The sequence below is a fragment of the Cryptomeria japonica genome, chromosome 11 (assembly GCF_030272615.1).
Source record: "Cryptomeria japonica chromosome 11, Sugi_1.0, whole genome shotgun sequence".
Lineage (NCBI taxonomy): Eukaryota > Viridiplantae > Streptophyta > Pinopsida > Cupressales > Cupressaceae > Cryptomeria > Cryptomeria japonica.
In genome coordinates, this window is record NC_081415.1 from 688905027 (window position 1) to 689193384 (window position 288358).

Genomic DNA, 288358 nt, shown 5'->3' on the forward strand with positions numbered 1-288358 from the left:
GTTGTTCCTCCCAAGCTTTGGGGAAAAAGTCGCATTAGGTATGTGTCCTCGTATGCCACTTCAAGGCAAGCTGAATGGAATTATCTGACATGATCACGAGGATCTCCTTTTCCTCTATACTTTTCGAATTTGGGTGTTTCGAATCCTCGTGGAAAAGGTGGCATATAAATATTCCTATCAAAGGGATAGGGACAAATGTCATTGAGTGAAAATTGATTAGTTTTCACACCACTATGAAGCTGTTGGGTGAGATTTTCAACTTGTTGCCGCAACATCTCTATTTCATTTAGAGGAGGAGGTGGTGGGTTACCTCGAGGAATGTTATATCTGATGGGATCTCTACCTCTTTCTTCTTCATGGTGACTTTGTCATTCTGATGCTTGTCTTAGTTGTGCAAGATCAAAGTCAGAGGGGAGTTTGGCTCCTTCTTGAGCAAGCTTTAAAAAGTGAGCATCCGCATTACTCCTGAGTATTTCGTCAAAAAGTCTGTTAAAGAGAGGGTTGTGTTAAGCCCTTTCTATTGTTGCAGGAGTAGGAGTACTTGGGTTTTTGTCATTCGCATTTCCTCCAAGTGCTTCTTGAAATTCATTGATATTTTCCTCCTCTTCTTCTTCAATTTCTATTTCTCGTTGCCTTGACTGTAATCAGGTTTGAGCCATTTTGTTTATGAGTTTTTGTTGAAGTTGGGTGAAAATGATGACGAGTTGTTGATGAAATGAAGGATTGATGTTTGGTAAATTGTGTTGCATGTGGATCTCTAGCATTCAAAGGTAGATGTGACCAAAATTCTTTCTTTGAATTGCTTGTTGTTTTTGATAAGATTTGATGTGATAAGGTGTTAGAGAAATCTGAGATGTGTTACAGACTTAACTACCTAGTAAATGAGAGGATTCACTCATAAACTAGTTTTAACCTGCGTAGATATGTCTCTTAGGATGAGCTTATCCTAGATGTAGAAACAATCTAAAAGTGATGTTTTTGTGTTTGATTCAAGCAATATCCAAAAGAGAACTTAGTACAAGAACCTTTTTAATGTTTTGAGAGTTGAAAATGAATGAGATGAAGTGATGATGTGTGAATGAGATAATGGATGAAATGTTTTAACTTCAATAAAAGCTTTGTGTCACAAATGAAACAAATTCTACCTCTTCCCTTTCGGGCGTTGGTGGCATTTCTCGAGCTATGTTGTATGTGATACAAATGTTTGGGAAGAAGTTGGGATTGATCTTTCCTCCTTGGTTTTTGTGATAACTCAAAGCTCTATATTGCATAAAAGCTCTGTGGTTCAATGATTCTGGATCAAATTCGTTTGATTTGCCTTGAAGGTAGAGATGCATGTGATGCAGAAAAGCTCTATGAGAGACAAAGATTTGTCTATTTAGATAGAAGAATTTATGCCTTTTGATCAAAGCCTTTGAGCTCAATGGTCTTCTTTTCAAGTTGATGTTTTGATGAAGATTCTTCTTTCTCAAGATGTGAAGAATGGTCATAAAGTTTGATACTTTTCTTTGTTTTTGATCTTTTTGGTTGTTTTTTAAAAATGTTTGGTTGGATGAATACTTGTTTTGATTTTTGGATTTTATAATGTTTCTTTGACAAGAAAACAAAGCAAGCACACAAACACAGAAATGTTGCCTTAGAGGCACAAATGAGTATGCGTCTAGATCAACCCAATCTTTGGACTTTTTATGACCCTTTCCTTTAAGTGTATTTTAGGTGTTTTTCTTTCCAAAGCCTTAAGTCGGCTCAATTCGTTCTTGGTCTTGACTTAAAAATGAAAATACTTTAAACACTTTTTATCCCTAAGGTAAAATGGCTAGTTGTGATAAATTCAGCCCACATCTTGATATTTCTTCGATTTTGGTACTACATACCTTATGAATCCCGCTGTGGCAGGTAATGATTTGATATACTAAGTCTTGCCCGAGCATAGCAAATAGATGATCCCTATGATGGGGGATTCACCACTTTCATCAAGCCACAAGTGACTTTTCAAAAAGCTATGTTTCTACTCAAAGAAATATGTATGGTGATTATCTTGGGAGCAAAACCATCTATGCTCTTGCACTGAATTGTATCTCAAATATTCTCAATCAATAGAACGAGTGGGCTACTACTTAAAGGTGTTTAGTAATTTTCAATGTCTTTGGACATAAGTTCATTTTGTAGTGACTCACTTAAGAGCCTTGTAACTTGTGGTGGGGCCCATTTGTCCTTTCGGCAAGTTACACTATAGGAACAACTACACCCAAGGCTACAAATTTCGCTCTCATCTGATTTCTATAGTGGCTCAAAAAATTTACTGTGCGAGGTCGTTCCCAAGAGTGATGTGTCTCTTGGCAGGCCTCTCTTAAAAAGATAAAACTTGAGTGTTACTAACACTTATCTCTTGCACCTAGGACCATGAAAGCCAAGGGAGAGGATAGTGTGTGTTAGAAGTAAGACCACTCGACAAACTCTTTTGCACAAGTGTGCCAAACACGAAATGCACTTGTTCTTTTTAACTTGTCATCGCAATGTGTTTTAACTATTTGGAGATGTTGCTCCAACAATCATGGTGTTCTTTTTAACTTCAAATGCAAAGGTTTGAGTAAACTAGAACTTTGAAAATCCTGGTCAACTTAATTTGAAGCATGTATGCATGAAAGAAAATCGCTTTGCAAAAATTGAAACAAGTTGATTGTGAATTTTATTTGCACCAAAATGGAAGTGTGGATTGTGAATTCTTAGTTTGATGTAAGAAATAAATTTGTCTTGTCTTGTTTTAAGCACCAAATAAAGTGAACCTAACTTGCAAGAAAACAAATTTGTTTTGCTCAATTTTAAAACAATAAAAATAAATGATCCTAACTTGCAAGGAAATGGAAGATTGTTTTTGTCCAATTTTAAAACATCAAAAACAAATTTATCCTAACTTGCAAGAAAAGGGAAAATTGTTTTTTTTGTTCAATTTTAAAGCACCAAAAACAATTTTTTTTTTTTTAAGGAAGTTAGCTTTAGACTTGCACAAAAAGCGAACAATTAGTAAAAACCAAACCTATGGTGGGCTTCTAGAAGCCTAAGAAATTTTACTTTTTCGATTACAGGGTCTTTTTTACAACGTTCTGTTACAATAGCGCTACTCTGTGTTTAAACAGAAGCACTATTTAACACAAACGCGCTAATATAAAGACAACAACGCTAAAAGAAAAATTTGACAACAAATGCAAAAGCGCCAGAACAATTTCAGAAGCGCTAAAACAAGTTCAAAAGCGCTAAAACAATGTCAATAGCGCCAAACTTGGTACAATAGTGCTAGAATAACAAGTTGCAATAGCGCTACAATGCGATCAAAAGCGCTAAAGCGTGACCTGTGTGTCAATTTCAACATTCAAACATGTTGGTTTTATTAAAAAAAAAATTTGGGTGCTTGAATTCACGTCGGGTTCACCAAATGATGCTCTGCAAAAAAGACAAGGTTAGGATAAACAAACATCTGAACAAGAAACAACAAGAGTCGATTGTTAGATGTTAGAAAATCATAAATTAAAAACTATCCTAAGCAAGCATATCAAGAAAGACACTACTAAACACAAAGAAAGCTTAAGGAATCTACAAAAAATAACTAAGCTCCTCCAAATGCTTTCTACCATGCTGGTAGTTTCTCCTTCCTTGTTCCTCTCCTCTCCAAGTTCCAAAATAGTGTAACTCTCAGCAGCTTTTTGCACTATGGATGCTTATGGAGATTCAAGATTGTAGATGATCTCAAGCTTATGCTATGCAAGTGTAAAACAAACTAATAAAACATATTATGAAAAAGAACTAAGATTTATTTTAGTCCAAGATGACAATATATGAGTTATTTATGCTAAATGCTCTCTAAAATTCACTATAGGTTAAATACATACAAGTTTTCAGGATCTGGATTATGAAGAAATGGGCTCTATTTATAGGAAAAATGGAGCAACGGATGGTTGAGATTGAGTAATCTCAACAAAGGTCAGGATTGAATGATTTGAGATCCATGTGAGGGCTTTCAACCCAATCCCAGGATGACAAGTGTCAATGTGAGATAGGTTGAGAGGAGAAGGAATAAACATTAAATGCTTGACATGACCTGGGAGTTAACTTGGGGGTTAGGGTCAAGGTTAGTTGAATGAATAAATTCTTTATTCAAAGAATAAAGCTTTTATCTAATGGATAAACTCTTGTGCAAAGGCAAAAGGGATAACCATGGTCAAAGCAATAAATGCTTGAGGAGACACATGAGTGCAAGTTGAAATAACCATAAATGGTTATGTAAGGGCCATAAATGGTCATGTAAGAGCCATTAGTGGTTTGGAAGACTTTGGAGGTTAAATTGTTGAACACACAAAACATTAAATGCTTTTCAAAGACTTTGAGGTCTTTGAGAAGTGACTCCAAGTTGCTTAGGAATGTGACAATAATTAGGAGATGGATTAGGTTAATTAGGAAGGGTTTAGAAGAATCTAGAAGGGGGTTAGGGTTGCAAGTGGGTTTGGTGGGTGAGGGAAAATAGGATTTAAATTAAAATAAAATAAATTTATTTCAACTTGTGGTTGCAACTTGCATTTGTAGGAAAATGCAAGTGGGGGGGATTTATGATTTAAATAAATATTGTATTTAATTTATTTAAAAGAGGAAAGAAGATTAAATTGAATAAATAAGATTTATTCATTTAATTGGGTGTGAATTTGGTTTAATGAATTAATTAAAATAAATTGAATAATTTATTTAATTAATAGGAGAATGTTTTAAAGATGAATTAATTAAATATTAATTTAATTAACTGATGGCTAGTGGATTTTTAATCAAATAAATAAAAAATATTCATTTAATTAAATGAACAGATTTATGTGACTACAAATAGTTAGATGTTTTTCCTTTCCAAGAAGTGTGGTTGCACATGCTACATTCTCCTTAAGAGAATGCATGTTTTAGTTTCCAGCTTTCCTCGAAGTGCCATAGTGCACATATTTTGTGGATATTCTTAACGACTTTGTGCAATGGATAACTAAGGCTACTAGTTTTCTAATATTGGCATTTTTGTGCCCTTAAGATTCATCGTTGAAAATTGATCTGAGATATTTGAAATGAACCAACAAGGTAGAAATTTCTTTTTGAGATAGATAAGGCTTTTGATCTTCTATCCATAAATTTTGGGTCCAATCTCCATAGGGAAGATCCCTTATGAGTCGCTGGAGCTATAAATAAAATTTACATTATTTACAGGTTTATGTTGAAGGCATTGATAGAGACATGTCAAATCAGTTTGAAGGAGATATGCAATCGTGTAGAGGTGACAAAGTGATTAGAGATGAGAAAAATAATTAATCCACTGTTCAATATTTTTTCTATGTTTTAGCAATTTGCATTTTCAGAGGCATTTGGAGAGAAATTTGGGTTCGATACTGCCATTAGTCCCTTATCTCAATAGTCAGATGCATCGTTTAAGGGACTAAAGTTAGATATTTTAAAGACCTTTCCAACGGTGTAAGCAGTTTCAAATTTTGACCACCAAGCAGGGAATTTTGACCACCAAGTTGGGATTACCACATGTCAAAGTGGTGTGGTTTCTAGTTAAACCACAACTCCTTATTCTCACAAAGACGTGCGAGTGCACCACATGTCAACATCATTAATTTTTTAAAAGAAAAAGGGAAAGAAGGCTCCAAAAGTTTTGCTAACATGCCATGTGTTGACAAAGTGGAAGACCACACATATTTTGAGCTCAGAGATAGAGTAAAAGCATGTCATTGGCTATTATCAAAGTGAAAAGGCGCCAGGAAAAATTGCGTGACAAAAAACATGGCACTAATGCATAACAAATAAAAACCCATGCCAAGGCAGTTGCATTGAGAAGGAGTTAAATAAATGGCTAGCAACACCGCCACATGCAAAGGAACATAAATGATTAAGCTCATGACAATTGCAACAACCTCCATGATGATGGTGGACACATGACAGGTATGCAGAAACTTGTTCGGTTGCAATCACCATTTTAGAATCAAAGAGATTTTCTCTAAATAAGCCCTTGGGCATATTGTAATAGGGATTCACAATTTTTGCAAAGAGGACATTTACAATATCAGTGGTATTTGATCTTATTCCAAGACCTTAGCATTGTATGACCAAATAATTAATGGAAATCAGATGCAGTGGATTGTGCCAAGTTTGCCTCTTTATGTATCTTACCTATGCTTAATTTTTAGCGTTTAATGTTATGTGTCATTTGCAGGATAAGCACAAAAACTGATGATTATGAGTCCTAGATTTTCTAATTTTCAATGCGATTTTTTAGCGATTTAGACCATGTTAAACACTCTTCTACTTCACACAATAATTGACAGCTAGGATTAGATTATGCCATTTGATAGGCAAAATTTGTGGATGTTAACTGTTAAAGTGAAATAATTGAAACATTCAAGCTTCAATAGACCTTAATGGGTGCTCCTCATGAGAAGATTTGAATGTCACGTGCTCTATGCTTTTGAGTCTTATGCATTTCATTCTCTCCCCAACAGTAAAGAGTTTGTGGCATTTTGTTTCTATTCTAGTGAAGTTATATGTCTTTAGGGTTGATCTCAGGGAGGGTTTTAAAGTGTTGTAAAAGATTTGCATTGGTGTATCACCCTAGTTTAGCTGTTTTAATGTTTATTCCCCTTTTCCATTTTTCATCCCCTTAGGAACCCAAAGAGCTAGCTTCTAAAATCCTAGAGGTTGTTTAGTGAAGCATAGTTAATACCTCATTCACTCAACTTCCCATAAGACTATTTCTCTTAGTTGTAAACTTTAGAGATCAACAGTTTCTTTTTTGGCATGTCCGATGGGACCAAATTTTCATCGCTAGAGATTTGGTACATTTTTTTAGCATATTCAGCCTTAAAGAGGCATCATGCAACCACCTAGTGACTCTGCAAATTCAAAATATTTGAGCAACTATGTTGGTATGTACCCAATTCTCAATTTTGAGCAAACCTCTTACTCTTGTTTAAGACATCATTTGCAGATCTTTTTCCTTCCTTATGCTTCAATGTGGAAATATATTATGGACAACACATGTTTCCCTCTCTTTTCCATGTAAATACAATCATTTGACCTCCCTATCAACAATATCATGCTGCAAATGGCTCTATCTTTGCTCCATATTCCCTTGTTACAACAAGTTATGGGAGATTTCATAGCACTTACCTCTCCCCACCCCTATGTAGCTTTCTTGGTAGCTTGCACATGCTTACCAACAACCGAAGGAGGCTTATTATATCTCCCATCAACATGCCCATCCTCCCCCCTAGCATCAAAATACAAGAAACTTAGAGAATATTAGCACCAAAGAAATAATGATGAATTCCAAGAATAATTGAAGTGTATTGTGGAGGAGAGACAATATTGCCTACAACAAGGCCGACTTGCTTACCAAGCTTGACTTCAGCAACAACAAGAAGAGACTCAGAGAAAATAACAAGAGTAGTTTCTTGCAATGCAATTTTCTACTAGGGAAGAAGAGATCAGATGGTTAGCTACTATGGAGAAGAAGCTCATGGGAGAGGAGAAATCAGTCACTGGAGCTCCTGAATTTGAAATCCCAAGTATCAAATAAGGGATGTCTTCTAATGAATCCCCTCAATCTCTTTTGCAGAAAATTTTTCCTCCTCATAAAGAAAGAAGAAAGAAGAGGAGTATCTTAAGGGTTGTAAGCTTTCATATGCTTGCAAAGATGAAGATCTACCCTTATCACAAGAGATAAATGAAGATTAATAGTTGCAACAACAAGACACTAAACAAGTAAGGGATAAAAATAAAGAAGAGGATTTATTCTTCTCATTTGATGAACTTCCTTGCTTTGTTGACCGCGAGAAAGAGGATTTTTTCATTTCTATAGTGGAAGAAGTCTTAAAGAAGCAAGCAAATGTTGAGGAGCATGGTGGATCATGCGAATATGAGAAAGTTCATGGAGCGAGAGGAGAAGCTTGGTGCTTTTATAAATCATCATGAGGATTGTTGTGAAGTAAGAGTGATCCATGTCAAGGAAGGACGAAAAGAGGAGACTTATGAAGACTTATTTTGAGATGAGTTAGAAGTTTTCTGCTCATCTATCAACATCAAGCCATCATCACTTGAGCTAGAAGAGAATGTGAAGCAAGTACATCAATGGGAGAAGGTTCTCATACCATTAGATGACTCATTAGGGATGGCCCTTGTTGGTTAGCAATATAGTAGGGAAGAAGAGCATAACAGTAAATCCAATGTTGATTGCTTGAACTTGGCACTTTCAAGAGGATGCCGCATCCAACATCTAGCTCAATTGGAAAGCTGCAAGTCACCCCTAGTCATGCTCGCCCCTAAACATGAAAATGAGCATAAATAAGAGAGAGATTGTCTTAACCATTCACTAAAAAAAGATAATAATTTGAGAAGGGTAAGCTTCATCATTCTTAGTCTTTGGAAGGCATTCCAAAATCTTGTCGAATGCTTATTATTTTTCTTTTCATGGTTAGTCATCCATCAACATGTAGAGCATCAAAAGATGGTTAGAAAGGGAAGTTACTTTGATAAGCCAGTTAATGGCTTTGTTTAATTTCCTTAAAGAGTTTGGAGATCATGTAAATAATAGTTATATGTTTTTCCTTTCCAAGAAGTGCGGTTGCACATATGCATGTTTTAATTTCTAGCTTTCCTCCAAGTGTCATAGTGCACATGTTTTGTGGATCCTCTTGATGACTCTGTGCCCATTAGATATGAGGCTACTGGTTTTCTAATGTTGCCATTTTTCATTCCCTTTAGATTCATCTTTGAAAACCAATCCAAGATAATTGAAATGAATCAACAAGATACAAGTTTCTTCTTGGCATAGATAAGGCTTTCGATCTTCAATCCAGAAATTTTAGGTTCAACCTCCATAGGCAAAGGTCCCCTGTAAGTCACCAGACCTGTAGATAAAAATCTACATCTTTTGTAGGTTTATGCTCAAGGCATTGATAGAAACATGTCAAATCAGTTCGAAGGAGATTTGGAACTATGTAGAGGTGACAGAGCGACGAGAGATGAGAAAAATAAAAAATCCACTTTTTTATATTTGTTTTTTATGTTTTAGTAATTTGCATTTTCAAAGGCTTTTGGAGCGAAATTTGGGTTCAAGACTATTGTCTGTCCCTTAATTTGATAGTCGAAAGTATAATTGAGACATGTAAGCTTCAACAAACTTTAATAGGTGCTTTCTCATAGGAAGATTTGAATGTCATGCTCTGTGCCTTTGAGCCTTATGCATTTCGTTCTCTCTCCAACAATGAAGAGTTTGTGGCATTCTGTGTCTATTTTAGTGAAGTTAGATATCTTTAGGGTTAATCTCATGGAGGGTTTTAAAGTGCTATAAAAGCTTTGCATCGATGTATCCCCCTAGTTTAGATGTATTTGTGTTTATTCCCCTCTAACCTTTTCATCCCCTCTAGAATCTGAAGGGCTAACTTCTAAAATCCTAGAGGTTGTTTAGGGAAGCACAATTAGTCCCCCATTCACTAAACTTCCCATTAAGCTATTTCTCTAAGGTGTAATTTTTAGAGATCAATAGTAGATTAATAGACAAATTTGAGTAGATACTAATTATATTAGGATTGATATATTGATAAGTGTAATATGAAAGATTTAAGTGAATCTATCAGAGTGAGTGATGGTAAGGAGAAGATGGAGACCATGTGAAGATATGCACATATAGAGATAAACATACATATATATATTCTCCCAAAATTTCTATAAAAACTAATCTGAAACGATGTGCATGATTTCATTATTATAATCTTACTCTTTAATTTGAATTAAATTTTGAAAATGATGCCCAAAAAAAATAAACATCTGATTTGAATTTTGAAAAATGATGCCTAAAGGAGAACTCTCGTGCAACTGAATTGAATTTTGAAAATGATGCCTAAAGGATAGCTATAATGCAACTGATTATGGCTGTCATCTTTACATTGAATTTAGTGTGTAAAGCTGCAAGCACTGTGTTTCCCCATGGAAATCATTTCTATTTAAAACCACGATGTTTTGAATTTACCCCCAGAATTGTCATGGCTATTTTCAAGGGGGCTGGGAATTTAAGTATCACCACGTTTTAGTACCTGCAAGAATGACACTTTTTCTCACAGTCGTTTAAAAAACCCTTAATCCTCTAAAACCCTACTTTACATATAAACCCTTAATACGGTGCCGTGCAGAAGAACAACGAGACAAGTTTTCATCGCGTAAAACCCTAGTTCCGCGAAAGACTCCTAGAAGGATTTCATCATGTAAGACACGCTGATAAAATATCTCATACCCTTTTCCCTGTGTGATACAAGTAGGGAGTACCCATTTCATCTCCATTACACTTAGTTAAGGCAAAACTAACCATGGATGTCTTTTTCATTCTCCCCAATCCGGGAAGTCATGCACCTGTGTCGGTGAACTACTGTATGGGTACTTGACTCTCTCTCTCGGTCAACTATTGTTCCATTTTATAATGACTTTAATTCAGTGCAGTTTATTTCGGAGCAATTGCAGTCTTAATAAGACAGTAGAACATATTTCTTCATGCTCAATTTTCAATCTCAGGGTTGAACACCATGTTGAATCCCGCTAAAACTGAGGCAATAGTATGCATGATTACAAGTCAATACTGTATCTCTTCTTGGGTATATATAAATCTGCCCATTGCACTCTAGTCCATGCATTTGCTCTTCTGCAATGGATCTCACAAAGGTCTCTGTATTTCTTGTGCTCTTGTTCTGCCTCCTCTGGCACAGCAATGGCCGTAATGTTTCATTGGTGATGGAGAATGAAGTCAAGGCTGCAACAAAATGTAATTTGTTCAGGGGATCATGGGTGCACGATGAGTCCTATCCTCTTTATGAGGCTGCCAGCTGCCCTTATATTGATGACAAGTTGAACTGTAGAAAAAATGGGAGGCCAGATTCTGACTATGAAAAATGGAGATGGCAGCCATATGGTTGTTCCATGCCCAGGTAAACAAAAATAACACACAGCCTTTTTTGTTTTCGAATCTTTTGGGTTTGAAGGGAGGTTTGTTATATGGATATTTGTATGAAGTATGTTTATCTTTCTCTCATGGAGCCTTCTATAATGACTGATTCAGGTTGATTGGGAAACAGATAGATCTTATTCCCTCGACATATATAGCACACTCTTTTGGGCCACTTTATAATGACAATATTTATCTAGGGGTTTAGCTCAGCAGTGCCCAAAAGGAATTTGAATATTGAATCATGACATAATCCATTAGTATTTGTTGTTTCAGATTCAATGCCATGGATTTGCTGGAAAGACTGAGAGGAAAGAGATTAATGTTTGTTGGGGACTCAACTAGCCGAAACGAATGGGAATCCATGGCCTGCCTCCTAAGTACAGTGATTCCAAACAGCAAGATATCTTTCAATAATGATGGATTTCCACTTAAAACATTCAAAGCCCTGGTAAACTTTTGCTTTGTGTTCTTTTATTTGTCTGTTTCTTGTGCTTGTAAGTTTGTTGGGCATTGCAGGTCTAAGATTCCATTGGTCTGCTCACGTTGCAGGATTATCAGGCTTCCATAGAATATTTCTGGGCTCCATTTCTGGTTGATTTTTATTCAAATGAACAGGGGAAAAAAATTGTGCATTTGGATTCCGTCCAACGCAATGGAGTATACTGGAAAGGAGTGGATATTCTGGTCTTTGAGTCCTCACATTGGTGGACTCATAGTGGCACAACAAAGGAGTAAGGAACCAATAGTTATCAAATTAGGGATTTAAGGTTTACATTGTAGATATTTGTTGGTTTTGAAATTCCCGTGGATAAACTGTTAAATGAAAAACAAACCCAGTTCATTTCTAGGAATCTTAACAGGTCATAAGATTTACATCACCATTACTCTGCGATATGAAATTTATTATTGTGAATTTTACAATAATCAAAAATAAAAAGGAAAATATCTGTGCTATTATTGAACAGATGGGACATGATGCAGATAGGCCATCGGATGTATGCTTATATGGATCCAATGAAGGCTTATAAGAAAGCTTTGAACACTTGGGTAAATTGGGTATCTGAAAACATTAATCCAAAAGAATCCACTGTCTTCACTCGGACCATGTCGTCCGAGCATTACAGGTATGGTTATACACGCATTGTTGTTTAATGATTATCAACAGATCTATTATACTGATATCTATTGCTAACTGATGGGTTATAGCAGGTCTGTCAGTTGATGCATTAGATGCATTGTCACTGTTGCTTTTCAATGCAAAATCGTATATAGCATTAGCATGAACTTTTTGTACTTAAAAGTGTTACACTGGGGTAACATGCAAGATTTGGTAATCTAGCAAATCAATTAGTGGGTTAATGTTTTCGTAGTAAACTGTCAGTAATATATGGGTTTATTGGTTTAAACCATCCCATTAATAAATAAGTCTGCATTTTGATGCACATGGATTGCGGGGGATTAAGTGCATCCCAGGGGGATTAGTCTTTGCACCAGCTGGCCCCTTCCCGATTAAAAGTAAGATTAAAGGAAGACAGGTTGGACGTTAGACTGGGTCACAGGAATACTCCTGACCAACAAAAAAATAAATAAAAATAAATTAGTCTGCATTAACTCCCATAATTAGAAGATCATTTGTGCTATTAGATTAGAGTCTCAGTATTATTTTTTCTTTTAAGAGGAATCACAAGGTTGTTTATTGTATGCCATGAATTATGCAGTGAAGAGAAATCCAAGAATTGTTACAATCAGATGGAGCCCTTCAAGCTAAGTGGGGATCTGCCACCAGTGCCTCCACAAGTGCCCATGTTGGAATATGTTCTCAAGAAGAGCAAACTTCCTATCAATCTACAGTATATCATAAGGCTCTCAGATTACAGGGTAGATGCACATCCTTCAGTGTACACTACAGAAGTAACTAAACAGCAGCTGAAAAACCCAGAGGCTAATTCAGACTGTAGTCATTGGTGTTTACCTGGTGTTCCTGATACTTGGAATGAACTCTTGTATGCATCCCTTGTACAGTCTGCATAATCTGCCAAAACTTTTGCCTTTTGACTTTTATCTGAGCTATTCTGTGTTTCTCAGAGGAATCAATGGATTGTTACCCACTTGGTATCATATTCTTCGTTGAAAGGCTGCCATGCTAATGGGGCAATGCATTTTGTATTTTGTATTTTTCTTCTGCCATTACAGATTTTGTCAAAGCTGAAGACAAAATGTAAGGACTTTACCACATGGCTTCCCAATAGCTACATTCTCTATTAAGAGCAATTATTATATAGTGGCAATTACTATCTTAATTAGATTCAAGTATTGAGTTTTGTATTGTGTGATGTGATTGGGTGAGTTCGAAATATCTTCCTTAATCCCAGAGATCTTTTAGAAAATGATTTTTTTTTTTTTTTCAATAAATAAGTTTTTGATTAAATTATTTTAAAGAAAATATATATGTACTAATTTATAAAAAAAAATGCATGGAATGGGGTCACATCCTAAAATGTTTGGGCAAGGTGATATTTTAAATATAATAAAAAATATAATAATGGTTAAATTGTTTTCTATTATGTAAATAGGGAAGAGGACCCTCAACTTTTACAAAAACATAAGAAAAGTCTAACAAAAAGAGTTTTAACAACAAAAAAAATTGTTAAGAACTATAAAGCTGTAAAAAATAACAAAAGAAAAAAAAATATGACAAAAAGAGTACTCTAGTTCCTAGTTAAGGTATCAAGAGTCTTTCCAATCTATAGTTCCTCTAGCAAGGTTCTTTTTTTTCTCTCTATCTTGATAGTCCCCTACAACTCATTTTCATTCCTCTGTTTCTAATTCCTCTTCAACTTCAATTGGACAATAACCACCCCCAACAACTTTCTTTATTAGCCCAATACATGTTATCCGACTTTTTTAATAGCTTGAATAGTCAGTAGAATCTTTCTAATTTTTTTCTCGATTCTCCACTCTAACCTACAAATCCTTAAATCATTGCATAATAAGTCCTACATGGGGTCATCTGTGGAAACAACATTATTATCTTTTTCACTTATCTCCTTATCCTCGTGAGAAAAATTGTTAGTATCATTAATAATCTCACGTTCCTCCTCACCACCATTAAAGCTATCCTCCAAAACAACACCAAGAGACATCATTATTGAAGCGGAAAGTGATAGTGAGTCATTCACATCATTATGTAAAGAACAACAAATATGGTTACCAAAAATAACATCGCAAGGAATTGGTGTCATCATCTTCTTTTATAAAAATCTTTTGTTGGTGAGATTTTTACCACCAATAGAAGTATTAGCAAGTTTTACCAACCTTATTTCCCCTAACAAGCAACATTCTGCTTGGTTGTCTCACCATAAGAGATATCGATAGTAGTTTCAATAGACTTGTCGAACCCTTGACATAACCTTTCTTTTCCTTTGGGGGAAAGAAACCTTAGCTTTACCCTTATTTTTGAGGGATTATGTAATATTTTCAAGTTTAGACTCATGTTCAACTTGTTATGATTGGTATTGGTGTAGTTTTTATCCTTTTCATTATCTTATTTCATAGTTTCTTATTCTTAGTTTGCTTTAGATAAATTTATTTAGGCTCAGTGATGGTGAGTGGGAGTGAGTGGCATCTAGTTTGCTTTGTATCTTGTCTTCTTTTTTTTCAATTAACATGAAATAACATTGTTTAACCTATTATTTGGTCTTGAGTAGTGTTGTGACTATCACTATGACATTAGGTTTTGGTTGTGCATATTGTAAAATCTTAACATGGTAGTGGAGGTCATGATGTTGTAGTTTAATTTATCTTTCCTATTTTTAGAGTTTTTTAGAGTTCATAGTTTTTGGGATTTTGGGTGCAAATTAATTTTTAGTAAGTGATGTAGTGAAATAAACTTGATCATAATACCCTTATATGAGCACATTTGATGTTTGAATGATATGATCCCTATGTGATTTGGTGTGTGTTTGTACATTGATGTTGTCACATAACTAACACTTAATTGCCATGTACTCGATCAAAAATCTCATGGTAGATATGAGCATGCAAATTCTTTATTTTAGGTTTACGAACTATAGAACTTTTTATTCTCCAAAAAGATACATTGATAATGACATTAAAAATGTGGTTTTAGATTTAGATTTCAAGATGATCTTGACCTTGAAAAAATTACGACAAAATTGAACGAGAGAAAAAACAATTGAAAAGGAAATTTGAACAAATATCCATGGATAAAAAAGTTTTCATTTACTTATTTTTACTTTTGACTAAATTAAATATCGTGGAGATGATATGAGATATTATCCATTCATCTCATAAAGATATTTTTATAAATGCGTGGGGATTCCATTTAATTTTTTTGAGGTGTTACTTCCAGAACTTTGGTAGAGTCGTACGCATGCTCTCTTCAATTTTTCAACCGGTCTATTGAGTGCCCCTTTAGATATACTTGAACTTATTGTGGAGTGAGATATAATATTTTTTATTTTTATTTTATTTTTATTTGTATAAGTGATTATAAAAATATCTTTGGATTGTAAAGTATGTAGTTAATTTTTAAAAATTTAAACAGATGGAGTAATTAAGTGGTTTTTAGTTTATTCACGAAGTTGAATAATTTATGTTTATTTTTATTTTTTTTAATCAAAAAGTTTTAATTTTTTTTAATAAAAAGTCAATTTTTTTAGGTACAAAGATTGTGATAGTTTTGAAAAGATAAGTTTAATTTTTAATTGAACTTTTATTGTTCAAGTTTTCATCATTTAAAAGGATTTGGATTACAAAAATATTTTTGGATTGTAAAGTATATGGTTATTTTTTCAAAAAATTAAAAAGATAGAACAATTGAATAGTTTTTTTTTTAAAAAGTATTAAGATTGTGATACTTTTAAAAAGATAATATTAATTTTAATTGAACTTTTATTGTTCAAGTTCTCATCCTTTAAAAGGATTTGGATTAAAAAAATATTTTTGGATTGTAAAGTATATGGTTATTTTTTTCAAAAAGTTAGAAAGATAGAACAATTAAATAGTTTTTAGTTTATTGATGAAGTTGAATGATTTATAAAATTATTATTTTTTAATCAAAAGTCAAGCTTTTTTTTTTTAATAAGTAAATAGTTGTAGAGGGGCAACACCCTTGTATTAAAAAAGGAGGAGAATACAAGGCCTGATTCAATAAGAGCGGTAGGGGGAAAGAATTAGAAAGAAAACCTCAAGACAACAATATACCAACCTCTTAAAGACACAGTGGTCATAAGACAAAAACAAACAATCTCAAAAGGCAAAGAGATCGGAGGGCTTAGAGTCAACCGAAGTCATAGAGAGCCATCAGAAGCATCATTTTCAAGCACATTGGCCGCATCTAAGACAAAGGGACATTCAGGGCCACAATTCAAATGAGCTGCCGATTCTGCCTTCTCCTTAGGGAGACGATAGTCGTTTGGATACCATTCTTCCCCCAACCCAAACCCCCAGTCGTTTCCATCCACCAGATCACCATTCTCAAGGATCCCGAGATCATCAGTCACCGCTAAATCTTCACCACAGACAAAAATTGCCCTCTAATTCGACGTGAAACCACTTTGTATACCAACCGCTTTCAGAAGGAACTCAATGTTCCTGGAGATGACGGGCCAAGTTGCTTCGAAGGATTCAAAATCAAGAGAATTAACAATCACAAGCTTCTTCACCTCCGCTCCGTTGCTAAGTGACATATAGTAGTTTTGGGGAAGCAGAATTCTGAGATTGGCATCTATATTGTCCAATACAACATCTATTTCCCCCAACAGGCGGTGCTTGAACATCACTGGGTTAGCAGTTTTGTTTGCTGCTTACTAATCCCCATGTAGATTAATATTGCAAGAAAAAAGGCTGGAATATTAGCATTGGCTCTGTACCTGTGGTAAGCCATAAGAAATTCCTTTCCCAGGATCCTCTTTAAGCCGTGGAATCAAAAGTCAAGCTCTTTTTAAATCAAATTGATAATGAAATTCTAAAAAGATGTGATAAATTTTTAATTTAACTTTTATCGTTCAAATTCTCATCATTTTAAAAGTATTTGGATTATAAAAATATTTTTGAATAGTAAAATATATGGTTAATTTTTAAAAAACCTAAAAGGATAGAGTACTTAAGGGGTTCTTAGTTTATTGATGAGGTTGAACGATTTATAATTATTTTTTAAATCAAAAGTCATTGTTTTTTAAATTGTAAAGATTGTGACCCTTTTAAAAATATTAGGCCAATCTCTAATTTAACTTTTATTGTTCAAATTCTCATCCATATGATTTTTTTTTTTGTGTATTAATTATTATTAAATAATTATAAAATATTAAAATTATGTAGAAATTTTTAACATCAACATTTTTGGATTACATATTGTGTTCTATTATTTGATTTTCCTCATTCTAATGATAGATCACTAAGTATGATCCAAAACATTAATGTCTCCTAATTTTAATCTAAAACTTTCAAATTCATTATTTTAAACTATAAAAATATTAAATTTCTAATTTATAAGTCTTTGTTTTATTTTAAGTAGATTTTTTAAAAAATATTTAAACTATAGAAATGCTAATTTTTTAATTTTTAATTTTTAATTTTTTATATCATTGAACGCTTCTGACTGGAGCTATGAACTAGTGGGGCCACAATGGAGGACCCGGTCCCCAAAAATAGGTCGAGATATTAACACCTCCCCTAACCGAGTTTGGGTTGTTGGAAGTAAGTGTTGTTGTGGTTGTCATTGATGTAAAACTTGTTGGTCTAGAATGTCTTTGTTGCAAAGATATATTATTGTGTTGATGTTGCAGTTATTCTATTGGTTGTTCCATAAGTGTTTGGGTCTGGAAAGTGTTGCTGATATTGTTTGATGTTGTTATCTTCTTTAGTTATATTTCATAGCAGGTTGTGATAGTTTATGTGGTTCGGAAAAATCTTTGTGTTCTTCGAAAGTTGTGGTATATTTCATAGCAGGTTGTGATAGTTTATGTTAGACCTATCTTTGGGTTCACATATGATTTGTTGAAAGTAATTTGATATGTTATGGGTCTCACCATAGTGTGTGGAGATCTAGATTAGAGTTATTTGTATTGGAGGACATGTTTTGAACATCAATTTCTTATATGGATGTATACTATGTTGGTATGTTGTTAGTTATGTTCCAATGATTATGGATTGGTGAATTGATCTTTGGAAGATGTGCTTTGGTCCCCTCTTTATCCTAGAGTGGATCAATGTGTGTTTTTGGTTCAAGCTTTGATGATCTATCTTGTATATAAAGAATGTTGTGTGGTTGAGTGGAGTGTATGAAAAGAGAGAGTGGGAAGAACAATATAGAGGATGTGAGAGGAAGTGTGCGAAATTTAGTGAAGAGCAAAGAAGAAGAGTTGTGATTGAATGATATACGAGCTATTTTGAGACCGTGGTAGAGGTGTTTGACAATGTTGACACTTGAGGTCTGAGTTGTGTATGTTGATGTTGGTCGCTTGATGTATCTAGTTCAAGGACAACTTCATGATCAGGAGATCCTTCTTTTCAATTCATTTTTGTATCTTTCCCTATTGCAGTTAGCTTCAGGTTTGCAAGTCCTCTTTTTGTATCTTTCTCCAAGAGCAGTTAGCCTTGGTATGCAAGTCTTGAGCAGTGAGCTCATTCTTTGTAATCTAATATACATAGTGGATATATTTTGTGGGCAAGTGCTCGCTATAGTTTTTCCTTGTTTGGGTTTTCCACATAGAAAATCTTGGTGTTGATGTGTTGTGTTTGTGTTGATGATTAATTATTTATGTGCTGCATTAATTTTTGTTCAAGGCTATTTCACCCCCTCTCTCAGTCCTTCCTTGGATTCAACATGGGTCTCTTCCTCCTCTACTTCTTCGCCCCCCTCTCTATCTTCCTCTCCATCCTACTCTCCATCTTCCTTGTCTTCCTCTCTATCTTCCTCTACATCCTCCTCTCCTCATCCTCTTCCTCTCTATAAACTTCTCCATCCTGCACTCCATATTATCACCTCGTCCACTCATCCTCTGTACAACTGGCCACATCAACCTTAAAGTTTCAGGACTTAATGCCTCTTCTTGTTCTTTTCGTGCTCCTTCTTATGTGGCTTCCCTCTTCTGTCAACCACCGTCTAGCCTCCAACCTTCGTCCTTGATCTCCCTATATTGTCAGCAACATACACCACCTTTCCTATCGCCATAGAGCTATCTCCATCCACCATTAATAGCCATCTATGCTCCAACCTCTATCTTTCGTCAAACATCTTCTGTCTTCACCCTTTTCTCTAACAAGCATTGGTTCAAATGGGATTTGAACCAAGGAAGTAGTATCAACATTTCTCTTTCAAGCCATCGCACTGTGGGGTTAACCCCATAAATGCTAATTTTTTTATTCATATATCTTTGTTTTCTTTTAACTATTTTTTTGAAGAATTTTGTGTCATTATTTTGACTCAAAATATATTGAATTAAGACAATACACTTTTATTTTATTGTATGAATGTTATTTAAAAAAGGAATTTGTTTCATTTTAACAAGATTTAAGAAAAATATATACCATAGTTTTCACTAGCAATTTCTTGAAGGGAGACAATTCACTTTTTTTATTGTACTGATGTTTAAAAAAAATATTATATAGAGCTAGCAAAGAGACAAGAGGTAATTATCGTGTCTCGATCTTGACTATTGTTTTAGGTACCCAAGGTTATGGGTTCAAGTCTTGATTTATTTGTGGTGTGGATGAGGTTCTGTTGGACATCACTCAAGAGGTTATAGGGGGGCTTTCCCTATAAGAAGTTAAGCTTTGAGTTGTTGAGCTAAAACTCTTGATTTCTCTTGATAAGAAAAAATATTATGTCTTATAGAAGGAACAAAAATACATTAAACTCATCCATGAAAAGGGAAACAACTATTAAACATACTTTATGAATCCACACATGGTTACATCTCTGTATGTTATTCTTCTTTATTAGACTTGTTTTTAAATCAATGAATTGGCTTAGTAGTGTGTGTGGAGGTAATTGCTACAAATAAAAAGGAGGAATATTTTTTGATTATTTCTTGGTGAAATGTGAACTTGTAGATGAATCAGGGCTAGATGCTAAGAACCAAAGGTAGAGATAGGAAAATTTTATAATCAAATCAATGTTCTTAGAAAGTTACTTTAGGGGTCACTTGACCTCCTATATGGATGGGTTTATAGCAATGACCGTTGATTATAGGCTAGATAGTTAGATTTTTTTTTCTATTTAGTATACATTGCTTCTTTCAGGATACAATTTAGGTTGTCTTGGATTCATTTTGTAGTTTCTTATTCTATACATTAAAAAAATATTCTTTATGTTAGCATATAATTTAGTATTTCATATTTCATGTTAATTAGATTATGTTAGTATTTAGTTAGCTAGATCACATTGGTATTTAACTCAACATGTGTACATTACATAATCACTTGTTGTAATCAACTAAACACTTATAGTAAGTTGTTTAATTAGATCACATTTCACACATGTATCAATTTAATCATTCTAGAATTCATTAAGCAATCTCATTAGCTCATTTAATCATTCACAATTGTATTATAAAAGATATACATTTTCATCATTATGTTTTACCTCGATATTTGTTACGTTTAATCAAAGTAATATAACACATCATTTTGCATTAAATCATCTATGTAAAATATCTCATAAAATCAAATAACATCACACACACACACACACACACACACACACACACACACACACACACACACACACACACACACACACACACACACACACACACACACACACACACATGTAATACAAGATATACAAAAAAATCACCATTGGAACAAAATGTGGTGTACAATAAATAACATGTCTCATCACCCTATGAATGATGGCTAGTTGAATCCTTTGGCCCTGGTGGTGGTGACCATGAGATGGGTGCATGTCTATGCAATGTGGCAGAGAATGAGTAACTCCTAGAGTGGCTGTATCTCTAATCTTTAGATAAGACCTTTGAGCTCTATTTCCTCTACCATGATCCTAATGTTCTCATAGTTTAATTGATCTCTCTTAGATCACACTTGCTCCACCTTGTCTTGTAAGGAATCCATGTGAGAGAAGTATTCCATAATCTTTTCATCTTCTTCTCACATCTGTGCCTTGGGCTCAAAGATGTTCTCATATCTCCCTACACTGTGCTATGGCCCATGAGTGTCCTACACTGATCATCAGGTTCCTATGAAAGAGACCATCCATATTATGACATGACTCACAAATTCATGCCATCCTTGTGTGCCAACTACATGACAGTAGACAAGTATGAAATTAGACATCTCATCATGTATATAAAAATGGAAACAAATATATAACATATAAATCAATGAATATATATAACATCTTACTTAGATCTCCATCTCACTAATCAAGATTGACAAAAGTGGTAGGAGTCTTTGACACTCTAGACTTTATTATAGTAGGGGGCATAGTAGAATTATCTCTACTCAACTCTCCATTCTCATGATGACTTGGTGCATTAGCTAAAGAGGGTAGTAATTGTGATACACATGCTTAGGAGGTAGGCCTCTCTAGTGGTGCATCATCATCATCATCTCTCTCCTTTCCTCTCCTCCCCTATCCTCTATGATTGGTGCACCTTGATCTCAATCCTAATCTTGATCTCAACCCCGATCTTGATATCTATCCTAATCCTCATCATCTCCATCCTCCTCATCTTCCTTTGAGTCATGTCTTTGATAGGCCCATGGCCTAGGATCAACGATGGGATAATCCTTAAGAAACACAAGGTCGGGAAAAGTAGTGCTCCACCATCTAGTGTATCCTTGTTATACACCTACATTATCCTCATCTATGACTAGAAAAGTGTCTTTCTCCTCATCCTCTACATCACTTAGGGCAACACCTATCTAGTTGGTTGAGGCTCATCTCTGAGTCTCATAGTGCTATGAGTTAATGACATATACATTCGTATTGGGTGAGGAGCCCACTATATCTAACCAAATTATCATGTCACTTGGTCATAGTAGAATTATATTAAAATGTACTCATTATGGTCAATGAGAAATCAATATTGATGCATCCTCATTATCTATTGTGTGATGCTTGATCATCATATCATAGTCCTATATGGCCTCCATAGGATGTTTATGGGCTCTAATCTATCAAATACATAAAATCTCCTTACTTCCATGGTCTCCTCTATGAATAAGTGTGTTATCATGGTCTCACCCAAGTGACATAAATTAGGTAGCTCATTGGCCTCATACATGCAATATGCTCAAATGACCACACCTAGGGTAGTGTGCATGTCATTAGGCTATATCCCTCATATTGTATGTATTGTTTGAGATCATAATTGAGGTACTCTAACATACTATCCCCATGCATAGACAATCTTGGTCTCCTCCATCCATCAGATAGTGTGTACAAGGCCTCCATGTAGATGTGTGCCTCTCCCATTGGGTTTTATACAAAGAGCAACTGTAGCAATCAATATATATTATAGGATAGGAATATCCATGGTACAATAACAACTAGTGCATAAAGATATGACCTCTTGTGTTTGTTAGCATGATCCACCTTATTTAATACTTCTGGTTCTCATGGATGAAGTTGGGTGTACATGTCCCTACTAGTCTCATGGCCTCACCTCACACTAGAAGATGTATAATTCAATACACATCCTCTAGTGTGACCATCATATCTCCTATTATAAGATGGAAAGTGGAGACCTGTTAGCACCCCATCACTCCATCAATACCATCATCATCACATAATGAAATCCCATACTTGACATGGTGTATACCCACTATAGCCCTATATCTTGCAGATGTAACTGCAGCTCTCTTAATAATGAGCCAACTTGGTCATATAATAGGTTGTATAGGTAACCACCTAAGTGTTCCCACATCGCCATAGGATCCCATGAAAACATTGAATATATTTAATTAGTACTTTTCATCACATAAAAATCCTCCTATAAATCTTGCCATGTTTCATGCAAAATCCCTTGGACACTTTTTTGGACTATGGTGCCCAAATAGGACATAGGTGCCTAGATTGGAGTATGGTTCCTAATATGGACTATGGAGCCCAAATTGGATAATGTTGCCCAATCTGGACTATGGTACCTATATTGGACTATGATGTTCATTTTGGATTATGGTTATGGCACCCAAAACGGTGGCCTCACAACCCTAACCATGTTCATTTTACAAGTTTGAACTCAAAAGTAAAAAAATCAACTGCATGGCAAAGTCAATGTGGCCTACCTTATTGGTTTGGACATCCTCCATAATGTCTCACCTCATCATCTCAAGTCTGGGAAACTGATATTCTTCATCACATGGAATCATCACTCTCACATTAAAGTGTGGACCCCTCTACAATAGTGACTGTTTAGGGGTTGAAAAGGATAAGAGAGAGATGAAGCCTATAGCTACACTTGCAAGACAAAAAGAGCGTAGGATTGTGGCTATATAGGGTTTTGCCTTAGTTAAACCCATATTTTACTGATTTCCACCTCCACAAATAACCGATATTAAAATTGGAATAATGTGTGTGTCAGACTTGCATGAATATTGCCATTGTTGTCATTGACGTCAAACCTGGTTATCCGGTTAGGACCAGATGGAGTATGCTATTGGAAGTAGTTTTTGGTATTGTAGTTTTTGTATTACTAGAAGATAGGTATGTATGAGAGGTGAACTAGTAAGGTATAGATCTATTGAAGTTATTTCTGGAAGATCCTCATCTTTGGAATCTTGGGTTATGCTTATTTTGGTTTGTATTCTGTCTCGGTATCAGTTGCGTGTTGCGACATCTGTCATGTTAGTTATATTAGTTGTATCTATCATGTTTTATGTTTTGAAATCTATGGTATACATGGTATATATATTTTGGAGTTAGGAGTTACTTTGCTTGGAGTTTTGTGCTTATGGGTCCATATCTATGGGTCAATAGACCCCTATTCTGTTCCGGTAATTAAGGTATATGTATTGGTTTATAAAATGTGTTAAGGAAGCGTATAGGATATCTTGCGGAGGCCAACTTTATTTTTTCTTTTGGTTAAGGCTTTATTGGAGAACATGTTGTTTCGAGCAACATATTACTTGTGCTTGGTTGATATATTATTCTAGTGTATAAGCTTTCTGGTATATATATATAAATCTGTATGTGTAATCAGAAGTAGTGGAGAAGAGTGTGTGTGTGTGAGTGTGAAAGAGAGATAGAAGAAGAGAAAAGTGTGAATCAACAGAGCACGTGTTGTGTGGCAGAGTAAGGAGCGTGCAAAGTTGTGGTTAATGTTTCAATAATCCTTTACCAGATCCGCTGGAGGTATTTGTGGATAGTGGTACAATAATCCTTTACTAGATCTACTATAAGTTTTATGAGTTGTGATCTGAGATTAATCTAGAACCGATCTTATGCATTTGGAGATGCAAATTTCCTCAGTTTATTTGTATCTATTGCAGTGATAATTCCTATAATGAGCTGCTTTTGTAATCTGGCAGTGAGCCATCCCTTTTTGTAAACACCATATAACTAGTTATATTATCTTGAGAGCTATCACTCTCCATAGTTTTTCCCATTTGGGTTTTCCACGTATAAAATCCAGTGTTCTATTTGTGGCTGTGTTTTTTGTTTATTCTATATTTGTTGTTTCATGTTGATGAGCTTAATTGATGAAATTGAAATATCAGCAAAAGGTTTAGAATTTGTGAGAATGTTTTAGAATCTGTGGGAATACTGATTCACCCCCCCTCTCAGTATTCCGATCCTTTCAACCAATCCAACAATTGGTATTAGAGATTTGGTCCCTTGCTTGTAAGCTTAATTGCTTGAGGGAGATCCTTGTTGGTTGAATCATGACACCAATGAGTATTATTGGAGAATTTTAGTTAGACGAAGAATTGCAGACAACCCTTGAAGATCTGAAAAGTGTTGAATATGAGAATGGGGATTTGAAAAAGAATGTGAAGGTAGCAAATGAATGTGTGCAGAAGCTGAGAGAGAAAATCTTAAAGTTCAAATTGAGGCATAAGGAAGTTAACAATCAATTGAAATAGGCAAATGAGACTGTTAAAGATTTGATGCAGGAAATTTAGAGAAAAAACAAGATAGAGGAAACCTTAAAAGAATCAATGAAGTTGAAAACTAAAGAATATGAGAAGATAGAACAAGAAGTGAAGAAGTTGAAGGCATAGAGTAAGGTTCTTGATACCAGTAAGCTCTTGGAAGAATTGATCAACATGCAGAAAGCTTATTTAGACAAGACTACACTTGGATTTCATCTCAGAGAGTGTTCAAATCAGAATGACAAAGACAAAAGCAAAGTTGTTAAGACAGAATCAGAGAATAAATCAAAAGATGTGAGCAAGACCCAAAATCAGAGTACTAATGCAAGAAGACTACCGGTTCATCAACCTAATGCATAAAGGTACCTACCATTTAATGGCCATTATTCTCAATGCAATAAATTTGGTCATCAAACTGTAGAAGCACTCAGTGTTCTAATTGCAAGAGGTTTGTTCATAAAGCTAATTACTGTTAGAATCATAATCCGGTTGGAGAAAATAAAGTGAATAATAATTTTCATGGATATTGCCATACATGCAATGGTTATGGTCGCAAAGCTAATCAGTACAGATCTAGAACACATTCAACAAATTCAATGTAGAAAAATATTAATTGTTACAAGTGCAAGCAATCCGAACACTATGTTAATCAGTACAAAAATAAAAATATGGAGAAGTCTACAGGGAAGAATATAATGAAGGATAGTGGATCAAAGAAAAAAGAAATTTTGGTTTGGAGAAAGAAGGAAGTGAACAATGGAAGCGAGCCTGAAACTGATGTAGGTACCTCTTCCTCCGATAATTGAGCATATTTCTTTGGCTCAGGGGAAGTTCTTGAAGGAAAATATTTGTTTCCCCCCTTCTGAGTGGATCATGTCGCTAGTCCCGCATGACTATGTTGGAGAGGCTATTTGATAATTAGAGGTTTGTGCTGACATCATCGACAAGACACTTTTTGGTGGCAAAATGCTAAAGGAGAATTTTGGCAAGATAAGTATCGATGTTTGAAATCATTTTCCTTTATCATGTTAATAGTGCTTGAGGAGGTTGTGAGTAGCTGGAGAGAAGAAGAGTAGAAGAGTAGAGTGAATAATCACGAAAGCCAAAATGATCATCGAAGAATCAAGTAGTGAAAGCTTTCAGATTGTGGAGAAGGTAATTCTAGATGAATTTAACCCTGAAAAGATTAGAAAAGTGGAAAAGAGCTTGAGTGATGCAGATTTGTAGAAGATCAAGGAGTTAGAGAATAAAGGACTGAATCTATGGACTGAATTTCCCTGGTCTGATGATGAGTAGGTGATTAGAGTAATTCTTAGTCATGTGCAGGATAATTGCATCATGTTGGATAAACCCCATCTAGTCACAAAGGAGGTTATTTTGGTTACTATTGGTTTGTACGACAGTGGATCCATTCTGGTTAAGACATCTATAAAGAATAAAAAAGTTGAAACCCTAACCAGTGTAACTGGTGATTAGAGAGTTAATTATTGATAAAATTATCAATCTTGTTGTGAGGTATGTTGCATATGACATTTCTTACAAGGTTTATTTCAGAAATAGAGAAGACCACTTCGGCTATTGTTGTATACATGACACATATGCTTTTTATGGAAGATAGAGTGTTCGACTTGTGTGAATTGCTAAGGGATTTATTGTTAGAAAATATCAAGATGTCAAAAGAGAAAGGTTACCCCTTCCAGTTTGGATCACTGTTTGTATGCTTAGCTATGTATTGTTTGAGATCCCTTCCGGCTAAGGATAATGTGATATGAGAATCTGGAGTCTTGGTTGTGAGGAAAATCTTTAGATATTTGAATGGATTGGACAAGAGAGAGAGGATGCATACAATGTTTATTTCAAATCTTTTCTGGATATGTGGAGCATCGGTCTGGTATCCCTTGCTATCAGTTCTTCTAGAGAAGGTTCTTCCTTCAAAATAGGAATCAGAGAGAGTTTATGCCTTCCAGTGCCCCAGAATCTAAGAAGAGAAAGAAAGATTAAAAGGAGAAAGATAATATTGTAATTGAAGTTTTGAAATCTCTCGTGGCTAACCTAAAAAGATGGTTATTGCATAGAATAGAGAAAATGCATCTGACTCTGATGATGAATCTAACTTGCTAGAAATCATTGGTAGTGTAGATGGAATAAGGAAGATTGGAAATATGTGGCTAACTTTAGTTGAGGCAAATAGAATTGATTGTGTCTTGATATATCATTTAGCACGAAACAATATCAAGATTGAAGATGTTAGTGATATTGTTGATGGGCCTTTCGACACATCTAACATGCAAGCTTCATGAGACAAAGCTTCTCCAGAAAGAGGACAAGAAACTTAGAAATTCCTAACCTCCTAAGGTCTATATGGTTGGGTCACAATGGTGCATAGAAAATCAATGTTCACGTAATTCTATTTGCAATCAAGGGGTCTGCTGGTAACGTAAAATACAAAATATTTCTCTACTATTTTAAAAAAATTCACTTAGGAATAAACATCAAAAGATAGATCAGGGTAACAAGAGATAACAGAGTCAGTATGCACAACTAAACAAATTATGAAACTGATTCACCACAGTAAAGTATTATCAATAACATCCAAAACAACAATTAAGTATCTTTCCCAATAAGAATGCACAACCAATCAACTCACATACAAACACAACAAGATATTAAAGATCATAAAATTGCATCACCACCTCATCCTTAGACACCATTTACACACACAATATGATTCATGAAATGAGAAAGCTGAAATACTAAATTGCTGATTAAAATGAGAGAAGATACCAAACTATGAGAAACGTCAATCATGAAGACACATTTGTAGATCATGCAATCCACAAGTTGCTTGTATTGATTTGAAGAATAAACAAGTGTTTCAACAATAACAAAATAGCTGTAAAAGTAAAGTTGCGTAAGAAGCTAAAAATTCCTAATTACTAGCCTTGAATCATCAATTCTTAGACCCTTCAAATGGACCAACCCCTTATAATTTATAGTATTCTAATCCCTATAACCCAGGAGTAAAATGTGCCTAAAACCTAGTTACAAAATGGTGAGAGTTGCAGTCGACATGCAATTCGTTGCCTTTGGAACTCCACTTAACTACTACTACACATGTACCAGTAGTCAGTTATCTTCTAGGTCTTGTGGCTCTGTAGTCTCCAAGTATATTGCTAGTTCTCAAATCAATAGATCCTTAAACCCTAAAGACTTAGCCATGTTCCTATCCACAAGTCCAAGGCTGGATTTGACCAACGAACGAGATTCAACCACTAGGTTGCAATCTCGTACACTTTTGGCTTTGCAAGACCAAGGCGGGTAGACCTTAATAATGCCTTAAGATACCGAATCTACACACGGGCTGGCATTGTTACATTAAGAAAATGTCTCAATGAAAATATACCAAGGAAAGATGGATAAACTCTTGGTTTTGGCTACAACCTCGGTTTATATCTTCTGTGCATGCATTAAGACTAGTTTTCTAAACTAACAATTACTCCTATTGCAAAAATATAAAAGGTGAAATAAGAATATAAAAGGTGAAATAAGAATGATTCTAAAAATATAAAAGTGATTAGTGCCTATCTACGGTAAACAGAGTCAATCCTGCAGAATATTTGCTATGATATATATTCATTAAACCCTTTTGAACATATTATTACTTGCACAATCTGTTATAAAAACCATAACAAAATGACTAATGCTTTAATCAAACACACATTGCAGTAATCTTGAAGATAGAATTTAACCATTTCATTAAAAGAGACCCACATTCAATTACACATTCCTACTTGAGGAAGACAAATTCATATGTCATTAACATAAAAATTCATATAACATGTGGACATAAAGCATGTGACAACCTGAAAATAACTTTCTTTCATTAATTTTCAGAAATATAAGTATACATCATAATAGTGGACATCTGTAGAAAGGAAATGTTCACTCCTATATTTCTCTTTGGCCTCTATTACATACTACTTAGAAAATTTTCCAAAATCCATTCACAATGCCCCTAAATTCCCTTTTATAACAACAAGGGAGAAAAGAAAGCTTCAAGCCATGAGTGACACATGTCAAAATATAATTAGTTACATTTTACAAAATACTACCAAGTAGCTCAAGGAAAAACTTGCATGCAAATCATAATGGCTCATTAATTGCAAAAATTTGCAAGGATTACATTTGGGAGCTGGAGTTGCATTTTTGTTGGGTCTCATTGGGTAGTCCCTTTTGTACTCGTACTAACTGCGATGGCAATTTGGGTCTTGAAGCTGGAGCAGGTGTGCTTGGATAGATATGAGGCAGTGGAGTACTCAAATTAGCTTGCCAAAATCGGAAAGCTTCATAAGAAAAACAAAAAGGAATACAAAAATGGATACAACCTTAATTAATTCTCCTCCTCCTCAGGATGATCCTCTTCCAAAGAGAAGTACTTTTTATGACAAGTAGCAACTTCGTTGATTGGACAGACAAAAGATCTCAGGCCCTGCAGTTTGTTTAGTGTATCCTTTGTTTTTGGGGCTGACATGGTTGCAGTTTCCAATGTAAATTTATGATACATAGAATCTACATCAAGGATTTTATTAATAATAAAATGAAATGTATTCTCCTGATTGGGCTCATTTGTTAATGCATCTAGGACTGCATTAATTGCCGCTCTGAAATCATCTCTCCATTTGACAAGATCTTTTACTTGCCCCTCATTTTTCAAAATTGTGGGGATGTCCCACTTTTGCAGGCCCTTGAATGACCCAATCTTTTTAATCAAGATTTTTTTCCCTCCTCCACGTGGGGGAGCTCTTTGAGTAATAAATTATAATTTTTCTATGTAGCCTTGACAATTTGGGGTGCCTTGGGGCACCTTGGGGTCATTCTTGATTGCCAAAATAATTTCTTTTAGTTGTTGTGCCTTTGAGACCAAGCAGTCCTAGTAGGCTAAAAAAATGAAATAATTTCATCCAATTGATCACATAATTGTGACACTAAATAATAAGAGGCATGAACCTCACCCAATCTGTCTAAGACCTTGTTTGAAATCTGCAATATTGTTGACTTTCTTATTTCCAAGTAATTTTTCTCTGCCTCTTCTTTCATTTTTTGCAGCTCCTCTTTCAATTTTTCCAATTCTTCTGGCTTGGGACCCACTGAAGACATTGAGTCTCTTTTTGCCATCAACGTTTAATTTTGCATTTTTAATGAAAATCTGACTATGGTTAGCATTGAGGGCCACATGTAAGACCTTGATTCTTTCATGTTGTTTCTCATTCTCCTCTACAAGCAACTTAGGAAAATGGGCTATATGCATTGCTATGGCGACAACCTCTAATGCAGTTGTATCTGCCAAAGTCCTGATAACTGCATCACCCTCCTTATTTTCTACCACTCACAACACCATGGGTTTATCTGTATTAGGATCCTTGGACCATAAAGCAAATTCTTTTATTCCTAGATTAACCCCCGACCCATGTTCTCCAAATTCTTGTGCACACATGGGGTTTTCTTGTCTCATGACTTGGTCTAAAACAAAAATTTTCTCTAGGTCTCATCCTGGCATCAATAGTATGCCACTCGTTCTGACTACCTCCCTAGCTTCTTGAGCATTACACTTATTGTTATTATTAACAAAATTTTGTATTTCCTCCTTAGACAAATCTTTTAATTTCTCCCATATCTAGAAAGATTTAAATTCATTTGTGTTGATGAAATTATCATTTGACATGAATTGTTTGTAGGAAATTACGCTTTCATCCGTGACTTCATCCTTAGGAATGACATTAGGGATAATTTACCTATCTAAGACCATCAACACCTTTGGAGCCTCATCTTCTCTGAAATCATCATGAGGGGAAGGTGATAACACACTAGAATCCATTTATTCTTCAATAATGGCAACAAAATCAGAAATTCTAGCCTTTCCCTTCTCAACTTTCCTTGCAACTCTGGCACTTGGTTACTTTGTTCCCTGGAGGTCCTGTTGGGAAGCACCATGTGAAGGTTCCTCTTTTATGACTTCCTTCCCTTTATATCTTAAAGAGGGATTAAATGTAGGCCTCTCGTCAAGCACTTTGTCAAGCTACTTAGCCTGCCTCTAGGCTAACTCACTTGTGATCAATTCATCAAAAGTTTTGTCTTTTCATAATATTCTAGAAAGGTCATTTTGAATGTTTGCCAAAAATCCCTAGAATTTAGGGTCTTCTTCTCTCTACTCCCTTTCCAATTTATTCAAATACTCCCACTTTCTTCTTCTTTGTAGGGCTTTATATGGGTAAGCATTTCTAATTAAATATTCTCTTTCATCAAAGTGATGAGAGAAACCCCTCACCCTCAATTTATTTACCCTCACATGATTTATATAACCCATTGGATCAAAATGCCTTGCTTGGATGATGTTGAGTCTATAATTATTTACAAGAAAATTTTGAACCTTATCAAGGGTGTCGCACCCCACAGTGAATTCACTGAACTTTGTTACCCGAGGAATGTGCTGCCCCTTCTTTTCTATTCTTATTTGATCTCTCTCCATCCACAATAGATGCCATATAAATTTTATGAATGCAAGCCTTGGAGAGACTGTGATGGGTATCATGTGAGGATCTTGATTACACCCATACACTCTGATCAATGTACAGTTGGAGTAGAAGAAGAATTCCCCAAAATTGTGGGAGAATGCTCCCTTAGGGTGCACAACATTATCTGCTTTAGGACTCCTGACCCTCAAGATTTTTATTATGTCTTTTGGAATCCTAGGCAATGTAACCCCCATCATCATTAAGACCCTCATGACAAAAGACTCAAAGAATGCTTTATAATTTGAATATTTGGACCCCTTGTCCCATACTTGGGTCCATCTCTGCACCAACCATACCGGTCATCCTGCATGAGTCCTTGGATAAAAAAAAATTTATGTTCAAAGATTATTCCCATCTGGTTCTATTTTGGTAAAGAATTAAACGACACAGCGAAGAATAGCTTTTGAAATTTAATCCCTCATTAGGGTTTCTTGCTTTCATTAGCCCCTCATGCAATTTGTCTTGAATGATTTTGGTGAAGTCATATAACTCAGTAGTGTTTGAATGCTGGATTTTTGTGGCCATCATCATGAATTCTATAGGCATCATTGTCAATCTAAAATCTTCACCCAAAATTTGACACAGAGCATAATATGTTTTTGCAAAATAATCCTCAAAGAGGGTGAAATTGAAAGTTACATTCTTTGATTGTAAAAGGTAACTCTTCCCTCCTTGATACAACTTCTTCAAGAAAAGAGGTAATATATTCTTCCTATAAAAGTCCTTCTTGGCATAGTATTCTCTTATCAACATGTTTTTATCAATGCCTCTGAGGTAACTCCTGTCCATGTCAAAACACTCAATTATGGCCTCTTTAGTTATATTTACTAAGACATGACCACTTGCTATTTTGACAATCATGCTCTGAGGGTGATACTTTTTACCGAGCTCTCTGATCAACAATGGCTCAATAAATATGTTTGGGACCACCAATTTTACCAAATTAAGCCTCCATAGGTTTGACACCGGGACCAGTTTATCTCTGTTTTCATAGAAATAGTAGAATATGTCCCATCCTTAGTCATTTGTATACCCATCTCTGCATCCAGATTCATGGTCATTGAATGCAATCTTGAGGTTCTCCTGCATGGTTGAACCTTGGACTAGTTCAAGGAGATCACAATGGAGACCCCTCACTTCCCTATTTTTCCTCTACTGCATTTCTTCTAACTGCCCCTCCACTTCCTTGACAACTTCCTTTGCTATTTTGATGGGGAAAGTAAGGTTGAGGCTTGTGCGGGTTGCTTAGATTGAGTAGGAGATTTCTGCTCCTCTGTAGAAGTCTGCTTGGTTCTCTTGGCAACCTTAGGTGTGGCCCTTTTGGCATGAGTCTTTATTTTCTTGGGCTCCGAGACCTCCTCTTGTGGGTGTAAAGTAAAAAATTTAGGGCTTAAGAAATTCACCACACGGAAGGGAGAAATCACTAAGCCGATTTTTAATTGGAGGACTTTACATTCAAAAGAGTGGATTAATCTACTAGATCCAATCTTAATGATACAAGAACTAAATATGAAGTAGATTGATTTGTGTTTGGAATGTGATTGACCCTCATTTGTAAGTTGATTAGTTGATTTAAGACTAAGTTCTGGAAATGAAGAGAAAATAGGCGGAAACAATGAGCTATAGATTCAGGATTCAGTCGTGCATCTGGATTTGAGAAGTTTGAGATGATTCGGAGCTGCTCTACAAAATTTGCCAAAAGTTGTAGAGATCGTGTGTCCGGACTAGGTCGCCTTCCTATCGGTCCTTCGAACTTTCCATGCATCAAATAAGGTTTTTTTTGTCTTTGCAAATAAAGCTTAACTTTAGAAGAACAACTGTGCACCTGCTTTAGCACATAGATGGAAAGGGAAATGTGTTGGGAATAGGGGTTTGCCTTTAAGTCAAACCCCAGTTTTGGAATTAATCAAGTGGTTGAAATGATGTAATTGAAATGACTGAAAGTAGAAATCCTCCCCTTTGAGGGGATGTTGAATTGATTGAAAACAAAATTCTTATACCTCCTTGTGAAGTTTTGCTTGCCTCCACATGGAATTATGATTTCATGGATTAGAATGATAATCTCCTCTTCAATGCTTGAAATCTTGACTCTATTGCTGCTCCAAATCTTGAAGGAAGACTGAAAATGCTCAATTGCTCTTGAATGCTTGAATTATTGATCTCTTGAATGCTCAGATGCTTGATTGAACTTCCATGGTCTGTCAAATGAGAGGGGAAATCCCTCTTATATACTTGGTCCTACAGGATTAATTTTCTGACATGATCCGACATAGATGGGTTTTCTCGCTTCAAATTTGAGATAGGTCAAGGGGAGGGGCCCAAGATAGATCCCCATTAAAGGGGACTAGGACGCCATGCCCTAGTCTTGCCCTATTTGGGGGGGATCAAGGTGGCAGCTGGGTGCATGTCTAAGTTGAATGGTGTTTTTGACATGTGTGAGCATAATCAGGTCTCCAATTAGGCCGAAGGGCGCAAACATTAAGGCAAAGACCCAAATGCAATAAAAAATTACAAGGGGTGCAATTTTAGGAAGTTACATTTAGCCCCCACTTTAGTGGGAGTATGAGATTATGCAAATACTCATGGTAAAGTACAAGGAATTCAGATTGAAATACTTTCACCATATTAAAGAGGTAAGATACATCGAGCCCCTAGTAGAATTTAGGATCTTACATCTTCAATGATAAGGTAAAAGGAAAGATCATGAGAGAGAAAGTGAGAACCATGACTAAAAATACTAAGGTTCTCTTACTATGAGTCATGAAAAGAAAAAAGCACCAAAAATTACAAAGAAAAGACAAAGATTGCTAAGTAACTTTAAGTATCAAGAGAGAGAATCATGAGCAGAGTGTATTCCCCCATGTTAAAGAGATTGCACATGCCTTGCGTGGAGAAATTTCTTTAAGGTAGGATATATTGTAAAGTCAAACATTTTATCACAATAATTTAGCCCCCAAGAGAGGATAAATCAAAGCATAATGAAAACAAAGCACAAAACATGAGGTGGTTTCACCTAACTTTGGAGTCAGTATGCTTTTTATGATAACTCATTTATATCATTTATATGTGTGTGTGTGTGTGTGTGTGTGTGTGTGTGTGTTTGTGTGTGTCCATAGAATTGTCCTCATCCCCCAAAGAAAGGAAACCATCATGGAACAAGGGAACACATGTGTCTTTTGAGTCAACATGGAAGAGACCAAAAGAGATCTCAATGCTTTGCATCGTCCTCTAGTAGATAACACTAGGGACAACAAATAGAAGAATAGGGAAACAAATATAAGAATGTCACAAATAAGCAAGAGAGGAGAAAGAGAGAATCTATGGTGCTAATGAAGCTAATCAAGAACGTCATCCTCCCCTCGATCTTGCTAATCATTATTTTGGGAAGATGGACAACATGCAAGAGGAGACTCATTGAGCACATTAGATGGAGCTGTCATAAGTTCTAAACAAGGAGCATGCTCTAATGATGAGTCACTTTGTTCGTTACTAGGAGATATGATTAATGCTTTTGAAATTTTTTCAAATAAATTATTGTCAACATCAACATATTCATATTCATCATCAAAAATATTAGGATCAACATTTTCACCTTTTTCTTCATCAAGATTAATAAGAATAGGAGCTCTAATAGGAATAGAACTTGAATCATCATTTGTTTTAAGCATTTTGCATTTTGGAGAATTAGGTTGAACATCATGTTTAGAAGAAAATGGAGCCATATCAACAATTGGTGTTTTAGGAGAAGAAATGGTTTGGGAAACAACTTCACAAGCTCTAGCATGATGTCTCTGTCAGTGTTCTCTCACACAATGATTTTGTGTAGTTTTGGCTAAAGTTTGAGGAGGTTTAGGTTCATCAGGTATATGATTCATCTCTTCTTTTAGGGAAGGATGAATGGGTTGAGGTATTTTAGGTTGGTCAATAGGAGAGGCTAGTTGTTTCTCTCTATAAGATGAAGGAGGAGGAACCACACCATATAAATGAGGAATGGGAGGAGTAGGAAGGAGAGCGGGTCCATCATGAGGAGGAGGGATAGGTCTGCCTTAAGAGGAATAGATTTATATTTAGGAGGAAGAGTTTTTCTACCTTTGGGAGGAAGAGTAGACTCATCCATAGGACAAGGAATAGATTCTTCTTAGGAAGAAGAATATCTATTTTCTTAGGAGAAAGAATACTCTTCTCTTTGAGAGAAGGAATATTTTTCTTATCGAGAATAAGATTATTTCTTTCCTTAGGAGGAAGAATAATCTTATCCTCAAGAAGGGGTATATGATCATCAAGAGGAATGCTAAGTGTCAAATTTCTAGGTTTACTCAAGGATAAAATCATCTTTTTTTTCCTGTTTTGATTTGATCTTAAGAGAGAATCACTTCTAGGTTGAAGAGGTTGGAATCATTTGGACTGAAAATAATCATAAAACCTTAACTATTACATGAATATAATCATATATCACTTGATGCAATTGCAAAGAGTAAATAAATTCTTTAGTTATCACATTAATCATGCAAGCATGATCAATAAGCACTCTTGTAGTAGGTATACCTTTGATTTTTACACTTATGTATAATGGGCCATTAGTTACTTTAATGGTCTCACTAGGAACAAATGTGATGCACAAATCCTTAGGAGGTTCTTGTTGATCTACAAGGTTCACCACATTATTAGATTCAAGGCCAACATCATTGGGAGAGAAAGAAAGATGATCAACCTCATTCACATTAGTGGAATGGGATGGTAAAGGATCAGTGAAAATCTGAAGGTTTTCATTAGGAGGAGATATGGATTTGTTTCCTTTATCATTCACACCTACCACGGATATAGTATTGTTATCAATCAATTCTTGAATCTTCTCAATGAAAAACATTTTTCAGTGTCATGATCAGGCTAATGATGGTATCGACAAAAGGATTTAGCATCAAAGTAGGGTGAAGCTGTCTTAGATGGTTCAATTGGCTTGATTTGGGGAAGTTTTAACACATTCCTTTGTATTAACTAAAACATAATTCTATGCAAAGATTCATTCAAAGGAGTAAATTCTTTTTCTCTTTTGAAGTATTTAGATAAAGGAGACACACCTGTAGTGGCCACCAGTTGATTGTTGTTGTTGTTGTCATTGAATTTGATGAATCATTTGTTTGGTTTAAACTTCACAAACCGTTGTTGAGCACTATTACCCTTATCAATTGGAGCCATGGAAGGAGATGATTGTTCCAATTGATTCACAATCAATTGATAATTGTGAAGTACTGTGCACAACTGCAGAAATGAAGTAAAATCAGTTAAGAGAAGTTTATCCCTAATATCTTTTTTGTAAATTAGCAATAAAAAATCTTTTAAATATCTTTATTAGGCATAGGAAAATAAATATGAGAATACAAATGCTTATGTCTACCAATAAAATCAGTCACTTTTTCTTTAACGCCTTGTTTACAATGCATCAAATCAGTCAAAGTAACCTTAGGACCAATGTTATTGTGAAATTGTTGAATAAAAGCATTATCCATTTGTTGAAAAGAAGTAATAGAATAAGGAGGAAAAGAACAATACCATTGCAAAGCTCTATCCCTTAATGTTGTAGTAAACAATTTGCCTAACAATCTTTGATCATGAGAAAATTCACTACACAAAGTTTGGAATGTTTTAAAATGAATTAAATGATCACCTTTTCCATTATAAAGTTCCAATTGAGGGACTTCTACATGTTCAGGAGAGATTACTCTAAGAATATCATTAAATAATGGGCTTGCTACATCAAATGTGGGCACATTATGCTTGGATTGGTTCATAGAAGCTATTTGTTGTTGTAAGGGAGACATTGTTTGGGCTAGACTTGGGATTGTAGCTTTGGTAGAAGGGTTGAAATTAGACATGTTGGATTGAGAGGGAGGAGTAACATTGTTGAATAAAGGAAGAGATTGAGAATAAGGAGGTGGGACACTATGATAAGTAGGTAATGGAGAAGGTTGGGTAACGCATGGAAGCCTTATAGGAGGAATGAAGGAATTGTGATTAAAGGAGTTTCCCCCTTGATTGACATTTATAGGTGGTGAGTGTGATTGGGTAACAAGGGGAGAACTCATGGTAGGAGAAATGAAAGAAGAGGTATTGCCCTCATGACTAACATTTGTAGGTATGACATTTTGTGTAGAGGTAGCCATGATGTTTGATGTGAAGGTAGGGACACTAGTCATGGAAGTTGTTAAAGGAATGGAATGATTAACTTGACTAGGAGGTTGCGTATAATCTAGGCTTTCAACACAAATCTTCATAGGAATGATATTAGAATCAACAATATGAGGAATACCACGCAAGATATCAACACCATGTTTATCACTTTGAATCATTCTTTTTAATCCTTCAATCAATGGGAGAGCTTCACTTTCCGAGTTCTATTGACTCATCCATTGTTGAAGATTGTCAAATTGATTGTCTATCTTCGCGAATTGGTCAACGGATACCCTAGTTAGTGATTCCTCCACATCATGAGAATTATCAAGAGGATAAAGGGGAATATCTATAGGATTGGAAGAACCACCAATATCCTCATTGAAAAAGCTAGCCAAATTAGGCTTCATTTCCTCAGTATTTAAACCTTGGGCGGCCTCAATTCTACTTCTCCTTATGGGGATACTATAGGTAGGACTAATAGTAGTAAAAATCATGCACTAAGGGAGGGAAATTGGAAATTTGAAATTTAGAATGAAAAATTCTTGGAAAATGATTGAAAGTATAATGCAATCTCCTAGGAATTTGAAATTTAAAATTAGGGCTTTGTTAAAATAACATCTTAATTTAAATTTGAAATTATCTCTTAGAAGATATAAATTTAAATTTAAAATTAGGGTTGAAAATGACCTCTTAATTTCAAAGATTTGAAAATTGAAAGGAGGGAAGATCCAAAAATAAAATTAGGGTTGTCCAAATCGAACCTCTTAATTTTAAAATTTTGAAATTTTGGAATGTTGAAATATTGAGGAAACTAATTTAATTGTAAAAATTAGGGTATATGTAATTAACCACTTAATTTTAAAATTTAAATTAAAAATGGAAATGTTGAAATTTATATTTGTTTTTGACCTTAGGGTGACCTAAAATCAATAAAATTTCACAAATCTTTGGAATTGAGTAGTAAAATACAGTCAAAACAGGCTCCCAAAATTTGAGGAGAAAAAGTGAGGACCAGGTAGGTAACTACTTGGTCCGACCAAATTTTTACCAAATTTTCAGAGAAGCAAGATATTAAATTCCAGAAGGATATGGGAATTGGAGATGTCTAGATATGCAAAAATAAGCCTTGAAGGTTGAAATAGGACACACTTAGGATGTTCGAGAAGATGATTAATTGAAAGAATAAAACAAAAAAAAAGGGCACACTTAAGGGCTGACTTTTATGATGTTTAGAAGTACAACAAGAGGCTTTAGATTTAATTGAGTCAATTAAATGCTTAGAGGAAAATTTGAAATTGCACAACATTAATTTAATTTTAAAATTTAGGGTTTGTTGCATAAACCACTTAATTTTAAAAAATTAAATTTGAAAATTTGAATGTTGTAAGATAGGAAAGTGAATTTTGAAATTGAAGCAAGGACTCAAATTTGAAAATTAATTCAAGATCTACACGACCCACAAGTTCAATTTAAAATAAAAAATTAGGGTTTTTTGATTTAACCACTTAATTTTTTTTATTTTTTTTGAAAATTGAACATGTAAATGAAAACTTGAATTGTAAAATTGAAGAGTTCTCATATCTGAAACAATCAATCGAATTTAGACAAATCACAAGCTCAATTTTGAATCTTAAAATTAGGGTTTTTGTGAATTTAACCTCTAAATTTTTGAAAATTGCAAGGAAATTAAACTTGTAATTGACAATTTGAATTTTAAATTGTATACACTCAAATCTGAAAACAAAAATAAAAATTAAGGGTGTAAGGAGTTAGGTTCACCAAAATGTAAAGTGGAAAATTCAGGGCTTAGGAAATTCACCGCATGGAAGGAAGAAATCACTAAGCCAATTTTCACTTGGGGGTCTTTACATTCAAAAGAGGGGATGAATATACTAGATCCAATCTTAATGATCCAAGGACTGAATACTAAATATATTGATTTGTGTTTGGAATGTGATTGACCCTCTTTTGTAAGTTTATTAGTTGAATTAAGAATAAGTGCTGGAAATGAAGACAAAATAGGTGGAAATAGTGAGCTACAGATTCGGGATTCAGTCGTGCACTTGGATCTAAGAAGTTTGAGATGATTCGGAGTTGCTCTGCAAAATTTTTAAAAATTTGCAGGGACCGTGTGTTCAGACCAGGTCACCCTCCTATTGGTCCTCTAAACTTTCCACGCATTGAAAAGGGTTTTTCTATCTTTGCAAATAAAGCTTAATTCCAGATAACAACTGTGCACCTGCTTCTTGCACACAAAAGGAAAGGAAAATGTGTTGGGAATAGGGGTTTTCCTTTAGGTCGAACCCCAGTTTTGGAATTAACCAAGTGGTTGAAATAATATAAATGAAATGACTAAAAGTAGAAATCCTCCTCTTTGAGGGAAGGTTGAATTGATTGAAAATAAAATGCTTATACCTCCTTGTGAAGTTTTGCTTGCCTCTAGATGGAATTATGATTTCATGGATTAGATTGATAATCTCCTCTTCAATGCTTGAAATCTTGACTCTATTCCTACTCCAAAGCTTGAAGGAAGACTAAAAATGCTCAATTGCTCTTGAAAGCTTGAATGCTTGATCTCTTGAATTTTCAGATGCTTGATTGAATTTCCATAATCTGTCAAATGAGAAGGGAAATCCCTCTTATATAATTACTCATAGGATTAATTGATTAATTTTTTGACATGAGCTGACATAGAGGGGTTTTCCCACTTCAAATTTGAGATAGGTGAGGGGGAGGGGCCCAAGATAGCTCCCCATTAAGGGGGACTAGGACACCATGCCTTGGACCTACCCTAATATGGGGTAGGATCAAGGTTGCAACTGGGTGTATCTATGAGTTGAATTGTGTTTTTGACATGTGTGAGCATAATTAGGTCTCCAATCAGGCCGAGGGGTGCAAACACCAAGGCAAAGACCCAAATGCAGTCGAAAATTGCAAGGGGTGAAATTTTAGGACGTTATAGTGGCTTTGATCCCTTAAGCTATGGATTCTCTACGGGGAGGCCTCCGCAGATAATTTTTTACCAAAGGTTTTAGCAACAACCCCCTTTCTCTTCTAAGTTGGCTTCCTAGTCTTTGGGGGAGGGATAGGGTTATCAGACGATTCTTCATTTGTTGAAACTATTGGCATTTGGCGTAACTGATGTAGATCAGTAGATGTAGTTGTAGTTGAAGTTGGATGATTGCACCAGTAAAGGGTAGAAGTCTATTTGTGATGAAGAGATTGAGATTCTATGAACAATGATGACATGATCAATTATTTGTGTTGTCATTGATGGGAACCTATGCCAATTAATGTTTGTTGATGGGTTTAGATGAACTTTGACGTATGGTAAGTAATTTGGTCTACCAGATTTAGAATTTGTAAGTATGACAGGGTTTACTGATAGGAATGGGAATTAGGACTTTAACCGGTAAAGAAAAATTATTTTGATGGAATCAGTTAATTGATGATGATTTGTGATTTGTGGTTTTGATGGTAAACTTGTATCATGGATTTGTGTATGTGACCGGAACCACATTCTATGATGATTACCAGAAGGCATGTTTTGATTTCTGATGGAGTTGTGCTAGGGTTTTAGTAGGGTTTAAGGACCGACGATGAATTCACTCAACCAAGAATGATTTTTGATATGATGGTGATTGGAGGCGAGTCTACATGAAGTTGGTAACATGACACAAAAAATGTGAAAGATTTAATTATTGTTTTGGCGCGATTCAAGGGAGATTTTCTTGGGAATCAATGAAACACTTAGTAGAGTGTTTTGAGGATACAGATTGGATTTTCATGATGAGTTATGATCAACCAATGGTTGACATTGCATTATAATTTGTTGTAATGATCTGTATATCGATATATGATGATCTCTTATGATTTGAATTGTAAATTCATGATGTAATTAGGTTTTGTGGCTGACCTAGTTGAGATGGCTATTTAGGTTGACATATTTGATATTTATTGTGTCGGTGGCATTAGGAGAATGAGTTAAGACATCCAAGAGAAGATAGAGATTTGTCTGAGTGTTGTAGATTATGAAGCATAACTGGATCTGATTTAGCAAGCTGAAAGTGCAAAGTTAAAGATCATTTTTCACTGTTATTCCCTAATAGTTACAACATAAATCCCTTAACCGGGTAGGTCCTAACATGAATTTTCCATCTAAGTCCCCTAATAGGGCAGCTCATAAAAGAGTGTTTAAATCCTCTAACTAGGTTGATCCTAACAGATCATTAAGCTCCTAGCTCGAGTCATAGGCAAATCCCTTAACTGGGTGACTCCTAATAGGGTCTTCTCCTAATCGGGTGTATTGTAAGCTCCTAACAGGGTGTACTTCAAAAGAGTACAAATTATTGTGGGTACCAATCCCCACTAGGTTTTTCCCATTTGGGTTTCTACGTCAAAAAATCTTGATCTTCATGTGTGGAATATCTTTTCATAGTGTTTGTTGGTATTTTGCATAGAGATTGAATTAATGATATGGTGTCATTGATGTCAATTAAAATGGTAATGGCATTCATGTTATTGCTGATATTGTTGTTTTTGATATTGGCTAGTAACCAGTAAAGAGAGTTTGTGGAACATGTTGTAAACCTGTATGTTAAGTTTGTGAGATAAATAGGTGAACCAATGTAAAGGGTTTGTCGTGTATCTGTGAAGTGTATACCTATAGCTGCAACACAAAACACTCAATAGATCATTACAAGCATGATTAGCAAACATAAACAAAGACATATGAAATCATGGCTAATCGATCTATCACCTCCTAATAAATGCGAGTATGAATTTTCTCTCAGATCTGGTTAGCAATTCCAGTGACTTGACTACACCTAGATGGAGGATTTAAGATGATAATGATGATGCATTTAAACTAGAAATGATGAGATTAAGCTAGATGATAAGCAAATTAAGCTAGAAATAAGCTAGATTTAAGCTAAAATTGATCATGATAACAATGCTAAAATGTTATATGCCTATAGTAACAATACTTGAATACAAATGAGATGGATTCAGGATCCTTTGAACTCCAAAATGGGGTCTATTTATAGGATTTTCCAAGGCTAGGGGTGAGGTGGTAGGAATCAACAGTCAAGATTAAGTCTGAAGATATCAATGGTGAAATTGGAGGAGGTTGGCAAAGAGGTTGGATTAAAGGGAACAATTGGAGGTTGGTAGGAGAAGGGGTTGGATAAAAGGGGACAATGTCATCTCTATGGTGACAAGTGTCAAGAGGCTTCTAGAAGAGGTTGGATGAAAGGAAACATTTGTCATCTCTATAGTGACAAGTGTCAAGAGGCTTCTAGAAGATGTTGGATGAAAGGGAACATTTAGTGACAAGTGTCACAAAGCTTTTCTCATGAGAGGGCAAAGTGTTCAAGTAAAGGGGACATGTGGTTAGATGGAATGGGTTAGGTTCAGGAATGGTTAGGTTAGGTGGTTACAAGTTAGGAAGCACATGGGTAATTTGAATTTAGAAATTCAAATAATAGGAAAAAGGCTAATTAATTTCAATAACTCATAAATTGATTTGTTTTAATTAATTAGAGGATTAGAAGAAATGAATTTGATGGGGAAGAATTAATTAATTTGAATTAATTAATCAAAGGGGATTATTGAAATAAACCCACTAAATAAATCCTTAGATTTATTAATAAGTAGATGAAAAGGGGGGATTTAATCAAATTGCTTATGAATTCAATTAAATTGGGAAAGAGGATTAATTAAATAATTGCTTATTCAATTAATTATCTTCAGACCATTTTTAGTTGTATACAAGATTAAACCTTTCTATGCATTGTAACCAGTAAAACCCTATCAGCTGTTAAACCCTAACCAACCAAGTTTGTTGTTTTATTATCTGATGAGCGGTAATGATGGAGACGTATGTGATCATTTAATGAGGATATGTTCAAATTGTTTTGGCATGTTTGTTCTTGTCTAGGGAAGGAGAAAAGTGGATTGCATTTAATACACAACGTGTGATGAGTTGCAAAGTCCTATGAAGCGGTGATCATGGAGTGGTTGGAATTTTCTTGAAGAATGTGAAGAGATTGTCATGATTTCTAATGGTCAAGATTGTACTGACTTGTTTGTAATCTTGATGATGAGAATTAGGTTTTTGCTGTGTTACCGACCTAATTGTTTTCTATTTAAGGTCAATGAAGTTATTGTAAAGGTTGTTGGCAAGATTGGTAGAAAACCTATTGAGTGTGTAGCTGCCTAACCGATGAATGGATCTGCACTTTGAGTGAAGGCAGATTAAAGCATAGAAGGATCTGATCAAGCAAATGTAGTGCTACTCAGACAGATCAAGAAATCCCGTTGTTTTCCAACAATTACAACAGAAGTAAAATCTCTTAACCGGGTAAGCTCTAACAAGCTTGGTTACTCATTAAATCCTCTAACAAGGTGGTCCATTAGCTTGGATTCTTAAATCCTCCATCGAGGTTACTCCTAATAGGGTATTGTGCTTTTAATCAAGGCATATTTGTAAATCCCTTAACTAGGTGATTCCTAACTGAAATTAGTTCTTAACAAGACTTATTATAAAGCTTTAATAGGATTGGTTCCTAACAGGGAAAAATTCAAAAGAGTTTAGATAGCTTTCCTTGTGAGTCTCATCTCACCGTGGTTTTTTCCTATTTGGGTTTTCCATGTATAAACATTTGTGTCAAGTCGTGAATGCTTTTGTGGATGTGTTCTTATTTGTTGATTTGGTTAATTTCTGATAAGGCATGTTAAGTAGAAGCATTGAGAGATCAATATGTTGAGTTATGATTAAGCATTGTTGACATTCACAAGATTGAAGTTGTTTATTGTTAAAGTTGTCATAACAGTTAAACCTGTTGATGTCAAGTATTCTTATGAATATTGATCTTCATTGAGATATGTTTACTTTGTTTGACTGAGTTTGAGTTTGGGAACTTTGTATCAGTTTTTCAATATACTGATTCACCCCCCCTCTTAGTATTCTACTGGATACTTATTCTTTCATCATACCATCAATTGGTATTAGAGAAACTCAGGTCCTCTTAATCCAAAAGCGTAACAACTTGAGGAAAAGATCATGTAGATCATGATGAAGAGGGAAGGTCCGAAGTTCAACAAAGATAACTATAGAATATGGAGTGACAGAATGAATATTTACATTAAGAGTCTTGGTAGTCAGTATTGGGATCATATAGAAAATAAGTATACTACACCTGCTGGACCCCTGACTGATGATCAGAAGAAAGAACAACAAAAAAATCACCAGGCATTAGAAGCTATTATCAGTTCCCTGTTTGATGATGAATATGTAGATGTTCATGGTCTTGAAATTGCATATGAAGTATGAGAGAAATTAGAAGAGATTTATAGCGATGATGAACATGTTAAGATTTCCAAAGAGGAGAGTTTAAGAGGAAAGTTTGATGACATGAGAATGTCTGAAGGTGAGAATATCCAGTAGTACAGTCAAAGGATTAAAGAGATAGTTGGTGAGATAAAGAGTGTGGGAGGGAAAGTGGAAGATGCCACAGTAATCAATAAGGTACTAAGAACCCTGCTACCGGTCTATGCTATCTGAGTTGCAGCTATTCGGGAGCTGAAATCCATTGACAAGAGAAAGGTAACTCTTGACTCTATTATTGGCAAACTTACTACTTTTGAACTAAATGGATATGATGGTAGTGTACATAAATTAGAATCTGCATTTAGAGCTTCTCTCTCCAACCCATATGTGAGAAGAACTAGAGATACCGACCATAACTATGAATCTAGATCCAACAGAGATGATGAAGATGAAGACAACTTAGTGGAACTTGAAGCATTGTTGGCAAAACGACTGCCTAGAGGCATTGGTAAATATAAAGGTAAGCTACCTTTAAAATGTTTTGCATGCAACAAGATTGGTCATATAGCAACAAATTACCCTAATGGTGAAAATGAATACAAGAGAGACAAATTTAAGAAATATAAGGGTAAAGGCAAGAGAGATTGTCTTGTAGCTATTGACAGTAGTATTAATGATGAAGAATCTGATGATGATGCTAGTGAAGATATTGTGTTTGTAGCTATTAAGGAAGAAATATCAGATTAGAAGGCACTAGTATCCAAAATGGATAACTCTGATGATTGGATTATTGATAGTGATTGTTCACATCACATGACCGGTGATTAGAGAAAATTTCTTTCCTTGAAAAAAATTGATGGTGGTGTTGTCAGACTTTGCAATGACTCACCCTATATGGTTAAAGTTAAGGGAGTTATCTCTCTTAATGGGAAGAGCAATGCTGACGATGTCTATTGGGTTGAAGGCCTAAAGCACAATCTGTTAAGTGTGGTACAACTTAATGACAAAGGATACCCACTGGAGTTCAGAAATGGAGTGTGCAAAATCTTTGATAACAAAGGTGAATTGATTGCAACCGGGAAATAGACCAGAGGTAATCTATTTCATCTCAATCCTAAAGTTAGCAACTGTTTGATTGCAAAAATAGATGATAGCTGGCTTTGGCGTAGGAGATTTTGTGATATAAATTTTGACAATATTGTTAAAGTAAGCAAGTCTAAGATAGTAAGAGGTCTACCTCAGCTAGACAAAATGGTTAATGCTCTTTGTAAAGAATGTCAACTAGGAAAGATGACTTCAACTTTTAAGAGAAATTCCTTCTTAGCATATCACTTGTTAGATTTGGTTCATATAGATCTATGTGGACCAATAAGAACAAGATGCATTCAAGGTGACATATACTTCATGATCTTCACTGATGATTGCTCAATGATGACGTGGGTCACATTCTTGAAGGATAATAATGAAGCTTTTGGTAAATTCAAGGCATTCAGAGCCTTAGCCCAGAAAGAGAGTGGAAAAAAGATAAAATGTCTAAGAATAGATCAAGGTGGTGAATTCACTTCTGTAGAGTTCACTAAATATTGTGATGATAATGGTATCAAGCGGCAACTTTCTGCACCAAGGACACCACAACAGAATGGTATAGTAGAGAGAAATATCTGTTCAGTGGTTAAAGCAACTAGAACTATGTTGATACAAGGAGGTATATCAAAATTTTTTTGGAAAGAAGTTGTAAGTATAGCTGTGTACACAATGAACCAAGTTCTGGTAAAAAGAGGTAAGGACAAGACCCCATATGAATATTGGTATGGGAGATCACCCGATGTTAGCTATTTTAAGATATTTGGAAGAAAATGTTTTATTAAAAGAGGTGACTACATAAGCTTGTTTGAAGCTAAGAGTGGTGAAGGCATATTTATAGGCTATTCCACCAAGAGTAAGGCCTATAAATGCTTCAACAACCAGACATAGAAAATTGTTGAGAGTGCTAATGTTCATGTAGATGAATGTGCCTAAAATTTTAGAAGGAACCGTAACTGAGAAAAAGGATGAAGATCCTTACATTTTTCTTTTGGAACCTAAAACTGTTAAATTAGAAACCGGTAAAGGAAATCCTAATGAAGTTGTTCAACTAGAATAAATAAATTAAGAGGAAGATGATAATGAAGAAGTTGATCCTGAAGAGAATGATCATGTTATTCCTAGGTATGTGAGACTGAATCATAGTCCTGAACAAATTATTGGGGATAAGAATGTTGGAGTACTAACTAGAAGGAGAATAAGAGAAAACTCTTGCATGATATCCACCTTTGAACCTAGAAGTGCCAAGGAGGAATTTGGTGATGATCATTGGGTGAAAGCTGTAGACACCCAAAATTGTCCAGTCTAATTAAATAAATATTTTATTTATTTAATTATCTAAGCTTAATTCTTCTATTAATTAAATAAATCTTTATTTATTTAATTAATTCATTTATCCTCTTCTAGCCTTATTTCTCATTTAAATAAATACATTTATTTATTTAAGTTATCCTTTTCCTAAATTAAATAAATATCTTATTTATTTAATTAATCCTACTTCTTCTATTAATTAAATAAATCTTTAGTTATTTAATTAATTCATTAGCCTTTTCTACCCATGACACATGTCATTCATCTCTTAATTCATACACTATCTACCCCTTTCATTATTTTATTATTTCTTTTACCTACCCTCTAATCATAGCCGACCTCCTTTTACACCTCTCAATCTTATCCCTCCATTTCATATTGTGTCTTCTATATAAGGAGATGCTTCCTTCATTATCAAACCCTAATGACTTGATCAATTGACTACACTATGATCCTACTAGCAACCACATTCCGTTCTTTGTTGAGCTCTTGTGCATATAAAATCTGAGAGCAAATATATCAAGCAAGATCAATGGAGATAGGAAGAATGGAGATCAAAACCCTATTGGACATGTGATGGTATAATCTTTGCGATTTCATGTGATTTGCATTGTCTTAGGTAATCTTCATATGTTATGGTGGATCTTTGTTGATTGTTAGGCTAGGGTTTTGTGGTTGAATCCATTTAGTCTTTCAATATTGTTATTATTGTTATCCATTTTCACTCTATACATTTTGGCACGCCCGGTGGGACTCTTGTCCCTTTTGCATTTAACCTTTTGTTGTAGATTTTGTGTTTGAAGTTGCAGATCTGGCATTTCCGACAACATTTTCGACATTTTCGCATCTGCATACTTTCGGATCATGTTTTTGATTTTCTGGCGCATCTGCGACATCTAGAATCGCGTCTGTGTTTCCGACAAAATTTTATTTTGCAGGTTTCCGAAAGGCACGTCTGTGTTACAGAAACGCGTCTGTGTCATTTTAAGCTGCGTCTGTGTCTGGGAAACGCGTCTGTGGTTTTTATCCGCATCCATGTCTCACAGAACCGCGTTTGTGTCGTAGAGTCACGTTTGCATTGAGGGTAATCGCGTTTGTGTATCACTTGTTTCAAAATTTTGAATTTTTATTGATTCAGTTTTCAGATTTTGCATTTAGGGTTTCAGATCTGGGTTATTTTTGGACTAACATTTTCAGATCTAGATAACAAAATTGGTGCAGCTTGTCTTGAAAGCAAAATCGTTTGGTTGAAGGCCCCTATTCTTCACAAAGTCTTTTGGGTTTTAAAATTTACCTAACTTGTGTGCTTGCAGGAAGGGGTGATCATTTTAAACAACCCAAACTACTAACAACTCTTTGTTGCAGGTCCTTGGCAAGGGTTTTTTTTTGATTTTTATTGTGTGCCTTGTTTTCATAGACTAGCTAACACTTCAATTGGTGCACTAAAATTGAATCATTGTCTTTCGTGTCTTGAGCAATAGGCTCTTTTTTGTTTAATCTTTAGAGGGCCTGTCTTCCCGTGTGGTCATTAGGACTACTAGTGAGAAGAGAACGACCCAAGTGGTAGCAAAAGAAAAGCCATCTTCTTCCGAACCACTATAAATAAATGTATTCATGGTGAAAACTATGAATAACGTGTGCTGATTAGTTCATACCGACACTATGTCTCCCCATAAACCCATTTGATCAAATTTATTTGATCATTTGTAGGGCGTAACCCCTACCGGCTGGGAGCCTTCTATATTTACAGAGCTGAAAGTGCCGCATGTATGGCCACATGAGCGGATGCCCTTACTAGCACCATTTTGTTTTAGAGGCCCAAATCCTTCTAGTTGTTGGGGTAGGAGGTCGGACCTCTGGTAGCGGCCCACACACATACGGTTCTTAGTAGAGATACAAAGTTCACCATGGGGAGTTTTCATGGGGACTGCTGCTTGGCTGACCCAAGAAGTGAGTGCCGAGGGTGGAGCCAGTGAGGTCAAGCATCTAAGTATCCGCTCTAAATAGCATAGCCTCGGGGGTAAAACCCTATGTGGGATCAACAACTTTTGTCCTGGCCAGCCATAAGAATTGTTCTTGACTTATGTTAAACATTTAAAACATTCAAGACCAAACAACAAAACATTGTGTCTTTTGTGTCTTCAAGTGTATGCAAAACATTTTTACATCAAACAACACACTTTTCTTGGAGTCATTTTGAGTCTAGACACTTGCAAACATTGGGTCTTCATCAACACTGTGTCCTCTTGTCATGAAAAATAGTCAAATAGTCAGATTTGGTCACAACAAAACAACTTCACAGATTGGAAAAATTGCACAAAATTTGCAGAAACGCGTCTGTGTCTGGCATAATAGCGTATGTGTCAAGAAACCGCGTCTGTGAAGGGCAGAATCGCGTCTGTGTTCCAACAGTCAACATTACACTTTGCAAGAATCTCAGAAGCACGTCTGTGTTAAATAGAGCCACGTCTGTGTCGGGAAACCACGTCTATGAAGTATACAGGTGCGTCTGTGTCCAGAATTGAAAAAAAAAAAACTGTTACAGTCCAGCAAACAAACACAGTCAGTTTCGGAATTCTTGAGCTTCCTAGGTCATTTCTCCAGGGTTTCATCTAGCATTCAACCTGTCCTTGGGTCTCACAAAGTCCATCATTATTTTACATCTCACTTTACATTTACATTTGTCTAAACTTGAGTCAAAAGGTCACTTGCTTGTCCTCATCATACTTTATCAACACACTACATACAACAACACTTTGCTAAGTGGTCCCTCATCAAGGTTTCTTACCTTTGGGTCTCATTTGGTCTTACTTAGAGTCAAGGTCAACTTACCTCATCAAGAGAAACTATCCTCTCTTTGGAAGTCACACCTACTCTACTACATACATACTTGGTCTTACACTTTGGACATTGCAAGTACACTTCAGATTCATTTACATTCCATCCAACTCTTGGTCTTCCATACTCTTTCCATTTTTCATCTAGTCTCCCACATCTTGGTCAATACCTAGTTCATGGTTGAAACCCGTCTTCAAAAATCTAGGAGAGAAACTAAAGAGGCTCAAGAGTCCACAAACATGAGTTCTTATGAGTATGACAATGAGATCTTTTTCAATTCTTATCATACTACATTACCTGACATGGATGCCTATAGAAACATTCCAAATGTTGAGAACATGGACACTATAAACAACAATGCTACACAAAATGACAATGTGGACAACTTTTCAGTACATTCAGCAGATAAGGAAGAATCCATTATGAATCCCCATTTCAATCGATTGGTTGAGGAAATAATGAGGAGGGACGGACAATACTTTTTACAAATGATGGCACAAAGTGGAGCCAAGATACCTCATGATTTTGACATGTCTCAAATAATGGAACATAGACCTTTGCAACAACCTCACTCCAATATGGATCAAAGGAGACCTAATAGTGGAGGAAATAGAGGACCACATATGGTACCTGAATCACCATCAGCTTTGCTTCAAAAACTAGAGGTCCCACATACACATGGTCAAACATATGATACTCACCTTCGCAGACCATTATGGAAGTCTTATGGAGAAAAATATGCTCAATCACATATTAATGCCAAGGATCAACCACCAAAACAATTGGATGTTCAAAGGCATGCTCAAAATTTGGACACAAGGAAACCTCATGTCAAATTTGGGGGAAACACAATGGAACATGACATGCCTGTAGAATATGGTATACATGCGCAAAATAGATATGGGGTTCCTCAACATGAATCTATACCAAGTGGTCCATATACACAGCATCATTACAGACCTCCTCCATATGAACATGTGTATGATCAATATCATCCATATATGCAACATGCTCCTCCTCCAATTGGTGCCTCAAGCATGGGGTATGGTCCAAGAAGTCGATCTCCACCTAAGAGCAATTTGGAGCAACAAATCAGGGACTTACAAAAGAAAATGGAGGACATAAATACACCGAAGCCAACATACACAATGAGAGACATATGTCCTTATCCATTTGACAAGAGCATTCCAATGCCTCCTTTCCCTACACACTTTGTGATGCCTAAATTTGATAAGTATAGAGGAAAAGGGGATCCTAAGGCACACATAAGACAATTTTTCACAGCTTGCATTGAGGTAGTAGCAGAAGAGACATATTTGATGAGATTATTCCCACAAAGCTTAGGTGATCAAGCTATGGAATGGTTCTCCCAACTTCCACCTGGAATTAAGTCATGGGGTGATTTAGCAGAGGCATTTATTCAACATTTCTCCTACAACATAGAGATAGACATATCAGTCACTACTTTGTGCAACACTAAGCAAAAAGAGGGAGAATCTTTTGCATCATTTTTACAAAGATGGAGAAATCTAGCCAGCAGATGCTCCTGTGAAATTCCACAAAAACAAATGGTAGAAATGTTCACCCAAAATGTTAACAAAGAGATTGTTTATGACTTAAGGAAAGCTTGTTTGTCCACCTTCAAGGACGTCATTGAAAAAGGCTTAGTGACAGAAAAGGTCCTAATTGAACAAGGAGTCATTAAAATATTCAAGGAAAACAAAGATGACTTTAAAGGAAAAGACAAGCCAAGATTTTGGAATAAAAACAAGAACACAGTCAATGATGGTGTTGTTGATGCCAACACAGTGCGACCCAAATTCATTTTTTCTGGATCAAGTTCTACAAACAATCAAGTGAATACTCAAACAACTTCTAGATCACGAAGGAAGTATACCCCGTTGGGAGAACCACTTGAGTCAGTTTTCAAGAAGTTAGTGGCAAACAAGGTAATCACTATTCCAGATTTTCCTCCATATGAGCCAAAGGTTAAACCAAATTGGTGGAATGATGATGAATATTGTGAATTTCATAAGAGCAAGGGTCACAAGACAGGAAATTGCCATTGACTGAAGAACATCATACAAGATCTCATTGATAGAGGTGACATTGAGATTGAAGGGCACTCATCTAATCAAGAACATGAGATGTTTAAGGAACCATTCCCCAAACATGACAAGGGAAAAGCTAAAGCCATAGATGACCAAACCAACTATACTAGAGCATCCTATAACTATGATTCAACTATTAATAACATTTCAATGGACAATTGTGTCTCTACCATTATCATCAAGGACAAAGCGTCTGAGAATTCTACTCAGAGACCCAGGATTGTCCTAAAAGGTGTTGGATCTTCTTCTGAACCTACCTCTGAATGTCATGTTACAACCCATCGAGGTAAAATCACTTTGCAAGGTGCTCTAGCCAAGAACACTGCTTCCTCATCAACCAAACCTGAGTACGACCTTGTAGAACAGTTAGGGAAGACACCCACGCTCATTTCAATCCTTGAGCTATTACGCATATCTCCCGCACATAAAGCCATTCTTGATAAAATCTTGAGAGATACTGCTGTTCCTACTGATCTAAACATGGACCAGTTTCAAGCCATGGTGGGATACCTTTCCATTCCACATTCACTTACTTTTATGGAAGTTGATGATGCCTTTGTAAGTCAGCCGCATAATGCACCATTACACATTGAAGCCTTTATACACAAACATCGAATAAAAAGAGTCCTGATAGATGGAGGAGCAGGTCTAAACATTTGCACATTAAGCACTATCACACAATTGGGATATTCTGATAAGGCTGTGAATTCTACAAACAAGATCACCATTAAGGCATATGATGATGAAGAGCGTTCATCCAAGGGTACAGTCATCTTACCTCTCAGAGTTGGGCCGATTACAAAGGATGTGGTCTGTCAAGTCCTAGATTTAAATCTCGCTTATAACATATTGGTAGGACGCCCTTGGATCCATGAAATGAGGGCAGTCCCATCCACATATCACCAATGCATTAAGTTTCCTCATAATGGAGTGGAAGTAACAGTTAACGGTGATCCTAATCCATTCATATATTGCAATAACCTGAAATCAAAGATGGAGACCATCATTCTTAGTAATCGAGAGGCTGTTCCTTCGTCGGCATACATCGATCCTGATTCATTAAAACCTTTGACATCAAAACAAGGTGAGCTTAAAGGCAAGTTTCAGGACAAAGGCATGGGGGAATATACTTTTAATCAGACCATGTACTTAAGACAAGTCATGAGTTCGCCAAAAGAATATGGAAGACCACATCCTAACAAGCAAATCTCCATTATGATGCTCAAATGGGACCCTACTACCTTTCAAAGATGGGGTGAACTAGAAGAGGAAGATTTATAGCAAATGCTTTTCAGGGACAATGAAGAGGAAACACAAGACCACATTGATCTACCATGTGAGAAATATGGCAAAGGCTTCAAAATTCTATAAAAATTTGGGTATGATGGAAAAAGCCCTCTGGGATTACGAAAGGAAGGCATCATTGAACCTTTGCAACCTGAATTGACTTTCAAGAAGGAACGCTCGAAAGGACTTGGTTTCTTAACTTCCAAGGTCCACACCCAAAGGACAGAAGAAGCCTTACAAATCAAAGCTGCCAAAATTCAACAAGAGAATCGCTATTCCACAAATTCCAACAAATGGGAATGAGGTTTCGAGAAGTCTTCCAGTGACTATGAGCTCACCGAGACATTCAGAGAGCCAGGTGAACCCACAGAAGAGGAGGAGTTTTATAACAAATTCAGAGTTGGTCAAGAAACAACCCATGAGGAGTCTACATAGTCCTTGTCTCAAGGTTCTAAGTTGAAATCACATAGGATGAGAACACCTGTTTCAGAATGTGCTACTAGTGATGATAATTTGGATTCGCTCGTGATCGAGACTGATGAGGAGAGTGCCATCGATGACCTCGATAATTACCTTGACGTACCTGAATATAACCACATCTTCACTCTTAGCCCCGTTAATTTCGAAGACACTAATGGCCTTCCCTTTGTTCACCACCAACTCATTGATTGGGATCATGAAGGACTTGCACAGTTGGATACATTCCAAAACGATGAAGCTTTTATTGACTATCTAGGCATACAAGATGATCTTCCCCCTAGAGATCATAAAGCAGGATACACCATAGAACTCAATAGCGTGGCATATTTTGGTGAGGGTGTCGGACCTTCCAGTCACAAAAATGTGAAAATAAGAACAAATCAAGGGTCTTATGGCGAAAACCACACTGTGGCGTTGTCTGACCCCAAAAAAGTAAAAAGAAAGGACGTATTTGAGGGTGAAAACCTCTCTGAGGCGCCCGAAGATGGAAGGCTCGACATTCTCCCAGCATCATATGAAGAAAAATCATCCATGTTGGTAGAGGAGACTATCAAAACAAACATCGGTACAGAAGAGGTTCCACACAACATATTCCTAGCTCAATCATTGACAGAGTCCGAAAGGTCAAAATTCATAAGTTTCTTCAAAGAACGACAAATCAACTTTGCCTGGTCATATGCTGATATGCCTGGATTAGATCCGGATTTGGTAATGCATCATTTGACAGTCAAACCGGGGGCAAAACCAGTAAAACAGAAATTAAGAAAAATGCATCCACAAGTGGCATTACTAGTCAAAGCAGAACTTGACAAATTACTTGATGTCGGATTCATATGCCCAATTGATTATCCATAATGGATCTCCAACTTGGTACCTGTCAGTAAACCAGATCGCAGCATCAGAATTTGCACAGATTTCAGAGACATCAACAAAGCTTGTCCAAAGGATGACTTCCCATTACCAAACATTGACTTGATTGTTGATCTCACAGCAGGTCATGAAATGCTATCATTAATGGATGGATTCTCTGGTTATAATCAGATAAGGATCGCACCCAAGGATCAACACAAAACAATATTTACTTGTCCGTGGGGAACTTTCTGCTGGAATGTCATGCCTTTCGGGCTAAAGAATGCAGGTGCTACATATCAAAGAGCCATGACTATTATCTTTCACGATCTCATGCATGTAACCATGGAAGATTATGTGGACGACCTCTTGGGAAAATCAATAGATAGAAATACACATTTGGACATACTTTCAGTCGTCTTTGATCGGTTGGAAAAATACAAAGTAAGATTAAACCCCAAGAAATGTGTCTTTGGAGTAACCTCCAGGAAGCTCCTAGGATTCATTATATCCAAAAGAGGAATTGAAGCGGATCCAACAAAAGTCAAAGCTATCTTGGAAATGCAACCATCAAGAAATATCAGTCAACTTCGATCCTTACAAGGCAGACTCTAGTCCATCCAAAGATTCATAGCACAACTGGCAGATAAGTGTAATCCTTTTCAGCACCTGCTACATAAAAACATCAAATTCAAATGGGATGATAACTGTCAACAGGCTTTCCAAACGCTCAAAGATTATCTTCTAAATCCACCAGTTTTGATGCCACCAGTTCCAGATCAACCACTGTTATTATACATTTCAGCTACTCCAACAACATTGGGGGCACTCTTAGCGCAACAAATTGCTGAAGGCAAGGAAAAAGCAGTATATTATATCAGTCGCACATTGGTTGGATATGAGCTAAACTACACACCAATTGAGCGCGCATGTCTCGCTGTGGTTTTTGCTTCGCAGAAATTACGACATTACATGCTTACTCATAAGACTAAGTTAGTTGCAAGGATAGATCCATTGAAATACCTTCTCAATAAGGCAACACTTACTGGGCGACTGGCCAAATGGGTAATGATACTGAGTGAATTCGACATCGAGTATGTGGACAGAAAAGCAATAAAAGGACAAGCCATTGTAGATCAATTAGCAGATGCTCCCATGATAGATGATGTTCCTCTAAATTCAGAATTTCCAGATGAATCCATTTTGACAATGTCACATGCAAAGTCATGGCAACTATACTTTGATGGCTCATATACACAGCATGGGGTAGGAGCTAGCATCCTCTTTATAACTCCTCAAGGGGATTCTATACCAAAATCATACCGCTTATCATTTCCTTGCACTAACAATATAGCGGAATATGAGGCATTAACAACAGGATTACGAATTGCAGTTCAATGGAAGATCTAGGAACTTCGTGTTTTTGGGGACTCCCAACTTGTCTTCCATCAAGCAACTGGTGATTACCAAACAAAAGATGAGAAATTAATGCCTTATAAACAAATGGTGGATGACCTAAAACAACACTTTACAAAGATAGACTTTGAGCAGATACCAAGAGAGCAGAATCGTGCTGTAGATGCCATGGCTACAATTGCTTCACTGTTTGATTTACCTCCAAATGAGACCCGCTATCAGTTCTTGGTGGATAACCTTTTGGTCCCTTCATATGAGATCATGCCTATTGAGATGATATGCATTGTCGGTCCCGAATCCCAGTTATATGGTTCCATTTTCACATACCTACGAGACAATACTTTACCTCCTGATTTATCAAATAACCAATGTCGTACTTTCGTTCGCCAATCCTCTTGATATGTCATTTTAGCTGATATCCTATACTGGCGAGGTCTAGATGGCACTCTTCTTAGATGTTTAGAAAGCGACGAAGCTCAGATTGCGTTATAGGAAGTGCATGAAGGGATATGTGGTCCACATGCTAGTGGTCCTACCTTGGCCAAGAAACTCATCAGGACTGGATATTACTAGCCCAATATGGAGAAAGAATCATATCAATTTGTCAAGAAATGTAAGCAATGTCAAATTCATGGAGATCTCATACATGCGCCAGCACAAGAACTTCAACCAATTGCGTCTCCTTGGCCCTTTTGTCAGTGGGGACTTGATCTCATAGGCAAGATTCACCCTCCTTCTTCCAATGGTCATAAATTCATTATCACTACCACAGAGTATTTTACAAAATGGATTGAAGCCGTGCCTCTCACACAAGTTACTGGAAAACAGATTGCTACATTCATCCTCAACTATATCATTTGCCGATACGGTATTCCGGTTTCCATTATCACTGATAACGGGCGTCCCTTCAAAAATCAGGATGTTCGCGAACTCTGTGACCGCTTCCATATCTCCCATCGTTTCTCCACACCATATTACCCCCAAGGTAATGGCCAAGCTGAGGCGTCTAATAAAACAATCCTTAAAATCCTAAAGAAGACAGTCGACGATGCTGGTCGTAATTGGCATATTCAACTTAATCCTGCACTTTGGGCCTACCGTACAAGTGTCTGTACACCTACAGGAGCTACACCCTATTCACTCGTCTATGGTTCTGAAGCCATCTTTCCTATTGAGGTCGAGCTGCCCTCTTTACGGGTCTCTTTGCAAAACATCATCAGTGATGAAGACTACAGGGTCTCTCGCTTACAAGAGCTGGAACTATTGGATGAACGAAGACAAACTGCTTATAGTCATCTCAAAGCTTACCAACAACGAATGAGTTGCAACTACAATCACAAGGTCAAGCCTCGCACATTTGAGGTAGGTGACTTAGTTCTTAGAGAAAATCCTAAAAATCAACAAGACAGAGAGAAGAAGGGCAAGTTCGAACCAAATTGGTTGGGTCCCTACATTATTACAGCAACATATGGATCTAGTGCATATCAGCTTTCAACTACAGAAGGTGAACCTTTGGAGGATCCTATCAACAACATGCACCTTCACAGGTTTTACACATAGCTATTCAGAGTATCCTAAATTCAAAAATACAAAAAAAAATAAAAAATTTCAAAAATACAAAAAAAATTTTAAAACAAAAAAAAATCGGTACTTGGTGAAAACCTGGCAAACAGGCGCCTTGTGACACAAAAAACATTGAAAAATTGAAAAAAGTAAAGAGAAATAATTTCGTCCAATGGTGAAAACCACTTTGGTGGCACCCTGGGCAAGTACCATGGTGAAAACTGGGTCACCAATGCCATGTGTAGAGACATTGCTCCTCCCTCCTTCAGGATTCACTTTCATCCCTTCACTTTGCACACACTCACGACCAATTCATTCATAATAAACTTACCCATTCCCATCATGGCTTGTTATTGATCTACCCAAGATTGGTTAGCCATTCATAATAAACACTTCTTTTCACCTCCATTTCCATCCATAATAAATTAGATCCTATCTGTGGCTAAGGCAAATCCTACGTCTAGTGATGGGTGTGGAACTGAGAACATCACATGTTTCGAGGAGTACAGTTTCTTCCAACTTTCTTTAGTCTATCCGTGCATAGATCCGCAATAAAGTTTCATCTTCTCCGCAATAAAGTATCAATTTCATGGATTCAGTCAATTTTAGATGAGACACATCAGCAACAATGGGCTTCAACAAATCAAATCTTTCAACAGACTCAGACAACATTATGGTTCAGTGCTATCTATCCTTTCTGTGAAAGTAAACATTGTGACCACAATCAAATAAGACTTATACAAGTGACAAGAGACACTAAACTTGAGGACTATAGTGGATGTTGGTGTCGAGTCTTGGCTTTCTTTTGATTTCATTTTTTGGTGACATGTCTTTTAGCTTTTCCAGGATGTCTCTGACTAGAGATTCTATCTCCAGGATGTCTTTGACTAGAAAGGCGAGGATGGGGTATCGTCACCTATTTGTATTTCCTGTCTGTGGATTGTCTCTTAGTAATGCTATGACTTGTCCAAGGATATGAGGACACTGTGAGTCTAGTATGAACTGGGGCATTCCTTGTTTGTGACTATCTTATCTCCATGCAAACAGGTACAATGACTTTCTGGGTCGAACATATGCCTCGATTGTCATAACCTACTTGCCATAATAAAGCTCAATGATGATAACACACAAGAAGCTCTTTCAATTTCATATCTTCTGTCTTACATCCCCCTTTCTTGATTGACTTCCATTGTCCTTCTCGAGTCCGCGTAGCCTACTATCACATGACTGAGTATAATGACACACCAAAAACATTTGCATTTCATATAGCTACACCTGCATTACCACATATAAGCATTTCATACATACATATAGATATCACAACTGCATCACATCCTGCACACAACAACTATTAGCACAAATTATGATTTACATTTGCATTATCATATTCATCTGCATTACATACATTTGCATCATGCATACACATATAAACATAAAAGAACAAAAACATCACATTACATCATATAAATATTTGCATCCATATTATAAGCATCACATAAGAACATCTCATCACATAGGTACACATGCATATAGCTACCGCAAAGATGCATCATCTCATATATATATATAAAGTGTTATGATACAATGATGTCAAAATAATATGGCTACAATCACCCATAGGTGTCTACAACATAATACAAAAATGGTACAAAACCGATACAAAGGGAGCCCCTCTACGGCTATGAAGAACTCCCTCCCTCAGAGCCGCCTGGCATCGATGGAATCTGAGCCCCTGAAGGACTCGCCCTAGGATCATCCCTCCTGTCTCCTCTATTTGGTGGTGGTGGAGGACCCATAACCCCACCACTCGATGCCTGTCTCCTCTGGCTCCCTCCTGTAGCTGTCGCTGTACGCGACGGTCTATGGAAGCTCTTCGCCCGCTGATCTGCTGGCACTGCACCGTAGTAGAGGTCTCTCTAGTAGGCTATCTCCTCTCCTGCCTGCAGGACATAAGCGTATCCTGCCCCTGTATCCTCAGCTGCCTGTCTCCCTGCCCTTAGTGCTGTCTCAGCCTCTGTGTAGCGCTGGATAGCTTGATCCCGCTCTTGCTCAGTGTCCCTAAGCCTCATCCTGAGCCGATCCCTTTCCATCTCCAGCTCCTGGATCTCATCTGCCTGGCCCTGGTAGATCTCCCTCAGATCTAGCAGCTCGGTCTCCACCGGGTCATCCCCCTCTCCCTCTGCCTGTGGCTCCCCCTGTACGGGTGCTTGCCCCTGTGCCTGTACTTGTACCTGTACTGGTGCCTGTACTGGTACCTGTCTCTGTCCCTGTCTCTATGCCTGTACCTGTCTAGGACCCTGTGCTGCTGGCACCTGTAGCGGCAATCCACCACAACCCCTCACCACCTGAGCCTGCCTCTCCTCACCACCCTCCCTCCGAGTTGCCACCCTCCTCTCTCCAACTGCTCCCCTCCTCCTCCATCGGCCTCGGCCCCCATCGCCTCCACCATCATCATCATCTCCCCCCATCTCCCTCCAGTGCCTCTCCTGGATCTGTCAACCATGGGAACGGATGCTCTGCCCAATAAGCTGTATACTCGGCATCCATGCCGGCATCCTCGATCTCTGGCCACATGTCCCAGGGTAGAGGTATCATCTCCACCAATTGTGTCACTGCCTGATCATACGACAGCAACAGCCCAAACTGTGCCTGATCTCTAACTGTGCGGGCATACATGCCTGAGCCCTGGGGCATCCTCTGAATCCGGCCAAACTGTCAGCCAATCCTGTCTACCAGCTGCCTCTCTAGCACATAGGGCATCTGCGCAATCAAATACCTGCTCCGGAAGGTGTAGGGAAGCTCAACTGCGTCATCCTCCCACTGCTCGCAGCCCATATATGGTCGCCATATGACCATGTCAATATCATCAATCACTCGCTGCCAATACTTTAGCCTGCCAATCCGTGGCTGCGATGTGATCATATCATAAAAATGCACAAAGCTGCGTCCATAACCTTTGCTCCTGAAGTGTATCAGTCGGGTAACCGATAGATGCTCATAAGCCCATACCTGCAGCAAGGTGACCCCGCAACCCAATCCTACTGATCCATGGTAGACAAACTGATGAAGCTCATAATACAAGTGGGCCAACGCACATGGTCCCCATGCATATCTGGTATGCTGTGTCACCCGCGTCTCCAGTGCTCCTCCCCAACCCACAGCCAATCCCCATGTCACCCTATTCGGATATAGGAAACCACTGATAGCTCCCCCGATCACTACCGGAAATGCTAACCCGGTGGCTGTCATGGTGTCCCATGCCACATGTCCTGCCCTCATCTCCAGTCCAGGGTCCTGGAATACTCATCTTAGGGCCTCTCTGTCACCATCTTGATCATATGGGATTAGCTCCCTATCGATGGGTATCCTCATAATCCTGTACACATCCTCCAGGGTGACTGTCATCTCACCCATCGGCAAATGAAACGTGCACGTCTCAGAGTGCCATCTCTCAGCTAATGCAGTTAGCAGTCCCATGTTCGCCCGAAACTTAGGCACATACAACATATGTCTCAAACCCATCTCCTCGATAGCGGCTCTGTCCTCGGCTGTCAACTCAGGTCGCAACCTCTGAGTCGACGGGAATCTCTCCCGTGACTCTAGCATCGGCAAGTACTCCTACAGTCAAACAAATCAATCATGTCAGTCATCGTGACATTCCCTGTTCATCACAAAATGCTACCTTTTTATCTAAATGCATATTGCTATCTATCCTAGTGACACTCACTGTTCATCACAAAGTGTTGCTATTTATCCTAGTGGTACTCACTGTTCATCACAAAGTACTACGTGTGTGACACTCCCTGTTCATCACAAAGTGTTACTCACATTTGCACTCCCTATTTATCACAAAGTGCTGCTCATATTTCAGTACTCCCTGTTCATCACAAAGTACTCTATCTTGGTACTCACTGTTCATCACAAAGTACCTTGATCTATCCTAGTCTTCCTAGAGGACCTGCTTGAGTGTATCCCCTCAGCAGCTTATCCAATCGACAGTATATGTTCATCACAGAACTGCCGATTTGACCTAGAAGATGCACATTCATACTTTTCAAACGCAAATGCGCTTACATGACATAAACGCACTCAAAGACTGCATAGACGTGCCTGAACAACACAAACGCGCCTGCTTGACACAGACGTGCCTATGCTCTGCATAGATGCACCTAGTTGACATAGACGTGCCTTATTGGCACAAACACGCCTGTCCATCACAGACGAGGCCGCAATTGATGCAGACGTGGGTCTAGACATAGATGCACCTGGCACAAACACAGACGCACCTAGCGAACACAGACGCGCCTGGCACCAACGCAGACGCGCCTGGACATTTTTTGACACTTTTTGGACCCTAGTCTAAGTGCATTTATTACCCTATTCGACATGCATTAATGACAAAATTAAATGCGTCAAAGTACGAGGAGGTTTGGTGGTACTTACCGGCTCTCCTGCCTCTGCTGGCCTCTGAAATCGGCGAACATGGTCGAATCTGTGAGTGAAAGCCATCGCTGTTGACTGCTCCTGCTCTATTTTTGCTTTGCACTATGCTCTTGTGAATGTGTAGATGACAATGAGGATGTATTTTCCCCCGTGGTCTATCTTATAGCCTACCCTAGCCCTCGCCTTCATTTTTTGAGTCAGTCTTCATTATCCCGTGACTTTGTCACTTTATCCGGTCAATCCATTCTACCTTGTCTTTCTTATCGAGAGATTGTCTGCAATCTTTTCAGACATTTTCATCCAATCTCTCGAGGGGGCATATCATTCCCATCTTGGGGCAACTCTGTATCAGTTCATCTTATCTTCTTTGAAACAACGTGACAATTCGCATTGTCTCAAAGAGGGGCAAAATGTAGACACCCAAAATTGTCCAGTCTAATTAAATAAATATTTTATTTATTTAATTATCTAAGCTTAATTCTTCTATTGATTAAATAAATCTTTATTTATTTAATTAATTCATTTATCCTCTTCTAGCCTTATTTCTCATTTAAATAAATACATTTATTTATTTAAATTATCCTTTTCCTAAATTAAATAAATATCTTATTTATTTAATTGATCCTACTTCTTCTATTAATTAAATAAATCTTTAGTTATTTAATTAATTCATTAGCCTTTTCTACCCATGACACATGTCATTCATCTCTTAATTCATACACTACCTACCCCTTTCATTATTTTATTATTTCTTTTACCTACCCTCTAATCATAGCCGACCTCCTTTTACACCTCTCAATCTTATCCCTCCATTTCATATTGTGTCTTCTATATAAGGAGATGCTTCCTTCATTATCAAACCCTAATGACTTGATCAATTGACTACACTACGATCCTACTAGCAACCACATTCCGTTCTTTGTTGAGCTCTTGTGCATATAAAATCTGAGAGCAAATATATCAAGCAAGATCAATGGAGATAGGAAGAATGGAGATCAAAACCCTATTGGACATGTGATGGTATAATCTTTGCGATTTCATGTGATTTGTGTCTTAGGTAATCTTCATATGTTATGGTGGATCTTTGTTGATTGTTAGGCTAGGGTTTTGTGGTTGAATCCATTTAGTCTTTCAATATTGTTATTATTGTTATCCATTTTCACCATATACAAAAGCTATGGAGGAGGAGTTAGATCAAATTGAGAAGAACAACACTTGGACCCTAGTACCTTGACTGGTAAACAAGAATGTTATAGGTACTAAATGGTTGTTCAGAAACAAAATAAATGAAGATGGTGTTGTAACTCGCAATAAGGCAAGATTAGTATGCAAAGGATATGCACAAGAAGAAGGAAAGGATTATGCAGAAACTTTTACACCAGTAGCTGTAAGGAAGTTAAGTAGCGGAAACAACTTCCTACACTAACCTTGAGAGGAGGGTAATGCAAAACTTTTTCAGATCATTACAACAGTTACAGAAAATAGAAATAGATATAATAGCATTCATACCACAACACAGTGATTTACGTGGGGAAAACCCTTTCGGGAGAAAAACCCCACCCTCCAAAAGCAGCTCAATATTTTATTCAGCAATCAAAAACAGATTACAAAATACTTGCAGAGCAAGCTCTTCGCAGGAGTACCACTAATCAGAGATTCAGAGGCAACTCAATAGCCATAAGACTCTTACACACAACCTCTATCTCACACACCTCATAAATAGGAGATACAATACAAGAAACCGTCAAACGGTATTACAAAACCATGGGCTAAAACCACCCAATAAGGTGTAGCCGACCTTATCTCCCTTCTAGATGCCCTATGACATGTTAAAGCACACATCAACACGTGTCGCTCCCTTTTACAGCTCATTTATGTATTCGATACAAATTATTTTTCCTATTTCAGGAGTACAAACTTCCGGAGGCCATAACTTGAGAACCGGGTGTCCGATTGACGAACCGTTTGAAGCACCGGAAAGCTCGCGAAGTGCTCTATCACCTCGTAACCCGCTTCGCCGGTTACGGAAACTTTTCAGGGCATTTCAGAGCCTCTAAAGTCCCCAAAATTAAGTTTAAACATTTTATTGCACCCCTCCAAGATGAAAATTTTAATATCTTCAAAACTAGCTGTGACCTTGCGACGCAACTTTACCGGAATGCTTATCTAGCCAACCAAAAGCTTCAGGGAGAGTTTCGCACCATTTTGTGCTCAAATAAAAACTTACTATAAATAGTAACCTCGCATAAATGCAAGGTTGAGACACCATTTTTCCCAACAGTAGCAAGACTGGAAGGTGTCAAAACACTACTTGCATTTGCAGCTCATAAGAAGTTGAAGGTATACCAGATGGATGTCAAGTTTGCATTCTTGAATGGGATACTAGAAGAAGAGGTTTATATAGAGCAGCCTAATGGTTATGCATTGACAGATAAGGAAGACATGGTATGCAAATAGGATAAAGCCTTGTATGGATTAAAGCAGACACCTAGAGTATGGTATGAATGACTTCATACTCATTTGATGAAGATAGGATTTACTAGAACTATTGATGACAACAACATTTATCTCTAGTTTGAAGGAGATGATATACTAGTCAGTGAAGTATTTGTAGATGACATTATATTTGGATTTAATGATGACATGAGTAATTGCTTTGCAGATGAAATGAAGAATGAATTTGAGATGTCATTAGTAGGGGAAATAAATTTTTTCATAGACTTACAAATACAACAGATGAAGAATGGTATTTTCATTACTCAATCCAAGTATGTGAAAGAGGTTTTGAAGACTTTCGGTATGAGTGATTGTAACCCAGTTGGAACCCCAATGGTTACAGGTTGTAAATTGTCCAAAAAGAATACAGGTCAATGATTGGAAAATTACACTATGTTTTTCACACTCGACCAGATATTGCCCATGCAGTTGGTATTGTTGCTAGATTTCAAAAGAATCCAAAGGAGGCACATCTGATGGCAACCAAGAGAATTTTTAGATATCTGAAAGGTACTGTTGAATATGGGTTATGGTATCCATATGGTATAAATTTTGATTTGAATGTATACACAGATGCTGATTGGGCTAGAAATATTGATGACTGGAAGAGTACTACCGGTGGAGCATTCTTTCTAAGAGGAAGGCTAGTCTCATGGAGTAGTAAAAAGTAGAGTTGCACTTCACAATCTGCTACTGAAGCTGAGTATGTAGCAGCTTATATGAATTATACACAAGCTATGTGGATGAGGAACATTTTAGAAGGTTTGAAGAAGGAAATCTCAGAACCAATAAAGATTTTGTGTGATAATACAAGTGCAATAACATTTCAAAAAATCCTTTTGAGGGAAAGTTCAAAGTAAAGATGTTATCTTGGAGCATGTTTCTACCAAGGAGTAGCTTGCAGATATCTTTACCAAACCTCTTTCTAAGACCACTTTTGAGTATCTTATAAGTCAATTGGGGGTTGTCCCTCTTCATGAAGTTAGTTAGGCATGATGCTGATTGCTTCAATCCATGAACCTCTTGCATAATTTTACATGAATTGATGAAGAAGTGGATGTATTCCACAGGGGGAGCATCAACATCACAGTGAGAGCATAATTACATGTTTTACTCTCACTTTGGCATTGCTGTCAAAGGGGGAGAAGAATTATGTGATTGAGAAGAAGAATTGTGTCTGATTAGGTGAATCAGCGACATGCTGAAGACAGACAGAGCAAGGTGAATACTTGGTAATGTAAACTAGGATTCATATTCACCAATCTCAACAACAATCAAAGGTGTTGATATTTGTATTGCCATCAATGCCAAGGGGGAGATTGTTGGTATTTTGCATAGAGATTACATTAATGATATGTTGTCATTGATGTTAATTGAACTGGTAATGGTATTCATGTTATTGCTGATATTGTTGTTTTTGATATTGGCTTGTAACTGGTAAAGAGAGCTTTGTGGAAGATGTTCTAAACCTGTATGTTAAGTTTGTGAGATAAACATGTGAACCGGTGTAAAGGGTTAAACCTTTATATGCATTGTAACTGGTAAAACCCTATCAGCTGTTAAACCCTAACTGACCAAGTTTGTTGGTTTATTATCTGATGAGTGATAATGATGGAGACACGTGTGATCATTGAATGAGGATATGTTCAAATTGTTTTGGCACATTTGTTCTTCTCTAAGGAAGGAGCAAAGTGGATTGCATTTAATACACAGTGTGTGATTAATTACAAAGTCCTATGAAGCAGTGATCATGGAGTGGTTGGAATTTTCTTGAAGAATGTGAAGAGATTGTCATGATTTCTAACGGTCAAGATTGTACTGACTTGTTTGTAATTTTGATGATGAGAATTAGGTTTCTGCTATGTTATCGACCTAATTGATTTCTATTTAAGGTCGATGAAGTTGTTGTAAAGGTTGTTGGCAAGATTGGTAGAAAACCTGTTGAGTGTGTAGTTGCCTAACCTGTGAATGGATCTGCACTTTGAGTGAAGGAAGATTGAAGCATAGAAGGATATGATCAAGAAAATGTAGTGCTACTTAGAAAGATCAAGAAAACCTGTTGTTTTCTAACAATTACAACAAAAGTAAAATCCCTTAACCGGGTAAGATCTAACAAGCTTGGTTACTCATTAAATCCTCTAACAAGGTGGTCCATTAGCTTGAATTGATAAATCCTCTAGCGAGGTTACTCGTAACAGGGTTTGTGCTTTTAATCAAGGAATATTTGTAAATCCCTTAATCAGAATTAGTTCTTAACAAGACTTATTGTAAAGATTTAACAGGCTTGGCTCGTAATAGGGCGAACTTCAAAAGAGTTTAGATAGCTATCCTTGTGAGTCTCATCTCATCGTGGTTTTTACCTATTTGGGTTTTCCACGTATAAAGATTTGTGTCAAGTGGTGAATGCTTTTTTGGATGTGATCTTATTTGTTGATTTGGTTAATTTCTGATAAGGCATGTTAAGTAGAAGCATTGAGAGATGAATATGTTGAGTTATGATTAAGCATTGTTGATATTCACAAGATTGAAGTTGTTTATTGTTAAAGTTGTCATAACAGTTAAACCTATTGATGTCAAGTATTCTTATGAATATTGATCTTGACTGAGATATTTTTACTTTGTTTGACTGAGTTTGAGTTTGGGAACTTTGTATCAGTTTTTCAATATACTGATTCACCCTCCCTCTTAGTATTCTACCATATACTTATTCTTTCATCATACCATCAATGCCTATCTTTTCATACATTATTTGTGATTACCGGCTATGGTAAGTTTATTGTTGTTTATCAGAAATCTGTAAGTGGTTACCGGTAATGTTAATGAATTGATGGATGAAGTATTCTGATTTGATATTAAGTTAGTATGAGTATGCGTTGATTAGATATCTTATTGGTGAATTTTATGATTAATAAGATTGCTTAAGTGGGTGACAAGTATATGTGATATGCTAAAGGGATAGATTCATGTTTTAATGATTTTAGATATGTTGTATATGGTATTTTGATTTGAAGTTAGAAATTGTGTTACTACTGATTCATCCCCCCTCTCATTAGTAACCGGATCCTCATAGGATTAAATGAAACAACAATTGCTTTCTTTGATGCACTCTTTCTTTTGGTTTGAGAGGGAGTGTTTTTTGGTGGAGCACTTGGCTTAGCCTCTAGGGATTCATGAGGAGTGGCTACAGGGGTGGACATAGTAGTAGGCACATTTGCAATCTCAAGCATGGGATGGATTGATGTTAGAGGGATGGCATGGGTGATTTCAAACATGGAAGAGCCTGTTCCCGCTTCATGAACATTTGTAGTGGATGAGGATGGGGAGACCATTGTAAAAATTTTGAACTGTGAAATAAAATGAAAACCAGACAAACAAACCCTTTCTTTAGAACCAGGGAAAGAAATGTAGCTTTTGCTTGCTAGACCCTCCCAAACGATTAAAATTCCTTGCAAAACTAAAAATAAATGGCTCAGGAGTGACTTATTGGTTTTTTGAAGCTCAATTCAATCGCTCTGGATGCACTTGTTTTCCTTGAATCTCTCTTCTATCACTTTGGTAGCTTCTTGAATGTAGGGTAGGCAACAATGGATTTGAATTCTACTTTTATGGCGCATAGACAAATTTCCATTAATTCATCCGTGCAGAATGCAGCGGGTTGGTGGCTTCAAAATTTAAACCTAGCCGTTGATTTCTAGATGAAAGACTGAGATTACCCTTTGACATTTATTTGACTACTGACTTGGAAAATTATAATTCACCCTTGATTACGTTTGATTCTACAAGCTTTGTCATCCCTCAGATTTCACTCCTGTGGGATAGCGAGGAGACCTATATCCTCCATCTCTCGCTGCCCCACTTCACCTTTTGAGATTCATTCATTTCCATGCGGGATAAATATCTCTTTGCATCTCAACACATCCCACTGTCCTGCAAAGTATTCTCTTTCCCACTGGAGAGAGCGATCTTTCTTCTATTTTGTTTCGGCTTCCATCATCGTGGGACAATGGGGACTATCATTTCCCTTCCTCCACTTATCTTGCATTGTCCCTTGTGTGCTTATATTAACCCTGTGAGGTAAGCATCTGTTTATCATTATGGGCTCCCACTATCTACTTCTTTACTACTCTGGGATTATAGGGAGAATTAATTCATCAGCTTTCTCTTTCTCAACATTGCTCATTGTTTTCTCTTTCAAGATTTGTGGGATAAGAATCCCTTAATATATCATCTTCCCCACTACCCCGCATGATGTTTCGCATCCATTTCTTCACTATAGCAGAGAAATCTTTACCCAATCATGCAGGATAGCGAGGACCTCCTATCTCCTCCCTACCATTTAACTTGCAACATACATTGCCTCTTCCTTTGACCCTTGCGGGGTAAGAATTTCCTTATCTTTTGTAACACTTTGTTATCTCGCAATGCTTTGTTTAGTACATTGCCTTCATCTTCTCTTCTGATCATGTGGGGTGGCAGGGACACTCTTTCTTCACTATATATTCTTATCCCACAACACCACTTGATGCAACTCATGACCCCTGCAGGGTAAATCCTCCATTGTGATTCATTTCTTCTTGTTGTCCCATAGGGTGTTTTATCTCTTTTGTCCCCTTCACAGCTGTAGGCTAAATTATACCATGCAGGGTAAGCCCCTGTGATTCTGCCAAGTAATTCCTTAGCCCGCACGGGTAACTTTTCTAATGTAAAGGTGATGCAGGGTGAAATTTTCCTTTAGTAAGAATACTTCTTGCTATCACACATGATCTCAAACAAGGACAAATGACTAATGCAAGATAAACTTCTTCAAGGCTCAAGACTTTATCCCATTGTCCCGCTAACTTTGAGATATTTGAACCAACACTTTAAGTGAGTCAATTGAGCACATGGTTACTTATGAAGGGTAGAAGGAGCCGTGGATAGGATATGTGTTAGAACTTAGAGACCTAGGGATCTTTGCGATTGCTAGGCAAAAATAAAACATTGAATTTTTTGAATTAAAGTGATCGACCCGACCAGCTAGACTCGACACAAGGGGCCAACAATCACACGACACGTGACCCTTACTATGATAACTTAAATCCAATGAACCTACCATTACCGGTCAACCAATAAATATAATAGACCCAGGGATTTTGTAGAAAACAATGCCAGTATTCTTAAACCCTACAAAAACCCTACTTACCAAACTCTTCCAAAGGGCGCAAAGGCATGTACAAAAGATAAATTTTAACACTCCCAATAAGTACAATGTCCCTTGATGGTAGTGCTAATGCATAACAGGTGTAACGAAGTGCTGTTGGTGAATAACAATGATCTCCTCCAAGTCGTGCTTCCTTGAGTGTGTATCGGCAAGTCAACTGCCAGTTTGATTCTTGCTCTTCTTGTAACTATGGTAGTTGCTTATGTAACAATCTATGGAAGAAAATGGTGGGTCTGATGTATTCAATGCGAGATTTGGCAATCCTGAGTGCTTCCTTCACTTCATCTATCTTGTCAACCAAGCTGTCAATTAGCTGAGTTTCTTGGTGAGATTGGAGGATTAAGTACATGTACCTATCCATGACTGCAACATCAAACTCAATGTATGAGGAGAAGTATTTTGTGGAATATGCATCCCATTGTTTAAGGATTGATTTATAATTGAGCGATTTGGATTGCATCAAATCTGTACCATATTTGCCCAATAGCTCCACTACATACTATTCATAGCACTCTAAAAGATCTAGGAAAAGCAGATGCTCTTTGAGTACTTCTACCCAACACTGGTCTATCACATCTACCTTAAACTCCAAGATATCAACATATTTTTGCAAGTTTCTGAAATCTTCACCTCCTAATAGGTCTTCAACTTTTATCACATCCTCACCTAAGCCTTTGATCTTTTTTAGAAATTTGGTTGCCTTCAAGAATCCATTAGATTGGTTCTTTTACTATTTAGCATGAAGGATGAGACCATTCTCAAGCAGATGGGCATATTCATATATTTTCTTAGTATCTTGTAGGAACATACTTACCTTGCTGAGTTGATCTCCTACCCAAGTCTTAAGAGTCAACACAGTTCTCTTCATTTCAAATTTTGCTTTCACTTCCCCCTGTGGTAGTGATGAAGTGGAAGATAGAGCATCCCTGGACCTTGAGTCCAATGGATTTTACATCTCGATGAGAAGTTACCTATATTGTTGCAATTGCACCTTAACTTCTCTCTTCGACTTATGCTCCTTTTCTATTCTTGTTTTGATGGAAGCAGTGGTTGCATCTAGAGAAGCTATCTCTCCCCATTTGGTCTGCTTGCCAAGGTTAACCTGAGATATCTGATATTTTGGGAGGCTTGACCACCTTCTTGTTCTTCTTTTATTGGATCCGCAACACTTGCTATAACATCACCATAATTACTTCTTGAAAGATGATGGAGATTTTTGGCCCTTTTGACATGCCTTGGTGATTTGGTTATGGCATCTTGTAGGGTGATGCTTGGGAGGATAATTTTCTTCTTCTTCTAAAAATTGAAGGTCAACTACTACAACATGCTATCATCTTCATCTCCACCTTGGGTTGTTACTTTGACAGTAACCATATGCGATTCCATCTATTGCTCTTGCCTTTCATCTTCCTGTTGTTCTTCATTCATTGGTTGCTCATGTGGTTGCTACTGTGAAGGGTCTTCATGATGTGGAGGGGGTTGAGAGATTTGTTGAGCGAGGTTTGATGAGAGCACCTGTTCATGACTCAACTTTTGGTTTTTGGCAAATTCTTCTAAATTTTCACCAACCACTTGCTCAAAAGATTCCTTTTCAGTTCCCTCATGTTCTTTTTGCTTATCTCCTTCTAACTGCATAAGGAGCATCTCTTGGTCTTTAGGAGTTAACACCATCCATTCATCATGCTCATCAATGTCCATGACTTCATCATGCCCTTCTTGTACTTATGTTTGATAATTGTTTTCATCTTGGCTCTTGGGATGATCAACCTGTTGCAATATTGCTTCTCCTTGAACCTGTTTAAAAGTTGACTCCCTTGGCATGGTTTCACTCTTCTTCTTATGAACGACCACTGAAATGAGCTCGTCATCTTCATTAGAGTCAGATTCAATATCATGAATAGTGACCTATTCATGAAGTAGTGCAGAGGCCAATGTTGATGTTTGAGTAGTGGGAGGGGCTTGTTACTCAACATCATTTTCTTGTGATGTTCCCTCTCTCGGGATAATCCCAATAGTCAAAACAATGGGATGAATTGAAGCTTGTGGCACTTCTTGCAAACCGATTGTGATCCCGTGTTCTGCTACCATCTTGAGGAGTTGGGAATCATTCATTTTTGCATCAAGTTGCTTCATCAATTATTCCTTATCAATGGTTTGAGGAGTAGCCTCTGGATTTGTAGGATTATTCTTTCTCCATTTTGACTTTTTTTTCCTGATGTACTCCTTAGTAGTCTTAGAATGAGGATTGCCTAATGCTTTTCCTTTCTTCTTCTCTTTGGAGGCACTTGGGCGAATAGTAAGGCTCAACCATTGCATTATTCTCTCAACTACTTTTTCGGTGACAGTATCAATATCAACTTTCTCCCGCTCAGACCATTTGATGGGAGAAAGAGGCTTCTTGTCGATCCTAATTTCCTTATAGAATGGATCTAGTAGCTCACCATTATCTTGGAGGTCACTAGGAATGTTTGTTTCAATTTTAAATTTCCTAATTTGAGGAACTTTTAACCTGTAATATCTGTATGCAGGAAAAGCGATTCAATGAAACTTAAAATGTGAAAATGTTCAAAGGACTTGTCCACACACCCATGGGACTCTTGATGCAAGTTATGGAGTCATGAGAAATGACTCAACTTGCCAAGGTGGGTTCCATGGTTCTATATCTCACAAGGTCCCTCAAGCCAATGCTTTTGCTCTCAGATCACTAAGAAAAGTGACTTAGGGATGATGAATGCAAGAATGAGGGATGCTTTAGATTAATTTTAACATTTATGCATGATTCTACCAATGAGTTAAACTAGATTATAGGATGACAAGGTTAGTAGCAATACTATCCTAACATGATATACTAGTTATATGATTTAAGCTAATGATAATAGAAATGCTCTAAAATGCTTATAAGATTAATTCCTATTACAAAGAGATGCTAGATGTATGCTAAAATTGAGTATAAGTGTGATACTAAAAGCTTGGATATCTGAAAATGGAGGAATGAGAGCTCTATTTATAGGAAAAATAGGGCAATGGATGGTCAAGATTGGAGGAGGTAATCAAGGGCGAGGATTGAAAGTTATCAATCCATGTTTACAATTTTCACCAATGAAATGGTGTCAATTGTCAACATAAGATTGCTTGAGAGGAGAGGTAAGAAGCATATAATGCTTGAGAAGACCTCATGGTTACCTTAGAAGGTAAGGGTTAAGGTTAGGTTAGGGTTATCCAATGGATAAAACTTTTACCCAAGGGGTAAACTCTTGTGCAAAGGTTAAAGGAATAACCATGGTCAAAGCAGTGAATGCTTGATGAGACCCCTTGGTTAGATGAAGGTTAAGTTAGGCAAAAAGTCTCTAACCATGCCACTAAGGGTTAGTTAACCATTAATGGTTTGAAGACTTTGGGGACAAATTTGTAAGAGTCCTTCCAAATTTGGGGATATTCAACAAGTTAGGCATAAAAACTTTAATGCCTTTGGAAGACTTTACTCCAAATTTGAGAAGTGACCTCCTCAAATTTAGGGAAAGGGGATTATTGATGGGTTTAGGCTACTTGATTAGGATTAGATGGGTTCTAGAAGAATTTAGGAAGAGGGTTAGGATGCAAGTGGGAGATGTAGGAAAATGCAAGTGGATGAGGGATAATAGGATTTAATTAAAATAAATTGCTTTATTTTAATTTGGTTGCAAATTGGGGATTTAAATAAATTAGATTTATTTAGTTGGGGTAAACTATTTAATTAAATGTAAATTTAATTAAAAAGTAGAGAGAAGGGATTTAATTAAATAAAATGATTTATTCAATTAAATGATATAAAGGACTTAAGTGAATTTAAATAAATAAATAGAATAATTTATTTAATTAAATAGAAGAATGTGGATGATTTAATTAAATTAGATTTAACTAGAATAGAGGAATGAGAATAAAATGAACATTAAATATTCATTTAGGAATATGGTCATTTTTATACGTCTACACTATCCTCTTTCTAGGGCTTCAAAAATATCTTGCATATCTACCCAAAAATCTTCTAAGGCCGGTAGATAATGCAAAAATGACACATGAATCATTTGTTTTAATTTACCAAGTGGATCATATCTGTCTCTAGCATAATCAAATTCTTTCAGGCTAAGATCTTGCAGTCCATGCACAACTGACTTGGTAGCTTGTATGTTTGGGCATGCGTAATGTTCCAGGGAGATTGAAAATGTGACCCCAGTCTTATGCTTGAGGGATAGAAGTGATTGTAACCCTACAATTTGCCTTGTATATTCAATAATGATTAAACAATTGTTGCAGTATCGTGGGAGGAGAAAGGGCCTTCTTGAAAATATGCTCACTCGGATGTAAGTAGAGTGTTAGTTCTGGAGGAACCATGTACCCGTTCTTTTACCATTTTCATTACCTCTGGAGAGATGCAATATCCAACATCACCCGTTAACCTACAAATGATGACATATATGACGACATAATTTATTCTTTTAAAATTAAATTGAGCCTGTTGGATTGGCAATTGAGTGTAGTATTCCCATATTCTTTTCTATTCAAGTGCTTCTCCTAATTTGCCCTCTGTATTGAGCCAAGGGTACCTGCCACTTCTTGCCACCACCCATATAACCTAAGAAGTCATGAAGAACTTCTTCATTTGTAGTACGTTGCACAATTTCTCATGGATGTTATCTAAAATGATCCGAGCCCAAATAAAATACTCCTTGCCTATTAATATTGTATGGATGTAATAGAACATCCATAAATGATAGTGCCTACAATCTATCTTTCCAAAGGTACGCCTGAGCAATATGATTAAATCCACAGGTGTGTCTTTGAAGTTAGCCCTAAGAATATTGTCTATAGCTTTGAGGCTTGATTTTATTGGCTCCTCAAGCCAAGATTCATTTATGTGATGCTTGTAGTTTGAGGCATTTCAATTGAAAATAGTAGTTGCCTCCTCTTCAGTGGTCTGGAGGACCTTGTCAAACTGAGGAATTTCGAATGTCATGTCGAGCATTTTCAGAGAGAGATCTACTATTACATTCCCTTTTGTGTCCAAGAATTTTCTAGTATCTTTGTCATAATGTTGGGCTATAGAAAAGATTAATTTAGGTGATTATATTTCCTAAGGGAAGATAGTGGCCTCAACTAACCTTGACCTCTTAAACCTTCTATATGGTGCTTCAAGGTTTGGTTGAGCCAGTTTTGTTCTGATTTCCTCAAGCTCTATACAACCAATCTAAGTATATGTCACCCAATGTACCTCATTCTTGAGCTTAGAAACCAAGGTTCATATGACCCTGGTACTTGTACTTCATTGTTGGTGGGTTCTTTAATAGCCTGATCTAGCTTCTAGTCTTCTTTCGAGTTGATGTTGATGTTTACATAGGATTGCCTTAATCTACAGCAAATAATACAGATGATCAATATCTTAAGATTGATGAAACATAAGAGATTTCAGAATCTCTGAGTTTTGAGGTTTTGAGGTAAAAAAGGAGCCCATTATACACGATTTCAGGATCTCGGGGTTCCGAGGTCCTGAAGCTTGAAATATAGCAAAAGGAGCCTAGTTCAAGATTTCAAAACTCCGAAGTGAATGAGGCAAGGAAAAACCAATTTTTTAGGATTTCGGGGTTCTAGAATTTTAAAACAAATAAGCCATCTAGAAGGATCACTTTGGAATTCCAGGGCTCTAGAGTTCCAAAGTGACAAAAGGTCGTTTGGGAAACAGGCTTCGGGACTTTGGGAACCTGAAGTTTTGAGGTATACAGGGGAGTTCCAAAGATATCCTTTGGGATTCTGGGGACCCAGAGTCCTGAAGGATGGCAAGGAGGACTTTGGGATTCCAAGGATCCAAGATCCCGAAGTCGCAAAAGGGAATAAAAGGGGAACTCCGAAATCCCAAAAACCCGAAGTTCTAGAGTAGGCCAAAAAAGGGGGGTTTTGGGTGTTATGCCTTGCATACCTAATCTCCATTAGTTTCCTTGTGTTGAAAATATGGGTCCCTCTTTTACTTTATGTTGCTTTATTTTATGTTTTGTTTCTTTTACCTTGGAACTCTGGAACCCAGGAGTCCCGAGGTCTCTTTCTCTTTGTTTTTTTCTTTGTCCACCTTGGAACCTTGGAACCCCGGAGTCCCGAGATTGGTCTCTTTTGCTTGTTGGTGCACAACCCCAAAACCCTGGATCCCCGAAGTTCTGAGGTTGTGCCTTGTCTTTTTTTTTTGTTGAAGCCTCGAGACTTCAGAGTCCCAAAATCCTGAGTTCTTCGCGTGTCGTTTTGTTTACTTTGGAACCTCGGGGTCTCGGAGTCCCGAGGTATGTTTTGTTTTGTGTACCCCGGAATGCTGGAGTCCCGAGGTGAGTTTTTCGTTCTTTGTTTTGATTTGACACCGAAACTGTAGAATCTCGGAGTCCCGAGGTCCTGTTTTAGATGTTCGTATGGACGAGATTTGGGGGGGGTATAAATAGGAAGAATGAACTTTTCAAAGCTCATTTGTGCATTCAACTTTCTAGAGATCTTGCCTTTGACCTCCCGACTTCGCGCCTTCGACCTTCCGAGTTCCTTTCGTGTTCTTGGGTGATTTTCTTCACTAGGTTGGTGATTTTTCTTTCCTTTCTTGTTGTTTTCTACTTTAGATCTTCTTGTTTTGTGAATTTTCTTGTTTTTCTTTGTCATTTTTGTGTCTTGTTTTTAGTTTCCCACGTGTCCTAGTTTTTTTTTTTCACCCTGGACCCTCGGAGTTCCGGGTTAGGTTGTTCTTCTCATAGACCCCGGAGTCTCGAGGTCGGTCTCATTCCTTGTGCATGTTGACCCTGGAACCTCAGAGTTCCGAGGTCCATCCCTTTTGAGCCCACTATGTTTAAATACCCGAACCCCGGATCCTCGGAGTCTTAGAATGTCTTTTTGGTATCCTATGGATCTATCCCGGGAACCCGGAACCCCAGAGTTTCGAAGTTAGCCTCATATCTCAAACTCCGAACCCCAGAGTTCTAGACCCTTTTGCAATATATCAAGCCCAGAACCCCGTAATTCCGGACTTCATCTAGTGTACCCATCTCGGAACCCCAAAACTCCTGAGTTCCAAACTTCTAGGATTTTTGTTTTAAAGCCTACCTACCCCAGAACCTCGGAATCCCAGAGTTCTAAGGTCATTTGTCTAAAAGGGAGTTATCTACCCCAGAACCTGAGAGTCCCGAGGTGGATGATGTTTTAATATTTTATACAAGGGATTAATGCTTGTTTCCTTCTTGCAGATTGAAGCAATTAGATGGACTCAACTTCCAACAAGAGAGGCAAAGACATAGACAAACTTCCTATAACAATGAATTATCAATACCAGGGGCAAGTTTATGTCTTGAAACTAGATGATCAGATCAAATAGGTTACAGACACTGAGGTAGGGCACATTGAAATTGATGATATCAAGACGTAATTAGAGAGGCCAAGGCTAGAGGCCCCATTGAGAAGAGTCAAAAGATCAGGCCTAGCGGAGGCTACTATACTCCCATAGTCGGTACTGGCTCCTGAATTTATCACAACAATCGCTCAGTTTTATGATCCTGATACCAGGAAATGCATAGATGCACAGGGCATGACAGTGATTGATTTGTCTCCAGACATGCTAGGATTTATGTTTGGGATCCCCACAAGGGATGAAATATTCCTTTCTACTGAAGAAGAAGCCCTGGGAGTATGGAACAATAATGTGACCTCAAACAAGAGGCACACTAATGAAAATTAGCTAGAAGAAGAGAGGAAAACATGCTTAAAGGATAAAGATGTACCACAGTGACTCGAATTCACTTTCGAGAAGAAGAAGAGACAAGTAGTGTTGCCTAGGGTTACACTACAACAAGAAATCATGGAGGAACCAAGAAAGGTCAAGAAACCTAAGGTTGTACATCATTTGTTGAGAACAGGTTTTGGTGAAGTAGTTATGGATGTGGTAGTTCCACTTCACATAGAGGGTCAAGCCTCCCCGAAATACCAAGTATCCCGAGTAAAATTGGGCAAGCAAACAAAGTGGGGAGAGTTGGATACATTGGAACTAGCCACCAGTGTCGTCAGGGGACAAATAGAGAAAGAACATACCTCTCATGCTGAGGTAAAGGCACAAATGGAGCAGTACAAACAACCACTGATAGAGATGGGAAAGCCATTAGATACATGTAGGAATGATAATCTACCATCAACCTCATCACTCCCAGAGGGAGAGGTAAAAGCATTAATGGAGGTAAGATAGGTAGCTGCTACAACAAAGTCGTGGGCCCAAATAAATGCCTCAAAAATTAGATTATTTTTGCAAAATATTATGGAGCATAAGGAGGTAGTACAGGTGGGAGGAGCATTAGCCTCTTCTTCTCAGCAATGGGAGTGAAATCTTAAAATGTTTAGTAAACAGTTTTGGATATTAAGTAAAGTTTTGCACCTAGGAGAGGAGGTAATAATAGAGGAAGACCTCTTGGGTGGTGATAGTTGTAAGAAATTGCCATCCTACGCATACATTTTGGAACTCAAGATTGAGATGCTTCAGCAGTATGTGAAGGATGTGGCAGACATCTGAGTTCCTATCCTTAAGGTAGTTTTGAAATATGAGGATTTTGTAAAGCATCTACTTAGAGTTTTTGGATTAGGGATAACTGATACAGGGGTTATGGAGGAAGAGAAAGTATTGAGTCAATGAGATGCATATGAGGCCCAACATTTGGGACCCCCAACTCAATTCGATATCACACTGATAGAAATATATACTTACTTAATTACACAATGTCAAGAGGCAGCAAAAACAATAGGGTAATTGGAGAAGAAAAGAGATAAGGCAGAGGAAATTTTGAAAAAGTATAAATCTAGAATCAAGCATGTTGTTGATCCTCCTGCTGAAGAAGTTGCATGTATCATTAATAATTATAAATCTTATAAAAAGGAGTAGAAGATGAACATACAGTTACTAAAGATAGAAGGATTTATGAGAAGAGATTTTGCATGACTTCTCCACTAGCACTCTGACGAGAGCTCCAACTCATGTTCCAGTTTTGAACAAAATTTTGCATGATTACGAAAGCCTAGCTCATACAACATGCTCTTCGTAGTGCTCACTGAACATCTTTTTCGTAGTAGTTAATTGGAGTCTAGAGGCAAAAACTTGTAAGTTAATTGCGACTCCTAGTTTTGAGTTCTTGATTTAGATTAGATTTATTTTCTTGAAAGTAGGGTAGACAACTCTATAAATTGAGAAGTTTGATTCATTTGTAAGGGTCCACAAAATGATGATTTGAGGCCCACTTCAAAATTTTAGATTATTTTGCAGATTGTTATAAACTTGAGTTATTTTTGTTATACATTGTTTGAAATTAATACAAGAAGCAACTTATAGATTGCCTGCTCTATGAATATATTCTACGAAATTGTTCTTTGTGATCTAGTAATGTCTATTATTTGGAATTAGCAACGTGTTCTGATCATCCGTTTATTGCTTTATGAATCATATTGCGCATGTAAGTGGTGTATGAGAATTATTGAGGTAGACAATATTTTGGTGATATTCTTTCCATGAGTATGTGAAGTTGCTGACTTTGCAGGTTTACTGGAGGTCTATTATTGAATGCTAATTTGGATAATATCTGATAATTTTGGATTGCAGGGAACTAACTGAGTAGTTTGTTAAGTTGTTATTGAATTGGTTTCATTGTTGTTTTCTTGTTTCCTTATCTTTCATAGTTTTAGTTTCCTGAAGAATCTTAAAACCATAAAAAAAACAAAAAAAGAGGAAGTTAAGTTATTAATGACCAATGGGATTTAGTTTTAACTAGCAGGCCCCTTAACAGGTACAACCACATCAACCATTGGGCTGCTGTTCACCGTTGAGACCCAACTATAGATACCTTGGAGTGATTAGTTCCCCATAACTTATTACTTTTCAGGAGAGGTGGTGAGTGTTCACATTGGCTACCTGATTGTTGGCGAGTGTGTCAAAACAATCGTCAACATTGAGATTTTGGGAACCCGAAATCTCCGTACAAAGAAAACAAGAGCCAGAACCCTAACTGTCAATTCAACATCAACTTATTTGTAGAAAATCAAAACCCTAATCTATGAAAGAAAAGAAGCAAGCATGCAAAATGAAGGAAAGAGAAAAACAAGAGGGAAATAACCCACTTGGAAGAAAAGGGAGCAATGACAGGAAGCACACCACAAGAAAGCCGAATCGTTGGAGGAGGAGGAGAAATTTGAAAGATTTAGCATGCAAATGAGCCAAAATGACCATCTTTGTGCTATATATACCCTCCCAACATTCATACAACTCAAAGCACAGAGATCGAAACACACTCTAGGGTTCTGGGATCCTAGAATCTCAAGGTCACTAGATAAGTGACTTTAGAATTCCAGAGTTCCAAAACTCCAGAGAATAACAAGACAAGGAGAAACTCAGGATTTCTGAAATAGGGAAGAAAGACAAGACTTCGGGACTCCCGAGATCTGTAATTTTGAGGCATTGGAACAAAACAAAGAGAACCCAAGATTCTAGAGACACGGGATCCCAAGGCTCAAACAAAACAAGCAAGGCAAGACCCTGGGATCTGAAAAACACGAGATCTCAAAGGGCGCAAGGAAAATGATGAAGGCTTTAGGGTTTCAGGATCCCGAAACTTCGAAGCCAAACAAAAAAAAGGAATAACTTCAAGGTTTTGAGAACATGAAGTCTCAAAGTGAAAAAAAAATGAATAAACACAAAGAGACAACTCAGGGTTTCAGAAACCAAAATCCCAAAGAAGCAAAAGAAAGAAAACAAAAAGAACTTTGGGGTTTCGGGAACTTGAAATCCTAGAGAGGCAGAACAAAAAATGAATTAAAAGAAAACAAGGGAAAACATGAAAGAAACAAGGGGGACTCACATTTTCAAACAACAAAAAAAATGATGGGGAAGGATATGCAGGGCATAACATATATGCTTTTGAAATCACTGTTTGAGATTGTAAAATAAAAATTGATCGAGCAACCTATTGATCCTAAAGATTCAGAAGAAAAAGGTGATGATATGTAGAGTATGTTGAAGAAGTGCTTTTGTAAAGCTGAATTATTGCTTTTGTAAAGGTAAAGAGAAGATTTTGCGATTTTTTTTTGGAAAGTGAAGGAGATTCTTAAAGAGAAATTGGAACATTTCTCAGCATTGCTTGATAATGCAGTTCAGTATGAGCATAACTCTTCTGCTCCTGAAAATTTTTCTCATGCTATTGATTTGTTGGTAGAATGAAGAAGTTTATTAGTTAGCATTAAATTAGTTGTGCAGTCTTGGGAGGTTCTTCTTCTAGAACTGAAGGAAAAGTACAATATAATATTTCAGAAGAAGAGTACCTGAAAATTATTTTAGGTTAGTATGCAATTTTTATATTATTTTTGCAGTTGAATCTATTCATTTCCTTCTTTTTCCTTTTCATCAAAGACATCCTTTGTCCTTGATGTCAAAGGGGGAGAAAGGTAAATGGAATAGTAGAAAGGTAATGGAGTAGGAGAAATAAGGAGATACATGAGTTAGGGGAAGTTGTATGCAAATATGTTTCTTTTTGAGATGTTTTTCCATCAATGACAAAGGGGGAGATTGTCAGATGTGTGGATATTGTCATTGTTGTCATTGATGTCAAACTTGGTTATCCAGTTAGGGCCGGATGGTGTATGCTGTTGGAAGCAGTTATTGGTATTGCAGTTTTGTTATTATTGGAAGATAGGTATGACTAAGAGATGAAGCAGTAAGGTATAGATCTACAAGAGTTATTTTTAGAAGATCCTCATTTCTAGAATCCTAAATTATGATTATTTTGGTTTTCATTTTGTCCCAGTATCAGTTGTGTCTTCTAACATCTGGCATATTAGTTATATCAACTGTATTGATCATGTTTTATGTTCCAACATCTGTGGTACATGTGGTATCTATATTTTGGAGTTAACAGTTATTGTTCTTGGGTGTTTTTCTTATGGGTTCATATCTATGGATCCAGTAGACCCTTGATTTGTTTTGGTAATTAAGGTATATGCATGGGTAAATAAAATGTGCAAAGGAAGCATATATGGGATCTTGTAGAGGATGACTTAATTTTTTTGGTTAAGGATTTATTGGATAATTTTTTATTCCGAGCCATATATTACTTGCGCTTGGACATCATATTATTTTGGTGTATAAACTTTCCGATGTGTGTGTGTGTGTGTGTGTGTGTGTGTGTGTGTGTGTGAAAGAAATATAGAAGAAGATAAGGTGTGAATCAATGAAGTATGTGTTGTGTGGCAGAGTAAGGAGCATGCAAAGTTGTGATCAGTGTTGTTGTAATCCTTTACCAGATCTACTATAGGTATTTGTGGATAGTGGTACAATAATACTTTATCAGATCTACTGTAAGTTATGTGAGATGTGATTTGAGCTTAATATAGAACTAATCTCATGCATTTGGAGATGTAACTTTCCTTAGTTCATTTGTATCTATTGTAGTGAGCATTTTGACTGTGATATGCTTTTGTAATCTAGCAATGAGTAATCTGGCAGTGAGCCACCCCTTTTTGTAAACACCATCTAACTAGTTATATTATCTTGAGAGCTATCACTCTCTGTGGTCTTTCCAATTTGGGTTTTCCACATATAAAATCCAATGTTCCATTTGTGGTTGTGTTTTTTTTTTTATTCTATATTTGTTGTTTCATGTTGTGAGATTAATTGATGAAATTGAAATATCAGCAGAAGGTTTAGAATTTGTGAGAATGTTTTAGAATCTATGGAAATACTGATTCACCCCCCTCTTAGTATTCTGGTCATTTCAACCAATCCAACAATGTGTTCTCTTGAATCTTAATTGTGTCTAAGATTTCTACGAGTTAAGGTTCATAAATGTAAACTAGGATCCCACTCAAATGTGTTAGAGGAAAACCTTAAATGATATGATTGAATGCAAATTGTAACTAAACCAATAATGCATGAATTGTAAGGAAGCAAAGGTGTGCGGAAATGCTTCCTATGCTAATCTTGAGAGGACGGTTATGCAACTTTCAACTTAAATATTACTAAGATATCAAGAAATGCACAACAAAATAGCAATGAACACATAACACAGTGATTACCGTGGGGAAACCCTTCTGAGAGAAAAACCCCACCCTCCAAAACTCGCACAATGTATTATCAAATCAAGCTGATTACAATACACTTGCAATGCAAGTTCTTAAAGGAGCGCATCACCACAACTCAAACTCAGAGAGACTCCTTCTAGCATCTAGTCTTGCAAAAAACTCAATTATCAAACTCCTCCCCAAGCCCTCCTTTTATAGTGATTTTACAACCTGGAAACCACTTGTGGTTTTACAAAACCATGGGCTTAACCACCATGCCACATGGTGCTCATTTTTGACATTTACATTTCCAAAATGGAAAAACAACCAGGTTAAAATAGTAATCCCGTCCATAATTTTGTCCCCTAACTAGACCCTCTTAAAAGTCACAAAATGAGTCATTAAGGCTCTAAAAATGGCCCACCTATATTCTACTATGGACAAGACTCATTTTTTAACAACTCACTAACCATTTTCCAATGCATAAACATGTGGAAAACTACCTCAAACAAATTTTGGAATTTTCCAGAAAAAGACTGCAAGGTTGAGACACATGTTTCTCAACATGAATCACATAACTTGAAATGATAAATTTCAGATCTAAAGCTTAAACATAGAAATATGAGAACAAAATGAAATCATACCCAATCCCTTTAGGAGAGGTACAAGCCAATCATCAATTGATGATTTCCTATCATCCTCCAACATCTTCTAAAGCTTCCATCATGATTGAATTAATTTTATGTAAACTTGATGCTTGTTGATTAGATCTTGAATTTGTTAGTTCTGATCTTCACATAAGGCTAAGTCTTGTCTTCATTAAGATATCATAACAATACACCTTCAATTCATGCTTGAGAGCTCTAGATTTATTAATATCATAAATTAAGAAAGGAACTCACTTATATATGAGATCTTAACTTTAATTTAATAAATGACCGACCTAGAAATGTTATTTTTTCATATTGGGACAATTTCAAAAATGGGAAGAGTGCCCTTATAACCTCCAAAAAATGTAGCCAACAAGCATTAGACAATGGAGCTTGGGCCAAATCTGTCCCAACAAAATAGTTGCAAATTTTTAGGGTCGTTAGAACATGATCTAATTCTTGAAAATGTAAGTTTAATAAATAGTTATGATATTTAAGTGGGAAAAGTGTTATTATTTTTGAATTTGGAATAAGGTAGGACTTGATAATTAATTAAAATAATGAAAGATAAAGAGAAAAACTAAAATTAAGGGCCCAAATAAGAGTATGATGAGAATTAAATTAAGCTAGGACTCATATCCATGAATATATTTTTAATTAAATGCATATGAAGTCCTATAATGCATAATAAAATGAGACACACTAAAGTGATTGCTAGAAAAGCATGGAATTGAACACCCTAATTAAAGGTATATAATTTATGATGCTACATTTATCCCCCACTTTAGTGGTCATATGATACTATGTGCAAATGCAAGATAAGTACAAAAAAGTAAACATTCATGAAGACGGATATTTCCAAAGGTGTCGAATGAAGCTCCCAATGGAGCAATACCTACAATACAATGTTAGGAACCACAATCTACAAAACCACTTTTTTCTAGTTAAAATTTAAATCACCTATAATGCTTACTAAGAATTATGATATTTGAGGGTAACTATATGCCTCCTTTGCTTCTTCTTTCCTAGCTAGAAATAGGGTATTGTGTTTACTAGTTTGAATTGTGAAGGATAAGTGGTAAAAAATGCTTTCAATAAAATAAGAAATACTCAATGAGCATTTAAGAAGGGGGAGGATTAAATCATGATTCAAATGCAACAAATAGTATGTGAATAAGAGTTCTCTAGCCTAAGATATGAAAGGATTTGTGAATTATGCAAGATTAGGGTTTTAGAAAAATATACCTTAAAATAGTGAAAAGAATAAGCAACAAGGAGGGCAGGTATATGACCCCCCTTAAGATGTCAACATATCTCTATGTTGATATCTTAAGGTTGTAAGAAAAGGAACAAGGATAAACACCTTTAGCACCAATGAGACATCCTTTAATCAACAATATACATACACTCCAAGCTAGAAAGAGAATACCACTATTTTAAGCATGAAAGTGATAGTTGTAAAAGAGATATCTTGCAATAAGTGTAAATGGATTATGTTGAGGGATGCATGATTAACAAAGAAAGAGGAATAGATCTTTACACAAAGATAACTACCTCGAAAGGGAGATATTTTAATAAAGATGACATCTTCACTCAAAAGAAGGAGAAGGAGACCAAGGTTATACCTTTCCTATTCGTAGGAAAGGGGATACACTTTCAACACCAAAGAGATAATTTATAATGACGCCTACTTGTAAAGAAAGGAAAAGATCCTCATTAGGGATAATTTTTCCAATAAGAGGGATGATATCCTCAATAGGGAATATAGAAGAAAATCCTTATTAAAGATACAACTCAATAAAGGGAAATTAGATCCTTAAGAAGGAGGAAGGTTTGAGAAGCATCCTTGATGAAGGATTACATACTTTCTGATGCATGCTAAAAAGGGACACAAAAGACACACAAGTTTAGATGTTAATATGTTAGTGATAATCAAAACGAAACACAAATGAACCTATGATCCTTAACATGCATACAAAGAGAGATAAAAAGAAAACAAAAAGAAGCATACACAAATGCAGGAAGGAAAGAAAACCCCCTAAGATGCTCCCCAACATGCTCATAGTTGCTCCTCCCTTGTTCCTCTCCTCTCCAAGTCCCACATGAGTGTAGCTCTCAGATTTTTGCACTATTCATGGATGTCTTATGAAGATTTAAGATGATTATGAAAAATGAGAACAAAATGCATATACAATTGTAAATAAGTTACTATGAGGAAGCACCTAATTAGTCTATGTAAATTTTAGTAAAATAACAATGCTAATGCTTCTAAAATACTCTCTTAAAAATGACTATAAGTTTGATCCATAAAGACTTCTCCTTTTTTAAAATGAAGAATAAGAGCTCTATTTATAGGGAAGATAGGGAAATGGATGGTCAAGATTGAATAATCTTAGCAAGGGCCAGGATTGATGGGTTTATGATCCACGTGATGGCTTTCAACCCAATCCCATGATGACAAATGTCAACATGAGATGGATTCACAGGAGAGGGAAGAAGCATTAAATGCTTGAGATGACATGAATGTTACCTTGGGAGGGTTTAATTAGGCTTGAGTTAATGAATAAAGTTTTTATCCAATGAATAATGCCTTCATCCAATGGACAAACTCTTGTGCAAGAGTTAGTTTGGATAACCATGGTCAAAGAAATAAATGCTTGAAGAGACCCATGAGTTAAATGAGGGTTGAGTTAGAGGGAAAGCCTCTATCAATGTGGGTGAGTTGAGTTTAACCATTAATGGTTATGTAAGAACCATAAATGGTTATGTAAGAACCATAAATGGTTTAGAAGACTTTGGGGGTTAACTTGTTGGAGAATAAAAGCCTTTAATTCATTTCAAACACTTTGGAGGTTTTGAGAACTCACTTCTCTTTGCTTCGGAATGTGACAATAATTAGGGAGGGGTATTAGGTTAATTTGGAATGAATTAGAAGAATCTAGAAGGGGTTTAGGAGGTAAGTGGGTTTGGTGGGTGAGAGAAAATAGGATTTTAACAAAAATAAAATTAATTTATTTCAACTAAAATTAAGCAACTTGCATATGTAGGAGAATGCAAGTGGGGGGAGTTTAGAGATTTAAATAAACATTTATTTATTTATTTAAATGAGGAAAGGGGGTTAAATTAAACAAATATACTTTATTCATTTAATTAATTGTTGGAATATTGTTTAATGAATTAATTTAAATAATTTAACTAATTTATTTAGTTAATAGAAGAAGAGGTTGACGATGAATTAATTAAATATTTATTTAATTAATTGTTGACTGATGGTTAAATAATCAAATAAATACTAAATATTCATTTAATTAAGTGGACAGATTTATGTGTCTACATTTGCCCCTCTTGAGATGGTGCGGTTTATCGCGTCGTTTCAAAGAAAGAAAGATAGGTATGAGAAATGTGCCCCATAAGTGTTAATTTAGTGGGTGGTATGCCCCCTCGAGAGATGGGCTGGAAAATTTTGAAAAATCGGGCTATCTCTCGAAAAAGAGCAAGAAGTTAGGGGGAGGTAGAATAGAAGAAATTAAAAATAATAGAGAAATAATGAGAGAAAATGGAGTTAATATGGAGAAAGGGAAAGACAATGAGTACCCTTAGGTCATGCAAGAGATACGGTCCAAATGTAGTGTTTGTGCTTTTGATTGATATTGTACAAGTGATCAAAATTGGTTGGACAATCTAATGCAATCGGTTTAATTGCCCCAATTGAGTCAAAACGTGATAGTTGATGTCAGTTGTTTTCTTGGACAGGATAAAGTCTGAGTAAGTGAGTCAAAGTGACCTGTTGTGACTTAGAAAATTGATGAAATTGCCCGATGAAACCAAGGTATCTGAAGCAAAATACTCGTTGAGACTTAGACAATTGATGTAATTGTCCATTTTGATTGTGTTTGATTGGTTGATCAATTGATAATGTTTGCATTTTAGGTTGTGTGCTGGACTTAGCGTACCTATTGAGACTAGGCAATTGATGTAAATGCCTATTGTAGTCTTGGATTGCCACAATTAATTACTTGTTGAGACTCGAAGATACTTGATCAAAGAGTATCCATTGATAGTCTAGGTATGCATGAGTCTATGTACCTGTATAGACAAAGTAACTTTCTTTATTGGGTTGATGGGACACAATGTAGGGTATGTGATGTTGATGATCGAGATGACCTATATATGGAGGGTGAGGGGGGGTGATTCAATGTTAGATAAAAGAAATGGAGGACGTAGGACTCATTCCTATGGAAGAGGATCAAATAATAGAGTATCCATTGTCATGACAATGTATGAATGATATGCATCGATATGGTTTTATGAATGTATGGAATGCAACAGAATGCAATATATACTATAGACGTATAAAAATGACCATATTCCTAAATGAATATTTTATGTTCATTTCTCTATTTAATTAAATCCAATTTAATTAAATTATCCACATTCCTCTATTTAATTAAGTAAATTACTTGATTAAATTCACTATATCCATTTAATGAATAAATCATTTTATTCAATTAAATCCCCCCTATCCAATTTTAATTAAATTCAAATTTAATTAAATAGTTATCCTAAAATTGAATAAATCTAATTTATTTAATTTCCCCAAAATTGCAACCAAATTTAATTAAATTAACTTTATTTCAATTAAATCCTATCATCCCTCCATCCACTTGCAAAATCCTACATCTCCCACTTGCCTTCCTAAACCCCTTTCTAAATCCCTTCTAGACTCTTCTAATCGCTTCTAATAAGCGTAACCCATCTTCTAAACTTTGTCACATCCCTAAGTAAGGGGAGGTCACTTCTCAAATCCTCAAAGTTTTTGATAACCATTAAAGGCTTCAAGCCTTCAACCACTTAATTCCTCAAAGTCTTTGATAACCATTAAAGGCTCTAAGCCTTCAACCACTTAATTCCCCAAAGTCTTCATAACCATTAATGGTTAACTCAAACCCTCTTACACGGTTAAAGAATTTCTTTTAACTCAACCTTCATCCAACCCAAGGGTCTCATCAAGCATTTAATGCTTTGACCATGATTATCTCTTAATCATTTGCACAAAGGTTTATCCTTGGATTAACTCTTAATCCAGTGGGTAAGCCTAACTTAAGCTTAACCCTTATCTCTAGATAACCATAAGGTCTTCTCAGACATTTAATGCCTCCAACCCCTTCTCTCAACCCAACTCTATGTTGACATTTGTGACCATTTCATTGGTGCAAATTGCAAACATGGATCCCCAACTTTCAAACTCAACCCTTGATCAACTCTTTCAATCCTGACCATCCATTGCCCTGTTTTTGCTATAAATAGAGCTCTCATTCCTCCATTTTGAATATCCTTCAAATTTGTAGTATCATACTTATGCTCAAATACATTCAAGCTTTCATATCATTTTTATGCTCCTCATTTTAGCCTCTTTTAATTAAAAATTAGTCTAAATATGCATGTTTAGAATACTTTCTTTATCATTTAGCTCAATCATAGACTAAATATAGTATGATAGGATAGTTTGTTTACTAACCTTGTCATCTTATTGTTAGTTTATTGCATTCCTAGAATCATGCATAGTTTAGGATGCATTTCATTCTAAAATCTATCAAAGCATCCCTCGTTCTTGCATTTGCCATCCCTAAACCGTTTTGCTCAATGATATGAGAGCAACAACATTGGTTTGAGGGACATTGTGAAATAGAGAACCATGGGACCAACCTTGGGAAGCTGAGTGATACTTCATCCCTCCATAGCTTACACTAAAAATTCCTGTGTGTGTGTGTGTGTGTGGACAAGTCTTTTAGAATATTTTCACATATTAAGTTCTATCGACCCCATATATCAAATCGGTTTTTAAAATTAACCAGTTTTGCAAGTCCACGGGAAACAGGAATCAGCGCGTGGGAAACATTCCCTAGCGCATGCAGTTAACAGTCTAGCACATCCCGCTTACTGTTTAGCACGTGGGGTCTCTACTTTGGCACATGAAGTCTTTTCTTTAGCGCATGACTTCCACTAATCTTTTCCTATAGGTATCAACGTGGAAGAAAAACAGAGTGGCGCATCTGAAAAATAGTTTGGCACTTCGGGTCTGTTAGATAGCGCATCCAGTTCACTATCTAGCACGTGGAGTCCATCATCCAGCACGTGAAGTCCATCTTTTAGTGCATCAAATCATTAATTTTCCTGTAGGTCTCAGCGGGGGAGAAAAATAGAGCAGCGCTTCCGAAGCACAAAGTAGCACTTCCGACAAATAGTGTAGCGCATTTAGACATAATTTTAGCGCATCTAGGTTATATTGTAGTGCGTACAGTCCTTTCTGTAGCGCATCACAGACAGAAGGAAAAAATTAAAATTGTAACCGAAATTAAATTTAGACTTGTAGAAGTCCACCAAAATCCAGATTTTTCTAACCATTTGATTGGAATTTTGCAGGACTCTGACAATTTCTTGCAGGTAGAGCTGGATTTTATTTGTAGAATTACAAATAGTTTTAGATTTTTGCTAACTTAATTAAGTTAGTTAAAATTTAGAGTCATTTTAATTCTTGTTGGATAAAATTGAAGTCACCTTACTTTGGGCTGTAAAATGAACCACAACAACAATCTTTTCTTACTTTTTCTAGGAAAAACTTTCTCAATTTGGGTTCTAAAAGGAACAAAACAATCTTTATTTTTGCAAGAAAGGGGTAAAAATAATATCACCATCCTTTGCTGCTTAAGAGGATCAATTTTACATTTTGCAAGAAAAAGGAACCTCACTTTAATTTTTTTGGTTTAAAATCAAAGAGGGAAGTCCTTCCCTTTTTATCGATTTCTTTTGTTGACCAAATTATTTTCCTAGATTAGAAAATCATCGCTTTGAAGGAAATAAAAAGAACACCATGTTTTCATGGAGCAACGATCTCCATATAGATCTTAGAAAATCATTGACCTAAAAGATAAAAAGAATCTTGTTTGCCTTGTCTCGAAAGTGGAAGGAATATACTCTCCCCTTAACTAGGTAATCAAAAATCCAGACCACTCTTAAAAGCTTTCTTTACTTCAAGCAATAAAACCTTTAGCAGGCCTGCCTTCCCGAGGAGTTGAAATCAACTCTTAAAGCTATTTATGGCCGGTGTGAAGGGAATGACCTAAGTGGGGAACGACTTTGGTGCCAAGAATTCCAACCGACTATAATCAAACATGGAAAGTGACGAAAGTCCTTTTCAACGGTTGCGCGCAGCGATTAGCCTTCCCCCAGTATCCTTGAGATACGTAAAGCCTTTGTTCTAAAGGTTGGGAAGCCTCCTGAGGGAGTTTATCACTGACGGCCGAATGGGAAGCCTGATTATGAACCATAGAAATAGAAGCTTTGAACTGAGTTAGTAACCAGACATTTATAACATCATAGTGCAAGGGTGGGGAAGAATCCGCCCCCAAGATTACTCACCATATATCTCGCAAGATAACTACTCAACTGTGAAGCGATTAACTTTGGGTTAATTTCTGGCAAAAGGCAAAAAAACGGGTGCCCTCTAGGGGGTGACACGACTGTTTGAGTTGACAGAGTATCGAGACTAGTGGGCTATGATGTTATTTATGACCCTTGACTAAAGAGTCTTTCTGAAGTGTATTATTTGTATCAAAACCTATTAAAACATTGGGGATTTGAACACATCCTCACAGAACATACACTTTTTGTTAGATTAGGCAAAATGGTTGTACTTTTTGTGCCGTGCTTGCATTTACTACTTCAGAAAATCATCCATCAAACTTAAAAAATTCACGACAAAAATTCAAAATTTGAAAAAAATCAACAAAAAGAAAAATCATGACAGTTTAGCGCATAAAAGCAACTTCTTAGTGCATACAGACTTTTTGTTAGCGCATCCAAACATCAAATTAGCGCGTCGGTTCCAAACAGTAGCGTTTCATCTCAAAATAAAACAGTGTGAAATCATTTAGCGTATCAAAGAAACAGTCTAGCGCGTGGAAGCATCAGCTTAGCACATGGAGGATAAACATTAGCGCATCAGGTTCACAGGTTAGCGCGTTGCAGGCCCAGGGTAGCGCATAGATTTTTCACAACAAATGGAAAATAAATTTGAACATTCAAAACTTTAGCACGTATCTGGGGGCAGCCTAGCGTGTGTGGTCATTATTTTAGCGCGTAGAGTAAATTTTGTAGCGCATATAGTCTTTGTTTTAGCGCGTGATCCAAAACACAAAAATAGAGGGCAAAACAGTGAGGAATTTTAAAAATTTCAAAAACATTTTCAGAAGCCTTCTCCATCAAACATCATTTTTCATCAAACAGAGCAGCGAAAACAAACCGTTAAGACTATTTCTTAAGCTAATTTGTGTCAAAACAAACGTTGTAAAATCCTAAATGAATTGCACGATAAAACATATCTATCTTATCATAATCTGGAAACCTCATCATTTGTATCAACAGAATCCTTTACCATCTTACGAATTTTATCTCACAAAAACACTTGTTTAAAATTTTCAAGTTGTCAAATCCAGTCTCCATATCGGGAGGCTTTTATCCATATCATTTGATGCACTTTGTCATGAAGGGGCATCTAAACCTTCACTTTGATAGAGTAAGATTTGAAATTTTTCAAACAAGATCAACTGAATCCAAACCAATCAAAGGAAACCATTGATCACTCATGCATGACTAATCCTCATATTCTGAGAAGAAAAAACCTTTATCGTAACATCATGTTGAAGAAACAACAATCTAGTTTTTCCAAATTCATCAAGAGAAACAAGTTCTTATACATCAATCGTCAACTCTTCAAATATCATCGGGAATTCCTTCATCACGTCAAACGTTATATCCAAAACAAATCCAACGAATTTGACAAAGAACCCTTGAAGACAAGAGCCTACTGTCAAAAGTCTGCTTTTAATCAAATCATAAACCACGGTGGAAAAATCAATCCAGCATTCTTGCCCGACGAGTGTATCACTTATAACACATCTCGACCAGAACCACCCACCCCCGAGCAACATATCAACGAGGCTTTTGTCCCTTTCATCACTGAAAGTTTCTACTAAAATGCATGTTACTCGCTCTCAAAGAAACCAACAAAATGAGACACATGCTGAGTCTAGTATGAATCGAAGACTGTCAAATCCTTTTGAAGTTCCACCCTTAGAAGAACCTGAAATTACTGAAGCACTTATTCAAGAATGTTAGGAAAACCCTTCATTCCAAAAGCTTGTAGAAAGGCTCATGGAAAATGACAAAGAAAAATATTTGCTCATGCTTACAAGTAAAGGCGCTAAACTTCCCAAAGATTTAGACTCAAACATCTTTAAAACTGGATCTCAACAATATGCATATCAAGAGTAACAAAGAGAAGAAGAAACTCGTAACTTTGAACAACACATACCTGAGCAACACATTCCAGAACAACGCATACCAGAAATGCGTATACCCAAACTAGAAACACCAGAGCAAAATATACCATTTACCACACCTTTTCAGCTGAGAACAAATACAAGGGAAGAACTTTTTCCTCGACAAGACAATATACCTTTGGCTGCCCTTACTCAACAAATGCAAATGTTGCAAAGGCAAATACAAAATATGCAACAAGGGACAACAGTGCGGTACTCTTTAAACGAAATATGTCATCCATTTGACAGAAGATTGAACATGGTGCCTTTTCCTCTCAACTCAGATGTTCCCAAATTTGATAAATATGATGGGAAAAGTGATCCCCGAGATCATGTTCGAGAATTTTGCACCATGAGCCTTGAATTTGCTCATGATGACACCTATTTGATGAGGTTATTCCCAAGAAGCTTGGGAGGGCAAACCATGGAATGGTTATCCAAAATTACACCACCTGTCAGATCATTTGATGAATTGGTTAACAAATTCATAACCCAATATTCCTATAACATCCAACATGCCATAACCATGCTAGATGTTTGCAACACCAAACAAAAGAACAATGAAACATTCATGATATTCCTTCAAAGCTGGCGACGTATGGTATCCAGATATCCTCGAGATATTCCTGAGAAGGAGAAAATGGAAATCTTCATCGATAACTTGAATAGTGAAATGAGTTATAGACTAAAACTTCAATGCATACCATCTTTCGCTAAATTAATTGAGAATGGCATTCAAGTAGAGGAAGCATGTGTCAAAAAGGGAACACTCAAATTCTACAAGGAAGGAACCAACTCATCAAACTACAATAACCAGAACAACACCAACCTTGACAAATCTCGATTTTGGACTCGAAACAAAAACGAAGGCACCAATGAAACACATGATCCCAAATCTAAGCAACCAGTGCTCACATTATCTGGAAATCCTCAAAACACGAAAAATCCTTAAAATGCTAATTCAAATGCTCACACATATGCACCAAACACTGATCAAGGACAACTCAACACAAACAACACCAATGATACTCAAAGTAAAAACATGAATCCAGGACCTAGCAACAATTCACGCAACAACACGAACAATTTCCAAAAACGTATCTTCACACCACTAGGGCAATCACTAGAATCAGCATTCAGAGAACTTTTGGCACACAAGATTCTTTCTTTGCCTCCAATAAGCAACTACGAACCCCAAATCAAACCACCTTGGTGGAATGATTCTCACTATTGTGATTACCATCGTAACAAGGGTCATCAGATGAACGATTGCATGAGGTTAAAACACATGGTGCAAGATATGATTGATCAAGGTGACTTAACAATAGATGGTCTCAAAACAAATGGTGATCATGGAGCCTTTAAAAATCCTCTTCCAAATTACAAAGATGGAGCTTCAACCTCGAACGATACACGTGGAGCTCGTATCAACCATATCTACAACAACACCATAAATCACATATCAGCTGAAGAGCATCAAGTAAATGTCATCACCATCCGAGATAAGCGTGATCATGAATCTGTCAATGTAACAACCCGAACTCAGAAATATGTCTTGAAAGGACATACTGCACCTACAACTATCACACCAAAAATTCAATATGACTTGGTTAACCAACTCCGTAAAACTCCAGCACAGATATCTATACTAGAATTGCTAAAACTATCACCAAAGCACAAAGACATATTAGAACAAGCGCTATTGGAAACCAATGTACCTCAAAATTTGGATATAGACAGATTTCAAGCCATGGTCGCCCATATGATTGGACCTCATAACCTCACCTTCTCAGAGCATGACGATGCTTCCTTAAGCCATCCGCATAATACTCCTCTCCATATCAAAGTCATTGTTTGCAAACACCGAGTAAAAAGAGTCTTAATAGATGGAGGAGCCAAACTTAATATATGTACTTTAAAGCTTATGTGTGCATTAGGCTTCTCAGAAGAATCTATTGATCCCTGCAAGAAGATTACCATAAAGGCATATGATGATGAGGAAAGGTCCTCTAAAGGAACTGTGATATTACCTATTCAAGTGGGACCAATACAAAAGGATACTATATGTCAGGTCTTGGATATAGACCTTACCTACAATATTTTATTAGGGCAACCCTGGATACATGAAATGCAAGCAGTACCTTCCACATATCACCAGTGTGTCAAATTTCCTTATGACGGACAAGAAGTTTCCATATCTACTGATCACAATCCATTTCAACATTGCAACGCAATGGGGGCAGCCCAAGACAGTTTGGTTCCTCATAATAGAGAAAAGCAACAGTCTTCAACATCAGATCAACAAATAGAAAAATCTAACTCCTTATTGGGAGACTTCAAACAGAAAATGCAAATCAAAGACCAAGGCATAGGAGAATACTCTTTGGAGCCTTTATGTTTGGCCAAATTGCCAACATCACCTAGATCTCATGGATTGCCTACTACATCAACACATCTGGTCATTTGATGGTACCTTCATCTAATTGGGCACTCTGGCACATGAATCAGAAGATAAGGATATTCTTAGCTGGTTATACAAAGATGAGAAAGAAGATAATAGAGCAGCTACTTTCGATATTGTTCTACCTACACACCTATATGGAAAAGGATACTTAATCATGCAACAAATGGGATATGACGGTAAAGGACCTATTGGGAAACGCAAGGAAGGAGTCACTGAACCTATAAATCTTCCTTCACAACCCAATAGAAACAAAGCAGGATTGGGTTGTGAGCTCACTTTCCTATTAAAAATGCCACCCCACCTAACTACAAAACCTCAATGGAAAGTAAAGACAAAGTACAAAGAAGAATCTTGGTAGGAAGCACTCTTTGAATCAGTAGAAACAATCCGCAAGGCACGGGAACGTCAAGATCAAAAGTTACATCAGGAAAAGCTTCTAAAACACAAAAGGGCCATATCTGTAGCAGTAGCTCATATTCAAACACCAATATCTCAAGAACAAATAAAATCATCTCCAGATACCTTTGTTTCTCCCCGAAGAAGCACAGTCTATGAACAAATACAGAAAATAGAAGATGGATCTGACACAGAATCAACAAAAACTATCAAAATGGTATCTATCATCAAAAATTTGTTTTCACCATACAACATACCAGTTTACAGTACTGATAGAATCTGGGATGATGCCTCAGAGACTGACTCCAATGAATATGAATGGGGTACCTGCTCCAATGCTACTACAGATATCCCTAATGATACTAATTCTCTATCTCTTTCTCAAGAAGAACATAACGCAAGAGATAGACCTCTTGAATTTGGACCGCAGAATATCTATGATGCCAAGGAAAATGAGCAGAAACATTATGAGCAAGTCTATGTGGAAGATAATACCATCGAAGACCTCGATAAAATCCTGGACTTCTTTAAAACCAAGAACAGTCACGATGAAAACTCTGTCCTAACACTCACAGTAGCCAAACTTGATCCTCCTAACGATTCCTTACCGCTTGTCTTTCCTAACCTCATTGACTGGGATGAACCTGAAATCCATGATATACCAATTTTCCCAGATGATGAATCTATTATCCATTACCTATGTACCGTAAATCCAGAAACAGGCTCTACCAGCGAACAAAGTAACAATGTCTACAAACCAGGGAGTGCCAAGTCTCCCGGTCGCAAAAATGAACCAAATAAAGGATCTGATGCTAAAAACCAGTCAATTGCAGCTCTAGATCACAAAAAAGTAAAAATAAAGGATGCATCTGAGGTTGAAAACCTTTTTAAGGCACCTAACGATGAGAGACTTGACACTCTTCTTGTGCACCTTCATGAGCGATCACCCATATTGATTGAGCCCACTCAATCAATCAACATTGGTACCACGGAAGCAGTCAAAAACCTACACCTTGCAGAATCTCTAATAGAGGAAGAAAGATCAGCATTCATCATTTTCTTTAAAGAACAGCAAATTAACTTTGCTTGGTCATATGCTGATATGCCTGGAGTGGATCCACACTTAATCATGCATCACTTATCCATCTCTTCAGGAGTTAAACCGGTCAAGCAAAAGCTATGAAAGATGAATCCATAGGTGGCACTCATGGTCAAAACTGAACTAAAGAAACTATTAGATGTCAGATTCATCCGACCCATTGACTATGCAGAATGGATTTCCAACATCGTTCCGGTATCAAAACCAGATGGTAGTATCTGAATATGCACTGACTTCAAAGACGTCAACAAAGCTTGTCCAAAAGACGACTTTCCTCTACCCAGTATCGACATAATTGTAGATCTCACAGCAGGCCATGCAATGCTCTCACTAATGGACGGTTTCTCAGGCTATAATCAAATCAAAATAGCCCTAGAAGATCAAGATAAAACCGCGTTCACCTGTCCTTGGGGAACGTACTGTTGGAATGTTATGCCTTTTGGCTTAAAGAATGCAGGGGCCACCTATCAAAGAGCAATGACAACAATATTCCATGACATGATGCACACATTTATGGAAGACTATGTGGATGATCTACTAGCTAAATCCTTCACCAAAGCAGAACATCTTGGCATCCTAACAAGCCATGGCATAAATGATGGATGAATGGATGCAATGGATGTGATCGCAACAAGTCTGAAAGAAAATGGAGCCATAGCCTTTACTAATGGTGCCTATTTACCAGGTTTTCACCACCATAATTACCCAAGGCACCACCAAAGTGGTTTTCACCCTTGGATGAATGATTTTTCTTTACTATTTTCTTGATTTTTTTGTATTTTGTTCAGGACTATTTTTTGAATGTTTTTGGCATTTTTTAAGATTTCAAGAGCCTAATGCTCTACATAGCTTATGTATAAAACCTTTTTAGATGCACACTATTGATTAGATTTTCTATTGGTTCTCCTTCTGAAGTGGCTAACTAATATGCCCCAGACCCAAAGATGACAATGATGACATATGGACCCAGCCAATTGGATTCAAACTTGCCCTAATGTTCTTTGTTTGGTTTATAGCGAGGATTCTCCTTGAGAACCAGATCTCCTACTTCAAATGTGTGAGGTTTGACCCAATGATTGTAGCTTTTTCTCATGCACTGCTGATAGGGTTTTAGGTGGTTGTAGGCAGCTTGTCGCTTTTCATCAAGCAGTTCCAAGTCCTGAAGACATGAGACTCGGTATGCTTCATTATCTATTAGATTGTGCAAGGAGACCAGTAAAGATGGTAATTCAACCTCAATAGGCAAGATGGATTCTTGTCCATAAACCAATGAGTAGTGGGTTGCGCTTGTAGGAGTTGGAATGCTAGTTAGATACACCCATAGTGTCGGATTCAATCTAATGTGTGAATCATGACCAACATCATTGACTATCTTTTTGAGGATCCTCAATATGTTCTTGTTGCATGCTTCATCTTGACCATTTCCTTGTGGGTAATATGGAGTGGAAAAATAGTGTTGGCTATGAAACTTCTCACAAAGTTCATGAACATCTTAATTTTTGAAAGGGAGTCCGTTATCTGTGATGATGGACATGGGTACACCATATCGGCAGATGATGTAATTGAGGATGAATGCGGCAATTTGCTTGCCGGTGACTTGGGTGAGTGGAATGGCTTCAATCCACTTGGTGAAGTACTCTGTGGTGGTAATGATAAATTTATGAGCATTGGATGAAGATGGATGGATTTATCCACTAGGTCAAGTCCCCATTGACAAAAGGGAAATGGTGTTGTGATAGGTTGTAATTCCTATGCTGGGGTATGTATCAAATCTCTGTGAACTTGACACTTTGGCACTTTCTGACAAATTAGTAGGAGTCTTTTTCCATGGAGGGCCAATAGTATCTGGCTCGCATGATAAGGACCACTTGAGTGAGCCCCACAAATTCCTTCATGTACGTCTTCCAAGGCTTTTGTTATTTCATCTTGTTCCAAACATTGGAGGAGAGTACCTTCAAGACTTCGCCTATATAGGGTTTTAGGGTTTCAGGAATGATGGTGTATCTAGCAGTTTGGTGGATAAAGGTTTTTCATTGTGATGAATAATGATGAACAACAAATACCCTAACTGGTACTGAGGGGGGGGTGGTGAATCAGTACAATCAAAGACTTTCTGACAATCTTTTCAAGCTAAAACAACACTAACCGGTTGTCTTCATCACTAAACTTAACCATGGTAATACTGATTAAACACAGTAAGACATCATACATCATAGACCAGTAAGTCTTAACATTTCAAATACATTTAATATTTGATAGCTACTTTACCCATAAACATATGCATGTGGTGTGTCACCAATACCATATCCATTAGCTCTACATGCATAATCGCTTAAACAAAGAACACTTAATCATCACATGAAAAATGCACAACCCATGACTTATAGATTTTTCACGTGGAAACCCAAATGGGAAAAACCATGGTGGGGATGAATACCCACAAGATTTTTTTTGAACTCCGTTGAAGCTCGCTCTATTAGGATCCTAGTCTGGTTAAAGAATTTGCAATAAGGTTTTGGTAGGAACCAATCTTGTTAAAGATCACCTAGTTAAGGGATGGCTATATGCCCTGTTAAAGGTTACCTTGCTAGAGGATTTGAAGAACTCAATGAACTTGAGTCACCTGGTTAGAGGATTTATAGTAAGCCTGTTAAAGCTACCCAACAAAGGGATTTTCCTTTTGTTGAAATGGTTAGAAGACAACAGATAAAGCTTTGATTTGATAACAACACTATATTCTAAGGAAGATCCTTTTCAGTTCCTCTACTTCTGCAATCACACTCTGCAGTTTTCTCTTATTGGTTTGGCAAGTATCTCATCACTCAGATACACACACAACATTTTCCAATAACTTGCAATAACAAACATAATTGACCTTATAGACAAAAATTAGGTCGGTAGCATAAACCCTAAACCCTAAGCATTTTAGGTTTACAATACAAGCGGTCCAATCCCGATTGTCCAAACACTTTGCATAGAGTAATACAATTTTAAACAAATCACAAGATAATTTGCATTGTCCATTCTTTACCGCACATAGAAATCAGTAACTCATCATGCTTTTTTCTCATACTGTTAAGAAGAATGTTCATTCCTGAGGTAGACATTTAATGTAGTCGATCTCCTCATGCAATATCCTCAAGGGAATCCTTCACGTGCACAAAGCTAACATGGCATCACGATCTCATCTTCATCTCTTATCTAACTTAACACAAAATGTCATCAGTTGCATCATACAAGTAAGATTGCCAAACCGGAAACCCTAGAGCTGAGACTACCAACCTGTAGTCACACTTAGTGAAACCCCGACACCGGTTCACTGCATTTCTTCATACCAGTTCAGCAACTTCTTCCAATCTGTATACCGGTTTACTTACACTTATTGACATCAATGACAACATACATTATCATCATATCATCATGTCAGTTCATCATATGCCAACAATCTCCCCCTTTGGAATTGATGGAAATACTTAGTGTAGCATTGCAAATGTAGACATCATAGACCAGTGTATTCTACATCATCAGATATCTTCTCCCTATACATCAGATATCTTCTCCCCCTTTGACAACAATGCCAAAGTGGAGGCACAAGCTTCCATTCTCCAATATGATGCTTCCCCTATAGAGTAGCATCCTTCAACACATCAATCCTGAAAGATTTGAAACTGTAGTACCTAACTAATATGGAGCACACAACTTTAGTTGACTTCATGAAGGGGTAGAACCCCTAATTCACCTCTCAAATAGGTAAATGTAGTCTTCGGTAAGGGCTTAGTGAATATATCTGCTAGCTGCTCCTTATTAGAAACATGTTCTAGTACAACCTCCTTATTCTGGACCTTTTCTCTCAAGAAGTGATACATAAGCTCAATGTGCTTAGTTCTAGCATGCAATACCGCATTCTTGGAAATATTTATTGCACTTGTGTTGTCACAAAATATATTCACTGGTTCAGATACAGGTATTTTGAAACCTTCCAATACATGTTTCATCCAGATTGCTTGAGTGCAGTTCATAAGTGCTACCACATATTCTGCTTCAGTTGTAGACTGATAAATACAACTCTGCTTCTTACTCATCCATGAGACTAGTCTTCCACCAAGAAAGAACGCTGCACCGGTTGTGCTCTTCCGGTCATCCACATTACCTGCTCAATCGGCATCGGTATATACTTTGAGGTTAAAGTCACCGTTATATGGATACCACAATCCGTAGTCAACTGTTCCTTTCAGATATCTACGAATCTGCTTGACAGCTACCAAGTGAAATTCTCTTGGACTTTTTTGAAAACGAGCTACAATGCCCACTATATGAGTAATATCTGGTCTATTGTGCACCACATAGTGCAGCTTATCGATCAGTGACTTGTACTCCTTGTCATTCACCAACACTGAATCATCTTCTTTAGTCAATTTACAACCGGTCACCATCGGTGTACCAACCGGTTTTCTCTCCTCCATGCCAAAGGTCTTCAATACCTCTTTGACATACTTAGACTGGGTAATAAAGATACCCTCTTTCATTTGGTGAATCTATAAATCAATGAAGAACTTTATCTCTCCAATTAGAGACATCTCAAACTCTTTCTTCATTTCATCTGCAAAAGCATGACTCATTTTATCATCTCCTCCAAAGATTATGTCATCTACAAATACTTCACAGATCAGAATCTGATCACCATCAGATTTTAGATAGATGTTGCTATCCTCACTTGTTCTCTAAAATCTAATCTTCACAAAATGAGAGTGTAACCATTCATACCATGCCCTAGGTTCTTGTTTTAATCCATATAGGGCTTTGTGTAATCTACACACCATGCTACTATCTTTTGATAAGGCAAACCCTTCTAGTTTCTCAATATACACTTCCTCTTCTAGGATTCCATTAAAAAATGCAGACTTCACATCCATTTGATAAACCTTAAATCCCTTAAATGCTGCAAATGCAAGTAGCATTCAGACACCTTCTAGTCTAGTCACAGGAGCAAAGGTTTCTCCATAGTCTTTTCCCTCTTCCTAAGCATATCCTTTGCATACAAGTCTTGCCTTGTTCCTCACAACTGTGCCTTCTTCATTTAGCTTATTCTTGAAGACCCATTTGGTACCTATGACATTCTTGTGTTTTGGTCTGGGTACCAAGGACCATGTTGCATTCTTTTGATTTTGATCTAGCTCCTCTTTCATTGCTTTAATCCAGTCTTCATCTATAAGTGCTTCTTTGGAAGTCTTGGGCTCTAATTCAGAAATCATGCAAGAGTTTTCTTTCACGTTTCTTCTTGTGAGGATCCCTGCATCTTTATCTCCTATGATTTGCTTCGGATCATGATGTAGTTTCACATACCTAGGAATGACTCTAGCTTGATCTGCTAGTTTTTCCTCTTCTTCTTCACTTACCTCTTCTTCTTCTTCTCCTATTGTAGCTTCTACCAATACAGGAACACTGAGATCTTTACTTGTTTCTTTCTTAACCGATTCCCAGAAGGCTATACGCGGTTCATCTTCCACTTCTTCACTGCAGGTTTCCTCAGGTTCCTTAGGGGATTCATCAACCCTGACATTGATACTCTCAATAATTTTCTCTGTTCTATTGTTGTAGCACTTAAGAGATTTTCTCTTGGTGGAATATCCCAAAAATATTCCTTCATCACTTTTAGCATCAAACTTGCTCAGATGCTCACCTCTCTTGATATAACACTTACTACCAAATACTTTAAAATAATTGACAGTGGGAGTTTTCCCAATCCAATACTCATAAGGGGTTTTAACTCTACCTTGCTTGATGAGTACCCAATTAATAGTATAGACTGCAGTGCTCACTGCTTCTCTCCAAAAGGTGTGAGCAACCTTTCCTTGGATCAACATTGTTCTAGGCGCTTCAACTATAGTCCTGTTATTCCTTTCTGTTATTCCATTATGTTGTGGTGTCCTTGGGGAAAACAACTACCTCTTGATACCACTATCTTCATAGTACTTGTTGAATTCATCAGAAGTGAATTCACCTCCTTGATTAGTTCTTAAGCATTTGATCTTCTGACCACTTTCCTTCTCTACTAATGCTCGGAAAGCTTTGAACTTTCCAAACGCCTCAGACTTGTCTTTCAAGAATGTGACCCACATCATTCTTGAGCAGTCATCAGTAAGAATCATGAAATACCTATCTCCCTGAATACTTCTAGTTTTCATAGGACCACACAAATCAGTATGCACAAGATCAAGTAAGTTTTCTGCTGAAAAAGACTTACCTTTGAAAGTTGAGGAAGACATCTTCCCAAGTTGACATTCTTTGCACAAAGAATTCTCTGGTTTGTTCAGCAAAGACAATCCTCTTACTGCCTTGATCTTACTAGCCTTTACAATATTATCAAAATTCATATGACAAAGTCTCCTATGCCATATCCAACTGTCATCAAACTTCACCATCAGACACCGACTTATCTTGGCATTCAACTGAAAAAGGTTACCTCTAGTCTGCTTACCTGTGGCAATAAGTTCACTACTTGTACCATTTATACTACAAACTCCACCTTTGAATTCCAAAATGAGTCCTTTATCATTTAGCTGAGCAGCACTCAACAAGTTATGCTTAAGACCTTCTGCCCAGTAAACATCATCTACACTGCTCTTTCCATTTAGTAAGATGGATCCTTTACCTTTCACCAAACATGGTGCATCATTGCCAAATCTGACAACACCTCCATCATATTCTTTTAGAGACAAAAACTTTCTCCTATCACCATTCATTTGGTGAGAACAACCACTATCAATTATCCACTCATTAGAGTTGTCAATGCGAGAGACAAGTGCTTTCTTGTCAGACACTTCTTCCTTTACAGCTACAAATACCATGTCTTCATTTTCTTCATCCTCAGATTCTTCATCAGTAACACCTTCATCCACTACAACAAGACAATTTCTTCTATTTCCTCCTTTATACTTTTTAAACCTTTCCGGTTTATCCTTATTCTCATTATTAGGACAGTTAACAATGATATGTCCTATCTTATTGCAGGAAAAACATTTTAAAGGAATCTTACCTCTGTATTTTCCAGTACCTTTTGGAAGTCTCTTGGCAAGGAGAGCTTCAAACTCCATCAGAATTTCCTTATCATCCATACCTCTACTTTGCATGGATTCATAACTGGTACTTGCTTCTTTTCCTTTTCTGGCTGGTGCAACAGATACTCTAAAAGTTGACTCAGTCTTTTGAACACTGCCATCATAGCTATTCAACTCATATGAAGTTAACTTTACAATGATAGAGTATAAGGATACCTTGGTTTTGTCAATAGACCTTAGTTCCTGAATAGCAACAACTTTGATTGCATAGACTGGTAACAATGATCTCAAGACTTTATTGACAATGGTGGCATCATCAATTATTCCACCAGTGATCTTGATATCTCCAACAACAGTCTTGATTCTTATGCCATATTGCTGAATGGTCTCACCTTCAACCATCCTCATGTTTTCAAATTTTCCTCTAAGGTTCTCTTCCTTAGCTTTCTTTAGATGCTCATCACCACCATAAATAGTTTCCAATGTGTCCCATACATCTTTAGGAGTGTCCTTATCTTGTACATCAATGAACTCAATATCAGACAAACTGCTAATAAGGGCTTCCATGACTTGCCCATTTTCTTGAATCTCTTTTTTTGATCATTAGTTAAAGTGCTAGTGGGAATTACATAGACATTTTCAACATAGCTCCAGTGTTGAGCATCCAAAATCTTGATAAAGATCTTCATTCTATCCTTCCATAGTTTGAAGTTATCTCTATTGAACTTAGGACGTTCCCTCTTCATCATTAAGGAAGGATCTTTTACCTCAAGCGGTTAAGCTTATATCACCAAGGACTTGGAGTTGCTTTGATACCAATTGATAAATAATGATGAACAATAGATACCCTAACTGGTACTTAGAGGGGGGGGGGGTGAATCAGCACAGTCAAAGACTTTCTGACAACCTTTTCAAGCTAAAACAACACTAATCGATTGTCTTCATCACTGAACTTAACCATGGCAATATCGGTTAAACACAGTAAGACATCAGACAACATAGACCAGTAAGTCTGAACACTTCAAATACATTTAATACTTGATAGATACTTTACCCATAAAAATATGCATGTGGTGTGTCACCAATACCATAACCATTAGCTCTGCATGAATAATCACTTAAACAAAGAACACTTAATCATCACATGAAAAATGCACAACCCATGACACACAAATTTTTCACGTGGAAAACCAAATGGGAAAAACCAGTACGGTGGGGATGAATACCCACAAGATTTTTTTTGAACTCTTTTGAAGCTCCCTCTATTAGGAGCCTAGTCTAGTTAAAGACTTTACAATAAGGTTCTGCTAGGAACCAATCTTGTTAAAGATCATCCGATTAAGGGATGACTATATACCCTATTAAAGGTTGAAACCCTATTAAAGGTTACCTTGCTAGAGGATTTGAAGAACTCAATGAACTTGAGTCACCTGGTTAGAGGATTTATAGTAAGCCTATTAAAGCTACCTGGCAAAGGGATTTTCCTTCTATTGAAATGGTTAGAAGACAACAGATAAAGCTTTGATCTGATAACAACACTATATGCTAAGGTAGATCCTTTTCAGTTCCTCTACTTCTGCAATCACACTCTGTAGTTTTCTCTTACTGGTTTGACAAGTATCTCATCACTCGGATACACACACAACATTTGCCAACAACTTGCAATAACAAACATCGTCGACCTTATAGATAACAATTAGGTCAGTAGCATAGACCCTAAACCCTAAGCATTTTAGGTTTACAATACAAACAATCCAATCCTGACCATCCAAACACTTTGCATAGAGTAATATAATTTCAAACAGATCACAAGACAATCTGCATCATCCATTCTTCATCGCACATATAAATCAGTAACTCAGCATGCTTTCTTCTCATACTGCTAAGAAGAATTTTCATTTCCAAGGTAGACATTTAATGTAGTCGATCTCCTCATGCAAGATCCTGAAGGGAATCCTTGATGTGCACAAAGCTAACGTGGCATCATGATCTCATCTTCATCTCTTAGCTAACTTAACACAGAATGTCATTGGTTGCATCATACAAGCGAGATTCCCAAACCAGAAACCCTAGAGATGAGACTACCAACCTGTAGTCACACTCAGTGAAACCCTGACACCGGTTCACTACGTTTCTTCATACCGGCTCACCAACTTCTTCCAATCTGCATACCAGTTTACTTACACTTATTGACATCAATGACAACATACATTATCATCATATTAACTTGCCGGTTCATCATATGCCAACACGCTGGTTGTTTGATTGGTTAGGGGGAAGTGTGTGGTCACGTAAGTAAGTGAAAAACTCACTGTACCATGGGGAGTCGGAATCGGAAAGGCGACATATCATTTCAGATTCAGGGATATCATAAGCGAGGATCCAAAGTTGTTCAACCAAGAACTCATAGCGTGTCAAATTTTGTGAAAGATCTAAGAGAGATGTAATTATAGCCATTGCATCGGCATCTCGATTCTGATTTGTTGGTACTTGCTCAAATGTGATAGTTGTAAATGATTCTTTGAAACTATCCACCATCCTTTTGTATGACATGAGTATATCATCCTTTGTTTGGAATTCATCGGTGACTTGTCGGATGACCAGTTGGGAAGCTCCATATATCTGTAGCTCTTTTAGATTCCATTGTATGGATAATCTAAGTTATGTGATCAAGCCCTCATATTCTGCAATACTATTTGCGCATGAGAAAGTGAGTCTGTAGGACTTCAAGATGCTGTCACCTTGAGGTGTGATAAAAATAATACCTACTCCTGAGCCATGTCTGGTGTATGAGCCATCAAAATAGAGCTTCCAGGGTTATGTAGCTATGATCATGAAGATTTATTCATCCAGGAAGTTGGAAATAAGAGGATGGTCGCCTTTGAGTGGTGCATCAGCCAACTGACAACTTGTCCCTTGATAGATTTGTGGTCCACATACTCAATATCAAATTCAATTAAGATCATAACCCATTTGGCTAAGCGGCCTATCAATGCCACATTGTTGAGTAGGTACTCGAGTGGATATATCTTGGCAATAAGTTGTACTTTGTGCGTTAACATGTAGTGCCTCAATTTGGTGGATTCCAAGATAATTGCTAGGCAAGCTCGCTCAATAGGTGTGTAAATGAGTTCATAGCCTACCAGTGTTTGAGAAAGGTAGTAGACAACACATTCTTTTCCTTTCGTATTATGTTATGCCAGCAGCACTCCTAATGTCATGGTTGTAGATGAGATGTATAACAATAGAGGTTTGCTTGGATCTGGTGGGATCAATAATGGTGTATTCATTAGGTTGTCTTTAAGAATTTGGAATGCTTGCTAGCATTTTGCATCCCATTGAAAGCAGATATTTCTATGTAACATATGGGTAAAGGGATGACACTTATCAACCAATTGTGGAATTAACTACCGAATGGATTGTAGCCGCCCTTGTAATGTCCTCAACTAACTGATATTCTTTGGAGGTGGCATGTCCATGATTGCCTTGACTTTTGCAGGATCTACCTCAATGCCTTTACTTGAGACAATGTATCCTAAGAGCTTCCCAGAAGTTACTCCAAAGACACATTTTTTTGGATTGAGACGAATGTGGTATTGTTCCAATCTGTTGAAGATTTTATCCAGTACTGCTAGATGACCTTCTCTTGTTAATGATTTAGCTAGTAAATTATCCACATAATCTTCCATTATGGTGTGCATGATATCATGAAAGATGGTAGTCATGGTTCTTTGATATGCTGCCCTTGCATTCTTTCGACCAAATGGCATCACATTCCAACAGCATGTTCCCCATGGACATGTGAAAGCAGTTTTGTGTTGATCCTCTAGAGCAATTTTAATCTGGTTGTATCCTAAAAAGCCATCCATAAGATAAAGCATTGCATGGCCTGTTGTTGGATCTACAATCATTTCAATATTTGGTAAGGGAAGTAATCTTTAGGACATGCCTTGTTCAAATCTCTGAAGTCCGTACAGATATAGATTCCCCCATTAGGTTTTCCAACAGGTACAATATTGGAGATCCACTCTGCATAATCAATTGGTCTGATGAAATGAACATCCAAGAGCTTTTTAGGTTCATCCTTGATAAGAACGACAATCTATGTGTGCATCTTTCTGATCTTTTGTTTGACAGGTTTATCTCCTTCTGCTAAAGTTAGGTGATGCATGACCAAATCTAGATCTAAGCTAGGCATGTTTGCATAAGACCATGCAAAGTTGATTGGCACTTCTGGAAGAATTCCAAAAATTTTGGCTCTTCTTTAGGAGTTAATAGAGATGCCAGATGTATTTTGTGAGGAATCTCAGGGGTCCCTACGTTGAATTCTTTTGTTTCTTCTATTAGGATGGTTGATCTCTCCTAATTCGTACTAAAGGGGAGGATGTCAAACCTTTCATCCTCAAGTGCATTGGAGAGGTTTTCACCTTTGGATATGCTCTTTGTTTTTAATTTTTTGGTATATTGTGTGGTTCTCACAATAAGATCCATGTTTTATTGTAATATTTTTGTAGCTGTAAGGTCTGGCATCTGCCCCAAAGTATGCTACGTTGTTGAGTTCAATGGAAAACGTAGCTTTATGATCCCCACTTGGTATGTTATCCTGTAATTCTAGAAAGTCTATGAGTGCCTCATCATTTTGGAAATGGTCAAGGCATGGGGGATTTGGTTGGTTCCATTCAATGAGTTCAGGATGAATGATAGGCATTAATTCATCGATTAAGTTGAGTTCATGGGAGGCATTAGTAAGGGTTAATACATAATTGTGAAGTTCATTGATGCTACTCTCCTTGTCAGATTCCAACGTAGGATTTGACGTAGGGCCTATGGAAGTTGCTTCTAGACCAGGAACCCAAAATTTTTTAATCCATACTTCTCCATAAACAAGTATATCCTTACGAGGTGGAGGGGGTGATGTTTCTTCCTTGTATGAAGTATTCAAGTTCACTGAATCCCATTCCCCCTCATGCGAGTCTGTCTCAGAATCACTCTCTAGCATCCAATTACTGTACCAAGTTGGGATGTCTTTTAAATTGAATAGTGCATTAGTTACTGGCTTATTACTTTCAGAGGTAGGATTGTTGGTGTTGTTGGTGGGGTTATTGATGCTGTTGGTGTTGCTGGTGCTACTAATGGGGTTAGTGGTGTTGCTGGTGCTGCTGGTGGGGTTAGTGGTGTTGTTGGTGTTGCTAGTGCTACTGGTGGGGTTAGTGGTGCTATTGGTGCTGCTGATGGGGTTGTTGGTGTTGCAGATATAGTCAAGGATTGCATCCTTGGAGAGTAATCGTCTGATACACGGGTTTGCTGGGTTTTCCTTTGAATCAAAGCTAGGGAAGAGATTATCTTTGAAAACCCACTCCAGTTTTATCTCTTGGTTTCAACTCTAGTTGTAAGGGCTCTTGTCATCCTTGTTTGCAAGGTCCCAAAGCACTATGGCCATCATAGCCCATTCTTTGCATTATAGTGAAGCCTTTACCATATTTGTCAGTGGGAAGCTAAGCCTTCTAGCTTTCTTTGTCGATAGGGTTTGTGTAGGTCCATCTGTCAGGTCTTCATCCATAGTTTCCTCCTCTTGAATTTTACCAGAGGTGAATAGTGCCTAAGTGCAATTTTCTTTTGGCCAGTGGTGTTTGAAGTAAACCTTGGGGCTTTCCATGAGTTCTAAGGGATGTGAGTAACTTCCCAACACAAAAGAGTTGGCTAAGATTATATTCTGAGGATTTTAATTTCTACCCCATTATGTGGAAACTTGATATATTGGCGATAGGTATATGGTACAGCTTGCATGGCATGTATCCAAGGTCTTCCTAACAAGAGATTGTATGGCAAAGGAATGTCTAGCACTTGGAAAACTATATGCTTCATCACTGGCCCAACCTTGATGGGTAATATAACAACGCCTCTGGAAGAATGTTCTGCATCATCATATGCTTTAATGGTTATCTTTTTGCTGACATCCACTGATTCTATTGCATAACCCAATGCTGTGACTAACTGCAAGGTGCATATGTTTAAGTCGACCCCATTGTCAATCAAGACTTGCTTGATTATATGTTGGTTTACAAATCCTTCAATATGGAGGGAGGCATTATGGGGTTGTTGGGAGGATGTGTTGTCACTTTTAGTAAAAGTGAGACATGGTGATGACTTTAGACTACCAACCATGGCTTGAAACTGATCTATGTTGAGGTTGGCGGGGATAGACGCTTCTTGGAGAGCTTGATCCAAGATTGTTTTATGTGAGGGGGATAAGCATAAAAGCTCTAATATGGAGATGAGGGCTTGCATCTTATCCAATTGCTCTACAAGATTATATTGTTTGGGGAGGGGTGTCATTCCTTGTGGTGCTGCTTGAATAGTAATCTTGCTACGACGTGTAACAACATTGCATGTAGGAATTGGATCTTTTATGGTAAGAGTTGCAACTTGTTCATTCACATCATAAAGGTGATTCATAGTATAATTGTATGTCACTTGTGTAAAATTGGTTGTGGTATCTATGTTTCTCCCTGAGGTTGAAGGATCCCTTTGATCATGTGATGGAAGTGGACTCTTGAACATTAAGTGATCATCATTGGATGTTTTTGGGTCATGTCCCTCAATTTCAATTTCTCCTCTATCAATAAGATCTTGAACAAGATGTTTTAGCCGATGGCAATTGCTTTCTTTATGCCCTCTTCCTTGGTGAAATTCACAATGTTCGTGATCTTGCCACCATAGAGGCTTGACTTGAGGCTCATAATTGGATGTTTTTGGTAAGGTCAGAAGATTGGAGGATATCAATTGGCATAAGATCATTTCAATAGGTTTCCCTAAGGGTGTATATGTGTGTTTTGGCTTGTAGTTTTATTCCTTTTGTTTTGGTTCCTCTTGATGTGTATTGCGGTCTTGATTTTGTGGATTATTAATGGTGTTGTTTTTAGGATGGGGATTTTTTCCTGCAAACCTCACCATAAATTGTGCAATTTTTACTGTTCTTGTGTCCACTATCCCTTCATTGACAATATTCTTGTTTTGTTCCAAAATTTTGGTTTGTCACTATTATAATGTGGACAAGAGCCATCTTTGGGTTCATTAAATTTTTTGATAAGTCCCTTTTTGATGAGGGCTCTTTCACATTTGAACCCTTGAGTGCTCATTTCTTCAAAGGATTCTATTCCCTTCATGTCCAAATGAAATTCCATTTCATCATTTAAGTTGGAAATGAAAATTTCCACTAATTCTTGCTCAGGTAGATGAAGGGAGCATCTACTAGACAATTGTCTCCACCGCTGTAGGAAATTTGAGAACAACTCCCCTAAATTTTGTTTTGTGTTGCACAAATCTACCATGGTGACGTCACGTTCTATGTTGTGTGCATAATGAGCGATGAATTTTTGGACTAGTTCTTCAAATGTTCTAATGCCATCTGGCATTCATGAAAACCATTGTGTGCTTGTGCCTCCCAAACTTTGAGGAAAGAGGCACATTAAATATGTGTCCTCATAGGCCACCTCTAAACAAGCTGAGTGAAATTATCATACATGGTCCCTAGGATCTCCTTTGCCTCTATACTTTTGAAATTTGGGTGTTTTGAACCCTCATGGAAAAGGTGGCATAAGCATGTTCCTATCAAAAGGATAGGGACAAATGTCGTTAAGTGAGAACCGATTGGTCTTCGCACCACTGTTCAGTTGTTGAGCCAGATTTTCTATGTGTTGTCTTAACATGTCTGTTTCTAAAGGAGGAGGAGGAGGTGGAGGATTCCCTTGATGATTAGGGTCATAGTGGAAGTAATCTCTACCACCTCCACCATCATGATGGCTATGTTGCTCGTATGTTTGTTGTAATTGTGTTGTATCAAAATTGGAGGGAAGTTTGACACCTCCTTGAGCAAGTCTTAAGAAATGAGCATTGGCATTGTTTCTAAGAATTTCATCAAAGAGTCTGTTGAATTTTGGATTATGTTATGCTCTTTCTATAACTTCTGGAGTTGGAGTGCTGGGATCTTCCTCATTAGTGCCTCCTTCAAAGGCCTCATGAAAATCATTGAGGTTTTCTTCCTCCTCTTCAATTTTTGGTTGTCGATTTGTCATTGATCTTGTTTGAGCCATGTTTAAAAAGTTGATGTTTGTGAAAATGACTATGAGGTGGTGATGAAATGTTTGATGGAAGATAAGTGTTGTGAAATTTTTGGTGGGAGATAGATCTCTAATACTGAAGGTTGGATGTCAACAGAGTTCTTTGTGAATTTCTCTTTGTGTTTTTCAACAAGTTGATGCGATGAGGTATAGCAATGTTGGAGATGCATTACAATCCAAGCTACCTAGCAATGAGAGGATGCACTCATAAACTAGTTTAAACCTATCTAGATGTGTATAAATGCCTCTTAGGATGATTGATCCTAGATGTAGAGACACCCTAAAATGATTTGTTGGTTTGTTTAAGAAATACCTGAAAGAACTAAGGACAAGACCTCTTTGTGTTGAGAGTTGAGTGATTTTGTGATGTTTGAATGTGAAAGTGGGTAGGATATATGTCTCAATAAAATTCTTCCATTATGAAGGGGTTTTATATTTCTTCCTCTCTTACAGGGGATGGTGGTTTCCCTTGAGCTTCGTTGTATGTGATACAGATTTGAGGAAAGAAAGCAAGATTGATCTTTCCCCCTTTGTTCTTGTGATAATCAAAATCTCTATACTGAGTGAAAGCTCGATTGCTCAAAGGCTCTATATCAAATTCATTGGATTTGCCTTGAAGGTACAAGTGCATATGACACAAGAATACTCTATGTAAGAAAAAGAGTTGTCTATTGATATAGAAAAAATTCCTTTTCTTGATAAAAGCCTTTGAACCAATTTGTCTCTTCTTCAATTTGGTCTTTTGGTGAAGATTTATTTTTCTCAAGATATGAGTGATGGTCATACAAATTGATACTTTGTTTCACTTGTTGATGTAGATTTGTTGGATGGATACTTTGTTTCAATTGTTTTAAATCCTTTGACAAGAAAACACAACAAGCACACAAGCACAATAACCATGCCCCTTTTCAATAAAGGCACAACAGGTGTGGGTCTAAATCAACCCACTCATGAACTTTTTGACCTTTTATAAATGTATTTTATGTTCCCAATGCCTGAAGTCAGCCCAGTTTTTACTGGTCTGAAACAAGACGAAGACAATTAAAATACTTTTTATCCCTAAGGTCATGGCCAATTGCGATATTTTTCAGCCCACATCTTGATATTTCGACTTTGGTACTACATACCTTATGTATCCCACTGTGGCAGGTAAGGATGTGATATAGTAAGTCTTGCATGATCATAAAAGATAGATGATCCCTATAATGGGGGAGTCATCACTTTCATCAAGCTACATGTAGCCTTTCAAAAAGCCTTTTTTTCTACTCAAGGAAATATGTATGGTGAGTATCTTGGGAGCAAAATCATCTATTCTCTTGCACTGAACTTTTCACAAATATCCTCAATCAATAGAATGGGTGCGCTTCTAAAATAATAGGTGTCTAGTAATGTTCGATGTCTTTGGACATAAGTTCATTCTGCAGTGACTCACTTAAGAGCCTTGTAACTTGTGGTGGGGCCCATATGTCCTTTCGGCGAGTTACATTGTAGGAACAACTACACCCAAGGCTACAACTTTCACTCTCATTTGATTTCTATAGTGGCTCAAAAGATTTACCGTGCAAGGTCGTTCCCAAGAGTGATGTGTCTCCTGGAAGGCCTCTCTTAAAAATAGAAAATTTAGAGCGTTACTGACAATTTTCTCTTGCACCTAGGACCACGAGAGCCAAGGGAGAGGATAGTGTGTGTTAGAAATGGGACCACTCTACAGATTTGCACAAGCATGCCAAACACAAAAAAACACTTGTTCTTTTTAACGTTTTATTGCAATATGATCTATTTTCTATTTGGAGATGTTTTTGATTAAGGAAAATCAAGTTTTAAGGGACCCGAAACCCTGCTATTTGGAGATGTTTCTCCAACATACATGATGTTCTTTTTATCTCACAAAGCAATTTGTTTTCTAACTAGGAAAGTGAAATCCTGGTCAACAAAATGGAAACACGTTTGCTTGAAAGTAAATCATTTTTTGCAAATAAATGGACAAGTTTGTTTGTTCTTTTTAGCTTGCAAATAAAAGGTTGATTGTGAATTTTACCATTTGCAAGGAAATGAAAGATTTGTTTGTTCTTTTTAAGCCCAAATTGAATTTTTTTTCCTTACTTGCAAGAAAGCAAAGTGTTTGATTCGTTGTTCTTTTTTCCCTTACAATGAGATTCTTTTTAAGACCCAATGAAGATGTTGTTGTTTTTTACTCCAAAATGAAAGATGAGATTCATTTTAAACAAAAGGAAAATGAATTCTTTTTACCCAACTTAAAAAGCTAGAAAGAAATTAAATTCCTAATTCTAACTCAAATCTTGCAAGAAATTGTTAGTGATCTACCAGAAGAAAAAATAGTGAAATATAAAAATATTTTGGTGGGCTTCCACAAGCCTAAGTTTAATTTTTCGGTTACAATTTTTTTTTAGCTCTGTGTTATAAAATCATTACTTTGTGAGAACACATAAGCGCTACTTTGGACAATAGTGCCAAAGTACTTGCAAAAGCGCAAAAAAAAATCACAACAATGCTAAACTATGAACAAAAGCGCTAATTTAACAGGTTTGAAAGAATTAAAAGGCTGACAAACAAAGAGCATAAAAACGCTAGATTATTACAACAACGATATTAAATGAATAAAAACACTAAAACTATAATTGAAGCGCTAAAATTGTGGCGAAAGCACTGAAACTCGCACAAAAGCGCTAAATATCTTTAGACAATAGTGCTAAAGCGTAACTTGTGTGTGAAAATTATAAGAAAATCACAAAAAAGGTCAGAAATCAAATCAAAAGGTTGCGTGTTCTATTCACGTCGGGTTCACCAAATGATGCACACTAAAAATGGTCACAAAAGACACACATTTCAGATGTTAATATGTTAGTGATAATCAAAATGAAACACAAATGAACCTATGATGCTTAACATGCATATCAAGAGAGATAAGGAGAAAACAACAAGAAGCATACACAAATGAGGGAAGGAAAGAAAACCCCCCAAGATGGTCCCCAACATGCTCATAGTTGCTCCTCCCTTGTTCCTCTCCTCTTCAAGTCCTACATGAGTGTAGCTCTCAGCTTTTTGCACTATTCATGGATGTCTTATGATGATTTAAGATGATTATGAAAAATGAAAACAAAATGCATATACAAGTGTAAATAAGTTACTATGAGGAAGCACCTAATTAGTCTATGCAAATTTTAGTAAAATAACAATGCTAATGCTTGTAAAATGCTCTCTTAAAAATGACTATATGTTTGATGCACAAAGACTTCTCCTTTTTGAAAATGAAGAATAAGATCTCTATTTATAGGGAAAATAGGGCAATGGATGGTCGAGATTGAATAATCTTAGGAAGGGCCAGGATTGATGGGTTTATGATTTGTGTGATGACTTTCAACCCAATCCCATGATGACAAATGTCAACATGAGATGGCTTGAGAGGAGAGGGAAGAAGCATTAAATGCTTGAGATGACATGAAGGTTACCTTGGGAGGGTTTGGTTAGGCTTGAGTTAATGAATAAAGCTTTTATCTAATGAATAATGTCTTTATCCAATGGATAAAGTCTTGTGCAAGAGTTAGTGGGGATAACCATGGTCAAAGCAATAAATTCTTGAAGAGACCCATGAGTTAAATGAGGGTTGAGTTAGAGGGAAAGCCTCTATCCATGTGAGTGAGTTGAGTTTAACCATTAATGGTTATGTAAGAGCCATAAATGGATATGTAAGAACCATAAATGGTTTAGAAGACTTTGAGGGTTAACTTGTTGGAGAATAAAATCCTTTAATGCATTTCAAAGACTTTGGAGGTTTTGAGAAGTGACTTCTCTTTGCTTAGGAATGTGACAATAATTAGGGAGGGGGATTAGGCTAATTTGGAATGGATTAGAAGAATATAGAAGGGGTTTAGGAGGCAAGTGGGTTTGGTGGGTGAGAGAAAATAGGTTTTTAATTAAAATAAAATTCATTTATTTTAACTAAAATTGTGCAACTTGCATTTGTAGGAGAATGCAAGTGAGGGGGGGGGGGGGGACAGTTTAAAGATTTAAATAAATATTTATTGATTTATTTAAATGAGGAAAGGAAGTTATATTAAACAAATATGATTTATTCATTTAATTAATTGTTGGAATATGGTTTAATGAATTAATTTAAATAATTTAAATAATTTATTTAGTTAATAGAAGAAGAGGTTGAAGATGAATTAATTAAATATTGATTTAATTAATTGTTGACTCGTGGTGAAAGAATCAAATAAATACTAAATATTCATTTAATTAAGTGGACAAATTTATGTGTCTACACTTTCAATACTAAGGAAGAGGTCCAAATCAATGATAGACACTTCTAAAATGAGGAAAAGATTCTCATTAGGGATACCTTTTTCCAATAAGAGGAAGGAGATCCTCAACATGGATATGCACCTCTACAATCAAGAAGAGATCCTTATAAATGACACAACTTCAACAAAGATAAAATTGGTCCTTAAGAAAGAAGAAATGAATGATTGAAAAAACTATTCTTTCCCCCTAGCATGAAGACAAGAATAAATAGGCTACTATGTTGCTACCTAACTATGATTTCACATAAAATTGTACCACCATGAATGACAATAAGTGCCCAATAGGTAAGCTACTAATGTTACATAGTGAGAAGCAACATAATAGCCACTAATGTTATTCAATTACATTAGAAATTGGATGAAGAAGTTGTAGAATGAGACCATTTACTAACTTATCTCTTAAATTCTTTACCATAAATGACATGATAAGCACAAAAGAATTAATTTGCGTGGTCAAATTTTTGAGTTCCACAATTTGTAAAGGTGAAAGTGAGAAAATGGTCTCTTAGGAATCTCAACAAGATTTGGTCTTCTCTAGAGAGAGGAGGGCGAATAGGCACTATTCTCATATCATGTGATGAAATCTATGTAAAAAAAGGAGAATAAGATATAAGATCTATAAGGACCTTCATTCCCTTTTCCATGTATCCAATATCATGTCCATGTTAGATCCCGGAGACAACTGAGAGGGGGGGGGGGGGGGGGCGTCAATCAGTTGTCCAATAAATTCAAATCAAAATTAACTTAGCCAAAACTTAATTCTTAATACCGGTAAACCAAAATTTATGCCGATAGACAATTTATCAGTTAAATGCAGTACCAATAAAGATTAATGCATGAAACAAAAAGACAATAACATCCACAACACATAACACCAATATTTGTACATGGAAACCCTGTAAGGGGAAAAACCACGGTGGGAAACCTTACCCACAATCAGATGATACTACTGTAGATAGTATGTGTGTACAATAAGGGGTCTGTACATGCAGAAAGGCCAAGTGCCTAGAGTTCACTGCTCAATCACAAAATGAGAGTCACACTGACTACAATTGGATGGTTAAATCCAATGATAATGTATTGCTTAAAATAGCATCTTCATATGCTAGATTCAGTACCAGTTTAGCTCTGATATGCCTTCTTCAAACCTTCCTTCAATCTTTAATGATGTCTGCGTGTATAGATCTGCTTATATTCACATATACCTTATTAGAATCCTTTTTCTTATCTTATCCTTGCATATCTTAATCTCACAAATGAGATCTTACATTTATATTATAACCTAAGACCAATTGAGTAGGTCGGCTCACTAAAAGATATTTCAATAATAAACTACAAATGATACAATATCCGATGCATGATGTCGGCTCAATGCATTTACAATAATAACAAATCATCTCTATGATGTGTCATGCTGATCTGGAATAGATATGCTTGCTGGTGCATAACCTGGACCTATTTGCCGGTAACAACAAATATGCAAACCCGAATATACCAATGAACAAATCACCAAAACAAAGTGTCCAAACAATGTCTTTGATGTAACCAAGTAGTCTCTAAGTCATTGCAAGTGCCGGTGAACAATATAACCTACTAGTGAACCAAATACCAGTGACTGTGCATAAGTGACTTGCTTGCCGGTGAACATAACCAAATCTCCAAGTGCTGATAAGTGTTGACAAGTGTTGACATCAATGACAAAACAATATCAACATATCCAAAATACCAACAATCCAGTATTTCCTTGTTTATAAATCATATCAATATTGAAATGCATATGAAAATCTAATGGAAAATGACTTTAATCATTAACCTCATTAAAATTAGTAGTGTAAGCATATTGTGAAGCATCAAGAAGATGAATATATGAATATGGATTGATCCTTGTTAGAGGATACATATATTTATTAGCATCATTCATATCCATTTGGAAGGTAAATGAGTCATTTTTCATTATGTTGTTTTTATGACTTTTACCATTGTGTTCATGTTCATCTTTTCTCAAGATATTGTTGGGAGACATGATTTCAAGAAAATGAGTATGATGTTGCATTCAAATGTCTTGATAAGAAAAATAATCTCTAGGAGAGGAATATGCCTCTATATCCATCAAAGTATCAATATTTGGGCTATCAATATCTAAGTCATGTTCCTCCTACACCGAAGGTATTCTCAAGGGGGAAGTTATTTTTGGGAGAAGAGTCAACTTTCTTCAATGATTCATCTCCAAGATAGAGAACAATCAAGGAAGTCATCTAAAGGTATTTCCTTCTTTCACCATATCTTCCTCATAAATATGAGATACTTTACGAGGGGGATGGACATGGATCATTAGGGACTCATCTCTAAAAGGGAGGGTATTGGTATGAATATAAGATAAAGATTCATAAAGGGTATTGCTGACCATATCAACCTCTTGTAGCATGAATATGATTGAATAGAAGGGAAAACCTCATAGAGGGGTTTGTCAATTACTTCTTCATGAATAGGCTTGATTTTGGATTAAATAGAAGAAGAATATTTAGAAAGTGGATGATCATGCATCACAATGTCCCTATGATTGATATGAGTTTTAGGAGATTTAGAGGATGACTTAGTAGAGATGAATTCATTAGGAGCTTCATCCAACATATGAAAGTCATCGCTACTAAATAGAACATGTATCATGTTGATCATTTTTTTACAAAAGGATGGTTTATAAGTTGTAGAGGAAGACTTAATAGAGATGAATTCATCAAGGGATTCACCCAACATATTAAAGTCATCCCTACTAAATATCTCATCAAAGGTATGAAAGTCTTGTAAAAATAGATCTGACATAGTTGAATCACATTCTCCAAGATGAGAATTGGTTTTTAATTTCTAATCTAAAAAAAGAAATGCTTAAGAGAACTATTGTAATGAAAGTAAACAATCTAATCAAAGCATGTAAAATGTAATATAAACATATACAATGCATAGAAAATAATTTTTTTTTCTAAATTTGTGATAACTCAATGATGAGCAAATAGTACCAAACTGATACTAAGAGGGGGGGGGGGGTGAATCAATACATACAAAACAATTTCTCTTAAACTGGTTTGACAACAAACACTTTAGAAGACTAGTAGACAATGACACCGGTTTGAAACAGAGTGCAACTGATAAAGCTAAGAATGTCTGAGGCAAGCATTAACTGGTTACTCACTTAGCCTTTCACTCAACTTGAGACTACATTACCAGTTCACTCTTATGCATAAACAGGTAATCTATCATCAGATCATAATAGCAGCTAGTTCAATATGTTTTATTGACAGGCATAAAACACAAAACCATCATATGCTTGACAAACAATAGCAAAGCATCACAAGATAAAAACATCACACATGACACACATATTTTTCATGTGGAAACCCAACTGGGAAAAACCACGGTGGAGATGAATACCCACAAGCTATTTTTGAACTCTTTGGAAGTCCACTCTGTTAGGAGCCTTGTCTAGTTAAAGACATTACAATAGCTTTTGCTAGGAACCGATCCTATTAGAGATCACCTGGTTAAGGGATGGCTACAATACCCGATTAAGGGTTAAACCTTGTTAAAGGTTACCTTGTTAGAGGATTTCAAGAACTCAATAGCTAAAGGACTTCAAACTTAGTAGCTTAGAGTTACCCTGTTAAAGGATTTACAGCAAGCCGGTTAAGGCTACCCTGTTAAGGGATTTTTCAACCGTTGAGGTGATTAGAGATTAACAGGTATTACTATGATCTAGTAACAACACTCAATGCCAATGTAGATCCACTTAAGCTCCTCTTCTCCTTCTACACTTACACTCTACAGGTATCACTTCTCTCCTTTTGGTCTGGCAAGAAACACGTATCCTTTCTCTTGGATACTCACACACAACTTTTGCCAACAACCCTAGAAAGAGTCACAACATCGACCTTATAGAAAATAGTTAGGTCGGAAGCATAAACCCTAAACCCTAAACCTAATAGGTTAAGGAATTCAAATGGTTCAATCTTGATGGTTGAGCATACTGCATTAATCTCCATCATTCATTTTCTGCCGTTTCCATGGCGACTGATAACCCGTCACACGTTATCGTCGTTTTATAGTCTTCTCATATTCTCGAGGTAGATAGGAAAGATCGTCTTCATGCACAATCCTTCATGTAAACAAGACTTATGTGGCAACACAATCTTGTTCATTGTTATCATGCTAACTCATCACACAAAGTCACCGGCTGGGCCACACAGGCTTGAAGCACTTCAACCGGAAACCCTAAAGTTGAGACTATGAACCCATGTGCCAGTTCCCATAACCATATGCCGGTTCACCTTTGAACAACCCATGTGCCAGTTCCCATAACCATATGCCAATTCACCTTTGAACAAGTACACGACTTCACTTTGGCACAAATGTGGTTCACACCTTTGCAACATATGGACATCAATGACAACATACAATGTCATTATGTCCTCATACCGGTTCACATAATGCCAACAATCTCCCCCTTTGGCTTTGATGGCAATATACAAAGGTATCTCTCCACTTCACTTCTTCTCCCCAAATTTCTGTAGATACCTTCTTTGCTTCACATATTCTCCCCCTTTGACAACAATGCCAAAGTGGAGGCACAAGCTTCCCTATTCCATTATGTTGCTCCCCCTGTGGAGTAGCATCCTTCAACACATCAATCCAAAATAAATTTGACTATGCAATACCAGACTGATGTGGAGTATATGCTTTTAGTTCATCTCCTAAAGGGGCAGTACCCCTAATTCACCTCTTAAGTGTGTAAATGTAGTCTTTGGGAGAGGCTTGGTGAATATGTCTACTAACTGCTCCTTACTAGACACATGCTCCAGTGCAATCTCTTTGTTTTGAACCTTTTCCCTCAAGAAATGATACTTAAGCTCAAAGTGCTTGGTTCTAGAATGTAAAATCAGATTCTTGGAGATATTAATTGCACTAGTATTGTCACAAAATATACTTACCGGTTTCGATACAGGAACTTTGAAGCCTTTCAATACATGCTTCATCCAAATTGTTTGAGTGCAGTTCATGAAGGCTGCAACATACTCCGCTTCCGCTGTAGACTGAGAGATACAACTCTGCTTTTTACTCATCCATGAGACCAGTCTACCACCAAGGAAGAATGCACCACCGGTTGTGCTCTTCCAATCATCTACATTACCAGCCCAATCAACATCTGTGAACACTTTCAAGTTGAAGTCCTTGCTATATGGATACAACAATCCATAGTCAACAGTTCCCTTCAGATACCTAAGAATTCACTTGACTGCAACCAAGTGGGATTCTCTTGGACTTTTCTGGAACCTTGCAGTAATGCCAACTGCATGTGCAATATCCGGTCTGCTATGCACTACATAATGCAATTTACCAATCACTGATCGGTATTCCTTCTCATCAACCAATGTTGAGTCATCCTCTTTGGATAGTTTACAACCGATCACCATCGGTGTACCAACCAGTTTTCTATCTTCCATGCCAAATGTCTTCAACACCTCTTTGACATACTTGGATTGAGTGATAAATATTCCATCCTTCATCTGCTAGATCTGCAATCCAATGAAGAACTTAATCTCCCCTATGAGTGACATCTCAAACTCTTTCTTCATCTCATCTGCAAACTCATGACTCATCTTGTCATCTCCACCAAAGATAATGTCATCAACAAATACCTCACAGATCAGGATCTAATCTCCTTCAAACTTCAAGTAGATATTGCTATCTTCACTTGTTCTCTCAAATCCAATCTTCACAAGATGGGAATGTAGGCACTCATACCATGCCCTAGGTGCTTGCTTTAGACCATATAAGGCTTTATGTAGCCTACATACCATGCCATTATCTTCAGATAGGGCAAACCCATCTGGTTGCTCAATATACACCTCCTCTTCAAGTACACCATTTAGGAATACAGATTTTACATCGATTTGATATACTTTGAAGCCTTTAAAAGCTACATATGCAAGAAGCATACGAACTCCTTCCAATCTGGCTACAAGAGAAAAGGTTTCTCCATAGTCTTCTCCTTCTTCTTGGGCATATCCTTTGCACACCAGTCTGGCTTTGCTTCTAATCAATGTGCCATCCTCATTCAACTTATTTCTGAAGACCCATTTGGTACCAATGACATTTTTGTGCTCCAATCTAGGTACCAAGGACCATGTACCATTTTTCTCTATCTGGTCAAGTTCCTCTTCCATTGCCTTGATCCAGTCTTCATCCTTATGTGCCTCTTTGAATGTTTTAGGCTCGAATTTAGAGATCATACATGAGTTTTCTCTAACTTTTCTTCTTGTAAGGATTCCTGCATCCTTATCTCCTATGATCTACCTAGGATCATGATTCAACTTGACATACCGAGGAATGGTCTTGATAGATTCCTCTTGCTTTTCTTCTTCATCCTCATCTCCATCAGTATCAACATCTACATCTGTCAGTGTAGGAACACTATTACTGGGACTCGTTTGACTGACAATTGGTTCCCAAAAGGTTGCAACCGGTTCACTTACCACTTGCACACTGCCGGTTTCCTTAGTTTTCTCAGAGGTTTCATCAACTCTTACATTGATGCTTTCCACAATATTCTGAGTCCTGTTGTTGAAACACTTGAGAGCTTTGCTCTTGGTGGAATATCCTAGGAATATTCCCTCATCACATTTCGCATGAAATTTTCTCTAGTGTTCACTTCTCTTGATGTAACATTTGCTACCAAACATTCTAAAGTAGCTAACCATAGGTGTCTTACTGGTCCAATACTCATAAGGAGTTTTATCCTTACCTTTCTTAATGAGTACTCGGTTCATTGTGTAGACTGCAGTGCTTACCGCTTCTCTCCAAAAGGTGTGAGCTACCTTTCCTTGAATCAACATGGTTCTATCTACTTCAACCACAGTCTAGTTATTCCTCTCTTCTAGGCCATTCTGCTATGGAGTCCGGGGGGTAGATAATTGCCTCTTGATGCCATGTTCTTCACAGTACTTGTTGAATTCACAGGAAGTGAATTCCCCTTCTTGATCAGTTCTCAGGCACTTGATCCTTTTATCGCTTTCCTTCTCCACTAATGCTTTGAAAGATTTAAACTTTACAAAGGCTTCAAACTTGTCTTTCAAGAATGTGACCCACATCATTCTTGAGTAGTCATCAGTGAGAATCATGAAGTACCTATCACCCTGCACACTCCTAGTTTTCATAGGACCACACAAATTAGTATGCACAAGATCAAGCAAGTTGTCTGCAGTGAAAGATTTACCTTTAAAGGTTGAGGAAGGCATTTTCCCCAATTGACCTTCTCTGCACAAGGTATTATCCGGTTTGGTTAGCACCGGCAACCCTCTAACTGCTTTGATCTTACTAGCCTTTACAATGTTATCAAAGTTTACATGGAAGAGTCTCCTATGCCATATCTAGCTATCATCAAATTTAGCCATAAGACATGTACTTATATTTGCATTCAGATGAAATAGGTTACCTTTGGTCTACATGTCGGTGGCCACCAATTCACCATCTTTTCCTTTGATTCTGCAAACTCCATTCTTAATTCTAGAGTGAGGCCACTGTCATTCAGTTGGGCAACACTCAGAAGGTTGTGTCTGAGACCATCAACCCAATACACATTGTCAACACTACTCTTTCCATTCAGAGAGATGGACCCTCTGCCTTTTACCATGCATGGTGCATCATTGCCAAAACGAACCACACCACCATCATACTCCTCCAAGGATAGAAACTTGCTCCGATCACTAGTCATATGGTGAGAATAGCCACTATCAATGATCCACTCATTGAAATTATCAAACCAGGAGACAAGAGCCTTCTTGTCTGACACATCTTCTTTGACAGCAACAAACACAATATCTTCATTTTCTTCATCCTCTGATTCATAATAGCAGCTAGTTCAACATGTTTTATTGACAGGCATAAAACACATAACCATCATATGCTTGACAAACAATAGCAAAGCATCACAAGATAAAAGCATCACACATGACACACATATTTTTCATGTGGAAACCCAACTGGGAAAAACCACGGTGGAGATGAATACCCACAAGCTATTTTTGAACTCTTTGGAAGTCCACTCTGTTAGGAGCCTTGTCCGGTTAAAGACATTACAATAGGTTTTGCTAGGAACCGATCCTATTAGAGATAACCCAGTTAAGGGATGGCTACAATACCTGATTAAGGGTTAAACCCTATTAAAGGTTACCTTGTTAGAGGATTTCAAGAACTCAATAACTAAAGGACTTCAAACTCAGTAGCTTAGAGTTACCCTGTTGAAGGATTTATAGCAAGCCGGTTAAGGCTACCCTGTTAAGGGATTTTCCAATTGTTGAGGTGGTTAGAGATCAATAGGTATTACTATGATCTGGTAATAGCACTCAATGCCAATGCAGATCCGCTTAAGCTCCTCTTCTCCTTCTGCACTTACGCTCTATAGGTATCACTTCTCTCCTTTTGGTCTGGCAAGAAACATGTATCCTTTCTCTTGGATACTCACACACAACTTTTGCCAACAACCCTAGAAAGAGGCACAACATCGACCTTATAGAAAATAGTTAGGTCGGAAGCATAAACCCTAAACCCTAAACCTAATAGGTTAAGGAATTCAAATGGTTCAATCCTGACCATTGAGCATATTGCATTAATCTCCATCGTTCATTTTCTGCCGTTTCCATGGCGGCTGATAACCCATCACATGTTATCGCCGTTTTATAGTCTTCTCATATTCCCGAGGTAGATAGGCAAGATCTTCTTCATGCACAATCCTTCATGTACACAAGACTTATGTGGCAACACAATCTTGTTCATTGTTATCGTGCTAACTCATCGCACAAAGTCACTGGTTGGGCCACACAGGTTTGAAGCACTTCAACCGAAAACCCTAAAGTTGAGACTACGAACCCATGTGCCGGTTCCCATAACCATATGCCAGTTCACCTTTGAACAACCCATGTGCCGGTTCCCATAACCATATGCCGGTTCACCTTTGAACAAGCACACGGCTTCACTTTGGCACAAATGCTGGTTCACACCTCTACAACATATTGACATCAATGACAACATACAATGTCATTATGTCCTCATATTGGTTCACATAATGCCAACAATTTGTTCTTTTAAAATGAAATCAACATGCAAATCATGAAATGCAATGCAAGAATGTTGGGTTCACCAAAATGTGAGGTGGCAAAAAAGGATAAGAGATATATACAAAAATTAAGAGGAAATATTGAGGTGCACTTGTGCCTACAATTTGACTTGAAGTGTACCAAACAAATTCGCCTAGAACACCATTGCCTTCTAATGACTTGTTGCACAAAAACTTGGATTTGGAACCCTAAGACCTGTAATTGAGACCCTATTGAATCTGAGGATAATTTGAGAGGACAATAGTGCGCAAATAACCCTTGTCCCAGACAAAAGCGTCCCACACACCCTTGTTTAGGGTTTTCTAGCTCAAATATGTAGTGATGATCTATGTCCGTGTCTTGATTGTCTTTCAAACTTTTCATCTCTATTTAAAACCTATAGGTCACTTGCAAGATAAAAAGTGGGTAGGGTTGTGGCTACATATGGTTTTGTGGTAGTAAAACCCTTGTTTTGGTGATTTCCACCTCCACAAATAGTCGATATTGAAATTGGAACAATGTGTGTGCTCTTGAATTTGAATTGTGCTTAAGATTCCTATGAACTAAGGTGCATAAATGTAAACTAGGATCCTACTCAAATGTGCTAGAGTAAAACCATAAATGATATGTTTGAATGTAAATTATAACTAAATCAAGAATGTATGACTCAGATAATGTGAAATGATAAATATCAAATCTAAAGTTTAAACATAAAAAATATGAGAACAACATTAAATCGTACCCAGCCCCTTAGGTGTTAGCAGCAATCAAGAAGAAATATTGAGAGGGGGGCTGAATCAATCTTCACCAAATACACAAGCTTGACCACCAAAAATAGATCTAGTAAATTGCAGCAATAAGACAGATAAACAAATTAACAACACAAGACACAACACACAACACAAAGATTTTGATGTGGAAAACCCGGTTAAGGGAAAAACCACGGTGTGAACCTACCCACAGTAAGATGATACTCTACAATAGTATTGAAAATGTTACAATGGGGAATGCACATGCATTTAGGCACGCAACCTAGAGATCACTTCTCAAATATAATGGCTCTGAAGGCTACAACCCTCAAGGTAGTCTCACTGACTTACAATAAGATTCAAACTACAATCCAAAAGAAGCGAACTGAAATAATAGCATCTCCAAATTCCTGATTATAGTTCTGGTTAAGCACGGATGTCTACCCTGCAACACCAGTCTCACCTCAAACTCAACACTGAAGGATAAATAACTTGTTCATACAAAAAAAATCTCTCTAATAATGTAGACACAACATCGACACCTAAATTACATGACTATATCATCTATATATACATTTCATCAACCTTGAGAACAAGGTCAGCTAAAACTTCAACCCTCAATTAAAAATTTACATCACACGATACAAGGATCGACCAATGGACCAATATAATGGTTTACATAGCATAACATGGTCCTAAATCAAATTCCCAAATGCATAACTCCACCGAAAATTGTGCCAAGATCAACCGCAACATGCTACACCACCAGGAAAACTGCATAAATGCCAGATGATAGAAACCACCAAAAAATATCACAACGATCAATGCAGATCGCCAAAAAAAATAGGACATGACTAAGAAACATCAAAAAGCACGTTAGAATCATCCGAAACAATTGCACCAACACCACTTTTCAAATCTTCATCGGTCAATGTTTAAAAGCTCAAGAACACAACTAGTCAACAACTGTCATGAATAAAGATAACTTGTAGAGTACCAAATCATGAACCATCTGAAATGAAGATACACAAGATCATCCCAAAAAATATCCCAAAATCTCAGCACAAGATATGATCACACCAGAATATACCAGACTCTGCAAAACAATGATCAACAAACCAACACTGCAAACCGGATCATAAGATCTTCCCAAGCAGAAGTCACTGGAGCAAAACATAGGAATATATTGACATAAATGACAACAAAATATCCCAGTAGCAACAATGACCAACAATATCCAACAGTATCCCCCTTTGGCATTGATGGCAACATATGAATGTGAAAAACAATCAATGCAAAGAAAGAAGATATCTCCAGCAAACTCCCCCTAAGACAAAGACAGATAAAGAAATTTTTCACATGATCTCTCTCCCCCTTTGACAACAATGCCAAAGCTCACAAAAAAACAAAAACAAATTCTCTCTCCACAAAGACAAAAACATGAATCTCTCTCCTAGAAATACATAACCAGATCAACATACTACTCCACCAGAGGAGTAGCACCAACTCACCAATCCGGAAGAAAAAGGAGAGATAAGGCTCTGAAATATATCGGATTGATGCAACTCAATGCATCTAGTTCTCATTCGGAGGGGTAGATACTCGTAACTTGTCTCTCAAGTAGACAAATGTATCTATAGGCAAATGCTTAGTGAAAATATCAGCTATTTGTTCCTTTGTAGATACATACTCCAACTTCACCTTCTCTTCACTGACTTGCTCTCTCAAGTAATGATATTTGATTGACACATGCTTAGTATTTGAATGTTGCACCAGATTCTTTGACATGTTAATAGCACTGAAATTATCACAGTGTATAACATTAGGCTCATCATAAATAATTCTGATATCCTTCAGCATTTGCTTCATCCAAACTACCTGAGTGCAATTACTAGTAGAATCAATGTACTCAACTTCAGCAGTAGATAAGGACACTGAATCTTGTTTCTTGCTAGCCCATGAAACCAACTTCTGACCTAAAAAGAATGCTCCATCGATAGTGCTCTTTCGGTCATCGACATCACCAACCCAATCAACATTAGTGTAGGCACATAGCATGAAATCATCATTCCTTGGATTCCATAATCCATAGTCCATAGTTCCTTTCATGTATCTAAATATCCTCTTCACAATAGTGACATGACTCTCTTTCAGATCAACTTGATATCTAGCAGCCATTCACACAACATGCATAATGTTCATCCTAGTCTAACTAAGATACAATAGTCCACTAGCTATAGATATGTACAAACTCTGGTTAGCCTTAGGAGATTCGTCATTCTAAGACAATTTACAATCAGTCACCATAGGAGTTCCAACTGGTTTGGAGTCATCTAATCCAAACTTCTTTAATAATTCCTTCACATACTTAGTTTGAGATACAAATATACCTTTTCTAGTCTATGCAATTTGCAAACCTAAGAAAAATTTCATCTCACCAATCATAGACATCTCAAATTCTTTCTACATATCCCCGACAAACTTCATGCTCAAGTTATCATCACCACCAAAGATTATATCATTAACAAAGACTTCAACAGTCAGGATGTTATCATTTTCTATCTTAAAGTACATATTATTGTTAAGGTTAGGGTTATAGATTATTGTTAAAGTTGTGGTTTAGCATTATGGTTAGATAAGGGCTAGGATTAGTATTAGCAATAAGATTATGATTAGGGTTAGGGTTTGCAATTATAGCTAGGATTATGGTTATGGTTTACATCATAGTTGGGGTTGGGGTTAGGGTTAGGGTTCTAGAATTAAGATTATGGTTAGGTTTAGGATTTAAAGGATTATGGTTAAGATTATGTCTAAGGTTAGGTTTTATATCATAGGGTTAGGATTAGTTTAAAGGGTTAGGGTTAGTATTATAATTAGGGTTTATATCATGGAGGGTCAGGTAAAATGGTTAGGGTTTAAAACTAGATCATGGTTAGGGTTAGGGTTTGGGCTTAAGATTATGCTTGAGGTTAGTGTTTACATCATTGTTAGTGTTAGGGTCTACATCTTGGTTAGGAATAAGGATTTGATTTGGATTATGAATAAGGTTAAGGTGTAAGGTTAGGGTTAGCATTAAGTTTCAAGATTAGGGCTTAGGATTATTGTTAGGGTTAGGGTTTGGGGTTAAGGTTAGGGTTAATGTTAGGATATAGTTAAGTTTAGGGTTAGGTTAAAGTAAGATTATGTTTAGGTTTAAGGTTGCACTACAATTAGGGTTAGTATTATAGATAATGCTTGGGCAAGGGTGGGGTTAAATTAGAATTATAGTTAATGTTACTATTGTAGGATAATTTTTATGGTTATAGTCAAGGTTCAAATATCATTCAATGTATAGTTTGATTAACATTATGTTTCAAGCTAAATCAGGGTTAAATTAAAATTAGGGTTAATGCTATATTACAATTAGGGTTACTATTGTAGGATACATTTTTTGGTTATGGTTGGGGTTCAATTAAGGTTTGAGTTATAGTATGGTTCAAGGGCAATTAGGGTTATGGTTAACATTAGGTTATGGTTTTAAGGTTAGGCTACAATTAGGGCTAGTATTCTAGGATAATGTTTCAGTTCATTTATATTTAGATTAGAGTTAACTTTGGGGTTAGGTTATGACTAGGATTAGGATTAATGTTAGGTTCGGTTAAATTAAGATTTAGATTAATGTTAAGTTATGAATAAGGTTACTATTGTAGGATAAATATTGAGATTATGGTTAGGGTTAAAATATAGTTTAATTGGCATTATGGTTCAAGCACAATTAAATTTAGAGTAAAATAAGGATTACGATATAATTAAGATTGCAATTGTAGGATAACGCTTGGGTTCAATTATATTTAGATTCTAGGTTTAGGGTTATGGTTACCTAAAATTAGGGTTAGGGTTAATGTTTTGTTATGATTAAGATTACTATTGTAGGATGAAATTTGTGGTTATAGTTAGAGTTGAAATTTTATATATATATATATATAATATTAATATATATAAGCTATATTGATATCTTAGGTTTAGGGTTATAATTATGGTTACAATTACAATTTAGGGTATGAGTTAGGATTAAGGTTAGGGTTAGAGTTTAGTGTTATGGTTAGGGTTAGGGTTAAGATTTACATCATGGTTAGGATTAATGTTTAATTAGAGTTAGGGTCAGTGTTCAATTAAGTTGTATTGCAATTCAATTAGCATTCAGTTAGGGTTATAGATAGTGTTAGGATTTGAATAGGGCTAGGGTTTAAGGATAAAGCATGTTGTTAAGGTTAGGGTTTTTCAATAAAGATTGAGTTTAAGGTTAGTTTTAAAATTTAATTAGGATTAAGTTATGGGTTTGTAATGGTGAAAAATGTGAATGATGGAGAGATCAATAGGAAAGCTTTTCTTTCCTTCGAGGAGAGATGGAAGTTTCACTATGGATTTTCGTTCAAACACTTTATCCTCATTACATTTAAAAGAGGGGGGAAATTCAATAGACCCAATCTCTTGGAAAAGAGATTGAATACTAAATGAACTGATAGTGAGATAGAAATGACAAGCTAACCCCTCTTTTAGAATGGAAAATGATTGAATTATATGTTGTAAGACTAAGTGTAAAAGTAGCAAAGAATTGATTATAACTCCAGATAGATGCATGAGATGAAGCTATGCACCTGGATCTGGCTATAATATGTCGGGATGAAGATGCCCTGCGAATTTGAGGAAAAGTTATCGGGACCGTGCTGAAAGTATCCATGGTCCTCCAAAAAATCCATGAAACAAAAAGGGTTTTTTAACCTTTGCAAATGGAGTCCGAATCTGCAAACACAACTACACACTTACAACCTAAACATAGAAAAGAGAGGAAAAGGGGTTTGGATTGGGGGTTTTCCTTCAGGTTAAACCCCAATTTTGCAATTTACCAAATGATGAAAGAAAGTACTTGCAAGTAAATGTAAATGAAAGACTGAAATGTAATTCACCTCAAGGGAGGTTGTAGATAGAATGTAGGTATATTTTCTTGTATTGAATTGAATGTTGAAAGGGATCTCCTCTTCAATGGTTGAATCCTTGTCTTGAATACAACACCTAGCCTTGAAGGGAGACTTGAGAATTCTCAATGCTAGAAAGAAATGCTTGAATGCTCTTGAATGCTTGAATGTGTGATCTCATGTATTCCCCCTTATCCAACTTATGCAAATGGGAGGGCGAATGCGACTTATATATTCATCAATTAGGGTTAATTTTTGTGATTTTTTGTCACAGGCTAACATAGGAAAAGTTTTCCTGCTTTATGCAAAGTCCAATGCAAGGATAGGACAAAGGAGGCCTGAAAATAGGGCAAGGAAAAGGGTGCCACACCCCTTTCCTGCCCTTGTCTTAGGAAAGGAAGTAGGTTTAGGTAGTGCGGAGGGCAGGAAAAGTGTAGTTTTCAGGGATGAGAAAATCTTGGGTCTCCGATCAGGATTGGGGATTCAAATCACAAACGTGAAGACCCTAATGTGGTCGCAAATTGCAAGGGTCAAAATTTGGTGTGAGAGTTGAGAAATACAACACCACAGGAGTCCAAAAGATCTCTACAATCTGAAATAAACCTGTTATAAGGAGAAGCAAGGAAACAACAATAGAAAAAACAAATACATAGAAAATATGCTCAAAAAGATGAGAGCTCAATATTCACAAAATGTGTAATGTGATAATCCATCAATCCAATGATACAAAGAAAAGAGTTAACCTCTAATAGGTCAAGGAACCCTAAAAAGGAAAACTTGCACATAATAATTAATAAAAGAATTAATTATTATGCATCTGAAGTTAGCTTAAGTGTAAAAGAGATAAAGGGAACTTAAATAATTAAACAAATGTTGTTTAATTAATCAAGTAAAGACCCGATTACTCTAACACCCCCCCTTAAGCTAGACTTAGGGAGAAGCTAAAACCTAGAACAACTACTGAAAGCAGAAAAGATGGGTTGCGACAACAATGCCTGATCATGCACCCAAATACAACCAAATCTCTATGAACTAGAGAAATAGAGGAAACCACGTGGGAAAAAAACTCTACTCCAAATAGAGATGGAAAAGGCAAGTGAAGGACTGAAAAAGATTCCAAACAAGAATGTTCCAAAAAGATAGGAACAAGAGAAGATTAGAAGAATCACTGAAGCATGAAGAACCTGCAAACATCATCGAAGAATAACTGCTAATTTGAACAACCTCCACTGAAATAGAACATGACCAGATAGAGAAGAGTGTAATATGTATGAGTGCCCTTAAATGACACTGCCCCCATGGCACTTTATAAGTAGTGCATGTACAATAAGGCACACGATGTGCAAGATCCCAAGTAAACAATGCATTATGGCACTTTAGCTCAATGTGCTTTCATAAAATAAGGTACAATGATAAGAAGACAGGAAATAGAAAGAATAGCCAAAACCGAGACATCCTACTTAGAGAAGAGATCTGAGGACCTGAAACAACCAAGATATTTACCAGAGTGCTGAAAAGAAAAAAACTGAATAAAATATTCCTAGAGCAGAATATGAAAATAAAACCCCTATGGCTGGAAATTACATAGAACAAGCTTTCCAACGATATAAATTTTTCGAAAAACAGAGTTTGGGTGCCCATTCTACGGCCCTGGAAGTGCAAAAACGAGACCCCACTTTGATTGGAAAAGAGTACAGTCAAATAGCAAAATTGGAAAAAAAAAAAATTCCAACACCATGAGGTTTGGCTCGAAAGCTTTTCGACACCTATTCATTTTCAAAAAAATGACTCCGTTTGCCCAAGATATGACAAAAAAACCAACCCCCCCTAAAAGAGGCAAAAAGGGTGGTTGTCTGGTGGCAGGCGGGTGGAGGTTTCCCGTAGGCGGCGCTTTGGTGGTGGGTTGGTGGCACAGTAGTGGTCAGGCGGTGGTTTGTGGTGGGCACAGGCGGTGGGCGGAAAGAACAGGGGTTGGCGAAGTCACTGACGGCGGGGAGAGCACTAGTGGTGACGGAGACGAAGCGTAAGAAGGTCGTGGGCGTGACATGGAGTCCGGCGGGGTGGGGAGAGCATTGACGGCGGGGAGGGTGCCAGTAGGGGCCGATGGGAGCCGGAGGTTGGCGATGGCAGGGGCTGGAGGGGGCCTGCTTTGATAGGCTTGAGATAGCCAGGGGGGCCCACGGTACCCTGCGTACCATGGGGAACCCCCCCCCCCCCAAAAAAAAAAAAAAAAAATGATTTTTGATTTTTCCAAAAAAAATGCGCCTTTTGATTTTTGAATATTTTTTTCAAACAAAAAATCATTCAGCCTGCATGTCGTAAAAAGGCATTTTTTATTTTTTTTGAATTTTTTTCTCGAACTATGTGCTAGGGTCGTACGACCTGATATTGGAGAAAAAATACTCCCAGAGGCTCAAGAGCCAAAAATGGTCAAGTTTTATATGACCATAGGGGTTTCTGGGCCTTTTGAGCACGATGGTGAGATCCATTTAGGCCCAAAGTGCTCAGAAAAAGGCCTATTCCTAGGTGCATAAAAAAACTTCTGAAAAACCCCATATCTGCTTCCAATGCAAAAAATCTCAAAACAAGAACAAATAGCCACTAATTTGAAGCTCTGATAGCATTTGAGAGTTGAGAAAGACAACACCATAGGAGCCCAAAAGATCTCTACAAGCTAAAATAAACCTGTTACAAGGAGAAGCAAGGAAGCAACAACAGAAAAACAAATACACAGAAAATATGCTCAAAAAGATGAGAGCTCAATATTCACAAAATGTGTAATGTGATAATCCATCAATCCAATGATACAAAGAAAAGAGTTAACCTCTAATAGGTCAAGAAACCCTAAAAAGGAAAACTTAGGCTTGCACATAATAATTAATAAAAGAATTAACTATTGTGCACCTAAAGTTAGCTTAAGTGTAAAAGACATAAAGGGAACTTAAATAATTAAACAAATGTTGTTTAATTAATCAAGTAAAGACCCAATTACTCTAAGATTTGGTGACACTACGTTTAACCCCCACTTTAGCGGGAGTATAAGCATACACAAATAATGTCGGTAAAGTATAAGGAAACAAGATTGAAAGACTTATACCACATCAAGGAGGCAAGATGCACCGAGCCCCCAGTGGACTAAGGATCTTATGACATTGATTAACAAAGTAAAAGGGAAGATCAAGAAAGGAAAACCATGACTACAAGTAGCAAGGTTCCCCTCACTATGATTCATGAAAAGTAAAGATACCAAAATTATGAAGCAAAGCCAAGTTCACTAAATAACTTTAAGTATCAAGAATGAAAAATATGACTGGAGTGTCTGTCCCCATGTTAAAGCGATCGCGCATGCCTTATTGGGAGAGATTGATTTAAGGTAGGATACACTTAGGAGAGATAGAAGAGAGAGAGAACATTATCACAAGGATTTAGCCCCCAAACAAGGAATAAACCCAAGGATAATGAACACAAAACACGAGGTAGTTTCACTTTCCTCAGGGTCAGTATGTTGTATGATAATTCATGTATATCATATATGTATGTGCATATAATAATCGTCATTCCCCAAGGAAAGGACACTACCTTGGAAGAAAGGTAATAGAGGATGTCTTTTGAGTCAACATGAAAGAAACCAATAGAGATATCAATACTTTGTATCATTCTCAAGGAGACATTAAGGGAAAAAATAGAAGAACAAGGATACACATAGAAGAATAATCACAAAGAGCAAGAGAGGAGAGAGGGAGAAGATCTACAGTGCTAATATTGCTAATCTAGCATGACATTTGCCTCTCGATCTTGCTGATCACTATTTCGGGAAGGTGAGCAACATGCTAGAGGAGTGAAATCGAGCACAACAGATGGAGCTATCATAATATCCAAACAAGGACTATGCTCATGTACTAAGTCACTTTTTTCGATTCTAGGAGCTAGGATGTGGGTTTTTGAAAATTCAGTTGATAAATGTTTGTCCACATCAACATATTCATAGTCACTATCAGAAGCATTAGGAGTTGTATTGCCATCATTAATAACATTTTTCACTTAGGGTAAACACACAAAGTTGGGTCCCAATCCTGTGGAAGTCCGCGTGTTGGGAAATGAACCCGCTAGAAACGGGTGCCCGAGCCATAAAGAAACGGGTGCCTGTTTAGCAATGGGTTCCCGAAGCTAAACGAGCGCCTGTTTATTTCAAATTGGGTGCCCAATTTGAAAAAAATGGGTGCCCATTTTTAAAATGTATTTAATTTTTTTTTTTAACCATTTTCTATCATTTTTACTGTTTGAAAAATGGGTAGGCATTTTTGAGGAGCATGGGTACCCATTTTTTTCAACCCAGCTAACCCCCTAGACCATTTTTACCTCCTTCCAGGTATTTAGTTTTATTTATTATATTCTATTTTATTTATTTTTATTGTTTTTCATAAAAAAATGTTAATGTATTGTTATTTTTTTATTTTTATGTTTTAAAGTTCGAAAATCATCTTTTATTTTATTTTATTTTATTTCATGTTTAAAATAGTTTTTAGTTTTCAAATATTGCAAAAACCATGAATAGTAAAAACCGTAGGAAAAAAACAAAAAACAAAAACGTAAACGAACAATAAACATTAGACACAAAAAACAGACAATAAACCCTGAACAGAAAAACAAACACTAAACCCTAAATAGAAAAAAACAAACAAGTCCCAGGAGAAATTTGACTATCTTGGTTGATTAACCCTAAACCCTAAACCCTAAATTATAATCTTTAATTAAAACCCTAAACATTTATGTTATCAACCACCTTAAGCATTCGTAATGGTGGCTATATTTAGTGTCAAAATTTTTAACATTTTCATGTCCTAAGCAATTGAGTTGGACACCATGGATTAATGTTCCTTTTATAATTGCTTCACATCAAAAAACCCATCCTTATCCTTTTGCCCCACACCTAGATTGGTCACCCAATCAACCTCTATTGTTGGCCCACCATGCCACCTAAAATTCAACCAAGCATCCACCCAAGCCATCTCTTCCTCTTTACTTCCTAATCATCTTAATATGAACACTACCAAGTTCGACCAAAGAGACCTCTCCACTACATCCCATATTGTACTAACTACTCTTTCCTTATCCTTGAAAACTCGCATGTTCCTTTCTAGCTAGATAGGTCAAATGATGATGATAGGAGTTTAATTCCAAATGAACCACAAGATAGGACTAGACATATTAAATTTCAAATAGTCCAAAATATTAGGGATATTGTGTGGCATCGTCCATTCAATCCCCCATCTTTGCAAAAATGAATTCCATATTATTTTTGCAAATTCACATTGCACAAAAGGATGATCATAATCTCACTAATTTCCTTACATAAAACACACTTGAAAGAACCCCAATGCCCCATAAGTTGTAGTAAGTATTATTGGCCATTACATTTAATTTTCAAACTAAAAATTGTGAGATATGCATTATAAGTGTTGTACACAAGGTTGACATGTAAATATCCATAACTAAAATGGTTTTATTATTTTCATTAATAACAAAAGGAAAAATATGCCGAGCTAGATGCATACCAAACTATTCAATTGAATTGGATTTTCAAATTTTGAAGTGATTAATTTGTCCTATCAACCCCGTTAGATTTGATATGTTTGAGTAAATTCAAATTGCAATACCTAATTATAGGCTTGTCAATTACCCCCGTCACTCAATAGTTTTCTTTTATATCTAATTAGATTCTTGGAAAAAAATTAGTTTTAATCATTTAAGTATGCATTCATTAGTTTTAATTATTATTAATTTATTATATATAAAACAACATTAATAATATGCATAATAATAATATATTTCTAATAATAATATTAATTAAATATTTACAAATTATATTATATACTATTTTTTATTAATGATCTAATATTTAGATTAATAATTGCGACCAAATAATCAATAGAGAAACCATTTTACAAAAGAATCATAGTTATCCCAAATAATCTAATTTAGATGAGTTATGTATTCTAATATATGACAAATTTTCTTAGCTAGGTTTCATTATATAAACCCCACTAAATTACTTAAAAATTTACACGTCTATATAAATTTATTTTGCCAAGTATATATTAAATTAAAAAATTGATTATATATTTATATGTGTATGTATCATTTTACATTTAGAATGAATTGATTCTAAATTTTTTATGATAATTGCTTGTATTTCATTACCAAATGTTTATTCTAATTGATATAATTAATGTACATAATTAAAATATATTTTGAAAATTATTTAATATGTAAATAAAATTTGATCTTAAGTAAATAAATTATTTAATATGATATAATAAATTTCCTCTTAAGTATCACCATCGAAGGGTATGTGATCTTCATCTAGTACAAATGGAATGAAACAATCTACAATAGGATCCTCTAGGAATTGAGAGATATGAGGGTCTCCATGGATCTCCTAAAGTCTATTCCAAAGTGTGTGGGGGAAATCAATATTCAATGCAATACACATAGAATCATGATCTTGATAAGTTAGATCAAATCACTCCTACATGGTTTATGATGTTACACCAAGATTATATAATTTCTAGTGTTTCTAGTTTAGGTATGACTCCATGCATAAAAGGAAAATGATTACACCACCTTAAAACTTATCAAGATACCATTTTACAAAAGAATCATAGTTATCCCTTCCTAATTTTACCACAAAAGGATGAATAGAGAAACCTATGATACCTCCTCAAATAAAACCTTAAAAGATCAATAAAATCAATACATATAAAACATATCAAACAAATTCATCTCATGTAAGATGGTCATTTTCAAGTGCCAAGATGCCCAAGCAAATGACTAGAATGTAAAATCACAAAAAATGGTCATTTATTCAAGCTTCAACTTAGTATAGTACTACTAGTTGCGATCACTAAATCCTCCAATGATTCTAGAAAAGAACACAACAAAGTAGTACATGTATTGACAAGTTCATAGATATAACTTATGACTTTAACTTATGATTGTTTTTATGATTTTGATGGAACTTATAAGTTAATTCATCTTTAGATGTTAAAAAGTATTGTTTGAGTTGCATGGGCATTATGATGTTTTATTTTGTAGAATTCTTCTTATACTTTGATTTAAGTGGATAATATTTCTTAAATGATGCTTAGTATTACCCATCTATTAATAATATTATGGACCTATATGTGAGTTTCCTTTTTTTATATTTAAGTTGCTAAATTGTATTTAATTATAAGTTTTTTTGGAAGGTGAAATGTAAATTAAATAGTTTGTCATTGTAAATTTTCATGTTTGTAATTGTAATTGTAAATTTTCATGTTTGTAAATATATGCAGATTATTTTCACATGATGGATGAGTTTGAGATAGATGAGCTATTAGGTCTAGTACCACCTCCACCTCCACCCGATCAATTGAGACAAACAATTAGGACAAATATTGATGCTTTGGTTAGAGATATTCATACTATTAGGCGCGAGCCTCATCCACCTCCTCAGTTGTTACGCCTTGAAGATAGTATGCAAGGCATTGTACAGTCTATGCAGGCATTAGATAGCGAGCTAGATAGCTATCATAGTTGGCGTGAGGGATTGCGTGCATTTTACGCTGATGGCCTCACATACAAACAAGTTAATGACTTAAAAATAACAAAAATAGATTTGAAAAAATATTTTGTGAACCCTAAGATGGGTGAAGAGATAGATCCGAAGAAGCCATGGATCTCTATTCGAAGGTGTAGGCACCCGGGCATTGCTAGCCACTTTTGGGAGCAGTGGTTGACCATCCACCACACTCCAATCATGAGGTCCCGATGTATTTTTTGAAGAAATTATGGGCGGAATTTGAATTGGGCAAAAAGCCCAATTACTTTGATATTAGATCATTTTAGGGGGTTGGGAGAGGCATGCCCCGGGATAGGCCAGGAGCAAAATTGAGTGACAGGGTTAGAAACCGTGTGCGCGATGATCCATTGGTTCCTCTTGCATCACCAGTTGTTCCAGCACCTGCCCATCATTAAGCGGTGGATTCTGCTCTATGTTCATTGAGTACCCTGTCGAGCAATTTGGTACAACAGTTGCGGGAGGTGAGGGCTGCCCCCTGCTTAGCACATGTTTGCACGAGCTGTGGGGATGTATGTAGGGGGTCCACAGAGTGAGGCTGCCCTTGGAGGAGATGGTGATTTTGATGATGCTGATGTTGCCCATGGTGGTTATGATGATGTTGAGGAGGTTGCACATGCTGATGTCGTCTCTTCATATGTTGATCTCCTGTGGGTAGACGATGATCAGCCTACAGAGGTACAAATTTATTTGTATAATTTACAGTGCAATATTAAATTTCTTATATATACACATATGAACCATAACATGAGTTAATTTGTTTTGAACAAAGGATGGATCATACCACATCATTGAGGAATCGACAACATGTTACCTCAATACCTAGAGATGTTGGTGCCCCATTTATGGTATGCACTTTCATCTAGATACATTGTATTGATATGTACATTTACAATAAACAATAATTTTTTTAATGCAATGATTTACATATGATATGTTTTTTCAATTTTGTAGGGTGCTTCATGTAGCACTGAGGTGGGTAGTTCTTCACGTGACCCATGGACCACTGAGGCTCAGCCTCATATACCACTAGTATGTTTTTCATCCATTAATTTGAAGTGTTTACATGCATACTAATTTAAGTACAACTTTGATTCATGTTCATTATTTTTTGCAATTGTAGGCTTCTGGATTGTTTGATGGCGCATCACATGTATGCCTTCGACCATCAGTTACTTTTCCTGCATCACATGTATGCTTTTTTGTGATAATCTTGTAGTCTATATATATATATATTTTATAATTTATGTATATATACAAGTTTGATTCATTCTTTATATATGTTGTTCAGGTCCACACCACTACCAATATTGGTACAGCTATGGGGTTGAGCCAGATGCAACCATCGACATTATCATTTGAGGCATGATGATTACAAAAATAATTTCTAATTTGTTTATACTGTGTACCTGGCTTTTATAGGGATTATCAAAATTGATGTACAATGTTTTTTTTGTAGGACTTGGCTACAACCACTTTTCTTGTTCATGATAGTGGACCTCCACGTACCAGTGAGGGCATTGTAGAGAATGGTCGTATGGTAATTTATTTTAAATTTTTTAGTATTTAATTACTTTATAAGTGAATTATGCAAGTAACTTCTTCTCATGTTAAATCTTCTTCTCATGTAAAATCTTTTAATAATGTACAGGAGGGTGCAGACACTGATACTGCACAGGAGGGCGGAGTCACTGATACTGCACAGGAGGGTGGAGACACTGATATTGCACAGACACGGGATGGTGCATCTCAGGACCACGTGCAGTAGGATGATTCATCTCAGCCACCTTCACGTGGAGTGAAGAGGACTACAGATGAGATGCACGTGAGTTCTTAGATTGTATATTTTAGATCATGTCATGTTATTGTATTGTGGACTTTTTATGATGACACTTGTTATGTTATCCCGAGACTTGTTATTATGTGATTATATATAGGAGTTGTTGTTATGTGTTATGTGATTATATATAGGACTTCTTATTATGTCATTTCCTTGCTATTATGATATCAGGTCGTGTTATGTGATTTAACGCACTCTAGTGATTATATATGTGATACATTGTTTTGTTATTATGTTATTTGGACTTGTTTTAATGTCATTTCCTTATTAAATTATTATTTTTAAGACTTGTTATTATGTCATTAGGAATTGTTATGTGATTGTATATAGGACTTTTTATTTATGACTTGTTATGTGATCTATTTATGACTTTATATATTAACATTGTGATTGATCATCTTATAGTGCAACAGTTTATAATTCAATGTGCACAAAATAACATTAAGAATAAGATAACTAATACAATATTGTTTATGAAACCAAAATTGTATCAAATGTAGACAAATACAATGTTAAAGGGACAAAGAAAAACAATTATCATGATTAAATATTTAAAAGAGTTCACACGAGTATCGACTTATTAATTATAAATGAATCTCATAGAGGAATCCAATAGGTTGATGGAACTAAGGCTAACCAAATTATTAGGAAGCTACAAACATAGTATCGACTTTCCTCTTAAGTTGACCACACTACTTTACTAGTGTATTGATGGTTTATTAGTGCAGATAGTAGTGTTATGAAAAGCATGGACTTCATGGTACTAAAATAAAAAAGTACAATATAAATATAGATTTGTCATATAATGATAAATATAGAGTTAGGTCATATTTAAGACATAATTCTATCTTTGAACTTACAATTAATCTATGAAGAGATTACAATAAAATAAATATATCATAAAAAATTAGAATTCAATTGTAACACAATTACAATGTGCACAAAATAACATTAAGAAGAAGATAACTAATACAATGTTGTTTATGAAACCAAAATTGTATCAAATGTAGACAAATACAATGTTAAAGGGACAAAGAAAAACAATTATCATGATTAAATATAAAAGAGTTCACACAAGTAACACAAACTTACATGCATATAAATTTGATTCAACCTAATGTACCATTTGCATCCTCTCTCTTCTGCAATGCGTCTATGATTGCCTCATGCTCTTCTACTAAAAGTGTCCACAATACCTTATTAGTAGGTCTACCTTTGTATCTTTCTAATTTGATGTTTGTTGCCACCACCAAATGAGAAAAGTGTATAATCTTCTTTTCTGATTGGTAGTCTTCATAAGCTGGTAAGCCATTCCTTCTTGTTAAGTATTTGTGTAGCCATGTACCAACCACCACAGCAGACCCAACTGGATACTGAAAAACCACCATCATCTACTTGACCACATATCAACTTTTTCTTAGGTTCTACACATCTAGCTAGCCAATACTCAACCTGCTCATCATTTTCCTCAGGTGCAACAACAACATACACATGTCCTATAAAACAAATTTAAGTACAATGTGTAGAAATGAAACTTGTTAGAATTTATAATTCAAATATGTAATCATAAATTATATGACAATACATAAAAATATATAATTTAAAGTTATAAACAATAAATTGAATTAAATTACCAGGTTGTATGAGGTCTGAAACACGATCATAATCTTCTGATGCAAATGCATGATCGGGGTCTTTGTTTCTTCTAACATCTTCATATTGTGTCTCAGTAGGTGTTAAGGATTTGTGTTGCCATTCTTCGACCTATTCCATATTCTCACATTCTTCCCATTCACCTGCGACACAAAATTGACAAAAACATGCAAGCTCTCTAGTCCATATAGTCCAAAAGTTAGAATTAGAACTCTTAAATGAATGCCATCTAGCTGACCCATTTATTGTATCACAATCATATCTTGGAAGGATATTCTCCTCTTTAACTAGCTAGAAGAAACATCTAATTGTAGAGTTCTGACTTGATCCTGTGGATAAATTTGCACTACACCAATCCATAATTGCACTTGCATTTTTAAATTTAGCCTTTTCCTCGAATTTGAGTTGCTCTCTGCAAAGGGATCTCTTAACACATGCACCGGCACCGTCATGTTCTCCTTTCCTGTGTCTAGCCTTAAAAAACTCCAAATGTGTTCGATATTAGTTTTCCTAGGAATCCTACTCAACCAATAAAACATTCTAGCATTCTTGAATTGCCCTGTGCAATTATTAGACCATATTAGATGTTGTGTCATCTGAATTTCTCTCTCCCTCAAATTCTGAAAAAAGGTCTTGAAGCAAAACTGGACAAACTTAGATGAGTGTAATTTATTATCACTCATATAGAAATGGTACTCTCTCAAAATTTTGCGATCCTCTTGTGTACTATCTAGTGCATGCCTATAGACAATATGGACAAAAATTGATACTTGCATTGAATTGTAGTATTGTGATTGTACCTCATCTTGTGGTACAACCATGTAGTTCTCTACAAAGTCAACAACCGAAAGTATACTACCAACAGGAAATGTATCCTTACATATTCGAAACTGACCATCGAGCCATCTAGCATTTTGAGTGTGTTTAACATATTTAGGTATGATGTTACTCTTAGAGTCATTCATAAATGCATGAACACTAACTTTTTCAGTGATTAGATCGCATCGTTTTCCAAACTTTCCATCCTTCAGTGGATACTCAATAGTTTTAATTTTTTTAACATCAATTAATTGTTGTCCAAAATCATTTGAAAGATTTTCATGCAAACATTCATCCAACAATGCAAGATTGCCACATATATCACATACACCAGAAACACATGCATTGAAAAGAAAATTTTGTTCATTTAGTGGGTTGCAAAACAAACTTGAAATAAACTCCTTTATATTTTTAGGTGGTATATTTATACCACATTCTTGGAACATTCCATTACTATGCATGGTAACACGTATATATCGAAATACATCATAATGGTAGCAAAATTGAACATGAGTTTTGCAACAACATGTGACTCTTTCCTTGTTAATTCGAACATACCAAGGTTTACACTTTTCAAAAGACCTTTGACAAATGCTAATAGTCAACACCTTATCATCCAAAATTTTTTTATACAATTCAGTTTGAGTCATGTCCAATAGGTGTTTTGGATGTGGATCACGAATTTTTGACCCAACTCTTAATTTAAGAACATCTCTAACATTAGGTGATACTCTCATATTATCGTGCCAAAATTTTTCGATCAAATTTTTGACTTCACCAGTAAGTTTCATATTAGACCTTGGTAGTCTACAGCTAAAAGTCCACAATTTGTTTGCTAGATCACTTTCAAAATTAACTCTTCTTTTTACAGCTCTTGACAAAGTTTTGCGATGAATATTAAGATATCCACTTATGTTACTCATCATTCTTTTATTCGAAGTTGTTTGGCTTACTAAAGCTGTTGTTATTGCCCGTTGTGCCACATTTTTATCTTTAGAACGACTTTTCTTTCCAATTGTATCAAAGGCGCTAGCAACAGTCGATACAACTTGTTTTAAAGACTCCTCGTTCTTCTTGATCACTTTTCGCATTTTAGTCATTTTAATTAGTTGTACCATTAATTGACATTGAAACCTAAATTTCTTATTATAAAAAAAAATTCTAAACAATCTATTTGCATGTGTCCTAATCTGTCTCCACGAGACCAAGCCAGGAAGGTTGTCTAGTACATCACTTTTAATTTCAAAATTTTCATTCATTTGATTATCATTCAAACATGTTTCATTTTCAATTGGTGTTTCCATGTCTACATACACATTATTGGTTTTAGTTGTAGGTGGATTTTCAATTTCATTTGGAGTTTTAAATTTGGTTTCAATTTCAGTTTCAAGTTGAGATCTAGTTTCATTTGGGGTTTCAATTTGGATTTCAATTTCACTTTCAACTTGACTTCTAATTTCATTTGGGGTTTGATTTTCAATTAGAATTTCATTTAATAAGTAACCTGCTTCTACTAAATCACCAATTTCTTCATGAGAAAAAACATAGGGCTATGAAGACATACATGTATCCAATAATGGATTAGAAGATGCACCTGAATTAAATGGTTCTATTGTGTTTCCTTCGTCAGCATTTATGGTCTCATTGATGTTCTCCTCTTCTAAAATGATTGTGGAACTTGAAGCTCCTTGTCTCATTCTTGATCTTCTCTCTCGTTGATGCATTGCCTCCTTCTCCCTATTTGCTGCAATCTCCTCAGTTGTCAGAACCTTCCTTTGCCTCTTCCTGCGTTGATTTGATCCCATGGCTACACCAAAATTTGAATTCAAATCAATCTCCTTACCAAATCGACAATAAGACAAACAAAGAGAATGATTAATCAAAACATTCTCTTTGCAGATCGTACCTATCAGCCAATGATTGAAAAATCATTTAATCATTGGGATTTGTGCTTGTGGGCCAGATTCTGGCCCAATGGATCTTTTCAGAAACGGGCGCCCGTTATTGAATAAAACGGGTGCCCGTTTTCTTCGCTTTCAACGGTATAGAGCGAAACGAGTGCCTGTTTTTTAAAATTAGGGGCGGGAAACATTCCTTAGCTTTGTTTTTTGCTTCAGGATAGGCTTGGTCTCACCAAGCCTATGCTTGGACCTCCAAAAAAATGACTAAGGTAAAACGACATCAGATTTCTACCTTGGCCTAATTTTTTGAGGGCCTTTTTGATTGATTTTTTTGACGAAACGAAAACCCATTAGAGTTTTCAGCGTCCCGAATTCAGAAATGTAAATTTTATAGCGATAAGATTACTTTTACTATTTTTGTATTATTTATTAATCAAAAGTGGAACCTAAACCTAAAATACCAAGGTTCACTAAAACTTTAATAACTTTTTGGTTTTTAGGATTTTAGAAAAATAAATTATATGACATCAATCTACATACAATTCTTTTGAATATTAAAAAAAAAAATTGAAAAAAATGAAATTTTCATCAAATTATGGTGGTCGTACACTTGATGTTTTGAAAATATACTTTATTGTCAATTAAAAATTAATTAAAAAAAAATATTCAATAAAAAAATAAGAAAAAATATTCTCATCAATATTTGGTGTCTTAGGTATCATTTACCAGAAGGATTTGCAAAAATTCATTTATTTGCATCAAAAAAGGGTGGTCATACACATGCATGGTATGGTCCTGAAACAGGCATTTTGAAAAACTGGTTTTTAAACATGCCTCCTAAAAAGGGGTTTCTACTATGTGGGTATTAAAATAAATTACATATTTGAAAAGTAGACTCTGAGCACTACATTTTCTATTACTGAAGTTTTTTGAGATTCAATCTCTAAGTGCACCAAATTTTGACATCAATCGACATAAAATTTGAAAAACAGAGAAAACACTTCCACTTTTTGCCCAAAAGTGGGACTCAACTTCTTGCAGCCACCCCTCATTTCTTCATCAAGATTTATAGAAAGAGGATCATGAAAATGAATAGGAGTAAAACCATCACATGTTTTGTGCAACTTGTTATTTGGAGATGTAGGTTCAACATCTTGCTTAGGAGAAAAATGAATCATATCAACTGTTGGAGTCTTGGGAGATTGAATCGTTTGAGGAACAACTTCACGAGCTCGAGCATGACACCTTCATCGACGATCTCTTGCACAATGATTTTGTCGAGTCTTAGCAGAAGACTAAGAAGGAGGAGGAATATTTATGAAAGGAGGAACAATCTCCTCTTTGATAGTTGAAGGTTTCAGTTGAGGTCTTTTAGGTTGGACAAGAGGAGAGGCATGCCTCTTCTCTCTATAAGAGAAAGGAGATGGAACTGCGCCAAAAGGAGAAATATTAGGTATAGGAAGGAGACCAGGTCCATTATGAGGAGGTGGTATAGGTATAACCTTATGAGGAATGTTGTTGGTCTTGTTAGGAGAAGGCATAGATACATCCATAGGAATAGGTGGAGGAAGATTAGTTTTATCCGTTAGGGAAAAAACTTCATCTTCAAGAATGATAGGAATGTCAAGTGTTGGGGATCTAGGTTGATTCAAGGATAAAATCATATCTTTCTTCTATTTTTGATAAGATTATAAAAAAACATCTCTCCTTTGTGGAAGAGATTGAAATTGCTTAGGCCAAAAGAGATTAATAGGAACACATTGGCTTCTTTGGATGGTCGAAATAAGTTGTGGTTAACAGTTATGATTTCTCCATTGTGGGAAACTTTCAAACACTTATGAATTGGAGAAGCAATAGCCTTCATAGAAAGATCCTCTCTTTAAGCTGATACCACTAAAAGATCCCTGATAGATCTTTGCTGTTAACCTGCTGTAATTTTTTTATTTTTAATTTTGTTTTCCTGTTTATTTAAGTTTTTCTTACAGAACTAGACAGAAGTGCAGAAAGGGTTGTTTGTTTTTGTGTTTTTGATTGTTTAATAGCATAGGAAGGAATAGATAACAACAAATATGAAGCAATACTGAAATAAATGAGGTATACAGCAAAAGTCAGAATTATTGCAAATCGTACCAGGCAGATTTGTCTGAATTACAAAGCCAAACAATGAATCCAATGTATTTCCCAAGCTCTCATACAAATTCAAAGTCAAACTGGAAGATGAAGAATGTTCTCCAACCCCACATACACTGGAAGTGAATACAAGCAATACCCTATACACCACGTGGTGTATTTGCTGCAAATGGCATTCCTCCAGCTGTAATGAACCACGTCTCCACTGGAAAGATGGTAGGCCACGCTGAAACCCTACTGAGAATTGATGCCTCTGTCCTTAATCACCACACACAATGCCTTATAAGTCCGGTGCCAAAGATTGCTGAGGGCTACGTCCCAGCCAATCCTAATCCTGGGGTTTGCGTCCCAGTCTAGAAATCGCTCTCCAGAGCAAATTCATACAAGTTGTCAAATATGCAAAAGATGATGATAGAATGAAGCTCCTATCCCCTTATAACCCCTCTCAATTGCAAATCGAACCCTAATTGTCTCCAAGTGGCATGGTCTAGTGGAAATGTTATAATTTCTTATTTTAAAGTGGTCATGTTACTAGAAAATGACCTTTTTCCTCATAGACAAAAATCCGCTCACTGAATTGCCCTGAGACCAAAGAGAAAGATTTAAAGAATTTCAAGATCTTTCCAACGAGCTATCACACAATAGGGTGTGCATCCAGATGAGGCCAAAAATCCCCTTATTACTCCAAAATGGCTAACAACTTAGCCTTATTTAATTATTAAACGCTAACTTAGGAAATATTAAAAATATAACCCAAATAGCTATAAAATGCCCAACTGACATTACAAACCCTAAAATCATCCTGTCACCTGTCTGTGACTGAAGTCGGAAATCAAGGATTCACTGGTAGTCTCATCCCTAAAATCTAGGGATGCTCCTAAAATTTAGGAAACAAGCCCAATCTCTCTGAAACTGAACCCAAAGAGGCATCTCATGGAGACCCAACCTTGGGCATGATCAAACCTCCTAAAAAGTAGGAATTGCCTCCTAAAAACAAGGAATGTCTCCCAACTGATCAATAACTGCTAGAATACCAAGTCTCCAACACTGAATAACCATACCGGGTCTCTGTCCAACCCTGTCAGCCTACAAGACCCCATAATAAGCTGACTCACATGTCTCTGCTAGACTGAGCTAGAGTGGGGACATGACAGTCCTCCCCTCTCGGAGATGCTTGCCCACAAGCAACTGTAATGCTGGATGCTGTAAAATGCTCTCACCTTCCCAAGTGGCATCCTCTATGGGAAGATCTCTCCATCGAACCAATAGAGGATCTTATAGCCTTTATATAGCTAAGGTTAGCCCAACTTCACACGAAATTGCTTGGAAGAAGGAATGACAACAAAGTTGACATCCATAGATTTAGTGTGAACTTCAACATGAAGGGTGATAGAACCAATGGTAGGACAAGAGAAGCCATAAAATAACTTCACAAGCACATTAGTGTCATTATAGATCAGTTTATGCAATCCTAAAGTGAAAAGATACTCCTTAGTGATGACATTAACCATGCAAGAGGGATCAACAAGAGCACCACGACAAGGTATGTCCTTAACCTTTGCAACTATGTATAAAGGTCCATCAGGTGCTCTAATGGTCTCACTAGGGGCAAATGTGATACAAGGATCCTTAGGTGTCTCTTGTTTCTCTACCATGTTCACAAAATTCAGAGTGGTGGTAGTAAGATCAGAAGGAGAGAAAGACGTATGTTCAGTCTCAATCATGTTAGAGGTATGAGAAGGCAAAGGATCAGTAAAAATCTTAAGATTTTGATTAGGAGGAGCTACTGATTTGTTTCTGTTATCATTCACACCTACCATAGATATAGTATTATTATCAATCAAATCTTGAATCTTAGTTTTCAATGCAAAACATTTCTCAGTATCATGACCAAGGTGACGATGAAATTGACAAAAGGAATTGCCACAAAATAAGGGGATGCAAACTTAGATGGGTCAACTGGTTTGATAGGAGGAAGTTTGATAACATTTCTTTGTAACAACTGAGACATAATACTATGTAAAGATACATTCAAAGGAGTAAATTGTCTTTCTATTTTAAAGAATTTAGAAATAGGAGGCACCCTTGGTGTAACATTCACATTGTTTTTGTTGATTGTGTCATTGATCTTGATGAAGATTTTTGTTGGTTTGAACTTTGCAAATGGTTTTTGAACACTCTCCCCCTCATCACTTGGAGCCATAGGAGTAGATTGCCCCATTTGACTCATAACTAGTTGATAATTGTGGAGTGTTGCACATAACTACGGAAAGGAAGTATACTAAAAAAAAAGAAGCTTTTCCTGATATCTCTTTGTAAATTAGGAATGAAAATTCTTTGAATATCATTATCAGGTACAGGAAAAGAAATTTGAGCACACAAATGCTTATATCTACAAATGAAATCAGTCACTTTTTCTTTAACACCTTGTTTACAATGCATTAAATCAGTCAAAGTGATTGTACGACCAATGTTGTTTTAAATTGTTTTAATGAAATCATTTTCTAATTGTTGAAAAGAAGTGACAGAATAAGAAGGCAAAGAGAAATACCATTGTAAAGCCTTATCTTTTAGTGTTCTTGTAAACAATTTTTCAAGAAATCTTTGATCATAAGCAAAATTAGTACACAAGGATTGAAATGTTTTAACATGCGTAAGAGGATCACCTTTTCCATTATAGAGTTCCAATTGAGGGACCTCAACATGCTTAGGTTGGACAAATTTAACAATATCAAGAGAAAGTGGGCTCGCAACATCAAATGTGGGCACACTAAACTTGGATTGACTCATGAAAGCAATTTGTTGTTGTAAGGAAGACACAGTTTGAGCAAGATTGTTAATGGTCGCTTCGGTAGAAGAATTGATGTTAGACATGGTTGATTGAGAAGGTGGTGTGATGTTATTAAAGGAAGACATTGATTGATAATAAGGTGGTGGGACATTATTATAAGTAGGCATAGGTGATGATTGAGTAGGAAAAGGGACACTTAAAGGAGGAATAAAATTGTTGAATGCATTTCCCCCTTGTGTTATATTGATTGGTTGAGGGATAATAGGAATACCTATGGAAGACACATGTAAAGACGAAGGATTAAATGAAGATGAGGGATTGCCCCCATGATCAATTGTTGTAGGAATGAAATTTTGAGTTTAAGTAGCCATGATGTTTGAAGTGAAAGTAGGAATACTAGCCACTCGAGTGGTCAAAGGAATAGAAGAATTGATTTGATTTGAAGGTTGTGAATAACCTAAATTCTTAGCACAACTCTTTATAGGCATGACTTTAGAATCAACAATATGAGAAATGCCACACAATATATCAATTCCATTCTTATCACTTTGAATCATGCATTTAAGGCCTTCAATTAATGGAAGAGCTTCACTATTAGGGTATTCTTGGGACATCCATTGTTGAAAGTTATCAAATTGATTGTCCAATTTTAAAAGTTGATCTATGGAAAATCTAGTCAAAGATTCTTCTTGTTCATCATGGGATTCATCTGTTAGGATTCCCACAAATACTAAGAGGGGGGGGGGGGTGAATCAGTATCTAACTGGTAATTAGAATTTCTCAACTTAAAACATGTAGAACATATTATAGCAACGTACCGATATGCAAGAAATAATGCAGTAAATAGAATTAAAAACATCCACATGAAAAACACACCATGACACAAGGATTTAACGAGGAAACCCGGTGTGGGAAAAACCTCGGTGGGATTTGTGACCCACAATATTCACTTACTGGCCAATAAGAGAATACTACTTCCAAGAGGGGCCTGCACATGCAGGAAGGCCAACTGCCTAGAGCTCATTGCTCAATGGGAAGTCTCATTGACTTACAATGTGGATTATACAAATCCAATATCTTGTACTGCTTTACAATAGAATCTATAATGCCCGATCCAGTACCGGTTTCTGTTTTGTTATTTACATAAAACCCTTAACCTATATTTTGCATAATAGGTCTGCCTAATATCTTCCTTTTTCCGCTTACTTCACTTACAAAATGTCTACAATGATCTCTCTTAAATATAAGAGTCATTTTACAACTTGCCAAGTCGGCTTACAAAGTTTTTACAATAACAAACAAAATATAATATATCAAAAATCATGTCGGCCTCTATGCTGGTATGCTTCCTTTCTCTGTGTCGGTGCCGGTGGTCTGAGTGCCAGTGTAGAGTGTGATCTGTTGATGCCGGTGAACTATCTTGCCGGTGTAATGCCTTGCCAGTGCCATAGGATTGTAAGGTTGCCATCAATGACAAAACCTTCAATCACATACAATGTCTCACTGGAGTGTGCATATGCCAACAATCTCCCCCTTTGACATTGATGGCAACACTCATGAGAAATTTCAAAAGTGTATCAAAAAATGTGAAGTCCAAAAATGTTACCAAAAATGTGTGCTCGCCCTGAGCATATGATTCCTGTGATATTGAATTTTCTCATACCACTACTCCCCCTTTGGCATCAATGACAAAGGTTGTTAAGATGTTAGTAGAGTTTGTAGTTTCAACCTTGTAACTTAGTTACAATTTGAAATAGATCCACCAAAATCAAGTTTATACTCTCCATAAACTTCTTACTGTCTCTTATTGTTGTCTCTATTCTTTTAACTGTACCGGTGAGGTGCTGCATATGCTTTGCCAGTGTTTTCTGTCCCTGTAACAGTGCCTCAGATATTTCCTTTTGCAATGATGCTAGATAGTCCAATCTTGGACTCAGTTTTAGTCTCAGATGCTTTTCCTTATTCACTATTCTTTCCTTTTCTCTTTCTAACTTAAGTAACTCTTCCTCAAAATTTGTTATCCTTTGCTCAAAAACTGATAATGTATCAGGTGAGTTAACAAAATTATCAAGAATTTTATTGATTTCATCCTGTACCTTGCTTATTTTCTTATCTATGTCTACTGTCAAAAAGTTTGTCTTGCAGGTGTCTTTGTACAGAGTTTTGTATTCCTTTAACAAGTTACACAGTTCTGCTAGAAGTGTGTCAAATTCTCTAGTACACTTCTTTATCTGATCTTCAAAAAAATTCTGCTTTTCAATTTCTACCTTGTCCTTCAATGTCTCTTCCTTTATTTTCTCAATAGTCACTGTGTTCTTAGCGATGTATTTACACAAAGTATCAAGTTGTCCTAAAGAATATTTATTGTCTATATTACAATTAGGAGCAATTACCTTCAAAATTGGGATTGTGTCATCTATAGCTTTATAAGCCTGTGAACTACAATCTATTATCCTTTTGATTGAATCCAAAAGTACTTCAGTTACATTTGTTGGTTTGTGGCCTATTGAGGAGGAACCAACATTCTAAATTCTGTCGGTGGAGGAAGTAACCAAGATTGTTGTGACCTCTGGTAGGTCTGTTTGTGTTTGCATTTCTTTAAGAAATGGTTTGTGTACTTCTCTAGTTGTCTGTTGTATTGTTTCCTCATGAACCTGTTCCTATACCTATTCTTGAGCCTTTTGCTCTTCTTGTTGCTCTATTTGTTGCACTGTCTCAGTCTGAGTTTCTGCCTGTTGCTCTTTGTCATCTACTGGTTTCTCTTGTGTGTTATCAGTTTGCTCAGCTACCGGTGGCTCACTAGCCATTTCAGTCTTACCAGTTGTATCTTTTCTACCACAATGTTGATCTTTTGTGTATCAACATCTACTATGTATAAGACTTCAGGATTAGGATTGACATCCTCTACATCCATACTTTGAATTGTCGGTTGATCTTTTGTAGTTGTTGTTATAGGTGATGTAAAAGGAGGTGGGGGTAAGTTTTCTTTTACTTTGATACTCGGAGGTCCACCAACCTTTCCTTTTCCTTTGTCTCTTTCTTTCTGATATACCTTTATTGGTTTGGGGTTCTTGTATTCTTCCTATTTTTCTTTCTCAACTAGGAATATATCCCATGCTTTTTTTGTTTCTTCTTTGGTGTAGTCTTTTTAATCGAAGATCTCACTGCTTGTTGTTTCTGTCTTGTCCTCCTAGGTGAGGGTGTGGTTGCCGATGAAGGATCTCTTTTCCTTACAACTCTTTTGAAAGTTGCAGCTCTGAAGAAGTTCCTATCGATGATAGATGAGTCTCAGGATATAGAGTTCCTAGCTCATCCTCAGTGATACCGGTTTTCTTTAATACATCTTCTTTAATAGCCTTTGCCTGTCTAGAACCTCTTCTCACAACTGCCTCAACCTTTTTCACTCTCTTCTTAGATTGTAATTGTTTTTCTATGGTCTCAGCACTACCAAATACTTCTTCCTTTGGTTCGTTTGGAGCTTCCACAAGTGCTTTAGCATAAGTCTCAATTATATGATCATTTGTCTCATAGCCCATCTCTGTTACCCAGATTGTTCTTGGGATGACTGCTTCCATCCAGATCTCATCCTTTTTTATTACAAAACATATATTGTCCTTGTATTTGTCAACAATCTTCTGTGATAATCTGATTCTCTTCTTTATTTTGGCCTTAAGTGTTTGAAAGTAATCATGGATATTGTTTTCCTTATCTTCTCCCATATTGTTGAATAGTTTTGTCAATTGTTTTCCTACCGATATATCAAATCCAAGTTCTTTGTAGCAAATACAAGCAGATTTCCAAATCTAAAAGTTCCTTTGTTATCCTTCTTTATCTTGCCTAAGTTGTCAATTAACTCATCCTTCAACCACTCACATATATCAATCTTTACATTATCTGTGATCATTTTATAAGAACTCTTAATGCATAAATTTGAAACTGAATTGAGTCTATTTGCATGAGTTGCCTTATACCCTAATATCATGCTAATAAACCTTATATTGGTGTCGGTTACATCATTGACTCTTAAGGACCTTTTATCAGATGTAGCACCAGTTAGCTTAGTAACTAGGTCATTTGAGATCTTCTTGGTTTTGTTTAGCCTTTTACTGGTGGACGGTAACCCCGTGACAACTTTCACAGCTTCCTTGGTGATTTTGTGAATTGCATCTAACCAGAAAAATTCACCATGTACCCTGCTTAAGACTATCCTAATCACATCCTTGGGAAATTCAGGAATGCAGAGGATTTCAATAAATCCTAGGGTTTCAATGATTTTATGTTCTGGTTTCACATTTCCAGAAATATCACATATGACAGATTTATACATAGTTTTGATCTCTTGATCTCCCAATTCCTCTATGTTACAGTGAATGTAAATTCTGGGGTCTTCAGCATAAACAACTCCTTTTGGTATTTGAGAGAAAGAACCTACATTGTCATCTTTCTTTGCTACCATGAGAACTAGTTAAAATATGGGCCTAGGGCATTTTATAACCTTGACTATAGTAGGGTTTGCTATATATTCAAGTGCAGAGGTGGATGCCATGATGATAAATACCTTTTTCTATCTTGGATGGATTGATTGCTTGAAGTGCTTCGCCTCCTTGCTTGAAATCCCTTAGCTCTGCAAATTTTGCGCTCTACGAATGTTTGAAATTACAGTGAAATGAAATGGAGCCAAATCCACAAATTTATAGTGTTTATTTGCCATCTACCATATTTAATGCATGCTGGTTAAGTATTCACTTAACATTGTCTGCCGGTAATGAAGTAATTTCCAACTTCTCATCTCTAACCGAGGGAATAATAGCACATGTGTCATTAGATTGCCAAACCCTCAAGGAAAACTTCTTCAATTTGATGAAGAACTTCCTGTCAGTGGAGCATCACTCTGTCCTGCCGGTGAAGCATCACTCTATCCTACTAGTGAAGCATTGATTGGTTCTACCGGTGGAGGAGTATTCCCAACATTTAGATCAGCTTTTCTAATCCATTGTTTTGAGAATTCTTTCTTAACCTCTTCAAATTTTTCTTTACCTTTCAAGCTAGAACTTTTGTTGTCTGTCGGTGATCCTCTACTTCTACAGAATTTTGCAATATGCCCAATCTTGTTACATGCATAACATGCCACATTATTCTTCTAAATAGCTTTCCCATAACCTATGCTAGTTTGTGTTCTGCATTGATTAGATAAATGTCCAAATCTTCCACAAACATAACATCTCACATTCATTCTGCAATTTTTAGAGTTGTGACCAACTTTGTTGCATTTTGAACATTGATCGGTGGGTGTGTTGATATTCTGATAATTTACAGATCTACATTCATTTGCTCTATGACCATACTTATTACAGTTAAAGCATTTTCCATTGAATTTATAAGCATTAGGTTGCCTTACCGGTTTGCTGTGATCCTGTGTGTTTGCAGTACCGGAGCTTTCATCAACTTCAAAGCCAATTCCAGAAGTGTCACCTTTAGGTTTTTGATTCTTCAGCAAGTTACCAAGTTCCTCTGAGCTTTTCTTGATTTTTTCTTTATGTTGATTTGCAATTTCTAGTTCTCTTTCTAAGACTTCTTTCTGCCTCATCAGTTCATTGGAGTCATTCTGAGTGTGCATCAGATCTATCTTCAATAATTTATTTTCATAGCTAAGTCTTGTGTTCTCATTTGTTGCATCACTTAGTCTTCTGGTCAATTCTTCTTCATTCTTCTTCCTATCTTCAATTTCTTTAAAAAATCTCATAGTCATATCCTACATCTCATTCTTTGTTGTTATGTTCTCCAGTTTCAACTTGCTTAACATATCATTAAGTGATTCCATTTCATCATTCTCATTTTGCATCTTTTCACAAAGTTCTCTTCTCTTATTTCTTGCAATAGTAAGATTCTCTTGAAGTGCTTGAATGATATCCTAAGCTGCTTTTAGATCATCTTCTAGTTTGATATTTTTCAATTTTTCTATATCATAGTCTGAGAGAGCTGCTTCAAGTTGCTTCATCAGATTTTCCATCTTTACCGGTGTCAAGATCTTCCTCAAGTTGTTAGGCTTCTGAAAATAGAGGACCAAGCTCTGATACCAATTGTTAGGATTCCAACAGATACTGAGAGGGGGGGGGGGGGTGAATCAGTATCTAACCGGTAATTAGAATTTCTCAACTTAAAACATGTAGAACATATTATAGCAGTGTACCGATATGCAAGAAATAATGCAGTAAACAGAATTAAAAACATCCACATGAAAAACACACCATGACACAAGGATTTAACGAGGAAACCTGGTGTGGGAAAAACCTCGGTGGGATTTGTGACCCATAATATTCACTTACTGGCCAATAAGAGAATATTACTTACAAGAGGGGCCTGCACATGCAGGAAGGCCAACTGCCTAGAGCTCACTGCTCAATGGGAAGTCTCACTGACTTACAATGTGGATTATACAAATCCAATATCTTGTACCGCTTTACAATAGCATCTATAATTCCTGCTCCAATACCGGTTTCTGTTCTGTTCTTTACATAAAAACTTTAACCTATATTTCGCATAATAGGTCTGCCTAATATCTTCCTTTTTCCGCTTACTTCACTTACAAAATGTCTACAATGATCTCTCTTATATATAAGAGTCATTTTACAACTTGCCAAGTCGGCTTACAAAGCTTTTACAATAATAAACAAAATATAATATATCAAAAATCATGTCGGCCTCTGTGCCGGTATGCTTCCTTTCTCTGTGTCGGTGTCAGTGGTCTGAGTGCTGGTGTAGAGTGTGATCTGTTGATGCCGGTGAACTATCTTGCCATTGTAATGCCTTGCCGATGCCATATGATTGTAAGGTTGCCATCAATGACAAAACTTTCAATCACATACAATCTCTCATTGGAGTGTGCATATGCCAACAATCTCCGAATAGATAGGGACATGATTAGGATGGGAAGAATTAGCATGATCCTCATTAAAGAAGTCACCCAAATTATGCTCCATCTCCTTGGTAATTAAACCTTGGGAAACCTTAATTCTAATGCTTCGTCTAACGAGGATAGTGTAGGTAGGATTAATAGTGGTGAAACTCATGCACTAGAGGAAAAATTGAATTTGAATTTTGAATAATAGGAACAAAGTGCACAAAAATTGAATAATGCAAAATTTGAGAAAATAATGATTAAACAATTTGAATTTTGTTGAAAGAAGAAAATGACACAATTTCCAAAAAATAATTTTATGATAAATGAAAGGAAATTGGAATTTAAAATTAGGGCCAATGGGATACCACTTAATTTTAAAATTGACAAAATCAAAATTTTGAATAATAGGAACAAAGTGCACAAAAATTGAATAATGCAAAATTTGAGAAAATAATGATTAAACAATTTGAACTTTGTTGAAAGAAGGAAATGACACAATTTCCAAAAAAATATTTTTATGATAAATGAATGGAAATTGGAATTTAAAATTAGGGCCAATGAGATACCACTTAATTTTAAAATCTACAAAATCATAATTTTTAAAATCAGGGCATATTATAATTAACCACTTAATTTTAAAAAGTTTCTTGAAATTTGAAGGTATTTTTTATTTTAGAGGGATAAAAAATCAACAAAATCAACCAATTTTTTGGATTTAAGCTATTAAATACGGTCATAATAGTCTCCTGATATTTTGGGAAAAAAGCCAGGGACTGTGTTGAAAGCGCACACGATCCGAACAAATTTTCTCGAAATTTTCGGGGATGAAAGTTAACCCCCTAAAATTGGTGGATTTTACGATCTCTAGATAGGCAAAATGAAGGTTTGAATGTGAAAATAGGACCCTATTCGGGTTTCGAGAAAAAAGAGGAATTGAATTGAAAATTTGAAAAGGGTCAAATCTAATGGATAGGGACACCTTAAAAAATGTTTATAAAACTGAAGTTGACTGAAATTGATTGAAATTTGCACAAAATACAATTAAATTTGAAAATTAGGGTTTTAGGACCTAACCACTTAATTTTTGAAATTTTGAATTTTGAAAAAGGAGGGAAATTGAAAATTTGAATTGCAGGACAAAAGATAAGTCGAAAATTAGTCACAAATCTGAAAATTAAATGGGAATTCAATTTTTGTACAATTTCAAGATGATTTTTGAAAATTAGGGTTTTGACAGTTAACCTCTTAATTTTGTGAATTTGATTTACAAATTGATTTGGACAATGAAGAAATTGAATTTGACAAACAAAACAATTTTCAGATCTAAGACAATAACAAGCAATTTTTACACAACACAAGTTCAATTTCAATTTTAAAAACTAGGGTTTTGAACGAATTAACTACTAAGTTTGCAAAAAAAAAAACTTGTAAATGAAAAATATGCAATGATTTTCAGAATAAAGCATGTAAGACGTCGGGTTCACCAAAATGTAATGGTGAAAAAGGTGAAAGATGGAGAGATCAAGAGGAATGCTTTTCTCCCCTCTGAGGAGAGATGAAAGTTTCACTGCAGATTTCCCGTCAGAGACTTTATCCCTATTACATTTAAAAGAGGGGGGGAAATTCAATAGATCCAATCTCTTGAAAAAGATATTGAATACTAAATGAACTAATAGTGAGATATAAATGACAAGCTAACCCCTCTTTTAGAATGGAAAATGATTGAATTATGTGTTGTAAGTCTAAGTGTAAAAGTAGCAAAGAACTGATTATAACTCGAGATAGAAGCGTGAGATGAAGTTGTGAACCTGAATCTGGCTATAATATGTCGAGACGAAACTGCCTTGTGAATTTGAGGAAAATTTGTCAGGACTGTGCTGAGAGTGTCCACAGTCCTCCGAAAAATTCGTGAAACAAAAAGGGTTTTTCCGCCTCTACAAATGGAGTCCGAATCTGCAAACACAACTACGTATTTGCAACCTACACATAGAAAAGAGAGGAAAAGGGGTTGTGATTGGGGGTTTGCCTTCAGATCAAACCTCAGTTTTGTAATTAACCAAATGATGAAAGAAAGTACTTGCAAGTAAATGTAAATGAAAGACTGAAATGCAATTCACCTCAAGGGAGGTCGTAGATAGAATGTAGGTAGATTTTCTTGTATTGAATTGAATGTTGAAAGGGATCTCCTCTTAGATGGTTGAATCCTTGACTTGAATGCAAACCCTAGCCTTGAAGGGAGACTTGAGAATGCTCAATGCTAGTAATGAATGCTTGAATGAGCGATCTCATGTACTCCCCCATATCCAACTTATGAAAATGGGAGGGCGAATGTGACTTATATACTCATGAATTAGGGTTAATTGACTGATTTTTCATCATAGGCCGACACAACGAAATTTTTCCCGCTTTATGCAAAGTCCAATGCAAGGATAGGACAAAGGGGGCCCCAAAGTAGGGAAAGGACAAGGGCTCCATGCCCCTATCTTAGGAGGAAAGGGGCACCACACCCCTATACTAGGGGGATAGGGGCGCAACGTCCCTATCCTGCCCTTGTCTTAGGATGGGAAACAAGTTCAGGCAGTGCAAAGGGCAGGAAAAGTGTAGTTTTTGGGGATGAGCAAGTCTCAGGTCTCCGATCAGGCTTGGGGATTCAAATCGCCAACACGAAGACCCTTATGTGGTTGCAAATTGCAGGGGTTACAATTTTATGACACTACAGGGTTACATTATTGTAAAGGTTTAATTAGGGTTAGGGTCAATGTCAGGTTGACTTAAAGGTTAAGACTACGTTAAGGTTTAGGTTGTTGTTCAAGATAGGGTTTAATTAAGATTAGGGATCAATTATAATTATTGTTATGGTTAGGGCTAGTGTTCAATTAGGCTTATAGTTAGCTTGTTAGGATTGAAATAGGACTAGAGTTTAGGAATAAAGCATGGTGTTAGAGTTGGGGTTCCATAATAAAGCTTGTATTTAAAGTTATGATTAATATTTATTTAGGATTAGGGTTAAGTTATGGGTTAGGTTAGCATTGGGGTTCAATTAGGATTAGGGTTTGATTAGAAGTAATGTGAGAGTTAGGGTTAGTGTTGAATTAAGCTCTATTATAATTCAATTAGGGTTCAATTACGGTTATAAATAGTGTTAGGATTCAAATAGGCATAGGGTTGAGGATAAAATATGTTTTTAGAATTTTATAATGAAGCTTGAGTTTAAGGTTAGGGATAATATTTAATTAGGGTTAGGGTAAAGTTATAGGTTACATTAGCATAAAGCTTTAATTAGGGTTAGGGTCAATGTTAAGTTAAGTTTAGGGTTAAGACTACCTTAGGGTTTAGGTTGTTGTTCAAGATATGGTTTAATTAAGGTTAGGATTAATTCTAGTGTTAGGTTATTGTTAGGGTTCAATTTGGGTTACATTAGGGTTATGGTAAAGATTAGGTTATGATTACAGTTACTATTCTAGGGTAAAGCTTGGGGTTAGGGTTAGATTTTGGGCTATAGTTTAAGGTTGGGGATAAGGTTTAATTAGGGTTATGGTATGTTAGCACAAAGATTTAATTAGGGTTAGAATTAAATTAGCTCTAGATTAGAGATATATGAAGTTTAAGGTTTGATTACATGGTAAGGATTTAGTTTTGGTTAAGTAAAAACAAGTTTTTGAAAGGAACCCAAACCTTATTACATATCAGGAGAAAGAGAAATCATTAAAGCGAAAGAAAACTGTGCTTGATCACCCAAACAAGAAACAGTTCCCAACCAAAACAAAAAGGGAACTCAAAACACAGAAAGCCGCACAAAGACATCTAAAGGATAGCAAAATGACAACACAAAGACAAAGACGAAGACAACTAAATATTTTTCATGGTAAGGTTTCAGTTATAGTTAGGGTTAGTATTATAATTCAATTAAGGTTAGAATTAGGGTTATGATTCAATTACATTAGGCTTAAGGTTGGGGCTGTAATTTATTTATGGTTAGGGTTCAATTAGAGTTAGATTATGGTTATGGTAAAGATTAGGTTTTGGGATATAGTTTAAGATTGGGGTAAGATTTAATTAGGGTTATGGTATGTTAATGTAAAGGATTAATTAGGATTAGGATTCAATTAGCTCTAGATTAGGGATATATGAAGGTTTAGGTTTGATTACATGGCAAGGATTTAGTTATAGTTAGGTTTAGTATTATAATTAAATTAGGGTTATGATTGAATTACATTATGTTTAAGGTTTGGGATGCAATTTAATTATGATTAGGGTTTAATTATGGCTAGTTTAGGGTTTGATTAGGATTGGAGTTAGTATTACAGTTCAACTCTAAAGGTTAAATTAAGGTTAGAGTTAGTGTTAGAATTCAAATAGGGCTAGCATGGTCTATGTTAGTGTAAAGGTTAAATTAGGTTTAGGGTTCAATTAGGTTTAGGTTAGGTATACAATCAATGTTAGGTTGGGTTTAGGGTTAAGGTTGTGCTAGGGGTAGGGTTTAAATTCAAGATAGGGTTTAATTATGATTGAGATTAACTTTAGGGTTAGGTGTTTTTAGGGTTCAATTACGAATATATTAGGGTTGGGGTTAAGGTTAGGTTAGGGTTGATGTTAGGTCATAATAAGGGTTACCATTCTAGGAATATTCTTTGGGTTACGATTGAATAAGGAATTAATTTAGTATTACAATTCAATCAATTTCTATTAGTTGAGGTTAGGGTTAGTGTTAAAATTTTATCATAACCCTAATAACTATTATATCAATTTATCATAGAGAAAACAATGACTACTTAAAACATATACATTAAATATGTTTTGTGTTTAATAGAAAATATATTTAGGAAAAAGAATTTAGAATAAAAGGATACCTCCCATGTAGGAGTCAAACACAACTCAACCAAAAATAACTTATTGTTTAATTTACCACGAAAACCACAATGTTAAGACATTCAATACATTATTTTTTTAAATGAATACATTATAATTGACTCTGCAAGCCTCGGCCCAAAGATATGTTTGAACACTTTGGTCATAAATCATATCCTTTGATGCTTCAACAATTGTTCTATTTTTTCTTTCAGCCACACCATTTTTTTGAGGATTATAAGGGACACGTAACTCCCTCTTAATCCTAGCTTTAACACAAAAGTTATGAAAAACACTAGAAACATATTCTCCTCCATTATTAGATCTATGAATTTTTATTTTCTTGCTAGATAGATTTTCAACTAGAGCTTTGAACTCTTTAAATCTAGACAACACTTCATCAAACTCTTTAGACTTAAGAAAGTAAATCCAACACTTACAAGAAAAATCATCAATAAAGGTGACATAATACCAAAAAACACTAAGAGAATAAATTGACATAGGTCCACATAAATTAGAATGAATTAATTCTAGAGAATTCTTTTCCCTACTTTCACTACTATTAAAGGTTCTCTTAATGTTCTTACCTAGAGCACACCCCTTGCAATCACCTTCATGATTTTGATTCAACTTAGGAAGACCAGTGACAACCTTCTCCATTCAAGACAAAATTTTGAAATTCAAATGACCAAATCTTTTATGCCACAACTCACTTGAACTTGAAGAATCATGATCTAAGACTTGAATAGGATGAGTTGAAAGCTTGTAAAGACTATCATGACGAACACCAATAACATGAGTTGATTGAATACTAGAGTTCTTCTTCCATGCAAGTACTTTTCCATCAACAAAAGCAACATGATAACCTTTGTCTTCTAATGCAGAAATAGAAATCAGATTCCTCTTAATACCAGGAACAAATATGACATCACTTAAATGTAGAGGAATACCAGAGTCCAACTAAAAAGACGTATAAACAACTCCCTTCACAGAATAGCAAGCATCATCACCAATGATAACTTGAAGATGTGAGTCTTTTTCTTTCAAGTTTGAAAGGTGCTCATGAAAACCAGTGATATGACGAGATGCTCCACTATCTATTAGCCATGTATCACAGTTAGTAGGAACATTACTAGAAAGTGTAGAAACAAAATAAGAATCCTTCAGAATTTTCACTTGACTCTCTTTGAGGAGAAGGATTCTTAACATTTGCAGCAGCTGCTTGAGGCTTAGATTTTGAAACACAATCTTTGGCAAAGTGACCAAATTTTTCACACCTAAAACAATGAATTCTAGAAAGGCCCTTACACTTTTTCTTGCCAATAGGGGCCAACTCATCATTCTTGTCTCTGAATCTTTTGAAATTACCTTTCTTTCCTTTCCTCTTAGATGCATGGGCAACGAGCACATGATCATATTCATGATGGGATTTGCAGCCATAACCGGGTGAACTCACAATACTGGTTCCCACTTTTTGACCAACTTTGACACTTAGATGAATATTTTGAAAAAACCCTTCACTTTCTGACACCTATAAATTTTAAACCATTAAGAATTTGAAGATGATATAAACTAGTGATTTTTAACATCTTGTTTGTAGATTCTAAATATATTTTTTGCAAATTTGTTTGAATAAATTTTTATTGATTTTTCCATCTCCCTCAAAAAGTAGTTGTTTACAACAAACAACATTTTTTAAGAGTGATGTGTATCTCGAAACGCATAATTTTTTTTCTATAAATGATAAAAACTTGATTCTTTTGAATTTTGGTTTGTAACATTAATACCCAAGACATGCACTTGGTTTGATAGTGATATGTTGAATATTTTTTATTTTATTAAGTTTTGAAGTTTGACTAATTGTAATTTGGATATAGGTGTACGTTTGAACACATAACTTGTTCTATATATATCAAAATTTAATTTTCTTTTTTTTGTTAGAAAGAAAACACCAATACCTAGTGCATACATATTTTTCAGAATTTTTTTGAATTATTTTACTATTTTTCCCAATGCATTGAACAAAGAAGTTCATGTTCGGTGAAAAACCTACATTCATAAGAAATAAAATAAAAATATATTAATGAAATTAAATATATTAAAAGTTATACTATTTGGAAAGCTTATAATAAGGAATAAATACTTTAAAAAAAAACCTTTTAAATGAATTAATTTGACCCCCCAAAAGACAATGTAAAATTAGTTTTTTATCAGCATTTGATAGATGCAAAGGAGACTCCATTGCAAGTATGATTTAGAAGTAGAGAGATTCTATCCAAGAAATTTTGATCTAAGAGCTTTTGATTTAACTCTCTTCAATTAATTACTTCAAATGGGACCTCTTAAAGCTTAAATCATTATATTTTTTTAAAAATGTATGATTTCAGTGAAAATCAAGACGTACCAAAAAGTGGGAACCAACTTTGTGAGTTCACCCAACCTCTTGCTTCTTGTCTACATTCTTCCTAAATGCAATCTACCCTCAACCTATCAAATTTAGGAAGATTATCTCTTCCACTAATACCTTGAATGAAGGATTCCTAGGAGATGGGAAGTCCATTCATAGCTAACATAACCAAGTCTTTATCAAGAAAAGTATCTCCAATTGCACTGAGCTAATCTTTTAACTCAAAAATCTTCATGAAATAAGAAGTAACAAAATCTCCTCTAGACATTTTCACATGTAGCAGTTGACGCCTAAGGGATAAAGCTCTATTGGTATTCTTGAATTCATAAAGATCCTTTAGAGTCTGAAACATTTCCTTAGTTGAATCCAACTTAGAGATGATAGGCACCAGATGATCCTTAATAGAATCAATCGGAATTTTCTTAGCCATGGTCTTATTCGTTCTCCATTGAAATTTCTCTAAATCAGCAGAAGGTTCTTCTACATCTTTCGAGACATAGCTAAGGAGATCATTCTCTTCTAGAGTGATCAGAATTCTAAATTTCCAAGAAGAGAAATTTGACGAACCATCTAGTCTATCTTCTACTTTCAATCCGTTCACCATAATGAATGATTAAGGCAAACAATTGAAAGAAATAAAGAACTTAAAAAATTCTGGTTCTGGATCGATCTTCTACACCTGCTCTGATACCATGTTAAAATTTGAATCAGAATATAGAAAACTGAGAACAAAAATAAAGGACAAAACATAAGTACACAAGCCCTTATCTTGGGGAAACCTTCAACCTGAGGGTAAAAAACCTAGCCCATGCAAAATGAACTTTATTATATCTCAGAAAAGAGTACAACTGATGATATAGTCTCAAATTACTATCAATTACAATAAAATGAGTTTGATTCTCTACAAATCAATCATAAGAATGAACTCAGATGATACATCTCGCATACAATCCAAAACCTTGATATATCTAAAAAACTTTGTATGCAGAAGGAATACATAAAATCTCTGATCTGTTAGACACAATCACACGATTTTATTGAAAAGAGAAGTCGATATTGAAACTATTGAAGGAGAAAATGAGACAAGGAAGAATAATCAATATAGCCCATCAGAATTCCCAGTGAAGAGTCACACGAAGGGAGAGGGAAATGCACAGACAATTACACCTGCACCGACAACCTCATCACCTTCATCGATAGCCTCATCACCTTCACCGTCAGCCACATCACCTGCACCGACAGCCGTAGCAAAATGAAGGGTCAACGACAACAAACAAGACAAGAAGAGAATAAAAGATAAAGAGTCGATACTAGACGAAATAAATGAGGAACACTGCATAGATGATCTCTATCGCAGCTATATCTTCAACACTCCCGCTTAGCAAGAGAGAGATCTTTATTATGTCAACATATGACAAGTATAAATACATGCAACTCAGAAGATGTCAACAAAAAATAACATCATAGTTTTTATTCAATAAAGTTGTTATCTTAGTATAACAATATTCATCATAGCTACTTCAGAGGATGAATTAAACCAAAAAATAAAAATCATAAAGTCATACACATGACTTCCACCATAGCTACTCCCAGAGGGTTGATCAAGGTATTTCTCCTCGAACTTCTCTCATAGAGACGAAATCATTATTCAAGGGATCTCACCTCAAACTTCTCTCATAGAGAAGAGCTAATTAACCAAGGGATTTCACCTTGAACTTCTCTCACAAAGAAGAACTCATTAAACAAGGGATTTCACCTCGAACTTCTCTCACAAAGAAGAACTCATTAAACCAAAGAAATGAGACTCGGACTTGGCTTAGATTCGGCAAGGCCGACCCAGACTCGGACTCGAGACTTGGGGTCAAACTCGGCATCAGACTTGGCTAGACCCGGGAAAGTGAAAAACTCAAGAAATTTAGAGATTTTTAAAGATTTAAAATTTGTTTCATGCACCCTTTATTGAATACACCTTAAAGACACAATAACATCATCAAAATTGGCTCATTTAATTACATACACAAGTATACATAAATCACATAAGCATAAACACAAATTGTAGGTGAAGGAAATAACAAACATAGATTTATAAACATTGTCAAACGTATACAATATTACAAAACTCATGGAATAAAAAGCAATGTTATCATATGATCATCATCAAATATTCCATACAAATACCAAAGGTAAATACAACTACAAGCCCATGGATCAGAGGAGCCTGCACCGTCTGGCCTCGACCCCCTATGAAGGCATCTAAGGTAGGTCCTAGATGATTCGACAACCATAGCCGCTCCCCATGACACCATGCCATGCTCACAAACATTAGGAACATCTATGTTACTATTCACCTCTGAATCTCCTATCTCTGCTCGTGCTCTCCGCTCCTCCTCTGCCATGGCTACAGTCTCAACCTCTATATCTACCTAGCAGATCCAATCAGTGTCAGAATCAGAGGTTAAATTTTCCCTACTTCTATCGATGCAGTTTCCCCCCATATTTTTCAATGGGGGTTTGGGGGCAGCGGCCCCAAGGTGGGGTCAAGGGGCATCGCAGGCGGAGGTTGTAGTGAGCAAAAGACGAGATTATTCATTTTAAAAAGACTTTTTAAAATGGTTTTTTTTTGTAATTTTATTTAACCTAGCTGGCGGCCGAGTTTCAAGGACTGGACTCGTCGAGTTTGGCAATTTTAGGCCAAACTCGCCAACTTGGCGAGTCTGGCGATTTTTCCTCCTGGACTTGGTCGAGTCTGAGTTTGAGGTCTGCAAACTCGGGGGGCATAAATTGGACTAGAACTCACCAAGTTTGGCAAGTTCGAGGAGATTTTCCTTTATGTGCATTAAACACAGGCAATGTGTCATTGGAGTTGAGATTCTCTCTCAGTAAATGCATCATTCTCCATCATACCAAGCTTTTCTCAAAAGTAACAAAACTTCACTCTTAGAAGTGGCTTGGTGAGAATGTCTGCAGTCTGCTCCTGTGTAGAAATATACTTGAGTTCAACTGCTTTTTGTTGAACCATGTCTCTTAAGTAATGATATTTAATTTTTACATGTTTGCTTCTATCATGAAATATTGGATTAACTAAAAGTTTCACATAGCTTTGATTATCACACATAATCACAGTATGTTCTAAAGGTTGTCCAAACAAGCCTACAAGTAATTTTTGAAGCCACACAACTTCTCTTGTAGCCACACACGCTGCAACATATTCTTCTTCAATTGTACTTTGTGCAACACTAGATTGTTTCCTGCTGCACCAGGAAATCATAGCTGAACCTAGACTAAAAAAGCAACCTGAAGTGCTTTTTCTATCATGCACACAACCTGCCTAGTCTGAATTAGAAAACCCTTGCAAGTTCAGCTGTACACACAAAGAAAATTTTAAGCCATCCAATTGTACCATGTACATATCTCAATATATGTTTGGCTACCGAAGGTGAATATGCCCTGGTTCACACATGAACTGAATCAAGGTATTAAGTGCATAGCATATATCAAGCCTCATGTTAACCAAGTACATTAAAGAGCCAATTAATTGTCTATAAATAGTAGGCTCAACTAAATCTAAAGTACCTGCATCAACATGTAATTTCTTCAGATTTACTTCCATAGGAGTCACCATAGACTTACAATCTAACATGTCAAATCTTTTCAAAATATCAACTGCATATTTACCTTGACTCAATATGATTTCATTTGGTCTTTGTCGTACCTCAAGTCCATGGAAATAATGTAACAAACCAAGATCCTTCATTTCAAATTCCGAAGCTAAATCCTTCTTACATTTGACAATGAGATCATCATTACCAATCATAAATAAATCATCAACATATAGTACTAAAATCAACACCTTATCATCACATACCTTGAAGTATAAGTTTGGATCAACATCATTCTTTAGAAAACCCAAGCTCAAAAGATAATGGTCTATCCTTTCATACCAAGCACGAGGGGCTTGTTTAAGACCATATAAGGTCTTTTTCAGTCTGCATACATGAGTTTCTATTGTGAATAATAAAGCCCTCTGGCTGCTCAATGTAAACCTCCTCTTCAATTTTACCATTTGATGAAGTTTCCAACCCTTAACAGCTACAACAACTATGATAGTCCTGACAGAAGTGTAACGTGCTACAGGTGCAAAGGTTTCTTCGAAATCTATATCTTCCTTTTGGGAAAAACCTTTGGCTACAAATCTGGCCTTGTACTTTTATATACTCCCATCAGCTACATGTTTGATTTTGAACTACCACTTAGAAGAAACCATTGATTTGTTTTTAGGCCTTGGAACAATGTCCCATACATTATTTTTCATAATAGATTGATATTTCTCTATCGTGACATCCTTCCACACTTGCTGATTTAAAGCCTCTTCAACATTTGAAGGCTCAGATGCTAAGATATGACTCATCAAAGATACATAAACATCAAACTTGTGAGGTCTTTTTCTTTCTTTGAAAGTACCACAAGGGGCTGCATATTTTTCAGCATCTTCCATAGTATGTCTAGCTCACAAAGGTCATTTCTTATTGGCTAACTAATACTGGGACCTGCTGATGTAACTAAAGAGGGAAAAATAGATTTGAAAGGTAAACTGATCAAAACATAATGAAATAAACATGCAGAATGCTAAAATATCATAAAAAGATCATTTCACCTTGCTATTTTACCTTCTCCTTCGGATTGAGCTTGATGAAGTGAAGGCGCCCCTTGACAATGCTCCACTTGATGTGCTCCTTTGATTGCTGGATGTGGATGGCTCTCCAATATTGTGCACAAATGATAAGGATGAATGATAAGGATGAGATGATCAAGTTGCCAAGATGATTTCCTGGGCTCAAAAGGGCAGCATAAGCTTACTGAATTTCAAGATGTTTTGAATGAAGGGATGGAACCCTATTTTATAGGAAGAGGAGAGGAAAACGGATGGCTAGGATGAATTCGAGATGAAGGGCTAAGATTTACTTGTGAGGTCACACAAGGTCCAAGAGAGGGTGTGGAGACCAAGAAATATGCCTTAAAGGCATTTCGTATCTCCACACTCTACAAGATGCATTGGAGGGATTAAAAATTCTCCAAAAATGGATATTATGGGGATTAGAAGAATAAAAAGGAATTAAAAATTCCTTGGGAGAGGGAAATGCCTAGAGGAATGTGAGATTTCGAAAATCTTACATTCATCTAGAAAAAGTGCATTTAAAGCTAGTGGCTGGATGAAAGGACAAAGAGTTGACTTTGTGGCTAATCATGATGATTAGCCATTAATGACTCATTAGGAGGGGAATTAGAGGAAATGTTAGGTGGGATTTATATTTGTAGGAGAATTTGACTAAAAGAATAATGTTAAGTGAGTTTAGGGAGTTTCTAGAAGAATTTATTAAATTAATGATGAATTAAGAAGATGATTTGTAGGAATCATGTAGGTTAACTAATTAATTGAAATTAATTAGCTAAGAGGAAGATTTGTGAGGATTTGATTTTTTAGAAGAATAAAGAAAGGGATTGATTTATTAAATAAATCAATCATGTGCTATAGTGACAAGATTAATTATATTTAATTAATATTGAGAAGAATTTTAATTAACATAATTAATTAATTAGTTAATTAATTAATTATGTGAGGAATTAAAAAATAATTAAAATAATTATTTTTAAGTGTCTACATTTTGCCCCTCTTTGAAGCGAGGTGTGATGACGCATTGATTCAAAGAATAATCTTGTTTTGATGTTGATATTGGTTTGATAGGATGTCCCGGCTCTTGATTTATAGATTACGGTATGGTGATGCCCCCTTGGGAGATCAATTGAGGTATTTGATCTTTGGAGTTTTGCGAAATTGATATCCCGATAGATTTGATTTGATTCGATTGATAAGATCTAGATTCAGTCTGGTTTCAAGAAGAATTCATCCTATATAAGACAAAGATGATCAAAGTGTCTGGTTTCAGGAAGGATTCATCCTGTATAAGACATGATTGATCACAACATCTGGTTTCAGAAAGGATTCATCCTGTATAAGACATGATAAGAGCGTCTGGTTTCAGGAAGGATTCATCCTGTATAAGACATCATTGATCACAACGTCTAGTTTCAGAAAGGATTCATCCTATATAAGACATGATCGATCACAATGAATGTTTGGTTTCAGGAAGGATTCATCTTGTATAAGACATGATCAGAGCGTCCGGTTTCAGGAAGGATTCATCCTGTATAAGACATGATCAGCTCGTCTGGTTTCAAGAAGGATTCATCCTATATAAGACATGATTAGATCACAACGAATGTCTGGTTTCAGGAAGGATTCATCCTGTATAAGACATGATCAGCTCGTCTGGTTTCAGGAAGGATTCATCCTGTATAAGACATGATCAGATCACAACGTCTGGTTTCAGGAAGGATTCATCCTGTATAAGACATGATCAGATCACAACGTCTGGTTTCAGGAAGGATACATCCTGTATAAGATATGATCGATCACAACGTCTGGTTTCAGGAAGGATTCATCTTGTATAAGACATGATCAGATCACAACGTCTAGTTTCAGGAAGGATTCATCCTATATAAGACATAATTAGAATCAGAATTGATTATGTGAGGAAAAAAAGAAAAAAAAAGAAAGAAAAATAGAGGAAGAAAAATTAGGGTGGAAGGGATAAATGAGGAAGATATATGAAGTAGTCGTGAGGTATTTGGAAAGAAGAATAAGAGATGCAAGACCGTGGAGGAAAATGGGGGCAATTGAGAACTCCCTGGGATTATTGAGTTTAGGATTTGATGGAATGATGGTGAGATTTTGTGTACAACAAATGTGAAGAGCCAACCTAATTTGATGTTGCCCTGAGTGACTTGCACCACTGCTTATAGAAATCAGGATGCCATGAGAAACCCAGAGCGTGGACTGACTCTATAGACAAACGGGAATTTCTTGCACACAACAATGCAAGTGTTAAGAAACACTAATACAAAGTTGTGGGTTTTTGCAAGGAAACCCTCAAACACACTGATACCTCTTGTATACGAGAAGGTAAGTGTTGATAAACACTAGTACCAGGTCGCTGGTTTATACAAGAAGGATCCAAAACATGCCATACTATGAAATATGCCCTAGTATGCACCTATCATAACATACCTGGATATGGAAGAACCCAGGTAGTCGTAAATAGTGGCATTTGTAGGACAAAAGATGCAAGCCTATATGAAAAAAATCTAACAAAATCTAACAAGTCTCTTCCTTGCAACCAAATGATACCTCTTGCCAAGAGTAGAACTAGGATGGACTTGGGATTGTTTCTCAAGACTTCTTGAAGCATATACAGAGGCATGAAAGCTCAGTTTCACTGGGACATTTCTTGTTCATGACTTAGGTGAAGACTCATCATCATACGCATGTTTTATTGGGAGGCGGAAAAGAAGGAATGTTGTGCATGGGTGGGCTGGATGGCAGATGATTTGTAGTATCGACTTGATAGACAGTGGATCCGGTTATTTACCTTGGCACCCGCACAGAGGTTTTCACCAAGATACTTGCCCATAGCGCCACGAATTGTTTTTCTTTCTTTTTTCTAATTTTTTCTTCTTTTTTTTTAAAATTTTTTTTGTATCATAAGGTGCTTGTTTGCCAGGTTTGCACCAAAGTGACAATTTTTTCAGGATCTTTTTTTTTTTTTCATTTTTTTATTTTTTTTGACAATTTAAGACTTTCTGAGGACTAAGCATAAAACCTTTTGAGGTGCATGATATTCATCAGATCATCCAAAGGATTGCCTTCAGGAGTAGCCAACTGATAAGCTCTTGATCCATATTTCGCTGTGATTACATATGGTCCAAGCCAGTTAGGCTCAAACTTGCCTTTCTTTTCTTGTTCTTGTAGATTTTTCTGATTCTCCATGAGGACAAGATCACCAACTTGGAATTCTCGGGTTCTAACTTTTTTATGATAACTCATGCATAGACAGTTTTGATATACCCGGAGATGATTCAAGGCCTTGAGGCGCCTTTCATCTAACAATTCTAGCTCTTGTAAGTGGACAATTCTGTATTCTTCCTCTGGTAGGATGTTTTGCAGCGATACCCTTAGAAAGGGGATCTCGATCTCAAGGGGAAGGATAGCTTCAAAACCAAATACTAGGGAATAAGGAGTGGTGCCTGTGGGGGTGCGGATGGAGGTGCGGTAGGCCCACAATGCAGGATGGATTTGGAGGTGCCAATCATGGCCCGCTTCATTGACTATCTTTTTGAGGATTTTTATTAGGGTTTTATTAGAAGCCTCAGCTTGGCCATTGCCTTGGGGATAATATGGAGTGGAGAAGCGGTGTTGGATGTTGAATTTTTGGCAGAGTTCTTTGACATCCTGGTTTTTAAATTGTTTACCATTATCTGTGATGATAACTTTTGGGATGCCATATCGGTAGATTAGGTAGTTCAAGATGAATTTGGATATTTGCTTGCCGGTGGTGAAAGTAAGAGGGATAGCCTCTACCCACTTGGTGAAGTATTCAGTGGCAGTGATAATGAATTTATGTCCGTTGGAAGATGAAGGGTGGATTTTCCCAATGAGATTGAGCCCCCACTACGAGAAGGGCCATGGTGTAATGAATGGCTGTAATTCTTGCGACGGTGCATGAATCTTGTCACCATGTTGCTAGCAAGGGATGCATTTCTTCACATAGTTGTATGCATCTTCTTCCATTTTAGGCCAATAGTATCCTGTTCTCAAAATTTTTTTAGTCAATGTGAGTCCACTTGAGTGTACCCCACAAATGCCCTCATGTACTTTGCGTAATGCCCATTCGGCTTCTTGTTTATCTAAACACCTTAGGAGGGAACCATCAAAATGCCTTCTGAACAAGGTGTCTGCAAGGATGGTGTAACGGGCACATCGGCGGATGAAAGTTTGTTGTTGGGTTTTGGTGAGATGTGGGGGAATGGTGTTGTCTTTGAGGAAAGCGAAGGTTTCTTGGTACCAAGGGGACTCTGGACCAATGAGAACACACACCATTTCAGATTCCAGTAGGTCGTATGCTGGTATAAACAATTGCTCGACCAAGAACTCGCACTTCTGACTATGTGTTGGCATTTGAAGGAGGGAGCCAATGGTGGCCATTGCATCTGCAACCCTATTGTTTGTTCGTGGGATTTGATCAAACTTGATTGCCATGAAATGTTGCTTAAGTTCTTCAACCATGGTACGGTAGGGAAGGAGTTTATCATCTTTTGTCTGGTATTCATCATTGACTTGTTTTATGACGAGCTGGGAATCGCCATAGACTTGTAATTCCTTTATTTTCCAATGGATAGCCAAGCGTAAAACTGTGATGAGGGCCTCATATTCTGCTATGTTATTAGTACATGCAAAGGCTATCTTGTATGATTTGGGGATGCCATCTCCTTGAGGTGTGACTAATAATATTCCTACCCCCGATCCATTTTGAGTGTAGGAGCCATCAAAATACAATTTCCATGTGGAGGATGTGGTAACAGTCATAATGAACTCATCTGGTAATTCTGTGAGAAGAGGATGGTCACCTGGAAGTGGAGCTTTAGCCAGTTGATCTGCAATGACTTGTCTCTTGATTGTCTTTCTATCCACATATTCAATGTCAAACTCGCTTAAGAGCATGACCCATTTAGCCGTTCTGCCAATGAGAGTAGCTTTTGACAAGAGATATTTAAGTGGATCAATTTTAGCAATTAATTTTGTCTTGTTGTTTAGCATATAGTGTTGTAGTTTCTGTGTGCTGAATACTAATGCCGAACATGCTCGTTCAATGGGGGTGTAGTTGAGTTCATATCCTACTAGCGTCTGACTGATGTAGTAAGTGGCATGTTCCCTCCCTTGATCATCTGTTTGCGCCTGCAATGCCCCCAATGCCACTATAGTAGCACATATGTACAAAATAAGGGGTTTTCCAGGGGTAGGTGGCATCAAAACTGGAGGTGATGCTAGATATTCTTTTAATTTTTCAAAGGCCTTTTGACAGAGGCAATCCCATTTTAATTTTGTGTCTTTACATAACAAATGTGCAAATGGATGGCACTTGTCGGCTAGCTGTGAAATGAAACGCCTGACAGACTGGAGTTTTCCCTAGAGACTGCGTAGTTGTCTGAGAGTTTTTGGCGGAGGCATTTCCATAATAGCTTTTACTTTTGCGGGATCAACCTCAATGCCTCTGTGGGAAACAATGAATCCTAGTAGTTTTCCCGATGTGACGCCAAACACACACTTTTTAGGATTTAGGCACAACTTGTATTTTTCCAATCTTTCAAAGATCTGTTTTAGAATAGGGATGTGCTCTTGTCTTGTCTTGGATTTGCCTAGCAGATCATCCACATAGTCCTCCATAATTTTGTGCAAGAGGTCATGAAAAATTGTTGTCATTGCCCATTGATATGTAGCTCTAGCATTTTTAAGGCCAAAAGGCATGACCCGGTAACAGAAAGTACCCCATGGTGTTGTGAATGCAGTTTTATGCTGATCCTCATCTGCTATCCTGATTTGGTGTATCCAGAAAACCCATCCATTAGCGATAGCATTTCATGTCCTGCTGTAAGATCCACAATCATGTCTATGTTTGGGAGCGGGAAATCGTCTTTAGGACAAGCTATATTTAGATCTCAAAAATTTGTGCAAATGCAGATGCCCCCAGCAGGTTTACCGACAGGCACAATGTTGGAGACCCATTCAGCGTAGTCTATGGGTCTGATAAATTCTGTGTCTAACAACTTTTGAAGTTCTGCCTTGACCAAGAGAGCAATATGTGGGTTCATTTTGCAGAGTTTTTGTTTTATAGGTTTTGCATCTGGGCAGACGGCGAGATTGTGAACCACCAAGGCAGGATCCAACCCTGGCATATCGGAATAGGACTATGCAAAATTGATTTTAACCTCTGTAAAGAAGTTGATGAAGTCTTGTTTCTCGATTTCGATGAGGGATTTGACAATGAGCACATTTTTTGGAATGACTTCAGTGCCCATGTTGATGCTGTCTATTTCTTCTATCAACAAATTTGATTTGTCCTATGGAAGGTAACCAATGGTAGGGAGGTCAAATCCCTCATCATCAAGTGCCTTTTCCAGGTTTTCACTTTCAGATATGCCCTTTGTTTTTATTTTTTGTTCATCCAAAGGCACCTTAGGGAGGTTTTCACGTAGGAAATCATATCTTTTTCTTTTATTATCTTTTTTGTGCATAAGGGCATTGACTTGACTACCAAAATATCCCTTTTCGTGTAGTTGAATACCCTCAATTCTATTACTGTCTTCCATATTTTGCGTTGTTAGGAGAGTAATGAGAGCATTATCGTCGACGCAGCTATCTAAATTGGGTTTGTCTCGTTGGCCCCAGTCAATGAGTTCAGGATGGACAAGATGTAGCTCATGTGAAGTGGGAGGGGTTACGGGGGTGATGGTATTGATGTAAGCATCGAAGAAGGTATCTTTCTCGTATTCATAAGGCATTTCATGGAATTCCTCTTCGTCAGCGCTTTCGATATCCAAAGAAGGACTAGAAGGGGCACCAACAATAGTAATCTTAGGCACCGGGGTGTACCCCAAGCCTCTGTTGTATCTGTAGGAGATAGGATTTATGGGTGCTTTTCTTCCTTTCTCCTCTGGTCCCAGACCGTGTCCTTTGTAACCCATTTTTTCAACTATGGAAAATGCTTTTGGATACATTTCTTTGGATATTCTTGTTGGATCGTCGTCCTCTTCCCAGTACAGCCATGAAGAGATATCTGCTTCGAGGTTCTCGTTATCAAGTGGGCCCCATTACTGGAAGGTGGTGCTTTGGCATTGCATGACTGGTTTCGGGTCCTTTTTTAGCTCTTTTGGTTTGCCAAATGACTTAGGAGAGAGAGGGAGGTTTCCTATTAATAAGATGTCCTCCGATTTGTATTCTCCACAGCCATTATCCAAGATCTTGATTTGATTATTTGGTTGGGATGATGTGGAGGCAACATTTGATGTGTCAGATGGAAGCGTTGGCGAAGGTCTATTTAGTGGGCAATGATATGGATGCTTCCCCTCTAATAGTTTGCAATATTGAAAAGGTTGGGGATCACCTTTGATAGTGATCACTCTTCCATTATAGGGGAATTTGATGCATTGGTGATAGGTGGAGGGTACGGCCTGCAAGGAATGAATCCATGGCCTCCCGAGGAGAATGTTGTAGGGGAGATCAAGATCTAGTACTTGGCAAGGGGTTTCAATTGTAATGGGGCCCACTTGAAGAGGTAAGGTGATCACGCCCTTTGAAATTCTTTCTGCATCATCATATGCCTTTATTGTGATCCTTCCTGATGTGTCTATCAGATCCTCAGAAAGTCCCAATTGTTTTATCAGTTTGTATGTACACAGATTAAGCCCGGATCCACCGTCTATCAGGATACGTTTGACCTTGTGCTTGTGGATGAGCGCTTCGATGTGCAAAGGTTTGTTATGGTCCTCATCTGCGGGAGCATCTTTGGAGTTAAATACAATGTGTTGCTGGGCAACAAGGTTTCCAATGAGGGTTTAAAATTGGGTGGCATTGATGTTATCAGAAACGCATGATTGGAGAAGGGCTTGTTCCAAAATTTCTATATGGACTAGAGAAGTCTTGAGAAGTTCCAAAATAGAGATCTGCGCGGGTGTCTTCCCAAGTTGATCAAGGAGGTCATATCGGCGGGTGGAAGACATGGGTGGAGGGTTTGGTGGGGCAGGAATTCCTTGGATGGCGACTCTTCCTCGGTGTGTAGTTGCATTACAGTCATTCTGGAAATGGGAGGTGGAAGGCGTGGCACCTTGAATGACTATTCTAGCCGGGTTTGGTCTGCTTGGGGAAGAAGGAGGATTAACTCCTTGGATGGTTATGACATTGACATGATTGTCTGCAGGTTCAATGCGACTTACTAAAAAATCAAAACCGGTTACGTGATTAGCATAGTCATAATCCATTATGTTAGATGATGAGCCTTTTCCTTTATCATGCTTTGGGAAGGGTTCTTAGTACATTTTGAGTTTGTCATTGTTATTACCAGGTTTTGCATTTGCTACCTCAATCTCACCTTTATCAATGAGATCTTGTATGTAGATCTTTAGTTTCATACACTTTCGTGTATCATGTCCCTTGATACGATGATATTCACAATACTTATTTTCATTATACCATCTTAGTTTAGGTTGATTGGGATCAAACGGGCGAGTGATTGGAAAAACCACTATACTTGCTTGGACAAGTTTTTGAAACACCACTTCAATAGGCTCAGCAAGAGGAGTGAAATCTCTTGGAGTCCTGTTATTCGATCAGGGTGGTCATCCTTGGATTGAGACATTGTTGTGAGGTTTTTGAGATTGATTTGAATTATTTTGATTGTTGAATTGATGAATATTGGTGGTGGATTTTGGGGGAGTGGCCACGGTTTGGACCCGCTTCACATCAGTTACACCATCATTGACCATGTTTTTATTTTTAGCCCAGAATTTTGGCTTGTCATTATGATAAGAGGAAGAACTTTGTGATGACTTCTGGTAATGTTTCAAGGTTCCTTCCTCCAACAAGACACGTTCTAGGGTGAGGCCCTTATCGGTCAATTTTTGGAAGGATTTGATACATTGAGATATTAAAGGTCTTGAAAGTTCAGGCACCAAGTTCTTTTGAAATAGTTCAATTTGATGTTGTTTTGGCATGTCCCACTGGAATTTTTTGATAAGATGTCGCCATCTTTGTAGGAAATTGGCGAAGGTTTCTCCAGGCCTTTGTTTTGTATTACATAGGTCCATCATAGAAACATCATTACCCATGTTGTATGCATAGTGGGCCACAAATTTTTCTGCCAAGTCTGGAAAAGAGACAATGGAACCTCGTGGTAAAGATGAGAACCATGCCAGGGCGTCTCCTGTGAGACTCTTGGGAAAGAGTTTGTGAAGATAAAGGTCACTATAGGAGACTTCTTGGCATAAGATGTGGAATTCGCGGACATGGTCGCGAGGGTCTCCTTTGCCTTCATACTTGGTGAATTTAGGGATCTCAAATCCTGGGGGATACGGTGCAACTGATATAGATGGGTCATAAGGACAAGGGCAAAACTCTTCGAATGAGTAAGCTTTCCTTTTATTAGTCTTTTCTTTCATGTTTTTGATGATATTCTTCATGTCTTGAATTTCCTTGATGAGGTCTTGTTGTGGACTTTGATATTGATGAATTGTATCTGCCCCAAGAATTGGATGAACTAAAGAAGGTGCACCACCACCAATATATTGATATGATGAGGAAGTGGGAACGTGGGATGTGATGACCGATGTTGCTGGGGTTCATGTGATAGTTGGTTGTGATCCGCCAACTGTTGTGATGGGATTGAATGCGGTCTAGATAAAATTTGTGACATTATTGGGAGAAAGGGAAGTTTGTGGAATAAAAATATGTGGTTGAATAGAAGGAGGTGGTATAGAAGTTTGCTGGAGAATGGATGAGATTGGATTTGATAGTGGTATGGATGGTAAGGAGGAAGAAGGTGGTATGGAGATTGTGGTGGGAGGTGTCGCGGGTGGCATTGATTGGGCTTGGATGATTGATGAGGCTGCAATTGATTGAGTTTGAATAGTAGGTGCAACACTTTGTGTGGGAACGAGGTCTCCTTGTGGTTGTTAGACGAGAGCGGATCTATTAAATTCAGGTGGAAGTTGAGCTCCATGTTCAAGAAGAGTTTTCATAAGTGCAGTAGGATTGTGTTTAATAAACTTTTCTATCATCTCTTGGTTATAAGAATCTGCTAGGAAAGTTTGCACTTCCGGACAAAGTTCATCTTGGTTAACCATGTCAAGATTTTGGCTTTGATCTTGATCGCTTGGTTGCCCACTTTGTGTATGATCTTGCGTGGGATCTTCATATAGGACACCAATGTCTGGCATGCCATATTGTTGATCAGCCATCTTTTTCTTTTGGGATCGAGTTGCGACCATACACAATATTTGTGATGAAAAGACTTAGGAAAAATGTGATGAAATGACTTAGAAAATTTGTGATGGAAGGATTTTAGAAACTTGTGATGAAAGGACTTAAGAAATTTGAGAATGAAAGGACTTAAGAAATTTGTGATGAAAGGACTTAAGAAATTTGAGGATGAAAAGAATTAAGAAATTTGTGATGAAAGGACTTAAGAAATTTGGGATGAAAGGACTTAAGAAATTTGTGGATGAAAGAACTTAAGAAATTTGTGATGAAAGGACTTAAGAAATTTGAGGATGAAAAGAATTAAGAAATTTGTGATGAAATGACTTAAGAAATTTGAGGATGAAAGGACTTAAGAAATTTGTGATGAAAGGACTTAAGAAATTTGTGGATGAAAGAACTTAAGAAATTTGTGATGAAAGGACTTAAGAAATTTGAGGATGAAAGGACTTAAGAAATTTGAGGATGATTGATGAAGAAGGTATGGTAATGATGGTTTAGAAGAAAACTTGATGACTAGGTTGTCTTTGGCATGAACATGAAGGATCTATTTAAATGGCAAGTTGTATGAAGGGATATAACCACCCTAATCTGGATGATAGTAGGTGTTTCAAAGGACAAACTTGAATGTTGACGTAGAGGATAAACTCTTAGCTTCTCTTTGAGGCTTATGAAAAATGGGACGGACGGAGTTTTGACGCAATTTTGAACTTGGTGTGGGTAATAACTTGGACTATTTGTTTGTGTCTTGACAAATATTTTTGCAAAGTTTTTTGGGGATAGTGATGTGTTTTTAGTCTACTCTTGGCAAGTATGTATCAAACAAAGCAAACACAATGATTAAATGCATATTATCTCAAAGACACTCATGCTCATATACAACATTCTTAAGGCTGGCAAGGACAATAGTCATTGAATCCCAATTGGTTTTCCATCTACGCTTACCCAGAGTGGACACTTAGATGCTTGATCCCATTGGCTCCCCTCCATGGCACTCACTTCTCGGGGCAGCCAAGCATCAATTCCCATGAAAACTCCTCATGGCGAACTTTGTGTCTCTACTAAGGGCCGTAAGAATATGAGCCGCTTTAGAGGTCCGACCTCCTGCACCAATGACTAGAGGGTTTTTGGCCACTATGAACAAGGTGTTTAGTAAGTCTTCCCGTTAGGAGCTACCCTTCGAAGTTGTGCAAACGCAATTGAGGCCTATAGCCCAACGAAGCACCAAGAACTTAGTAGTCACGCAAGCATGATTGAGATCTCTAGGATCCTACTAAGCACCCAATGTGAGAGTGAACTCTCATATAGCCCCAACCATTAACCCTTTCATAGTCAATGGCCTATTTATTATAGTGAGTTGGGAACCCCAGGTCCGGGTGTACTCACTTGGGTCGTTCCCCTTTTACCTTCTCAAAGAGCAAGTTGGGAGGGCAGGCCCGCTAGAGATAAACACACAATCAAACAAGAAAAGGTTGGAGGGTCTGGATTTCTAATCGTCTAGTAAGATGAGAGCATACTTTCCTACCTTTATGCTTTTCTTAAAGACACATAAGACAATGGTTCATTCCATTTTAATTAATATCTAGGTGCCTAATTTAAATAAATGCACAATATTTGGTGGAATCAGCTAGGCAACCTGCAAAACCACTTGATTAGTAGTTTGAAAAATGGAGTCTTCAAAAAGCGTCCTGCAAAACAACTTGATTAGTAGTTTGGAAAAATAGTCTTCAACAAGCGTCCTGCAAAAAATCAACAAAATGACAAAAATATTAATTTTTTTTAATTTTTTGGGAATAAATAGAAAAACATGAATAAAATTTTTTTTACTAATGACAAATGTGGATTTGAAGAAAGCTTTGATGGGTAAATGGGGTTTTACTAGGTTTTTACCACTTTCTAAGGGATATGCAAGCGAAAAAATGGGGATTTTGGAGGAGAGATGAAGGAATGGGAAAATTTGTCCAAGAAGGACAAATAAGCAAAAGTTGAAGATGGATAATATGGGAAAAAATTTGGAGGTGATTGGATGAAAAGGGAAGAAGTTATGGCAAACCCTAAAAATAGAGAAATATGGGATTTTGGGCTTCAAAAAGTGGTTTTTTGAGATTGTATATGGTGAAAATGGATAACAATAATAACAATATTGAAAGACTAAATGGATTCAACCACAAAACCCTAGCCTAACAATCAACAAAGATCCACCATAACATATGAAGATTACCTAAGACAATGCAAATCACATGAAGTCACAAAGATTATACCATCACATGTCCAATAGGGTTTTGATCTCCATTCTTCCTATCTCCATTGATCTTGCTTGATATATTTGCTCTTAGATTTTATGTGCACAAGAGCTCAACAAAGAACGGAATGTGGTTGCTAGTAGGATAGTAGTGTAGTCAATTGATCAAGTCATTAGGGTTTGATAATGAAGAAAACATCTCCTTATATAGAAGACACAATATGAAATGGAGGGATAAGATTGAGAGGTGTAAAAGGAGGTCGGCTATGATTAGAGGGTAGGTAAAAGAAATAATGAAAGGGGTAGGTAGTGTATGAATTAAGAGATGAATGACATGTGTCATGGGTAGAAAAGGTTAATGAACTAATTAAATAAATAAAGATTTATTTAATTAATAGAAGAAGTAGGATAATTAAATAAATAAGATATTTATTTAATTTAGGAAAAGGATAATTTAAATAAATAAATGTATTTATTTAAATGAGAAATAAGGCTAGAAGAGGATAAATGAATGAATTAAATAAATAAAGATTTAAATTTAATTAATAGAAGAATTAAGCTTAGATAATTAAATAAATAAAATATTTATTTAATTAGACATGACAATTTTATGTGTCTACATTTTGCCCCTCTTTGAGACAATGCGGCTTGTCGCGTTGTTTCAAAGAAGATAAGATGAACTGATACAGAGTTGCCCCAGAACGGGAATGATATGCCCCCTCGAGAGATTGGATGAAAATGTCTGAAAAGATTGCAGACAATCTCTCGATAAGAAAGAAAGGCTAGAATGGATTGACCGAATAAAGTGACAAAGTCACAGGATAATGAAGACTGACCGGGAAAATGAAGGTGAGGGCTAGGGTAGGCTATAAGATAGACCACGGGGGAAAATACATCCTCATTGTCATCTACACATTCACAAGAGCATAGTGCAGAGCAAAAATAGAGTAGGATCAGTCAGCAGCGATGGCTTTCACTCACAGATTCGATCGCGTTCACCGATTTCAGAGGCCAGCAAAGGTAGGAGAGCTGGTAAGTACCACCAAACCTCCTCGTACTTTGACGCATTTAATTTTGTCATTAATGCATGTCGAATAGGGTAATAAATGCGTTTAGACTAGGGTCCAAAAAGTGTCAAAAAATGTCCAGGCACGTCTGCGTTGGTGCCAGGCGCGTCTGTGTTCGCTAGGCACGTTCGTGTTTGTGCCAGGCGCGTCTATGTCTGGACCCGTGTTTGCATCAATTGCGGCTGCGTCTATGATGGACAGGCGTTTTTGTGCCAATAAGGCACGTCTATGTCAACTAGGCACGTCTATGCAGAGCATAGGCACGTCTATGTCAAGTAGGCGCGTTTGTGTTGTTCAGGCACGTCTATGTCAAGTAGGCGCGTTTGTGTTGTTCAGGCACGTCTATGCAGTCTTTGAGCGCGTTTATGTCATGTAAGCGTGTTTGCATTTGAAAAGTATGAATGTGCATCTTCTAGGTCAAATCGGCAGTTCTGTGATGAACATATACTGTCGATTGGATAAGCTGCTGAGAGGATACACTCAAGCAGGTCCTCTAGGAAGACTAGGATAGATCAAGGCACTTTGTGATGAACAGGGAGTACTGAAATATGAGCAGCACTTTGTGATGAACAGGGAGTGCAAATGTGAGTAACACTTTGTGATGAACAAGGAGTGTCACTAGGATAGATAGCAATATGCATTTAGATGAAAAGGTAGCATTTTGTGATGAACAGGGAATGCCACGATGACTGACATGATTGAGTTGTTTGACTGCAGGAGTACTTGCAAATGCTAGAGTCATGAGAGAGATTCTCGTCGACTCAGAGGTTGCGACCTGAGTTGACAGCCGAGGATAGAGCCACTATCAAGGAGATGGGTTTGAGACATGTGCTGTATGTTCCTGAGTTTCGAGCGAACATGGGACTGCTGACTGCATTAGCTGAGAGATGGCACTCTGAGATGTGCACGTTTCATCTGCCGATGGGTGAGATGACAGTCACCCTAGAGGATGTGTACATGATTATGAGGATATCGATCGATGGGGAGTTGATCCCATACAATCGAGATGGTGATAGAGAGGCCCTGAGACGAGTATTCCAGGACCTTGGACTGGAGATGAGGGCAGGACACGTGGCATGGGACACCATGACAGCCACCGGGTTAGCATTGCCAGCAGTGATCGGGGGAGCTATCAGTGGTTTCCTGTGTCCGGACAGGGCGACACGGGGATTGGCTATGGGTTGGGGAGGAGCACTGGAGACGCTGGTGACACAGCATACCAGATATGCCTGGGGACCATGTGTGTTGGCCCACTTGTATTATGAGCTTCATCAGTTTGTCTACCATGGATCAGTAGGATTGGGCTGCGGGGTCACCTTGCTGCAAGTATGGGCTTATGAGCATCTGCCGGTTACCTGACCGATACACTTCAGGGGTAGAGGTTATGGATGCAGCTTTGTGCATTTGTATGATATGATCACATTGCAGCCACGGATTGGCAGGCTAGAGTATTGGTGGCAGGTGATTGATGACATTGATGAGGTCATATGGCGACCATATCTGGGCTGCGAGCAGTGGGAGGATGATGCAGTTGAGCTTCCCTACACCTTACGGAGCAGGTATTTGATTGGGCGGACGCCCTATGTGCTGGAGAGGCAGCTGGTAGACAGGATTGGCTGATAGTTTGGCCGGATTCAGAGGATGCCCCGGGGCTCAGGCATCTATGCCCGCACAGTTAGAGATCAGGCACAGTTTGGGCTGTTGCTGTCATATGATTAGGCAGTGACACAGTTGGTGGAGATGATACCTCTACCTTGGGACATGTGGCCAGAGATCGAGGACGCCGACATGGATACCGAGTATACAGCTTATTGGGCAGAGCATCCCACGGTTGACAGATCCAAGAGAGGCACTAGAGGGAGATGGGGGGGAGATGATTATGATGGTGGAGGCGATGGGGCCCAAGGTCGACGGAGGAGGAGGGGAGCAGTTGGAGAGATGAGGGTGGCAGCTCAGAGGGAGGGTGGTGAGGAGAGGCAGGCTCGGGTGGTGAGGGGTCGCGGTGGATTGCTACTACAGGTGCCAGCAGCATAGGGTCCTGGATAGGTACAGGCACAGGGACAGGGACAGAGACAGGTACCAGTACAGGCACCAGTACAGGTACAGGTATAGGCACAGGGGCAGGCACCCGTACAGGGGGAGCCACAGGAAGAGGCAGAGGGGGATGACTCGGTGGAGGTCGAGCTGCTAGATCTGAGGGAGATCTGCCAGGGCCAGGTAGATGAGATCCAGGAGCTGGAGAGGGAGAAGGATCGGCTCAGGAGGCAGCTCAAAGACACTGAGCGAGAGTGGGATCAGGCTATCCAGCGCTATACTGAGGCTGAGACAACACTGAGGGCTGGGAGGCAGGCAACGGAGGACACCGGGGTAGGGTATGCATATGTCCCGCGAGCAGGAGAGGAGATTGCCTACTGGAGAGACCTCTACTATGGTGCAGTGCTAGCAGATCAGCGGGCAAGGAGCTTCCATAGACCGTTGCGTACAGCGACAGCTATGGAAGGGAGCCGGAGGAGACAGGCATCGAGTGGTGGGGTTATGGGTCCTCCACCACCACCAGATAGAGGAGATAGGAGGGATGATCCTGGGGTGGGTCCTTCAGGGGCTCAGATTCCATCGAGGCCAGGTGGCTCCGAGGGAGGGAGTTCTTCATAGCCGTAGAGGGGCTCCCTTTGTATCAATTTTTGTACCATTTTTGTATTATGATGTAGACACACACCTGTGGGTGATTGTAGCCATATGATTTTGACATCATTGTATCATGACACTTTATATATATATATGAGATGACTCATCTTTGCGGCAGCTATAGGCATGTGTACCTATGTGATGAGATGTTCTTATGTGATGTTTATGATATGGATGCAAATATGTATATGATGCAATGCAATATTTTATGTATGCATGATGCAAATGTGAATGTAAGTAATGCAGATGAATATGATAATGTAAATGTAAATTGTGCTAACAGGTGTTGTGTGCAGGATGTGATGCAGTTGTGATATCTATATGTATGTATGAAATGCTTATATGTGGTAATGTAGGTGCAACTACATGAAATGCAAATATTTTTGGTGTGTCATTATACTCAGTCATGTGATAGCAGGCTACACGGACTTGAGAAGGACAATGGAAGTCAATCAAGAAAGGGGGATGGAAGACAAAAGATATGAGATTGAAAGAGCTTCTTGTGCGTTATCATCATTGAGCTTTATTATGGCAAGTAGGTTATGACAATCGAGGCATATGTTCGACCCAGAAAGTCATTGTACCTATTTTCATGGAGATAAGATAGTTACAAACAAGGAATGCCCCAGTTCATACTAGACTCACAGTGTCCTCATATCCTTGGACAAGTCATAGCATTACTAAAAGACAATCCACAGACAGCAAATAAAAATAGGTGACGATACCCCATCCTCACCTTTCTAGTCAAAGACATCCTGGAGATAGAATCTCTAGTCAAAGACATCCCGGAAAAGCTAAAAGACATGTCACCAAAAAAGATGAAATCAAAAGAAAACCAAGACTCGACACCAACATCCACTGTAGTCCTCAAGTTTAGTGTCTCTTGTCACTTGTATAAGTCTTATTTGATTGTGGTAACAATGTTTACTTTCACAGAAAGGATAGATAGCACTGAACCATAATGTCGTCTGAGTCTGTTGAAAGATTTGATTTGTTGAAGCCCATTGTTACTGTTGTGTCTCATCTGAAACTGACTGAATCCATGAAACTGATACTTTATTGTGGAGAAGATGAAACTTTATTGCGGATCTACGATGCAGATGTTGCTTTATTGCGGATTGTGCGCGAATAGACTGAAGAAAGCTGGAAGAAACTTTACTCCTTGAAACATGTGATGTTCTCAGTTCCACACCCATCACTAGACGTAGGATTTTGCCTTAGCCACAGATAGGATCTGATTTATTATGGATGGAAAGGGATGAAAAGGAATGTTTATTATGAATGGCTAACCAATCTTGGGTAGATCAATTGACAAGCCATGATGGGAATAGGTAAGTTTGTTATGAATGAATAGGTTGTGAGTGTGTGCAAAGTGAAAGGATGAAAGTGAATCTGAAGGAGGGAGGAGCAATGTCTCTACGCATGGCGCTGCTGACCCAGTTTTCACCATGGTACTTGCCCAGGGCGCCACTGAAGTGGTTTTCACCGTTGGACGAAATTATTTCTCTTTACTTTTTTCGATTTTTCAATGTTTTTTGTGTCACAAGGCGCCTGTTTGCCAGGTTTTCACCAAGTAACGATTTTTTTTTGTTTTATAATTTTTTTTGTATTTTTAAAATTTTTGATTTTTTTTGTATTTTTGAATTTAGGATACTCTGAAGAGCTATGTGTAAAACCTGCGAAGGTGCATGCTGTTGATAGGATCCTCCAAAGGTTCACCTTCTGTAGTTGAAAGATGATATGCACCAGATCCATATGCTGCTGTAATAATGTAGGGACCCAACCAATTTGGTTCGAACTTTCCCTTCTTCTCTCTATCTTGTTGATTTTTAGGATTTTCTCTGAGAACTAAGTCACCTACTTCAAATGTGCGAGGCTTGACCTTGTGATTGTAGCTGCGACTCATTCGTTGTTGGTAAGCTTTGAGATGACTATAAGCAGTTTGTCTTCGTTCATCCAATAGTTCCAGCTCTTGTAAGCGAGAGACCCTTTAGTCTTCATCACTGATGATGTTTTGCAAAGAGACCCATAAAGAGGGTAGCTCGACCTCAATAGGCAAGATGGCTTCAAAACCATAGACTAGTGAATAGGGTGTAGCTCCTGTAGGTGTACGGACACTTGTGCAGTAGGCCCAAAGTGTAGGATTAAGTTGAATATGCCAATTATGACCAGCATCGTCGACTGTCTTCTTTAGGATTTTAAGGATTATTTTATTAGACGCCTTAGCTTGGCCATTACCTTGGGGGTAATATGGTGTGGAGAAATGATGGGAGATATGGAAGCGGTCACAGAGTTCGCGAACATCTTGTTTTTTGAAGGGACACCCGTTATCAGTGATAATGGAAACCGGAATACCGTATCGGCAAATGATATAGTTGAGGATGAATGTAGCAATCTATTTTCCAGTAACTTGTGTGAGAGGCACGGCTTCAATCCATTTTGTAAAATAATTTGTGGCAGTGATAATGAATTTATGACCATTGGAAGAAGGAGGGTGAATCTTGCCTATGAGATCGAGTTCCCACTGACAAAAGGGCCAAGGAGACGCAAGTGGTTGAAGTTCTTGTGCTGGCGCATGTATGAGATCTCCATGAATTTGACATTGCTTACATTTCTTGACAAACTGATATGAGTCTTTCTCCATATTGGGCCAGTAATATCCAGTCCTGATGAGTTTCTTGGCCAAGGTAGGACCACTAGCATGTGGACCACATATCCCTTCATGCACTTCCCGTAACGCAATCTGAGCTTCGTCGCTTTCTAAACATCTAAGAAGAGTGCCATCTAGACCTCGTCGGTATAGGATATCAGCTAAAATGACATATCGAGAGGATTGGCGAATGAAAGTGCGACGTTGGTTATTTGATAGATCAGGAGGTAAAGTATTGTCTCGTAGGTATGTGAAAATGGAACCATATAACTGGGATTCGGGACTGACAACGCATATCATCTCAGTAGGCATGATCTCATATGAAGGGACCAAAAGGTTATCCACCAAGAACTCATAGCGGGTTTCGTTTGGAGGTAAATCAATTAGTGAAGCAATTGTAGCCATGGCATCTGCGGCGCGATTCTGCTCTCTTGGTATCTGCTCAAAGTCTATCTTTGTAAACTGTTGTTTCAGGTCATCCACCATTTGTTTATAAGGCATTAATTTCTCATCTTTTGTTTGGTAATCACCAGTTGCTTGACGGATGACAAGTTGGGAGTCCCCAAAAACACGAAGTTCCTGGATCTTCCATTGAACTGCAATTCATAATCCTATTGTTAATGCCTCATATTCTGCTATATTGTTAGTGCAAGGAAATGATAAGCGGTATGATTTTGGTATAGAATCCCCTTGAGGAGTTATAAAGAGGATGCCAGCTCCTGCCCCATGCTGTGTATATGAGCCGTCAAAGTATAGTTGCCATGACTTTGCATGTGACATTGTCAAAATGGATTCATCTGGAAATTCTAAATTTAGAGGAACATCATCTATCATGGGAGCATCTGCTAATTGATCTGCAATGGCTTGTCCTTTTATTGCTTTTCTGTCCACATACTCGATGTCGAATTCACTCAGTATCATTACCCATTTGGCCAGTCGCCCAATAAGTGTTGCCTTATTGAGAAGGTATTTCAATGGATCTATCCTTGCAACTAACTTAGTCTTATGAGTAAGCATGTAATGTCGTAATTTCTACAAAGCAAAAACCACGGCGAGACATGCGTGCTCAATTGGTGTGTAGTTTAGCTCATATCCGACCAATGTGCGACTGATATAATATATTGCTTTTTCCTTGCCTTCAGCAATTTGTTGCGCTAAGAGTGCCCCCAATGCTGTTGGAGTAGCTGAAATGTATAATAACAGTGGTTGATCTGGAACTAGTGGCATCAGAACTGGCGGATTTAGAAGATAATCTTTGAGCGTCTGGAAAGCCTGTTGACAGTTATCATCCCATTTGAATTTGATGTTTTTATGTAGCAGGTGCTGAAAAGGATTACACTTATTTGCCAGTTGTGCTATGAATCTTCGGATGGACTGGAGTCTTCCTTGTAAGAATCGAAGTTGACTGATATTTTTTGGTGGTTGCATTTCCAAGATAGCTTTGACTTTTGCTGGATCCGCTTCAATTCCTCTTTTGGATACAATGAATCCTAGGAGCTTCCCGGAGGTTACTCCAAAGACACATTTCTTGGGGTTTAATCTTACTTTGTATTTTTCCAATCGATCAAAGACGACTGAAAGTATGTCCAAATGTGTATTTCTATCTATTGATTTGCCCAAGAGGTCGTCCACATAATCTTCCACGGTTACATGCATGAGATCGTGAAAGATAGTAGTCATGGCTCTTTGATATGTAGCACTTGCATTCTTTAGCCCGAAAGGCATGACATTCCAGCAGAAAGTTCCCCACGAACAAGTAAATGTTGTTTTGTGTTGATCCTCGGGTGCGATCCTTATCTGATTATAACTAGAGAATCCATCCATTAATGATAGCATTTCATGACCTGCTGTGAGATCAACAATCAAGTCAATGTTTGGTAATGGGAAGTCATCCTTTGGACAAGCTTTATTGATGTCTCTGAAATCTGTGCAAATTCTGATGCTGCGATCTGGTTTACTGACAGGTACCAAGTTGGAGATCCATTCCGGATAATCAATTGGGCATATGAATCTGGCATCGAGTAATTTCTCAAGTTCTACTTTGACTAGTAATGCCACTTGTGGATGCATTTTTCTTAATTTCTGTTTTACTGGTTTTGCCCCCGGTTTGACTGTCAAATGATGCATTACCAAATCCAGATCTAATCCAGGCATATCAGCATATGACCAGGCAAAGTTGATTTGTCGTTCTTTGAAGAAACTTATGAATTTTGACCTTTCGGACTCTGTCAATGATTGAGCTAGGAATATGTTGTGTGGATCCTCTTCTGTACCGATGTTTGTTTTGATAGTCTCCTCTACCAACATGGATGATTTTTCTTCATATGATGCTAGGAGAATGTCAAGCCTTCCATCTTCGGGTGCCTCAGAGAGGTTTTCGCCCTCAGATACGTCCTTTCTTTTTACTTTTTTGGGGTCAGACAACGCCACAGTGTGGTTTTCGCCATAAGACCCTTGATTTGTTCTCATTTTCACATTTTTGCGACTAGAAGGTCCGACACCCTCACCAAAATATGCCACGCTATTGAGTTCTATGGTGTATCCTGCTTTATGATCTCTAGGGGGAAGATCATCTCGTATGTCTAGATAGTCAATAAAAGCTTCATCGTTTTGGAATGTATCCAACTGTGCAGGTCCTCCATGATCCCAGTCAATGAGTTGGTGGTGAACAAGGGGAAGGTCGTTAGTGTCTTTGAAATTAACGGGGCTAAGAGTGAAGATGTGGTTATATTCGGGTATGTCAAGGTAATTATCAAGGTCATCGATGGCACTCTCCTCATCAGTCTCGATCACGAGCGAATCCAAATTATCATCACTAGTAGCACATTCCGGAACAGGTGTTCTCATCCTATGTGATTTCAACCTAGAACCTTGAGACAAGGACTGTGTAGACTCCTCATGGGTTGTTTCTTGACCAACTCTGAATTTGTTATAAAACTCCTCCTCTTCTGTGGGTTCACCTGGCTCTCTGAATGTCTCGGTGAGCTCGTAGTCAATGGAAGACTTGTCGGAACCCCATTGCCATTCGTTGGAATCTGTGGAATAGCGATTCTCTTGTTGAATTTTGGCAGCTTTGATTTGTAAGGCTTCTTCTGTCCTTTGGGTGTGGACCTTGGAAGTTAAGAAACCAAGTCGTTTCGAGCGTTCCTTCTTGAAAGTCAATTTAGGTTGCAAAGGTTCAATGATGCCTTCCTTTCGTAATCCCAAAGGGCTTTTTCCATCATACCCGAATTTTTGTAGAATTTTGAAGCCTTTGCCATATTTCTCACATGGTAGATTGATGTGGTCTTGTGTTTCCTCTTCATTGTCCTTGAAAAGCATTTGGTATAAATCTTCCTCTTCTAGTTCACCTCATCTTTGAAAGGTAGTAGGGTCCCATTTGAGCATCATAATGGAGATTTGCTTGTTAGGATGTGGTCTTCCATATTCTTTTGGGGAACTCATGACTTGTCTTAAGTACATGGTCTGATTAAAAATATATTCGCCCATGCCTTTGTCCTGAAACTTGCCTTTAAGCTCACCTTGTTTTGATGTCGAAGGTTTTAATGACTCAGGATCGATGTATGCCGACGAAGGAATAGCCTCTCGATTACTAGGAATGATGGTCTCCGTCTTTGATTTCAGGTTATTGCAATATATGAATGGATTAGGATCACCGTTAACTGTTACTTCCACTCCATTATGAGGAAACTTAATGCATTGGTGATATGTGGATGGGACTGCCCTCATTTCATGGATCCAAGGGCATCCTAACAATATGTTATAAGTGAGATTTAAATCCAGGACTTGACAGACCACATCCTTTGTAACCGGCCCAACTCTGAGAGGTAAGATGACTGTACCCTTGGATGAACGCTCTTCATCATCATATGCCTTAATGGTGATCTTGTTTGTAGAATTCACAGCCTTATCAGAATATCCCAATTGTGTGATAGTGCTTAATGTGCAAATGTTTAGACCTGCTCCTCCATCTATCAGGACTCTTTTTATTCGATGTTTGTGTATAAAGGCTTCAATGTGTAATGGTACATTATGCGGCTGACTTACAAAGGCGTCATCAGCTTCCGTACAAGTAAGTGAATGTGGAATGGAAAGGTATCCCACCATGGCTTGAAACTGGTCCACGTTTAGATCAGTAGGAACAGCAGTATCTCTCAAGATTTTATCAAGAATGGTTTTATGTGCGGGAGATATGCGTAATAGCTCAAGGATTGAAATGAGCACGAGTGTCTTCCCTAACTGTTCTACAAGGTCGTACTCAGGTTTGGTTGATGAGGAAGCAGTGTTCTTGGCTGGAGCACCTTGCAAAGTGATTTTACCTCGACGGGTTGTAACATGACATTCAGAGGTAGGTTCAGAAGAAGATCCAACACCTTTTAGGACAATTCTGGGTCTCTGAGAAGAATTCTCAGACGCTTTGTCCTTGATGATAATGGTAGAGACACAATTGTCCATTGAAATGTGATTAATAGTTGAATCATAGTTATAGGATGCTCTGGTATAGTTGGTTTGGTCATCTGTGGCTTTAGCTTTTCCCTTGTCATGTTTGGGGAATGGTTCCTTAAACATCTCATGTTCTTGATTAGATGAGTGCCCTTCAATCTCAATGTCACCTCTATCAATGAGATCTTGTATGATGTTCTTCAGTTGATGGCAATTTCCTGTCTTGTGACCCTTGTTCTTATGAAATTCACAATATTCATCATCATTCCACCAATTTGGTTTAACCTTTGGCTCATATGGAGGAAAATCTGGAATAGTGATTACCTTGTTTGCCACTAACTTCTTGAAAACTGACTCAAGTGGTTCTCCCAACAGGGTATACTTCCTTCGTGATCTAGAAGTTGTTTGAGAATTCACTTGATTGTTTGTAGAACTTGATCTAGAAAAAATAAATTTGGGTCGCATTGTGTTGGCATCAACAACACCATCATTGATTGTGTTCTTGTTTTTATTACAAAATCTTGGCTTGTCTTTTCCTTTAAAGTCATCTTTGTTTTCCTTGAATATTTTAATGACTCCTTGTTCAATTAGGACCTTTTCTGTCGCTAAGCCTTTTTCAATGACGTCCTTAAAGGTGGACAAACAAGCTTTCCTTAAGTCATAACCAATCTCTTTGTTAACATTTTGGGTGAACATTTCTACCATTTGTTTTTGTGGAATTTCACAAGAGCATCTGCTGGCTAGATTTCTCCATCTTTGTAAAAATGATGCAAAAGATTCTCCCTCTTTTTGCTTAGTGTTGCACAAAGTAGTGACTGATATGTCTATCTCTATGTTGTAGGAGAAATGTTGAATAAATGCCTCTGCTAAGTCACCCCATGACTTAATTCCAGGTGGAAGTTGGGAGAACCATTCCATAGCTTGATCACCTAAGCTTTGTGGGAATAATCTCATCAGATATGTCTCTTCTGCTACTACCTCAATGCAAGCTGTGAAAAATTGTCTTATGTGTGCCTTAGGATCCCCTTTTCCTCTATACTTATCAAATTTAGGCATCACAAAGTGTGTAGGAAAAGGAGGCATTGGAATGCTCTTGTCAAATGGATAAGGACATATGTCTCTCATTGTGTATGTTGGCTTCGGTGTATTTATGTCCTCCATTTTCTTTTGTAAGTCCCTGATTTGTTGCTCCAAATTGCTCTTAGGTGGAAATTGACTTCTTGGACCATACCCCATTCTTGAGGCACCAATTAGAGGAGAAGCATGTTGCATATATGGATGATATTGATCATACACGTTCATATGGAGGAGGTTTGTAATGATGCTGTGTATATGGACCACTTGGTATAGATTCATGTTGAGGAACCCCATATCTATTTTGCGCATGTATACCATATTCTACAGGCATGTCATGTTCCATTGTGTTGCCCCCAAATTTGACATGAGGTTTCCTTGTGTCCAAATTTTGAGCATGCCTTTGAACATCCAATTGTTTTGGTGGTTGATCCTTGGCATTAATATGTGATTGAGCATATTTTTCTCCATAAGACTTCCATAATGGTCTGCGAAGGTGAGTATCATATGTTTGACCATGTGTATGTGGGACCTCTGGTTTTTGAAGCAAAGCTGATGGTGATTCAGGTACCAGATGTGGTCCTCTATTTCCTCCACTATTAGGTCTCCTTTGATCCATATTGGAGTGAGGTTGTTGCAAAGGTCTATGTTCTATTATTTGAGACATGTCAAAATCATGAGGTATCTTGGCTCCACTTTGTGCCATCATTTGTAAAAAGTATTGTCTATCCCTCCTCATTATTTTCTCAACCAATCGATTGAAATGGGGATTCATAATGGATTCTTCCACATCTGCTGAATGTACTGAAAAGTTGTCCACATTGTCATTTTGTGTAGCATTGTTGTTTATAGTGTCCATGTTCTCAACATTTGCAATGTTTCTATAGGCATCCATGTCAGGTAATGTAGTATGATCAGAATTGAAAAAGATCTCATTGTCATACTCATAAGAACTCATGTTTGCGGACTCTTGAGCCTCTTTAGTTTCTCTCCTAGATTTTTGAAGACAGGTTTCAACCATGAACTAGGTATTGACCAAGATGTGGGAGACTAGATGAAAAATGGAAAGAGTATGGAAGACCAAGAGTTGGATGGAATGTAAATGAATCTGAAGTGTACTTGCAATGTCCAAAGTGTAAGACCAAGTATGTATGTAGTAGAGTAGGTGTGACTTCCAAAGAGAGGATAGTTTCTCTTGATGAGGTAAGTTGACCTTGACTCTAAGTAAGACCAAATGAGACCCAAAGGTAAGAAACCTTGATGAGGGACCACTTAGCAAAGTGTTGTTGTATGTAGTGTGTTGATAGAGTATGATGAGGACAAGCAAGTGACCTTTTGACTCAAGTTTAGACAAATGTAAATGTAAAGTGAGATGTAAAGCAATGATGGACTTTGTGAGACCCAAGGACAGGTTGAATACTAGATGAAACCCTGGAGAAATGACCTAGGAAGCTCAAGAATTCCGAAACTGACTGTGTTTGTTTGCTGGACTGTAACAGTTTTTTTTTTCAATTCTGGACACAGACACGCCTGTATACTTCACAGACATGGTTTCCCGACACAGACGCGGCTCTGCTTAACACAGACGCGCTTATGAGATTCTTGCAAAGTGTAATGTTGACTGTTGGAACACAGACGCGATTCTACCCTTCACAGACGCGGTTTCTTGACACAAACACTATTATGCCAGACACAGACGCGTTTCTGCAAATTTTGTGCAATTTTTCCAATCTGTGAAGTTGTTTTGTTGTGACCAAATCTGACTGTTTGACTGTTTTTCGTGACAAAAGGACACAGTGTTGATGAAGACCCAATGTTTGCAAGTGTCTAGACTCAAAATGACTCCAAGAAAAGTGTGTTGTTTGATGTAAAAATGTTTTGCATACACTTGAAGACACAAAAGACACAATGTTTTGCTGTTTGGTCTTGAATGTTTTAAATGTTTAACATAAGTCAAGCACAATTCTTATGGCTGGCCAGGACAATAGTTGTTGATCCCACATAGGGTTTTACCCCCGAGGCTACGCTATCCAGAGTGGATACTTAGATGCTTGACCTCACTGGTTCCACCCTCGGCACTCACTTCTTGGGTCAGCCAAGCATCAGTCCCCATGAAAACTCCCCATGGCGAACTTTGTATCTCTACTAAGAACTGTATGTGTGTGGGCCACTACGAGAGGTCCAACCTCCTGCCCCAACAACTAGAAGGATTTGGGCCTCTAAAACAAAATGGTGCTGGTAAGGGCATCCGCTCATGTGGCCATACATGCGACACTTTCAGCTCTGTAAATACAGAAGGCTCCCAACCGGTAGGGGTTACGCCCTACAACTTATCAAATAAATTTGATCAAACGGGTTTATGGGGAGACATAGTGTCGGTATGAACTAATCAGCACACGTTATTCATAGTTTTCACCATGAATACATTTACTTATAGTGGTTCAGAAGAAGATGACTTTTCTTTTGCTACCACTTGGGTCGTTCTCTTCTCACTAGTAGTCCTAATAACCACACGGGAAGACAGGCCCTCTAAAGATTAAACAAAAAGAGCCTATTGCTCAAGACACAAAAGACAATGATTCAATTTTAGTGCACCAATTGAAGTGTTTGCTAGTCTATGAAAACAAGGCACACAATAAAAATCCAAAAACCCTTGCCAAGGACCTGCAACAAAGAGTTGTTAGTAGTTTGGGTTGTTTCAAATGATCACCCCTTCCTGCAAGCACACAAGTTAGGTAAATTTTAAAACCCAAAGGACTTTGTGAAAATAAGGGCCTTCAACCAAACAATTTTGCTTTTAAGATAAGCTGCACCAATTTTGTTAGCTAGATCTGAAAATGTTAGTCCAAAAATAAACTAGATCTAAAACCCTAAATGCAAAATCTGAAAACTGAATCAATAAAACTTCAAAATTTTGAAACAGGTGATACACAGACGCGATTACCCTCAATGCAGACGTGACTCTGCGACACAAACGCGGTTCTGTGAGACACAGACGCGGATAAAAACCACAGACGCGGATAAAAATGACACAGACGCGTTTCCGTAACACAGACGCGCCTTTCGGAAACCTGCAAAATAAAATTTTGTCCAAAACACAGACGCGATTCCAGTTGTCGCAGATGCGCCAGAAAATCAAAAACGCGATCCGAAAGTATGCAGACGCGAAAATGTCGAAAATGTTGTCAGAAATGCTAGATCTGCAACTTCAAATACAAAATCTACAACAAAAGGTTAAATGTAAAAAGGACAAGAGTCCCACCGGGCGTGCCAAAATGTATACGGTGAAAATGGATAACAATAATAACAATATTGAAAGACTAAATGGATTCAACCACAAAACCCTAGCCTAACAATCAACAAAGATCCACCATAACATATGAAGATTACCTAAGACAATGCAAAACACATGAAATCACAAAGATTATACCATCACATGTCCAATAGGGTTTTGATCTCCATTCTTCCTATCTCCATTGATCTTGCTTGATATATTTGCTCTCAGATTTTATGTGCACAAGAGCTCAACAAAGAACGGAATGTAGTTGCTAGTAGGATCGCAGTGTAGTCAATTGATCAAGTCATTAGGGTTTGATAATGAAGAAAGCATCTCCTTATATAGAAGACATAATATGAAATGGAGGGATAAGATTGAGAGGTGTAAAAGGAGGTCGGCTATGATTAGAGGGTAGGTAAAAGAAATAATAAAATAATAAAAGGGGTAGGTAGTGTATGAATTAAGAGATGAATGACATGTGTCATGGGTAGAAAAGGTTAATGAATTAATTAAATAAATAAAGATTTATTTAATTAATAGAAGAAGTAGGATAATTAAATAAATAAGAAAAGGATAATTTAAATAAATAAATGTATTTATTTAAATGAGAAATAAGGTTAGAAGAGGATAAATGAATTAATTAAATAAATAAAGATTTATTTAATTAATAGAAGAATTAAACTTAGATAATTAAATAAATAAAATATTTATTTAATTAGACATGACAATTTTATGTGTTTACAGAGATAAGGCCTCCAAGGAAGAAAATGTGGAAAATGACAATATAGAGAATATGGTGAAGTTTGAAGGGAAATGGAGTCAAGATAAAGAAGATATAGTGAAAAAATAGAAAAAAATTTACTTTTTTTTTTTTTTTTAACCCTTCTTTTTTTTAAACCCTAGATTTAACGGAACAGAAACCCTAAATTTAACAGAACAGAAACCCTAAATTAAACAGAGCAGACAGAAACCCTAGATTTAACAGAGCAGACAGAAACCCTAGATTTAATAGAGCAAATTGTCGCACTAAACAGAATAAAATAAAAATGTCAAAGGTCCGGATTTCTGATTGTCTAGATAGACAAGAACATACTCTTCTACCTTCACACTTTCCTACGAGCAGACAGATTATATTTAAACAGAGCAAATAACAGGAAATAAATAAATAAAATGCAGACTACAGTTAGCGCCTAAAATTTTCAGACAGATTAACAAAGCAAATAGTAGCACTACACAGATAGAAAAGTGTCAAAGGTCCGGATTTCTGATTGTCTAGATAGACAAGAGCATACTCTCCTATTTTCACACTTTCCTGTGGTCAGAGCATACAGTCGTGCTAAACAGAATAGAAAAGTGAAAAGTCTGGATTTCTGATTGTCTATATAGATAAGAGCATACTCTCCTACTTTCACACAGATTATACTAAAATAGAATAGACAACAAATCAAATAACAAATCAGATAACAGAGTTATCGTGCTGCAACAGAAACAGAAAAAAAAGAGAAAGAAACAGAACAGAATAAGGAGGAGCTATCGCGCAGAAATGCAGAGCCACGATTCTGGAACCTGCGAAAAAGATATATATATATATTTTTTTATTTTTTATTTTTTTCTGCAGTCACGCTATTCTGGAACCTGCGTCTCACAACTCACAAAAACCTTAAAAAAAACAATAACATTAAAAAAAACAATAACATTAGTTCTCAGGGATGTGAGTCCCAACGGGCGTGCCAAAATGAAGAGGGAAAAATAGATTTGAAAGGTAAACTGATCAAAACATAACGAAATAAACATGTAGGATGCTAAAATATCATAAAAGGATCATTTCACCTTGCTATTTTACCTTCTCCTTCGGATTGAGCTTGATGAAGTGAAGACGCCCCTTGACAATGCTCCACTTGATGTGCTCCTTTGATTGCTGGATGTGGATGACTCTCCAATATTGTGCACAAATGATAAGGATGAATGATAAGGATGAGATGATCAAGTTGCCAAGATGATTTCATGAGCTCAAAAGGGTAGCATAAGCTTACTGAATTTCAAGATGTTTTGAATGAAGGGATGGAACCCTATTTTATAGGAAAAAGAGAGGAAAACGGATGGCTAGGATGAATACGAGATGAAGGGCTAATATTTACTTGTGAGGTCACACAAGGTCCAAGAAAGGGTGTGGAGACCAAGAAATATGTCTTAAAGGCATTTCGTTTCTCCACACTCTACAAGATGCATTGGAGGAATTAAAAATTCTCCAAAAACGGATATTATGGGGATTAGAAGAATAAAAAGGAATTAAAAATTCCTTGGGAGAGGGAAATGCCTAGAGGAATGTGAGATTTCGAAAATCTTACATTCATCTAGAAAAAAAACATTTAAAGCTAGTGGTTGGATGAAAAGACAAAGAGTTGACTTTGTGGCTAATCATGATGATTAGCCATTAACGACTCGTTAGGAGGGGAATTAGAGGAAATGTTAGGTGGGATTTATATTTGTAGGAGAATTTGACTAAAAGAATAATGTTAAGTGAGTTTAGGGAGTTTCTAGAAGAATTTATTAGGTTAATGATGAATTAAGAAGATGATTTGTAGGAATCATGTAGGTTAACTAATTAATTGAAATTAATTAGCTAAGAGGAAGATTTGTGAGTATTTGATTTTTTAGAAGAATAAAGAAAGGGATTGATTTATTAAATAAATAAATCAATCATGTGCTATAGTGACAATATTAATTATATTTAATTAATATTGAGAAGAATTTTAATTAACATAATTAATTAATTAATTAATTATGTGAGGAATTAAAAAATAATTAAAATAATTATTTTTAAGTGTCTACAATAACTATAGAGTCAACTAAATCAATTGGATCAGTTGAATCAACATGATCTTCTAAATCTATAAACTCCCTCTGAATGTCTGAAGATGGATTTGGATCAGCTGAATCTAAATCTTGAGAATGCGCAAAATCTTCTTTATCAAATTCTAAGCTAGATTTTTTGAATTTCATGCAAGCTACATCATCAAAAGAAACATCCCTATTGATCTCAATCCGTTTTTGTCCTGGAATGTAGATTCTATATGCTTTTGAAGATTCACTATAACCAACAAAGATGTCTTTCTTGCCTGAAGGTTCTAATTTAGATCTTTTCTCTTTAGGAACATGAATATAAACAGGGCATCCAAAGATTCTGAAATAACTTACATATGGTTCGACACTTCTAAAAGCTTCTTCTGGAGTCAAGTTGTTTAGAATCTGATGAGGTCTACGATTCTGGATGTGAACTACTGTCCTGCAAGCCTCGGCCCAAATAAATGTTTGAAGACTTTGGTTATAAATCATAGCCTTTGCTGCTTCAACAATTGTTCTATTCTTTCTTTAAGCCACACCATTTTGTTGAGGTTTATAAGGAACACATAACTCCCTCTTAATCCCAGCTTCAACACAAAAGTTATGAAAAAACACCAGAAACATATTCTCCTCTATTATCAGATCTCAGAATTTTTATTTTCTTGCTAGATAGATTTTCAACTAGAGCTTTGAACTCTTTAAATTTGGACAACACTTCATCAGACTATTTAGACTTCAGAAAGAAAATCCAACAGTTACAATAAAAATCATCAAATAAGGTGACATAATACCAAAAACCACTAAGAGAAGCAATTGACATAGGTCCACATAAATCAAAATGAATTAATTCTAGAACATTCTTTGCCCTAATTTCACTAATATGAAAGGTGCTCTTAATGTTCTTACCTAGAGCACACCCCTTGCAAACACCTTCATGATTTTGATTCAACTTAGGAAGACCAATGACAACCTTCTCCATTGAAAACAAAGTTTTGAAATTCAAATGACCAAATCTTTTATGCCACAACTCACTTGAACTTGAAGAATCATGAGCTAAGACTTGAATAGGATGAGCTGAAAGCTTGTAAAGGCTATCATGACGAACACCAATAATATGAGTTGATTGAATACTAGAGTTCTTCTTCCATACAAGTACTTTTCCATCAACAAAAGCAACATGATAACCTTTGTCTTCTAATGCGGAAATAGAAATCAAATTCCTCTTAATAATAGGAACAAATATGACATCACTTAAATGAAGAGGAATACCAGAGTCCAACTAAAAAGAAGTATAACCAGCACCCTTCATAGGATAGGAAGCATCATCACCAATTATAACTTGAAGATGAGAGTCTTTTTCTTTCAAGTTTGAAAGGTGCTCACGAAAACTAGTGATGTGACGAGATGCTCCACTATTTATCAACCATGTATCACAGTTAGTAGGAACATTACTAGAAAGTGCATAAATAAATAAGAATCCTTCAGAATTTTCACTTCTCTTTGAGGAGAAGGATTCTCAACATTTGTAGTAGCTGCTTGAGGCTTCGATTTTGAAACACAATCTCTGGCAAAGTGACCAAATTTGTCACACCTGAAACACTAAATTGCAGAAAGGTCCTTCCACTTTTTCTTGGCAACAGGGGCTAACTCATCATTCTTGTCTTTGAATCTTTTGAACTTACCTTTCTTTCCTGTCCCCTTAGATGCATGGGAAGCAAGCACATGATCATCTTCATGATGAGATTTGGAACCATAACCTCTTGCTCCTTGTCTACATACTTCCTGAATGCAATCTGCCCTCAACCTATCAAATTTAGAAAGATCATCTCTTCCACTAATGCCTTGAATGAAGGATTCCCAAGAGATGGGAAGTCCATTCATAGACAACATAACCAAGTCGTTATCAACAAAAGTATCTCCAATTGCACTGAGCTGATCTTTTACTCAGAAATCTTCATGAAATAAGAAGTAACAGAATCACCTCTAGACATTTTCACATGCAGCAGTTGATGCCTAAGAGCTAAAGCTCTGCTGGTATTGTTGAATTCATAAAGATCCTTTAGAGTTTGAAACATTTCCTTAGTTGAATCCAACTTAGAGATGATAGGCACCAGATGATCACCTTCACTGACAGTCGTAGCAATATGAAGGGTCGCCGACAGAAAACAAGGCAAGAAGAGAACGAAAGCTAAATAGTCGAGACTAGACGAAATAATTCAGGAACACTGCATAGATGATCTCTATCGCAGCTATATCTTCAACAGTTACAAGAGATGGAGCTTCTAGAAATGGTGGGATAAGATTTAAAAAATCCTTTAACCCTAACCTAATAAACAGATGGCAATTCGTCATATGGAATGGTAAAACAAATTCATCAGCTTTAATGGAATCGATAATGCAGCCAAAACAGAAAGAAAACCAAAATGAAGAATGAAGGAAATGCTACCAAAGCAACATACCATTTGAAGGATGGCCTCGTAGTGTGACCATGGATGGAGAAATACAACAAGATTCCTCTCTAATAAAGGGACTATGAGTGAAGAGTTGTGTAGCTGAAACACCTGAAGAATGCATGCATTTAATATTCTCCACTTCCTCCTTTATAGCGATTAAATTGTAGTAGTAACTAACAGGAGATGCAATGTAGCGATTAATGGCAGCGATTAAAATGTAACGATAGACTCTTCTTATGTTGGGTTCAATTTTCCACTATGTTTCACTCCCTCTGCTGGAATAGTTACAATGCATGTCCGTCATCAGTTTTTCAGTTTTCTTTACTGTATACACAGATGCTTTCACTCCCCCCTGCTACGGCTGTAGGACGCCTCTGGGCGTAATAATAATTGACATTTAAAAAAAATAAAATTAATTTAATTGTCAAGAACGATATAGAGTTGAATAATGCTCCACTCTTTCACTTTCATTAAAAATGTAACAGTTTCATATATTTAGAGACAAGTGGCAATGATTCTATTTTATTCCTAGTAATAAAATAATATCATAAAGAAATTGAAACATGCATGCATTTACCTGTCATTTGTGTATCAAATTGTTTCAAAATTGAATTTTTGTTTTGAACATTTTGATATCATTATCAACATAAAAATATAAAAAATCAAATTATATGAACTAATAACTTTTAAAATTATAAAATACAATCCAAATATTAAATTTTTTTTCCACAAACAGTCAAATTGCTGCAAATTAGGTTCAGAAGATCTGAACCTGCAGTTAAAAATCTGAAAATACCCTGCTTCACAAAAACAAAATACTTTAAAAAAAGAGGACATTAACAGTCAAAGAAATGTACAATAAAACTAGAGCAAGATCTTTTATTTATTTCAGAGCAGTCAGCTTTTTCCTTATTCCTGTAATCATTTTCAAATCTCCCCTGAAAACAATATGTGATTCACAGAACCACCAAAGACACTGAATTTCTGTCACCTACAGCAACATAGAGTTTTGAAAAATAAAAAATAGAAAATAGTTAGTCCAAAGACTATTATATGTGAAAAACATTTGTTACTAATTTATCATTCAAATTATATTTATAAATTTATTTTAAGTATAATTTTAAATATAATTTAATTTACATATTAATGTTGTAATAATGTATATAAAAGTTGAAATAAAAGCAATACATAATAAAAACAAATTTTGTACTTACAAATATTTTAAATGTTTGATTTAACATTTGTATTCATTTAAAAAAAATTTAAAAAATAACATATTTATGTAAGTTTAGAATATTTGATTACTAGAATTTAAAATATAGATATAAAAATTTAATTCATAATAATAAAAATATTTAATGATTATTTTATAAAATTTAGAAATATATTAAAAATAAAATTAATAAATATAATAAAAAATAATTTTTTTACAATAGATAATAAATCTAAAATAGTTTAATTAATAATCATAATTATAATTCATATTAATTAGTATTATAATATAGTATAATTAATTATTGTTATTTATGGTGTATTTATGTATTGGTGGATCCTAAGGATAGAATTGCGTATACAAATCTAATTATTTTGACCCATCAAATAAATAAAAATTAATTTTCACAATTTAAATACTTAAGAAATATGATGTTCTAATTAAATAAATAAAATACTACATTCTAATTGATACAAATGTTCAATGTTTTTAATCATTAGCTAAAACTAATAACTGTGAGACGATTGCAAATATTACTAGTCACAAAATGTATTGTTATAATGACAAAATCTATATTGTAGACATCTGATTCAAACTTATACAATAAAAAAAAATATTTTATAATGACAAAATTTATATTGTAGACACCTATTCAATCTTCTAAGGACGATTATTGGATATGTTGGATATAAAGATTAGAAGTAATAAAAATTCTTAATTATAAAAAATGTCCAGATCATTTAGATTGTATACAAATTATATTTTAACAACTGTTCTAATAACAAATTATATTCTGTACTTAGCAACCTCCCCTCCAACTCTGCAACTTTGCTGCAAGCGGAATTCCATAGCGAGATTGAAGAATGATCATGAAAGCATTATCTTTTATTTTATATCAGAGTTTTCCGTTCAGTCCGCTCTCAGAACAAGACTTCTCTTTGAAATCTCGATCCACATTTCCAATATTTGTCATGAATTCATTTGGGGTTTTCTTAAGATAAGAGCAAAATGCAGGTTCTTAGAAGATTACGATCCTAAAGCAAATATGACATTTGCATTGAATCAATCTGTGCTGTTGCACAATATAAGCAGGAGGTTGCATCTTTGAACCAGGGAGCGAGTCAACATATGCCCTTCCTTAATATGAAACTTCATCAGCTACGAAAGAATCAAATTTTACTAATAAAGAGAGATAAATCTAGGAAAGAGTCAATCTATACACCTGTCTAGACAACTCAGCAGCTGTAAAAACAATCTTCCATATCCTAACTTACATCCCCCAAAGTATGGCCAGAAATCAAGTATATCTTCGTCCAACCATTTTTCTTCCAAAATAGTCCTATAAATGTGGCCATTGCACTGCCAAATCCAGGTTCAGGCCCTTGTTCAGAGGTGGATCCAACAGAAGAAAATGATGAATCTGCAGGGCGTCAACAAGATCTCTGTTCTACTGTTACTATCTCTCTGCTCCCTGCTTACAGTCTATACTAGTGCTTATGAAGATTTTGAAGCTTACCCATCTGGTAATCTTTCAAGCTTTGATTTGGGAGATGGAGGCATTCACAAATTGCTTCAAGTCTTCAATCAATCAAATCTGTTTGGTGCAAGTTTAAGTAATACAGCACCAAGGAAATGTAATTTGTTCAAGGGATCATGGGTCAAAGATAACTCCTATCCTCTTTACACAGATGGGCAATGCCCTTATGTTAATTATAAGTCAAGCTGTAGAAAGAATGGGAGACCAGATGGCGATTATGAGAAATGGAGATGGAAACCACATGCTTGTAATATGCCCAGGTAAGAGACTCTGTATTTCTCTCCATTTTTTTCTTTGTTCTTGGTATTTACTTACTTTCTCATCTTGAATGGAGAGAAACATAAGAAAATCAAACATTAAGTTTTGAATTCTAGACTTAAAAGAATTAAAACTTAATATGTTACTTAATGTATGTGATTTCCTTAAATCATATTAAGACCATTAAGATTCAATTCAAATTCCCAAGAATTTGTATATTTGCCTTAGATTGAAGATTTGTATGCATTCTACAGATTCAATGCCACCGATATGCTGCAGAGGCTCAGGGGAAAGAGGTTGATGTTTGTTGGTGACTCAATAAGCCAAAGCCAGTGGGAGTCCCTTACCTGCCTTCTCTATCCATTCGTTAAGCAAAATACTCAGTCTGCAATTTCTTCTAAACGTCGTCTTCAACCTATGGCTGCTTTCAATGTTCCTGTCAGACAATTCAAAATTCCAGTAAGTTTCTTTTTAGTCTTTTTTTTTCCTTTGATTTTGGGTTAAACAGAACATTCTGAGTTTGGATTTTGTTGAAGAAAATGAGATTTACTTTGCAAATAATCAAATATTGAAGATTTTCATCTTATTTCAATAGATTGACAATGAATGAATTTTCCAATTAATCGAATTGTAAATTAAAGATTATTTAAAGTAAATTACTAACAACCTATCTTTAAGATTTACATTATGAAGAAAAACAAGAAAAAATTGTAACAGCATTAGCCTAAACTTCCCAATCTAGGCAAATGTTTGGAATCTCCAGCTCTTCATTAGTATCAGCTTAAACTTCTTGATCTACGCAAATGTCTTAAATCTGCAACTCTTTATCAGCATCAACCTAAAATCCTTGGTCTAGGTAAATGTTCTGATACCCAACATTGCAGTAGCATCAATCCAAACTCCTTATGTCTAGGTAAATATATTGATCATCCAACACACAACTATCCATAATTAGTTTGCGGATTCAACCATCCACAGACCAACAACTCACCAGTTTTGTGGATTCAACAATCCACAAAAACCGACATACCACTGCATGCCCTCTCTTGCTCTTGTAAGGACTAGCGATAAAAAGGTGTTTTTCATGCAATGCATCATCCCCGCACGAGAAGCTAGCTCGAGATGACAAATATCCTCCAGCCTCCATTTCCACCAACCTCCAACAATACTCCTTTAATTCTTAGAGAAGATATACATCTTCATGGTCATTGTGAGGAGATTCTTGATTGCACATTGCAACATTACAGATTTCTCCCTCAATTTCACTAGCAATTAAAGCATTATCTATTTTTATCTTTCAATCAATAAGATCTCTAGCACGCTGAATGCAATTCATTAGAATGTGACTTTTTTTATTCCAATAGAAGCATTTGAAATTATTCTTTCGTGTTGAAACATTAGTCTTCCTTTTGACAAACAAAGCAGTTTCCTCAGTAATTGAATGAGTTTTAATGACCCTTTTCTCTTCATCAGTTAAGTAAGATATCACATTTTCTAAGCCTGGACTTGGATTCAATTTGTTTAAAGTAAATACAATATTGTCAAAACTTGAAGGCGTATTATTCAATAAAATGGCTTTGGCATCATCATCATCAACTGTACATTTTATTAAGAAGAGAATGAAATGTACTAATATGCTGAGCAATACTTTCACCCTCTTTCATTTTCAAACCAAATAGTTTTTGCTTCATTCCCATTTTAGCACTCAAAGCCTCTGAACCAAATAAAGAATTAAAGCTTTGCCATATTTAGTTTGAGGTTTTTGTCAAATCAATATGATGTAAGTATATATTAGATAACCCAAGACCAATCACTGTTGTAATTCTAGGATCTTTTGCTGCCATTTTAATGCTTCCTCGGCATCTTCTGATTTTTTAATAGTTTCATTAATAATATACCAAAGATCTTTTCCTATCAAAACCAATTGCACTTTAACTTGCCATACATGAAATTCATAACCTTCAAACTTTAGAATAATATATAATTTTTCCTTATTAAATAAATTAATCTAATCACTTATCACTCCATTTTATTTAACAGAAATTAACATCAAGTTTCCTTAACAAAAAAGGCCACAAGCGCATACCTTGATTTGATGAAATAAAAAGATGAGTTATAATTCTAAATTTCCTTCATCAAATGAAACTCTACTCTGTTCTTTAACATGTCTCCACGCTACAGCATCAATTGTCCTCTATTTTTAAGATGCCTTCGAACGTATGCTGGAAGTTTCTCCACATACAGTGTAGTCACAAACTGCAGCTTTCTCCTTATACTATCTTCCTTCTGCTACACTTAGTATAAGACTGCCTCCTTCCCACACACAGCCCTCATTTCACTGTTCTCATTTTTCTTCCATTCTTTCACATGCACAACCATACCAAAATGAGTCTTATTGAAAAAACTAATATGATTTTAAATGAATCATCTAAACAAATCAAAATTTAGAAATGTATTGTTATTGTATGTATGATTTTGTTGAGCTTTAAGCGGGATCTCCTCTTTAATAGATTGTCTCTGAAATCATACTAATAGATGGATTTTACTGAAAAAAAATGCTTTCGCATGAACCACCTAAACAAATCAAAACTTAGAATATACTGTTATAATACCTATGAATTTGTTGAACTTTAATTTCAGTGAAAAATAGAATATTTATCTTTAAACAATACAGAGGCATTACAGAATCTACTCTTTAATAGATTGTTTCTGAAATCACACTAATAAATGAATCTTATTGAAAAAACTAATATGATTTCAGATAAATCACTTAAACAAATCAAAACTTAGAATGTACTGTTATCGTGCATATGATTTTGTTGAGCTTTAATTTCAGTGAAGAACAAAAGGCTATATTGATCAATAGATTAACATATATTTTTGTAGATCTTTAATTTTCTTAAAAAATATTTTATTAATAGATAAATAAACATATTTTACTATTGACATAACCATCATTGATGAAATTGCTAGCCTCTTGGCTGCTTGTAACATATCATTGTGGTTCTGATTGCAGGAATACAAAGCTTCAATAGATTTTTTCTGGGATCCACTTTTGGTTGAAATAAAGGGTAGTAAGAGTGGAAAGAACGTTTTGGATCTTGATAGCATAAAAAAGTATGGAAAACGATGGAAGAATGTAGATATCTTGATTTTTGAAACCTCCCACTGGTGGAACCATGAAGGCAGCTTGAGATCGTAAGTAATCATAAGATTTCCCTTACTACTTATTGGTTTTCCAACTGATATTTTTTAACGACGATATTGTCTCTGTTATGATCGAACAGTTGGGACCAGATCAAGGTAGACGGACGCGTGTACAAGGCAACCAGTGATCCTATGAAGGCTTACAGGAGGGCATTAATCACTTGGTCCAACTGGGTTTCTGCAAACCTGGATCCCAGAAAGAATATGGTCTTCTTTCGTACCATGTCACCTAAACACATTGAGTAAGCTTTTCTTCACCTTGTTCAGACATGTTTTCCCTTACTATGAAGCAATCTCCTAAAGAAATAGATATCAGGTTAAGCACATTGGTATAACATATAGGTTGATATTAAGAGATTCTACAAATGTCGTTTGTGAATTCAATCGTGTTCAACATTTTTGCATCAATGGATCACACTCCGCAATCAATTTTTTGATTCTTTTGGCTCTCTTCATTCTAATGATAGATCACAGAGTGTGATCCAAAACATTGATACAAAAATCTTCAACATAATTGAATCCAGAAACTGCATTCTCAACATATAAATTGGTTTATAGATTGAAGATAAACATCAACTAGAGAGTAGCTTCAAACACAAAGTTATTTAATATGGAATAGTTTAAATTATTAGTATATTATATAGTCTACAATATTAATACGGTGAATATATAAATTTAACAAATATATTTTTACAAATTAAATAAATACATAAAGGTTTTCTATACTTAAAATATAAATCGAAGAAGAGGGGTAATGTAGCTTTTAGGAAAATTGGTACGTAATGATAATGATTAGATATATTAATCTTAGTATTATATTCAAATGTAGACAATTACATAAAAATGGAAAATAATTATTTCTACTATTTATTTTCTTAATATTATCTATTGTAAATAATGTAGTCAACATTAGGGAGTCGAATGAATGAAAATTGTAATCTTGTAATAACACTAATATGGACCACATATACATTTATTTCAACAACAAAACATAGACAAATCAAACTTAATTATTTCAATCAATAACATGAATCATTTCATAATGGATTTGGTTGATTCAACACATAAGGCATATTATATATGCATTGATTTTATAAGGATATTGGCAAAGCTTCCCATACAAAATGGAATTTCTCTTGCAAGAACAAACTACATAAGAAAAATGTTTATAGAAAAAAAACTTATTTTTCTCTAGAGAAAAATGAATCCCAAGCTCTAAGAATATGTGCAATCTTCTAACAAGTCTATAAAACAAAACAACTCTAAAGACACGTCTCCTTACCTCCTGCTAAAAAGAAAACTGTAGCTACCCTCACTCAAATCTCCAATCTCTATTTGAGAATGTTCATCCAAAACCATAATGCTACCAAGTTAGCCACATGGGGGCATGATTCTCAAGGAGTTGCAAAAGTTAAGTAATTTTTATTTTTATTTCTCTCCATCTTAGCATTCCCTCTCCTATGAAGATGGAATTCAATGACCCTCTTTATTTTCCACCACCTAAAATTGAGGGAATAATTCTAAAATAATGTTAACAAGTGGCACATTTTATTAAGTACAAATTATGTGACTTATTTTTAACATCTTTAAATGAGTGTTTGGATAACTTTAAAAAATATTGTCAAAATTGAGGGGCCCACAAAGCCATCAAGGGTACAACCCTAATAAACAAAATCAAGGAATACGACAATCTTTCCAAGGTCCAAATTTAAACTCGCCCATAATAGATATATACAAGTTCAATGGTACATATTAACTTCATGGATAAGATTCATGGAACAATATTTTAAACTCCTCAATATATTTGATGATGCAATGATTGATACAGCTTTGGAATTTGAACCTTATCATTAGTACCAATGGATGATGAGTGAAAAATAAGGGAAATTACTTTGTTAGAGAGAATTTAATCATGATCAAATAGCTCACTACTATGAGCAACCATGGAAGGGGAGCTATTTTACGCAACTTATAGATTTAAAACAAATAGGATATGTAGTAGAATAAAATGTTGATCATATGAGGTTGGCAATTCAAACTTAAAATGTGACATTTTAAAAAAGGCTACATCTCTACATCAATGGACTTAATTGAAAATCAAACACGATTTTCATTTTTTGAAACCTTGTATAGACAAAAAAGTAATGTAACAAGCATTACATATCAAAAAATGAAACCTCACTGCAAAAGAATCAATATAGGGCTAAACTGTAGGATGGAAAGATTAAAATGTAACTAATTATATTAAAGGAAATGAGGCTAACTTGTTTAACTTAAGATAAATAATTAATCTTTGTCCTTAACAAGAGGTAGATAAAAGAGAAAAAGGTCTACATTGTTATTCTAGAGGTCATAAATATATTAATAATGAGAAGCAACTAATGATAATTGAGAATGAAGTTGAAGAAAAGGAAGAAGTATCTGTAAAGGAGCCAAATATGGAATTGAAGCATAACAATTTAGAGGAAGAAGATAGTGCTAATATCTTCTTACATGCTTGAATAGAGAAATAATACTATTAAAACTTAAAGTTTTTGGTTATATAAAAAAAATAGAAAGGTGGAATTGCCGATTGATATAGGTAAGACACATAACTTTATTGATAGAAGATTAGCTCATGAGCTTAATTATTTTGTGTATCTAGTCTGTAACTTCCAATTCATGATATTTGATGGAAAATAACTCTTATGTGGTGGTAAATCCAATCATATAAAGCCTTCAATGGGAGATTACCATCTATATTCTAAAATTTTTATTATTCTAATTGGAGGACCATAAGTAGTTTTAGGAGTACAATGGCTTCAACAATTGGAAACAATGTCCTTCAATTTTTTAAGAATTATTTGTGTCTTTTAGTTGTAATGAAATTTTTTAAAATTTATAGGAGTAAAATTATGACCAAATAAAATTATTAGCTTCTATAGGATAAAAATTACTTAAATATTTTTTTTTACAATCTAATGACATAGGTAAACTTTGTAGAAGCACAAGATGTGAAAATTCAGCATCCGTTATTTCAAGAGATCATTCAAAACCATTGACAAATTTTTCATTTTCAAGAATCCAAGGGAAAACCTCAATTAGAGATCATGATAATGCCATTAAATTAATACCTAGAAGCATTCCTCCTAATATTGGACCTTATCACTATTCTTAATAAGAAAAGGAAATTTTGAAAAATTAGTCAAAGAAATAATAGGTTAAGGAATTATTTGTCCTAGTAAAAGGTCATATTCATCTCTAGTGATTATAGTTAAAAAGAAGGAATGAGACATAGAGAATGTGTCTTGATTACATGAAACTCAATAAGATCACTCTTAAGGATAAGTTTGGTACAATTTTTTTCCAATTTAGATTTATGTTTTAGTTATCATCAAAATTGTATAAAGGAAGAGGATATACATAAAAATATCTATAGAGAAAAAGAGGGACACTATACCTCTTGGTGATGCCCTTTTTTGTCTAAGTATTATCCCATCAACTTTTCAAAGCCTCATGAACTCAATGTTCCACACATTTCTTCATAAATTTGTGTTGGTATTTTTATCCTGGAAATGTGGTCTTCCACCTGCAAGAGGGAAAACACTTCAAACACACCAATGAAGCATTGCATTAGATGTTAGAAATCAAAACACATGAATAGATTAAAAACTCTAAAATCGCCACATTGTCCTCTATCTCTAAAGATCTCTAAGATTCAAGGTGGCCTTCACTTGGAAGAGCACTTGATCCTCAAGATGACAACCTAGAGAACGAGTTATATGAAGCTCATGTAGTAGAGGATCATATTCAACACCAAAAATAAGTGCTACAAATCCTTAAGGATTATTTAGTTATAGCTCAAAATAAAATGAAATAAGTAGATCAATATTGTAGTGAGATGAATTTTGAAGAGAGAGGTTGGGTATTTATTTAATTACAACCTTATAAAATAATTTCCCTCAAGAAACATAAGAACATGAAGCCTTCACCTAAACTTTATGGCCATTATAAGATTTTTCATTGAATAGGAAGTGTAGCTTATAATTTGGAACTTCCAACCTCTTCCAAGATTCATCGTATCTTCCATATATCTTGTTTAAGAAAATTCATAGGTGAGAATATTCTAATTCAGTTAAAATTTCTCTAGTTAGAAGGCAAATGAAAGTTTATTTTAGAACTTGAGGAAATTATTGAGAAAATGGTGAAATTGTTGTGAAATGGAGTTATCTACAAGTTCCTAATCAAGTGAAAGAATATTTTAATTGAAGATGCAACATGAGAAGATGACCAATTTATATTAAATCATTCAATTTTTCTAAGCATTAAGGATAATTATTTTTTAAAGGGGAGGGGCATACTAGGTTCCTAGTATTCTCTCTTTTTAAATACAATAAGGTTAAACACTTGTGATCTTTTAACATCAATCATATTTAAGACACTCATCCCTCTTAATTAAGATGTGGGGTTTGTTCCTACATAGTTAAGCCTCTAAATAAAGTGGATCATATGTTTCTTCCCAAGCAACATATCATTGAATATTGAATTCATACATTATTATCTAATTATTGAAGGTAACCCTCTCAAAGTAGTTTGTTATTTTATATATTTGTACTTTTATTTACAATAAATATCATAACATATGTACCTTCTAAATCTTGCAACATCACTTCCTTTCACTTAAAACGACATGTTTACCAAATTTCAATTGATTTAACATTATAAAATTGTAAAATGATTTCATTTTCCTTTTATATAATCTTCCATAACTAAAAATGAAAAAACTAAATATCTAAAAAGTAGGATCAACCAAAAAAAAACCTTTGAACTTTAATTTTAATACTTTCATTAGGTAAGTTATTGATATCTACATATTAACCATTATATTTTATCATTGCATATAGTCCATTGATCATTCACCATTATATGATGTCAATTTTATTAGTAGTGGGAGAATTCACCTCTTGATATTTAATGGCTTTGCCACTTATGACAAATGGTGAATTCAATAAAATAATTGTTTAATGTTCCTCTAAGGCCTAGAAATTATTTCAAAAACTCATTAAGGCACTTTCTTGATTTCATTATAGTCTCTTATGCTCTATAATACCTTGCATTTCAATGAGTTTGGTTTCCTAGTTTATTTTACAAGTCTCCTTTTATGAAAGTGGAACCACTCCGACCCCTTTGATCTCACTTGTTTGATTCATTTCTAATTATTTTAACAAATGAAATCTCATCACTACAAGATGTATTATAAATTTAAAAGGCTATAAAGTAAGAGAAAGATAATTTCTTGACCTCTTAATAATCTCTTTTATATGGACATTCAAAAGGTAAAGAATATAAATTTTATAAAAATAAAAAAATAAAAAAATTATTTCATTCAAATAAAAATAATTAAATAAGAGCTTAAGAAATAATATCTTTTTATTTGAATTTTGTTTAAAAATTCATTTAATAATAGAATATCATCAAACATATACTAAAAAATTATTTAATTTTATTAATAATAAAAAATCATTAAATAAGAAGTAAAAAATAAGCTATTATTATTATTATTATTTTATAAAAGTAGATAAACCACTTAATTATATTAATAATTTTTGTATTTTACAGGGTGTCTGGTTCAAAGAGCACTGAAGGGAAAGAACCAGTAAGAAAACCCTTCAGTATTGCTCAAATAACACAAGCCTATCTACCCATTACAAGAAGCCCATAGGCACAATCCACCAAAAACCCTTCTCAATTACATAATAGTTTTCATTAGATATAAAGGAAGCTCCCATAAGACATACAAGAGGAAACTTTAATAAAACATTATACTAAATATTTCATGTATGTATTATCTTCCAATTTTATCCTTTTGTCTATTTTTTTCTTTATATTTTCATTTTGAAACAAATATACAAATTGGTTTTAAATGACATTTTGATATTTATTCAATATTACTTCTTTTTTGTTTTTTAAAATTTATTTGAATATGATTTAATATTTCTTCCTTGGCTAAAGTTTGTGACTAAAGAAAAATAAAAAATAATAGTTTATATTTTTCTTGAAATTTCTAACTAAAATGTGTGAAACCATTCATTTAAAATCTTACTAAATCTAATATCTAAGAATAACTCACAACTCATGGATGTACTAGCTCAAATTTATTATCAACAAAAATTAAGCTACTATAGATTGTTTTTTCTAATAACTCTAAAAATAACTTTATATATATATATATATATATGTGTGTGTGTGTGTGTGTGTGTGTGTGTGTGTGTGTGTGTGTGTGTGTGTGTGTGTGTGTGTGTGTGTGTGTGTCAAAATTTGATAGAACGATTGTTATTTGAGACAACTTTAAATTTTCTTTTTGATAAAAAAATATCTCTAACGCTCTAAAATGGTAAGTTATTTCTATTTTGCCATACATATTTTGTTTAAATAGACAAAGTTTAGATCTAATAGCCTCTTATAACATATATTTACAATATTAACAAGTATACCTACATTACTTTATGGACAATTGAATTATGAACTTTAATTATGCACTTAAAACTCTAAACTAAGCAAAAATATTTTATTTATAGACATATAAATTATATAATATTAATATAAACCATGAATTATATATAAAGAAATGATATAAATCTTTGTTAAAACAAATTTAACGACTTCTCATATAAAATATTATAAAACTAAACTAGATATAATAGATATAATATTAATTCTTCACACAAACTACCTACATAACCACATAATAAATATTTTTTTGAATTATAAACTAATTACTACCTATTATGATTTCATAATCTTTTAACATGTGCATATACTAGGATTCAACTACTTAAAAATAACTATATCGAATTAAAAGTTAGCTACTTTTAACCTAATTATCCACCTAGCATCACTACTTTCATAATTTTCATAATCTTTTAATACCATATTTACATTAAAAATAAACTATTTTCAATATATAATTGAAAAATACTATTTATAAGAACATAAAGATGATTAAGGTATAGGTCATCTAATTATACCCTCTTAATTAGTGTTTAGGGTTTAGGGCTTGTTATTTCTATTTTATAATACAAAATTTCTTTAAATAGACAAAATTTAGATCTAATAGCCTTTTATAACATATATTTACAATATTAACAAACATATCCACATTACTTGAGGAAATATATAGACAATCAATTATGAACTTTAATCATACTATTTCATGTATGTATTATCCTTCAATTTTATCAATTCATCTATTTTTCTCTTTATATTTTCATTTTGAAACAAATATACAAATTGGTTTTAAATGAGATTTTGATTTTATTCAATATTACTTTTTAAAAAAATATGAATATTAATTTGCTCTTATCTTTAATATTTTTTCCTTTGCTAAAATTTGTGACTAAAATTTTAAAAAAACAATAGCTTATAATTTTCTTGAAATTTCTAGCTAAAATGTCTGAAACTATTCATTTGAAATCTTACTAAATCTAATATCTAAGAATAATTCACAACTCAAGGATTTTCTAGTTCAAATTTATTATCAACAAAAAAATAAGCTAGCATAGATTATTTTTTCTAATAACTCTTAAATAACTTTTTATATTTTATATCCCTCTAAATATATCAAAATTTGATAAATCAACAGTAATACAATTTTTTTAAAAGACAAAATTTAGATCTAATAGCCTCATATAACATATATTTACAATATTAACAAATATACCTATATTACTCTACATATATTAACAACTATTAATAAATATTAATAAAATTCTTTAATTTTAAACTAATTACTACATAACATCTTGATTTCATAATCTTTTAACATGTGCATATACTAAGATTCAATCTTTTCATAAGCTACTTAAAAATAACTAATCAAATTAAAAGTTAGCTACTTTTAAACTAATTATCCACCTAGCACCACTAATTTCATAATTTTCATAATCTTTTAATATCATATTTCAATTAAAAAATGACTATTTTCAATATATAATTGAAAAATACTATCTATAAGAACATGAACATGATTAAGGTATAGGCCTTCTAATTATACCCTCTTAATTATAGTTGGTAGTTATATGATTGTATTAATTTGGTATGAAATTTTTCTTATGAGAATTTGTAATACTTTTGTTTTGTACAATTCAAACATTTATATAGAATATTGTTGTTGAAATAAATATTATTTATTAATTTATGGAATATAAAAAATCAAAATTAAGTTTTTTTTCTAATTTAATTGGAGTTAATTGCAGCATTGGATCAGATAGACATAATTGTTACAATAAAGTAGAACCCGACAAGAAGAAAGCGCATTTTCCTCCAATAGCACCTCAAGTGGGTATAGTTAAACGCGTCATAAAAAAGACAAGATATCCTGTACGTTTGCTAGACATATCACTATTGTCTTCATATAGAATTGATGGGCACCCTTCAATCTATACGAAATTAATACTTGGATCTCAAAATAGTGATCTCCAATCTTCCTCAGATTGTAGCCATTGGTGTTTACCAGGTGTTCCAGATACTTGGAATGAACTTTTATATGCCTCTCTTGTTATGAATTGATTCTTTATTTTAGGATTGCATAAATTTGTGATCCATATGTAAGTTGCACATTATTCATATTTTCCCATGGGGTTGATTCTATTATAAGATGGTTGATTAAATTGTTTTTTCAAGAAATAAAAAATGGAATATATTTTAAAGGTTACTTATCAATCTATTGATTTTGCATGTGCAAACTAAATATGAATATTAACTTAAAATTATGTAATACATTATCAATACCTTTAATACATTTTTATGCATAAATATTATTGAAATTACTTTAATTATCTTATAGCATATTATATTCATTATTTTTTAACCTTAGTTAAGAATTTTAATTTAGATATATTTGATTGTCATGTAATAATACATCCTTTCTCAAGATTAACTAGTTGAGAAGAGAACCAAATTAAAATATTTATTCTTGTCATTATTACATGTTAATTAAATTACAAATGTGTTTAGAGGAAAAAATGCATACCTTATCCTTTTACTCTTATTTTATACCTTGCATATTAACATAGATATATTTTCATTCTCAATATTTATTATTTTAGAATTAAACTAACTAAAATCCTATATTTTTTAATATGCATGTCATTATCCTAACTTTAAAAACAAATGTTTCTAGCTTACTTGAATTTGGATATAGATATATTTAGTTATTAATGTAATAATACATCCTTCCTTAGTATTAACTAACTAGTTGAGAAGAATACCAAATTAAAGTATTTATAATTATCTTAAATTATATTTTAATATAAATGTAGATGTGTCAGGCCTATTAATAGGTATTGTCATGTTGATCCGATTTCAAATAAGGCGAAACTTTATTGCCTTTGGAACTCTGAAGGTTCTAGACGAAACAAACAATATGGCCGAAGCCAAGACGACAATTGAAGCTCTAAAACTATGTAAAAATTAGGTCTTTCTAAGGTTTGTCTATTTTTAAAGATTTAATATTCTCCAAATCATCATACAATGCAAGACAAAAGCATACTAAGTTTTAGTAAAAACCACCAAAGCCTATCATCTAATAATAGCTCTACCCTCAGATTTGAGAAGGTTTTTGTATGGCCATGGCTATGATACCATGTAGGAGTAGTAGACTCCAAAATCACTTGCAAAAATAAAGATTAATACTTCCACAATAGATTATGCATGATAATGAGCATTCTTGAATATTGAGATATGAGATATGGGATATTTTACAAATATACAAGAATTTTTCTAATATAGACAAGTAATGAGATGAACATGAGATGAACATGACCCCATTATAACTAACTTCTAGAAATTGAATAAGTTCCCACTAGGAAATTTCTAGGTACAAAACATTATTCACTCTAACACCTACATGCTAAGGATGGTCACACATAAAGATATTTCGGTGGGTCCATTACTTTAAATGGGCCCCAATATATTTTTATGTTTGAATATTTATTGTACATGTATGTTTGTTTGTTCTGATTCATTTTGAAATGCATCTATATACTAGGATTCACGGGCACCTCAAACTAGGGGCAAAATGCAATAATGAAATTTGTATGCCTATTTTGATTCCCATTGAAACTTGGGCCCATTCAAAATAATTTCTTAGATAAAATTATGTATTATGACATGCGGCACATTTTTGCGCTAGGTTTGACTCCTTATTTGATCTCTATTCATACTCACACACATTCAAGTGCATTTGTCTTTATCCTTACCCTCTACACACTTACTCCCATATATTCACACCAATTACAAGTCATAATGCCTAGATTATTCATTCCTTGCCCCAATTCATTTCAATAGTATGTAGAATTGATCCTATGTAGTGTGTATCTAGCCCAAATAAAAAAATTATAAGTATTGACTCCAACAGTCCTTTCATCATGTCATCATTTAGAGTCAACTTGGTATATGTTTGTAACGTCCTAAATTGTACTCACCTACAATTTTGTCCTCACTTAGGCCTCACTTTGGTGTTCCATCTTCCAAGGCCTAATTGCAATATCGATTCTACTCACACTATCCATCCACTTCACATTTTCATCAATTTTCTAGTTTAGCCCCTAGTTTGGAGTTTTAATTTCTAGGACCAGGAGATACCACACCCCGGTCCTAAATCAAGACCAAGGTGTATATGCCTTGGGCCTCTTAAATTGGCCCCAAATTGGCCCCCTCTAATGGTCATCTTTGGTGAGCGAAAAAAACTAGCCCCATGTCGGCCCGTTGCAAAAATTTGATCGGATTTTCGACAAGAAAGTATAAAAAGGAGCTATACCCCTCTCATTTTAACCCCAATTCAATTCCTAATCAACTCAATAAAGAAATATTGAGATCCTAAATTCAAGTGAGAAAGAAATTAGTCTTTCATCAAGCATTGGTGCAAAAGTGAAGTCAAGATTCAAGCATTGAAGATGGCATTCATGATCCATGTTTTATGAAGACAACGTACACGAAACCCTAATTCCTTTGTGAACACAAACAAAAATTCATTGAGGTATATCATTAGCGTTTCAAGCATTCTGATCACCTTTCCCTCATTTGAAAGAAATATATTTTATTGTAGTCTTTCATTTACATTGACCAATTCAATTTCTTGGTTAATTCAAAAAATGGGGTTTGACCTAAGGCAAACCCCTATTCCCAACATATTTCTCCATTTTCTTTGTGTGCAGGAACAAGTACAAAGTTATAATAAGGAGGATCAACAGAATTCATAGAGATGAACAAGTTCAACTTTCAACAACGAGAAATTCAGAGGACCGTGGTGAATTGATACTACTTGGTCTCAAAAAAATCAAACCAAACTTCTGGGAATAGATTCGAAACATATTCATTTGCTTAGATCTAGGTTGGTGGCTCCATACAACATCTGTAGCATACTATTTCTGTTAGATTGCTCTAATAGCTCACTATCTTACCCTAATCTTCAACAAATCAATTCAATTCAATTTAAGGAGGAGAAAGTCCTATCAAAATGAACTAGGAATCTAATTACAATATCATTCTTTCAAGGCTATATCTATTAGATTCCTCTCCCTAGTTTAATGGTTAATTAGATCATTTAGTGGTTTTGTTATCTTAATTTAACCCTAACCCTCATTTTTCACTGTTACATTTTGGTGAACCCAACTTCTTGCACCTTAGTTTTTGATTTGTGATATTAGATTTGATTTGTATGCATTTTCAAATTTAAATTTGCACTCACAGACCTCATTTTCAATTGAATTACATAAATTTAGAGGTTAAATTCACAAAAACCCTATTTTATACTACTAAAATTAACTTGTGGGTTGCATAGTTTGTCAAGTGTATTTTCAGATCTGATCTTTATGACATGTTATGTTATGATTTAGAGGCAATTATCATTCAAATGCACAATTCAAAATGCTTAATTAATTGGTCAATCAATCACTTATACAAAAAAATGCATTGTTTAATCATTATCTTCAATTTGTGCATTCAAATTTCCCTTATTTGTGCATGATTTTTTGTTACCATTAGTCCTAGAAACAATATTCCCATGAGATAAAGTTGTAGAATTAAGGTTTCCCAAGGTTTAATTACTAAGAACATGAAGCCTAATTTGGATAGCTTATTTCATGAGAATGTCGGTGCTTCCTCCAACCCAACAAATGATGCCATTTATCCCTATTCTATTCATAATTTTCACGATGAGGATGAATCACTAACTAGGGTTACTGTTGACCAATTGAAGAAGACTGGCAGTGAATTTGAACATCTTCAACAATGGATGAGTCAACAATACCTGGAAAGTGAGGCAATCCCATTGATTGAAGAATTAAAAAGAATGGTGCAAAGTGATAAAATTGGTTTTGATTTGTTGCATGGCCTTTCTCATATTGTTGACACTAATATTATGCCAATCAAAATTTATGCCAAAACCCTTCATTACTCTCAACTCACTAGTCAAGTCAACCATTCTATTCCTATGCCTACATCCTTGCCTAGTGTGCCTACATTTACATCTTATATAATGACTACTTTCACACAAAATATTAATCCTACACATGTTAGTCAAGGGGGAAATCTCGTTAATCAATATTCTTATATCCCTCCTTTTGTGAGTCTTTCATTTGTATCCCAGTCATCTCCCATACCCACATATCATAGTGTTCAACCTCCACCCACATACAACTATGTTATTCCTCCATCACAATCCAATATGTCCAATTCCAATCCTTCTACCGAAGCAACCATTAACAATCTAGCTGAAACTATTGCATCCCTATAACAACAGTTGGCTTCCATTACTCAATCCAAGTTTAATGTGCCCACATTTAATGTAGTGAGCCCATTATCCAATAACATTGTCTGTGTTGTCCCTCCTAAACATATGGAAGTACCTCAATTGGAGTTTTACAATGGAAAATGTGATCCTTTGACTCATGTGAAAACGTTTCAAACTTTGTGTAGTGATTTTTCTCATGACCGAAGACTTATGGCTAAATTGTTTACTTGAACCTTTAGGGATAAAGCTTTGCAATGGTATTGCTCTTTTCCTCCTTATTCTATTACATCATTTCAACAATTAGCTAATGTTTTCATTCAAGAATTTCACAATAATATTGGTCCTAAAATTACTTTGACTAATTTGATTCATTGTAAGCAAAAATTTAAAGAAAAAATCATTGATTTTATTGGTAGATATAAACATTTGTATTCTCAAATTGTTTATCCTATGCCCAATTATGATGCTCAAAGAATTTTTATTGCTAATAAATATGAAAAGACATTAGGGATAAGCTTCTATTTTCTTAGTTCACTTCCTTTACTCAATTGCGTGTAGTGCTTCATAATAATCAGCTTCGAGTGAGTCAATTTTAATAATATCCTTCAATGGCTCTAGTTGATCAGAATGAGAGTGCTCAACAATATTTTGCAAAGTTTAAACTTAAAAAAGGATACATCAAGATAAAATTACAACATCAATACTCAAGTGGCAACCATGACCTCAAGTGTGGCCTCTTTATAGAAAAGAATTTACACCTCTTTCTAAGTCTTTGCATAGTATAATGTTGAGGTTGACAAATACTAATGTGTTGAAACTTCCTCCCATCAAACCAGTTGATGCTTCCAAACATTTGTCACCTTATCATGATCCCAAAGTATTTTGTCAATATCATCGTCAACTTGGTCATGATACTAAGAGGTGTTTTACTTTAAGGAGTAAGATTCAAGACTTCATTGATAATAATACCATATGTGTAGCTGGTGTGCATGACAAAGGAAACAAATTTGCATCTCTTCCTAATCAAAATCTCCAAATCTTCACCAATATTTTGCCTTCCCACTCTACTAATGTTGTTGAGTCTGAGTCGCTTGCCTTTTCTCTCGATCACCTTGGTATTGAGTCTAAGAATGTTTTGAGTCTTGTTGAAAAACCTACACCTCCTAAGGGCCTATGCATTACCTTTGATCCTAGTGAGACTATTGTTGCACCCGATGACCCATTGTATATCACTACAAAGATCAAAGACAAACACTCACGAGGGGTGCTCATTAATCGAATGTGTATGGTGAATGTGATCACTGAAGAATATCTTTACATTTTATAATTGCATCAAGTAACATATGATAGATCTAATGTTTTGGATTAAAAAAGCAATGAAAACCAGGGCACTAACCCTTTACATAGCAAAACTGTTAACAAAACCACAGTGCAACAACAACACTATAACAACATTAACAACAAACTAAAACCAGACTTTTGAAATTAAAAACAACAAAAAATAGAGAAAACGCAACATCTACAGGTCACCTTGCGCTCCCCAATGCGGTCTATGACATTGTTCCAATAAGTGAACATGAACTTATTGAAGCAGTCACCGGTGAGGAGGGACCTCAAGGAGATCGGTCCAAATCGGTCAGAAAGAGTAAAAACAATGGAAACACACTGACATGATGGAGGAAATGTAGAAAATATAGTTTTATTGCATGAAATTTGATTACATCCAACTGGTAATAACTGGGTTACAATATACTGGCACACAAGCCTAGTAGAATAGGTCACACCGAGACCTTGAATCGAAAGATATATCTTCTAGGCACAGTCTATCTCGGATTGATTCTAATTGATCTTCAATTGATTATGTTTGATTACATTCTAAAGCATTATTACAAATATATATATATATATATATATATATCGGTCCAAAAAACCCGAAGAACAAGACCTAACATGCAAAATGAACAAGGTCGACCTCTGCCAAGAGATTCCTTTGGGAATTCCAAAGGATGAAACATAGAAGGTTGGCCACATGCCAAGAAACATCGAGATCAATGTTCAAGGCTTCACAAGCTTCATAATGGGTTCTGGTAGATCACCAGAATAGGTCTTAGGCAACTGGTAACAAAGGAACAACCTGTAACAAGAAAATGTCATGGACACCGGTAGCGATATCTTGCTAGAAAGTGATCCAAATGAGATGTGGTTTGAAAGAAAGAAATATGATCAAGTATTCAAGTAGAACCCAACTCCACAGGATCTGGTGAGTCAAAACCGGGACACACAGAAAGGAAAAACTGAAACTGCAAACAAAACAAAAAAAAAAACATAAAAGAAATTTTTTTTGGTTGATGCAAGATTGTTGTGAACTAGGGATGCTCCTGCATCACTTATACAGTTCCCTGGCCTCATGTTTCTCTTCCTCTGAATTCTCATTTTGTTCCCTCAGTAGAGAGAGGGTGAGCGTTGAGCTATGTAAAACCTACAGGTAAAACTTATTAAGGCCAACAATTTGGGCGTCCTTGGCTTCAACCATGCTCTAGAGTCTCTTGACCTCATCCATGATGGCCTTCAATTCCAACACAGGATCTAGATTCTCAATCCTCTGCATGATGTCCATCATGTCGGTGCATAGATTTTCTATTTGCTCTAGGGTAGGGGCCCCCTGGGGGGCCTCTGTTGCCTTCTCATCCACAATCACATCCACTGCCTTGGCCACATCCTCAGCAGGGGTACAATCAGTTCCAATGTCAAGGCCCATTAGAGCAATTGAGTCCATCACCTCTTCTGCCATCTTCAAATTGTCATTCGGGTCCAAGGCGATAGAATCTGGGGCTTTAGTATCAAAATTGTCCTCACCGATGGCTCTGGCAATGCCTATATCCATAGGGACCCTATGCTTATCATCAACAGAATCCAGTGTTTGAGTATTAGTTTTACCCTCATTGGTGGCTCCCGCAGAGTCTATATCCATAGGATCCCTTCCCTTATCAACTTTGGAAGCATCCTTACCGGGGCCCCCCATAGTGTTTTTAGGGTCCCCATCCTTGTCCTCCATGGGGTCCTCCTCAGAGTCAATCGTCTCAATCATAGGGGTCTTCTTTTTAACTGAGATTTTGGAGGCTAATCTGCCAGACCTCCTCCTTCCCTCAGAGTCAAGGGAGGGGTTATCATTCTCAACATCCTCAAAAGATGAATTGTCCTCAAAGATAACTCATTTACATTTGGCAGGGGTTTTACCTCTACCCTTGGAAAGGGAGTGGGACATGCTAGGAGAGGCAGATGACATCAAGCTAGGGGAGACCTCAAAGATTGAAACCGTGGAAGCAAAAGAAGACAGAAACATGGGGAAATTAGCCATAGCAAAGGCCTCATGCAAAATTTGGAAAAATCTAGGAAAAGCCATAGAAAGGGCAACAAGCTACTGAGGAGTTGGCATAGGGGGTTGAGTGAGCATGAGGTTCTGGGGGGCAAAGGGCCCGACTATATTTATTAAGCCTGAAAATGAGATCCTGGTGGAGGAGGTAAGGCTGCTTGTCCCCGTGCTTGGGGTCCAAGGTATCCTTGACAGAGCTTTCAATGGAATGCAACAAGTAAAAAGGCAGACAAAGCAAATCGTTATTACAAAATGATTCAGTTGGGAAAATGATAATAATAAAATACCTTGTGCCTGCCCTCAAGCGTGAAATATTTCATTATCATCAGGCAAATCATATTCCAAGGATGTTTTAGCTCTTCACAAGAACCCACCCTGGAGTTTAACAGGTTCCTCATGGTTGAAGAATAAATGTTTCAGGCCTTCACTGTGGGCCACATGGTTTTTGTGCTTCCAATGTCACCCATTGAGGGCCAACCTCGTGGCCTGGGTGATGGTTTCCTCAGAGACTTCGAACAAAATGTTGCCCACCGAAACACATCGCCCAGACTAGGAGGAGGGAAATTCAACAGAGAGCTACTCATCATGGCCCTGAAGACATTCCAAGAAATCAACGACCCCTCCTTCTACACAGAAATTCCAGGCCAAGGGGTCATTCTTAGAGTCATCCGGTTTATCTGGCTCATATCTGACCCTTTCACCCCCATATCATCTGCCAAGAGAGATTATTTATTCATGAAGACAGTTTTGCAGAGAAGATTGCATAGACCCTTGGATAAACTAGCCGCAAGAAAACAATGGGAAGTGTGTGAGCCAGGGGTCATTAAGTGAGATGTGAAGTTAGGCACATGGGAAATATTGAACACACTTTTGGAAATGATTTCTTGGTTGTGTGGCATGAGAAGCCAGCAGGTATCAGTGACAACCATCATGATAAATTCCATATCGTATCTCATTATTAGGCGATAAGCCCAAAAGATTTGCCAAAAATGAAGCATGTCCTTCAAAGCCAGACTGGCGGAGCGAGTCACCACCCAACCGATAGTAACTGTAGGAATATTTCTATTATTTGAATTATGAAACCAACCCCTCCAAACAAACCCAAGGGAAGAGAGGAGAGTAAGGAAAAAACTAAGCAGCAACTCAATAATTGATAAATATTTTAGATCTCTCCCTAAAGAAGGAAGTTGGCTTGGTTCGAGAAGGAATTTTGGCTCCTCCAACATCTTAAACCATAAATATTTAGCCCAAGGGCAGCTAGAGAATCAACCAATCCATTACCCTCTCTGAAGACATGCATGAATCTGAACGAGTTGAGCCTAGAAATGAGCCTTAGGGTGTCCCTGATAGTTCCCTCAATGGTCCAGTTAAGCCTATTCTTCTCTTTGACAACATCTATGATGAGCTTGGAATCACCCTCAATATCCATTGACCAGATTCCCATAGTCAGGGCAAAACGAATCCCCTAGGCTAAGGCAATTGCTTCATCCTAATTAGAGGAGTGCCCATTAAGGTTACCCGCATAAGTAGCAACAAGGGCCCTCATGTGGGTTCTGATGATCCCTCTACCAGTAGCCAGGCCCCCCTATGGAAGCCCCATCAAAGTTGAGTTTAAAGCCATGGGTGGCAGGAGGGGACCAAACCGTGCTGATAAATCTGATGTTATGGTCAAGGTGTATGATGGTTTCTCTTGCCCTATTATTGGCTCTATTACTCTCCCCATTAAGATTGGTACTATGCTTAGATGTGACTTTTTCTATCATTCCTACATCAGATCAATTTCACGTGAAGTTGGGACATCCTTGGCCATCTTCCATGAAAGTTATCCCTTTTACTATTAATAAATATTTAAAATTCTCTCATAATGGCACTGTAATAACAACTAATCATAGCCTTACCAACCCATGGCAAAGCATGGTAATTTCACCCTTGATTAATTTTGGCCTAAACAACTTGAGCCTCCCAAGCCTTGAAATGATGTCCTTTTTTTATCAAAAGAGAAAAAATGAGATGATCATGTCTTTGAGTAAGCCTAGAGATCGCATACGACCTATTCCTCCTCCTCATGGTGGACCTATTATCCTTCCTACACCTTCTATTCCTCCCATATATGTTATAGTCCCACCTCCTACATATTACAAAGGAAGCGTTTGGCATCTCCTATGTCTCAACCTAGTTGAGATTCTCTCGTTCCTCCTCCTTTAAAGGAAGAAAAAAAGCTTATGTCCATTGATCCTCAACCTTCACAACCTTTGGCTAAAACTAAAAGGAATCATTGTGTAAGAGAACACCGACGAATATGTCATGTTGAGGCTCATGAACTTGCTTCCCAAACCTTTTCCTCCTCGAAGACACCAAATGTTGATTTAATCATATTTGTTCAGCATTCACCTAACCCTTGGGTGAAAATTCAACCTAAATCACCAAGATTAAAAATGCTTAAGAAAAATTACGGTTCATGCTATTTTCATGTTAGAGATCCTATTTTTATTAATCCATATGATGAAATCAATGATGTGATGTTGTTCATGCTAACAATGTTGATTATAATGATTTTGATTCAATGTATGAGTTTGTTGATGTTAATCATGATTTATCCTCACATTTTTCAAAAGCATTGACCCTAGCTCCTAGTGACAAGAAAATTGACTCATCATTAGAGCATGGTCCTTGTTTGGAACTTGTGGTAGCTCCATCTATCATTCTCGAAGTGGCTACTCTTGCATCTTGTCCACCTTCCCAAAATAATTTTTAACAAGATTGGGAGGCAGATGATTTGCTAGATGAGTTTCATTTGTGTCGTAGGTCCTCTCTTGTCTATTTTCTTGTTTGTGATGTGTTTCTCCCATGATGTGGTTTTGTGTTATGTTAGTTTCTCTTTAGATGATTCTTGTTACTCCGTTGGTGAAAGGTAATAAATAGGTCGGATCTATTGTGACATTCTTCTAGGTAATAAATAGGTTGTCCCTTGTGTTGTCTACTTGGGGATGATGCAAAGCATTGAGATCTCTTTTGATCTCTTCCATGTTGATTCAAAAGACACATGTTCCCTTCTTCCATTGTACTTGTAGTTCCACTACCTTTGGGGGATGAGTTTGATTCAATATAAATATTCATGATATACATTATTTATCATAAGATCATACTGACCCCAGAGTTATTGGATCCCTTATGTGCTTTTATGTTTTGTGACCATTATCCTTTGATTTGTCCTTTCTTGGGGCATCTCATTGTGGTAATTTGCTTGTCTTTTCGATGCATGCTACTTTAAAGCAATTTCTTTAACGTGGGGGCATACACTCCGCTCAATGTTACACTTTATGCACACACCATGACATGTTTCAATACTCAAGTTACTTTGTAAACTGAGCCTTTTGCTTTGTAATTTGGTATTTTTCTTTTTCAAGATTACTAGTAAGCAAATCTTACTAGTCTATTGGTCATGTTGTCTCTCTCTTTCCTCTTTCTTATGATGTTCCTTTTGTATTGATATTGGAAGTAGTAAGATCCTAAAGTCCCTAGGGGCTTAGTGTGTCTTGTCTCTTTGATATTGTAGCATCCTAAAATTGTGACACTTGCAATTTCGACTGCATTTGGGTCTTCACGATGGCGGCGCAACGTTGAACTTGAATGGAGACCCCGAAACCTGCTTGTGACATCAAAAACTGCATTTTTCTGCACCTTGGCATGATCCCTCCTTGCACCCTGCTGTCCCGGGAGGTGGGACCATGGCGCCCAGCGCCCTGGTCCCTGGCCCTATTTTGGGCCCGGTCTCCTTTTGGGCATCGGGTCTTGAAGTTTGCAAATTGGAAAATATTGTTTCTAGGTCGGCCTAAGGTTGGGAAAATCAGTCTCTCAACCCTAATTGACAAGTATATAAACTACTTTTCCTCTCCTAGAAAGGGAGGAAGGAAATAAGCAAGAGCAAGAGGTGAAAGCGATATTCAAACATTCAAACATTCAAGCATTCAAGTATTCCTTCAAGCAATTGAGCATTCTAAGTCTCCATTCAAGGCTAGGTGTTGCATTCAAGACAAGGATTCAACCATTGAAGAGGAGATCACTTACAACACATAACACATAACATACATTACACCTTCGCATGTAAGAATACAAACATTCTTACAACAAGGTATCAGTACTTGTTTACATTACAAACATTTACATTTACAACATTCTCATTTCTTGGTTAATTCCAAAACCGGGGTTTGACCTAAAGGCAAACCCCTAATCTCTAACCCCCCAATCGTCCTCTCTTTTCTGTGTGTAGGTTGCAGGTACGAAGCTGTAATTGAAGATCTGGAATCCTTGTGCAGAGATGAACAGGTCCCCCTTCGTTTCGCGGATTTTTCGGAGGACCGTGTGCATGCCGGGCGCCATCGTCCCGTCAACTTTCGCTCAAACTTGCAGAACAGCACCATCTCGACATTTTACTGCTAATTCCAGGTCCACAGCTTCATCCCATATCCCTGTCTCTGTTTACAAGCGAATCTTTCTTGCTTCTACATACATTCCTAGTTCAATCATTCTATCTATATTCTTTACCAAAGAGGGTATCCTTGATGTCTTAACCCTTGAAACTCATTTAGAATCCAATCTTGCATTGTGTGGGATTGGATCTTGTGGGTTTCAACCCCTCTTTTGAATGTAAAGTCCCTCCTAAGTGAAAACCATCAACCCTAGTGACCTCCCTTCTCTCTCCTTCGAGTTGGGGAGGGGAGAACAACTAGGGTTCGATTTTTTTCCGCTTTACATTTTGGTGAACCTGACGTGAACATCCTAATTCTGATTATTCATGGTTAGATCTGAAAATTTTGTTTCCTTAATTACATTTCCATGTTTGATCTTTTGCAAATTTTAGAGGTTAATTGCATAAAAACCCTAAAATTTTCTTTTTAGTAATTAAACTTGTGGAATGTTTAATTGTTAATGCTTGTTTTAGATCTACCCTTCTATTGCAAATTGTCAATTCATATTTGTGCTTTAATTCTGAAAATTAAGTGGTTAAGGGTCAAAACCCTAATTTTTAAGACCTTCTTGATTCAACCTTTGACTGATAATTTCACTAATCAAAACACTTAAAAATCGGCTGTAACTTTGGATTCCGCAATAAAATCACAATATCTCTCATCCCTGAAAATTTGGAAAAAAGTTGCGAGGACCGTGTGCACCCTGAGCGCCATTGTCCCCGACATTTTTTCCAAAATTTCGGGAGCTAGATCTTACTGTATTTTTCTGCTAAAATCCAGAATTTTGGCTGATTTTATCAATTTTAACACTTTCAAAATTAAAGTCAAAGTTGGTCTAGTGATTGCTCGGATAAAGGCTTATAATCATTCAAAAATTGTTGAAATTGAAATTTGTGTTAAAATTGTGTTTCTTACAGTCCTAAATCTGAAAAGTGTGTTGGCATTCATTCGAAATTTTAGTGCTTTATTCAAATTTTTGCAGTTTGTGACTTCTGAAATTAAGTGCTTAATTGCAACAACCTTGATTTCCACTTTCAAAATTGAATTTTGCGTGAAATTGAGTCAATTTTTAAAATTTCAAAACTTGCATTGCTTTTAGTATTCCCTCTAAAATCATAAAATTCAAAATTTCAGTTTCCCCCTCTTTTTCAAAATTCGAATTTTACATTTTTCAACAATCTTGGTAGGGTTCAATTTTGAGATTGCAACTTTAATTTGGCCTATCTACAGATCGTAAAATCACTCAATTTTTTCAAATTAGCTTTAAAATCATCATAACTTTCATCCCTAAAAATTTTGAAAAAATTTGCGAGGACCGTGTGCATTCCATTCACCACAGTCCCTGACATTTTTTTCAAAATTTCGGGAGATTGTCCTGATTGCATTTAACAGCTTAAATATAGAGATTGGCTGATTTTATTGAAATTTACTACCTCTAAAAATTCAAAATCTTCTATCTCTCTTTAGTGCATGAGTTTTACAACAATAAGCCCTACTTACACTACTCCCGTTAGACGAAGCCTTATCATTAAGTCCTTCCAAGGTTTAATTACTGAGGAGATGGAACCTAATTTGAATGGCCTATTTAACGAGGACATGGGTAATTCCTCTAATCCTCTTAATGATGAAGAAGCTCTCCATGAGGTTTCTGTAGAACAACTTTCAAAATTGGATAACCAATTTGATGATTTTCGACAATGGATGTCTCAAGAATACCCCGATAGCGAAGCTCTTTCATTAATTGAGGGTCTAAAACGTATGGTTCAAAATGATAAGAATGGAATTGATATTTTGTGTGGTATTGCACACATTGTGGATTCGAATGTGATGCCTATGAAGAGTTGTGCCAAAACTTTAGGTTATACACAACCTCCTACTCAAGTTGATCATTCTATTCCTTTGACAACTCCTATTGCTAGTATACCTACTTTTACATCAAACATAATGACTACTTCAATACAAGACATTCCGCCTATGATCACTAGTCATGGGGGCAATCCTTCTTCTTCAATCAACCCTCTTCCTTCATTCAATCCAATTTCTTCATTCATTCCTTCAATGAGTGTCCCTATTTCATCTCCACAAATAAACATGACGCAAGGGGGCAATTCATTTAACCATTCCATTCCTCCTTGTAGTGTTCCTCCTTTCCAATCATCTCCTATGACTAACTATCATAGTGTCCCACCACCTTACTCTCAATCAATACCTTCTTTCAATAACATAATACCTCCATCACAATCTAACACATCTAATATGAACTCTTTGACTAAAGCGACCATTAACAATCTTGCACAAACTGTCTCTTCTTTGCAGCAACAAATTGCCTCTATGAATCAATCTAAGTTTAGTGTGCCCACATTTGATGTTGCGAGCCCACTTTCTCTTGACATTGTTCGAGCTATCCCCCCTAAACATGTTGAAATTCCGCATTTGGAGCTTTATAATGGTAAGGGTGACCCTCTAACACATGTTAAGACCTTTCAAACAATATGTACTGATTTTGCTTATGACCAAAGGTTGCTTGCAAAACTGTTTACTAGAACATTAAGAGATAAAGCCCTACAATGGTATTGCTCGTTGCCTTCCTATTCTATTACTTCTTTCGAACAACTTGCAAATGCTTTTATTCAACAATTTCAAAACAATATAAGTCCTAAAGTTACTTTGATTGATTTAATGCATTGTAAACAAGGTGTTAAAGAAAAAGTGACTGATTTCATTGGTAGATATAAGCATTTGTATGCTCAAATTTCTTTTCCAGTACCTGACAATGACATTCAAAGAATATTTATTTCTAATTTACAAAAAGATATTAGAGAAAAACTTCTGTTTTCTAAGTTTACTTCTTTCCAACAGTTGTGTGTAACTCTTCACAATTATCAACTGACTGTGAGTCAAATGGAACAAGCAAATCCTATGGCTCCGAGTGATAAGGGTGATAGTAGTCAACAACCATTTGGGAAGTTTAAACCGAGTAGAGAGTCCATTAAATTCAATGAAAACATCATCAACAACAATGTGAATGCAGCATCAGGTGTGCCTCCTATTTCTAAGTTTTTCAAGAAAGAAAGAAAGTTTACTCCTTTGAATGAATCATTGCATGGTATTATGAATAAGTTATTGGAACAAAATGTGCTTACTCTTCCTCCTATAAGGCAAATAGATCCTGCAAAGATTAATTCACCCTATTTTGATAACAAATCTTTTTGTCAATTTCATCGTCATCCTGGGCATGATACTGAAAAATGTTTTGCTTTAAAGGGTAAAATTCAAGATTTGATTGATAATAATACTATCTCTATTTCTGGTGTGAATGATAAAGGCAACACATCTGTAGCTCCTCCTAACCAAAATCTTAAGATTTTTACTGATCCATTGCCTTCTCATACCTCTAATGCGATTGATACTAATGATTCCTCTGTCTCACCTGATGATCTTGTGTCTATGACTCTGAATGTGATTAACTTTGTAGAGCAGCAGAAAATCCCTAAAGAACCTTCCATCACCTTTGATTCCAGTGAAACTATCAGGGCACCTGATGGTCCGTTATATATAGTTGCAAAAGTCAAGAATACACCTTGCTGTGGAGTGCTTATTGATCCTTCTTGTATGGTTAATATCATTACTGAAGAATTTCTTTTTACTTTGCAATTGAATCAAGTGATCTATGACGAAACAAATGTGGTTGTGAAATTATTTGATGCATTTTCTTCTCCTGCAATTGGTTCTATTACATTACCTATTGAGGTCCATAACAAATCCCTTGATGTGAGCTTTGCTATTATTCCATCATCCGAACAATTTCGTGTGAAGCTAGGCTATCCTTGGCTATCTTCCATGAAAGCTATTGCTTCTCCTATTCACAAGTGTTTGAAATTTCCCCATAATGGTGAAGTTGTTACTGTCAATCATAGCCTCTTTAAACCAACTGAAAGAACTTCTAGCATTCCTATTGATTACTTTTGGCCTAAACAATTCCAATCTCTTCCTTTGCGAAGTGATCATCTTTTCAAATCTTATCAAAGGTGGAAAAAAGATATGATCCTATCTCTAAGTGAACCTAGAACACCCAAACTTGATATTCCTATCATTCTTTCAAAGGAAGTTCTTCCTTTGAAAGATAAAACTAATGTCTTTCCTCAAGAAGATTCCCAACCCATCCCTATGAATGTGACTATGCCTATGACTAATAAACTTCCTAAAAGTAGACCTATACCTCCTCGTCATGATGGACTTGGTCTCCTTCCTAAACCAAATATTCCTCCCTTATATGGAGCAGTTCCTCCTCCTTCCTCCTATGGAGAGAAGAGACCTTCCTCTTCTCCTATTATTCAACCTAAGAGACCACAACCTAAACACCCAAGTGATAAGGATGAGAACATTCCTCCTCCTCAATCTTCTCAACTTCCTACTAAGACTAGACGAAATCATTCTGCACGTGAACGCTGACGAAAGTGTCATCTTAGAGCTCAGGCAGCTGCTTCTCAAACTTTGCAATCCCCAAAAACACCTTCAGCCAGTATTATTCCATTTTCTCCTCAGCCGAAGATTGAGCCAAAATCTCCTAAACATAAGATGCATGATGGCCTTGATCCTGTGCGAGTTAAAGATCCTATTTTTGTAAATCTTGATGATGATATAGATGAAAATGTTTCTCCTGTTCATTCTGATAGTGAATATGAATATGTTGATGTTGATAACCATTTATCTAACGAATTTTCTAAAGCACTTATCCTAGCTCCTAGACAAGAACAACGTGGCTCGGAACATGAACATAGCCCTTGTTTGGATCTTGTGATAACTCCATCTACTGTGTTGGATGTTCCTCCTCTAGCATGTTTCCTACCTTCCCGAAATATTGATCAGCAAGATCGGGGGGTAGATGACGTGCTAGACTAGTTTCATTAGCATAGCAGACTCTCTCCTCCTCTCTTGATCTCTTTTGTTACTTCTTCTATGTGTTATTCTCATTCTTCTATTTGTTGTCCTTAGTTTTGTCTACTTGAGGATGATGCAAAGCATTGAGATCCCTTTTGGTCTCTCTCATGTTGACTCAAAAGACACATGTGTTCCCTTCTTCTAGGTGACCTTCCTTGATTGGGGAATGAAGAACAATTATGCATACATACATATGATATACATGAATTATCATACAGCATACTGACCCCGAGGAAAGCGAAGTCACCTCATTCTTTGTGTTTTGTGTCTATTATCCTTGGGCTTATCTCACACTTGGGGGCTAAATCCTTGTGATAACGTGCTCCTTTCTCATTTCTTATATGTATCACTACTTTAAAGAAATCACCCCCGATGAGGTGTGTGCGATCGCTTTAACGTAGGGGGGCATACATCCCGTTCATATCTTTTCAAGATACTTGAAAATTTCTTGACAAATTTAAGCTTTGCCTTGAAAATTTTTGATATCTTTCTTGCATGACTCATAGTGAGGGAACCTTACTACTGATAGTCATGGTTCTCCCTCGTGATCTTCCCTTTTACTTTGTCAATCGAAGTCGTAAGATCCTTAGTCCACTGGGGGCTTGGTGTATCTTGCCTCCTTGACGTGGTGAAAGTCTCTCAATGTTGTTTCCTTGTACTTTACCGGAAGTATGAGCGTACGCTTATACTCCCGCTAAAGTGGGGGCTAAATGTAGCATCCTAAAATTGTGACACTTGCAATTTCGACTACATTTGGGTCTTCACGATGGCGGCGCAATGTTGAACTTGAATGGAGACCCCGAAACCTGCTTGTGACATCAAAAACTGCATTTTTCTGCACCTTGGCATGATCCCTCCTTGCACCCTACTATCCTGGGAGGTGGGACCATGGCGCCCAGCGCCCTGGTCCTTCAGGACTAGGGCGCCCAGTGCCCTGGTCCCCCAGGACCATGGCGCCCAACGCCCTGGTCCTTGGCCCTATTTTGGGCCTGGTCTCCTTTTGGGCATCGGGTTTTGAAGTTTGCAAATTGGAAAATATTGTTTCTAGGTCGGCCTAAGGTCGAGAAAATCAGTCTCTCAACCCTAATTGACAAGTATATAAACTACTTTTCCTCTCCTAGAAAGGGAGGAAGGAAATAAGCAAGAGCAAGAGGTGAAAGCGATATTCAAACATTCAAACATTCAAGCATTCAAGTATTTCTTCAAGCAATTGAGCATTCTAAGTCTCCATTCAAGGCTAGGTGTTGCATTCAAGACAAGGATTCAACCATTGAAGAGGAGATCACTTACAACACATAACACATAACATACATTACACCTTCGCATGTAAGAATACAAACATTCTTACAACAAGGTATCAGTACTTGTTTACATTACAAACATTTACATTTACAACATTCTCATTTCTTGGTTAATTCCAAAACCGCGGTTTGACCTAAAGACAAACCCCTAATCTCTAACCCCCCAATCGTCCTCTCTTTTCTGTGTGTAGGTTGCAGGTACGCGGCTATAATTGAAGATCTAGAATCCTTGTGCAGAGACGGACAGGTCCCCCTTCGTTTCGCAGATTTTTTGGAGGACCGTGTGCACGCCGGGCGTCATCGTCCCGTCAACTTTCGCTCAAACTTGCAGAACAACACCATCTCGACATTTTACTACTAATTCTAGGTCCACAGCTTCATCCCATATCCCTATCTCTGTTTACAAGCGAATCTTTCTTGCTTCTACATACATTCCTAGTTCAATCATTCTATCTATATTCTTTACCAAAGAGGGTATCCTTGATGTCTTAACCCTTGAAACTCATTTAGAATCCAATCCTGCATTGTGTGGGATTGGATCTTGTGGGTTTCAACCCCTCTTTTGAATGTAAAGTCCCTCCTAAGTGAAAACCATCAACCCTAGTGACCTCCCTTCTCTCTCCTTGGAGTTTGGGAGGGGAGAACAACTAGGGTTCGATTTTTTTCCGCTTTACAGATATCTTGATGAAAGTTTTCAATGCAAACCTTTGTAATTTACCATGAGTATGCTTAGTCTCATACTCCTGCTAAAGTGGGGGATAAATTCAACATAGTGTCCTGAATTGTACTCACCTACAATTTTTTCCTCACTTAGGGCTCACTTTGATGTTCCATCTTCTAAGGCCTAATTGTAATATTGATTCTACTCACACCACCCATCTACTTCACATTTTCATCCATTTTCCAATTTAGCCCCTAGTTTGGAGTCCTAATTTCCAGGACCAGTATGTACCACACCTTGGTCCTAAATCAAGAGCAAGGAGTATACACCATAGGCCTCTTAAATTGGCCCCAAACTAGCCCCCTCTAACAATCATCTTTGGTGATCGGGAAAGCCTCATGTCGGCCTATTGTGGAAATTCTATCATATTTTTGACAAGAAAGTATAAAAGGAGATCTACCCCTCTCATTTTAACCCTAATTAAATTCCTAATAAATTCAAGAAAGAAAAATTGAGATCTTAAATTCAACTGATCAAGCAATTAGTCTTTCATCAAGCATTAGAGCATAAGTGAAGTCAAGATTCTAGCATTGGAGATGACATTCATGATTCATGTTTTATAAAGACAACCTACATGAAACCCCAATTCCTTTGTGAAAACAAATAAAACTTCATTGAGGTATATCATTAGTGTTTCAAGAATTCTCAGCCTTTCCCTCAAAAGGAAACTATTTTACTACAGTCTTTCATTTATATTTATCAATTCAATCTCATAGTTAATTCCAAAGGTTTTGACCTAAGGCAAATCCCTATTCCAAAACATATTTCCCCCTTTTCTCTTTGTGTAGGAGTAGGTATAGAGTTGTAATCAGGAGAATCGACAAAATTCACAAAGACAAACAAGTTTAGCTTTCGACGACAAGAAATTGAGAGGACCATGGCAAATCGATACTACCTGGTCTTGAAAAAATCAACTTGACCTTTTGGGAACAGATCCATTTTTTTTTTCTCAGACCCAGGTTGGTGGCTTCGTACAACATTTGTAGCTTACTATTTCTATCGGATTGCTTCAATAGTTCACTATTTTGCCCTAATCTTCAACAAATCAATTCAATTCAATTTTAAAAGGAGAAAGCCTTATCAAAAGGAACCATGGATCTTATCATAATCTTAATCTTTCAAGGCTAGATCTATTAGATTCCTCTCCCCCCCAATGTAATGGTTAATTAGTTTATTTAGTGGTTTTATTATCTTAATTTAACTACCCTAATTTTTTACCATTACAATGTTTATGCATCGATTTGTTAGTTTATTGTATTTAAATACACACTTGAGCTAAAAAAACAAGCAAAAATATTTTACTATCTTTTTCAATTACAAGATAATCATACTAAGAACACTTCACTTTATGGTACTAAAAAGAACCTGATTCTACATGTTGTCTTCAATCTTTCCCATAATTGTAAAGTAGGTCTAATTGGGAGAGTTGACACATGAAAACACAACCCTTACAATCTAGTGATTTCTCCAAGGTGTTCATAATTAGTGCTAATACTTAATCATTAACAATAAGAAAAGATTTCAATGAATCAAATAAAAAACTCTATGTTGTGCCATATTATAATCATGCATCAACAATCATATTCTTATGATACAAATTTGATTCATAGATGCAAAATCAACCTACAAGACTTACAAGCTTGAAAACAAAAAATGACATGACAACTAGGATATATCAAGATCGCCTATTTTCCTATATCCAACAACTAAGTTCTACAAACTTTTATCTTCATTATTGTTCTATAAACTGAGTATCTAACCCCTTTGCATTTAACTTTCTAAACTAACATTGATTCACATGCTTTATCATTCCTATCATAAAAGAAGAATCAACAACTTTGGTTTTCAAAAAGATTCTTTTGTGAGCCCCTCCTACCCCTCTCTCCTCCTACCCATTACCTCAATAAACTTAAACTACATGAAGAAATACAAACAAAGAGCAAATTTTTTAATGCCCTAAATCCCACTAACAAGTCCTTCTAAGTAAACCAATTCTTCTACTTACCACAGTAATTTAAATTAGTACATATCCCACTTATGTACTTTTATATAATTATCCTAGATTAAGTTTTAGGAAACTGTATTGTCTTTATAGGTTAGTGTATTTTTCATTCAAAAGAATTAATAATGTTCAAAAGTAAACAATTTGATTATTATTTGTAACTTTGGATACTTTGAATAAAGCAATTAATCTGACTTATTATTGAAACACAATGAAAAACATCACATGCCTCTCACGTAATTAGGTGGCATCCAACTCCTCTATGATGATGTTAGGTATATCTAATCTTTTAAAGATGAAACCCACTTTTAGTTGTCTTACCTAGAGCCAATCATGAGATCTGTAAAAGATCATAACCCATTATTCATTATTCTTGGGGGTACAACACTGATAATTAGACATGGAAAAAGAGCAGACAATAATGTCTGAAATATTATCATATTGCTAAAAGATGATTATGACTCATGACCCTCTTGCAAAGTACAGTGCCCAATAAACCAGTGGGGAGTACAATGATTATAACTTTGAAAACTTGTGCATAACTACGAGTCAAAATGCATACTCATATTGCCTTCAAATCTTTAGTAATCACATTACAGAACTGTTTGATCAATATGAAAGTCCTAGAGCAGATGGGCATATAGAAGTTCATTCCAGGTGTCTGGAACACCTGGTAAACACCAATGACTACAATCTGCAAACCTATCTGGATCCTTCCTCTGCTCTCCATTGAGGTTGCCAGTGTACACTGAAGAATGCCCATCCTTTCTGAACTGAGACAGCCTTGTAATGTCCAAATAAGCCACAGGAAATCTGGTCCTCTTAAGAACTTGCTTGATTATGGAGACTTGAGATGGCAATGGAGGCCTATATCCTCTTATCTTCACTGGTTCTCTTTCATTGTAGCACTTGTGCCCATTTGCTTCATTCCAGTCATTGGGGCTGCAATTCAACTCAGATTACTTTAACAATAATAAATTATTGATATTAAATTCATTAATTTTCCACATTCCACAGTGCTTGAGATTTTTGGATTCAATGTTTCGGATCACATTTTCTGATCTATCATCAGGATTTTACTACTTCAGGTGTTCTTTACTGCTCTTCATCAGATCTATCATCAGGATTTTACTACTTCAGCTGTTCTTTACTGCTCTTTATCATCTGATGATGGATCATAGAGTTTGATCGGAAACATTCATGTAAAAATAATTATACACAGTTGAATCCAAAAATCTCAATCAACAAATTATTAATATGTTTACGTCTCTTTTCAATGTCCATCTAAAATCATAAATTGACATAACTAGCTACCAAATCTTATGATGTTAGTGTTGTGTACATAGGCTAAAGATAAAAGGTCATATCTAACTTTGTTATCAACATACCTGAAAAAGTAGTTGGGCTTTTCTTAATTGAATGATTTAATGGTTAAAAGTAAATAAATAATATAGTTAATACAGTGATAAACTCTCTTAAGTACAAGCATCAGCAGATTATGTGTTCAAGCTTATCTTTTTATCTGTCAAATAGTTCAATGTGTTTAATGCTTAAGTAAAATGAACAAATTTTTAGTTAAAGATACATGATTTCTACAGTCATAATGTTAGCATTTATGAAACTTTTTTCTTTATTGAACAAGCTTTATCTTCCCAATCATATTACTCTTTAAGGACAGACATCGCTGATAAAATAATTTGTCTGCCCAGATATATTAATGTGGTTTTTCTATTAGTTTTGTCTATTTTATTTTATCACAATATAAATTCAATGATATTCAATTTTGCATTGTTCTGTCATAACTAACCTGTAATGTTTAGGGGACATGCCACGAAAGAATACTCTAGATCTTCTAGAGTCTATGTTTGTGGATATCCAGTTTGCCCACGTAGTCATTCCCTTTCGGTAAGCCAGCATTGGGTCCATGTCTCTGTACATTCTTCTGCCCTCCATTATTATGTCCCATCTGTTCAGCCATATGACAGAAGTTTTTATTATGAATAAATCAGAAGCCCATACAAACAAAACTTTGGGGTATAAAAGTATAATGATAATGAGTCAATCTTAAGATTCCTACGATTTTTCACTGCCAGTATGAGTCCACCAGTGGGCAGATTCAAAGATTAGAATATCAACCCCCCTCCAGTAAACTCCTTTGTTTACAATGGCATCCAGATTAAGAATTCCTTTTCCCTGATGATTGATCTGTAGATCAACCAAAAAGGGAGCCCAGAAAAACTCTATAGAAGCCTTATAATCCTGCAAGAGAAGCTTGTGTGAGTAATGACTAGAAACTGCAATGCACATCAACAAAACAATTAATGTATTACTGAGTAATAAAGAAAAATATTTTTTTATTGAAATAAGATGGAGTTATATCACAAAATGTTATAGAGCATTATAAAATGCATCAATAGCTTGCATATGTTAGGCAGGGATAGATTGAATCTAAATGGAACACATTAATCAGGCATTAAGATCACTAAACAAGTATTACATTCATGATTGAACTTACAAAATATGGTTTGAAATGAAATGAAAGATTTTAATGAAGACAAGCAAACAGTATTCAACTAAACATTCTTAATTTATTTTCAGATTTTTTTCGATGTTAAATTTTCTACTATTAATTTTGATTAGGAGGCTGGGTGTTTGATTAATACTATCTTCCTCAAATAACTGGTACATATTGTCAACCTTCAAACTATTTTCATACTGCTTGCAGATATCCTCATAAGCCCATTATATTTAATTGACATATTTCAAGGTAAGGGTAGCCAACTTACTTAAAGAATGGTGTATTAGGCTTTAAAAACTATTGTGTGAAATCTAATCTATCTAAAGGAAAAGCAAATTTTAGAAAGAGCTCATTCTATTAATGTTTTTTTTCTCACAAACAAAATAGCAGAAACCAAGCAGATTACCAGGGCTTTGAAAGTGGTAAGAGGAGATCCATAAGCCATATATTTCTTCTTGTTTGGAATAACTGCATTAAGGAGGCAGACCATGGATTCCCACTGGTTTCTGCTTGTGGAGTCTCCAACAAACATTAATCTCTTTCCCCTCAGCCTCTCCAGCAAATGAAAGGCATTGAATCTGACAATACAAATCACATTCATTAGACTTTAAACATCTTCAATACCATATTAGTAATTACCAGTGGTCATTATAGTTTCTAGAGCTGAAAATAGAACATTCAAGGCGCTAGAAAAATGAAAAAAGAGATGAACCCATTAATCTTTCTTCTCATTACCTTGAAATGGTACAGCTATGTGGCTTCCATCTCCATTTCTCATAGTCAGAATCTGGTCTCCCATTAAGTCTACAGTTTGCTTGACCACCAATATAAGGGCATTTGAGAGCAGAATACAGAGGATAAGAGGTATCATGTACCCAACTTCCTTTAAATATATTGCATTGCCTTGCAGCCTTTGTATCATCCCACCTTTCATTTTCCAGCAGCCTTGACTGATTTAGCATGACTTTGTCTCCATCTATTTTCCTACCATGAATGCCACCATAGTCCACATAATTGCTTCTAGAAACATTCAGAGATACTCCATTGCCTTCAGTATTTCCATTGCTTGAATGTACTTCAAAATCCTCAGTCTCCTTTGAGATAACAAAGGAATTGTTATCTCCAAGGAAGCAGAAGAACAAGCTTAAAATCTCACAAAACTTGACTACTGGTCTCTTTCTGCCATGGAACTCCATTAATGGTGTAATCTGAAAACTTCACTTCAATGTGGATTTCACTGAATGCAATGGCCAGTTTAAGTAGATTCAGAAAACCACTATTGGAAGCAAGAATTAGCTGTGACAGTGTTACTCGATTGGCAGCCATAATGAATATTTTATTCAGATCACAAGTACTAGCTTAGGACTATGATCACAAAAATATTTGTCCGGTTGATATGTCCTATGTGACAGTAGAAAGTTGCAGACACATGCGAAATTCGAAAACAAGAAAAGCAGTGGGCCTAAAAAGAAGATAAAGGACCTTTTAGTGTCAGAGTTTATTACCAGAAATCATTTTTTTATTGGATTCAGAATAAGATATTTATCAGAAATCATGATTCATCTTTGGCATCTTGTGTTAGTGTAAGCAACATTAGGATCCATGATTTTTGGGATGGGTAACCCAAGGAGGATGTGGGAATATCATGCTTGAATCAAGCAAGAAATGACTGGTTTATAATGATTGAGCTTGTGGGAGTTTTCATGGCTGTATGGAGCGCATGAGACAACATTTCTCTAGTGGAGCTTTATTCAAGTGTTTTGTTTCATTTAATGAAGACTTCTCAACTCCCGGGAGAGGTGCCTTTTGAAGAATCGGATTTAAACTCCATTGGAAACAACTAACCTGTTTTACTAGGGTTATTCTGAATAATTCAAATTGTTTGTACTGTTTTTTTATTTATTAATAATTATGATACTTTAAATAACAATTTATATTTTATACATTTTCCAAAAAAGTTGTGGCAAAAGCTAAGTCATTAGCAAGAAGGGGTTATTAGCAAGCTATGGGTTGTCAAGAATAGGCTCTTAATTAGTAATCACATCCACTTCTTTTTTTAAGCAGGATGTCAAGTTTATGAATAAGGGAATGGCCAAAGCGAGAACATATAGCTTTTGAAAGTCTAGCCATTGAAAAGATCTATGATCATGAGGTTTAGAAGAGGTTAAAGGTGAAAGACCAACCACAAGCAGTTCAATTTTTGGTTCTTCTTGAAAGGGTTTGGAAAATATGAGGTTAAGAGTCATGTCTAGCACAAAATTTTTGACTACATCCATGTCAAAATCCATTGGGATAGGAATGACTCTTAGGCATGTATAAAAAGGTGAGAACAAAAAAGCACTCAGAACCACTTTCTAGTCCCTCTAAGAAATAATGCAAGTGTGTTATAACTTGCTCGCATTATAATACATTCATTTTATGGCTTAGAAATGACCAAGCCTAGTTAAGACCAAACATAAGAAATTCAATTCTTGGTTCTTCTTAGAGGAGTTTGGGAAGTATGAGACTAAGAGTCATGTTCATCACAAGGATTTTGACTACATCCATGTCAATATCCATGGGGAGAGGATTGACTCTTAGGCATGTGCAAAAAGATGGGGAACAAAAAAGTGGTCACAATCATTTTCTAGTCCATCTAAGACATAAAACAAGTGTGTTATAGCATGGTCACATTATAATATGTTTTCATTATGGCTTAATAGTGGCTGAGCCTAGGTTGGTCATTATAGAGCCATAACGCAAGCATGTTATATTCGTGACAAACATAAAAAGCCAAAGAGGCTAAGCTCATTTGAACTCAACCTCTTATCTCTACAACAAGAAAAGGCAAGCAATGAATAAAATATATGCATTTTGGAGTTGATTGAACCAACATCAAAATGCTATCATGACGACCGTGAGGTTGAGAAGATAGGTTTCTCTATTTTTAAAGTGCAAAAAATGAAAAGGATACCAATTTAGCAATTGTTTTGATTCAACATTTTTTAATTTTTAAGAATTGACAATCCTTCACCAATTGATGAAAACCTTGGTGAAGATCATGGACAACCAAACCCTTAACAAAATCCTCCAATTTCTCAACATCCTCCTCAAATGCAAGAGAACTTAATAAGTAAAATGGAAAACAATAAAAAGGAACTCCAAACATTGATCAACGGGTTGAAAAATTCAAATTTAGCAAGTTATCATCAAACAACCCTCATCACCTCATTGGAATCTATCATCTCTCATATAGATTCTATGGGTGATCAAATTAACATGTGGTCCAATAAGAGGGAGGAAGCATGAAAATTGTATTCCTCAAAATTGTCATACCAACATGGGTTCAAGAGAAATGGGAAAGTTTGGAAAATTTTGGAGGAGGGTGGTGTGACCCCATATTTGGAAAAACTTCAAGGTCAGGACCCCCACCCTACTAAAGCTTTCATGAAAGGTTGGAAGGGATGCACCTATTGGAAGGTATGTGCCTTTCGTCCCCTTGGTTGTTCAGTGTCGCCCTTGGGGATTTCCGACATGGCTTAACCATCTCTCACAATTTGTTTATCTTTGGTGTTTGTATCAGGTGTTAATAGGTTAATCTTTTGGTATAATGAAAAATTTTGGTTAACAAATGGTATCAGAGCTCAAGTCACACCTGTTTGAAGTCATCGTGCACTAGGGGGGATTGTTGGAAGGTGTGTACCCTTCATCCCCTTGGTTGTTCAATGCCACCCTCATGGATTCACAACATGGCTTAACTGCCTCCCATGGTTTGTTTATCTCTAGTGCTTGTATCGAGTGTTAACAGGTTGATCTTTTGGCACAACGACAAAACTTGGCTAACAACATCCTATCAGCATATGGGAAGGAGTTGGTCATTATGAAAGATATGATTTCAAAAACTATAGGGCTCTCAACTCATGGGAGAAAGATTTTTCGAGATAGGAAACCTTTTGAAGAAGGAATATAATAGTTTTTAAAAGAGAAGGAGAAATACAAACTAGTCAAGAAGATGTCTAGTGACTATGATAGGTTGTTAATCAAACCTATCTAGGCAACAACTATTGAGGTAATAATGTGTTGTTTCACTCTTTATGGGAGGTTTAAAACTATTTTTGGGTTTCATTTCACTTTATTGAATCATTTTCGCCACAAGTAGCTTGTTTCCTTTCCTTTCTTTCTCCTTGCTCTCTGAAATTTGGTTTGAAGGAGCATAAAAAAATGAAAATTTCCTTGCTTTGCATGAAGGACTCATCCCTTTAATTATGGAATATATGAAATCTTTGTCTTCACCAACTACTTCTAAGGCTCCCAGGGTCCACATAAAGTATTCCCATGTTCTTACACACTACCCAAATATGAGTGCAAAACCCTGAAGATATGGACTCCAAGGATGGGGATGAAGATTGGGTGGTAAAAAAAGATGATAGGGTCTTTGCGGAAATTTATTCTGAGCTACCCCCAGATTAGAGAAAACCTAATAAGCAAAATTCAAAGAGAATAAGGGAGAGGGTTCAAGTTTTGTGGATAGATGGCTTTCATATTGGTGATTTAAAAGCTCTTGAGAAGGTGAAGTCCACAGTTGAGATAGGGAAAAGGATCAAAACATGAGATACTGATGATAAAATTAAAAATAAGGGTGAGGAAATCATGACTAATTTGTAGGAAAATCCTTCCTCTAAATTGTGGTCTCTACAGATCAAATTTGATTCTAATTGTGAATGAAGGGACTTCCAAGAAACATGAAGAGGATAAGAAGACATTTGTCATCTTGGAGGATATAGCAAAAGGTGTTATTGTCATGAAGAAAGACTATGAGAACTAGATTAAATGGATGAAAAACAAGATACATAATATGCATGAAAACTTGGAAAAGTGGTCAAAGTTAGTCAAAGCACTATCCATAACAATGTTGAAGGTATGTAAATTTTGTCAAAGAAGTTGAAAAACCTCAAGAATGGGAACATTATGGGAGCTTCTAATTTTGGTGTTAAGTATGTTGGTATGAAGAAGAGTAAGTGTAAATAGGTAAATCTCTTGACTAAGAAGGGACCTTGTTTTACACGTGTGGCAACTTAAAGAAGCCTTTTGAAGAGGAAAATAAAGATTTGTAGGGTCTGGTTGATCTCCACATAAGCTTCTATCAACAGGAGTTGGGAAGCTATCAAAACACTTAAAAAACTGCATCAGGCTTCCTTGGTTGTTTCTTGTCTATTTTTTGGTTGTTGGTTAATTGTGTTTTTTTAGTCAAGCAACATTTTGTAAACAAGGTTTTAGGTCCCTCAAAACTTGGTTTACCCTTAACAAAAAATCAAGCGAAAATAAGTAAAATATTGAAATCTAATTTTTATGCAGCGTTCATTTATCCACAAATGAATGTACTTGTACACACTAGTTGCAAAAGATTTCATATTTGGTACCAACATCAAATAATAGGATAAATATTTATAGAGAGGTGGTGTACAATAATAGGCATTTATAATGGCACTCTAAATACATGCTTTAACAAATACTTATAAGTGTTTTAATAATTACCAGTACTCGCACTTAGTGATGTAGGAGCATCTAGTGGTGTAAGGGCAATCTTGCATCACCCAAAAGTATTGTATTTTCATTTTGTTTTGTTGTTTTCCTTAATTGTTTTGGAGCCCACGATGACATATATGAGGTGTAGGATAATTAGAAGCTTAAACCATCTAGAAATATTCACCTATTATTTTTAGTAAGTTAGACTATTTGGGTTTGTATGGACATGAAAATTGACCCAAAGGAGAAAAATTGAAAAATAAAATGATTGGTGAAAGAATCATCTCAATATCTTGCACTGTTTAGAAGATATTAAAGTTCTTGTCTAGAGAAATTCTCCAATGAAACATCTACAAGTATATCAAATTTATTAGTTATAAAAGAAGATCAAAATTATAACCTGAAATTTGTTTTAGTAGAATGAAGTTATAGTAATAAAGAGAGCCAACCTCAACAATAAGAATAAAAGTCTGGATACCATCAGTAAAAGCAGCACTAGCAACAACTGAAGTTAACATCAGTTTGTCGGCTTAATCCAGTGGTGAACTCAATGTTGCCTCAAGTCGAATGACAACTAGACTCCTCAAATGCAATCTCCCATTCTAATTAATTATAAATAGAACAATTGAAAATGTATTAAAGAGAACATTAATAATAGTAAACATCAATACTAGAATATAAAAGTAACAGTAACATTACCAACTGGAGGTAACATCGCGTGTGGAATGGGTTCAGTGGTGTAGCCTGAATTTTTCAATGTTAACCCAGTGTTTTTATATTGTATGTAAAGATGAATAACTAAGATTAAAGTAATAGTCTATTAGCAACGAAATTATCTAAAGTAGCGTAAATTCTTCTTATCTCTTTGTAGGATTTGAACTTGTGACCTCTCTTTCAAGAGCACAAATTCTCCACCATTCTCAACTCAAATTGTACTAAGTTAAAAGTTAAATTAAAAATATATAAGTTATTAATTTTATTGAATAATATTTTTAAACATGATTTTTCATTTTTGAATTTCACTAGAAGTTCATAAACTTATTATATAAACATTTATTTTTATTTATAAATTAATTTTATAGTATACAATCAATTTTTTAAAACTTTAGTAATTCAAACATTATTTTAATTCTTTGGACTGGTCATAATTCTAAGTGGCTTTCATTTTTCTTATGGTTAGGATGACTGGGAATGCATTGGATACTTGTGGTCTATCTCTTTTGCACACTTCTTTCAAAGTTATGGAGCAATTCAATTGCACATAAAAAAATATAGTATATTGATTTATAAACCATTACATACAATTGGACATGGAAAAAGCCTTATATAATTGAAAATAAAAACAACTATAACACAAAGTATAGTAGATTCATTTTGATGGAAATGAAGTAACATAATAAAAAATTTGTTAGATCTGAAAAGAGTCTAACTTGATTTGATGGTCAATGTTATACTTTTAATATGATTTAAACATTATTTTGAAAATGGTAAAGGATCAGGGATTTAATTTCATATATAATTTGGAACATGCACTCTATTTAGTGACTCTATCTAATATTTAGTGATCACGTTTAAGATTGTAATATTTTAATAGATGTCAGATGATGCATTCTACATTATAGTTTAATTTTATAGTTATGAAAGTGAATTTTGTATATGGAGATTTAATCTTAAATTTGTAGTTAATGACTTTCAATTAAGACTTTAACTTATAAAGTGTAGTTGATCCTTATAAACTTATTTGTCTCTAATATCACAACTTGGTGGTATCTAATATCATTATAATTTTCTTTGCAAGGGTTTTCTTTTTAGTCAAATCTTGAGAATCAATTTAAGAATTAACCTAATTAGTAGCTAAATGTTGACGCTAAACTAATATTTTGATGTCTAAACTTTGTATGAATTTAAAGTAAATTCAATAAGTTTGGGAATTTGTTATCAATATATATAATTTTCTAAGGGCTTGTTTATTTTTAAATGTATAATATTTGTATAGTGTACGATCGATGCCATACCATGTCTACTCAAGTAGAATATTAAATTATAATATTCTAGATTTATATTTTTTGTGTCACAAAACACCATCACTATGTCAAAAGGGTAAATTTGTATTTCACATATTTTATTTAACATAAATTGTGTAAGGTATGAGGCTTTATAACCATCATACTACCATACATTTCACAAGAGTACTACAATCTAGTGATTCATAGGAATGGTATATCAAGTGTAGGCCCCTTATTATGTGGCTTCCACTTTTGGCACTTAGTTCCCCTTTTACTGAGTGTTAATCACTTAAACTATGCTCCCTGTCTTTTCATTAATGGAGACACGTAAATCTAGGCCCCAACTTTTCTTTATTAGGAGATCCCTTGGTAAGTGCACAAGGATGGTGGTCAAAAAGGGGGTATAAGTGGACACTTTTTTTTTTCTGAAATCAGGTGAACCTGAACTTGGAGGCAAAATTTGAAAGTCATCCACTCAAGACATGAAGATAATCAAAGAAAAAATATTATAGTATTCTGAATCTAGTTTCCAAACTACTAAACTTTTTCAAAATTGGATAAGATTAAGGGGGTCAAATCCTTTGTGCACGAAAAAAGACCCTAATTTTTTTTAAAAAACATAACATAGTGTCTGACAAGCACATCAAAAAAGTCATAGTTAGATTTAGTATTTTGACAAATCATTTGACAGAAAGATAGTTAAGAGTGAGCACTAGAAGATGTGTATTTTTTTGTTGAGTATTTGTTTTTTTATGATTTTTCCAATCGAGCACATTCTGAAAATTAAGTACCTATTCGTGCACGAAGCATAAGTTGCACTAAACAAATCGAAAATACAATTTTATTTTTTTAAAATTGTAAAGAATCAAGTGCACTACAATAATATATAAAGTTTTTAAAACTTGGATAAGTATATAAAAAGTTATTAAAAAAATGGTGCACCTATTTTTGTGAGGACTATGGAGACACTGGTAAAAGAAATTTAATAATAATATGTTATTGTTGTTCAAATTTTAAAAAAATTATATGGTTAGAAAGCTTAGAAGATGGGTGAAAATATGGTGGCAATTTTAAAAATACCTACTTGATGAAGTGTAAACCTGATGATGACAAAGTCGATAAACCAAGTTGATAAAATAAAACACATCAAAAAGAAGGGAAATGAAGGGAAATCAAACTTCCAAACCGTAGCTTTGTCATCCAGAACTATTTCCAAACCTAAACAGTCAATAGAACATACGAGGTATTTATGGTATAAAAAACGCGGACAGGGTACTTATGGTGTAAGAAGCGTGTATGCTCTATCTTAACTATAAACAGTGTGCACACACTATGTTTATTATAAACAACACGCACGCACTATGTTTACTATAAACAACGTGTACGCACTACGTTTGTTTAAATTTTGGGTGTGTGTATAATATTATATTGTATATATAATATGTGTATATACATATAATATATATTTTTAATATATAATATTTATATATATGTATATAATAATATATAATATATTAAGTATATATATACACACATATAAGTGTATTGTCTCCCCCTCTCAAGTGTGTACAAGGTGCCTCTCTCTCTCTCTCTCTCTCTCTCTCTCTCTCTCTCTCTCCCCTTCTCCCTTCCTCCATACCCATCCCTCTCTCTTTCCCTATCTCCCCTTCTTCCTTCCTCCATACCCCATCCCTCTCTCTCTTCTTCTCTCCCTCCCTCCCTCCATACCCCACTGCAACTGTGTCTGCACTTCTATAGAAGTAAGTGAATTTATTTCTTGTCTGCAACTTCCTCTTTGATTTTTATCATGTATGCTCTCCTAAGAAAATTGACTGATGGATTTGTGTGTGTGTATTGAATAGGAGGAAGAAGGGTCTGAAATTGAACCATAGGTGCATTACCATGAAAAACAAGGAAACCTATAGCAATATTCTTCTCGAATGTGTTTTTAATGAGCAAAGAAGATGTGGAAAATAGTGTCAACAAAGCAAAATGATGAGTCAGACTACCTGCAATATGCTTTTCAGAAAGAAACAACCAGTAGGAAGAGAAAGAGGGAGAGTAACACAGATGATGTCACAGAGAATGATAGTGGTGGGTATGCAAGAGTTCCCATGCTGTTACACAACGCCTGTCACCTAAAGAAATTAAAGTTTGTTGTAAGCATGGCAGTGATAGTATATGATGATCATCACTTGTCAAAAGGCTTGGAAGGGTACATACCCATGAAAGAAACCAAGTATGTAATTCCTATAGTCACAATCAAGATCAGTCTCTATAACCTTGCAAATTTAATAGCATCATATGTTTTAGAAAGGCAGTACTCTTAGGGTTAGGTCAAGCTCTTATACTTTCTTTTTAGCAAATCCTTGTTGTTTGTTCGCTTGGAGTCTCTCTTATGTTTACAATGGTCTAACTTAGCTATATCAAAACTAAACTACTGATGTTCTAGTATGATATTCTATTCATAACTTTAAATAATATATCATTTTATTAGCCCACCATATGAAACCCTTAGGTGTCATTAGAGGTCATATTGTTTCCTAAGAGGTCATATGGTGTCCTATGACCCCTTAGGATACCATATGACCCCTTAAGACATCATACAACCCATAATGACACCATATGTTGTCCTAAGGGGTCATAGGATTGCCATATGACCCCTCAGGACACCATACGACTCATAACAACATCATATGGTTGTCCTAAAGGGTCATATGGTGTTCTATGACCCCTTAGGACTCTATTTGGTGTCGTTATAGGTCCTATGGTGAGGTAAGGGATCATATAGTGTCCTATGATCCCTTAGGACACCCTATGATCCCTTATATGTTGCTAGGGGTTCATATTGTGTTCTAAGGGTCATATGGTGTCCTATGACCCCTTACGACACCATATGGTGTTGTTTATGTGTCTTATGGTGTCCTATGACCCCTAGGACACCTTATGACCCCTTAGGACACCATATGGTGTCATTAGGGGTCATATGGTCTCCAATGACCCCTTAGGATACCATTTGACCCCTTAGGACTCCATATGGTGTCGTTATGGATCGTATGGTGTCCTAAAAGGTCATATAGTGTTCTATGACCCCTTAGGACATCATTTGGTGTCATTATGGGTTTAATGATGTGCTAAGGGGTCATATGGTGTCTTATGACCCCTTAGGACTCCATATGACCTCTTATGTGTCATTATGGGTCATATGGTGTCCTATGACCCCTTAAGACACATGCATGGATCCCTAGGATACCATATGACCCCTAAGAATACCATATGACACTAGAGAGGGAGAGAGGGGGGACTTCAGTGAAAAATAGAGACTTGATTCTCTCCCCTTCTCTCTTCCTCATACCCCTTCTTCTCTCCCTCCTCTCTCTCTCTCTCTCTCTCTCTCTCTCTCTCCATACCCCCTTCTTCTCTCCCTCTCTCCCTCCCTCCCCACTCCTTCTCTCCCTCTCTCCCTCCCTCCCTCCTCTCCCCCACCCCCCTCTCTCTCTCTCTCTCTCTGCTCTCTCTCTTCTCTCTCTCTACTCTCTCTCTCTCTCTCTCTCTTCTCTCTCTCTCTCTCTCTCTCTCTCCTTCCTCCATACCCCTTCTTCTCTTCCCTCCCTCCCTCCCTCCCTCCCTTCCCCCCTCCTCTCTCCCTTCCCCCCTCCTTCTCTCTCACTCCCCCTACTCTCTCTCTCTCTCTCTCTCTCTCTCTCTCTCTCTCTCTCTCTCTCCCTCTCTCCCTTCCTCCATACCCCTTCTTCTCTCCCTCCTCCCTCCCTTCCCCCTTCCTCTCTTCCTTCCCCCCTCCTTTCTCTCTCACTCCCCCCCTACTCTCTCTCTCTCTCTCTCTCTCTCTCTCTCTCTCTCCTTCTCCCTTCCTCACCCCTTCTTCTCTCTCCCTCCCTCCCTCCCTCCCTCCCTCCCTTCCCCCTCCTCTCTCCCTTCCCTCTCTCTCTTCTCTCTCACTCCCCCTACTCTCTCTCTCTCTCTCTCTCTCTCTCTCTCTCTCTCTCTCTCTCTCTCTCTCTCCTCTTCATCTCCCCCTCTCTCCCCTTCTCCTTTCCTCCATACACCTTCTCCTCTCTCTCTCTCTCTCTCTCTCTCTCTCTCTCTTCATCTCCCGCTCTCTCTCCCCTTCTCCTTTCCTCCATACACCTTCTTCTCTCTCTCTCTCTCTCTCTCTCTCTCTCTCTCTCTCTCTCTCTTCTCTCTCTCTCTCTCTCTCTCTCTCTCCTCTCTTCTCTCTCCCTCCCTCTTCATCTCCCCCTCTCCTCCCCTTCTCCTTTCCTCCATACACCTTCTTCTCTCTCTCTCTCTCTCTCTCTCTCTCTCTCTCATCTCTCTCTCTCTCTCTCTCTCTCTCTCTCCCCCTCCCTCTCTCTCCTTCTCCTTTCCTCCATACCCCTTCTTCTCTCTCTCTCTCTCTCTCTCTCTCTCCCTCTCCCTTCTCCCTTTCCTCCATACCCCTTCTTCTCTCCACACTCCCTCCCCCTCCTTCTCTCTCTCCCTCTCTCTCTCTCTCTCTCTCTCTCTCTCTCTCTTCCTCTCCCCCTCTCTCCCCTTCTCTCTTCCTCCATACCCCTTCTTCTCTCCCTCTCCTCCCTCCCTCCCCTCCCTCCCCCCTCCTTCTCTCTCCCTCCCCCCACTCTCCTCCCCCCTCTCTCTCTCCCTCCCCCCCCACTCTCTCCCCCCCTCTCTCTCTCTCTCTCTCTCTCTCCCTCTCTCCTCCCTCTCTCTCTCTCTTCCTCTCTCCCTCCCTCCATTTTCCTTCACATTTTCTCTACTACAACATAGCACATACGGGGTATTGAACCTATTAGTTCACTACCCTTACCATAACATTTTTAAGGCATAGGAGCGTGTATGTGGTACTTATTACTTGTAAGCGCGGTATGGGGTACTGAGCCTATTTGTTCGCTGCCTTTGCCATAACATTTTTAAGGCTTAGGAGCGTGTATGCGCTACTTATTAGTACAGAGTGGAAAAAAAAATTGTTGGGATTGCCAACATTTTATGGACTAACAACATGCACGCGGTTATTAATATAGTGCGTATGGGGGTACTTAGACATAGTTTTATTTGCCCAAGAGCCTCAACACCCTCAAAAGAAATTTTTGAGGTTGTTGAAGGCCCCACTACAACTGTGTCTGCACTTGTATCACTGTTTTATACATAGATGTAAGTGAATTTTTTGTTTTTACATGATTTCAAATGATTGAATTGTTGTTCTTATTAGTTTTGTCAATATTATTGTGATTGTTTAATAGTTTTGATTCAAAAAAATAATGATAAGATGCATATTTATGGTTATTTGTTTGTTTATGAACTTTTGTTTACATATATATGTAATATGATTCTATTTAGGACAACTGATATCAACCATGGGAAAGAACAAGCGAAGAATGATGGAACAACGAGATGTTGAAAATGAAAATCAAAGGCAGTGTTTGAACAAATTACGTGACATAAGAACAATGGGAGAAGAAGGTATGTCATCCTCAACATCTCAATTAAATGATCAACATACACCTTCTCTATTTGATGAATTGAATGTACATAATGCACCGATGTTAACACCTCCTAGAATCATTCATAGGAAACCAAAGTATCTAATTGACATTGATGAGAATATATTGAAGCCAATACCCAATAAAATGAATGAACGAACTTGTAGGAGAATGGTTAAAAGAATATGGAAAAACTATTTTAAAAACTTAAATCAAACCGCAAGATGTCAATTAATTGTTCAAATGATTAAAAATTTGAATTTTAGAGAGACAATGAAAATTCTAGGCCTAAAATCATCTGAAAGTAATAGTGAAAGAACTATTGTGAAAAATCTATTTGATGTATATCAAGCTATTGGTTCAAAATCATGTACTAAAGATTCTAATGCTACTCAACGTGTCATTACATCCACCATAATGAGAAAGAAAATTAAAAAAGATCGTTTGATAAGCAAAACAAGTCATTAAACGTCAGTAGAACAACATTAAGTAAACCATTAAAGAGGCGAGAAAAAATACAGGAACCTAACAATAATTCTCTTTGGCCATTCTCGGGTAGACTACCATGCAAAGACAAAGTTGTTGTTGATGCACTAAGAACATTAATTAATTTTTTTTGGCATGACAACATAAGAGTTTCGCCCAACCAAAGAGATGTTGTTAGAAGGCGAATCAGGTCTACAAATCATGAGCCACATGACAAACACTATTTGGATATGACTCAAACTAAATTTTATGAAAGATTCCTTCAAAAGTTTCCTCAAATATTTTTTGAAATGGAAAAATCTTTTTATATTAAGATTAATCATGTATGCACCATGTGTTGTTGTAGGATGCATATTGAATTTTCCATGCACTATGATATTTTTTGTCATATTTGTTCTACTTTTCACACTAACAATGTTTTGCAAGAATGTAATATGCAAGCACCTCCTAAGTCAGTAAGAGAATTTATTTCAAGTGTGCTATGCAATAGACATGATGGTTGCATTTATTATAAGATGCCTTGTTTGGAAGGTTTTTGTGCTATATGTGGTGGTTTGCAACATTTATCAAGATGCATACATTTGGAGAGCACACATGAAATTGGTAGGAAACTAGTTTCTTTTGGAAAATACAAGACAATCACATATGGAGTTAAAGATGGAAAAGGTTTGAAGAGATGTGAGCTAGTGAAAAATGATATATGTGTAGCTGAATTTATGAAAAAGTTTCAAGAGAAACTAGTTTATGAGTACATAATGCATACACATAGAGCTCGATGGATAGATGAGCAATTAAAGTTATGTAAGGACACATTTCCTCTTGGCACCATTGTCTCTATCATTGATTTTGCTGAAAATTATACACTACAACCTCAAAATGAAGTGCAATCTATGTTTATCATTCTACACAAGTTTATATTTGTGTACACATAGAATTCATGCATGCAGATGATAGCACAAAGGAGGATAGAAAGGTTGTAAGAGAGTATCACTTCTACATAAGTGATGATCATACTCATTCATCAGAGTTTGTACAAGGATGCTTTAAAGTTTTCTATGATAGTTTAAGGGAAAGGAACATACGATACAACCGACACTTAATATGGTTAGATAATTGCACTACACAATTCAAGAATACAAGGATCTTTTATTGGTTGGCAAGGATGCATATGACAAGAGGTGTACAACATTTTTGGAAATTCACTGAGACTGGACATGGTAAGGGAGAGCACAATGGTGTAGGAGCATGTGTAAAAAGAGCCCTAGCTAGAGAAGAATTGAAGTACAAAGGTGGTGCTGAGTTGATAGATGCAGAAACAATTGTGTGATGGTGTAAGTCTACGATGGGTCCAGGTAATCTAGGTACATTAATGATTCATAGATATTTTTGGTTGATCACAGAATCTAACATTTAAAACTATCTAGATTGATGTACAGTTGCAGGATCGAGTGACATGCACTCATTTATGAGTTCAAATTCAAGTTCATTGGTAATTTATACGAGATAGATGGTATGTTTTTTCTCTTCATGCATGTATTGTTTGTGGGAAGAATGTGAATCACAAGAGTGGGTTGACAAATGGTCTTATAGATCGTTGGATCCCATTGATACATATCAAATTCCCAAAGCACTACAATTGAGCTAGATGGAGACATCAATGGATTTTGACCATGTATTTGACCTGGTGGATTCAAGTGATTTTTTGAGTTAATTTTTTTGCAAGTATTCTTTTTGGTTCATTTTGTGTACATCATACTTTATTTTTGGTATTAATTAACACTTTATAAAATGCAAGCCATATGTATACAGTTGTTGCAGAAGAGAACAATGAAGAAGGAACGGATTACTATTTGTGTTGTTGTGTTGAGCCAAAAAGAAAATTGACAACCACAATCATTGATGGAGAGGGTATTGAGTACCCAATAGGGTCTGTTGTCATGACATGAACATGGCTTAGGAGATACCCTATCAAGAATTTTGATGTTTGGTTGTTCGAGGACTTTGAAACACACATACATATTCTTCATTTCTCTAACCTTGTTGTTGCAACAAATATTCATTTGATGAAGTATCGTGGTAGACCTCATAAAAAGATTTTATGGAAAGTTCATGAATTTGACCATGAGGCAATACTTGACACAATACAGGTTAGAGCCGATCCTGAAGGCTTACTTGATTGATTCTATGGTTCAGAGTAGAATGATTTTGAGAATTTTGTAAATATTGTCAACAAATTGTTTTATATTCATTTTTTGTATATATAAATGCCCATGAGGTGATTTTTACATGTTTAGGGGCATAATTTTGTATATTTAAATGACAATGAGCTGATTTGTACATATGTAGATGCCAAATTTTGTATATTAAAATGGCGATGAGTTGAATCACACATATTGTAATGCCAAATTTTATATAAAATCCCATGAGATGATTTGTAAGATATTTTTTTGTATATTCAAATAGCCAAGAGTTGATTTGACCATATTTAGAGGCAAATTTTTGAATAATACGTGACAATGTTTTGTGACTATTTTTTGTGTCTATGTTTTGTGACTATGTTTTGAGTTTATGTGATGTGATAAGGTCAATCATGAGCATTCTTGACTCTTGTATAATTAAGAAGAATTATTTGAGTCATTATCGGGTCATAGGGGTCATAGATTGAGTAGAGATCATGTCGGTAGGGTATGACTCTCGACGTTCTGACACTTTGGGATGCACGAGAGGAGCATGCCTAGAGTAAACCTACCCACTTGGGCATGCTTGTGATGTCGGTTTGTGCACACGATGAACTGAATCAATTCTAGCCAATCCTGCAACTTTTCATTGCATGCAACTGACAATTTTTGCAGCAGAAGAAAAAATGCTACCAATTGAAAATGACTTCGAGTCGTCAAAAACCAAGATAGGCCATTGTAGATGCACCTCACATGACCCCACAAGTTGAAATGGATCAATCATATGTATATTGGATTGGAAGAAACAGTCCATCAAAGTTTGACAATTTGTTGGACTTATGGCACTTGAGAGATCTTGTGGATAGGGTATAACTCTCAATGTTCTGGTGCTTTGGGATGCATGAGAGGAGCATGCTTAGCATAAACCTGCCCACCTGGACGTGCTTGTGACATTAGTTTATGCACATGACGAACCAAATAAATTCTAGCCAATCCTGCAACTTTGCAATGCATGCAACTGCCGGTTTTTGCAGCAGGCAAAAAAATGCTACCAATTGAAAATGGCTCCAAGTCATCAAAAACCGAGATAGGCCATTGTAGAGGAGCCTCACATGACCCCACAATTTCAAATGGATCAATAATATGTGTCTTGGATTGGAAGAAACAGTCCGTCAAAGTTTGACAATTTTTTGGACTTAGGGCACTTGAGAGATCACACCGGTAGAGTATGACTCTTGACTTTCTGACGCTTTGGGATGCATGAGAAGAGCATGCCTAGCATAAACCTGCCCACACGGACGTGCTCATAACGTCAGTTTGTGCACACGATAACCAAAATTTGACCATTGCGAGCGTGAGGGTGATCTCATACCAAACACATATTGTTGTTTATATTCATATTGTCGATTTTTGTTGTTTATAGTCATATTGTTGATTACATAGACAAATATTCATTTAAATTTATAAAAGGGCAGCCACCAAATACAATGAATACACAATAATGAACTGAATACAAGGAATTTTGTAGGGTTAATTCAACATTTTAGAAATTTTATCAAATCATATTCCACGATTGCAATGTTTATATTGATATTCGATCAAACAAATATGTACTGAGTTCATTATTTTGTATTCATTATATTTTGTGGCTGCCCTTTTATAAAGTTAATATATATATATATATATATATATATATATATATCAAAAAAAGGCATGTCTGTCAAGTCAATACAAGTATTACAAAAATGTGGCATATGCCATGTCCAAATCGATATACAATAAAAATGTAGAATATATCTACATGTATTGGTCATTCTATGACCAAAACTAACACTATATGATCCTAAATTTGTGGTGGATCATCAAAATCAAGCCTCTTCAATGCAGTACGTGGCTCTGTAGATCTCTGCAAAACCACAATTCAAAAGACAAGTTAGAATTCTTTTGTAGAAAATAGTTCACAATTAACAACATAACTATGCATTTAACTATAATTCCTTTGCAATTGAAATATATATTACCTCATCGCTGATCTAGGAGCTAATGTCTTCACTCTCCTCTCCTTGTCACTCTTAGGAGTTTTCTTGAAGACACACTTAAAAGGATCCACATTATGGCCGTACCACGAAGGGGTCTATTGTAGATTAAATATACAATTAATGCAATGTAATAACATAAATATATCAAAAACACTTAAAATCTATAATATAGAGAACAATGATGTACCCATGCCTGAGATGCTTCTCCAATGGACTGAGGATGGCTCACCATTGATGGAGAAACTGCCGCTATTACCTATACAAAAATGGTCAAAGATTAAATTCAATTAATATAATGATAAGTATTGTAGGTTAAAAAAAATTAATGTAATATATCAAACAAAAGTGTACCGGATCCTGAGATGCTTCTCCAGTGCATGGAGGAGGGCTCGCCATTGATGAAACAACTATGGATATTTCCTGTATGAAAAAATTATAAGATTATAATATATCATAAGTTCACATGTACATGTGCATATAATCATGAAATCAAGAAATTAAAGTAGAGATACATACCTCTGCCCTCTCTTGATCCACGGGTGAATCAAGTGCATTCAACAAATCCACATAGCTTAATGGTCGATGTACATGTAAAATAGACAAAAAAACTAATCAATCTACAAACCCCAACTAATACTTGATTTCAACATTTTCAAACAATTGTACAACTAAAAATGTGTTTAATTACCTTCTTCCCACATTTTGGTGTCTTCGAGGAATTCTTTTTCTTGAGACGAGGCCTAAACGCAGAGGGGGTACCCTAAAAAAACAAAATTAACATGAGATATTAGTACCGATAATATATTAAACATAATTTAAAAAATCTAAAGTGAAATGACTTGCATATTCCATCAAAACAATACATAAAAAGGGTTGTACAAAATATGATACTGTATAGCCTTTTAGGCCAAAATTGATCGCTGAGAGCGTGATGTCATCAATCTGGGACATTTGGTCCCCTGTCAACACCTACAAACCAAAAATTGGGCCAAGCATTAAAGATAGTTAGTATATCTTCTAATATTTTTGAATTTAAAGTGTACTATTCTATTTTAACATGTTACAAATTTATACCTCGGGCATCGAAGTTGCAACTATAGTAACTAGGGGAGGAGTATGGGATACCGCTATTGCATCCTAAAATGCATATTATTTGTCTCAATTTAAATTGATGTATAAATGAAAATTCATTTATGTAATTACAAATTTAAAGTGACTGATAAATAAAATGCTATGAATTCAAATCAACATACTTGTGTCTGTCGCGGATGGGCAAACACCATGTCCATCAACTCATCTGTCAGCACGAAATCCTCAGTCATGTGGGCCTGACATCTACTCTCGCAAATCATGCACGGATGAGATGTGGATCCATCTGCACCGGCCGCATCATCTATCCCCAAGCATATCCCCGAGCAACTGACACACATATGCTGAATGGGCTCTCTGTCGCCACCTGGAGCAACTAATGGCTCATCATCCAATACAATAGGGTGTGCTAACGACATCCCATGTTGGATGATGGTACCAATCAATGTTGTGGCTGCCTAAAGATTTTGTAGCTCCATCGACTCTTTTAGCTCTACTGGGATAGCCTTATGCACCTTGGGTTTGGGTGCTAGGGAGTGATGACTCTCCAGGGCTACTCGCCTATGGGCTCTAGGTCTATCTTGGGCAGAGTCGCCACCTCTACCATGGAACTCTCTCATGTCAAAATAGTTTGGCCGCAAATTGAGCAAAAACTCATAGTATACTTTTCTCAAAAAATACAATGGCACCTCATAATTATTACAAGGTGGATCATCAAAGACCATCCACCACCTCTGCCAAAAAGGATTCTTCATCTGCACATTGGTACACCAATGTATGGGAAACCTCTTCGCATTAAGAGTTAATGACTGTCCAGTTTTAGGATCAACAAAAAGGGCACATATTTGTTGTTTACTAATATTTTTGTTTTTCACTCCCTCATATGATAACCCATTAGCATAGTATTGATGACCCCTATTCCTAAAGTTTCCCCATTTTTGTAATTTGTGTGGAAACAACTATGGAACCACTAGCTAATGTTTCTAGGCTAGTGGTGAGGGATTTATGATGCTCAAGTTTGGATGTTTTCAATTTATCAATCAGTCTATTGATTTTAGACGTATTTTGCCCTAACTAATTAATTAATTGCTCATGTGTTTCAAGTGTGTGGTCAAAAGGAGGAATTGGGGGTGTATATTGTGGGTTTTCAGGAGATGCATTTTGTTGTTCTTGTGTGGATTATCATAATCTGGTTTTTGAAACAAAAAATGAAAAAACCTAATCAAAATTAATGAAATTAAATTCAAAACGTAAAACAAATTGAACAAACGGGAAAGAAAGACAAAAATTAACAAAAACTAACCTTGATCCATATTGTTTGGAGGAGAAATGAGGCACCCCATTCATGGTTTGGAGGAGAAATGAGGCACCCCCTTCGCGGTTTGGTAGAGAAAATGGGAAAAAAACGTGACTGTCACGGGAAAATAAGACCCAGTTTTTTTTTAAAACTTTTTTTGACAGGTACCGTGTACGCAGTCCTTTAGCGATTATTAGCATGTATGAGCTCATTTTCCTATAAGTAGTGCGTATGCGCTCATTTTACTAAAGGTAGCACGTACGTGCTCACTTTCCTAAAAGCAACGTGTACACGCTACCTTTTCTAGGCTCGAGAACAATAGACCTAAGCATGTACGCGATGATTTCAAATTTAATAACCACTTACGCGCTACTTATTTTTCCATGTTTTTTTTGGGTGGTGTCCACTTTTCTGGCCACCATCTTTGTGCACATACCCCCTACAATACTTTATTCCACCAACACTTTTGTAGCTCCACCCAAAACTTCTACTACACCAAAAAGCTCAAATTCATCTAGTGTCATTTCAGTTGTGCTTCACTTATCTAGGAGGTGCCACCTCTACAAGTCATAGGGGTCATTATTACCCTTGGGGGTTCTTTTTCTAAATTGACATAACTTTTGCATATGATTGTGGATTTTTGATTTCTTATAAGAATTGAAAGTTTTTTTGATCTCTTAATAATCATCCACTTAGTTCTTACAAATTGGACTTCAGTTAATAGTAATTTTAGTTTAAATCAATCTTTTGATCATGTAATTGGATTCTGGCAAACATAAAAATTATAATAAAATCACAAGGATTTTATTTGTAATATGCATTTCATTTTGGATAAGCCTTTTTTTACATAAATTGAAAAAATAATCATGTGTTATATGTAAAATCAATTTTGTCTTAAATACTTCATAATAATTTCACATTCTTGTTTCTTGCTAGGGGGCTATAGTTTTAATATTCATATATTCTATCTAGGGTGATAGGAATGATTTGAGCATCAATTATATTTTTCTTTTTTGGTGTTTGTTGCTATCACGAAAGAAGCTGAAACTATTGATCTCCTCATGATGGACAATCATCACACGTGGAAACTAAAAATGAGACAACAACTACACTATAAGGGACTATCTTTTGACTTCTTCCAATTCCCTTATGTCTTTCCTCAAACACACAAGTAATCCTTTATTGAGCCCTTATCCATGGGTTTGCTCCTTATTTTCTCTAAAAGTAAAGTAATAATAAGAGAGTCCATCTTTAACTCTATCAAACTATTACTACTAATAATAAAATTTTCTCAAGAATAAGGAAGAGAACAAAGAAACACATTACATTTATCTTCTTATTTAAGCTTATCATTCACTAAAGTTGTCTGACTAAAAATTAATTTAATAAAATTTAAATATTGTACAATAGAACCCCCTTTATTTTAAAAGTACACAAATTTGTTTCATAATATAATTTATCTGTTAGAATTTCAGTTTAGTAAATATCACTTGTTCTCTTTCATAGTGTAAATGTGGTAATTTATTTTGATACATTTGAGATGAAAAAATCTATAAGACACAATTGAATGGTTTCCGTTGCCACCTTTTCCAACCTTTTTATAATCTTCCTTATACATTCCTTTCATTTTTTCTAAGTTCGTTCCTTTTCTGTAACATTAGAAGTGCTCTACACTTGAACACAAATTGAAATGAATAGCTAAGAAGGAGCCTAGATAATGAGCATGAAGTTAAAATTAGTATGGATCCATAATGGGCATGATTTTGTCATGGGAATTAAGTTGCAAATAGAATGAATTTGCCCCTATATTTGTTATCATGAAGGATTGCTAGTGACTTTATATACCACCAACGAGTAAAATGTGAAGGATGCAAGGACTTTGAGGATAATAGAAAGAGTAATATACAAATATATGATAAATATAAGAATAATTAACATATAAAATATGTATGTAAGATATATGTAGTTTAAGATCATGAATTATGTCATAATATCAAGTTATCACTATTTGAGAACTAATAAATAAGAGCTATAAATGTAAACATGAATGCAATAGAGAGACTTAAATGGAAGAATAACATAGACGCTGATATATTCTATCAATATAATATGGAGTACATGTCTACAACTTGGTGTAAGAACAAATATAGAAATTAGTGATCCTAAGAACATTTGAAAGATAAGAATTTTCTAGTAACAAGAGATTATTATAGTTAGCTTATGGATGCAAAATTATGAACAAAAAGGCTTCAATGAAATAAATAAAATCTCCAAGGCATGGTGACAACCTTCCTAGATTAGCATACACTTTTATATTTGTAATTTTTTACTTAAGGGAATTAAAACCATTCCATATTCTTTAGGATATAAACTACAATGATTAAGCAAGATCCATTGATTCATTTAATAATCAACCTAATAGTTGCACAAAGATAAACTCTTATAATTTGAATTGAACTTAACAATTCATCATAGGTCATAATTTTTAATATTTGATGAGCTTACATATAATAATGTTAAGGTAAGAACATGGTGTAATGGGGTAAAATATGTATACTAGTTTAGCTATGTAAACAAGGAATGAGCCTATTTCATAGTAACATTACATTAAGGAAGAATGTGAAATCAATAGATTCTGTGAGATTTTGCCAAGATCAAGAGTTCAATGAAAAGTACAAAATAGAGAGACAAAATATAGGACAAGAATAAACTATATTCTCATCAATAGATAAATGATCAATTGTTGATCATACAATGAATATGAGCCTACATATATAGGCAAGTCTATATGGATATGTGAGCACACAAACATGACATGTAGATCAATAAGAAACAAGGGTAGGTAGGAAATAGGTGTGGTAGGTAGGAGAAACAATAAAATATTCCACATGAGGTGGATCACCCACCGAAGGTGAAATTATCACTCCATAATAAGTGGATATGATAGGGTAGTAACAAGATCAACACCATAAAAGGTGGAAATTCTCCTACACACACTATCCCAATGTGGCACAAACACCCAAGTGTCTCATACTCAAACTACTATGAAATGCATTTCCTAAGTAAACTTATGTAAGGTGTAATAATATCCAAGATGAATAATTATTTACACCAACACCCCCCCTTAAGTGCAACTTAGGGGAATGCACTTAAGTCTACAATGCAACTAAGCAATGCAAGATGGGTCTAGGCTACAAAGCCATGTTAGGTACCCATGAACAAATGCAAATGCAAAGAAAACCAATGCAATCTCTCATAAAGTAGGGAAAGAGAGAAAAAAAAAAAGGGGAAAAAAACCTCCCCCAAAAGAGAAATGAAAAACATACAAGAGAACTCTCATAGAAGTGTGTGAGGAACAAAACCTCATGTGAGGAAAAAGTCCCCCCCATATGAGAGAAGAAGAGAAGCTAGTTAGCCCCCCCTCAATGTAGAATCTGCACCAATGATAGAAGCTCGATGATGAATGAAGAAACTACTCCACGAATGTCGAACAACATTCCTCTCCTTAGGAAGAAACAAAACCAAAGGTGTATCCATGAAGTCTCCCCAATCATGAAGGGAAGATGTATGAAAAAAATTCATGATGAATGAAGTCTTTGAAAATTGCTCAAGGGTCCCCATGTCGATGCTGAAAGATACCCCCTCCAAAGGTGGTAAATTGCTCCACATTGTTGAAAAAGGCACTCCAAGATCTAGTGGAGAAGAATGTAGAACATGATCCAAAGACTCACATGTCTCCTCTAAACATAAAGAGACCTCCTCCAACTGTTGTACATAAGTATCCACAATCATATCAACCATGAAAGAATGATCATGTAGAGAATGAATAAGAGAGTCAGAGTGTTCCCTTGCAACAATCGAAGAAGGATCATCTTCATCAAAGAGAAGATGAATATCATTAATGATGTCTCCCAAATTTGCAATGCAAGATTACACAAACAAACGTGCAATGTCTATCAAGTACTCATCCCATGAAATTGAAGCTAGAAGACAATGAATATCCCATTGTACTGAATCACATGAAGGTAAAACTGTCATACTATCTACATCATTAGGTGTAATAGGTGATGTGATATCAATAGGAGGAGATGAAACACAAGGCTCAAGAACAGGATCACATGTGAGAATCCCCAAGTTCAAGTACCCAAAGTTCTCAAAATTTGAATCATCATATGTGAAATCATCATCATCAACAAAATCTGAAAAGGAGTATAACTAAGATGCATGATCAACCACCCCAGTTGCAATGATATCTCTATTCTCCAAATCTCTAATGAAAACTGACTCAGGTGTGAACTCCATAGTTCTCTTTGTTGCGCCATGTGTGATTTGATAGATAGAAAGGAGATTGTTTGTCAGATGGAGTACACACAACACATCATTGAAGGCGTTATCCCCAATGGCAATATATCCTTTCCCAATCACATCCATATATGTATGATTGCCCATCAAAATTTGTGACATGGTGCAAGGCTCAAATGTAGAGAACATAGACTGCGAAGATACCATATTATGAGAAGCCCCTAGATCTAGAAGCCATCTCCCTAAATCATAACTTGTAGTAGCACAAAGATCTTTTCCTTTTCTTATCCCAAAAGAGTGAGTCTTCCCACTTGTAGAATTGATGAATGATTTCCCTTTTCTTTATGATTGTGAGGAAGTGGAAGTTGATGAATCATCCTTCTTGTAGGCATTAAGCAAATCAATGTTATGCTTTTTGAAAATATGCATGAGCTCATCAATCTTCTTAGAATGGCAACGATGCTCCTCATGACCAAACTTTTTACAATTGGCACAAGTAGGTCTCTCCCTCTTTGGTGAATTGTCCCTCTTGGAAGAGGATGAATCTCCTTGTTGTGGAGAAGATGGTGCTTTGTCCTTAGGATTTGATTGCCATTTCTTCTTGTTTGAGTTGTCCTTTCCTTGATTTCTTTTGTTCCCTTGATTTGCCACTAATGCTTGAGACTTAGAAGCCTTAAGAATGCCCATGCTTATCAACTTAGTTTGTTCCATCATCAAAATTTTGGCAAAAGCATCAAATGTAGGCATTGTGTAGCTTGAACCCATTGTCATCCTATGGGTTTGGAAACTAGAAAAAAATGATGTATATTCTTGTGGAAGTTTGCCCATCAAGTTGAAGATCAATTGAGTATCCTCCTTATCAATGCCACAATCCTTGAGTTGTACCCTCAACTCTTTTGCCTTAGTGACATAATCTTGTATAGTATCAAAGTTCTTGGGATTTGACATGGAGAGATCACTATCAATCTAATATGCCCTAATCTCATCAACTTGACCATACAAGTCTTGAAACATTTGCCAAGCATTCTTGATTAGAGTACATTTCTCAATATAAAAAATGAGATCCTTTGATACATACTTTCTTAAGGTACCAATTGCCATGATATTTTTAGTGAGCTGATCAAAGTGACCAATAGGATCAACCTTAGGACCAATGGGATCAACAATAGTTCCATCAATATAATGAGTTAGTCCTTTTTCCATAAGTTTACTCCATGCATCAATTTTCCATGTAGCATAATTATGAGGAGTTAAGAGAGGAAACTTAGGAGAACCCATAGAAGAAAAAAGGAAGGAACACAAGAGAACAAAAGAACAATAGACACCCCCCCAAATCCAATCAATCAAATTGCCCCCCCCCCCCCCCCCCCCCCCGCAAAAAAAAAAAAAAAAAAAAAAATGATGATTTTGGTACTTTATATGTAATGCGTGTATAGTAGGCCACTTGCAAACAATGGCAAGGTGGAATTCTAATTTTTTTTTACAACTTCCCCAATAGGCTGAGAACTACAATGCAAAAGACCAACAAGATAGATCTATGCAATACAAGTGTCAAATTGGCCAAAAAAGACCATATGCTGAATGTTCAATTTCTACCCAAAATCACTACATACTGATAGCATATTATGAGAGTAGACAAAAAATTATGCACTTAAAAAAAATGGCACCTGAAAAGGAGTTCGTATGAGCCCAAATGGAGTCCTGGAAGTTGCAGAAATGAGGATTGGATAGGTATAGTCACCAAAAGCTGGGATTTCTGAACAATATTTCCATCAAAATCAAAAAATAATTCCACCAGAAGAAAGTGCACAAAAAATAAGCCCATTTAAAAAAAAATTGCACCCAAAAAGGAGCAAAAATGAGCAAGATATGGCCATTTGAAGTTGAACTACAAAATCAAAAAGCTCAATGGAGGGGGCCTGCCAATTTTTTTTTAAAATGATGACATCAGAAAAATGCAAGCCTAAATTTGATGGTCGTCTAGCTATCACAAAAACTTCACCACCCCATGCAGGTCATATGGACGATGATGTCATATGTACGGAAAATGAATGTGGCACTGTACGGTCATGCTGATGTGTCTGGTTACATGGCAACCGAGGTGTTGGCCTGACATGGCAAATGGGGTCTGCATGGATTGTCGAAGGTGATGGTCACCGATAAGAATGTGGCCCGGGCAGAGAGGTCACCGACGGGGAGGCTGCCGGCGGCGATGCCAGGAAGGGTTGCCGACAGTTGGTGTAGGGTGTCGATGGAGATACAGGTCACCAGGAGTGTGTGGTGAAGTAACCAGAGGATGGGAGGCTATCGTGAGTTGGCGTTCAGTGGTCTCAGTAGCAGGTGGTGGTCGGCGAGGAGATTGGGGCAGGAAAACTGGTATGGTCCTTGCAAAAATCTGATTTTCACCAAAATAGGCCGAATTTGTACTCAAAATTCATGAAAACGGCCACCCAGATGCAACGACGAGGTCAGATCTAGTCTAGGACACCTCCAAAAGATGCTGCTCCTCAAATCTGCCTCTTGATGTCATAATAATGTCTCTCAAGGACAAATCAATGACACTCTAATGGCTCTAATACCATGTGAGATTTTTACAAGATCAAGAGCTCAAAGAAAAGTACAAAATAGAGAGACAAAATTTAGGACAAGAATAAATTGTATTCTCATCAATAGATAAATGATCAATTGTTGTTCATACAATGAATATGAGCCTGCATATATAGCAAGGCTATATGGATATGTGAGCACACAAACATGACATGTGGCTCAATAAGAAACAAGGGTAGGTAGGAAATAGGTGTGGTAGGTAGGAGAAACAATAAAATATTCCACATGAGGTGGATCACACACCAAAGGTGGAATTATCACTCCATAATAAGTGGATATGATAGAGTAGTAACAAGATCAACACCATAAAAGGTGGAATTTCTCCTACACACACTATCCCAATGTGGCACAAACACCCAAGTGTCTCATACCCAAACTAATATGAAATGCATTTCCTAAGTAAACTTAAGTAAGGTGTAATAATATCCAAGATGAATAATTATTTACACCAACAGATTCAACCTCAATTGTGTTAAAAGGGTTGAAAGCTAACTGGATTCAACTCCTTGAATTTGGATATTGTAAAAATATAAAGTGAATACTAAATCTAGGGCTAAAGATAAAAAAATGATATAAATTAATGTGAACCAATAGTTTTGGATTTTATATGTAGTTGTAAACATAGATCTGGAATGAGGAAGATGAGTAGAACCTATGACTGGAATCTAGTCCTAAAAATTCAGGACAAGGAGTCCTTAAGCATCCTTTTCTTTGTATTGTTGAATGTGGATGACATGAATCTTTTACAGATTATAATAATACTTATAATCTAACCTAGAAATTCTATCAAAATTTTATTAGACATAGGTGTGTGAAGCAACCCTATCCTCTGCTTTTCACACTTGCAAAATCTAAATCTGATCATTTCTGTCTCTTTGCGTAGTTCTGGATTTACAACTTGTAAACCTATCACCTGCACTTGCAAAAGAGATAGATGCTGGGAATAGGGTTTTTCCTAGGTCAAACCTTGGGTTTGGAATTAACCCTTGAAATGAATTGAAATATTGAAGTAAATCTTGAATGCTATATTTTAGATGATTGAAGGTTGATGATGCAATTATCTTTGAATGTGATCAAAAGTGTTAATGCAACAACATGACTTAACATAAAAAGACATGAATGACGTAATTATAAACACACCCTTGCATGATTATTGATGTAATTTGAGGCTCCATGGTGTATAGATCTTTAAAAGTGCTTGAAGGATATGGTGGGATGAAATGTTGCCTTGATGCTTGTAGATCAAAGTGCTTGATTATCAAAGATGTAGATGGGATATGGATATCAAAATCAATTAGAAGAATTCACTCTTTTATAGGGCTCTCAAGGTATTTCCCCACTAAGGTTGACCTCTAGTGGAAACTAGGTGATAGGAAGTGGGCACTGACATGTTTAAAAATGGGCCTAGTTTTAGGGGAGAAGGGTGCCTTGAGCACCATTGTCTACCCAAAACAAGGTGAATAGGTCGAGGATAAGGTGCACAAAACTTGAGATAGTGGTTCAAACCACCATGCAAACATATTATATTAGTTTTAAGGTAAAAAGGCCTAAAATAGGCTTGAATGAGAGATAAAATGGGTCACATTAAGGCAAGGGCACAAAAATTGGTGTAGTGTATAGGGTTACCATTTATAATGCTACACATGGAAAACATATTTGTGGGTTAGTCAATTGTGTCCTTGGAATTGTCATTGTTGACTATAAATACCTTGTTGAATTATTCTTTACACCTTAGAATTTTTTTTGAGAAACTTCAAATTTAGTAACCTTTAGCTCGGGTACTAGGTGAACGCAAGAGACAGAGGACAAGAACAAAGAAAAACAAAGCAATAATGGAGATAAAGATTGAAATTATATATATAGAAATTGACAAAGAGTTATTTCTCTATCTGTTGATGTAGAAAGATTAAGCTACATCCCCTACATTCATTGACTACAACAAAAATCAATTATGACTTCTTTTGCCCTATTTTATCTTCATACATTATGAAAAAGTTTGCCCTATTCTCTGGTTGTTATCTTGCTATTGCTATAGTAATAAAAAAAAACTTCTATTATTCATAACATACAAAATTGTCCTTACCTCATCATATAAACCAACAAAACTATTTAAGAGGACAATAACTAGCACATTAAATGCATTATTATAATATCCTTGAAGAATCAAGGTAGAGATTATGATCAAAATTATATTGAAAATTTTCCTATTTGCAATAAAATCTCACACAAAATGGGAAAGCAGCTGATAGCGGAAGGTGAAGAAAGGATTCATAGAGATGTAAATGAAGGTAGTTGGAATTAAATTCAACATTTTAACTAGTGGTGGAGAAGTCAATCTAAGAAAATCAATAGACAACAATGGTTTGCGGTGAGCCAGTGGAGAACATAGTTGGTGATCCTCTTAAGAATTATCATTATCACATTAGCTATTATTTTCTTCGTGTGTAGATGAATATATTAATATAGTAAAATAAAATAATAATACTTTTATAACTTATAAAGGTTAGATAAATAAATTATTTAAGTATTGCATATTCTTGTAATGAAGGTTTCATATTCTACAAACAAATAAACACAAATATCTACAACAAGAGATAATTATAGGAAATTGTTCCTAACACACACAAGAGTCTTTTATTCATTTGAATAAATTACATCATATGTTAATTGAGGTCTTTCTTAGAGACTTTACAACAATCACTACACATTATTCCAAAATGCATGAGAAGATCTTTTTATAGAGATTATATCTCTTAAAAATAGCCATTAACCAGTCTTCTCTAAAAATGGCCATTAATTGGACTTATGTGTTCCTTGCATTTAATATGCATAAACTCTAAATATAGATCTTTAAATATATTGTTGGTCATGCATATGCATGTAAAGCATTACATGCCAATGTACTCTCCCTTGATGTTGAATGGACTCACAAGATGATCTCAAGTTTTGTAAATTGAACCTTTGCAACTTTTTGTGCAAGATTACCATTACTCTAGCCTTATAGGATCATTTGGTACCCTTTGTGTACAAGTCGAGTATGCATGTAAATATTTATCTCTTTCATGAGATCGAAAAGACTCATAGTCCTCCAAATTGCAAGACACATTTCAATGTGCCAATATTAACAAGCAATCATCAATCACTTGACTCAAATATTCAAACTACATTTGACTACTATCTTTTTTTACCTGCAACAATTTAGGCTTATACAATATTTTGAACATATTTGTAACCTTGTTCAAACTAGATCCATCAATCCATTCATCATCAATTTGCATACAATTTTTCATAGACTAATCATTCCACTATTTGTTCCAACATGATTTTTTAGAGTGATTCTTCTGTTGGCATTATAACAGACAATGGGAGATTGTTGGCATTTCAATAAGGATTTTGAGAAGGTTGTTGATGATTATGGATATAACTGATTAAGGATGATTTACTGTCTTAATATTATTATTTTGTCATTGATGTCAAGAAATTGATTTTCTAAATCGGTATGATGTTGCCATATCTTGAGAAGTATGATTTGATGAGTATAAAGGCGTTGGTAAAAGACATAGAAAGAATATGATGAATAAGGGGATGAATAAGTTATTCAATGGGCAACTATTATCGAGTTAGACAATGATGAGATCATGATGTTTAGATTGTTTTGATATCATACATATGTATTTTATTGTAAGGTTGATACTATACTATGTTACCGAGCAAATAACCTAGTCGGTAAACCCTAAAGAACCTAGTCGGTAAACCCTAAGGTTATCGCTATCGGTTAATGAAGACAGAGTGTCTACCGAGTAAAGTTTAGTATTTACCGAGTTGTAACCAAGCTGTAACAGAATGCATCAAATGGTTACATGCGTTATTTAATGAAAGGAGCTGATGAGCTAGATCTAATTAAATGATTGGTATGTCGTGCATAAAGTTTGTTAAAGAATCTATGGAAAAGAAAAATTGGCATGAAGATCTATAGCGTAGATTGAACCGCATACCCTAGCACAAGTTCCAAGAAATGTATGCAAGTTCCAAGGTGGGGTAAAACATTTTTCAGATCGAAGAATAAATTGAACCTGGTCAAAGTTTGAAGATCTGATGGTTATGATTGATCATGGAAAATGTGATCAAGGAGATTAAGCGGTTGGCAATTGTTTATAAATAGGGAACTGTTGATAAACAATGTATGTGGGCAAGTGTATGCACAGGGATGCTACATAGTAATTACCGAGCACAGAAGCTTGAAGAACTATTTGTATAACAGAGTATAGAGCCCAGCAGATGGACAAGATTAGTTCTATGTCTAGATTGTATTGAGCAAATAAGAATTTGCTTTAGCATTTTAGATGTGAAGTTGCAGATAGATTTTTATTACTATTATTTTGTGAAGTGATAGAAAATCTCTTAACTGAGTGGACTTAACAGTCTTATTTTTAAAACCCTCTAGCAAGGTGACATTTTGATTGAGTGTTTGAAATCCTTTAACAAGGTCACTTCTAACAAGGTGAAGATCCTAACAGATCTGAGGGAAATCCCTTAACCGAGTCACATCTAGCAATGTGTTTGTAATCTTTAACAAGATTTGCTTTTAACCGAGCATACTCTAGAAGAGTATATTTCTTAGTGGGTCTGGAATCCCACAATGGTTTTTCCCTATTTGGGTTTCCACGTTAAATCTAGTGTTATGAGGTTTATGATGTTTATATGCTTTTGAGTTTGCATGTTTAACAGTTTTGGTTATATCACTAAAGTATATGTTACCGAGGTTGAATCTGATGTTTTTATGGAAGATTAAGTTTGTATGATTCACCCCCCCTCTCATCTTATCAACTTGGCATCTATACTTAACATTAAGTATCAGAACTATCAATTGGTATTAGAGCTTTGGACTCCAGAAGAAAAGTTTAAAGGTACTTGAGGCAAAGATCCAAAGCTGTATAAGAGGGATGCACCAAAGCTGAACAAGTCAAGTTTCTCTACATGTCAGAAAAGGGTGAAGCTGCACCTATCAGGAGTTGGAGAATATGTTGTATATTATCTGGAGAATGATTTCATTACATCAAGAACCTATCCATTGACAATGGAAGAGATAAAGGAAAAGCAAGAACATATCCAAGCAATGATTGAAATAACATCTGCATTGACCGACTCAGAGTTTAATGATCTAGAAGGCTACAATGATGCGAAGACACTGTGGGACAAGCTCATATCTATATATGGCAGTGATGAACATGTTCAAAGAGAAAAAGTGGATAGTCTAAGAGGGCAACTTGAATCTATGAGGATGAATGAAGGTGAGAACATAACTCAGTACAATACAATACTAAAGGATATTGTCAATCAAATCAAAGGAGCATTTGGAACCATTGAAGAAAAGGATATAACAAGTAAGTTGTTAAGAACCCTTCTACCAGCTTATGCAATTACAGTCTCTGCAATCAATGAATTAAGGTCTATACCCAATATGCCAGTTTCTTTAGATGCTACTATTGGTAACCTACATGCATTTGAGTTAAGTAATTTTGATAATAGTGGGTCTTCAGTAAATAAAGTTGAATCTGCATTTAGTTCTTTTCATCTTGATGAATCTAATAATTACAATGAAAGAAAGTATAAGTACTCTGAAGGAGATCATAGTGGAGCAAGTGAAATATTTTGTAAGAACATGGAAGAAGTACACAAACTGTATAAGGAAATCAGAAAGCAAGAAGAGTTTGAAGCACTATTAGCCAGAAGGTTACCGAGAGGCAAAGGTAAGTATAAAGGAAAACTACCTTTGAAATGTTTCAATTGTGATAAGATAGGACATATGGCTTCTAACTATCCTGACAAAGATTCTACTAAAAAGAGAGATTACCGAGATGATAGGCAGAAAGACAATCATTACAAAGGACACCAAGACTTCAGAAAAAGAGATAGAAAGACATGCTTAATAGCTGATGAGGAATCCAATGATGATAAATCAGATAAAACTGATACAGAGGAAGTAGTTTATGTGGCTATCAAAGATGGATCAGATGAAGAAAGGTATGAAGAAAAAGCCCTAATATCTCACATAAATACTAATGATTCTTGGATCATAGATAGTGGATGCTCACATCACATAACTGGTGATAAACACAAGTTTGCTATGTTAGAAGATTATGATGGAGGTTATGTAAGATTTGGTAATGATGCACCATGTCCAGTAAAAGGTAAAGGATCTATAACACTTCTTGACAATGCAAGATGCAATGATGTTTATTGGGTTGTAGGTTTGAAATACAATTTGTTGAGTGTAGCATAGCTAAACAATACAGGATACTGAATAGAATTTCGGAAAGGAATTGTCAAAGTTCATGACAAGAATGGAAAGTTAGCTGCTACCAAGACACAAACAAAAGGTAACACATTTCACCTTGACTCAACTCGGAATAAGTGTCTGTATGCAAAGATAGATGATACCTAGTAAAAGGTTTTGTCATGTAAACTTTGATAATCTGATCAAAATAAGTAAGAAGCACCGAGTAAGAGGTCTACCAAGTTTGGAAAAACCTGAGAATGCTATGTGCCGAGGATGCTAGATGGGTAAGATGACAAGATCAAGCTTTACAAGTAGGTCTTACACTTCTAAGGGAATTTTAGATCTTATGCACACCGATCTTTGTGGTCGTATGAAAGTTCAAAGTTATTATGGTGATAAATATTTCATATTATTTTTGGATGACTACTCAAGGATGATGTCAGTTATGTTTTTAAAAGAAAAATCAGAAGCTTTTCAAATGTTTAAATGGTACAAGGCAAGAGTTGAAAATGAAATAGGAAGACAACTGAAATGTCTTAGACCAGATAGAGGAGGAGGGTTCACATCTGATGAGTTCAACTTATTCTGCAATGATCATGGTATTAAAAGACAAGTCTCTGTATCGAGAACTCCACAACAAAATGGAATAGTTGAGAGAAGAAACAGATCTATTGTGGACTGTGCTAGAACCCTGATGATTGAAAAGAAAGTGCCACAAACATTTTGGAGAGAAGCAATAAGCACAACAATTTACACCCTAAACCGAGTACAACTGAAGAAAGGAACTATGAAGACACCATATGAAATCTTGTATGACAAGAAACCTAATGTAAGTTATTTCAAAATCTGTGGAAGTAGATGCTATGTACACAAAGATGATAGAAATGGCAAGTTTGATCAGAAAAGTGAAGAAGGAACATTTCTTGGTTATTCTTCTAGAAGCAAAGCATTTAAATGTCTGATCAAATCATCTAACAAAATAGTAGAAAGTGTAAATGTGAAAATTGATGAATTTGCAGAAAGAAATGATGAAGGAAATTCCAAGGAACCTGAAGACTATGATGAATTTGTCTATGTTCAATCGACAAGTCTTATCGAGAAAACTGTTGAAGAAAATGAAGAGAATATCCAGTTATCAAGTGATGAAGAAGATCATACAGAGCCTACCGAGCCTGTATTAGCCAAATATGTCAGAAGACATCATGCGTCAAGTCAGATTATAGGAGATAAGGATGATCCAGTTATGACAAGGAACAAACTGAGATAGAACACATGTCTAATATCTGAATTTGAGCCGAGAATAGTGAAAGAGGCATTTAACAGTGAAGATTGGATAAATGCTATGACAGAAGAGATTGATCAAATCAAGAAGAATGACACATGGACACTGGTCGCAAGACCGAAGGACAAAAATGTAATCGGTACAAAGTGGATTTTCAGAAACAAGCTGAATGAAAAAGGAGAGGTCATTCGAAATAAAGCAAGACTAGTTTGCAAAGGTTATGCCCAAGAAGAAGGAATTGATTATGGTGAAACTTTTGCACCTATGGCTAGACTAGAAGGAGTAAGAACATTGTTGGCATACGTTGCTTACAAAAATTTCAAGGTATATCAAATAGATGTCAAATCTACATTTCTGAATGGTATATTAGAAGAAGAAGTTTTTATTGAGCAACCTGAAGGATTTGTTGAAGACAAGAGTAAAAATCAGGTATGTAAATTGAACAAAGCATTATATGGTTTGAAACAAACACCTAGAGCATGGTATGAAAGATTGCACTCTTATTTGATTAAGATTGGTTTTATAAGGACAAGTGAGAACAACAATATGTACATGAAGAATGATGAAAATGGAATACTGATCTCAGCCATATTTGTTGATGATATTATATTTTGTGGAAATGACTCTTTATGCAAGAACTTTGGAAATGAAATGAGCAAATAATTTGAGATGTCCTTAATCGGTGAGATAAAGTATTTTATAGGTTTACAAATACTACAAATGAAAAATGAGATTTTCATTACTCAATCCAAGTATATAAAGGAAATCTTGAAGAAATTTGGAATAGAGGATTCAAAACCAGTAAGTACTCCTATGACTACCAACTGTAAATTATCAAAGAATGATGAATCTACATCTATTGATGAGACACTTTACCGATCCATGATTGGAAAGCTACCATTTGTTGTTCACAGAAGGCCAGATATAGCACATGCAGTAGGTATAGTTGCAAGATTCTATGCAGATCCCAAGGAAACACACATGATAGCAATCAAAAGAATATTTAGATACTTGAAAGGCACTGAGGATTATGGCTTAGTATATTAGAAAAGAAATGACTTTGATTTAAAAGTTTATACTGATGCTGATTGGGCAGGCAACATTGATGATAGAAAAGCACAAGTGGAGGAGCTTTCTTTTTAGGAGAAAGACTAGTAAGTTGGCTTAGCAAGAAACAAGGATGTGTTTCACAGTCAACAACAGAAGCTGAATATGTTGTTGCAACATTAAATTGTACCAACATAGCATGGATCAAACAACTGTTGGATGGTATAAATGAGAAAGTTACTGAGCCAGTAACTATATTCTATGACAATACTAGTGCCATTAACATTTCAAAGAATCCTTTTATGCACTCTAAGACGAAACACATCTCTATCAAATATCATTATCTTAGAGAAGAAGCTCAAGAGAAGAAAGTGGTGTTGGAGTATGTTAGCACAAAGGAACAAATAGCAGATATCTTCACCAAGCCACTGCCGAGGGACACTTTTGAGTATCTCGGAAGTAAGTTAGGGGTCCTACCCCTATCTTCCATTCATTGACCGAGTTTAGTGAAAGCATCAATTCGATGACTCTACAAAATATCTTTTAGGAGTTGATGCTGATTTACACACTTTAGGAGGTTTTCTAAAGGTGTGCATGAAACAATACAGGAAATAGGAATTGAAGACAAAATGCATTGACCGAGACTAAGTTGATACATCATAGCAGGAAATCACTTCATACAGGAAGAAATTGTGTTTTAGTTCTTTAGTTTTTGGCATTGTTGTCAAAGGGGGAGAAGACTGGAGAAGACTAGAGAAGACTGAAGAAAAGAAAGACTGAGAAAAGAGGAGAAGTATAATGTATGGGGGAGAAGACTGATGACAGGGGGAGAGCATTTCAGCATTTTAGAATATCACAACAATTCGAATCAATTAGGTCAAATCAATTGGTTTTGCCATCAATGCCAAAGGGGGAGATTGTTGGCATTTCAATAAGGATATTGAGAAGGTTGTTGATGATTATGGATATAACTGATTAAGGATGATTTACTATCTTAATATTATTATTTTGTCATTGATGTCAAGAAATTGATTTTCTAAATCAGTATGATGTTGCCATATCTTGAGAAGTATGATTTGATGAGTATAAAGGTGTCGGTAAAAGACACAGAAAGAATATGATGAATAAGGGGATGAATAAGTTATTCAATGGGCAACTATTACCGAGTTAGACAATGATGAGATCATGATGTTTAGATTGTTTTGATATCATACATATGTTATTTATTGTAAGGTTGATACTATACTATGTTACCGAGAAAAGAACCTAGTTGGTAAACCCTAAAGAACCTAGTTGGTAAACCCTAAGGTTATTGCTATCGGTTAATGAAGACAGAGTGTCTACCGAGTAAAGTTTAGTATTTATTGAGTTGTAACTAAGTTGTAATAGAATGCATCAAATGGTTACATGCGTTATTTAACGAAGGGAGCTGATGAGCTGGAACTGATTAAATGATTGGTATGCCATGCATAAAGTTTGTTAAAGAATCTATGGCAAAGAAAAATCGGCATGAAGATCTACAGCGCAGATTGAACCGCATACCCTAGCACAAGTTCCAAGAAATGTATGCAAGTTCCAAGGTGGGGTAAAAAAATTTTCAGATCGTAGAATACATTGAACTTGGTCAAAGTTTGAAGATCTGATGGCTATGATTGATCATGGGAAATGTGATCAAGGAGATTAAGCGGTTGGCAATTGTTTATAAATAAGGAACTATTGATAAACAATGTATGCGGGCAAGTGTATGCATAGGGATGCTACATAGTAATTACCGAGCACAAAAGCTTGAAGAACTGTTAGTATAACAGAGTATAGAGCCCAACAGATGGACAAGATTAGTTCTATGTCTAGATTGTATTGAGCAAATAAGAATCTGCTTTAGCATTTTAGATGTGAAGTTGTAGATAGATTTTTATTACTGTTATTTTGTGAAGTGATAGAAAATATCTTAACCAAGTGGACTTAACAGTCTTATTTGTAAAACCCTCTAGCAAGGTGACATTCTGATTGAGTGTTTGAAATCCTTTAACAAGGTCACTTCTAACAAGGTGAAGATCCTAACAGATCTGAGGGAAATCCCTTAATCGGGTCACATCTAGCAATGTGTTTGTAATCTTTAATAGGATTTGCTTTTGACTAAGCATACTCTAGAAGAGTATATTTCTTAGTGGGTTTGAAATCCCATAGTGGTTTTTCCTTAATTGGGTTTCCATGTTAAATCTGGTGTTATGAGGTTTATGATGTTTATATGCTTTTGAGTTTGCATGTTTAACAATTTTGGTTATATCACTGAAGTATATGTTACAGAGGTTGAATCTGATGTTTTTATGGAAGATTAAGTTTCTATGATTCACCCCCCCCCCTCTCATCTTATCAGCTTGGCATCTGTACTTAACATTAAGTATCAGAACTATCATCTTCAACCCAAAATTGTACAAGGATGAAGATGCCAACATTTCTCTATTTTATGTCCTTCTCCATGACAATGTGAACATTGCATTCTTTGAGCTGATTTTTATGAACCTATAACACCAGAAACATCAATTCTATATTTCTTACTATATACACTTGAGGCCTTCATTGTTTAGGCTCATAACTAGTTGAATGGGATCTCTTATTCACTTCTCATGCTTTCCCAAACCTTTTCCACCATAGCCCATTTTTTTTATGATTTTCAAGTAAACATTCTTCTCAAAAAAATCTTTGCTATTAGCATCACAAATTGAAAAATCTATAGATTGAAATGCATCTTTACCTTCAACCTTACACACTTTACTTAGAGAATCCTTAGCTACATCATCCATATCTGATGGATACAAATCACTTGTATCATGTGAGACATCACATACTGAAGGCTTCAATCTTAGGCTCCCATTTTCTTTTTTTAATAATTTTATCTTTTCTTCTAATTCTTGGTTCTTCCTATGATGGTGAAAAATTAGGGTTTCCACCATAGAAGGATGAAAAATAACTAATTTTTATTTAGGGACCATCATATTAAAAGAGGGAGGTAAACCCAATGTATCTAGCCACAAATCAATAAGGATAAGGGATGAGAATTCTATTGTATTTACTGGATTTGATTAGATTTCCCTCTTTTAAGTTGAATTGTGAAAATGCTGAAATTAGGGTAAATATGTTGGAATCGATGTAAAAATGAATGAACAGTGAGCTACAACTGTCAGATTGAGCCACGAACCTAGATCTGAAGATTATAAGAGTATTTGGACTTGTTTCTAGAAGGATCTCTTGATTTGTCAAGACCATAGCGATGGTTTCTCTAGTCCTTTTCACTTTTTGTACTTTGATGGGGGATTGATTCATCACTATAAAATAAAGCCAATTCTAAAGATTGCAATTTCGTATATGTTCCTGTGCACAATAGAGAAGGGAAATAGGTTGGGAATATGGGTTTTCCTTAGGTCAAACCTTTATTTTGGAATTAACCATGAAATAGAAATGAAATATGATTGAATTGTAGTAATGGAAATGTTATCCTTTTGAGGGAGATGCTAAATAATGACTAAAACACAAATTCTATACCTCGTTGTGAAGTTTTGTTTGTCTCCACAAGGGATTAGTGTTTCATGAAGTCTTCAATAACATATAACATTAATGTCAACTCCAATGCTTGAATCTTAACCTTATCTCTAGTCCAATGCTTGAAAGAAGACTGATTGCTTTCTCACTTGAACTAGAATGCTTGATTTCTTGAATTGATTGATCAATATGATTTACAGATTATAAAATGAGAGGGGTAGACCTCCTTTTATACTCACCTTTTGAAAAACAACTTACTTTTCTAAAATGAGCCAACATGGGGTTAGGATTCCCACCCAAATCTTATGACCATTAAGAGGTCCAAAAATAGGTCCTAATTGGGAGGACCAGGACATGGGGCACTCTAGTCATGAGGGGACCAAGGTGCTAGCACCTTGGTCTTGACTAATCAAGCACCAAAAAATAAAGGGGAATGAAGTGGAGGGTAAAAATATGGAAAATATGCATAGTATGAGAATAATCAAGTCTCTAATTAGGCCTTAGGACACAAACACCAAGGTGAGGGCCCAAATGAGGACAAAACTATAAGGGAGTACAATTTAGGATGCTACACTTCCTTTTTACATTCTCTAGTTCCTTTTCAAGAATATCAATTTCACAAGAGTTCTTATACATATCTTTTCCTATTTGTCTTATCTTTTCTATCAATTTTGAATTACACTTTTTCATTTTTATTAATTCTTCCTTCAAAACATCCTTCTCCAACATTAAGCTTGCATTTTCTTTCTTCACATTTTTACCTATCTTCTCTATTCAAACAAATAATTTTTCCCTAATACTTCTTCTAGATAGCATCTTTGTTGCGAGCTCCTTGTTGACTATTTTCATTTTCAAATTATTTCTATTCAAATTGAATATCTTTTAACATCTTAACAAATCCCATGAACTACCTTTAGAAGTTCTCTATCTTCAACAATTATTCTTTTCTTTTGAACAAATCTACATTTTAGTCTTCTTTCCTCTTTTAGCAACCAACACGATTCTTTTTGTGTAGGTAACATCTGTTGGAGTAAATTAGATTTATTCTCTTTACTCCTATTGAGTTTACTTAGGATATCTTTATTTGTCACATGCAACAATTATTTAATATTGTTCATTTTAGTTACCTTAGTTGTCATTCTAGATAGAGATGAATTAGTTTTATGCATTTAATTTTGTTATAGGGTAGTTACATACCTAGTCCTACCTACTCTCTCATCTCATTGAGCCACATGGCATTACTTGTGTACTCAATTATTTATCCTCTTGCCTATATAAGGAAGCTTATTTGTACATTGTAACATATAAATCCATAGCAATTCATTTTATGTGCATCTCAAGCATTTCTTCTTGATCTACATTGTTCTTCATTGCTTAAGTTGCAACATTATTGTATGTGGTTAGATAGTTTCTTGGTTGAACCAATAAAGTGTGTGTAGCTTCATGAGCTTATATTTCTCCAACATGATAGAAGAGATTCTATAGGAAATTTACCTTCCTGATCAAAAAATTGAGAAGTTAATAAGAGATTTGTTATTTATCTTCCTATAGACTAGTTCATAGAGTTGATATCAGTTTGGCCTTGAAAATTCTTGGAAGTTTAGAAGTCACCTCACTCTAATGTTCCTAATTGTGGTGAACTTTTTCCTCTTTCCATCTATCAGATGCAACGACATAAACACATGCAATGACTAGAGAGAGTGATTTATTATTCAATCTCCCATAGTCCTCTTTGTAGATTTGAATTCATTTCGGCATTGAAAATTTTCAAAATTTTCAAAAGTTGCCTCCATTCAATTTGTCATAACAACTATGACAATATTATTTTTCCTGCCACCTACTCATAGTGACATACATTACTACAACAATTATTATTATTTGAGTTGTAATGCTATTAATATTCTCTTCTTTCCATTTTGTTTGTGGCAGTGATTTACATACCTATAGTGGCTAGAAAGAGTGAATTATTCCAGTCGTGTTACAATTGGACCAACAATAAATATTAACCTGGAGCGATATATCAACCAAACTAATCATTAAGATCTTTTTCAAGTTGTGATAATACACCATCAACTATTGCAACAAGTATTTCTCTTAATTGGACTGATATATTTCTTCATAATTGTGAATATCTAGAGGAGATTTTTTTGGTGATTGACATCTCCATCATACTGGCACCTTCCAACATTGGTCAATCCTCATTGACCACCTACCAGTAGTCATACTTGTCCAATTTAGGTGCTTTGTTCCAACTACTCTTTTTTTTTCAATTTATCATAGTTGTGATTGTTGTTCATTTGGAAAATTTGACATTTTGAATTATAAAATTCTCTTCTGGGGTTATCAATTACATTTCACCCCTTTTTTCTCTTGTATATTATGGTAGACTCAAGGATTGAATTGCTTGAAAAGGAAAATCATGAGTTGCGATAATTACTCAAGCTGCATAACATTTTTGTTTCTTATTCATCAAACTTATTTCCAAAACATGAGGATGAGTCTCTTGATTGCAAAGAAGAGGGTTATTCCTTGACTACCATTCATGCCCCTAGAAACATTGATTGTGATCCTCTGGAATTTTTTGACACTTCATTCAAGGTTGCTTTAGAGGTTTCTGATTTTTCTTTAGAGATAGTTGATCCACCTTCACTCTCATTAACTTCTCTAAAGTCACTGATTAAGAATTTCATCATTCCTGACCAACAAAACTAGCATTGCCCTTCCCATTTGGTTGGGGAAAATATTTTAGTATATTTTTCTTTGGATCTTGCTCCTTATTAATTTCTACAAAGTTTTAGATTTTCACTTTCTTAAATGTTTGGGTGTGTACCTGATTGGAGTGTGGCATCATCATCTTTCATGGACAAGGAGACACATGAGTAGTTTTTAGAGATATCATCATACATTTGGATTTCACCTCCTACCAATTCATATCCAGAATGAGAAGCATATCAACATCTCTACATGATTTTGTTCCAAAATAGCATGAGAATGTCTCTTTATATAGATTATATCTCCTAAAAATAGTCATTAACTAGACTTCTCTAAAACTAGTCATTATCTGGTCCTCATTTTTCCTTGTATTTAATATGCATACTCTAAATATATTATTAGGCATGCATATGCATGTGAAGCATCGCATGCCAATAGTAAAATATTATTCATAAAATAAAAATAAAAAAATAAATAATTAAAATTAAAAAAATTATGCTAAACTATATATTCTTGTAGTAATAGAGGAAATAGTGTATCATATAGAGATGTTATCTATTCAAGTGGCATTCAAATACATATGCAAAAGTCTTTGGTAACCTGGATTCACTAGTATTTTATCCTTGCATGGTAATGATTTGTATACAATTTATTATGTGACAAAATTATTGGTTTTAAAAACAAAACCCAGCTATAGTAATACAATTTTTCGTAATGTAAATCTATTTCTTAAAAACAAGATATTTAAATAAACCATTCAACCATTGACACCATCTTAAAAATAAACACTATCAACTGATGTTTCAACCATAAACTATTTGATTTATAAAACCATTTAACAATGAGGTGTCAACTTGTAAAAGAATTACTTTTTTTTAAAGAGTTTCTAGCTTTAAACTAGTACTATTCAGAAAAACATTTGATTCTTAAACACAAATATACTAGGCACATGTGGATGAGTATACTTAGAAAAAATGCATCATACTTGCATTATATTATCGTATTTACCCAATCAGATAAACATGAGAGAAATAGTGCCCAGTAATCTGACTAGAACAAAAGTATTAAAAATAAGAAAATGATGTTGGTAGCTTCTAGATTTATACAGTAGCCTACTAGACGGATGCAAGGGCAAATAAGCTCCATCCTTAAAACACTCAAACTCATAAACAAAAAACACTAAACCAATTGTAGAGACTCTCTGCTAATATAAATATGCAAACAAAAATTTACATGCATGGCCCTTCATTGGGATTTCACACTTTTCTCACACTCTGTTTCACAAGCTTGTTTTCTTGTAGTCAAAATGTTCCCTTTATTAGTGTTCTTACACAAGATTTTGCATTATTTATCATGCCTCTCTATGTTTATCCTACCAACTACATGAATCACCTTCCCTCTTTGACAATGATTACACACTACTCAACCCCTTTTGTCAACACATGAGGTCTCTTTCTTTACCCATTCACAACCTAACACACTAATCAATAATTCAAACATACATTCACAATCCCTTACACCTTATTTGGTCAATTCCTCCCCTTCTACAACCACCTCTTATTATAATTCAATCACCTAGAGCATCACCTTCCCTCTTTGACAATGATTATGCACTACTCAACCCCTTTTGTCAACACATGAGGCCTCTTTCTTTACCCATTAACAACCCAACATACTACTCAACGATTCAAAATGACTTTACACATTCATATCCCCTTCCACCTTATTGGTATGATTCCTCCCCTTCTACAACCACCTCTTATTATAATCCAATCACCTCTCTCTTACTAACATAGTACCACCCTCCCTTCTTCCTTTCTCTTCCCCCACTCCCTTCATACATTTTCACTCTATTTATTCAAATATATGCCAATTTTGGTCATTCCAAATACAACTGACGCCTTTCCATTTTGTACGCCCACTTTTCCCCTCTCTTCTCTTTGATAACCCTTCTCTCTACCAAGTCTCTTTTACAATAGCTTGAAGACTAAAATAGTCAAAGCCTCTCCTGAATAACTTTATTGGCAATGCGTTATTTTCCTTTCCTGCATTCAAGCCCTCTTCTGCATTATATCACCTTCTCTTATTTTAATTGAATCATTTACTATGCCATTTTAAATTCTTTGTCATTACACTTGCCAAGTCTCTCAAGCCTTCTCTAAAAATCTATTTTTGTCCATACCCTAGCTTGCATCATAGACCCTCTTCAACATACAACCTACATAAGAAGTACATAACCTTGCCAAAAGATAGATTACTTTAAAAAAATATGTCATAATTTTTTCAATCATATTGCTTGACAAGATGTTGATGTTGTGACAATATACTCAGTTTATATTGATGATAAATATATTGATTATTGTTCCTTTGAAGGCCAAAAAGCACTTGAACCCAAACTAAATATATAATCTTTAAGTACTTTTTCTATTTTTAATCACTGTCTCAGATTCATATTTGATTACTTTTAATAGAAGCATAGGAGCTAGCTAATATTTCGCTTAAAAAAGGATATTATTGGACTTCAATAGATCTACAAAATTGAATATAAAGCTAATGAATCCATTGAAATGGATAAAATGATTAGATACAAAATATTTTTTTAAGCATTACATTGAAACATATTTTCATGTTGATAGATTAGTTTCTGTAAGAATTTTTTTGACATTTTATATGTTATTTTTGAGGAACCGGTTATTACTGAGAGGGAGGGGGGGTGAATCAGTAATAACAATAAACTTTAAAACTTTAACAACCACCAAAAAATTCTTTCAAAACAACTCATAAACAGTACCGGTAATAACTAAAATCATACTGCTAATCAGATTCATCAAACTGTTCTTCTAAGTGTTCATCAACATGCATGTAATATAAAGATATCAACTCAACACATAAGAAATCAAGAAACACATGAACACCAATATTTTCACATGGAAGCCCAAATGGGAAAAACCATGGCAGGAATCGGTACCCACAAGATTTTTGCACTCTTTTGGAATGTGCCCTATTAGGAGCCTAGCTCTGTTAGGAGCTTACAATTATGCCCAGTTAGGAACAGACCCTGTTAGGAGTCCCTGGGTTAAGGGATTTACCTCATCCCTGTTAGGAGTAACCTTGTGAAAGGATTTATAACCCAAGCTAATGAGTCACCCGGTGAAGCGATTTATATAATCAGGCCTATCAAGACCTACTCGATTAAGGGATTTTGAGTTTGTTGCAACTATTAGGGAACAATAGATGTATGATCTGAAATAGACCTCTCTACTTTCTTGTACAGATCCTTTCCTTCTCCAATATGCTTCTCTCTTGTAGACACACACATTGGTTTAGACACACACTCTTCTTTTGATCACTGACATAGTAAATCATCACAAACTTACCCTAAATAGACTTTACAACTTAGTCGGTTACAAACCCTAAGATTTACATCATAGATCATCATAGATCTTTACGAATCATTATTAGACATCATATGGTTCATTATAATTAATTACAAATCAATTACAACCATTGAATGATCACCACACATCAATCTGATACACTTTCAAACCCTTAGCTCATTCTACTAAGCACTTCGCTCATTCCCAAGAAATTTGCTCTTTGATGTGCCAAAACAACTTCTTATCACTTCATGTGGATTCAACCATGTCATCACCATCTTACAAACATTATGTAATACACCACCGAACTCAAAATCATTACCGGTTATAAGATTTGAATACAAGTTCTTAAACCCTACTAAAACCCTACAGAAAATACATCAGTCAATCACAAACATGACTTCCGATAGCCAAAACATGATCCAGTTCTAGTCATAACCTCATTACAATGTTACCAATACATATTCTAAACCACAACACCAAATTTCTCATAAATCTCAAGATCCAATTACTTAAGCATAACACAATTTCACATTTACCGGTTAAAGTCCTATTTGCTAGTTAACTATCAAATCCATTCCATAGCTTTCTGGCCAATCATAGTCGAATTAGATAACATGATAGAACAACGTAACCATAGTCGTCATCAATGACAATACAAACTGATCATCAAGTGATCAAACAACATCTCAACTATATCATCACCAACAGTCCTTATACTGGTTCATCAATATCATCAACAATTATACCAATATGCCAACAATCTCTCCCTTCAGCATTGATGGCAACACTGAAAAACCTCATCATGCTTAACTAAATTGATCTGTTATGTACTTTCTCTTCTCCTTTGTATTTCTTATGTCAGTTATCTAGTTCTTCTTCTCATGGCTGATCTTCAACTAATTCTTCTCCCCCTTTGACAACAATGCCAAAGGTGAAAATACCTCTGTTGTCTTCATCTTTGTTGTTGCCATCTCTATTCATCTCATCATAGTTGCCCCCCTAAGGAGTAGCCCACTTCACATTGATCCAAAACTAAAATATATTCAATTAATTCATCGAATTGATACATCACTAGCATCTTAGTTGATCTTTTGCAGGGGTACAACCCCTAATCTACCTCTAAGATATTCAAAGGTTGTCTAAGGCAATGGTTTAGTGAATATATCTGCTAACTGCTCTTTGCTAGACACATACTCCATTTTTACTTTCTTCTCATGTACTCTTTCCCTTAGAAAGTGTTACTTCAACTCAATGTTCTTTGTTCTTGCATGTAATACAAGATTTTTTGAAATATTAATAACACTAGTGTTATCATAATGAATAGTCACCGGTTCAGACATGTCTTCCTTAAAACCTTCCAAAACATGTTTCATCTATATGGCCTAAGTACAATTCATTGATGCTACCACATATTCTACTTCGGCTATAGATTGTGAAATACAAGATTGTTTCTTGCTTATCCAGGACACCAATCTTTCTCCTATAAAGAAAGCTCCACCGGTTGTGCTTTTCCAATCATCAATATTTCCACCCCAGTCTACATCTGTGAAAACTTTTAAAGAAAAATTATCATTGTAAGGATACCACAAACCATAATCAACTATTCCTTTCAAATACATGAATATCCTTTTTACCGCTACCATGTGTGTCTCCTTAGGATCTTTCTGAAATCTTGCAACCAATCCAACAACATGTGCAATATCCAATCTACTGTGAACAACATAATGCAATTTTCCAATCATAGACCTGTATTCTTTCTCATCCACAAACGATGAATCATCTTGTTTTGACAATTTACAACCTGTCACCATTGGAGTTCCTATCAGTTTACAATCTTCCATGCAAAAAGTCTTCAATACTTCTTTTACATACTTAGTCTGACAGATAAACATTCCATTCTCCAGTTGTTGAATCTATAAACCAATAAAGAATTTTATCTCACCGATAAGAGACATCTCAAATTCTTTCTTCATTTCATCTACAAAAGACATACACATGTCATCATTTCCACCAAATATTATATCATCAACAAATACTTCAGCAAGTAACATTTTGTCTCCATCAGTCTTCAAATATATGTTACTATCCTTACTGGTTTTCTGAAATCCTATCTTGATCAGATGTGCATGCAATCTTTCAAACCATGCTCTAGGAGCTTGCTTCAAACCATATAGTGCCTTGTGTAGTTCGCAAACCATATTTTCATCTTCACTCAATGCAAAACCATCTGGTTGTTCTATATATACTTCTTCTTCCAAGATACCATTCAGAAAAGTTGATTTAACGTCCATGTTATATACTTTAAATCCTTTAAATGCAACAAAGGCAAGCAACATCCTAACACATTCAAGTCTTGCCATTAGTGCAAAGGTTTCACCATAGTCTTCACCTTCTTCTTGTGCATACCCTTTGCATACCAACCTCGCCTTATTTCTAACAACTTCACCATCCTCATTAAGTTTGTTTCTAAATACCCATTTTGTCCCAATAACATTTTTGTCTTTCAGTCTAGGAACAAGAGACCATGCATTGTTCTTCTTAATCTGGTCAAGTTCTTCATTCATTGCA

General features: G+C 36.1%; 3 protein-coding genes across 3 annotated transcripts; 2 read left to right on the top strand and 1 right to left on the bottom strand.

Annotated features, from left to right (window-relative positions):
* Positions 1 to 9970: 9970 nt before the first annotated feature.
* Positions 9971 to 13338, top strand: LOC131038140 (protein trichome birefringence-like 36). The gene is made up of 5 exons (XM_057970470.2): positions 9971 to 10997; positions 11291 to 11465; positions 11567 to 11748; positions 11983 to 12141; positions 12736 to 13338. Exons 1-5 carry the CDS (start codon positions 10720 to 10722, stop codon positions 13046 to 13048), a joined length of 1107 nt encoding a protein of 368 aa, XP_057826453.1. The 5' UTR covers positions 9971 to 10719; the 3' UTR covers positions 13049 to 13338.
* A 68479-nt stretch (positions 13339 to 81817) lies between these two features.
* On the top strand, positions 81818 to 216990 carry LOC131038121 (protein trichome birefringence-like 36). The gene is made up of 7 exons (XM_059214806.1): positions 81818 to 81960; positions 109441 to 109606; positions 204814 to 205238; positions 205491 to 205695; positions 208253 to 208434; positions 208524 to 208685; positions 216678 to 216990. The coding sequence occupies exons 1-7, from the start codon at positions 81818 to 81820 to the stop codon at positions 216988 to 216990; spliced, it is 1596 nt and encodes a 531-aa protein (XP_059070789.1).
* A 21454-nt stretch (positions 216991 to 238444) lies between these two features.
* LOC131038191 (protein trichome birefringence-like 36) lies at positions 238445 to 241856 on the bottom strand. Its single transcript, XM_057970538.2, has 5 exons — positions 241276 to 241856; positions 240947 to 241118; positions 240100 to 240281; positions 239830 to 239988; positions 238445 to 238964 (listed from the first exon to the last, which is right to left on the bottom strand). Exons 1-5 carry the CDS (start codon positions 241734 to 241736, stop codon positions 238646 to 238648), a joined length of 1293 nt encoding a protein of 430 aa, XP_057826521.1. The 5' UTR covers positions 241737 to 241856; the 3' UTR covers positions 238445 to 238645.
* Between the last annotated feature and the right edge of the window lie 46502 nt (positions 241857 to 288358).

Excerpts from the sequence above, each read along its gene's own strand:
- LOC131038191 (XM_057970538.2), bottom strand. The coding sequence starts at position 241,736 with ATGGAGTTCCATGGCAGAAAGAGACCAGTAGTCAAGTTTTGTGAGATT. Across the intron at positions 241,119-241,275 it reads CATAGCTGTACCATTTCAAG|ATTCAATGCCTTTCATTTGC; the intron begins GTAATGAGAAGA and ends TTGTATTGTCAG. Across the intron at positions 240,282-240,946 it reads TTACCACTTTCAAAGCCCTG|GATTATAAGGCTTCTATAGA; the intron begins GTAATCTGCTTG and ends CTTCTCTTGCAG.
- LOC131038140 (XM_057970470.2), top strand. The coding sequence starts at position 10,720 with ATGGATCTCACAAAGGTCTCTGTATTTCTTGTGCTCTTGTTCTGCCTC. Across the intron at positions 11,749-11,982 it reads CATAGTGGCACAACAAAGGA|ATGGGACATGATGCAGATAG; the intron begins GTAAGGAACCAA and ends ATTATTGAACAG. Across the intron at positions 12,142-12,735 it reads ATGTCGTCCGAGCATTACAG|TGAAGAGAAATCCAAGAATT; the intron begins GTATGGTTATAC and ends TGAATTATGCAG.
- LOC131038121 (XM_059214806.1), top strand. The coding sequence starts at position 81,818 with ATGACAAAGGGGGAGATTGTCAGATGTGTGGATATTGTCATTGTTGTC. Across the intron at positions 81,961-109,440 it reads TTGTTATTATTGGAAGATAG|AGGTAGGATTGTTGGTGTTG; the intron begins GTATGACTAAGA and ends TATTACTTTCAG. Across the intron at positions 208,686-216,677 it reads ATGTCACCTAAACACATTGA|CATTGGATCAGATAGACATA; the intron begins GTAAGCTTTTCT and ends AGTTAATTGCAG.